The sequence below is a fragment of the Pelobates fuscus genome, chromosome 12 (assembly GCF_036172605.1).
Source record: "Pelobates fuscus isolate aPelFus1 chromosome 12, aPelFus1.pri, whole genome shotgun sequence".
In the NCBI taxonomy this organism is placed as follows: Eukaryota; Metazoa; Chordata; class Amphibia; order Anura; family Pelobatidae; genus Pelobates; species Pelobates fuscus.
This window is the reverse complement of record NC_086328.1, coordinates 84431290-84719647: the sequence shown is the minus strand read 5'-3', so window position 1 is coordinate 84719647 and position 288358 is coordinate 84431290. Positions and strand designations below refer to the sequence as shown.

Genomic DNA, 288358 nt, shown 5'->3' with positions numbered 1-288358 from the left:
GATATAATTTCTGTATAGTGTGCAATAACCTTTTTTTTTTTTTTAAATTCTTTATTTTTGGTGCATAGGATAAACAGTACAAATAATCTGGCAATGCCCCAACAGCTGTTGCCGAGAGATCGTTTAACATAGATCAGTGTTAGTGAGGCATGTGTAACAATGCACATTTTGGTTTTTTTTAAGTAGTGTGAACATTAGATTGTTAGTACAGGCTATAAAAGTAAACATCAAGAGTGTATTTCTGTATGCTTAAATAAATTTAACCACCAGGGGGCAGCAGAGCGCTAGGTTTTCCACATGGTCTCGCTTCATATTTGCTCTCTATGGGGAATTACAGAAGGAGATTCAGCTGCAGTTTACACTCGGGATTTTTGTAAAGGTAAGGTGCTGAAACACAGGGTTTGCCATAGTCCACAACCTTATACATACATATACACATGGCACATATAATATATAATTAGCCTCTGCTTGATCCTCCCTGCCTCTGTGCTGGATCGGTCAGTGTCCTTGATGTAGTCAGGTCTCTTGCCAGGGAGGGGTTAATCTCTTGTTGTGCTAGCTGCAGCTTCTGGTGTTTGAGAGAGGGAGCTTGTGACACAGCAGGGTTAGAGTCCCGATTGAGTTCCCTCTGATCCTCCGGTGACCATGGTGAGAGATTGCCTCATGTTATGCAGGTGTGAGCCTTCCTTACTTTCTGAGCGTTTCCTCCTTAGAGTTATTTGGTGTGCAGCAAGAGTGTGTCTGTGCCTGTGGGTCTCCTGTTCTGCCGCTGGTGATTGATGCGGCGGCCATTTTGTTTTTCGCCATGCGGTCCCTATTTGCGCCGTTTGTCACTGAGGCTACATAGGAGATTGCTGCTTCCCCGGTGGGGTCCGGGATAACCCCCCCGGCCCACAGGGGGGGGTGAACGGGGCCCTCGTTAAGTGCATGGGAGGTCCCGCCGGACTAAGCACGGGAGACCGGCCGCATCTCCCGCCAGAGCCTCACGACAGGCCACAATCCCAGCCATCCAGCGATCATCCTTGCCGGCAGGACGGGGGTCAGTATTCACCCCTTAAGTTGTGCTCGGGTCCCCCCTCGCCTTCTTGTAGCAGCTGTTCGGGTATTCAGGAGAGATTAGGGTGTTTTGCGCTGGATATTGGGGATTCTTTGAGGAGCAGAGGTGCCCCACGTCCAGCCAGCTCGGCGGTCAGGCCCCGCCCCCGTGCAATAACCTTTTTATATCAAAGTACACTCCTATAAATGAATGCTGTATAGATTCATGTTCCTACTCTGCATTCCAGGGGATGGAGCAGGCCTTGAGTACCAGTGGTACAAGCCGTTGGTGTGGTTTTGGATATTACTCGGCCTTGCTTACTTTGCATCTATCTTGACAATGATCGGAAACTGGCTGAGAGTCCTGTCCAGGAAAACTCGGGCTGAGGTAAGCTTGAAGGGTATATGGCTATTTGATGCTGTAGTATAAAGTAAGTCAGTGAATCAATGGTTAAATGACCCCCTATAGCCTTGCTTGTGCTTAACAGTTAGAAGAGTGAATGTGATGTTTGAAGGAAGCAGAGAAAAGCTGAATGATGTTCTGTAATCTGTTCTGTTAAGAGTTAAAGGAATCCGCACTCTTCTTAAATAGCAATCCATATATGGACTAGAGACTGACATAAGTAAGAAATCAAAGATGATCCAGGCACTCAAGTGTGATAAGGTGGCAGATTTATTGAAGAGTCAGCGCATGAAGTGACACAACAACGTTTTGACTTCAAATGAGGGCTTTATCATGCTAGCTTCATAAAGACCTGATTTGAGGTGAAACATTGCTGTGTCCCTTCATGCGCAGACTCTTCAATAAATTTGCCATCTTATCACCCTTGAGTGCCTGGATCATCTTTGATTTCTTAGTTTTGTACACGTGTGGCAAGACTGAGCATAAAGAAATGCTAAACCAAAATAAGAACCCTGGATAGAATGATGCTTCAATTAGCTTTTGGAGAAGGCTCATCTGGATGGATTAACGGGTGGGTGGATGGATGGATGGATGACTATCTAACAATTCACTAAGATCTTCCTTCCCCTCATCACCAGCTGACACTTATCATTCCTGCTTGATTTACACTGTGAGTAAACTAAACAACCCATAATTTAGAGCTTTCTTATGATTTCTTACATTACTGCCCTTTTCTGCCAGTTTCCCATTTCCAGTTTTGAAAGTACCCCTTTAGAATAGATAGCGAGGTGGTGTCTGCTGCTTAATTTCAAGTGTATTTGTAAATTACTTATGTGATGTTTTCTTTGAAACCTTTTAGATGGGAGGATTGACTGCTCATGCTGCAAACTGGACTGCTAGTATGACTGCAGAAATGAAACTCCCTCACCGCGGGCTGAGCCTCAACTTTCAGGAGAGGTTGAGCCGCCAGAAAGGGGGCAAGCGTCAGCCTGGGGAAGAGCCTGGAGATGGAGAAGATGAAGATGAAGAGGAGGAAGAAGAGGTAGAAGATGAAGAAGAAGAAACAAAAAGGGAACTCTCACAAAATGTACCAGCTTCTACTCCTATCATCCCTCAGACACCTCCACTCACTCCTGTCTTAAAGGCAGACGATGCAGGAAAGCGGCCATTGGAGTGGGGTGAAAATATGGCATATATAGATGAATCATCTGATACCCAAAGTGAGCGGGGAGTGGGAGAGACAGAGACAGATGAGAAAGGGAGAATATCTAGGGGAAAGAGGAGAAGAAGGGGAGCAGGAAGATTAAACAGAGGAGACGGTCAACCAGGGCCACGGAATCGGGATAAGGGAGAAAGCGGTTAGAACCTAGTTGACTATCGGTGAAAATTCACCTGTCCCAAAGTGCCACCCCACATATACTGTTACACTACGACTGTTGTATGCACTGCCAGTACAGACAAAGTTATCAATTCATATCACAATACCAGGAAATCTGTATATACCATATACGTAATTCAATTGGCGATAGTGCAAGCCCCTGACCTCACACAACTGACTGCACTGTAATGTATATGTAGCAAACTGTTGGTTTACTATAAAATGCACTTCTACACTCAAAACGTTCATGTCATTAAACAGGCAATTTCAAAGCAAATGGTGCTATTAATTACATAAAATGCAGAGGGCAGGAAGAAGGGATATTGTATTGTCACACACAGAAAGACAATTGTTAAAAAATGGTGTAAAGGGCTGCACTAATTCCTTTTCTCTAAGTCACACAAAATCTGATTAGCATTTGTACTGCAAAGACAGCGTACAGTACAGAATGCCAATCATTAAAACATATTGTTCAATCAAAAAGAAATGTTTGAGGCTTCCCTTCACAAATACGCACTGCAACAGCATGATATATATACAACGAAAGCAGTGCCACCATTAATGGCATAAAAACTAACATTATCATCTGTTTATTAAGCCAAATAAGCTGAATATTAAAAAATGTAGTATAGTCCACGGGACAGTGTTAAATAACACTATGGATTACCCATTAATTAACCCTTTCTTTGGTTGTTTTTTGCAAATTGGATAGGACTCCAAAGCTGGTGGTTTCCGATAGTGGGGGAGGACAAACTGATTCATTAAAGGTCTGCAATAAAGAGGTTTAACAACCTGACAGTGTAGCACAGATTAAATGCTATTTGTCTTATACTCTTGCCAAGATTGGAACCATTGCTTTCTGAATGCCTGAACAATCTATTGTAGCCACATTACATCTCTCCACTCATATTTCTCTTCCACATAATTCATGGCAAATTTCCATTTTTCTATTACCTTCTTATTAAATCACTCTGTTAGATTACGTTATCTCCCCAGCTATGTACTAACACTGTCTTAGTGTATCTTCTTACATGATTGAATAACTACGGGAAAATCACTGGTATGAAATACAGTTTTTTTTTTTATTAATATGATAAAAGAAAGCAGGAAGGTCACCAAAGTACCTTATATGCTAGTCATTTCAACTAACTGATGTGCTCCAATTGTGTGACCTTGTTAAAGGTCATCAATATAGAAATGGATTTGGATTTGAATTGGAAATGAGTTTACAATAAGTGCATAATCATTAGCTATTGGCTCGTATTGTATACTTCTAACAAGGATGTACAACGTGAAACAGAATATCACTGACTACAAAAATGAAATCGCCACTTGTTTTATTTATAGAAGGGCAGACTGTTATTTCCCTAGATTCTAATGTTATGAGGGTAACATAAGAATTCCGAGTGAATTTAAAATTAATTTCAAATTTAAAGCCAGAGTAACTGAATTGAAATCGTAGCTGACTTGGAGAATTTTTCCATTTCAGCAATTTTGACCTTAAATTTGACATTCACTTTGACTTCTCACTTTAGTAAATAACCCTGTATGTTTCCTTATCCTAATATGGAAATGAAAAAATATTTATGTAACGTTTACCTTGGCTTTGCCTGGTACAAACTGGATTTTGTTATTATTTGCTAAATATTTAATATCATTTTAAAAGAAATTGCAATTTATCACAAAAAAATAAAAGGATATCACAAAATAGAGGCACATAATACGGTATAGGTAGGTTAGGTGGTGGACTTAGTTAATGATGAAAAGCGATAAAAAAGGAAGGGCAAATCTGGAATTCTTGAAATCGAGGCTTTTCAGAATAGCATGGGCATGTGCTCTCTTATAGCAATAGGAAGTTAAGTCTATTGACAGCAGTACTACTGTGTGAAAATAAATAAATAAAGAATACATTCAAAAGACATAAGACAATATAATAAGTAAAGGAATGTGTGTTTGCACTGCCAGAAGGAATACCCCATGCAATTATAATGACATTGTTTGTCTTTGTTCAAAGAAAAAAAAAAAACTATTTACAATTTACAATTATGATTAAATGCTATATATACACCAGTTTCTGGAACAGAAAAAAAGTACATTATCAGTCATTTGATGGGTTTTACTTGATCAGGCATTTAATTATTGACTTCTAAACACGTCTCTCTGTTGTGTCTGTACAAAGGTGATGTTTTATCATCATAACATACTCGCTCCCCAAATGTGTTTGGCTTTTAGGGATTAAGTAGTGTCTGGATGAAATATGCCATGGGTGCCAACACCAACTCTTGTCAAGGTTTGCCTGGCTCTTAATAATTAAGTTGTGTGTGCAATATAAAAGAAGGGGTGAAACCTACTTTCTTACTTAAGAAGTAGGAAATGACAAGGATTCTCATAATGGCAACATAGGTTCTTAGAAGAAATTATGTAAAAGTCAGGTAGCAAGAAGACATGCATAGTCAAGATTAAGGCCAACAAACAGCACTTTTCATGGAACCTTCTGCTGAAAATTTATTGGATATCATAAGATTGCGGCTATTTTTAGTTTTTTGCTTACTGCTCAAGTGTGGAACCCGGGTTCCTGTACCACTGATCCCATAAATACAATTGGTCTGTGTGAATACAATCATTCTACTATGGATAATTATATCTAGTTAATAATTATGGGTTAGTGGCACCAACAGTGTTCGGTTAGTCAAGAATTAAGCCAACAAACAGTTCATAAAAATGTTAACCAGAGTTTAACTTTGTAAATGGGTTATCATCGGGCTGATGCATCTTATTATGGAAACTGCAACTCTGAGTTCAACCTGTACGATGCACTATCATCCAATGTGTATTTTTCTGTGTTTGGATTCTGCTTCAATGAGAAGATGGGAGTCCACCTGCATACATTAAAAAAAAAAAAATACTTATATATAATACATATAATTGTCAGAAAAATGAATTTTATTTGTTTCAGTGTAGCTATATTGTAGTATCTTCTGTTACTGAACTACAAGGTGTTCCTAAGAAACATAATTCAACATCAGCTAAGGAATGATTGTAAACTATTATACCATATCTGAAAACATCATCCAGTGTATGCACTTTGGAATTAAGTTAAGGTTGTCTGAGCATCCTGGAAAATACTTCACAAACATTTGTTGTGTCATTGTTAGCCATCAGTGCCCCAGACTCATTCAACTGAAAGGTTTAACATCAGGCTTGTTATTACGTATTGTAGATAGCAGTGATAGGCTGAGTGAACCCACCGCAAGGGGTTCCAATCTGCTATTGCCATCCAAAAAAGTTGAATGGGCTAATACAGAAATCCACTCAACACATAAGCCTGGGGAGACCCGTTTTTGTAAAGCCAGTCGAAAATGGTTTGCTATAAACTATGGGTATTGGGTCCACATAGTCTTTGTACAATCACTACCAAAATGAGTTGTAATAATACAATGAACTACAGTGACTCTTTTGCTTGCAGTTGAAAAATGTTAAACCCTAGCTGCCTCACTGATAATACATTAAGTAATTCTTTTTTTTACTTGCTTACCAACCTTAATTAAACATTATTGGCAAATACACTTGTTAGAACCAGGAATAAGATCAATTACAACCAACGTCTCTGAGTCACAAAAAAAATGTAAAAATCTAGAAGCATTACAAAGAAGTAGAAATGAAAGGGAGTAGAAAATAAATTCAATTCAGTGTATCATTAGTACACAATAACCAAGGTTCCTAGACTTTAGTAAATAAAGGTATTGTATGATGTCATGTATCATTTAAACCATAGATTTTACTCTTATCAGCCCAAAGATTAGGTGAGAGTCACATGCTCGCATTGCTCGCGTTGCACCCACCAAGGTGTTGGACGTGAGCTTTTAAAAGGAGCTCCATAGGTTGTGGGAAGAGAAAGGACCTAAGATCCAACTCAACTGGTTTATATACAAGCTCTGATACAAACTGTGGACCTCAAATGAACAATTTTAGGAAAAAATCACCAAATAAGGTGTATTCTGACCAAAAAAAGCCAGTAAAGATCCCTGGGAGTTTTATCCATCTCATGGAACTGAAACAACATTTTATGCCATTGTTCCTGGAAACTATTAACTAATGGAAACTCCCATATATTCTCCCACTCTAATCCCTGCAGGTTATATCCTGTACTTCATTCCCAACATGAAGTCTATTTGAGGATGGCTGAGGACTGTAGTAGATTTGAGCATAGCCAATGTCAGGACAATACGTTGGCCCAACACACAGAATTAAGACAACACTTAAAAATAGAATAAATGTATTACTAGGCCTTAGAATGGCCAGATTTAACATAAAAAGAATAGTCAGTAACAAGCCGAGGCCAGGACACAGACAGATGCATAAACAAAGCCATAGACAAAGCCAATAGATCAAGGGATAGTCAGGAAGAAGCTGAGATCAAAATACCAGATTAATAACTACAAGAACACGCTCTCAGATAACCAGCAGGTGGAAACCATCACAGCGCACTGAAAATAAGCGCATATATATTTAAATAACCTTAAAAATACTCCTGATTGGTTGGAAAGGACACTTTGACACCAGAGTCGATGACCTGAGGACACACGCACATTTGCGTCGGTCTTGACACAGTGAGAGGTGGAGCTATATAGTGTTGCGTCCTAATTGTTGATGGACTGGCCAGGCGGTGCAGCAGCAGTGTAGTGTGTGGCGTGCTGCTTGGATACATGTAAGTCCTTCTCCCTCCTTTCCATGTGACCGTACCAATTGTGTGTAGTCAAGCGGCAGTGCTATTACAGTCAGCTATAAATGTTGGACATGAAGAAAGGGGGAGAGTTACCCACCAAACATCTCTGCTCAAAAACTATAAGAGAAGCCATTCTGTAAATGTTGAAAATATTTGAATTAGTATATACTGCAAATATTCAATAGTTTCCATGGTGATTACTCCACTTTTAAAAGAAGACCTGCATTTATATATACACTGCTAAAAAAAAATAAAGGGAACACAAAAATAACACATCCTAGATCTGAATGAATTAAATATTCTTCTGAAATACTTTGTTCTTTACATAGTTGAATGTGCTGACAACAAAATCACACAAAAATTAAAAAATGGAAATAACATTTTTCAACCCATGGAGGTCTGGATTTGGAGTCACACTCAAAATTAAAGTGGAAAAACACACTACAGGCTGATCCAACTTTGATGTAATGTCCTTAAAACAAGTCAAAATGAGGCTCAGTAGTGTGTGTGGCCTCCACGTGCCTGTATGACCTCCCTACAACGCATGTGCATGCTCCTGATGAGGTGGCGGATGGTCTCCTGAGCGATCTCCTCCCAGACCTGGACTAAAGCATCTGCCAACTCCTGGACAGTCTGTGGTGCAACGTAACGTTGGTGGATGGAGCGAGACATGATGTCCCAGATGTGCTCAATTGGATTCAGGTCTGGGGAACGGGCGGGCCAGTCCATAGCATCAATGCCTTAGTCTTGCAGGAACTGCTGACACACTCCAGTCACGTGAGGTCTAGCATTGTCTTGCATTAGGAGGAACCCAGGGCCAACCGCACCAGCATATGGTCTCACAAGGGGTCTGGGGATCTCATCTCGGTACCTAATGGCAATCAGGCTACCTCTGGCGAGCACATGGAGGGCTGTGCGGCCCCCCAAAGAAATGCCACCCCACACCATACGGACCCACTGCCAAACCGGTCATGCTGGAGGATGTTGCAGGCAGCAGAACGTTCTCCACGGCGTCTCCAGACTCTGTCACGTCTGTCACATGTGCTCAGTGTGAACCTGCTTTCATCTGTGTAGAGCACAGGGCGCTAGTGGCGAATTTGACAATCTTGGTGTTCTCTGGCAAATGCCAAACGTCCTGCACGGTGTTGGGCTGTAAGCACAACCCCCACCTGTGGACGTCGGACCCTCATACCACCCTCATGGAGTCTGTTTCTGACCGTTTGAGCAGACACATGCACATTTGTGGCCTGCTGGAGGTCATTTTGCAGGGCTCTGGCAGTGCTCCTCCTGTTTCTCCTTGCACAAAGGCGGTGGTAGCGGTCCTGCTGCTGGGTTGTTGCCCTCCTACGGCCTCCTTCACGTCTCCTGATGTACTGGCCTGTCTCCTGGTAGCGCCTCCATGCTCTGGACACTACGCTGACAGACACAGCAAACCTTCTTGCCACAGCTCGCATTGATGTGCCATCCTGGATGAGCTGCACTACCTGAGCCACTTGTGTGGGTTGTAGACTCCGTCTCATGCTACCACTAGAGTGAAAGCACCGCTCACAGCATTCAAAAGTGACCAAAACATCAGCCTGGAAGCATAGGAACTGAGAAGTGGTCTGTGGTCACCACCTGCAGAACCACTTCTTTATTGGGGGTGTCTTGCGTATAATTTCCACCTGTTGTCTATCCCATGTGCAAAACAGCATGTGAAATTGATTGTCACTCAGTGTTGCTTCCTAAGTGGACAGTTTGATTTCACAGAAGTGTGATTGCCTTGGAGTTACATTGTGTTGTTTAAGTGTTCCCTTTATTTTTTTGAGCAGTGTATATTCTCCAATGTCTAATTGTGACTTATATAGAATCCCTTCTAATTAAAATTTAAAGAAGTTTATTTAATTTGGCTATTTTAGTCTAAATGCTATGATACCATTGTCTGTTCTCTACAACTAATGGTTTAGTGGCTAAACTCCCTACTGAGTCATTTTGTCCCCTACAAAGAGTTAATTATTACCATCTTTATATAAGTAAGAGATATTGTTCCAGTGTTCTTCTGCTCATTGTCTTAATTACTTGTACAACTAAATCTGTGGTACATGAAGGATAGGTGCATCATTAAATAGTGCAGCAACGTATCATACCTAGCTTTTTCAACTAAATCTTTAAGAGGACAGGCTTATTCACTAAAACTCCAAATTTTCACTTATTGTTCCAAGTTAAAGGAACACAAACATGTATTCCTGAGTGTTAAACTAACTATTTAGTTCACCAGCCACTCTCAGATAGCTTTGAAAAAGTGACTTTCCTCACCTTTTTCCTTATGCCTTGCTGGTCTCACCGTAGCGTACCTTCATGGCTAAGATCATCAAACTTGATGATCTCAGCTAATCTGATGTTTTCCCATGGGAAAGCATTGGGAGCCTATTACGCATGCGCGGCAAAACGTAAAGCGCTGCGCCAATCAGAATCTTGTCATTAAGATGCATTGCCTCATTGCATCTCTATGGTAATATTCAGCGCCTTGATAAAGATCATGGACTTGGAAGCACCTCTAGTGGCTGTGTTTACATTAAAAAGCATGCAGGAACAGACTAGAGACACTAGAACCACTATCTCATACCATAGGGAACTTTATCAAAGACCTTATATTTGTATAATAAATTATGTATACTGTATTTCTTTGATTGAGACAGATATTTTAGCACTCCCATTACAGTTACATTTTTCATTTATTTCATTAAGTCTCCGGATAATATTTCAAGATAATGTTTCAGAATTATATGACTTCAGAACCACAAATGTTTTCGTTGTTATCAGGCTAGACATATTCATTATGGCTAATTAATGAATCATAATTTTGTGGTTTATAACAGCAAAACTACGTAGGAATGTATCAAGAAGAATTAGAATAGGGCAGGGTAAAACAATCTTCATAACCAAACACAGCTAATAAAAACGAAAAATAAATTGTATACAGACAGACAGTTGCATAAAATTGAAAGTAACACTACAGTGAGCTTGATGGATGCCACTTACGATATACCAAGGTTAAAGTAGCAATGGCGGTGACATGTAGTCAAACTGTTCAGCATGACAGTTACAAACAGCAGTGACAAGATAGATGGAATTCATCTGGGTGATTGATGTATTTTAAAAATCTGGCTCTTACAAGTAAATGATTAATTGATGTACATTAGCAAGCTGGAGTTTGGGAATTGCGTGATAGCCTCTGGTAGTTTCCATATTATACGATAAAGCTCTTCCGTAGTGTTCCTTTTACTTTGCTTGTTCTTCATGCCTTGAGCAGCTGCAATTTATGTAAAGGGGGTGGTGGTAAGATGTTGCCTGCATTGTTGCTGTTATAGTTTTCGACATGAATCCTCCATCAAAGCAGATCCTGATTGACAGAGAACTGTAAACATCCACCCACCTGTCCTATTGTGCTTCATATGGAACACATGAAGGTTCTTTTGCTATGTGTCGATCTCTCTTCTTTCATCTTTTTTTCTCACAGCTGTGGCTTGTGGTTCTTCATCAGCCTGCTGGATATACAGTAGACTACTGAGAATGATTAGCCATAAGGAAACTCTAGGTGGCTGCTTAGGGCCATGGGGTTATACAGGGGCCCAGAAACCATGAATTAACCTCATTAACCATTCATATGAGAAGAATGAAGGGTAATGGTTAAACTGGACACTGCCTACGACCCTGTCCACTTTGCTCCACTCGAGCCTTTGTATGTGTTGGTGGTTACTTGTGACCAAAGAAGTAATTCTGGGGTACATTTATGAAACTGGTAAAAATGTTATCACCTGACTATGTTTACTAGTTCTGTGTTACGGTTCTCACCGTGACATCCAGACATGGTCACCCCTTAAGTACGCCCCATTGAACCTGGGTACTTTGCTGTCCTGGGCCTGCTATCTACCTTTGAGCCACAGCAGTTCCGAGTCCTTGGACTTATTCTAGTTCTAGTCCTGGTGATCCTGGCTTGTCTGCAGTACTGGGGGCTGGACTTTGTCTATGGCTGTGCTTCACCTGAGATTGATCAGTCATCAGCATGGTATATAAACACAGCCTCGCCCTGGGAACATTATCAAGTCTTTGATCCTGTGGTGTGTTTAGTTCCTGTGCTCCAGTCTCTTAAGCTCCATATTGACCACGGCTCCTGTCTTCGTTTATCCTGATCTCTGGCATCCCTTGACTTTGGGTACACTTTGTTATCCTGACCTCTGGCATCCTTTGACTTCGGCTATCCCTTGACTATCCTGCTGTTTGTGTCCTTGTCGGTACAGCATTGGAATCACCTTTCCTGCACAGCCCCCGTGCACAGATTCACTTATTTATGTATTTAAAAAAAACTTTTGGGGGGTTGGTGTTTGGTTATTCTTTTTTTTATTCTTTTTTTTTTTTTTTTTGTGCAGGTGGTTACAAGATATTAACATATACCATAACAGTGTTTCACAAGAGTAATAGAGGTTAAACGGTGGCATGAATATTTGCACATTTTTATATTTACGTGTGTATATCAAGCTTGGCTAAACATTTATGTCAAGATTAGATAAAGTAAGATAAGTGACGCTTAACAATGCTAAATTAAGTGTGTCAATGTAATTTTAAAGCAGTGGTTTGTCTTGCAATGTGTCTATAGTTTGGCCTGTGTATGCTATTTATACATATTGTGCTGTACGTACATAGGCTGCGAGGTATTAAAAGACAAAAAACATTTCTAAGTATTGCTTAAAAGTTAAGGTAACATCGCTGTATGATCTAAACTTAAGTGTTAACTGCATTGTCTGAGCTTAACTGTTTGTTGAACCCTCTGGAGCGGTTTCAGCATTAGTAGTGTTTTTTACCACGAGTCCATGATGACATGGGGGTATAGTCTGTGTTGGTATTGTATTAGGCTTCTGGGTCTGGGTATTCGGTTGTCGTGAGTGCTCGGGGTAGACCAGGTTGTGAACACCCTTGTGAAGCAATATGGCAGGCGCTTCAGCCTATACCCAGCGCCGGTAAGACCTGTGGACTGTTGTCGCTAGTCCCTTCATAATGACCGCAGGGTTTGGTGTCTCCTCTGCAGGGGTCAGCTCCGGTAGGCCTCTTCATGATGTTTAGTGTCTTAGCTGCTTGTATTGCAGCCATGGTCGAGGAGAGGTGCTTGGTGCTGTGCCGGTGGCTGGAATCAAAATCAGGCGATTTCTTTGAGTACGTCGCTTGCTTTGAGGTCCCTGTGTTGCTCATGTGTGGGTGTTCGAGGGATGTGTTGCTGTTTCCCTTCTCAGGGCCCTCTGGAATCTGTTTTGCCTGACGGCCATCTGAGATGCTCGGGGTACCTGTTTGTAATAGTTGTGTCTTGCCGCTGGCCTTATCCACAAGGCCACTGTTAGGACAGCTTGTCGGTGTGTTGCCCCTCGGCTTTGCAGGGCTTCCCTGAGGCCTGCGCATAGCTGGTCAAATATTTCTATTGGGGACATATGCCTTTTAGAGCGGGTGCTCCGCTTGGTAGGTCTAGGTTGGCAGCCATTTTGGCTGTACCTTGTGGGTCCGTTGCCCCGCCATGTCGTGTGACTGTGGTGCTCGTTATCCTTGCTGGTCTGTGTGGCCAAAGGGGACCGGGATATCCTCCACCGGTCCAGGGGGGTTTGGCTGTGATGAGGTCGCCCGTGGGCTCGTGCACCGGGGAGAGCGGTCGTCTCCCCCCTGCTTCAGCCCCAGTAGGCCGCATGTGGGTCGCGTGTTCCCGGCTTCGGTATGCACCGGAGTGGTATCGTTGTGATCAGTAGGGCACTCCCAACGTGGGCGGTGTACCCTCGAGTGGTTTTGGGCTTAGTAGCCGCCGCTATTGTGCCGGTTTTCACCCGCCGGGCCGGAGCTCGTGTCAGATGCCTCTGCACGGCTCTGTGGTTAGACTCCGCCTCCCTGGTTAATACTTTCATATTCTAGTTTAGTTCATCAAATCACCCTTTTACAGGCATTATTGGCTTCCTTATATGTTATATAGATAGCTTCTGATTTATCTGATTTAAATATTTTAAATGCCCTTTTCTTATATTTAATTTATTGGCTTACCTTCTCTCTAAGCTACATTGGCTTCAATTTGTTTCTTTAATATTTATTACCCAACAGTACACACTGATAAGCGTACACTTCTAATATATATTTGAAGCCACTCCATTTATCCTCCAAGCATATTTTTTAATTTCTGCATGATTTTTACAGAGAGTTGTAAAGCTGCCCCATCTCATTCAATTTTGCCTTTTCAAAATGATGTTTTAGTATACCCCATGTGCATTTGTTTTCTTGAGTTTATTTCCAAATAAACCATATTGTGATCACTATTTCCCAAGTGTTCCCAAGTGTTCGTCAAAAGATAAACATAGTTCGTTATAACCAGATTTAGACAAGCATCCTTACTAGCTGCAGCTTCTACCAATTGTGACATTAAGGTTTAATTTAACACATTCAAAACCCTGATTCACCTTGCTAAACTATTAGTTCCTCTATCCCAGTTTACGTCTGGGCTGTATGGATAGTTGACATAATTAGTTTAAAAATAAGCGTAGAAGAAAAACCAGTGAAAAATGCTGTTTCAAATGTTACCATGACAATAACCATAAAAAAATGACTAATGACGTGTGGCCTGGCTGGCATCCCATAATGTTTTGAATTGTCCAAGTCCCCTTTAATTTCTTGTTAAAGCGGCACTGTCACCATCCCTCCTCCTGGTAAATAAATATAGAATCTTTATGAAACACTCATATTGAGTGTGTTAGAATTTCACTGAAATTCCAACCCAGTCAAGAGATATACTGAGACAAAGTAGGGGCACTTCTAGACACTGGGTGGAGCTACCACCGTCTAAAGGTGCCAATAACCCCAGCCGTCACCAGCGACTGCTGCAGAGAATTAGCTTTATCTATGAAGATCTCGCAATCTTATGGGATCCTCAACAGACCTCAATGCTGTACTCTTGCGCATGCATGACAGTACAGCAGTGACATCGGCTCCCTGCATTAAAGCACCAGGAACTGAAGAGGACGTCATAAGAAGATGGCCGAGCCCGCAAGGTACAGGTTCAGGTAAGTAAAACTCACCTTTACTTGCCCCCCAGCCACCGGACATATAGCAGCGATGTAACCTTCGTGTGTCTTTGGGAATTCTGCAAAGGCGGTGCCGATGCCGCTTTAACTGCTTGTTTTGGTAATCTACAAATCAAGCCTGCTGACCTATTTTTGTAACATAAGGTTGATTGTTATGGAATGTGAGGAGTTCAGGATGACAAAGTTCGTTCTCATAAATTGCTGATGGTGCCAGAGGAGAGGCTTGCTGCACAAAGATCACTAATTATCCAGTATATAGAATACAGAAAAGAGTAGCTAAGGAATAAGTGGCGCTATTAAAAATATAACCCAGTGCTGCAAAAAACACCCAAATGTATTGTCACTAAGTACACTGAAAAAGTAGGTAGAACCAAATACAAAAGTAAAGTGCATACATTGGTTTAAAAAAAAAGAGGTGAGCCTGGACAATGAACACTCCTATGTGACTTATTTGTGGGGTATAAATATATCTGTATTAACAGTGTTTTGTTAGATTTCACCTGAGGAAGACTAAAATTGGTCGAAACACGTTGTGCTGCTTATCATCAATTGTTTTATCAAACTTTTATTAAAATAAAATGTATTTAATTTTGGTTCCTGATTTTTCTGGATATCCTTCTGTGGAACTATCTCATGGTGGATGAAATGCACCTATCTTTCAGAGCCAAACTTTTAAAATGCTTATACCACATAAGGTCTGTTAATAAACTGTATTGAAATAGGACCTATCATATTTTAAAAGGTAAAATATAACCAATGTGTGCGCATTCACTTTTGTATTTGGTTTTATTAAAGGGACACTGTAGGCACCCAGACCACTTCAGCTCATTGAAATTATTTGGGTGCATTGTCCATTTTGCACTTTGTGCTGAAACGTTAAACATTGCAGTTATAAAGAAACTAATGCAGAAAGATAGGTCCTGCGCTCACTCCCATCACTACTGGGCGGCAGCAAAGATTACAGTACACATCAGCCCCAATATATAGTAAAAACCAAAGAAAAACAAGTTACCTGCGCTCTCTCCTTAATCCCTATGTATTTTTAAACAAATGGAGGTTTTTTAGTTACCTCCAATGGCCATGAGAGGGTAAACCCACCTGCCAACTAGCAAGGTGAATGATAAGAGTTAGGACCCATCTAGGGGGGTCTGCCTTGAGGTTGGCAGGTGGGCTTAACCTCTCATGGCCATTGGAGGTAACTAAAAAACCTTCATTTGTTTTAAAAATACATAGGGATTAAGGAGAGAGCGCAGGTAACTTGTTTTTCTTTAGTTATAAAGAAACTGCAATGTTTGCATTGCAACACTAAGTCCGCCTCCAGTCACCACTGTAGGCGCTTCCTGCATCTAAACAGACCTTTGGTCCGGTATCTGACGCTGGACGTCGTCACGCTCTGCATGAGTACATCCAGCTTTTTTTCCCCATAGGAAAGCATTAATTCAATGCTTTCTTATGGGTGGTCTACTGCATGCACAGCATTTGCGCGCATACAAATTAGCGTCTACAAGGCAGAAGGATATCGGCACTGTGGTAGGGTAAGTAAATAAAGGGCTTTTAACTCATTATTCACCAGGAATACAGCTTTGTATTCCTGGCACTTATAGTATCCCTTGAAACCCTGTACTGCAACTATGAACCAATTTGCCCTAATAAAAATGATCTTTTAATGCTTTCATTTCCTCTGCAAAAGTAAATTACTTCAATACCCTCATAACCACACTCTCCCGCGAACCCAAACAACTATTTAACTCATTCAACTCTCTTCTTCGCCCTGTTGTTCCTCCTCCACCTACTAACTTGACCGCCTCAGACTTTGCAACTCACTTCACTGACAAGATCTCTACAATCAGGGAAGAGATTTCTCATCTTTCTTCTTCCCCTCACCATACTTCCCCTAACTTCCCTCCCTCTGCTATTCTATGTTCATTCACACCCGCTACATTGTAAGAGGTTTCTGCTCTGCTCCAGTCCTCCCGCCCCACCACCTGCTCCCTAGATTCAATTCCCTTGCATCTCATCCGTACTCTGTCTTCTTCTCTTGCTCCACCTCTCACTAAAATTCTCAATCTCTCTCTCTCCTCTGGTATATTTCCATCGCCCTTCAAATATGCAACTGTAACCCCAATTCTAAAGAAGCCCAACCTTGACCCTAACTACCCATCCAACTACCGTCCTATCTCGCTACTGCCTTTTGCATCCAAGATCCTTGAAAGAATTGTGTATGCGAGATTGACAGACTTCCTCGAGTCCAACTCTCTGCTAGACCTGCTTCAGTCTGGTTTCCACGCTAAGCACTCTGTGGAAACGGCACTGACCAAAGTATCCAATGATCTACTCGCTGCAAAATCTCATGGTCACTATTCTATCATAATTCTCCTTGACCTGTCTGCAGCTTTTGACACTGTTGATCATCAACAGCTTCTTCTCATCCTCCGCAATACCTGGTGCTCCTCCTACCATTCCCAGCGCTCTTTCAGTGTTTCTTTCTCCGGCTCTGCTTCTTCTCCCCAACTCCTCTCTGTTGGTGTCCCCCAAGGTTCAGTCCTTGGTCCCCTACTGTTCTCCATCTATACTGCCTCCCTTGGTAAACTCATTAGCTCCTTTGGCTTCCAATATCATTTCTATGCAGATGACACGCAAATCTACCTGATCTCTCCCCGTCCCTCTTGACTAGTGTCTCTGACTGCCTCTCTGCTATTTCTAACTGGATGACTGCGCCCACTTCCTTAAACTAAACTTGACCAAAACTGAAATTCTGGTCTTTCCTCCCTCAAGTGTTGCTACTACTGTGTCTCCCTCCGTCCAAGTCAACAGTGCTACCATCAGCTCCACCACCCAGGCTCGCTGTCTAGGTGTTCTCTTTGACTCCGACCTCTCCTTCAAGCTTCATGTTCAGCCTCACCCTTCTGTCAGTCCCTACATTGGCTTCCTTTAAAATATAAAACTCAATTTAAAATTCTGGTTCTTGCTTTCAAATCTCTACATAATGCTGCTCCCACCTATCTATCCTCCCTTATACACAAGTATGTCTAGGCCCTTACGATCTGCTGAAGACTTACGTCCATCTTCTGTCCGTACTCCCACCTCTGATGCTCGCTTTCAAGATTTCTCGAGGGCTGCACCGTTCCTGTGGAACTCGCTACCCTCCACCGTTAGATGCTCACCCAGTCTCCACTACTTCAAAAAATCGTTAAAAACCCACTTCTTCATGAAAGCGTATCAATTAAACTGTTAATAGCTCCCAACTGATTACTCTCTTGTAACTGTCACTAGTCTAATACTATCCTTACCTTTTTGTGTCACTTTAACCCACTCCCACTAGCATGTAAGCTCATTGAGCAGGGCCCTCAACCCCTCTGTTCCTGTGTGTCCAACTCGTCTGGTTACAACTACATGTCTGTTCGTCCACCCATTATAAAGTGCTGCGGAATTTGATGGCGCTATATAAATAACATAATAATAATAATAATAATAATGTTTGTGGCTCCTAGAACAAAGCCTGTCAAATATATTACTATATCAGTTGTAAAAGTCTGTATTGGAAGGGTGGTGATGTCTTCCATGCAATTATTAACCATAATGAAGGGTGAATAGTATATGGAGTACCTCTTTGCAGTTTGGGTTCCTAAACCACGTAAGAATGCATGAAATGCATGAAATTTTCCTTTCAAACCTACTTCAGCACAAAAATAATAAAAAAAAAATGTAAAAAGCTGTGAAATAAAAGCAATCCGCGCAAATAATGCTCGAGGGACTGCATCTATTTCCACAATAAATAAGTAGAAAACCATTCATATGTGGCAAAATTAAATTTGACTAACGTTCCTAACCGCAAATCACAGGACAATTGAGCTAGAATGGATCATAGTAAATTTATTGTTAGGAATTACAAAGTACAGATTAAGTACAGCATTTCATTCTTGGATTACAAAGTACAGATTAAGTACAGCATTTCATTCTTGGACCCAGGCGCCGGCCCTGGTAACAGTCTTAAGGGCTCTGAAACTACAAAAAATACAGGAGCAAGGAAACACCCGAATTTATATTGGTCCAGGCCCTTGCGTCAATTTTGCATCATTGACGCGTGCACAAAGTGTAAGATTAGTTGGCAATTGATATATAAAAAAAACGCTAAGGTTGCGGCTCATGGGATTTAGGTTTAGCTTAGTTCAGTGAGTGCAACCTAGTGAATGTAATGCTGTGTTCAGAATGATGCAGCCAGGTATTCGAAATTGCATCTGAATGTAATCAACACTTTTCCTTTAAGAATAGTTTCACAACCTACCTGGGGTCTGACTACATAAGGGCTATAGTAGGGGATAAGGCCTTTAGTAAGGGATAGGGGCAGTGTGTGTGAAGTGAACAATGTATTTGCGTGATTGCAGTGTGTGTGTGTGGTACAGTGTGAGCGTGAGTTGTGACTGTGTGTGTGATTGGTGCAGTGTGTGAGTGAGGTGTAGTGTGTTGTGGGTGAGGGGTCATTGTGTGAGGGGTGCAGTGTGTGTGTGTGTGGGGGGGGGTTACGGTGTGTGACTGTGCTGGGTCTTGTACAATTCATATGCATTTATTTTTATCTCCCCTACCTTCTTACCTTTTGCCTGGGAGGTGGGACATTACAAAACAATACCTGGTGGTCCTAGTAGTGGTGAATGAACTCTAACCCAAAGCCCCTGGGGCTAGAGTTTCCGCTCGCGAGATCCGAACCCAGCGGAGTTGCAGGTTAGAGCCCTCGGGTCCTCTCTCCCTACCCGGCCAGTTGCAGCATTTTAGTGCCAGTGGGTCGGTGAGGGAGATCTCCGGTCCGTGAAGGCACAGGGCACGGACGGCACTTGGAACACTATTTTCTCAGTGGGGTAACTGCCCCATTGCCACCCATGGATACGCCACTGATTACCACAGTGAAGTGGGTTCTTCAAAATGGAAACCCCATTTCTGGTACAAAACTCCTGTGAAGTGTTGCATATTTGGAGAATTGATGATCCTGACCTTACCATCCATCAGTTTTTGGTACATAATAGTCCCACATATACAGTAAAATCTAACGTTTTCAATAATTTCCTATTTTCTGCAGATCATAAGATACTCATGTTATATTGGGTTTATATCACCTCTGCATGTTATCACTAATATTTGGTACATGATTATGAAAACTACTTCCCAGTTTTTCATTAAAATATGCTTGTATTATATTATGTTTACCATGCTTAATGCAGTCACAGTAGGTTACACTATACTATGTCCCGGTGGTAATGTATTATATTAGGTATTGTTTCTCTCCTTTACACTACACAATTCATTATAATGAGTTTAGGATTAATAAAATATAGATGTCTGACTGTTCTGTTACCTTTGGGCTATACAGGTGCCTAGAAGTCTACCACTATAGATTATGACTTTGATATAGCCATTTCTATTTCATAACTTGGTTCCCTTGAAAGGTTTGTTTTGTTTAAAGGGACACTACAGGCACCCAGATCACTTCAACTCATTGCAGTGGTCTGGGTGCAGTGCAGTGCAGTGTGTGTTCGGACACCTTTCTATCATGACCAGCATAATTTTTTTCAGCAATTTGAGCTACTTTTATGCATGATCGGACCAGACGGACTAGCCTTCGCTCCCCATGTGCATCATTGAGCCTTGGGCACGCATGCCCAGTTCATCAGTTGTCCTTTCCTGGACCACTTTGGTAGGTACTAACCACTGCATACTGGGAACACCCCCACAAGACTTGCCGTTTTGGAGAATATCTGACCCAGTTATCTAGTCATCGCTATTTGGCTCTTGTCAAAGTCACTATGATCTTTTCACTTGCTCATTTTGCCTCCTTCCAACACATGAAATTTAAGAGCTGACTGTTGCATAATATTCCATAGCACTCTACATATATTCCATAGCATTCTACAACTGGGGAAAATAGACAGTACAGCATAGACAAACCAATACAGAAATAGAGGCCCCATATAAAGAAGCAAGTATTCATATCTGATTACCCACTGCAAAGCGCTACGGAATTTTATGCGCTATATAAATAATAACATAATAATGATAATAATAATAATAACTTTAAGTATGTATATAGATGTATCAATGCCTCCATGTAATGTAAGGATACATATCTGCATTGTGAATAATCATGCATGTTAAAGTAAGGTGCTGTTTAGGGTTATGAGGTTATCATGGAATTAGTGATAAAGTTAAAGACCACTATAGGCACCCAGACCACTTCAGCTTAATGAAGTGGTCTGGGTGCCAGGTCCAGCTAGGTTTAACCCTTTTTGCTGTAAACATATGTTTATAAATGGGTTAATCCAGCCTCTAGTGGCTGTCTCATTGACAGCCGCTAGAGGCGCTTCTCCCTGTGATTTTCACAGTGAGAAGACGCCAGCGTCCGTAGGAAAACATTGAGAATGCTTTCCTATGAGACTGGCTGAATGGGCGCGCGTCTCTTGCCGTGCATGCGCGTTCAGCCAGGGACGTCAGAAGAGGGAGGAGAGTTCCAGCGCCGAGGGAGCCCAGCGCTGGAAAAAAGGTAAGGGATTAACCCCTTCCTCTCCCCTCAGCGCCACGGGAGTGGGACCCTGAGGGTGGGGGCACCCTCAGGGCACTATAGTGCCAGGAAAACGAGTGTTTTCCTGGAACTATAGTGGTCCTTTAAATGGACACTCTAACCAACATAACCATTAAAGCACAGTGTAGTGGATATCGTACTAGAAGTTTTTGCTCTAGGTGCTGTCCCCGGGATTTTTTAATGTTGCTTGGAGTGTCCCTTTATGATAGTGTTTATTGTCAAAGAGCCCTCATTAGACAACTGTATTATTTTACAGAGAGGAGTTGGCTGTTCAATATGAAAGGTGCAAGACAGTTATACATTTTATGTACAGTAATAAATGTAGAATCAGGGATGTTATACTTTGTCCCCCAATTGTTAGAATTAATTTTCCCATACTAATTTGCCAACTATTTAACTGGCATTGATGTTAGAATAAAAACCAAAGAAAAAAAAAAGTTACCTGTGCTCTTTCCAAAATCCCTAAGTATATTTAAAAAAAAAAATGGAGGTTATTTATTTAGTTACTCCATTGACCATTAGAGGGAAATGCCCACCCGCCACGTCAAGGCAAACCTCTTAGGTGGGTCCTACACTAACCCTTCACCTTGCTTTCTTGAGCTTCTGGAAAAGAGATCTATAATAAACCTCTGTTACAGAGGTGGGGAACCTTCAGCCTTCCAGATGTTGTGGACTACATCTCCCTTGATGCATTGCTAGCATTATGGGAGATGTAGTCCAAAACATGTGGAGGGCCGAAGGTTCCCCATCCCTGCTCTATTAGAAGCCTAGAGATTAAGAAATGACAGCCAAACTGTGGAATTTGATTGTTAAAGGTAAACTTTATTTCCAAAAAAATGCATATTTTTTAAGGCATATAAATGATAGTTGCAATAGAATCAATATGCATTTAATAACATTTGCACACATACTTCCTTTGTGCCCAGTAATTACTTCCATGTTGATGCTCGACAAATCAAAGCTTCACATATAGATGAGTCGTTTTATTGACATTTCTATAAAAAGAATCATACTTTACGGCTGTTTTTATTCTAGAGCCATTCAAAATGTTAGATTTAGGTGATAATTAGAATGGTGACCATATAAATCTATTGTGCACTTAAAATTCTTTCAGGCTCAACCAACTGCTGCATGAAGATGATTGGAGATTTATTCCACATAAGCTGTTTAGCAAGTGGTGCCCTTACAATTCCATTACATTAGATGTATTTCTAGACTCCAGTCAACCATAGTCAAATCTCACTTAGCATGATAGGAGTTGTAGTCTACCAAGGGCATCCACTTATTGCACTCAGTTTGATGGGACATATTTTCCTCAAAGAATGGCTTGTGAAAGAAAGGGGTACAAAAAAAACCAACAAAACAATTTATGCTTTTTTGTTTATCAGGGTTGAGAATTAAATTGCATGAGTCGGGCAGCAGGAACTTTGACTCTGTGTATAATTTACTCAATAAGCAAACAAATATGGGGATTCAGTTAGAAAATATGGCCATGTTTTGTTAACCCCACCAATACGCCACAGTATCCCAATATCGGTGGGTCCTACAATAATTTTAACACGAGGCAAATAAAATAGTTCTAGTGCTAAGTTATCTAAAGTATATTTAGTGAAACTGTTGTACTCTTATTGAGTTTTTGTGCAGTGCTGAGATATTTCTGCTGTGCTGCCGTATTGACATCTGAGCCTTTTTTCATCCATTGTTGCCAAAATACCTTTTAGTGATAAAATGAAACAATACAGCCTTGAAATATGTATTTACGAGGGCCCCAACTTCATTAAAACAGCATTATGACCTTACTCTCAGCTCATAACTTTATATATATATTTTTAATTTTTTATAATTTGCACTTAACTCTCCTATTAGGCTCCATTTCGCTATGAAAAGGAGAAATACTGCAAACAAAATTATATTTATTACATTTATTACATAAATTACATTTATATACCCTCAGATCTATTTGATCCATCATATTTTATTCTATCTATTCTACTATTGTATTCCTCCTGTAACATTTTTTGTACACTGAGCAATTATGCATTGTAACAATATTAAGTCATTAATAACATCATTTTGTATACCTGTATGACTATTAAGTATCACGAATGATACTGTCTAAATTACCAATTTAAGTCCGGATTCCCATATAATTGTGTCATAATCTGTATCTTTAAACATATCATACATGAAATTTATGTGAGGTTTATGTATTGCATGCAGACCGATGAATCCTATAAATCCTCACAATAATGAAAAAGCAGTATATGATTATAAGTTTTTTTATTAGCAATCACAAAATGTATATTTAAGCAACTAGATAGCAATGGTCGACATCCCGTCTCTGAAGAAGTAGGGCACCCTCCTACGAAACGCGTTAGACAAGCACAGCAATCTATCAGGACTGAGTTCCAGCACGCAGAGCGCTTACCAGCAGAGAACAGTATTCGCACAGGACCTTTTGTGTATTTGCCGAGTGGAGCCGTTTACAGAGCACGTCCCCTGGAGAGAGATCCTTATCGGGACGCACACCGAAAAGCCCGCCGTCCTCACCGGCAGCAGGATTTCTGAAGCTCATCGGCCCGAGTCAATCCACATCAATCCCAGCCAAATCCAAGGGTTCCTGCACTTTTCTGAAACTCATTAGACTGGTAACCTCTGTATGAACTGTTCCTGTATTATATTATTACATATTTTTATATATTTTTAAAATTTTACCAATAAACTGGTTTTGTTATTTACATCCAGTTTGTACCATTGCTTTCTATATCGAGTGACACTTTTTGAATAGACTATCACCTTAGCATCCAGTTCCATATACTGTATTGCTATTATTATTTGAACCAGATCTTTGATACATACAGAGTATAATATTTGGAGCAGATACCAACTACCCTATACCCCATTAGGGATAGAGTTATCTGCACTGCACATACCATCGGCTGCGTTTTCCACTATTCATCTATTTATTATCATTTTTATTACTCATTTTTATTTTCCGTACTCTATTTTATTTCACTTTTTTCTTCTCTTCATTCCTCTTCCTCCTATTTTTTCTCATCTTTCTTTCTTTTTGTGATCTATTGGATTATCCATTTTTGTTTTGCTTTGTTTTGTTTTATTTTCTCTCTTACCAGCAGACCTACCACGCACATTATGTGAGATTTAAAGGCACAGCACATATTTCTCACACCTTAAAGGCACAGTCCACTTTTTATATTTTGCAATCCCTCACCATTCATCACACTCAGCCAGCATCATAGGTTAGCTCCTGGTTTCTGCATACTATAGCAGAGTGTTCCATTTTTTGTATAGGTTTTAGTGAATCCCTATTTTTTCCAGTTTTTGAGCGACCTATTGTTAGTCGGACTCCCTCTCCCCTGGGTATTACATTAGGTATACCAGTACTATCCATTTACAAAATTATATTTAGGCCCACTAGAGGGCGTCCCAGATATATTTAAAGGAACACTGTGTAGACACATAAATAACTTCAACAGGGAGAGTGCAAGGCTTTTGGGCTACACAAGCGGATATGCATTTTGTGCTCTCTCCCCCCCCCCCCCCCCCCCCCCCCACACACACAAAAAAAAGCATCATCACCTATATTTCTCTTAACCACCTTTTACATTTCTTACCTATTTTGTGTTTCTAATCCCTATTTTGAATGTCTTACCCCCTTTGGTCCATCTTATCCTACTTTTGTGTCTTACATATTTCTTTAGTGTATCTTATCCCCCATGTTTTCCTTTGTTTGTCTACACCATTTAAAGATGTTTTGGGCCTCTTAGTCGGGAAGGGAACTGTGGGGGAAGGCATAAAATTAGATAATTTTGGGGGACACAATGTGAGAGAATTTCAGTAGTTGGGGGTACAAGGTAAAGGAATTTCTGGAACACAAGGTGAGAGGAAATGGGGCCAACAAGGATAAAGAAACAAGTGGGAGGTGCACAAGGGAAGAGGCACATGTGGGGGACACTAGGGGAGAGGCACAAGTGGGGGACACAAGGGGAAATACACAAGTGGGGGGCAAGAGGTGAGAGAAATTGCGGGAGAAGTACCAGTAGAGCATTGGAAGAGTGAAATTGGGGATTGGAAGAGACATGTGTGGGTAATTAATAAGGCAAGATGCACAAGTGGGTAATTGAGGAGGGGAACGGAACAAGTGGGGAATTAGAAACACAAGAGGCATAAGTGGGAGATGTAAGGGGCAGGTAAAGTGGGGAATGATGGGAGTGGCACAAGTGGGGATTTGGGGAATGAAACATTAGCAAGTCACTGGTGCCTTATCTGATTGTGTTGTTCATAACATTGTCTGTACTCTATAGTCTCTATGGTGCTCGAGAGGAAGTACCTTCCTTTCCCCCCAACCCCATCACTTCCTCTCTCTCTCGCTTGCTACACAGCCATTTTGCTTTAGTATGTGTGTCCTGACTTTTACAAGCTGCTGTTGTGCTAATGCAGCTCTGCTAAATTTCAGCATTTGGGTTATGGGCCCAGAATGGAATCTATAACGAAGGTCACATAATCTGGAGCTGTGAATGATATGGGAGTTACTGGCACTTCTCACATGTACAAATGACCTACAATGGAAGTTCAGATTGCACCATGAGCTTGTTTGAAAGAATCTCTGGTACACCAAGTCCCCAGCAGCGGAAGTAAAAGGAGAGAAAAACAAGACCTGAGATCTCCACTTGTGTCTAACCATGATTTATGCCACATTGAACATTTTTAGACCAAGGAGTTATGGGAAAGATTAGAAGAATTGTATGCCAGTAGCAACCTAAATGAAAGACTTTATTATTAAGAAAACTTTTGTCAGAGGGAGGAGACCGAGAAAAATCATCTCAATCAAATGTCACAGTTAACTGATCATTTAAAAGTTACAGGGATGAAATGTGATGAAGAAGACAAAGAGATTCAGATTTTTTTTTTATCATCTAGTTTCCCAGATAGTTACAATTCATGAATTAATGCACTGGAAATGAGAGTGAAACTGTGTGTAAAATATGTTACCACTACATCTCTTTGAAGTGGTCTGGGTGCAGTGGCTCTGTAATTCTTCATGACAGAGGCACTGCTGCATTGAGAACCGAGTCAAACTTGGTTCTTAATCAAATGCTGCTCAAAAGCAGGATTTGATTGGTGCTGCATGACAATTTACTGCGCATGCACACTAGTCTCCCAAGACTGATGATCTCAACCAGAGAGACAGGATTTTCAGCGACAAGGTCGGTGAAGGAAGCAAAGTAAGTAAAACTGCATTTTCATTTAAAATACGAGGAGGCCGCACACACATACTGTTACTAAGAGACTATAGCATTAGGAATACATGTGTTTCTTTAAAGAGACAGTGAGGAAAGCTGAAAATGCAGGAAATAGTGAAAGATGCATTTACATATTTACAAAGGCTGAAAAGACATGTACATCGAGTTCAGTCTCTCTCACAACTGTTTTTGCTGTTGATTCAAAAGGCAAAAAAAAAAAAAAAACTCAGTTTGAAGCACTTTCCAATTTCGCAATAAACAATCAAAAAAAAAAATCCATCTTGACTCCAGAATGGCATTCAGATCTTTCTTTGGACCAGGGTCGGACTGGAAAAAAAATTGTCCTGGGCATTTTTTTATGACAATTGGATAGTGCCAGCTCTGCATTGGCTGGAAGGGAAGATCCTCTTATCCCCCCTTTCGGACTTGGACTATGGCCATCAAGGCCAAATGGGCATTTGCCCAATGGCCAGTCCAACCCCACCATGGACTAATAAGCTCTTATCCCACATTTAAATGTGCAGTTCAAAACGCTGAGAAGCATAAGAAACAAATCAGCTTTTCACAACAGTCAAGACAATACATTTGGTTAAAAAGTTGAAAAATAAAAAAAGGTTTATTTGTGGAGATAAATCTCGTCCAAGTAGAAACTGCTTAAAAAAAAAAAAAAGCCACCATAGATAAGAAAAGCCTCTAAATGGCAAAAAATAAAACCAAAACAGTAAATATGCTTTTATTGTTCAAGAAAAAGCCAGCATAGCCAATAATGTTTCAAACTGTATCTATATATGTGGCGTAAAAAAATAGGACTCTAAGGCAAGCATGTCAAACTCAAAGGCTATGACGAGCCAAATAAACAAGGTTTACGTTTATGTGGGCCGCAAAAAAAACCCCATAGAAACGTAGGTTTATTTAGAAAAGTACAGTATAAAAAAAAAAAGGACTGATACTGGACGTCCTCGCTCTCTTAAGGCTTCAAAATAAACAATAGAGCAAATTTATTTTAAGAATTGCATATAAACAATGTTTCAGTCCAAGTACCTTGACATATTAAAGGACCACTCTAGGCACCCAGACGACTTCAGCTTAATGAAGTGGTCTGGGTGCCAGGTACCTCTAGGATTAACCCTTTTTTTTATAAACATAGCAGTTTCAGAGAAACTGCTATGTTTATAATGAGGGTTAATCCAGCCTCCAAATCCTCTAGTGGCTGTCTCATTGACAGCCGCTAGAGGCGCTTGCGTGCTTCTCACTGTGAAAATCACAGTGAGAGCACGCAAGCGTCCATAGGAAAGCATTGTAAATGCTTTCCTATGCGACCGGCTGAATGCGAGCGCGGCTCCTGCCGCGCATGCGCATTCAGCCGATGACGTCGCGATCAAGATGGAGAGGAGGAGGAAAGCTCCCCGCCCGGCGCTGGAAAAAGAGGTAAGTTTAACCCCTTCCTCTCTCCAGAGCCCGGCGGGAGGGGGTCCCTGAGGGTGGGGGCACCCTCAGGGTACTCTAGTGCCAGGAAAACTAGTATGTTTTCCTGGCACTAGAGTGGTCCTTTAAGAAAAGTTTGTTAATGAGACTGAAATGGTGAATGTATGCTGTTGCACAGCTGTAAAAAACAAATTACGTTATCTTTGTTGAAGTTCTATGAGTGTGTTCTTCACTTTGGCTGAGATCATCACACTTGATGATATTAGCCAATCCAATGCTTTCCCGTAGGAAAGCATTGGGAGGATATTGTGCATGTGTGGCAAAAAGCTGCGCGGTCAAACCGCATCTTTGTATTCCTAGAACTAAAATATCCCTTTAACCTCTCACTGTCCAGCACTTTTTTATTACTACACAGCACTAGGGGGCAGCAGAGGTACAGGAACCTAGTGATGTGTACAGGAAAATATGCAGCTGCCCTGAGAAGCAGCTGCACACTATACAAATCAATAGTACATTTAAAGAGAACTGGGATCCTGCTGCCCCCTTTAGGCTGTCACCTTAAAAAAACAAAAAAAAACTTTTAAAGGTAGGAGCTCCAGGAATAAGTGTTTGGTGACCAAAACCGGAAGGAAACATGACATGTTACTATATTACCATATTCAGCCTAATGACAGGATAACTCTGAGTTTTAAAGGGCTATTTCCAACTCTATGATACACTCATAAACAATGAACCTATAATATACTTGTACTTAAAGTGGCACTGTCACCGTGTGGGGACATTGCATAATTTATACAGACCTCTCTCTGATATCGTTTAGCTGGTAGTCAAGGCCCCTGTGGAGCAGAGAAAGGTGAGAATTACTTACCTGAATCAGTCCTTCTCGGATTGCCACCTTCTTCCGACTGGTCCTCTTCTGCTACTGGTGCTTCAGGGCCAGGAGTCGATGTCACTGCTGTACTCTTGCGCGTGCAAGACAGTGTCACTTTAATTAATTACGGTAATCTTTATTGCTTTACGTTTTCCTATCGAACTCTATTAACACTTAAATTACAGGCAGTCCTAACAACTTCCAGAAAGTTTGATAAAATAAATGGACATGTCCTTAAAATCTGATGGTCTCCTGGAATTTTTACATTTTCTTCATCAGGACCAAACTGGAATCTGCTATAGTTGTGGATCCCAGGAAGATCCCTTCTCTTCTAGTACCTCCACTTTTCTTTACCTCTCTGGAAATAGTTATGTTAAATATCAAACATTAGGTTGTGACTTACCTCTGTCTCGTTTATTCAATTTCACATATTGTTTCTTTAAAAAATGTTGTTTTTTGTGTTGAGGGGCATGGCCTGGCTGCTGAGTGGAAAGGATGTGTGAGGGTAGAGTTCTGCTACAAACTGTCAAAACATTAGCTGCCCACTGCTAATGTCAGCCTTGCAATGTGCTAAGGCAAGAATCATGCCACTCTCCATAGCTCTGGGGCTCTCCTTTGCCTCATAACTAGTCGGGTCTAATAGACAAATATCTGTCGATGACAATTAGTGATGTCCCGAACGGTTCGCTGGCGAATAGTTCCCGGCGAACATAGCTTGTTTGCGTTCGCCACTGACGGCGAACATATGCGATGTTCGGTCCGCCCCCTATTCGTCATCATTGAGTAAACGTTGACCCTGTACCTCAGAGTCAGTAGACACATTCCAGCCAATCAGCAGCAGACCCTCCCTCCCAGACCCTCGCACCTCCTGGACAGCATCCATTTTAGATTCATTCTGAAGCTGCTTTCTTAGTGAGAGGAGGGACAGTGTGCTGCTGCTTATTTAATAGGGAAATTGATAGCTAGGCTAGTGTATTCAGTGTCCACTACAGTCCTGAAGGACTCATCTGATCTCTGCTGTAAGGACAGCACCCCAAAAAGCCCTTTTTAGGGCTAGAACATCAGTCTGCTTTTTTTTTCTTTTTTCTGTGTAATCTAATTGCAGTTGCCTGCCTGCCAGCGTGTGTGTCAGGCTCACAGCGTATACTGTGCCCACTTGCCCAGTGCCACCACTCACTCACTGGTGTCACAATAGCTTGCATTTAAAAAAAAACCAAACTTTTTTGACTGTAATATAATAGCAGTCAGTTTCCTTCACACGTGTGCGTTTCAGGGCCTGCCCAGTGCCACCACTCACTCACTGGTGTCACAATAGCTTGCATTTAAAAAAAAAACAAAAAACTTTTTTGACTGTAATATAATAGCAGTCAGTTTCCTTCACACATGTGCGTTTCAGGGCCTGCCCAGCGCCACCACTCACTCACTGGTGTCACAATAGCTTGCATTTAAAAAAAAAAAAAAACATTTTTTTTTGACTGTGATATAATAGCAGTCAGTTTCCTTCACACGTGTGCGTTTCAGGGCCTGCCCAGTGCCACCACTCACTCACTGGTGTCACAATAGCTTGCATTTAAAAAAAACAAACTTTTTTGACTGTAATATAATAGCAGTCAGTTTCCTTCACGCGTGTGCGTTTCAGGGTCTGCCAGGGCACGGTGTCACACCAGTGCAACTCATATCTGGTGTAACAGTAGTGTACATTAAAAAAAAATACAATTTTGACTGTAATAGATTGAATAGCAGTTAGTTGTCTGCAAGCGTGTGTGTCAGGCCTACAGCGTCTACTCTGTCAACTTCTGCCAGTGCACAGTGCCACTCATATCTGTTGTCACAGTAGCTTGCACGCATAGTACCACTAATCGAAAAAAAAATGACAGGCAGAGGCAGGCCACCCCGCAGGGGCCGTCGTGGTCGTGGTGCTGTGATTCCCTTTGGCCCTAGAATAATGCGCTGTGTTCAGAGGCCACGTACCCTGAACTCGAAAAGTTCGGAGGACATAGTTGACTGGCTAACACAGGACACCCAATCTTCTACAGCTTCCGCTCGGAACCTTGACGCACCATCCTCCTCCAGCTTAGCTTCGGGCACCTCTCAAGTTACCACTCGCCCGCCTGCTGCCACCACCAACACTAGCACCACAGCCGCTTTACTTGGTATGTCAGAGGAGTTATTTACACATCAGTTGGTAGAAATGAGTGATGCGCAAGCATTATTGCCAGAGGATGTAGATAACAGTGATATATCTCAGTCAGGCAGCATTACACACATGGACGTACGGTGTGATGATGATGATGTTGTACCCGCTGCTGCTTCCTTTGCGGAGTTGTCAGATACAAGTGAAGCGGTTGATGATGACGATGCGTCCGTGGATGCCACGTGGGTGCCCGCTAGAAGAGAAGAAGAACAGGGGGAAAGTTCAGATGGGGAGACAGAGAGGAGGAGGAGGAGGAGACGAGTTGGAAGCAGGGGGAGGTCGTTGCAAGGAGCTAGTGACACAGTCAGACAGCATGCATCGGCACCCGGGGTCAGCCAGACAGCACGCCAATCAACGCATGCTGTTGCCACCACTAGAATGCCATCATTGCAGAGCTCAGCAGTGTGGCATTTTTTTGTGTGTCTGCCTCTGACAACAGCGATGCCATTTGCAACCTGTGCCAAAAGAAACTGAGTCGTGGGAAGTCCAACACCCACCTAGGTACAACTGCTTTGCGAAGGCACATGATCGCACATCACAAACGCCTATGGGATCAACACATGAGTACAAGCAGCACACAAACTCAAAGCCGCCATCCTCCTCCTGGTCCAGCATCTTCAGCCACGTCAACCACTGCTGTCCTCCTTGCCCCCTCTCAACCATCCGCCACTCCGTCTCTCGCCTTGAGCAGTTCCCGCTCATCTGCCCACAGTCAGGTGTCTGTCAAGGACATGTTTGAGCGTAAGAAGCCAATGTCACAAAGTCACCCCCTTGCCCGGCGTCTGACAGCTTGCTTGACTGAACTTTTAGCCCGCCTGTTTTTACCATACAAGCTGGTGGAGTCTGAGGCGTTCCAATAATTTGTAGCTATTGGGACACCGCAGTGGAAGGTACCCGGCCGAAATGTATTTGCACAAAAGGCAATCCCCAACCTGTACTCGATTGTGCAAAAGGAAGTAATGGCATGTCTGGCACACAGTGTTGGGGCAAGGGTCCATCTGACCACTGATACCTGGTCTGCAAAGCATGGTCAGGGCAGGTATATCACCTATACTGCGCATTGGGTAAACCTGCTGACGACTGCCAAGCATGGAATGCGTGGCTCTGCAGAGGAGTTGGTGACACCGCCACGACTTGCAGGCAGGCCTGCTGCCACCTCCTCTACTCCTCCTACTCTATCCTCTTTCATAACCTCCTCGGCTGAGTCCTCTTCTGCTGCTGCGTCTTGCTCCACATCAACGGCACCCCCCAGCTCCCCATGTACTATTCCACATCCCGGATATGGCAGTGTCACGCCGTCTTGGGGTTGACTTGCCTGAAAGCAGAGAATCACACCGGACCAGCACTCCTGTCCGCCCTGAACGCACAGGTGGATCAGTGGCTGACTCCACACCAACTGGAGATCGGCCAAGTGGTTTGTGACGGAAGAAATTTGTTGGCGGCATTGAATTTGGGCAAGTTGACACATGTGCCATGCATGGCACATGTGTGTTATCTGATCGTGCAATGCTTTGTGCATAAGTACCCAGGCTTACAGGACATCCTGAAGCAGGCCAGGAAGGTGTGTGGCCATTTCAGGCGTTCCTACACGGCCATGGCGCACTTTTCAGATATCCAGCGGCGAAAAAACATGCCAGTGAGGCGCTTGATTTGCGACAGCCCGACACGTTGGAATTCAACACTCCTAATGTTCAACCGCCTGCTCCAACAAGAAAAAGCCGTTAACGACTATTTGTATGACCGGGATGCTAGGACAGCCTCTGCGGAGCTGGGAATTTTTTTGCCACGTTACTGGATGCTCATGCGTCCTTTTGAGGAGGTGACAAACCTAGTCAGTCGCACCATCAGCGACATCATACCATTTGTTTTCTTCCTGGAGCGTGCCCTGCGAAGAGTGCTGGATCAGGCCGTAGATGAGCGTGAAGAGGAAGAGTTGTGGTCACCATCACCACCAGAAACAGCCTTATCAGCATCGCTTGCTGGACCTGCGGCAACGCTGGAAGAGAATTGTGAGGAAGAGGAGTCAGAGGAGGAATGTGGCTTTGAGGATCAGGAGGAAGACCAACCACAACAGGCATCCCAGGGTGCTCGTTGTCACCTATCTGGTACCCGTGGTGTTGTACGTGGCTGGGGGGAAGAACATACCTTCAGTGAGATCACTGAGGACGAGGAACGGGACATGAGTAGCTCGGCATCCAACCTTGTGCAAATGGGGTCTTTCATGCGGTCGTGCCTGTTGAGGGACCCTCGTATAAAAAGGCTGAAGGAGAACGACCTGTACTGGGTGTCCATGCTACTAGACCCCCGGTATAAGCAGAAAGTGCCTGAAATGTTACCGAATTACCGCAAGTCGGAAAGGATGCAGCAGTTCCAAAATCAATTAAAAAGTATGCTTTACATAGCGTATAAGGGTGATGTCACAGCACAACGGGAATCTAACAGGGGAAGAGGTAAAAGTAATCCTTCTCCTCCCACGACCACGCCGGCAAGGACAGGAAACTTTACAGACGTGTTGTTTATGGAGGACATGGGGAGCTTTTTAAGTCCTACGCATCGCCACAGCCCTTCGGGGTCCACCCTCAGAGAACGACCCGACCGACAGGTAGCAGATATCGACACTCTGAGGAGCGATGAACCCCTTGACTACTGGGTGTGCAGGCTTGACCTGTGGCCTGAGCTATCCCAATTTGCGATAGAACTTCTGGCCTGCCCCGCTTCAAGTGTCCTGTCAGAAAGGACCTTCAGTGCAGCAGGAGGTATTGTCACTGAGAAGAGAAGTCGCCTAGGTCAAAAAAGTCTAGATTACCTAACCTTTATTAAGATGAATGAGGGATGGATCCCGAAGGGACTGACAGTGGGCGATACATTCGACTAAAAAAAGGCCTGATGAGGGGGACTACTTAACACACCACTCCTATCTGGTGGCACACGCGCAGTGCCCCAAATTTGAAGTAGGAGGACCGACCAAGCATCTTTTTCCATCTCCCGGTTCCTAAAATCGATGCCATATACACGTCACCTGATAGGGGACGTAACAGGGATTAAACTCATAGGAATAGTACTACTTAACACACCTTATAATAACGCAGAGAGAGGCAACGCAGAGAGAGAAGTCTGAAGAAGAGGAGTCAGAGGAGGAAGGTGGCTTTGAGGAGGTGGAAGACCAAACACAGCAGGCGTCTCAAGGGGCTTGTTGTCACCTTTCGGGGACCCTTGGTGTTGTACGTGGCTGGGTGGAGGAAGAGACCTTCAATTACATCAGTGAGGACAAGAAACAGGACATGGCTAGCTTGGTATCCAACCTTGTGCAAATGGGGAGTTTGCGTTTATGCAAATGGACTGTTTGCGGTGCGTTAAATGGGGAGTTTGGTCTGTCACTGTGAAGCGGGCGTAACCCTTACACTACCTGATCGATACAACATCATACCTGATGTTTTATTTTTTTTTAATTCTTTATTTTTGAGAAAGGTTATTTTCATTGTCGTTGGGGGAGGGTACAGAAGAGAATGAGGGAATAAGGTAGTTGGTACAAATAGTACATAGTGTAACATTGTTGACAATAACAGTCATGCTTTATAAGCATGTTAGGTACAATTCGTCTTTGGTTACATTAATTGCTGTGCATCAGAATACCAGTACTTTGTGTGTAACCTTTAATATTGCTCTGAGTCTAAGGGTAAGGGGGGGTACAAAAGTAGAAAAGGGAGGGGGTACGGGTGCCCTATCGATTCTGTTCACGTTATAGTTCAATAGTTTCCTATATTTGATATGTGTGTCGGGTTGTGCACCAGGAAAGGTGGAGGTGATAGAACAGGTAAGGGGTTGTATAGGGTTGAAGGGGGATGTCGGCTCCCTGAGCTGTCCTGTTTTACCGTCCGGTTTGTTTCCCCGTATAGATACGTGTTCTTACATAGTCATGGTCGGTACATCTGTCTGTGGCAGATTCGGTATTCGTAGCTTGTATCTATGTGTGTCCGAGTTTGCGTATCATGTTAGGTGGGTTCATCGAAGAATATGTTTATTGTACAAAGGTAAGGCGATGGGGGTTATGAGTGGAGGGTTGGTCTCAAGGTGGTTCATTCTCACGGAGGTCTCTTTTGGCTGTTGCATGGGGTTTGGTAAGGCACGGGGCCCCGGTCCGGAGGGGTCAGGTGGCGGGTATGCTCTGGGTAATCCTTTTGGTTATAGGGTTACTCCCTGTTCTTGCGCAGTGGGGAGTTCTTTTCTAAAACTTTTGTTTTATATATTATAATTACCAAGGTAGGGATGTGTCTCCCTCGATCCAAGGGTCCCAAATTTTGTGGTAGCGTTTAGGTGTGTCGTGGAGCAAGGATGTGAGTTTGTCCATTTGTATGTGATCTAATATTTTTTTTGTGATAGTTGTCGGAGATGGGATTCGGGGGGTCGACCAGAGTTCCGCTATTGCTCTTCTAGCTGCAAGAGCTATGCGGGCGCTAAGTTTGTTTTCTGCTCTTGTTAGGTCTTCCAGGGGTTTTGATAATAGTAACGCCCATGGGTCTAGTGGGTATGGTTTGTGCAGTATTTTAGTCAGTAGTTTTGTGACCTTTGTCCATAGAGGTTTGATCTTGGGACAAGTCCACCAACAGTGGAGAAACGTCCCTTGTTCGCCGCATTGTTTCCAGCATGTGTCGGGTGTTTTGTGTATGATTGCTAGCCGTTTGGGTGTGAGGTACCATCGGAATAGCATCTTATATGCTTGTTCCGTATGTGTTACACAGATGGATATGGTCGCCGTAGCGTCCCATATATCTGCCCAGTCTGTGTTGTCTCGGATATTTGTCCTTTTCTGGTCGGGTATTTCATGCACTCCTTTTCAAATCGGGAGAGTGTTGCTGTGCCTGCTTGTTGGATTATCGGGTTTGAGGCGAAGCTTCGTAATTGGATGAATCTAAAGTGATCGAATGTCGTCAGTGTGTCTGCGTCTTTGATTTCCGTGAATTGAATCACCTTGTTGTTTAGATATAGGTGTTGGAGTCTGTCTATGTCCCTTTGATCGAAACTGGCAAATTGTGTTGGAGTGAGCCCTGGTGGGAATAGCTTGTTCCTCCATGTCGGGGTCATGGGAGAAAGGAATGAGGATAGGTCGAATTTATCCTGTAGTTTGTCCCACAGGTCTAGAGAGTGGGTAATGGCTGGGGCGGTTGGGGGGGGACAGGGGTCGATGGGGTCTAGGGACCCACATGTAGAAGGATGGGAGGTCTCTTCCAAAGATGGTATGTTTGATATCTACCCATCGTTTAGTTTGCGGGGGTGCGTGCCAATGTTGGATTTGGGCCAGTTGAGCAGCTGCATGATAGTGTGAGAAGTTTGGTAGCCCTAGGCCTCCTTGCTTTTTTGGGATATAGAGGGTGGTTCTGCGGACCCGGGGTTTGCGGCCATTCCAGATGAATTTGTCGACCGCCTTTTGTAGTGTTTTGAAGTCTGTTGTGTGGAGAGGTATGGGTAGTGTTTGGAAAAGATATAATAGTCTGGGAAGTAGGTTCATTTTTATGGATGTGACTCGGCCAATCCATGATATTCCCAGGGTCTCCCATTTTCGGAGATCGGCATGTGCTTGGCGTAATAGTGGTGTATAGTTTTTTTCGTATAGGGTGTGTAGATCAGCTGGGAGCTGAATTCCTAGGTATGTTATGTCTGCAGGGCATATTCGGAAGGGGTATTTGTGTTTGAGGTCGGTTAGTTGTGTTTCCGAGATTTGTATAGGTAGTATTTCATACCTGATGTTTTAAAGCACGTTATTCCAAACAATTTAGGAATGTTAGGTGATTTATGCCCTTTATGGATTAAAACCAGACTCTGGATCAACTATGTAATTTTCCATGGGCATTTTGCCATGGATCCCCCTCCGGCATGCCACAGTCCAGGTGTTAGTCCCCTGGAAACAACTTTTCCATCACTATTGTGGCCAGAAAGAGTCCCTGTGGGTTTTAAAATTCGCCTGCCTATTGAAGTCTATGGCGGTTCGCGAACATTTGTGGAAGTTCGCGTTCGCGAACCGAAAATTTTATGTTCGCGACATCGCTAATGACAATCAACATCCATGCTAGGCCTCAGGTCCCTAATATGGCACCTTCTTCACCTTACTCTGTGATGCCACATGACTGGCTTTTATCGGTCACCAGTCACAACACTACCTTGACCCATCTTCAGGCAGACCTCTGCAACTTAGTTTGTATGTGAGGAAGAGGTAGGAGTTGCACCTTAAACTTCCTTATGTTTAGCAATATGAAACTGCAAGAATGGGACAATGGTGGAAGCTAATAGTGTAGTATGTTAAAATGTGTAGTAGGAGTAGGATATAGAGGTGCCCTTGCACTTTCAGAGCTACAGTTTAGCTCCAACACATGTGCTTGAGTGGTACAATCCCCACTTGTGGATTTGAAGTGTACTTCTTGGTCTGGGCTTGATGCTCCATGAGATATGTAATAGACCAAACAAAAAAGAGCCAATCTAGTGTAGTATATTAAGAGGGTGGTCACTAAGTAAGTAAATAATTAGATATACACTCACATACTATAGAGCCCCAGAATGTCTCCTCATATTTAGCATAGTGTGGTATAGTCCCACCCCAAGGAAGTCAATAGGAACAAAACTGGTTAGAGTTGAAGTCTGTGATTTTGTATTGTGTATCTGACCATGCGCAAAAGCAATGGGATTGAGATAAGCAGATTCTAGAATGAAGACATGAGGATCCAGGGCCAGGAGTGGGGAACCTTTGACCTTCCAGATGTCGTGGACTACATCTCCCTTGATGCTTTGCTAGCATTATGCCTGTAAGAGCATTATGGCAGATGTAGTCCAAAACATCTGGAGGGCCAAAGGTTCCCCACCCCTGATCCAGACCATGCTTGCCACCGGTGAGGACTTTGCAGCTCTCATACCTGAAGGGCCTGAAGTGGCCGTACTGCCTGCATATCACTGTTTAGGCACTGGCACTTATGTGCTTGTAAGAGTATTATTTGTGGATGCACATTTGTAAGATACATCCAAAATGCCTGGCATTCCTGGGTTCCTGGGACTGGGTGACCTTTGGACATTGTTACACCATAGGCTAGGGTTTGACCAAGCCAAATACTTTACTGACTTCCAGACCCCAACTCTTTTAGATACATTTGTTATGATCAAATAGCTTACAACTATAACTCTATTCAACTGAAAGACATCCTTCATGCTCCCTGAACAGTGTTTGATCAATTTGGTAATTCCTGCTCTCTCCTGGTTGATGGTAGATCTTGCATTTATTACCTGCTTCTTACTAAGACCGGTTTCCTTCCTACGTGCTTTATGGCTAGGTGGGAGGAGGATCTTGGTCGGTCATTCACAGATGAGCAATGGTCTCAGATATGCACCTTCCAAGAATTAATTTACAAACTGTTAACAAGGTGGTACTGAATGCCTCAGCTTTTACACAAAATCAATTAAACCTATTCTGATGTATGCTGGTGATGACAGGATGTGGTTGTTACACTGTTAGATCTCTGGTGTCTGACAATGTCCACATATTCAAGCATACTGATGTATGATACACTTGTAAAAAAATTTGGATCTTCCTCCAGTATTTACCCCAGATGTTATGCTTCTCCACTTCACTTCTGAACTGCTATCATAATATAGGAAGAGGTTTACTAGGCACCTGATTAATGCAGCTAGAACTCTTATTCATGTTCTCAAGAGGCAGTCATCCATGCAGACACTTACTTGAGGAAATAAGGAAGCAGGTTGAGGAAATAAGGAATACAAAGGCTATTACTGCCTTGTTGAGACATATTCAGGATAAACAGTCTTACAACAGATCAGAGTAGGAGGAAACTGCTTTTGCGATTCACATCACCACTCTCTTGCATGCTTTTTGCAACATGTAAATCAGGCTAATGGGAAATGTTCCAATTTATAAATTGCTGCATGTTGCTATATGTTATTGGCTACAGATGTGCTGTTAATGATTGCAACACCATCACAATCACAGCATTACAGTGCTTTTTGGATAACACCTTTGGAAGTTTCAGTTCAGCAAAAAAGCACCTTACGTTAAAGTCACATTTTCTAAGCACCATAACCCCTGCAGTATACTGCAGGGGTTATTGTGCCAGGCGTGTCCTGTGGTTGTGATGGATGTGGGCTTGTGGGGTCGCTAAGCACTCTTTTCATTTCAAGCTCGGTAATCGTTTACTTTTCCTGCCACGGGTCACGCAGCGGGGAGACAGGAAAGCATTTGGCATCTATGCCGAGGTCTATCTGTACGGGGTAAGGATGACTTCTGCCTTGACATATGCCCTGATCGGAATATATCTTTAAGATTATTAATAGGACGTTCATCACATATGCCATATACACACCCCCTTATTAAAGTACAGCCTGACTTTTGGTGATTCTACAGGGCACCCACACGGGATATTGGTATACAACAGAGATCACTACCATTCTATTGTTTTTCCCTGACGAAGGTGCATGTAGTTCTGCACCGAAACGCGTGTTTCGCGTTCTTGCTTTTTATTTTATCACTTGGCACTTTATTTTTCACTAATGGTTAGCATGTTGCTTTGATGGTTCACTTATTTTACATTTTTACTTTTGATCTTTCCTCCTATGTCTGTCTAGCGAGCTTAACAGAGAGGCTTTAACAGTTTAACTTTTTGCCAATCTTTTACTGGGAATAGCATTTTCCATCTTTCTCTTTTCTGCTATATTGCATACACCTAATTGGCCACCCAACAGGGTTTATTTGACCATCTCTCTACGTATTTATTTATTATTTTTCATTTTATTTTCCTTTTACCCTCTGCATTGCCAAGGTGACCTAGGACTATATATACCCTATATTCACTCATTTATAGGGATTTAATGTGAGAACTACCATTGTTCCAGTGCCATATACTGGTCTATGTATTAAGCATACACAGAGCTTTTTTTTTTCTCCTTATTTAAATAGCCCTTCATGCCTCATACAGGCTGACATTATCTTGACTCTTAGGTCCATTTGGTGCTATGTATACTGACTGACCACATAGCCTTTCTTTCCTCGCAGCACTCAATTGTTCTCACAGGGGCTAACTTTTATATATAGAGGCATATTTAATAAAGCTCCTTTCTATTGTGATACCAGCCTTGTGAGACTTTGTACAATACTTATTTAGAGATAGGAGGTTTACCGTTCAAGGTGGTTATTGAATTGTATTTTATTTATTATTTCTTTTAATACTGTACTGCAGAATCTCAGAGGGCAGTTACTTTGCTACAGGTTAACTAGTTTATATTTAGCAATACTACTATTTATATCTCCAGGAAGCATTGTATGTTCCCTTGTGGTGAACCTACATGCTCCGTTTTGTTTTGTCTTTCTTGATTATCTAGGGTTATGCCCTGAGAGACCCCTGGAGTCTCTCTTTGGTGCTTAGAAGCATTAGGAACACTCGGACACATTTCACTTAGGATTGTGTCTAAAGTTGTTTCCCTCTGGTATCCTATCTCTATACTTTTGTGTCCTGGCACAAATAGTCAAACCTTTTTCAATGGTTTGACCTAGGTTCCCTTGGCTGCCAATTCCCCCTTTACTTCATCAGACAGTAATATGGAAGCTTTCTGTCTGAGCTAAGATTGTAGTGCTGGGCTTAGCTCACTGGCTGTGAGCAATCAGCTGACACTCTCAGTCAATGAGCTACCTTACAGGAGTGTTAAAGGGACACTATAGTCACCTGAACAACTTCAGCTTAATGAGGTTGTTCAGGTGAGAACTATAGCTCCCTGCAGCCTCTCATGTAAACACTGTATTTTCTGAGAAAATACAGTGTTTACATTAAAAGCTAGGAACACCTCCAGTTGCAGTCACTCAGAGTAAACCAGAGGGACTTCTGAGTTGATGGAGGCATAATATGCCTCCATCCACTCAGATCTGCTGTGTACGAGCATCCTCTGATTCAGTATCTCCTCCCACTGCATGCAGACACTGACCTTTCCTCATAGAGATTCATTGATTTAATTAATCTCTATGAGGAGATACTGATTGGCCAGGGCTGTGTTTGAATCATGCTGACTCTGCCCCTGATCTGCTTCCTCGTCAGTCTCAGCCAATCCTATGGGGAAGCACTGAGATTGGATCAGGCTATTACATGTCAGCAGACTGCTTGTTTTTCTGAGTCTAACAGCATGCAGATTTACAGCTTCAGGCTTGAATACAGTAAGATTTTTACTATATTTATGGAGGCATGAGGGCTAACCTCCAGTAGACCACCAAGGCAAGAAAGCCAGAGAGATCCCGGGACGGGAAAATTTAGATAGGGAGCCAGCTCAAAGGTCGGGATACACGGGTTTACACTCCTGTAAATAAAATGTAAGGGACCTGTGTGTCCATCATACTTGTGGGCCTGCGAGCCCAAACATATATATGCACAAACTTAACTTGCTATAACCCTAAGTCATATGAATACATGCGAACTGAGGCCTGCGAGCCTCGCGGTTCATTGTTGAAAGAAAAACTAATAAAAAGTATATTTACAAAAAAATAAAGTCTGAGATTTGTAAATTATCCAGTAAACAAACTCAGGCTGGAACTGTTGCAAAGCCACTGCCGCAGAGACATCCTAGGAATGGCAAATGGATTACTTTAGGATCTGGTAGACTTTGCGTTGTGGTTAAAAGGCATATTGCACAGTCTATTTCTCTACATAATTCATTTTCCGCACTTTCAGAGTGTAGTGGTGTTATGGAGAGAAGCTCAGGCACCAAGTGTAGTTGCGTTGTGGAGACAGGCTCAGGCACCGAGTATAGTGGTGTTGTGGAGACAGGCTCAGGCACAGAGTATAGTGGTATTATGGAGACAGGCTTGGGATTATATCGTAAGAGGTGTGGAGCTGGACAATAGTGGTCTTGTGAGATGTCTTCCTGGAGCTACTGCTCACAGAGACAGGAGACGTAAGAACTCTCGGAGGATCTGAAAAAATTGTTGCTCTATCTTAAGATGGCCTAGGGGCTATTAGAAGATTGCAAAAACCCTGAAACTGAGCTGCAGCACGGTGGGCAAGACCATACAGCGGGTTTTACAGGACAGGTTCCACTCAGCACAGGGCTCGCCATGGTTGACCAAAGAAGGTGAGTGAAGGTGCTCAGCATCATATCCAGAGGTTGTCTTTGGGACATAGATGTATGAGTGCTGCCAGCATTGCTGCAGAGGTTGAAGGGGTGGTGGATCAGCCTGTCAGTGCTCAGACCATACGCCGCACACTGCATCACATTGGTCTATATGGCTGTTGTCCCAGCAGGAAGGCTCTTCTAAAGATGATGCACAAGAAAGCCGGCAAACAGTTTGCGGAAGACAAGCAGACTAAGGACATGGATGACTGGAACCATGTCCTTTGGTCCGATGAGACCAAGATAAACTTATTTGGTTCAGATGGTGTCAAGCGTGTGTGGCGGCAAGATGAGGAGTACAAAGACAAGTGTGTCTTGCCTACAGTGAAGCATGGTGGTGGGAGTGTCATAGCCTGGGCCTGCATGAGTGCTGCCGGCACTGGGGAGCTACAGTTCATTGAGGGAACCATGAATGCCAACATGTTCTGCGACATACTGAAGCAGAGCATGATCCCCCCCCCCCCCCTTCGGAGGCTGGGCCGCAGGGCAGTATTCCAACATGATAACGACCCCAAACACACCTCCAAGACGACCACTGCCTTGCTAAAGAAGCTGAAGGCAAAGATAATGAACTGGCCAAGCATGTCCCTAAACCCTATTGAGCATCTGTGGGGCATCCTCAAACGAAAGGTGGGTGAGAGCAAAGTCTCTAACATCCACCAGCTCTGTGATGTCGTCATGGAGGAGTGGAAGAGGACTCCAGTGGCAACCTGTGAAGCTCTGGTGAACTCCATGCCCAGGAGGGTTAAGGGTTAAGGAATATAATGGTGGCCACACAAAATAGACACTTTGGGCCCAATTTGGACATTTTCACTGAGGGGTGTACTCACTTTTGTTCCCAACGGTTTATACATTAATGGCTGTGTGTTGAGTTATTTTGAGGGGACAGCAAATTTACACTGTTATACAGGCTGTACACTTACTACTTTACATTGTAGCAGAGTGTCATTTCTTCAGTGTTGTCACATGAAAAGATCTAATAAAATATTTACAATAAAGTGAGGGGTGTACTCACTTTTGTGAGATACTGTACATGTATATTTTGCACACACTTGTTAGCCAGTGTCAAAAAGAGGCACTTACACTCTTAAGATAAATTGACATTTGTTGTGCATGGTGCCTCATAAAACCTATGTATTTATATGTAAAGTTTATTTTAACTTAGGCCTCAGCTCACTGTCAACTTTTACCTTTGTTCTTACTGAATAACTAACCAATTTATATTCCAAACACAGTTTCCTTCAATGTAACCGTGGAAGACGAAGAACTTTTACATTTCCAGAAACTCTCTCAGTTAGAACTGTAATGCATTCTGGACCTGCAAGAATCAGCTTGTTGGTTGTAAAAGTGTTATTTTAAAGAAAAGATGGTTGGCACCTGGGATAGCTTCCCAGCAGAAGTGGTAGTAATATGTACTATATAAATATAAGAATGCCCTGGAGAATAAACAGATTGAAGTATAGACAGTCTAGATCAGTTGTTTGTGTTTTAAAGCAGCTTTGTCATTTCAACACGGTTTTAGCAAGGCCATAACAACCAAGCATTCTACATGAATGATCATAGTTACATAGGCTAAAAAGAGACATGTGTCCATCAAGTTTAGCCTTCCTCACATTTGCCTTGTGCTGTTGATCCAAAAGAAGGCAAAAAAATAGTTTGAAGCACTTCCAATTTTGCAATAAACTAGGAAAAAAATTGACCCTAGAATGGCAGTCAGATTTATCCTTGGATCAAGAAGTTATTACCCTCACCAACTTTATAAAAACGGGGAAATCATACAATTTGAAGAACTCCAACAAGGTAACCATTTGACCCCTGCGGATTTTTTTTAGATATGTCCAGATTCGGGACTTCGCTAGAAGACCCCATATTAAAGCAGCAGCCCAGGGAAAGCTGTCTTTTTACGAGAGATTATGTATGGAGGGAACCGCCCCCAAGGGCATGATCACGCTTCTATATGCCCACCTTAGCACTGAAACTAAAGAATGGGGTAGATTGAAATACACTGATAGATGGGAGGCGGACCTAGGGGAGGAACTGGAAGGAATTGAGTGGCAGGAGATATGGGAAGCGACCAAGAACGTTTCCATATGTGTCACGTTACAGGAGCAGGCATGGAAAACCATGCTCAGGTGGTATTCTACTCCAGTAACATTACACAAAATGCGTAAGATCGACACGGACGATTGTTGCAGGGGATGCGGATTGCGAGGCCCGTATATTCACATGTGGTGGGAATGCCCGAAATTACACGGCTTTTGGAAATCAGTAGAGGACCTATTGAAACAGACGTTTGGCAAACGTTTGGTCATGGACCCATGGATCTACCCCGTGGCGACCTGGACTCTGACGGCCTTGTTAGCCCCCACCGCGCCGCCCCCCTCACTCTCTCAGCCTACTTCTTTTCTCTCTCTCATTTCCCCCCTCTCCTTTAGACTTTTCTTTTCTTCTCTTCTAGTCTTTTCTTATTTCACACCTCTTTGTCTCTCTTTGCTTGCATATGCTCTCGCCCCTTGGTTTACAGGAGTATCGTTCTTCTTTGTCTCTTTTATTTTTTTTTTCTTTTACATTTTTACGTTTTTTTTTTTGTCTCCCAGGCATGATTATACAGTCGGAGAAATGAGGATACCTAAAGATGAAACTGGTGTGTGTAGAGTTAGGGCTCCTCATTAAGCTACATAGCCTGGACTAAACACAAAATCCTCGATGGGAGGCAAGGCATAAGGGAATTACAAAGAGGCTTGTCGTGTGGGCTTATGTCAATTATGTTATTATCCAAGAAAGTTCTTTTAATTGTTGGCTTCTGCGCAAGCCTGAAAGTTGTACTGTACTTGCTATACCTATCGTATGAAAAATAAAGAATTAAAAAAAAAAAGAAGTTATTACCCTACAGTTGAAAAATTATATTAATGAATATTCTGTTTTTGCAAGTATGCATCTAGATGCTGTTTAAACATCTGTAAGGACTCTGATAAAACCACTTCTTCAGGCACAGAATTCAAAATCCTTATTGTTCTTATGGTAAAAAAAACTTTCCTTTGCCTTTGACGTAATCTTCTTTATTCCAGTCTAAACGCATGACCTTGTGTCCTATGTAAAGTCCGGTTTGTGAATAGATTTCCACACAATAGCTTGTATTGGCCACAGATATATTTGTATAATGTTATCATATCCCCTCTGAGGCAAAACATTTCTTAACTAAAGAGGTTTAAATGTACTAACCTTTCTTCGTAGCTAAAATATTCCATTCCTTTTATTAATTTTATAGCCCGCCTCTGCACTTTTTCTAGTGCCGTAATATCCTTCTTTAGAACATGTGCCCAAAATTACACAGCATATTCAAGATGTGGTCTTACCAATGATTTATAAAGAGGCAAAATTATATTCTCATCCCGAGAATGAACGCCCTTTTTCATACATGACAATACATTACTGGCCTTAGCCACTGCTGATTGACATTGCACATTGTTGCATAGTTTGTTGTCTATAACAATTCCCAAGTACTTCTCGTGTGTTGTTATCCTTAATTCGCTTCCATTAAGGGTATAAGTTGCTTGTTAGACATGTGCAATTAGTTTCGGTCGAATTAAAATTCGGACGAATTTCGGGTAATTCTGACATTCGGGTGCTTCCGAATGTCCGAATAGTTGAATTGCTGAAGTGCCGAAGTCCTGAAGTGCCGAAATTACTGAATTTCCGAAGTGTAGTAGTGCCGAATTGCTGAAGTGCCAAAGTTCCTAGGTGTCAAAGTGCCGAAGTTCCTAAGCACAGTATTGCCTAAGTACTAATATACTTACCCAGTGAAAGAAGAAGAATGTTACACTGTATACAATTTCTGTATACAAAGTCCCGAATTGACGAAGTCCCAAATTGCCGAAGTCCCGAATTGCCGAAGTCCCGAATTGATGAAGTCCCGAATTGATGAAGTCCCGAATTGATGAAGTCCCGAAGTCTTGAATTTCGGAATTCCTAACCGAAACGAATATTTTCCCCATGCACATGCCTATTGCTTGTGCATTTTTCTACATTAAATGTCATCTGCCATTTGAGTGCCCAGTCTGCCATCTAAATCCCTCTGCGGCAAAGTAATATCTTGCTCACCTTTAATTATTTTACAGAGTTTTGTGTCATCTGCAAACACTGAAACATGACTTTCAATGCTTTTTTCAAGATACTTTATAAACAAGTTAAATAGAAGGGGTCCCAGAACAGAACCCTGAGGGAAACCACTTGCCACCTCTGTCCAGCTTGAAAATTTACCATTAATGACAACTCTCTGTGCTCTATTTTTAAGCCTATGTTCTACCCAAGAACAAGAATTTTCATCTAGACCAATTTATTTAAACTTAAACATTAATCTATTGTATGGAACTGTATCAAACGCCTTGGCAAAATCCAAATAGATCACATCCACTGCAACACCCTGATCTATACTTCTACTTACTTTTTCGTAGAACGCAATCAAGTTAGTTTGACATGACCTGTGCTTCATAAAACCATGCTGATTTTTGCTGATAACCATGTTCAGAATGGACATCTATATCATTAACACATTTTACCTTTAGCTACAGCTTGTTCTCCCAAAGACTCTACACAGGTCATGTTATGGTTTTTGATTTGCTGGCAGTTTACCATTTTACCACAAGGGGCTCTGCAATCTCTCTCCAAATTGTGAGGCATAGAGTTTAGCATGCTGAGCTGATCGTTATCTGTAATTAGGAATTTAATAATCAGGATCAAATCCAAACAATGCATCATATCAGCTTTGGATAAAACAAACACTCTGGTGCCTAATTAATAAACTGTTAATTACAGAGAATTGACAAAGAACAACTTATAAGTCAAAAAAGCTTAGCGGGAAAAATACTCCAAATTAACTTGTCACTTCTTCACAATTCCCAAATGTGGTGAATGAATCTACTTATTACACTCTGCCACAAGCTATTCACTAAACCTGGGGTAGGCAACATTCCATAGGCATACTTCCCAAATGTCCCTGTTTAGGAGGGACTGTCCCTATTCAGGGCTCAGATATCTCTGTCCCTCTTTCCTATCGTATTGTCCAGCTTTTCTAGGTGCTCCATATGGTTGGTCTGTCTGTGTGTATAACAAGAGAACTACCACAACAAGAGGACATAGTCTTAAATTAGAGGGGCAAAAGTTTAAAAATAATTTCAAGAAATATTTACAGAGAGGGTAGTGGACGCATGAAATAGCCTTCCAGCTGAAGTGGTAGATGTTAACACAGTGAGGGAGTTTAAGCATGCGTGGGATAAGCATAAGGCTATCCTAGACTTGAGATAAAGCCAGGGACTAATTAAAGTTGTGCACACTAGATGGGCCAAACGGTTCTTATCTGCCGTCACATTCTATTTTTCTATGTCTTTAACACCTTGCTGCCATTAGGTCCTGAACAGCATGGGCTTTAACGACGTAGGGCATAATGACATGTCCTAACATCAGTGTCAGTGAATATACTCACTTCTCCAGATCAGGCAGTTTCAGCAGTCAATCCGTTGCGATCGGAGTCACTGTCACTGTGATTACTACTACAATGTGACAGCCAATGATTTGTGTCATGGGACGTGACATTGTATTCTGCCTCTCCCTTCCCTCACATTTTAATCTGAGGCAAGATAGGCAGAAAGATCGTTGCTGGCTGTGTCCCAGATTGTTAGAGTGTGTAAAAAAGTTTTTAAAGATTGAGTGATCAGGACACTAGTGTGTTCTTTGACTTTTTGGGGGGTCAGACTTTTTATTTTTGTTGTTGTTAAAATCTCATTATTTTAACCGATTCTGTTAACCCCTTCCGGTTTTATCTTACCTACCCTGTTTTTCACCTCTGTTTACTTTAAATTCTTTATTTTTGTAGTGCGTATATTAGTCACATGCATACATATGGTACCCCAACGGCATTCCATATGCAGGTTTCAAGACATTAGTTACAGTAGGGGGTAAATAGACAATGCACTTTTTTTGTTATTTGTAAAGACGAAATATGCATAAAAAACAGGCGTAGAAAACAGGCTTAAAAGACAGGCATATAAATCAGGCTGAGAAAACAGGCTCATAAATCAGGCATAGAAAACAGACGTTTAAATCAGGCGTTTAAATCAGGCTTTTAAAATCAGGCTTTTAAAATCAGGCTTTTAACGACATGAGGTATAGTAGGCCAGCGTCGGTAAGGAGCTCGGTTGCTATAACATAAGTCTGACGCGGAGCCTATACATCTTTGAAAAACATACTGCACAGTTTTACGTATTATGCCATGAAGGCTGATTCAGTGTGCACGTATTTATACATTGGGGGACGATGATGCAAGAATTAAAATAAAATAAAATACACAAAAAAAAAAAAAAAAAAGAAGGGGAAAAGAAAAAGAAAAAAAATAGCTTTGCCATAGAATTATCAGTCGCTGCCAACATTAAATTAAGCAACACAATTTGTTTTTCCTTTCATAGAAAAAAAACCACATGAAAACAACAACGTGTGTATCATTAACAAGTTACATTGAGCCTGCTAGGCTAGTGGTGAATACGTCAGTTTTAGTTACACTTAAGTGTGTGATAAGTTGCATCAATAAGGCAAAAATAACTGTGCTAAGCTGACTAATAATGAGTAGGTCGGCATAATTAAGGCAGCTAACGTAACGAACAGTAAAGTCACTTAACCAACTAAATGATGCTAGTACAATATATACATCACACAAGTAAACTAAAGCTTTGTGAAGAGATCGCTTTGTCAGACATGGAGGTGTTTCAACAGTTGTGTTCCTAATATTCCTAGCAAGCTAGGTAACCGTGTAGTGTGTCATAAGTCACTTAGCCTACGCCAGTAGCTGGTACGATATTGTCCCCCAAAATGGTGTTGCACTGCACGGGGTCCAGAGGGTGATGCAGAAGTCCGTGTGCATCTCGTCTCACAGCATCTCGGTCTGGGAGCTCGGTCCCCACCCCAGCATGCGACAGGGTAGGCCCCTGTTCAGCCTTTCTAAAGCCGTGCCGTCGCAGTTTGTTCCACCGGGAGCGTGTCCTCCTTGTGGCTGAATTTTTAGGTCGGGCCTGGAGTCGTCTGTGATACTGTGCAGGTGCTTGTCGTTCCTGGTTCTTCTGTCTGTTATGGCGTCGAGTGGTGGTGGCTGCCAGCAGCGGGGGATTGTGGCTCGGTATCGGGCCCCGATTTCCCGTGGAGCGTGTCTTCTCACTGGACTCTGGATGCCGGTAAGGCTGGAGGGGTGAGTCGTCGGATGGCTGTAGTGGGCTGTGGTGGGTGAGTGTTTGTGGGCGATCCGGTGCCTTGCCTAAGGGTGTTCCCCTTTTCAGCGGCTGCACGTGGCCCCTCTCACCTGCTTCCTTGGGGGGTTGCTGTCTTGCCTTTGCGGTCTGAGCTCGGAGCTGCAGTTTCTCCCAGAATTTGGCAAACAGCTCGTCAATGCGCCTTGTGAGGTTGGTGCCGCTGTCTGTGCTTTGCTTTTGGGGATAGGACCGCTGGTGTGGCGAGTACTCAGCCGCCATTGTGTGCATGCCTCGTGCGTCGCCGGCCCTGGAGCACGTCTGCTTCGTGGTAGTCAATAGAAATGTGTCTCTCCTGGCACACAGCGAGGACCGCGATATCCCCCATCGGTCCAGGGGGGGGGGTAGGAGATCCGAGGGTTGAGATGGTTTTGTGGCAGGCAGGGGGAGAGGAGAGCGGCCGTCTCTCCCCTTCACTCTGTCCTGTAGGCCCCGGTTTTCGTAGATAGGGTTCCCGGGCAGGCAGCCTATTGATTTGGGTATCCGAAGGTGTGCCCGGGTGTCCCCCACCCGGCTATGCCCCTCTCGGGTGGATTTGTGCCAGGTGTTGGGGTATTTACCCCCGAAATCTAGTGTTTCATGCAGGAGCTTAGACCTGGCACGTCCGCTCAGCCTGGATGCTAGGCTCCGCCCCCACCTCTGTTTACTTTAAAGGAAAATTAAATTAAAACAAAAACAAAAAAAAACTTTTAGTGCAGATCACAGCTTTTTATTCTGCGATCAGTTGTTCAGTTTTCTTTATGGATTTTGGGTGTAGGGTTCTGTGGGAACTGGGGGTGGGTTGAAGGAGTGTGTTAGGCAGGTAGGGAAAAAATATTTTACTTAAAAAGTTGCCATGACACATATGTGGGGATTGAAGGAATGAGATATATTGTGAGGATGGGGGGAATGAGACTCATTGGACGGACTGGGGGAATGAGACACATGAGGAACTCGAGGAATGAGAGAGACATGGGGGAGCTTGGGGAATGAGACACATATGTGTCAGGGAAATGAGACATGAGGAGGCTTGGGAAATGACACATGGAGGGTTGGGGGGAATTAAACAAGTGAATGGATGGGCTGGGGAGGAAATTAGACACATGGAGAGGCAGGGTGAGAAATGAGACACATGGAATGCAGGGGCTGGGGGGAATGAGACAAATGGAGGGGCTTGGGGAGAGAGACAAAGAGACATAGAAAGACTGGGGGAGAAAGATGCAAGGTGCTTGGGGAAAGAGACACACAGAGAGGCTGGGAGGGGGAGAAAGAGACACACAAAGGGGATTGGGGAGAGAAAGAGCCACAAAGAGGGGCTGGGTGGTACAAAAAGACACAGAGGGGCTTGGGAAGGGGTAAAAGAGACAGACAGTGGCTGGATAAGGGCTAAAAGAGACAGACATGGGTATTGTAGTCATCTTGGACATTTTTATCATACTGTCTAAGTTTAGAATACTTTTTGCTGCATGCGGTATAATGTCAGCAAACTACAATTCCCATTAATGTAATGTTAGATGCAGCTGTAAATGCCAGGTGTTGCGAGGCCCATTCTATAACTTTGCAATGCATTGTGATTGATGTTTTTCCTCCTTCGGATTACATATCTGAGCTTGGGGTTAATCATAGACTCACGCAGGAGATGGCAGAAAGAATTGAAACAATCAAGCAGAAAATTGCAGCGAGGAATATAATTTAACTCCAGTACTGCCATTGCCGACAGCTTCAGTAAACCACAATTCCATTTATACATACATGCATAAACGAAATGTTCCACGGTAGCTTTTTGCTAATGCCCATATAATCTTTAAACATGTACTGTTTCCAGAGCACCACTCAACCTCTTGTCAACAGAACCTAATTTAACCCAGTGTAGTCAATTAAGCAAATAAACACATCTGCTATACTCATTATTTTTAGGATATGAACATTGCATAATATGGGATAAACAGCATGATATCTACTGGTTTTGTATTAACAAGCTGGGTAGTGTACACTCACCTTCCTCTCACTTTTTTTCCTTTCCTTACTCCTCCCCTCTCTAGATTCCTGCCTGCCTCTTTTTTCAAGGACCTTTGAAGGTCAAACTGTAATCACAGGTTGTCTTTTGATTTTCTCTTACAGCACTGTACCCTGACCCAGGGCAATAAACAATGTATGTCTTTAGAAGCCTGAAAATTGACTTGTGCAGAGATATTTACTGATCAAAAAAAATCTACAATCTTAACTTTGCCTTTATCTTGATTCTTTACAAACAATGTTCTTATCCCTTTTTAACACAGGGCTGTATGTAATTTAATAGCCTAAATAATGGCTTTATTTGTCTGGTTACTGGTCACAAAATAACTTAATGCCATCAAAGAAACACCATAGCGTTTGGAATACAAATATGTATTCCTAATACTATAATGTCCAAATCACCATTTAGGTGACTGGATCCCTGCTTCAAGGGTTAAAAAGTTGAGTTTACTTACCTTCTCTCCCTTGCAACACTGGTCTATAGTGTGTCTCTCCTCCAGTTTGGCTGAGATCATCAAGATCAATGATTTCTACCAATCCAATACTATCCTATAGCAGTGATGGCGAACCTTTTTGAGCCCAAACCGCAATACATGCCAACTTTTTTCCCTCAAAGTGCCAACACGGCAATTACACCTGAATACTGAGGTTTAAGTTTAGAAAAAAACAACTCGTACAGTTGTCCTAACTAATTAACATATTTTGTTTTAAAAGAAGAACACAACAGAGAGTTCAATTATAAAAATGTTAAATGATATAAATAGATAAAATTAAGCTTATATTTATTAGTATCTCCAACAAATGCAATACACACATACTGCTGAACACATTCACACACCGACTGCTTAATACATACACACACCGACACACAGACAGACTGCTAAACACACACACACACACAGACAGACTGCTAAATACTTTCACACAGACAGACTGCTAAATACATACACACAGTGTGGGGGCTGTGTGTGGGAGGTAGGGGTGCTGTGTGTGGGGGGGTAGGGGTGCTGTGTGTGGGGATGGTAGGGGTGCTGTGTGTGGGGATGGTAGGGGTGCTGTGTGTGGGGATGGTAGGGGTGCTGTGTGTGTGGGGGCCGTAGGGGTACTGTGTGTGTGGGGGCCGTAGTGGTACTGTATGTGTGTGTGTGGGGGGGGCGGGAAGATACATAAAAAAAAATGTAAAGTATATTAAATCTGTATTCTCCCCCTCCCTTCTTCTTACCTTTGGTGAAGGAGGGGGGGGGGGAGGAGGGCACAGGCATCCCTGGTGGTCCGGTGGTGGTAAGTATTTGACAGGGAAGCAGCTCTCCTGTCCTCCCGCGCGATGCTGTGTGGAGCGTTGCCATGGTAACGCGTGGCAATGCTCCACACAGATTGCTCGCAGGAGGACAGGAGAGCTGCTGCCGAGATCCATCCCCCTGCTTCCGGTCCTCCCGACAAGAAAGTAGAGTAGGCACCTGCCGTTTTGGACATTGATGCAGACAGACAGCGGCCCCCTCCCCCGGCGACCTATGGCCGCGTGCCCACAGAGTTCGCCATCACTATCCTATAGGAAAGCATTGGGTGCATTCACGGAAAAGTTTTGCACTGTGCCAATCAATTGGTCTCTTTCAGACAATCTGATAGAAATAGCATAGGTTGATTCTGCTATGTCCTCTAATGTGCCTCTAGTGGCTGTCTGAGTAACAGCCACTAAAGGCATCTAACACTGCAATGTGTTCTGTAGAATGACAAAATTTTCAGTTACAGGGTAAAATGGGAGACATGGCACCTTAACCACTTCATTGAGATGAAGTGGTCTGGGTGCCTAAAATGTCCTTTTAAGGTGTAAACTACAAAAAAAAAAATTGTAGTAGTGACACTAGCATCAAACACAGCTATCACAAAGTTGAAGTCAAGCAATGTGACTGACTTTACCAAAACAATAAGAATTTGGCATAGTGTGTATCTTGTTGTTGAGGTACTATTAGTTAGTAGAATGTAATAGTTTCTAGTTTATTGTTCCTGAGACAGGAACACATACCACTTTACTAGCCATACATCTGGTAATTCAGGAAACCAATTGTGAACAAGTTTTGTGCACTCCCATTTCTACAGTTGTTAGTGATCAGTTAAAGAGACACTCTGGACACATGGACGACTTTAATGCATGTGAGAAGATGTGGTAAATTAATTTACCTGACTTAATAGGTGTACTCAAACCTGTCCCAATTAGAGATGTAGCACATGTTCCCCCAACAGGAAGTGATAGACCCTGAATGGAAAACCAGCCATTTGTCCTCATACACCCAAGCACTGTGCTTCCAAATGACAATCACTTTAATGCTGATCTAACATGTACAATGCAACCACCAATGTCATATATACTTAGCAAAAATAAATAAATGAGTTGTAAATAGATAGGATTTCCTCCCCCCCCCCCCCCCCATTTAAAAGGATGCCCACAGCTGTTGTGTGTGAGTTACTTCAGCATTCCAAAGAGAACTTATTCTACATGTAGACCCAGAATGGCCATTGGGTAAACAATGGAATGCCCATGGGATCACAGGCCAAAGGCTGGCTAGAGAGATTACAGGATCTCACTGACTGGCATTGTCATTTACTTTTAAAAGACCAATATAGTCACCCAGACCACTTCAGCTCAATGAAGTGGTCTGGGTGCCAGGTCCCCCAGATTTTAACCCTGCAGCTGTAAACACAGCAGTTTCAGAGAAACTGCTATGTTTACTTTGCAGGGTTAATCCAGCCTCTAGTGGCTGTCTTCCTGACAGCGGCTAGAGGCGCTTCCGCGACGCTCAATGCGAAAATAACATTGAGCACGCAAGACGTCCATAGGAAAAGCATTGAGTGAGCCCGGCGCTGGATTAAGGTAAGTGGTTTTAACCCCTTCAGCCCAGCGGAAGGGGGTGGACCTAAGGACTATATAGTGCCAAGAAAACAAATTTGTTATCCTGTCACTATAGTGGTCCTTTAAGTCTGCTGCTAACCAAGTACATGTCATTAGAAATAGTGTCGTAGAGTTGCTCTGTGGCCTTTGCCATTAGTATGTAGTATGGCTTGCAGAATCTGTTCCAGCATGTTGTCTTTTTATGAGTGGCTACATCGTATCACTAACAATTAATTTTCAAATTGACTGCTTTAAAATGTCCAGGCCTTCCTTTGCCCCAGTTATTATCCCAATTTGTACATAACAATTACAATGCTTCTCTACGGGGAGAATGAGAGCATTTGGTGTTGTCATGACGCCGAACGTGAAGAATGTACATTTTGGGCTGATTGACAGGCAATAGTAAAAAATTGCAGTTTCCTGCATATGGCAATGTTTACAATTATCAACCTAGAGGGACAGTAACTAGGCAAAGGCCAATGCACCATATTGGATTTAAAGCTTAGAGTGTTCCTTGAACTGTCAGTGTAGGTTATTCACTAAAATTACAATAGTCAGGAATTCAAAGTGAATTTCAAATTTAGGGCCTAAATAGTCAAACTACTAGCTAATTTGGACTTGGTAGAATTTTTCCAGTTTGGCCTCAAATTTGTAATCCACTTTTCCGTTTAGTGAACAACCCTGTAAATTTTCTCACACAATCAGAGCTTGATCCCACTTTTGTTATGTTTAAGTGTATTCCTTTTCGCTAACCAAAACTGAACCAAAGATTCTATTATTGCATTCTAGTTTCAGTATATTAGTGGAGTTGTTCGCAGACATCCCAACTTACACCCTCCTCACACACATACACACACAACCTGAAAAAATGTATACTTTGATACACAGATACACACACTGGCACAAATACACACCGAGATACACACTGACACACAAATACACACATTGAAACACACTCAGATATGCACACTGAAACACTCAGATACACACACACACTGACACGCAGATACACACACACTGACACATACGCTTAGATACACACATTGAAACACACACTCAGATATGCACACATTGACACATAAACTCAGATACATGCACACTGACACACAAACACATACATACTGACACAAGCACTCAGATACACACATTGACATACAGATACACATACACAGACAGAAACACACAGATACACACTGACAGAAACATACAGATACACATACTGACAGAAACATACAGATACACACACTGACACAAACACTCAGATTCACACACTGTCATACAGATACACACACACACACACACTGACACAAGCATTCAGATACACACACTGACAGAAACACACAAATACACACACTGACAGAAACATACAGATACACACACTGACACAAAAACTCAGATACACACGCTGACATACAGATACACACACACAGATACAAACATACAGATACACACACTGACACAAACACTCAGATACACACACTGACATACAGATATACACACACACAGATACAATGATACAAACACTCAGATACACACATGTTAGCTTATCCTGGAGGGTGGCTTGCTTGATGCTCTGGTCCTGGCTGAGGCTGATGGAAGTGAGAATGCTTGGGCAGCTTCTCCCTCCATGCTGCTGTGTGGCTCTGCAGACTCCATGCTGCCTCCAGTCCTCCTGTGCGGCACTCTGTGAAACAGAGAGGAAGTGACAGGCTGACATCACTTCCTCCCTGCCAGCTAATCGTGGGCTCTTAAAGGGCCAGCACCCCACTGGGCCCTACTTAGTATGAGGTAAGAGGGCCTCAAATCATATATGATATCCTGGAAACCAACACACACAATCTGATATACATTGTATGTCAGATTGTGTGTGTGATTTTCGGGATATTATGCATGTTCTGCGGGTGTCAGGGAGCCACATGCAAAATGAGGGAGTCTACCAAAACTACCGGGAGACTTGGGATGTCTGTGTTCATAAAACAGTGAATTGCAGGGGAAAAATAAGGCCGGTTACCCTACTTTTAACAGAGATATGGTGAATGGGCCAAGCTTAGCCAAGTTTCATCATGGTCACTTGTTAATATCCAGCCTGTTAGATGGCAGTGTGTCGGATATTAAGACAGACCAGCCTGCTGTATCTAGAATATATGTGGGACTGACAAACCACAGCAACACACAGGCCTGTTTTGAATTTGTGAAGTCTCCCAATGGTGACATCGCCACTGGTGGTCCGGTGGCCGCAGGGGACAGGTAAAGGTAAGATAACTTACCTGAACTTGTCCCTCATGGGTGCCGCCATCTTTCTCATGATGCTCTTATTAGGAAACCGACGTTACTGCTGTACTTTTGCGCATGTGGGAGAGTACATCTTTGAAGTCTATGGGGGATCCTGCCACATCCTTCATAGACACAGCTAATTCCCTGCAGCAGTCACTGGTTTATTTAGCAAAATAACAAATAGCAGTGAAATAGAAACAGAACTACAACATTTAGGCTAATATAGCCAAGCTATTGTGGTGGAATCTCGGTAAAAATAAATTTAGTAGGCCGAGATTACCACGTGGCATGTGTACGTGCATATGCTGACGTATCGATCAGTTGGTTGCACGAGGCAAGATACGATCAGTAGTGTACGGAGCATGTGCAAGAATACAGGATGTAGTATTCCCCCTCCTCCATTGTGCTGGACAAGCCATGCGGTCAAACAGGAAGTTAATTCTTATTTGTGTTGATTGGTTAAGAGAATGTGCGGGTGGAGCTTAATATGGGAGGAGTTATGTGCCTATATAAGGAGCCTGCACTATTGTCCGGGGCTCAGAACTTGCTGTATTTTGGTGACGCTAGTCCCTCTGAGTCCCGATCGGTGATCCAATAAAGAATCTCTTCCTTCCTGAAGAAACCTGTGTCCATCTCTCTGTGCTTGGCTTCCGTCAGTTTCTCCGGTATCATTTGGTGCATTGGCCGGGAAGCTCATCGTTCAACGGTAGCTGAGAGGCAGAGGCGTGAGACGGTCTATCTTTGCCCACGTTCTCTACGGCTGCACCCCTGAACTTCTGCGTGGACCTCCCTTCGTCTCGGCGCCACTGGTCTGTTGTCCAGGAGATCATCGGCCTCTACGTGAGAAGTGCTGGGGTGTCCCCGTCGATGAGTGTGAACTCAGGTTCAGGAACGAGGAGGTAAGACAACTGCTGTTTTAGACGGCAGGACCCACTAGGGGTATACCGATTGTGCGGTAGGCCCAAAGGGGTTTGAATCTGTGTATCTGCCCCCTCTGTCGGAGGGAAGGAGCGAAGGCGCACCGCTCGATCGAACGCTCTTTAGTCAGACCGTTTGATTTTGTTAGTCAGGCGGGGTCCTGGTGTAAATAGCCCTAGCCGGACACCGGTGTCTTGTCTAGACTAGCGTTCTAGGGTGTATATTACGTTCGCTAGGTCGGAGGGACCGGGAGACTAAGCGGCGCCTGTGTAAATTCGGTTCGCTAGCTCTCAACCTATCTGGGCTAAGTGGGAAGGCGTGTAAATTTGGAACCCACTAGACTTTTGATAGTGCGACTAAGAGGCGCCTGTGTAAATTCGGTTCTCTAGCTCGCTATATGTGGTGATTGGGCAGTGTGGCTAACCAAAACGGGTGTATATAGTTTTAGGTAGTCCATTCAAGGTACTGGCCAATAGTTTAGTTGGGAATTGTAAATGTGTTAACGATTGTTTAGTAAAGTGTATATCTTGTTAGATAGCGCGAGCTCAGCCGTCTAGCGAGAGTGTTAATAGTGTGTTGCTGTATTATAGTGCACGGTACCATAACCCTGTATATTTACTGACACTGTATATAAGTACTAATCATTGTCGTCCATTGCATGTTTAACACCATAACCACTAATAATTGTATTGTGACCTTAACTTGTGCTTTGACCTATGCTAACCGTACTGTAACCGCTATTTGTAAAAGACGATGTTACTGGGGTGTGTTATAGACGGGTAATTCGTATATAGAGAATTATAGCGTGGGTGACTGTATAGTTACGCCAAAGGGCATAATATTGATTATATAGTGACTGGTGTAGCAGCTGTGTGTGTACGGGAATTCCCTGAGTGTTTATTGTTATTGTGTACGTTTCACTTGGTGACCGTACCACGTGGTGCTGTTGCCAGAGGAAACGGGTGTGACTGTTGAATAGTACGCGTGTATAGTATTCGTTGTCGACGACGTTCTATTGTTAAGTATGGGTGCGTCGCAGTCAACGATTCCGGATCCCTTAGGTTGTATGGTGAAGAATTTTAAAAAGGGATTCAAAACTTGTGATTTTGGGGTTAAAATGTCTCCTGTACGTTTGGTCACTTTGTGTACTAGGGAGTGGCCTACTTTGGTTGCGGCATGGCCGCCACGTGGCAGTTTGGATCCAACTCTGGTACAGCGCTTACACGTGGCTGTATCAGGTAGGCCTGAACTTTACGGCCAGTTTCCTTATGTTGATTGTTGGAGACAGGCCGTAAATGACTCGCCAAAATGGCTCCGGACATGCCACGAGGAGCAATGTCGCCTCATGGTAGCTAGGACTTGTTCGTCCACTAGGACTGGTGTTAGGCCCATTTTGGACACGCCCCCTGAGTCCGAGATCCCTTTGCCGCCCCCTTACTTTCCGTTAAGAGGAAGTGACGCGAATGCAGGAAGTCCTGCAACCCTCCCCTCATTACCCCCATCCACTTCCGCTTCCTCCTCCAGTACAGGATCCACCCCCCCTCGTACTAAATCTCCCCTTCCGGAATCAGAACCAACCCCCATTAAAAACGAATATCCTGATTTGGCGCCACTTCAGACTTCCGGTCAAGCTTCATCTAGCTCGGCTCGAAGTGTTTTATTTACAACCTTTTCCCAAAACCAAGCTCCCATATCCCCATACCCTATTTCTCCCCAACTGGAACCTATGACTGACGCCCCTCCACGTAGCCCCATACAGACCCGACAGTTGACCGGTGCCCAACAATTAAGACACTATCAGATGCCTCTTCGTCTGAATCCTGGGTCAGCCTATATCGATGCCGCAGGCCAAATGGCACATGCTGACCCAGTCTTTGTATATGTCCCATTCACGACAACCGATCTTTTAAATTGGAAGACCCACAATTCCTCGTATACTGAGAAACCACAAGCTATGACTGATCTGTTCACCTCAATAGTACAGACACATAACCCGACATGGGCTGATTGCCAGCAGTTATTAATGACTTTGTTTAACAATGAGGAAAGGACAAGAATTAACCAAGCAGCCATTAAAGCACTAGAGGATAGAGCCCGTGCTTTGAACCAAGCTAATCCATCAGCATGGGCCGCAACACATTATCCCAACACCGATCCTGATTGGAACGTAAATGGTGCTGATATGGTCCAACTCAGAGCCTATAGAGACGCTATAATTGCTGGCATGAAAGCCGGAGGAAAGAAAGCCATTAACATGTCGAAGACAGTTGAGGTGATTCAGAAAAGCGATGAAGCGCCCAGTGTCTTTTATGACCGATTATTGGAGGCATACCGCTTGTATACCCCCTTTAATCCGGAAGACGCAGATAATTCCCGAATGGTGAACTCCGCCTTTGTCAGCCAAGCTTACGGAGATATTAAGCGCAAGCTACAAAAGTTAGAAGGGTTTGCAGGTATGTCAATCACCCAACTAATGGAGGTAGCGAATAAGGTTTATATGAATAGGGAAACAGAAAGTAAGAAAGAGGAAGAGCGCAAGATGCGTAAAAAGGCTGATATGCTAGCGGTAGCGATCGCAGGCGTAGATAGACGGGGCCCAGATAGAGGCGATAGTAGATGGAGTAGGGAGCCTTTGAGTAGGAATCAGTGCGCGTATTGCAAGGAAGAAGGGCATTGGAGGAACGAATGTCCGCAAAGAGAGCAGTACGAGAGAGACCTACCCAGGGCAGGCTACGGAAACTTTAGAGGCAGAGCGAGAGGTAGAGGAGGCCCCGGAGGGAGTAATGGTAATAGAGGGAGTAATGGGAACAGAGGAAGTGTTAGGGAAGACAGGTATATTCCAGCAGCGCAAAGGTCCCGCGATAGAGAAGGTAGGGACTTCGTGGGATTGGCTGACACGGTCATGGAGGACTATTGATACCGACCGGGCTCCATCCCCCTTGGTCGAGCGGAGCCTATGGTCGATGTATCAATAGGGGGGAAAAGGAGTGCGTTCATGATCGACACTGGTGCTGAACATTCAGTGGTGACTAATCTAGTTGCTCCTCCATCTGGAAGGACTATTACTGTGATAGGAGCAACTGGAAGAAGTGCTGAAAAACCGGTTCTTAAAAGTCGACTCTGTACATTGGGAGGCCACGTAGTAAAACATCAATTCCTTTATATGCCTGAATGTCCAGTCCAATTGCTGGGACGTGATATGCTATCAAAATTACAAGCGCAGATTACGTTCCTACCAAATGCAACAACATCTTTAAAGTTTAATGGACCTTCAGGTATCATGACATTATCCGTACCAAAGGAAGAAGAGTGGCGACTTTATACAGCGTTGACTAGCCAAAACCCTAGGAGTGATGAGACATTATTTAACATACCAGGAGTTTGGGCAGAGAACAACCCACCAGGACTGGCCCGCAATATTCCACCTATAAAAATTGAACTAAAACTTGGGGTTTATCCAGTGAGCCTAAGACAATACCACATCCCGCAGAAGGCTAAGAAGAACATCCAATCCTATCTGGATAAGTTCATACGGTATGGTATCCTAAAATTCTGTACTTCCCCCTGGAACACCCCATTGCTGCCTGTTCAAAAGCCCGGTACAGATGAGTATCGACCTGTGCAGGACTTGAGAGCAGTCAATGATGCGGTTGTTAGTATACATCCAGTTGTACCCAATCCATATAACCTGCTTGCTTTAATTCCGGGTGGGGCTACTTACTTTACAGTCTTAGACCTCAAAGATGCCTTCTTTTGCCTCCGAATTGCCGCAGAAAGTCAATGTATTTTCGCTTTCCAATGGGAGAACGCTGTAACGGGCTCAAAACGCCAGATGACTTGGACAAGACTGCCCCAAGGGTTTAAAAATTCACCTACCCTATTTGGTTCAGCCCTAAGTCAAGATCTATTGGATTTCGAGTCCATCCCAGGAGAGTGTGTATTGTTACAATATGTAGATGACTTGTTGATAGCAGCAGTTACAAAAGAAATCTGTCAGCAAGCAACGCACGATCTACTACACATTCTCTGGAAGGCAGGATACAAGGTGTCTAGAAAGAAGGCTCAGTTGTGTTTGCCAACTGTCAAATATCTGGGATTCCATATCTCTGAAGGTCAAAGAATTATGGGGCCAGAGAGAAAAGAAGCTGTCTGCCAAATACCAATACCCAAGAATAGAAGACAAGTGCGAGAATTCTTGGGGGCAGCAGGCTTCTGTAGGATATGGATTCCCAGCTATGCGATACTGGCAAAACCTCTGTACGCAGCTATCAAAGGTACAGAGCACGACCCCTTCTTATGGACCCAAGAACAGCAAACGGCATTTGAAGATGTGAAGAAGGCTTTGATGAGTGCCCCAGCATTAGGTCTACCTGATCACACACGACCATTCTACTTATATGTACACGAGCAAAGAAGAATGGCTGTGGGAGTATTGACACAGTACTTGGGATCATGGCAAAGACCTGTTGCCTATATGTCTAAGCAATTGGATGCAGTGGCCAGCGGACTTCCACCTTGTCTAAGAGCCGTAGCTGCAGCCGCCCTGCTAGTAGCTGAAGCCGATAAACTCACTCTGGGTCAAGAACTTTATGTACGAGTCCCACATGCAGTACAGACGTTGTTGGATTACAAAGGAAATCATTGGTTTAGTAACAGCCGTATGACCAAGTATCAAGCAATGTTGTGTGAAAACCCAAGAGTGCATTTAGAGACTGTAAACACCTTAAATCCAGCTACCCTTTTGCCACAACCTACTGAAAGTCAACATGATTGTTTGGAAGTAATGGATGAAGTATTCTCAAGTAGACCAGATCTTCGTGATTTTCCCATCCAGAACCCCGATGTTCAATATTATACCGACGGCAGTAGTTATGTGAAAGAAGGGATCCGCTATGCAGGATATGCAGTAACAACAATAGACAAGGTGATAGAAGCTCGGCCACTGGCGAAAGGAACATCAGCACAAAAGGCAGAATTGATAGCACTGACACGAGCGTTACAATTGGCTGAAGGTTTAAGAGTGAATATCTATACGGACTCTAAGTATGCATTTTTAACCACTCATGCCCACGGAGCTCTGTATAAAGAAAGAGGACTACTGAATTCAGAAGGCAAATAAATCAAATACGCAGCTGAAATCCTACAACTATTGGAAGCAGTGTGGGAGCCGAAAGAAGTCGGTATCATACATTGTCGAGCGCATCTGAGAGGAGATGGTGATGTAACCAAGGGAAATCGGATGGCAGATAGTGCAGCTAAGCGTGCTGCTGAATCAGGAAGACAGGAGTATGTGGGGCATATAGCTGCTCTTATACCAACTCCACTGTCCCAATGGACTCCAGTTTATACAGCTCAAGAAGAGGAGTGGTTAAAGACTGAACCAGGAAAGTATTTGGAGAACAAGTGGTATCAGCTAGAAGATGGAAGAATAGTCATACCAGCATCACTAGCGGTAGAAATTGTCCAAAATTATCATAACGGGACACATTCTGGGAGAGACAGTACTGAAGAATCTCTCAGAAAACATTTCTACATACCAAGATTGTCCAACTTGACTCAGGCCATTGTACGAAGATGTGTAACGTGTGCTAAAAATAATGCAAGACAAGGACCAGTAAAGCCACCAGGAGTCCAGTTTATGGGGGGACTCCCCATGTCCGATCTACAAATAGACTTTACAGTGATGCCTAAATCGGGTGGACATCGTTACCTGCTGGTAATTGTGTGCACCTATTCAGGCTGGGTAGAAGCATGTCCTACTCGTACAGAGAAAGCAGGAGAAGTTGTGAGATTCCTGCTACGAGAAATAATACCCCGATATGGACTACCCTGTTCTATAGGATCGGACAATGGTCCAGCTTTTGTTCATCAGTGCCTACAACAACTGACTCATATGCTTGGTATAAAGTGGAGGCTTCATACTGCATATAGACCCCAGAGTTCTGGTAAGGTAGAGAGAATGAATAGAACTATTAAGAACCAGTTGGCTAAAATGTGTCAGGAAACCCAACTTAAGTGGAACGTTCTCTTACCCATAGCTCTATTGCGAATCCGCAGTACCCCTACCAGAAGGATGGGCCTCTCTCCTTTTGAAGTCATGTATGGGCGACCACCTCCCGTACTTGGTAACTTAAGGGGGGACTTGAGTCAGTTGGGAGAAGGAATTACCCGGCAGCAGGTTGTAGAGTTGGGTAAGACTATGGAGGAGGTACAGAAATGGGTACAAGATAGATTACCTGTGAATATTTATCCCCCTGTTCATAGTTATCATCCAGGAGATCAAGTGTGGATTAAAGAGTGGAATAATGTACCGTTAGGGCCCAAGTGGAGAGGTCCTTATGTTGTTCTTTTGTCTACCCCTACAGCGATAAAAGTAGCCGAAGTGACTCCGTGGATACATCACTCCAGGGTTAAACCAGCAGCAGTCGATTCTTGGCAAGTTACAGCAGATCCAGAGAATCCCTGCAAGATCCGGTTAAAACGCACTACTCAGTCGGAGTAACGAGGAACTATTGTGGATTACAAATTTTATTATTTTTGGGATTTGGTGCGTGAGTGAGAAGGCCATAATAAAGCCTGTCCGCTTACCAACACATAGTATATAAGCCAGGAAAGTCTCGAAGGGACACCTGTGAAGACGAGCAGAACTCCATTCCCTGCAGCCCTCACATCCTGGAAGCTGAGGCGCCTTCGCACGGACGAAGACTGAGGATGACGGCGAAAGATGTGCTTTTGATAGTGTTTATTTATATGTGTTTTTATATTCAGGAAGGTAGAGGTACCGACACTCCTAGCTGTGAGGTATGCATTAAGACTACGAGAACAGGTAACCATATTTCCCAAACCCTAATTTGGCATTCACAATACGAGTGTAAAGGAGATGTATCGAGATGTAGATACTTAAATATAGACTATAGTGTGTGCCATTTAGGAGTAGGAGAACCTAAGTGCTTCAGTCCAGAGTATCAACCTCGTACAATTTGGTTGACTCTCAGGAATGGAGATCCTCAGGGGACCCTAATTAATAAGACGGTGTTAGAATCCGTACATTCTTCGGGTGTTCTGCTATTTGATGCGTGTAAAGCGATATCGAGTGGTAGAAAGCCGTGGAATGTATGTGGGGATCTTAGATGGGAGAGGACGTATGGGTCTAATGATAAATATATTTGTCCCAGTAGTAAAAATAAATATGTAAGTCCTAGATGCCCAAATAAAGACTATAACTTTTGCCCATATTGGTCTTGTGTGGGGTGGGCGACTTGGGGACAGACAGTAGACAAAGACATGATAGTGACTAAGTTGCCGACTAGCCCATATTGTAAGTCTATGGAATGTAATCCCATCCATATACTTATAAATAACCCCGATAAGTTCTTAGACAAGTATGGCAATTTATTTGGGTTTCAGATATACGGGACGGGTTTAGATCCTGGGACATTATTGTTTATAGGGATAGAGACTGATACGGTATCCTCCCAAACTCATCAAGTATACCATTCCTTTTATGAAGAGATGAGTATAGATAATAAGATCCCCCATAATGCTAAAAACCTGTTTATTGATTTAGCCGAAAGTATTGCCGGTAGTCTTAATGTTACCAACTGCTATGTGTGTGGAGGTACTAACATGGGAGACCAATGGCCTTGGGAAGCAAAGGAGGTAATGTCCGGTTCTGAGGCAGTTGACCAACTAATATCTACACAAGCCGATTATCATATGAGTGTTAGAGGTAAATCTGAGTGGAGATTAAAGACCTCCATCATAGGTTATGTTTGCATAGCAAGGAAAGGAATAATGTATAATACTTCTGTAGGAGAATTAACTTGTCTAGGGCAAAAAGCTTATGATGATGATACAAAGAATACAACTTGGTGGTCGGCTTCAAATGTCTCAGAACCATCTAACCCGTTTGCTAGATACGCCAATTTAAAGGATGTGTGGTTTGATTTATCCATCACATCTACCTGGAGAGCCCCAGCAAATTTGTACTGGATCTGTGGTAAGAAAGCCTATTCGGAGTTGCCACAGGACTGGGAAGGGGCATGTGTGTTGGGTATGCTCAAACCATCCTTCTTCTTGTTACCGATTGAAACAGGTGAGACTTTAGGTGTTAAAGTGTATGATGTGAATCATAGGAAGAAAAGGGGACCCATAGAGATAGGCACCTGGGAAGATAATGAATGGCCTCCCCAGCGTATCATAGATTATTATGGGCCAGCCACGTGGGCTGAGGATGGTACCTTTGGTTACAGAACCCCTATTTATATGCTCAACCGTATTATAAGATTACAGGCGGTGGTTGAGATTATCACCAACGAGACGTCACAAGCGCTCAATCTTCTAGCGAAGCATAACACCAGGATGAGGACGGCAGTCTACCAAAATAGATTAGCCTTGGATTACCTTTTGGCAGTAGAGGGAGGTGTATGTGGGAAGTTTAACCTGAGCAATTGCTGTCTTCAAATAGATGACGAAGGGCAAGCAATAGCTGAGCTTACTAGCCATATGGTTAAACTAGCGCATGTGCCTACTCAGGTATGGAAAGGGTATAATCCAAGTAGTTGGTTTGGTAGCTGGTATGAGTGGTTTGGAGGGCTTAAGGCAGTGGTAGGTGGAGTCCTACTAATTTTAATGTTGTGTCTACTCCTGCCTTGTCTTATACCCTTAGTAGTTAGGTCTGTGCAAAACCTGATAGAAAATATAGCAGAGAGGAAGGCTGCTGCACAGATAATGGCGATTTATAAGTATAAGGCTCTAGATCAGGGAGAACCAATGCAGGAAGATGAGTGTTAAAAGATTCACATCATAAGATAAGTCTGGTCTGGTTCAAGGTAACTTGCGGTGTAAGCAAAACTAAGGTTAAATGATGCCTCAAGTAATTGTGAAATATCAAGAGGCATCAAAGGGGGGAATGTGGTGGAATCTCGGTAAAAATAAATTTAGTAGGCCGAGATTACCACGTGGCATGTGTACGTGCATATGCTGACGTATCGATCAGTTGGTTGCACGAGGCAAGATACGATCAGTAGTGTACGGAGCATGTGCAAGAATACAGGATGTAGTATTCCCCTCCTCCATTGTGCTGGACAAGCCATGCGGTCAAACAGGAAGTTAATTCTTATTTGTGTTGATTGGTTAAGAGAATGTGCGGGTGGAGCTTAATATGGGAGGAGTTATGTGCCTATATAAGGAGCCTGCACTATTGTCCGGGGCTCAGAACTTGCTGTATTTTGGTGACGCTAGTCCCTCTGAGTCCCGATCGGTGATCCAATAAAGAATCTCTTCCTTCCTGAAGAAACCTGTGTCCATCTCTCTGTGCTTGGCTTCCGTCAGTTTCTCCGGTATCACTATGACAACTCAGCTGTTTGGGCAATCTATATTGCAATTCAGTTTATAATTCAGCACAAGTTGCTGTTTAACCAATAAACCCTCGGAATCTCATGTCGCTGTTGATATTATGACTGCTAAGACTTTATTTGTGGACTTGTTTAGGTTCAAGATACTCAAGACTACCTGTGGTACTGGAATTGTATAGAATGTGTCAAATGGTAGCATGTACCAGCTCTTTCCAGTCGTAGCTAGTTCAGGTTGAATGCAAATAAGAAAATGTCAGAAATATTTCTGTCAGACTATATATGAAAGTGGCTACAGATGATCTCTCTATATTTCATTTATTTATTACTGGTATTTATAAAGCACCAACAGATTCCGCAGCGCTGTACAATTAGTGGAGAACCTGCAATATACACAGACAAATACAAAAGGTAGAGAGGGCCCTGCCTATAAGCTGAGATCTAGCCATTTAGGCTCTTTTATAACTCTTTCATGTGGCTGATATTATGAGGCAGTAATACGATTGTTTTACAAAGGAAAATAGCGTCTGAGGAAAATATAATTATTAGGGACCTATCCACTACAGTGAACTGTAGTGAAAAAAAAAAAAAACGAATTGTAACAAATTAAAATCAGATCTTAAAATGCCAACTTGGCTAAAGTCACAGTCTGATTATTTTAAACTTAAATTTGCCATTTGGGTTCCAGTTTGCTACAATTTAGATTTTAGTGAATAATCCTGGAGTGAATAAAAAGAGAATTACAAGTATGGGCCCAAAATCTGAACTGGAAATATAAGATATGCTTGTTTTTAATGGAATCTTTCACACTAGTATCGCAGTGAAATGAAAAATAGTGAAACTTTCAGTACATACTGTAAAACAATACGGCCATCGTGTACATGCATGATTGCTCAAGGGTTAACATATATTCAATATATGTTTTGCTTATGCTAGGCACACATTTACAACATTTTCTTAGTTATATTGCATAGAATCTCTGTGATTCTCATTGAACAAACATTGTGAGCTCCTGGAAAAGAGTTACACTGAGGCAGAGACGACATGGGACTAAAAGACAGTCTATCCTTTTAAAAAACCTGTCACTTAGCAGGTAGTGTTCTAATAACGGGTTGTGTATACAATACTGTAAAACCATGTCAGAACAAATACATATAAGGCGCAAGAAGTAAAATACAATAAAGACATATAGTGGTATTTTAATAAAAAATATATGTGTAACGCTCGATTGATTATTTGAGATTTTCTTAGAAGTGCACCGATCCTGCTAACGCTGTTTCCTCCAGCAGGGAGTACTTGGATTGGCTGCAAGGAGGCGTTCTTGGAGTGAAGGTCGTTTGAAGGACATGGTACTTTCTCTTGGCTGTACGTTGGTGTCACTCACACGTGTCCAACATATTTCTATGACAGACATAGCAGATCAGCTGTACAGCCTGCCCAAGGTCACAGGACAAAGAAAAAAAGCTCCCACGAGGCACAGGGACAAGAGGGTCCAACCCAAGGGTACAGAGTCACTGAAAACCTGCCACATTGTAACTACATGCCTTCTCCGGAATTCTATTCACACAGAATGATACAGAAACAGACATTCTAAGAACACTGGTATTCTCTGTCTATAGGCAGTCACTATATATAGGCACACATATGTACAGAGCTATCTCCCATTGTATATGTACATATATATTTATTTATCTATCTATATGTTTAAAACACACATGTATAGTTTACTCACACAGCCCCAGTTCTCTCTGTACGCAGAAGTGAAATGAAGGCTATTTATTAAGCTAATTTAATATGCAATGCAGTCTGATCAGCTACTCATTAGAAGTGTACACATGGATCAGATCTGGGAGCATGGGCAGTAGAAAGCACCCGGTCCCTGCCAGGCTCCTGGAATATGCAATAAGGCTGGGGAGCATGCGCAGTAGAGGTCACCCAGCCCCCCTGTCAGACTCATGGAATATGTAATGAGGCTGGTGAGCATGCGGTCACCGAGGCCACGCCCCTTCCCAGCTTGTCAGAGCAGAGGAGGAGGGAGGAGCTACAGTAGGAAGTGTGCTTGTGTGTGTGTATGTGTGTGTGTGTGACACTGCTAGTGTGTGAGAGAGGGGGAAAAAGCTCTGTCCTCTGCTGTGTCCTACAGCCAGCACTATACATACACTGCAGCCACTACAGCTAACTAGCAACACTCACACTGTATACACTGAGTGTGTCTGTAGGACCATGTACACACACTGCACAGCTACACAGAGCTAGCCAGGCATACTCAGTGTGTACTGTCACACAGCCAGACTGTTAACACATATGTGTACTACTTCAAATACTCACACATATACAGAGACAGACAGTGTGTAGACCAGAGTGACACTGGACCCTAGGAATCCACACAGCGGAATGACAACAGGACCCTGACGTGAGTATTCGCAGCAGGAGGGGTCTATGGTATATGTGTGCGCTTTTATTTATATTTATGGTATCCGTGAACGTGTTTAATTATGTTTGTCATATGTGTGTGTTTGATCTTTTATGTGTGTGTGTGTGTTTGTGTTGTAAGATGTGAATTCTATTGTACCTTTTGTATATTTTGCATCCCTTATTACTAAGAAGTTAAGACTGCAAACCAAATGTATGTACTCTACACCCACTGTCCCTGTGCGTCCTGCTTGTCTTGTTGCATATACATGTCTTTTAGTCCACCTATTGAACAGCGCTACAGAATTTGTTGGTGCTTCATAAATAATAACAATAGTAATAATATTTAGTGTGTTAGTTGTGTGTATGTATTGGGGTGTAAGCAGTTTTGTATTTTGTTTATTAGGAATTGTTGTGTTATGTGTTTGCATGTAATAAAAATGTTTTATTGTCATAAAAAGGTGCATATTAACAATACCCAGTTCACTGTTACTATGATAATTTGTATTGCTCTTTATATATGTCCCTTTTCAATTGAGACGTCAGCATAGAAATACGGAGTAGTAAGTTTTGCTTCTCTTGCCAACTCATTTGTACTTTCACTATTATTAGACAGTGTGTGTGTGTGTGTGTGTGTGTGTGTGTGTGTGTATGTGTATATATGTGTATATATATATATATATATATATATATATATATAAGCATATCTATAGATGTGTGCTTTTTTATAACCTCAATATGAATTTATTCATTTGAATTTTATTTTAATTGACTGGTTAATGCTAAAATACTAAATTAATATTTAAATCTATAAAAGAATCTCTAATTTTTAATTGTGTTTAGAATGCGTCCACTGATAGACTGTTTGAAAATTCCAGGTTATGTGGTTTTAACTAAGTGTTCTATGGATATGCCTGTTTGCATCTTGAATGAACAAATGACTTTGTAAATATTGCCTTACCCAACAGCTCATTTGTTTTGGGAATTGCAACAACGGTTTATTTTATTGCAATATGCTTCTTGTTCCCCCTGTATCCTCCATAATGCTATCTTAAATTTCACTTGAGAAACATAATTATCATAGTTTATGTATCATATATAGTATATCTTTATGTTATTTGTATTCATGTAGATATATCATTTCTAAGTGAAGTTACAAAATTCTGTTTTAAAAGTCCTACTTTTACCTCAAATTTATAAAATGTCTAAGCGTAACAGAACTATGTTTGCTTTTTAATTTAACACAGAAAAAAGGGGAATGGGGGCACACCTGGAACATGCATTTCTAAGTAGTAGTAGTTGCTATAAAGATAATATATAAGAATTATACTACACAAAATCATATGCATGGCATATGCAAAGCTTGCACTCTTTTTATTCCTGAAAGAAATACAGTGACTTTGAACCAAGGTCATAGGGAGTTAACAGATGAACCCAGACTAGAGATTGGGTCAGTCACCAATCTCTTCGTACACCAGCTTCAGGAGACTGTACGATAGCACTTATAATCTGAGTTTTATGCACAAAATGTCTAATTTCACACCACTACATGTATTCTAGTTTAACATATTGTTCTATATGTGTGTACATGTCAGAAATATACAGTTGCATTGATAACACTCAGTGTGAATAGTGTGCATGAATTGATTTTACTTTTATTTAGATATAGCGCCAACTTATATTTTAGTGCCGAATATGGCAAATATGTTAAAGCTCTGCTAAAATGGGATTTCAATGTCAAGGATTACTGTATTGCTGTGGGCGGTTTTTGATATCAGTAATAACTTTATTTGTATAAACCGCAAGAGTATTAAATTATGTGACACACAGGAGATAAACCTTTTGCACTTTTATACTGTTACACTTCTAATCATGAACTTTTGTTTTGTTGTTTTTTCTTTTGTTTGTTTTTTTTTGACCGCTCAGGATGTCCTTTTAGAAATTTATTGACCTCGTAAATGCAGTGCATTTCATTCCCAGAAACTGAATTCAGTGAACTGGGAAATTGGAGGGTAATTAGAAGGCAGAAGGGACAAAGGTTGAAAGTTTTCTCTGACCAATAGTACTATGACAAAGCCCCATCCTGTTCTGTACCTATCTGACTTTCTTAATTCTGCGCAACTCACAGGATTGGTACCATATCTGTATAGAGCAGTGTTCACTGTCCTGGTTCCATTTTGTCCTTTATTGCTATTATATTAAAAGAATACTATAGTGTCAGGAATACAAACATGTATTCTTGACACTGTAGTTCTGATTTGGCTGTTTAGCTCCCCAGCCCTTCTGTCAGAGCAGTGAAAAGGTGAGTTTACTGAGTGTCCTAGCCTTGTTCTACCTCCAATGCTGAAATCCTCAATCTGGATGATCTCAGCCAATCGATATGAAAGCATCGAGAAGCTATTGTGCATGCGCAATAAAATGCTGCACTGTGCCAGTCAGCATCTCCTTATTGAGATGCATTGAATCAGTGCACCTCTATGGGGAGGGGCCAGGTTATCCATGCAGAGGAGGACACACTGAATGCCAGTGCTGCACATTGTGCAGTACTAATACATGAAGCACCTCTAGTGGCCGTCTGAGTAACAGCCACTAAAGGTGTTACTAGGCAGCAATGTAAACACTGCCTTTTCCACAAAAAGGCAGCGTTTACATTGACAAGCCTGCGGGGTCAAGGTATAGACACCAGAACCACTACATTATGCTGTAGTGGTTCTGGTGACTTGTGTAATGGTTCTGGTAACTACAGTGCTTCACAGTTTTACAGAGGGGATAAAAAATTACAAATTAGTGACAAACAATTGTGAATAGAAAGAGGCAGACCTTCCCCAAGAGCTTACAATCTATTTAATATAGTGCTACCCTGACTTTCCAAATGGTAGACTGCTACCCAGATCTCTTGTGTATCCTCTTTGCCCTTTCTGTATTTATAAACCAACAGTAACCTCTACCAATGAAACAGTTCACATCAAAAACTATTGTTTACTTTCCTTTATGGCTGTGCGATTTTTCTCGAAATACTCGCTGGTTTATTCAGTAAACCAGGAATTATGGAGACTTGACATTGATATTGCCAGTTTTCAGCCAACTTAGCACATGTGGCAAACGAAAAATAGCTGAGTTGGGGAATTGTATGGCTATTGGCCCAATATTTGCAATTGCCAATTAGTGAGTAGTCCTGTTGGTGTGACTCTTACTTGTGGCACGCACCTTTGGGTAGTATTAATATTAATTCGCTACTGGGGACACTGTACAATGAGACTTGCTCAAAAATGAAAAATGTAGAAAATTGCAGCACTGAATGTGGTGACCTTTATTCCAGGCAAGGTCGACAGTGGCTGCAAAGTTTTGCAAACATTTAGCCAACCCCTGTTCCTAATTCTTTTTTTTTTTTAAACTTATATTTTATTTCATTTTATGGATATAGAATATTAAGTATCATCATACACCCTAGAAATTACCATGCATTCAAATAAGTATTGAGCTCAGAGAATCAACAAAAAGAAGTAAGACATGAGAGCAATTAAGGAACAAAACTAAACAAAGAACCGTGAGTTAGCATAGTCATAAACACTAGTCAATATCTATAATTACAATTTAAGGAGCATAAGATGGTGAGGAGGTATTTCAAGGAGGTCACTGTACCAATCGATTTCAAATTTAGGAGGCTTACTGTTTTTGAGGATCAGTGAGTGCAGACATGACTTCATAAATATTCTTCGATTTTAATGCGTTAATATAGATCTTGCAAATGCTCCTGTGCTTAGCCCTAAACATGGCCTTTGCAATACTTTGTTGCTACTGGTTTTCTTCTCTTCTTTTTGCCTTGGGGTATTGCAAAACCTGTCTGACTAAATTGTGTATATGCGCTTTGAGCAGAGCAAAGGTCTTCCTTACCCCTGTTCTCCCATATTCTATGTTCGTGCACTCTAGTTGGCCCTTTCATTAGCCTAAGATACTGTCTGTTTAGTATAGTGTCTATAATTAAGCATGGGGAGCATTTCTGGAGACTGTCTTCTTTTTTTATTAGCTTTAGGTTCTGCAAGTCTAGTATTGTTTTATATTGAGCTTAATCTGATATGCGTATGTAATGGGCCATTGTTAAGGGATATTTATAAAGCATGCTGATTTGACTTGTGCACAAAGGCTTTATTTACTAAACATTGAGTGTTGGTTAAGAGTCTGCAGAAATATTGTGCTTGTCTGGTCATTTTGGATTCTTTTGTAAGTCTTTGTTAAAATTCACTATTTGCTGAGCTAATTGGAGTCTCTTGTAAGATTCCATTTCCAGAGCCTAAATTTTATTGATTAAAGAGCGTTGCATATTCCCTATTTTAGAAACACAAAACAGGTTGGGACCAAATTAAGTCTGGTTCTTTAACAAAACAAATGTAAGGCCAATATGTTTGGCTTGTATATGTGGCTGGGGTTATGCTCTTCTTAAATGGAGTGCACTGCCATACCTCTTGCTCTCCAGTGATGTGATCCCCACCCAATTTTCTTCCTTTAATTATTCTATAAATGATCTACCCTGGTTGGCCTTCTTCAAGCTTTCCTTAACCGGCGATTTTGGCACACCTCAGATCGTACATAAGCCGAAAAAGTTTTATAGAAACAAAACAAAGTTACGTGAGTGTTATCACAAATCCATATGTACATTGATATAACTGGATATTTTTAGTATCACTCCAATGGCCATTACAATGTAAGCTCACTTGCCAAGTTAGTGCAAAACGTCTTAGGTGTGTCCTACACTAACAATTCACCAAGCCAAATATTTGTCAACCTCTTATATATAGTTTTTATTTTTGGCTTATTCGTATTATGCAAAGTATTGCAGAGAGTTGATCTTTTAAATAATGAATTATATTATCTATTATCTAGACTATATTTATTATAATCTTACATACTTCATGTATATGTTACGGATGCTTTGTCTGTTTTGTCTCTTTTGTTTCAGGATGCACTCACACTTTTCCTATGTCCTGTGCAGGGCTCCTTTACAGCATGTCTTCCCGTGACAGACGCCCTGATTTGTGCATCAAGGCGGAACCAGGGACACCAGAAAGTATTGGGCGCCGGAGTCCAAGTGGATCTAGTGACAGCAGTGGGCATGGGCCTGACCTCCAAGGACCTCGATGTTGCAGAGGAGGTGAAGAGGAGCAGGATGATACCCCTGGAAGGGGCAAATATGTTCTCAACTCAATTCCTAAGCGTCTGTGTCTGGTGTGTGGAGACGTAGCATCAGGATATCATTACGGAGTAGCGTCATGTGAAGCATGCAAGGCCTTCTTTAAGAGAACTATTCAAGGTGAGCCAGGGGAATGCCAATGTCAGTGTAGGACCTCTAAAACTTTACCAAAAATGTGTTTCTTTTTCCAACCTTAAAATTTTGTACTAAACTGGTACTAAGGACTGTGGATCTCGGTTGATAGTTAAACGTACACAAATTGAGAGGCTGCAGTGTAAAACTTTGTGAATTTGGTTTAGCAGAAAAAAAAAATCCATATGACTGGTGAACAAAAGTGCATTACGAGTGTTAAATGATTTTGTGATGAAGCCTATCCAATCTTTTTCAGGTGCGTGGGCAGGATGTTTTAATGAGTTTTAACTAAACGGCTGCTTTTTTTATTTTTAAATTTACAATACCCTATTGGGCATTAGTAATTAGTAATCCCCTATCCCCATAAACCTGTAAAACAAGCCTTTATGTACCTGGAGTTCAGGGGATAGCGAAGCCCCGTCGCTGGCTTCTACGCCCCATCTGATGCCACTGCTGCCCTCTCTGTGGTCCAGTAAAGTGCTTCTCATAGAGAAACATTTGATTGGACCATTCTCATTGACTCAGAGTGCATGCGCGTGCTCTGAGCCAGTGTGGGACTGGGACTTGTTGACAAGCGAGGGAGGTAATTACAAAAAAAACAAATAAAAAATGGGCAAATAATAAAGAATGTAGGGATGTGAAGAAGTCTCATTGAGAGAGGGATTGGGGGGATATTTAAGCTGTAAGAAGCTCATTACATCTGTCACCGGTGTGTAGTGTGGGCTGACGACAGATGCATTTTTTGCACAGAATTAACATTAGGCAGGCACTTGTCCAGTCTCTTTTTAATACATAATACAGATAAACACACGCAAAATGCATATAATAAACCTAAATATACTAATTTCTGAATGATACTTGCTAAGTAACAATCCTCTGCCAATCCTGACCTTTCTGTTATTTTGAATGGCAAAACTGTGCACTTCCCATAAACTTTGCACAGCAGGAGTGTATGGCTTCAATATCGCTTTTATCGTTGACCATTGCATTTGGAGTTTAAAACCCAGTTGCTAGTAGTTTCAATGGACGTTTTATTAAAGAGGAAAAAAAGCCTTTTCTTAGGCCTTTTCTTCTTTAATAGGCTAGACTCGCAGGGGTAGAAAACTTTCGGCACTCTGGATGTTGTGGACTACATCTCCCACAATGCTCTTACAGCTATAATGCTGGCACAGCATCATGGGAGGTGTAGTCCAAAACATCTGCAGTGCCGAAGGTTGCCTATCCCCAAGACAGGAAGTGTTAGGCTAAGAGTGTAAGATAACCTTATAAGCTTATTATAGCTTCCCAGTGAGAAAGGTTTGTTTGAGAAAAAAATAAAAAATAAATAAATATATATATATATTGGAATGGTTATTTAAAAACCCACAACAGTACTATTTAGGATATAAGCTCTTAAGGTTTTTGCCAAAACAAAAATGTGCACTGCTCCCAGCAAGAGTGGACTCAAGAGAAGAATGCAGACGTCAGTATTCTTAGAATGCTAGTAAGCCCGAGGCATTGTTTATGTTATAACTGATCCAATGCCTAAGCTTCTATTTTGGGTTTTGTTTGCCTTTATTAGCATAATGTATTTTGCACATAGTTGTCAATTTGCTCATTGTTGTTGGTTACTTTTCTGTTTGGTGGAATGTTCTGCAATTGACAACAGTTTATTCCTTATTACTCTAGCCAACTCTACAGCCACCCTCCTGTTAGCTTACCTTGTGTGTCCAGGAGGGTGGCTTGCTTGTAGGTCTGTTCCTGCTGGTGGGAGTGAGAGGTCTGGAGCAGCTCTTCGTGCTCCTTCTCCTCTCCCTCCACTCATGCTGCCTCCTCTCCCCCACATGCTATCTCTCTCCACAAAACTTGCAGGAAGTGACAGGCTGTCACTTCCTCCCAGCCTGCTGACACTACACAAACCCGATCTCAGTCTCAAAGAGCCGCGATACCCGACCGGGCCCTTGTTAAGCAGAAATGTTTTCCAGTGCTATCATATCACCGGGGAAATATTTTGCGGCGTCCCTGTGTGCCCCGTACCCTGGGGTGCCACGACACACAGTTTAGGAACCGCTGGTATACAGTTAAAGATCTGAGAGAAATCTCATCAAGTTCCTGTTTTCAGCCAATGTTAAAAGCCAATTACTGGCAACCCTGTAAAAGAAGGAGATTCGCATACTTTTTCTCTTTCTGTATTTCTTGGTTTAGACAGAATCTTTCACCGGAAAAAACTTTGCAAGGATTACTTCAGATACCTCCATAGATATCTGATGTGTGGCTCTAAAATTGTGGTATGGACTACTTGAATTGTCCTGACACTGTCTTTGCATTCCAAGTCTGCCAGAATTTCAAGATAGCTGGTATCATTGGCATATATATATATTATTTACTGTAATATATGCTCCTAATTATAATCTTTAGTTTCCATTACATAGAGTTGTGGATACATGTATATAAAATAGAGGATAAATACAGACCATAATTAGGAGACAGCTTTTAACCCCTTAAGGACACATGACATGTGTGACATGTCATGATTCCCTTTTATTCCAGAAGTTTGGTCCTTAAGGAGTTAAAAACTTTGGAGGAGCCCAACGGCCACAGACAATTTAGAACCTTACTTAATATATTGTTAAAGGGACACTCATTTTAATGGTTTATTGCTAAATGATAGTCTCCAGCAGCTCATACCCTTTGATCTGCTCTAGCTAATGAGGAAGCAGTGGCTTGAGCAGTAGTGGGTGGCGGTGATTAACTCGGAGTGTCAGCTGACTGCATTTAACTTATCACAGCTGCTCATTGCTGGTATGAAGCGGTATGTATATGGTTGAAGCGGTATGAGAAGAAATTGTTATAATGCATTAGTGTCCCTTTAAACCATTTTTCATATTATAGGGGATATGTATCAGGGGAAAACATGTGCTATATTGAGGCAAAGTGCTAAATAAAAAGTAATCAGCAATAGATTAAATCTATGCATTTAGTGCTTTGCAGTACAAATAGCACCTGATTTTGTCTACAAACATCTCCCCTTTTAAATTCTTTTTGATTAATATTGTCACACTATGTTGTATATGTGATGTTATAGCTTTTTAGTGTTCAACATGTGAAAACTAAAACTTCAAAAATAAAAACTACTCTTTTATTGAAAACCCATTAAAAGTTATTTAAATATGTAATGGTGATGATATAGAAAATAGTGCACACAAATGTATCAAAATAATATCACCCAGAGGACACCACAAGCCTTACGCGTTTCGTGCTACTCAAGCAGTTATTCATAAGTCTATGAATAAGTGCTTGAGAACCACGAAATGCGTAAAACATATGGTGTCCTTGTGAGTTGTGATGATTTGTTATTTTCCTACTCGGCTGAGTCTAGCTCATAGCCAGATAGGTAAGCAGAACCTTATTCCTGGTAATCTTTTTAGTGTTGGCATGGATGTATTTACTATATGTTTACATTACCCCTTGTAGTGCTTTGTACTTTAATGTCTGTACATGTCTAGTGATCAATATACAGTGACGTAAAAGTTAGGCACTAATAATAGTTTTAAAGGACCCATGGTTAGCTTGTTTGTCAAAACTGTAATTTGGTAATGTCAAGGCTGCTTTTAGTGGTACTTGCTGTGCTTCAATCTTGTACTTTTAAAATCTTATGTAAGATCTTGGAGTGACAAGGAGACGAAGCTTAATTAGGCTTGCTATTTCAAAACTCAGATCAATATACTTCCCTGACTAGGCTTGAAATGATTATTAAAAATAAATCAGAAATGCTGATAGATTGAAAAATGTAAATATAAACAGTCAACGTAACATACAGACTATTCATGGATGCTGTGTTTTAATGCAAAACAGCTTATTAGTGAATATTCCTCTTGAAACCACCTGTCTAAGATTGCTTTCCTCCTGTTTTCTTGTCGTAGGTAACATTGAATACAGTTGTCCAGCCAGCAATGAGTGTGAAATTACCAAAAGGCGCAGAAAGGCTTGTCAAGCATGTCGATTTACAAAGTGCCTCCGTGTAGGCATGCTTAAGGAAGGTGAGTCATATGTACTCTTTGTTCTAATTATCCTGCTGTAGCTGCATTTGTAGTGTCATTGTAGTATTGTTGTTTGTGTTTTTTATTTCCAAGTCTATGGTAATTTTTGTACTGCCATCCGGGTCCTCATACATGCAAGTGCTTCCTTTTAGATGTGGTTTTTTTTCTTTTGGGAATTTTTCCTGCGTCATCAGAAAGTACTGTTCTGCTAATGTGAGTTTAAGACAGCATTAAGCAATCATTTCCTTTTAACAGCTGTAATTCTGTATATCAGTTCATATATAAGTAGTGTGTTTACACCAGTGGATAAAATTGGAGTGGGGGAGAAATTGGAGCAGAAATCACTTAGCTGGCTTTAACAGAGAGGTGTTAATGAAATCGTTATGTGGGAGGTGCAATCAATGTTGTATGCATAACTATCACTGTAAAAAGAGTCTTTGTACATTTTATATAAGGAATACTAGCAATTTTCACATTGGTGTGTTTAAAAGGCTACTCCAATATTGTGTTGATGACAATAGTTAATTATACAGATTGTGATCTGCAACGGCATTTCGATAAAGTGCCACCTCATTTAATTGCTGCCTTTTTGGAAAAAACAAACATCTGACATTTTTTTAAACAGTCCAGTGCATGTAATAATGTAAAAGGGGGTAGAGGAGAAGAAGTGATGGAATTATTAAAGAATGGAATAGAACGTTGTGGAAGATTGAATTAGGTGTGTTATGGGGGAGATCGGACGATCCCTACAAATGTGACAAACTTTGTGTCAGCAAGGTAATTGAAACAAAAATACATGATGGGGTTGAAACTCTAAACATAAAGTTGACCAAACATCAATGGCTACTCTTATTTTCATCACATTGGTCACTTTAAACATCTAAGAAAGGGGCAAATGTCATACATATTTCTTTCTGGTCCAATATCTTTGAAAAACCTCTCCACGTCTTGAGCTAGAATAATACAACTACCAATCATGAATGACCAATGATGTGCCTACCTGATGTACCCAAAGTCCATAAAGCTGCATAGGAGAATTAACTTACTTACAATAGGCCTTCTGTACTTTAAATGTCCTGTTAATAGAATGCCGTGTGCCTTCTGATGCAGAGATTTTAAAGACAAACCCATTAGTCCGTGACTATAAGTTAATAGATATTTGTGAATGCGTTGCTAGACCTTGATAGCTGTCATTATGAATCCATGTACTAATCACTAAATTAATCTTTATCAGACATTTAATCTTGTCTGAGTTTTCTTAATTTATGTATTGCTGTAATGCAGTATACGTCTTTGCTTCCTGGCTCTGTGAATACATTCCGGTCCACATCACTAGCTTTTTGCAGTGTTTAATATACCTTTGCTTTGAGTTTTCGAATGAGTTTGTATTTTTTTCCCGGTTTTGTGCAGGAGTACGTTTGGATCGTGTAAGAGGTGGTCGTCAAAAATACAAAAGGAGGCCCGAAGGAGATATTATGCAATATACCCCAGGAGGACATGTCCAGCAAGGTCCAGCAAATATGGTGAAGAAGCAAGGTAAGATTCTGTACCAGTCTGTCACTATCATAACCACTCCTTTACAGTAATTCCATAATCCAGATAAAAAAAAATAGATTTTAGTGGCAGACAGAAACCAGCTGGCCTAGGAAGGACAACTCATATATTTTTGTGTAAGGGAGTGTTTTGTGTGCATGTGTAATGGAGAATGTAGTGTGTGTTTTCTATACATGTGTAAGAGTATAGTGAATGTTTTGTATACACGTGTAAGAGAGTGTGTGCTTTCAGTCATGTCCAAGGGAGAGTGTGTGTGTGCTATAGTATACATGACTAAAGGAGAGAGTGTGTGTTTTGTTTCATGGGTGTCTTAGATATAAATAGATATGTAAAGAAGAGTGGGTGCTTGTGGTTGATGAAAGATGCATGTACGAAGACTAGCATAATGCATCTAAAAAATCTAAATATATAATTGCTTGTACCCACCCTAACCACAGCCTCTTTCCCTATCTTATTGTCACTTTGTCTTTCACCTTCCTCTTTCTGTACTTATAGGGAGACTTTAACCCCTTAAGGACACATGACGTGTGTGACACGTCATTATTCCATTTTATTCCAGAAGTTTGGTCCTTAAGGGGTTAATGTTTAAAGTTACGGCCTCTCCCCCATAAGCCTAAAAAAAGGATAATTACTCACATTTTCTCCATAACCACGCTGGTCTTGTCACAGCTGCTGCCTACCACTGGCTAAAGTCTTCATTACCGATGATCTCAGCCAATCCAATGCTCCTCTTTAGAGAAGCATTGGTGGGCCTATTACTCATGGGTGGCAATCAGCATCTCTTCATAGCGATACATTATCCCATATGTTTATGCCGATCATGATAACACCTACCTGAGTCACGGCTACTAGAAATGCCCTTGGGGATAAATGTAAACACTGCCTTAACACAGAAAAGGCGTTTTTTTTTTACAAATGATAGGGTGCAGGGATGGGCTCTTTCCAGCAAAATCTCTACATTAAGCTGTAGTGGTTCTGGTGCTTAAAGTGTCCCTTTTAACATCCTCTTCATCTTCCCATATTTGCACAATTGGCAATACCATTCAAGAACAGTTCTAGGCTAAATTTGCAATGTTGGAACAATCTGCAGTGGAATGCAATTTGTTCCTATGCTAATTGTTCAAAGTTTATCATTTATTGTTCTGAATTCCTTGATATAAACAAGAGCCAAAGGAATAGGTAACTGTGTCATATTTTCAATATGTGTCCACAATTGTTTTACTGATTCTTCTGAATTATTTCTCAGTGCTTGGCGGTGACATTCTCTCCCCTCTCTATCACATTCCTGTCTGATTTTCACATGTTACTTAATCACTCTCCTGTCCATTTCAGTTCCTATGAACGCAGTTGTGTCACACTTGCTGGTTGCGGAGCCAGACAAGCTGTTTGCAATGCCAGACCCAGCGCTTCCTGATGGCTATCTGAAATCAATGAGCACACTTTGTGACCTTGCAGACCGAGAGATTGTCATAATAATCAGTTGGGCAAAAAACATCCCAGGTACATGGTCCTGACAATTTTTAGTTCTCTATCCTCTAATGTTCGCATTCAAATACATTTCTTCACTCAGAAAGTAAGCAAATTAGATAAAACTAATTTCACAAACTTCTCTGTAAATCTCATTTAAAGATTTACCCTAAGCACCAAAACAACTTTAGCTTAATGAAGCAGTTTTTGTGTTTTGATCAGGCTTCCCCAAACTCTGGCCCTCCAGATGTTGCTGAACTACAACTCCCATGATTCTCAACCTATCTATTTCATTCATAGAATCATGGGAGATGTAGTTTAGCAACATCTGAAGGCCGGAGTTTGGGGAAGTCTGGTTATAGATCATGTCCCTACCGTCTCACTGCTCAGTTAAATCCCTTTTGTTTCTGTTTATGCAGCCCTAGCCACACATCCCCTGACTATGACGCACACAGCCTGCATGAAAAATGTGGTTTCATTTCAATCAGATGTGACAGTGTACTGCAGAAGGTTTTATCTCTAAAATTAAACAGGCTGTGCAATAAAAGAAGTTTAAATATTATATCTCGCTTTACAGGAATTGTTTAGGGAGTCTGTGTAGTTCACATGCATTGGAGGTATGATTAGAACTGCATAAACAAAGTGATTTAGCCCCTAACTCCCAATTAACTTGTGTTCTTTTGTTTCTCCTCCTATTCTCTTTAACTGAACCTGTCGTAAAAAAAATGACATGGGGAAACCTTATTGTTAGCATTTATATAGCAGGAAGCTACTTAGCTTTAGGATTTGATTGGAAAGGATAGCCTGTGGCAAATAGAAATTACAACTAGTCTTGTGTTTGGCATTGTGGGTACACTGGGATGCTCTTAGTCCTCTGTTCAGCTTTTACTGGAGTGACTATAGCAGCAGAGATACGTTAAAAAACATACCACGTTAGCACTTCTGCATTTTGGGGACCTTATTCCCGCATTATGCCTCGGGTGTCCAGAAGAGAAATTCTGTATGTATGAACGCCAGTGCCAGAGTTAACTAAATTACCTACTTTGCCTAGCCTGTAAGTTAAAAGTAAAAATAAAGAAAGTGAAATTTTAAAAAACTTTTAGCACAACCATTAGCTCTTTGGTTGTGCTAAAAGTAAAGAAATTCCAGTTCCTTGTTTAGGAGTTTTTTTTTAAAATATATTTTCCAGGTAGTCTGCTTGCACATTGTTTAGATAATATTTTATTGCCAGAAGTATGTACTGTATTGTAAATAACAGGTTGCTTTAAATATTCCCACGTTTTTGTTGAGAACTCATCTCTTCTTAAAAAGGTCTTAAAGGAAACTTGTTCTTTCTGTTCTTAGGATTCTCCTCCCTTTCACTTTCCGATCAGATGAGCCTCCTACAGAGTGTGTGGATGGAGGTCCTTCTCCTTGGGGTTGTGTTCCGCTCACTACCTTATGAAGATGAAGTAGTATTTGCAGAGGATTTTGTGTTGGACGAGGAGTCCTCACGCTCCGTTCGTCTCTCTGACCTCTGCTCCTGTATTTTGCACCTTGTTAGAAAGTACCGAGCTCTGAGAGTGGAGAGGGAGGAGTATGTCATGCTGAAAGCACTCACACTCACAAATTCAGGTGAGCAAGAACTGTGCCTAGGAAAAATGGTAAAATAGTGGAAAATAACAAGTGGTGGGGGCACGTGCATATACCTTTAATTGGACTACTGACTTTTGCTTATTCAGAGGACATTGTTACACCACCATCATTCATGCAATGAGAGGTTGTACAGAGCAGATATGTCCATGTTGTGTTTCTGATGGACTCGGGCAGGGATCTCCGTCATAGATCCCACAACCCATATGTTGATTATTATTCCGCAGCACTTTACAATAAGAGGGGAATTTACCACATTCCCAGAATTCTTTGAATAAGGGAAGCTGTAGTTTTGCAACATCTATGTGGCGGAAGTTTGAGATCACTGAACTAGGGAAAACATTTGTGAGTTAGTATAATCACCTGCAGCTGCGCAGCTGATCACCTGTAAAGCACAGGGGATTATGATATGACTTTATGTCCTGTGGTCACTGTGTAATACAGTGCATACAAAGAGGCATCTGTCCTGCTGTAAAAAATACAATAAAGTGAGAGTATATAAAATGATATGCACTCACACTTTATAGGAGCTTAGGTCTAAGTTGGGCCCGCACTTAAGCTCCTATACAGTGTGAGTGCATATCATTTTTTTTTATTAGATTATTAGATTTCTCCTCCTTTTTTTGGTTATATATACACATTTTAAGGACATTCCAGGCGCTGCACCTCCCTCTTTGTTTTTACCCACCACTACTTGTATCTTAGCATCTTCAGTGCTAGTCACCACTACTCTGTGGGACCAGGGATAGATAGGTTTGCAAAGGTTGGATGACCGTTTGTGCTAGACTTTTATTAACCTGTGGAAATATTTTAAAGAGACACTGCACATCCCAAAAATAATAAAAAAAATACTGTTTAGTAGATATACCCCCAATGAAACCATGCATGCATTTATTTATGCATTTATATCTAAAACAGCTTGTAAAAGCTGCAGATCTCTTGTCCAAAGCCTTTGCAAGCCCTCTCCTTCTAAAACCACCCAGACTTTCTGTTGCTGTCCAATCACAGACCTCCTAATGCATCTCAATGAAAAGTATTTACAAGGAAGGTGCTCTGGGCATTTACTGCCTCTTGGGTTTAGCTCCTCTGAGCTAAACAACCAGGAAGTAGCATAACTGGTTGTCTAAGTGACAGCCAAGGGGTGTAAAAAGATTAATTTATAAAAGTGCCAGTTTCTATTGAAATCTGCATTTTTGTTTTTAAATTGTAAAATAAAAAGATGACACATTCTTCACACATAAAGCAGCACTTCAGCAATCCCTTAGAATGTTTTAAAAGCAACAGGCTTAGCTGACCTTGTTTGGTAAAAGCTCATTGTGGAAACTGCAAATCCTGGGGATATGCAGCAACACAGGACCTTCTAAGGTGAATTACTTGTTTGCTTTTTACTAATTAAAACATTATTTCTCAGTTTGTTACTGCCCAACCTTTTAAAGGGACACATTTATTTTAGAGGGATTGTCCGGGGGTGAGGTTCTGGTGAGTCACAATCTGGGATATTTAGAACACAGTGACCTATTTAGTGAATTAGATATGTTTAGATCAAGACCTACATATTTTACAGTACACCAACTACCGTAATCTAAATTTCAACAACTGTTTATGCATTTTTGTGAATCCCTGTAGAACTCTGCATTATACTTTTGTATAGAACATTCTTAGCCTCTAGAAAAGTGGAACTCCAGAATAGGAAAGAGGAACAAGGGGATTTAGCTTCCCAGCTGTTTTTTTTGTTTTTTTTTTAGAACTCAGTGGTTTAAGTCACAATGTTTTCAAATTCTTTACATACAGGGGTACATATTGAAAATGTATTTTTTTTTTTATATTCTGTGCTTATTTTGAAAGAAATTTCCTGTATGAGAAAATTGAAAAGGTGCAAATAACTCTCCTTGCAAAAAAAACAAACAAAAAAAAAAGTGGCATAGTATTTTAGAAACTTTGAATTTCTGCTGAATTCCACTTACAGCGAGTAGCATTTCTGTCTGACTCAGCTTTCTACATATGACAAACAAGCCTCAAACAAGTACAATTACCCTGAAAACCAGACGACACATCCTGTATTTCAGCTTGCCTTCCACAAAACAAGGGTTTTGCTGTATGATCTCATGTGCACGCTTAAATATCTTAATATATTGAACAATAACAAATTCTACCCTTGGAATTTTGTATTGACCTTTGTAATGTTACCCTTGGGATTTTGTATTGGCCTTTGTCCTAGCAAATATTCTCTTTTGCCTTAGTACTCAGTGGTAAAGCCACCTAATCAGCATAACTGTATTCAGTGTAAGTGGTGACGCACAGAACCAGTTTTAATCTTTCACACCAATCAGGTTATATTATCTCTGAATTTCATGCTCGACATTTCGTCGTTTCATAGAACCAAGGTCATTGTCCTATTTACATTCTGCCCACATCCAAACAATTGTAGCAAAGAAAAGGTTTTTATTGTCTTTGTATTTTAAACATAATCTTTTTATATATATATATATATATATTTTTTAAACAGAATAAAAAAATACAATCATTATTGCGATAGGACTACTTAGGAGTTTTATGTTAGGAAATATACTCTGTGCTTATAAGCTACGAAAAGCCATAAAAGTAATCTGTATTCTTGTGGAATTAATAATATATAGACAAACAGAATGCAAACCGTTTTCAAAGAATTAATTATGCTGTCAATGATTACACTCCAGCGCAATTTGAAAATATACTATTGCAATGGAAAATATAAGTAAATATGATGCTGTATCACAAAAGTGTGTAAAAATATATATAAAACACTTTTAAAGAGACATTATCATTATTTTACTGTTTTAATGAAGGTTTCGGTTTCCATACTGTTGCAATTTTTGAATGTTGTTTTACTTTTAAAGATTGCTTAGATTTAGGATTCGCCTTTTAAAGAAAATCCTTTAATCTCATCTGACCACCTTGCTGTAAACCTGGTTTAATCAGCAACATCTCTTTGATGAGTGTCTCAAAGCCCCCACCCAACTCATTCAAATGTTTATTTAAATGCCCTGAAAAATACTAAAAACAAGATTTAATTCTGTCTTTCAAAGTGAATAAGTTATAAACACAAACAATTGGTACAGTAAACAACATTCAGAAAGGTTAATACTTTGAAATGTGACACCTACTTTGCTATAAGTACTACATAGATGGGTTTTAAAGGTAAAAAGAATAACAAACCAACAAAACAGACACTGTAAATAAATATTCAATTAATATAATTTTTTAGGATCTAATTTTATTTAGAAATTTACCAGCAGCTGCTGCATTTCCCAACCTAGTCTTATACTCGAGTCAATACATTTTCCCAGTTTTTTGGGGTAAAATTAGGGGCCTCGGCTTATATTCGGGTCGGCTTATACTCGAGTATATACGGTATATTGTAGAAAAAAAAAAAAAAGTTGCCAGCCCTACAGAAAAATAAATAAATTGCCTTTTTGGATTTTGTGTATAGTGTTTACCAAAAACTTTCTTTTCTAGAATAACACGTTATATGGAAATATAAATCATAGCGTAATTTGATTCTGCTATCCACACGTCTGTACTATATTTCAGTGTAATGTTATATTTGTTTAAAGTGACACTGTCATTTTTAAGTTATTCAGAAAGATAGAATATTTATGGGGAAAATTTATATTAAAAAAAAAAAGTGTGGCTTTTATCCAAATTTCAACTCAATAAATATCATATTTTATTTAGGAGCTGTTTTGGCGAAAGGCAGAGCTTCAAACATCTCTTGTCTGGCACATCTAGCTACTTGTGATGGTACATGGGAACATTAATTTTCTAATGCAATAGTTCCTTATGGCATTTCTTTGAACTTGCACAACAGGATAAAAAACATTATATGATCTAAATGGATCTTCCATAGAATATTGTTTTGCACTCTTTCTTATGCATGTGAGAGAGAACATCTGTGATGCTTCTACATGGCTGTGAACCAGGTTACTGAGCAGTCAAAAAATAACTTCACATAAATATATCACTCCCCTTTCCCCTCCAGGCATCACCTTATAAGCGTACATATTAGCTGCTAAGATCTTTGCAAAGAATAAAAAAGTGACAATGTTCCTTTAAGTGGTTGAGGTTCCAAAGGCATATTCTATTTAATTTTTGCTCAAAACCATTCTAATTTATCTGCACTCACCGTTGGTCATCTTGTCTTTTAATTTTGCATAACTTCAGCAATTTTCAAAACTCTCTATACTACAGCTTCTTGCCCCAAATTGTAGACACTGATTATCATGCAAAAAAGAATAAAACTATAAAGATAAATTTATATATATATATATATATATTTTTTTTTTGCAATTTGTATTTTATTGGTGTTATACATGCAATAAAACACTTTTCCATTATATGAGTTATAATAAGACAATCATATGGCTTCACATATGGACTTGGTGCAATAGTTGTAACATTAGGAGACACAATAGATTAACAAGCTTATAACTTGGTTGAGCATTACAACACATGTCGGGGAGGATAGACCTATGTCTGTTCCATTTAGTCTTACATTGATCAGGTGTGGTAGGCGTGTAAGCTATGAGGCCTATGTAACGGAGCTTTCTGTACCCCAGTTGGGTACCTCTGCCGACGGATGCTCCTAGTGCTCACCAAGGACTATCAGCACCGCACCGGACACCATAAACACTGCAGACCCCACGAACCGCCGCAGCTTGGTTGGGGTCTCGCCGTCTCCTACCCACCCTGGACCTACGACAAGGCTCCAGGTTCCAGTGGGTGAACCTCTCTTCCATCAGAGAGCGAAGCAGGAACAGCTGTTAGAAGAGCTGGTGATTATTCAAGGGAGTATGAAGAGCATAGCAATCGCTTGTAGGAGTTTCCCCCAATAAGAGACAGAACTCAGTATTGAGGGTGAAGTAGAACAGAAGGTTTATTCAACACACTGGCCTCTCCAAAAACCAGTGGCGAAGTGGCTTTCGCCACAGCCTATATAGGGGTCAATTGCTATTGAGAGACCTTATGAAAAGGTGGGTGTAAATAAATTAGACAGGAACAAAGCGTCTTATCTCAACTCTTCGGTGCTGTGTAAGGACCCCTGTTGTCGGCTGGTGAGGTCTTAGGGTGCTGGCTTTAGGGGTACGCTGCTCACTTGTTCCAGCCGGCTCAACCCCCTCCCCCCCCCCCGGATTAGGCATTGTCAGGCTCAGTCTCTGAAAAAAACATCCGGGTGTCCAGAGGAGGCTAAGGTAATCATTGTGTCATCTTGTGGGACCTCCAGCGATCCGTCTATACCCCAGCGGTATTTGATTATTGCGCCTCGCAGTCTCTCTGCGACTGGGGTCAGCTGCCTTTTCTCCATTAGCACCGCAAACGGTAGGTCCACATAGATCGCGAGTGTGCTGCCCTCGTACCTGATGTTGCCGATGTCTCTGGAGCGGGACATGATTGCTGATCTTGCTGCAGTTGTCACCGTTATGAGGTCTCTGGGCACTTCTGTGGGTGCCGACGACGATTTGCGGATCCTGAACACGGATACCAACAATGGGTTGCTCTCTCCCCTCCTTAGGCCCAAAGAGGTCATCATTCGCCGCAGCAGGGGAACAGCTCATTCCCTCCAATTTGCTCAGGGATACCTCTGATGCAGAGGTTTCAGCGCCTGTGTCTTCAGTCTAGCACCGTCACCGCCCGGGTAAGTTTCTGGCCTTGGGTGGTCTGCATCTGGGTGTCTCGTGCAGCTTCCCTGGACTCAATTTTGTTGACTCTGTGTTTGAGTGTACCCAGGTCTGCTTGTGCTTCCTGAAGGTTGGCCCTCCACACCTTCCTGAAGTCCTGTAAGAGATTTCTTATGTCTCTTCGTGTTGCTGGCGAGGAATCCCCCTCCGAATCAGATTCTGGCTGTATACTGCTGCCTGGTGGTGAAGCATTTCTCCCTTAGTCTGGGCCTCCGGCGCCATCTTGGGGGGAGCCTGTGAAGTAAGCCTCTCAAATGAAAGCCGGATATCGGGCAATCTTGGTGGCTCTAAGTACCTGATTTTTTTTATGTTTTCACCCCATAATGGTCTCTGAGTGTGAAGACGTGGAATGTCAGCTTGTGGGAGTGTATATTTTCTGCTCTTTTTGCGATGCTGGAGTGGAGCTCCTCTCTTAGACGTTTGTGCAGTTGCTCAGTCAGCCACGCCCCATAAATTTACATTTTAATGGGACACTCAACAGTTCTCTTATGATATATATGTATATAACACCAAGAACAGTTGGATTGACAGAGAGAGGACTGTCTACAGCCCAGTACAGCATGTTCTTTAGTTTCTGTTTAGATTCAAACCTGAACCCAGTGTAAATACTTTGCATATGAAAGCTTAAAGTATTTGCAGTCCTTAACCTTGTCCATTAGAGTGGTTGATATGAGGCACAGCATTGCTTTATACAAAAAAGGGACACGATAGGCACCAAGACAACTTCATGTTAAAGTCTGGTAGTCGTGTCCCTGTCTGTGTAACAATGTAAGTGAAAACATTGCCTGTAGGTTTGCAGGGGTTAACATCCCTCTAGTGGTTCTCTTCCTGTCAGCCACAAGAGAGACTTCCTCCAATAGCAAAGTTTAGCTTGGACATTCCATCAGATGGTCCTGCAGATCCTATGGAAACACATTAGATTGGCTGGGATCCTCTACACTGATGATGTCAACCAGAGGCAGAACACGATTTTGCACACTGGCACAGTGAGTTCTAGTCACCATTCAAATCCTCATAAGGGGTGGAAAGGAATAAATAGGTGTCACAACAGTATAGACATGTTCATATTCCGAAAACTCTAGTGTTCCTTTGGTTCATATGTGGCTGGATTGCTTTTCTGCAATTCCTTTCCTAGGAGCCTGGCTGCCAATAATGTATAAGCAGCTGTGTTGGCTTCCTTCTCTGTTAGGATACACAGATACTGTAACACAGGGTTAGTAACTGTCCTATGCCTTGCATACATTGCTTCCACTTACCTCACCATATCTGAATGGTTTCTAGTATCAAACCTTAAATTATCAGCTTATCTTGTTTTGTTTTTTTTGTTTTGATTTAAAAAAAATTACATTCCAAAAACTCTAGGCTAAATTGTGGGGTTTTAAAAAGCCCTATTACCTACTCCACACTAGTTGGCTGAGAATATTTGAACACCTGCAATGATAATCACCATGAAATATCCTTACATTTATCATCTGTGTTACTGTGGATAATGAGAGCATTGTGGTTCTTATAAGGCAAGGGAACAAATCCGATCTTAGATTTAACTTGCCGTTCTTGTTTCAAGCTAGTAAATCTGCCACTGACAGCAGAATGCTGTTCTGCATCTGCATGTTTGTGCTTTTCGCTGTGTCAGTCTGGGACTGCATTGCTCACAAATGATAAACAAAGTTTGCCTGAGTTTACATGTGAATAAAAAAATTAAAAAACAGTGTCTTGGCCAGAAAAACATCTGCAGTGATGAAATTAAAATGCAGCTCTGTGCATGTTCACATACAATATCTATGCTTTCAGTAAACAAGGTAAAAAGAGCCTGTGCTTTAAAAATTTTTTTTCAATATTTTATATTTTTGTACCATATCCTATTCTCAATTGCAATCATATGCTTTTATTTGGTTCCCTTTCCTCCTAATACACCTTCACCTGGTTATCCAACGTTCTCTTTCTAATTGCCACATTTAAAATTTAATTTGATTTCAAAATTGTATGATTTGTCCATTGTTTAACTTTTGTTGTGCTCTGTAAAATCAATGTAAAATATATATATTTTTTTAATGCAGATTCTGTGCACATCGAAGACCCAGATGCAGTTCTCCGTCTCAGAGATACTCTACAAGAGGCCCTCAATGAGTACGAGTCAAGTCATCACCCAGAGGAAGCTTGTAGGGATGGGAAGTTGCTTCTAACACTCCCGCTATTGCGCCAAACGGCAGGCCGTGTTCTCCAACATTTCCACGCTCTAAGAGAGGAGGGTACTGTACCCATGCACAAGCTTTTTCTGGAGATGTTAGAAGCGATGATGGACTAGACTGGAGTATAGTCCTCCTCTATAAAACATCTCTAATTGGTCATCGGGGGAGGGAGGGTGTTACTGTAACAAGACATGGAAGGCGACACTAAGACTAATAAGACTCCGGCAGCTCTTCTGTACAGATTTTACCTGTAAGTTATAATGGACTCACACATGACGTACATGTGTTCTATTACGGGAACTGGGGCCGGACAAGGTAGCAAGATGAATAAAGTGACTGGCTCCAAATTAAGCCATATGTGGGGTGGAATAATCTCCCAGAAGAAAAATAAAAACTTTTCTGTACAAATTAAAAAAGAAAAGATGCATACTCCTCTGAAAATATAGACTAAGAGCTGTTCATCCCTTAGATGTATTGTTGAGCCATAGTCTACCCCTCCATATGTAATGGGACAAAAAAAAAAATATTCTGAAAAGTTATTCTGGTGCACTCTCTTACTGGTTTCTTTTATTGTGTGAAACTTAATGACAGTAATAATTATTATTTTTAAAATACATTTAAAATTTGCTCCAATAATGTATAAAGTGAAAATATGTGGAAATGAAATTACCCTTGGATCTAGGGTGGCCCACTAAACAAACACTAACATCTTAGTGGTTAATTCCCAGCACTATGTTCGTAGACTGAAGTCAGTAACACACTAACCACAAGGTGTCACTACTTTACTTTGTTCCAAGGAATGCAATAAACGCAAAAGCCACCAGGTGATGCTGCTTTAATCAGTCTGTAAACCCAGCGAGTATCTATTTACTGGGTATTATGTGTTTTTAGGAGAATGAGTATCATTTTGCTTAATCAGATTTGGCTTTGTGTTATGTTTATGGGCCTAATTTTACTTTTGTGTGATGAAAAATGAAAAGGGGGGGTGGGAAGAGTATGAGAAAGTAGATTTAAAAAAAATAAAAAAAGGGTACAGACCACGTCTTTTTCCCCAGAGACCTACAGAAAGTGTGTTCCATCTGTCTTTTCTGTGCATTGTAGACTGTTAACCCTCCCTGTTTAGTGCTGCACTGCATTTTGTACCCTTTTCTGTCTATGTACTATTATCTTGGCTGTACTCTGATCCTTATATCCCCTGTCTCACTGCCTCGATGGTCATTGGTTTTGCACTTTTCTTCCTCTGTATTCCCACAGCATCCAGTTCTTAATGCAGCTATAGTCTTGATCTCTGGGTTCTCACCCTCCTGTATATAACATAGAATAATGTGCATATGTAATATACCTCATTGCCTATAAATATATATACAGATCCTTGTATACAAATATGGCTCAGTGGAGCCTGGATTGCAATAAATATCAGGGAGATTTAATTGTGTGTCAATAATTTCTTTATTAACCTGACTGTAGAGATTCCACAAATAAAAACCGTAACAAAGCAAACAATATATATTTAACATGTTCTATCTACATGGGGAGGGTATGGTGGCGGCTTCACTAGGACTCTTCCTCGTTTATTAGCATATTTGGTATCCCTCTGGTGATTGGGAATTCTGTGCCTGATTCTGGGCATTTTAAAGCACCTTCGATGACCTCGACCTGTTGAAAATAGAGGGAAAATATAAAGGTTAGGTTAATGATAGACCCAAGGTTCTTTATTTTGTAGATCCTTCATCAGTTTACCTCCAGGAGAACATGATGAACCTTCTTCAGGAATTCTTCATTGTTTTCATAATCCGGCTGTAGCTCTCTGGGTAGATCTGACCCATGCCCCAGCTGTGAGAAGAAGCAGGCAGAGTTTAGGCAATGAAATTGTAACTGCCACGAAGAATGTCATTGCACAGACTAAGGGAAAGGTCATACTGCAAGGCGAGGGAGCCAGCTGTTAGAATAGAACTGCCATCATCCAGATGGCAAGGCATAAAGAGACCCATTGTATGGCAGGCTACAGTTACCCAAACTCATGTGTATTCTGGTGCATTGCACCTGTCAAGGGCCAAATCAGCAGACATACATAGGGAAGATAATAATGATAATTAAAAAATAATCTACTCACACTATCTGCAGCCTCCACAAGTGCCTCCCACTCTAGCTTTGGGATCATACGAACCACAAAATCGCGACTGAAATCCACATCGCTGAGTTTTACTTCATTAGCCTGCAAAAAAATGAAAATAGATTTTAGTAATTATATAAATGAGGCTTAAAAAAGGTACAGTTTAGGCACCACAACATTTTCATTGAAATTTAGTTGTTATGGTGCAAGGAGATCCCCTGGCGCTGGCTCACCTTAAGGGGTTAAACCGTTTTGTCGAACGGTAAAACCCCAAAGCCTGGCTGCCTCTCTGACCTTTTTTCGAAAATTCTCTATAAAACAGAATCTGGCAGCGGACGACTTTACGAATGCCCATTCATAAAAATTACCCTTTTCAAGCCAGTTTTATGAATGAGTATTCACTGATTGACTGAGAGCGTCACCTTACTGCTCTCAGCCAATCAGCTGCACTGCTGCCTCATTCTGCAATAGTTTGCATTTTTTTGTGTGAGGATTTTAGAAAATGGAAGGGCAGCGAGACGAAGATTCTGGACTGGAACACAAACCTTGGGGTTAAACCACTTAAGGTGAGCCTACGCTAGTGACCTTCTGGCACCAGAACGGAATTTTGATGAAGTTCTTATATTGCTCAGTGTTCCTTTAAAAGTCTTACACTACTATCCAGGCCTTATAAGTATACTTGCCACAGCATATCTGCCGTTGGAATGGCACTTATCAGGGCTGCATTTTCACTAACTTTTTCGTCCTGAGAAATTATGCAAAGGAAAAAATGGAAACCGCAAGACTTCAGTGAAAATACATCGCTGGAATTTATGTAAAGTACCATAATGCAGGAAAAGTCATTGATGCATAGATGTGAACGAACTACTTTCCTCTGGGGAAAGTGAATATCTAAACAAAACTGAAGCATGAAAAAACATTTACAGCAATAAAAAGAAATACAATTAGACTTTTGTAAATCGGCATTATGGCACCATACTATTCCACCGAAGAGGACTACACTATTCTCGTAAAAGGGGAGTGTATACCGCGCCTAGAGGTATTGGTATAAACAATTATAAAAAATTATACATACATATAGTCGATGGAGATTTTGACAATAGATGGTAACCTCAAAATAAAAAGCAAAACATAATAGTGCAATACAGTAAATAAACAAGAAAGGTCAGATAAAGCTATACACAGTCCACTCACATGGGGATGAGCTATAACAGAGCTCAGCTGTGATGCGCCTGGACGGTATAATCCCCGTCTCGGGATATATGGTGGTATAACTTCAGGGATATTCCAAGGTGCAGTGGTGCGTAGATCATAAAATCCAAAGATAAAAATATGGCAGTATATGGTGAAGTAAGTACTGGTGAAGTAGTAACAAGTATAAAAGGTATTGTACTTACAATTTCTAGAGCATGTAACCTGCTCTAGTTTGGACAGCCTAGGTGGTATAATCCCCACCAAGGATATGCAGGATCCAGGGAGTAGAAGGTGATAATAATAAAGATATATATAAAAGTATACTAAAAGAAGTACTTTAATATATAAAACAAACAAGTATAATAACAAGTATAAAAGTCCACTTTACGCGTTTCGCCTCACAGGGCTTCTTCAGAAGTGTGGAGCATCTCCTTCATGGATCCGTTTTTATATGGCTGTCAATTTGGGAAAAGTTAGTTGGTGGTGTAGTGGTTTCTAGTTCCGGATTATCTGTCCTGGAACGCTCGTTTCTATTTCCGGGTTGTGTCTATGGAACGCAGGTGTCGCCAGAGTGATGACGCGGCACTCGCGTCGAACCGGAAATGACGTGGTAGGTGCGTCATTCCGGAATATTGGATCCATGAAGGAGATGCTCCACACTTCTGAAGAAGCCCTGTGAGGCGAAACGCGTAAAGTGGACTTTTATACTTGTTATTATACTTGTTTGTTTTATATATTAAAGTACTTCTTTTAGTATACTTTTATATATATCTTTATTATTATCACCTTCTACTCCCTGGATCCTGCATATCCTTGGTGGGGATTATACCACCTAGGCTGTCCAAACTAGAGCAGGTTACATGCTCTAGAAATTGTAAGTACAATACCTTTTATACTTGTTACTACTTCACCAGTACTTACTTCACCATATACTGCCATATTTTTATCTTTGGATTTTATGATCTACGCACCACTGCACCTTGGAATATCCCTGAAGTTATACCACCATATATCCCGAGACGGGGATTATACCGTCCAGGCGCATCACAGCTGAGCTCTGTTATAGCTCATCCCCATGTGAGTGGACTGTGTATAGCTTTATCTGACCTTTCTTGTTTATTTACTGTATTGCACTATTATGTTTTGCTTTTTATTTTGAGGTTACCATCTATTGTCAAAATCTCCATCGACTATATGTATGTATAATTTTTTATAATTGTTTATACCAATACCTCTAGGCGCGGTATACACTCCCCTTTTCCGATTTCTACTCTCACTTACAAGGTTTTGGGAATCCTTGTTTTGTACACTGCTGCCTGCCCACCACTTACTATAGCGAGCGCCTATTACCCTCTGCTTTGTGTACACTATTCTCGTATATGATTCAAACAAACCTAATTGCTCCTTAAATACTCCCATTTATGGCAAATCCTGGTATGACAACCAGCGTTTTTAAGTTTGTGAGCCATTTATTTTAACCTTTTTCTGACCAGAAAGCTGCCTGAAAATATGGCAACTCAAAACAAATTATAACCCAACCAATATCTGTCTGTGACATCTCAATTCACACTACTGTAACAAAAACCTTTAGGGCACTGACCGCTCACACAGATACACACACTAACACCAATATCCACACACAGGTACACACCCACAAAAAATGCAGATACACAATTATACATATGTACACACAAACTGTATCGGAGTGTGTTTACATATCTGTGTCAGTATATATATATATATATATATATATTAAGGCCGTTTGGCCTGTATTTGTGGGAGGGGCTTAAATTAATTCACTCCCCTATATAAGGGACACCCCTCACCTGACTCATATCGCTTGAGGTCAGCATCAGAATGATTTCCACTTCCAGGTCATCCAGACGCCATTTTACCTGATTACTCCATGAGGTTTGCTGAGCTGTGTCAGGAATCCAGCCACAGGCTTTTCCGGCCTACCACCTTCTTTCTTCAATCCATCGCCGTGGATGGTGTCCAAGTGACTCACAAACCGTAAGTCGACCTACCCGTTACGCCAGGCATCAGTCCTACGGCACCATGCACGGGTCAGGTCCTCATTTTACGGCTGCATTTTGTCTAAGCCTGTTCTAAAACCATTGCATGTTCATGCATATCATTCGTTTAAACCCCCTACCGGTCTTTGGGTGTAATACAGGCTTCTTGGACATTATCGCATTTCATGTACAAACCATCGAACCACTGCATTTTCACCTACACACTGACCCCTACCGGTCATTCAGTGTACTACAGGCTTCTTAGACATTATTGCATTTCATGTACAAACCAACGAACCACTGCATTTGCGCCTACACACGGACCCCTAACCGGTCATTCAGTGTACTACAGGCTTCTCAGACATTATTGCATTTCATGTACAAACCAACGAACCACTGCATTTGCGCCTACACACTGACCCCTATCGGTCATTCGGTGTACTACAGGCTTCTCAGACATTATTGCATTTCATGTACAAAGCAACGAACCACGGCATTTTCGCCTACATGCTGACCCCTACCGGTCAATCGGTATGCTACAGGCTTCTCAGACTTTTTCACTTCATAAGCAAACAAACTAACTACAGCATTTTTGCTTTTATACTGACTCCTATCTGTCAAACGGTAGGATTAAAGGGTATTTTTACCATACAATCAGCATTTCTGACCTCTACTGGTCAACAGCAAAACTGTCTTCGCATGTCATATACAATTTACCAGCCAATATAAATTACACATAAGATTATTTTAAACATAACCATAAACCATAAATTAAACTCCAGCACAGGCTCAACTTCAGGTTTAATTCACAATAATTTACATTTCAGATCAAGACCACCAGTGGTTCTATCAACACTGCCACCTACAGGTCTGTCAAGTACATTGACAATTTTCATGGGGTTTTACAAACACCAAAACAATGACACCTATAGGTCAATAGACAAACAACATTTCACATACCAATCAGTATCCAACTACACTGCCACCTATAGGGCACTCGGCAGATCTCCAGTGCACTTGCATTTTGCAACACCATGTTCACTGACCCCCACCATTCAATAAGACATACAACAATTCACATAGCAAGTACTATATCAAACATCTGGTATAAATACATATGTTATTACACAGTAGCAGACGCATCTGTATATACGTAACTGGTAATATAGTTCACATACATTTTTCACAGCACGCTGCTCACATAATAGACTTTCCCCTAGCAAGGGGACATACAACATACAAGGTGGGGACAGACCACTTTTGCACTTGTACAGGGAGTGCAGAATTATTAGGCAAATTAGTATTTTGACCACATCATCCTCTTTATGCATGTTGTCTTACTCCAAGCTGTATAGGCTCGAAAGCCTACTACCAATTAAGCATATTAGGTGATGTGCATCTCTGTAATGAGAAGGGGTGTGGTCTAATGACATCAACACCCTATATCAGGTGTGCATAATTATTAGGCAACTTCCTTTCCTTTGGCAAAATGGGTCAAAAGAAGGACTTGACAGGCTCAGAAAAGTCAAAAATAGTGAGATATCTTGCAGAGGGATGCAGCACTCTTAAAATTGCAAAGCTTCTGAAGCATGATCATCGAACAATCAAGCGTTTTATTCAAAATAGTCAACAGGGTCGCAAGAAGCATGTGGAGAAACCAAGGCGCAAAATAACTGCCCATGAACTGAGAAAAGTCAAGCGTGCAGCTGCCAAGATGCCACTTGCCACCAGTTTGGCCATATTTCAGAGCTGCAACATCACTGGAGTGCCCAAAAGCACAAGGTGTGCAATACTCAGAGACATGGCCAAGGTAAGAAAGGCTGAAAGACGACCACCACTGAACAAGACACACAAGCTGAAACGTCAAGACTGGGCCAAGAAATATCTCAAGACTGATTTTTCTAAGGTTTTATGGACTGATGAAATGAGAGTGAGTCTTGATGGGCCAGATGGATGGGCCCGTGGCTGGATTGGTAAAGGGCAGAGAGCTCCAGTCCGACTCAGACGCCAGCAAGGTGGAGGTGGAGTACTGGTTTGGGCTGGTATCATCAAGATGAGCTTGTGGGGCCTTTTCGGGTTGAGGATGGAGTCAAGCTCAACTCCCAGTCCTACTGCCAGTTTCTGGAAGACACCTTCTTCAAGCAGTGGTACAGGAAGAAGTCTGCATCCTTCAAGAAAAACATGATTTTCATGCAGGACAATGCTCCATCACACGCGTCCAAGTACTCCACAGCGTGGCTGGCAAGAAAGGGTATAAAAGAAGAAAATCTAATGACATGGCCTCCTTGTTCACCTGTTCTGAACCCCACTGCGAACCTGTGGTCCATCATCAAATGTGAGATTAACAAGGAGGGAAAACAGTACACCTCTCTGAACAGTGTCTGGGAGGCTGTGGTTGCTGCTGCACGCAATGTTGATGGTGAACAGATCAAAACACTGACAGAATCCATGGATGGCAGGCTTTTGAGTGTCCTTGCAAAGAAAGGTGGCTATATTGGTCACTGATTTGTTTTTGTTATGTTTTTGAATGTCAGAAATGTATATTTGTGAATGTTGAGATGTTATATTGGTTTCACTGGTAAAAAATAAATAATTGAAATGGGTATATATTTGTTTTTTGTTAAGTTGCCTAATAATTATGCACAGTAATAGTCACCTGCACACACAGATACCCCCCTAAAATAGCTATAACTAAAAACAAACTAAAAACTACTTCCAAAAATATTCAGCTTTGATATTAATGAGTTTTTTGGGTTCATTGAGAACATGGTTGTTGTTCAATAATAAAATTAATCCTCAAAAATACAACTTGCCTAATAATTCTGCACTCCCTGTACATACGGCACTTAATGGGTTAAGATTGATACACATTTAACCAGTATGGCTACGATGTTTAATATTTACACATCACGGCACTTTACTTTTCACATATACTGTACGTATTAAGATAAGCTTGGTCTATGCCATATTTCCTTATGCCATACGGTTTTATCCATTCAGGTTACAGTTACTACTAAAAAACCTATACGGATTGTCAGGTTCAATACCATAATACCAGGTACATACACCTGCTCACGTAGTTATCCATCTCTTACCTTCCCGGGAATAGTAATAGCGTACTGGCAATTAGGATTCTAGGGCCCAATAGGTATTACCCCCTTCTTTCTCTGCATTATGCTTCGGTTAGTGGTCCCGCGAGGCCAACACTCCGCCTCACACTCTGAGGCATACACCCCTCGGGCCACTCGTGAGCTAGCCGCCTCGCATTGTATCATAGAGAGGGCCTCACCTGTCACTCCCCTTCCTATTTTCTGGTTACGGTCACCGAGAGGCCAACATCCTGCCACAACGTTCGGTGGCCACACAAAATCCCCTCGCGCCAAGCATAGATAGAGCCTCTCAAGCCACTTGGCAACTAGCAGGGCCTCACCAGTCACCAAAAAACACCAAGCCTAATCGTTTCGCCTTACGGCTTAGCTAGCAAGCCAATACAAGACCCCTGGGTAAAAATAATAATTGCAATCTTTATTGTTATTTAAGTATTTCTCAAAAAGATGGTGAAGAATCACCTCTTCCTAGCACCCCGGCTAGAATTGATACACCTTCAAGCAGAGGAGATATTGCTAGTCCAGCAGCAATCAGATCCTGGACGATCCCACACATTACCACCGACCTAAGGAGGTGACAAATCCCCTACCCTGCCACAGCAAGGAAAGCAGAGTTATTCAAACTCCTCCATACATCAACGGACAACACGGAGGCAGGGGAAGGCCCAGCTACACTAACTCAGGTGACACCCAGGCCATGCTAGCCTCACTCAAACTCATGAGCCAAAAAAAAAAAAAAAAAAATTATGACAGACTGGCAATCTCGAGTCGGTCACCACAGCCCTCACAAGGCTGGGCCTCCCGCTATTGTACAACCAGCACCAACCGAAACTCGGTTACCTGGTACAATCAATTCTTATGACACACAAGACATTAATCCTGCACGTATGATCCCAGCACATTGGGGAAGCAAGGCATATATATGTATGATGATGTATCTGTGATGGTCAGATACAGGGAGTCCAGGTAAATCAGGAACTGACCATCCCTTGGTTGGGTTGGCATTTGGAATATGTAGAGATGTTTACTTGTGCAGGTACCCATACAGAAGGGATTTTGTCCCAAACAAATGGACGAGCACTCTCAGGTACCAGCACCTCTGAACTACCAGAGACAATTGATATGAGTAGTTGCATTGCATATAGACTGTTGCATATATGTTCAAATGGTTCAGGGCACATGACAAACCATGTGTCCCAATACAAATAACGTACTCACCATCTGTACACACCAATGCATTTTCAACACTCCTGACTCATCACCCTTCCAGACTTGTAGTAGATTTACTAAAGCTCTGGAGCTTCAAATGGCTCCCATACAGGTATCATAAATACACCTTCAAGGAATATAGCATGCCCTCACTTACAGTAAGCACAACAGAACCATTGGCTGTAAACACACTCGTAGCCAAGATTTGCAGAGGGGTCTTCCAATCTCCACCATTTACAGCATGGCACCAAACATGCTGGTATTGTCACAAGGAAATCTTCCCTTAAACAAAGACTAACCATAGACTTATTGGCAACACACACCTCCGCTACCCCAAGTCTCAACTCCCTCATACCCTCCGAGGAGTTTCCTTACTATACAACACCATTGATCTACCTTTACAGCTATCACTCATGCATGGGTTGAAGCTTGGTTAAGTAAGACCAATATCATCAACGCAGTAAACGGCTACCATCTACCCTACACACTGGCACTTACATGACATAAAATGGGCAATCCTTTCCCTGCTCAACTTTCGGGCTACAGATTAGCCTACTATCGATATTCGCAGATACTCTGTGCTGGTTATGATAACATATCCAGAGGCCTTACAGTCATACACTATCTAGAAGACTTCTTGTTGATCAAAGATAAAAAAAAATCACTAGAAGCCTCACGGCAGCTTAGTCTGGTTGACCACTTGGGCGTCCCAGTACCCCATAAGAAACAGAAGGCCCAGACACTATCATCACATTACTGGGCATACGACTTGAGTCGGCATCCATACACGCAAGTTACCACAAGACAAATAGGGAACATTCTCAACTACATCAATCACTACCTCCTGCTTAGTACTTACAACTGCAAGGAACTACAATTCCTACCAGGTTCCTTAATTTTGCCATGCCAATCATACCACAAGACCACACTTTCACATCCAGAGTACTTTCCCCTTTTTTCCACACTTCCAACATGACGATCAGAGGATGTCCCTAGACACCCCAGCAACAGCAGACCTGCACATGGGGGGGAATTTCTGAACCACTTGGCATGGTAAAAGCATGTTCCTTCCAGGATTGTCTGACACTTCTCCAACCAGATGGTCAGACGCGGCATCTACCACGGGTTTGGCAGCGATCCACCGGGAACCATTACTTTGGAGCTGTTGGCCATGGCATCCAGGTTTGGAAATTTTTCCACCACCTCAGCCCCTTTGGGGGATCTACCCCATTGTAGCAGCTGCTGGGGCATGGGGTAAATCATGGTCAGGGTCATCAATCCGTTGTTACTCAGACAACTAAGCACATGTCATATCATCAACAAACACCACTACTCATCCATAAGGTCATGATATTTCTGGGGAACTCACTTAGTTGGCAACTTATCACATTTCTTTTACTTTCATGTACCAGGCGGGGTATACATCCCTGCCGACAATTGTCTCATTTATATTCCAGGCATGTACATCATACGCTTCCTACAGCCGCCCATACAGTCACGGCCACTCTTTCGTTCCAGAGACAAAATCATGGATTAGACACAATCATGCAGCATAGCATGCACTATCCCACCTAGCACTTTCATCCCATACTTGTAGAACGCATAACACAGCTTTTCACCTGGCTTAAAGAATTTCATTGGAACACGACATAGCTCAACCTGTGTCATAACATTTCTCCTAGGTTTTGCTTCTTTTTGCCACCTTAAACTATCTCACACACCATTAATTATATATTTTACAGGCATTCAACAACACAGGATAACCTATGGCCAAAACTACCATAACTTCATGCTATCATACCAGACAAGAATATACTCAGGAGGGAGAGCTCCGGCACGAACTCCAACAAAAGCAGATATTACTGCAATCTGTACCCTAATCGACGATGCCGGATGCTCCTGGGGTGCTCCTGAACCGACCACGGTGCTATCGGTGTGTGTCCTGATGCCACCGGGTGTCCACGCTACCGAGGAAGCCGGAGCTGGCTGGGCGGCCTAGAGAATCTGGGTGAGTGGGGATGCGGCCGATCCCTGCCCTAGACCTGCGCTGCCGATTAGTGCCCCATTCCCCCCCCCTTTGGACCGGTGGGGGTTATCCCGGTCTGCTCCCTAGAGGCAACCTGGCAGCACTAAAGACAAGTGGTTCCCAGCGGGAAAAACAACAGGCACTCACGCGACCACAAGATGGCGGATGCAGCATCCCCACTCACGCAATGACCATCACTGCACCATGCAAAAGAAAAACGAGAAGGGATCCAAGGCCTGCTACTCAGGAGACCCGGACAAGCGCATGGAGTCTACAGAGTGCGGCTAAAAGTGAAGACAGAGGCTCCTGTTACAACGGGGACCGAAGCTATAGGCCGAGGCCCACCATGAAATGCACGGACTGCAGAATCATGAGACCACGGAGGGGATCCCCACTAACCACACAGGACTTACCTGAATGCCACACAGCAACCCAACGTCACCAAGTACACCACTAAGCCCCATGCTGGCATGTCTATGGAGGGTCTGTACACGGCCCCTGCAAGACAGAGGTTGACTCCAGGGCTCTATCGGGGACTGCTTTCTGACAGGACTCCCAGGCAGTACATCTAGACAACGAAACAGCCTATGTGCCAATTCTATTTTCGAATCTTATGTCTTTTACTCATGGCTTGCTTGGGGGGGCCTCTGGGGGGTCTAAGCTTGTAGCTTATCTACCTATAATGCTTGTCATACTTAAAATCTGTTCACCTAGCATACAACTTAAGCCTTGCAGCCTACCATATCTTACCTAAGCAATTTGTATTTATGCTATCTGACGTAGCAGGAAACGTCTACCTTAAGTTTTTTATGTGCATAGTTCTCCGCCTAGCAATTAGGTTTCATGTGTTATATTCAACCCTGTACCCACGAGTACTGCTAGAGCAATATAAGACCGGCTATGCCAATGCCATGCACTCTCAAAAATACTTTTATGTTCTCACGTCTGACCATGCTAAATATCTGCTTAGAATTCCCGATCAAGTGTAATAGTTATCAAGCGTATGTGTTATCAAATCTTACTGCTACAAAAACAAAATGTGCTGATTTATTAACTGCCTTGTATTGTTAAACAATGTATGCTGATTCTCTTGTTACCGCTGTTGGGGCACTGCAAGCGTATATGTAACCTTCAAGCACAACAAAAATAAAGAATTATAAAAAAAAAAAAAAAAAAAGAATATACTCAGGAATCCAGTCCCCCACATTCCTCTCAGAGATTACCAATAGCCATCCAACTTTTCATCCTTATCGGACCTATTAGATCTACAACCATTCAATTATACTACCAAGTCGGCCATTACCAGCCATGCACATTGCCTTTTATGCCTTTCTCAGGCCAGAGAATACACTACCATCACCACCACTCAGACAGATCATTGTCTTTAACGATCCCATGTACGTAAACGCATATATCATTACCTATTGGCTCTACCACATTCCGAAACGAGTCAACACACACCAACAGTAGAGATACATAATATCCTACCCACAACAAATGGTGTCCACTTTCGGTCCTAGATTCCTACCTTCAAAATCCTTCCAAGAATTAAAGGACCACTATAGTGCCAGGAAAGAGCTGTGCGCGCATTCAGCCGGTCTCATAGGAAAGCATTATCAATGCTTTCCTATGGACGCTTGCGTGCTCTCACTGTGATTTTCACAGTGAGAATCACGCTAGCGGCTGTCAGTGAGACAGCCACTAGAGGATTTGAGGGCTGGATTAACCCATTTATAAACATAGCGGTTTCTCTGAAACTGCCATGTTTATAAAAAAATGGGTTAACCCTAGCTGGACCTGGCACCCAGACCACTTCATTAAGCTGAAGTGGTCTGGGTGCCTATAGTGGTCCTTTAAATACTGTAATGCAATTAAGGAAATGTCTGGTTAATTTGTATACCGTATATACTCGAGTATAAGCCGACCCGAATATAAGCCGAGGCCCCTAATTTTACCCCAAAAAAACTGGGAAAACTTATTGACTCGAGTATAAGACTAGGGTGGGAAATGCAGCAGCTACTGGTAAATTTCTAAATAAAATTAGATCCTAAAAAATTATATTAATTGAATATTTATTTACAGTGTGTGTATATAATGAATGCAGTGAGTGCGTGTATGAATGCAGTGTGTGTGTGAGTGCAGTGTGTGCGCGTATGAGTGCAGTGTGTGTGCGTATATATTAATTGAATATTTATTTCCAGTGTGTGTATATAATGAATGAAGTGTGTGTGTATGAGTGCAGTGTGTGTGTATATGAATGAAGTGTGAGTGTATATGAATGAAGTGTGAGTGTATATGAATGAAGTGTGAGTGTATATGAATGAAGTGTGAGTGTATATGAATGAAGTGTGAGTGTATATGAATGAAGTGTGAGTGTATATGAATGAAGTGTGAGTGTATATGAATGAAGTGTGAGTGTATATGAATGAAGTGTGAGTGTGTGTTTGTGTTGGTGGGGGTGGGCATTTTGATATATTAATTATTATTTTTTAATATTATTATATTTTTTTATTATTATTATTTAACTGAATTATTAATTTTTATTTTTTCTATTATATTTTTTTTTCGTCCCCCCTCCCTGCTTGATACATAGCAGGGAGGGGGGCTCCTTCCCTGGTGGTCCAGTGTCATTGGTAGTTCAGTGGGGGGGAGAGGGGGGCTGGCAGAGCTGTACTTACCTGTCCTGCAGCTCCTGTCAGCTCTCTCCTCCTCCGCGCGGTCTGTACAGCTCCCTGTGTAAATCTCGCGAGAGCCACTTACACTGGGAGCTGACCGAGGTGCTGAACGGACGGCGCGGAGGAGGAGAGAGCTGACAGGAGCTGCAGGAGAGGTAAGTACAGCTCTGCCAGCCCCCCTCTCCCCCGGTCTGTATTATGGCAATGCAAATTGCCATAATACAGACTCTGACTCGAGTATAAGAGTTGTTTTTTTTCAGCACAAAAAATGTGCTGAAAAACTCGGCTTATACTCGAGTATATACGGTATATATTTGTTGACTGTATTAAATCTTTGATTATTCATTTTTGCCCTCTTTATTTACAGGCCTACCGTATCGTCGGTCTCGGCACACCACAACCGACTTGCTCCCTTTACATTATCCTACGCTTTTGCTGAATCCTTACTCCATATACGGCTATTTGCCCCTTACACAAGTATTAAGGCCGTTTGGCCTGTATTTGTGGGAGGGGCTTAAATTAATTCACTCCCCTATACCTTTACCTGACTCATATCGCTTGAGGTCAGCATCAGAATGACCCTCCCACCCACTCCTCATTTCAACACTTTCTCTTTTCTTTCCATTTACTTTACTTTCTTTCTTGCTCCCTTTATATTATCCTACGCTTATGCTGGATCCTTACTCCATATGGCTATTTGCCCCTTACACACATATATATACATATATATATACATATATATATATATATATATATATATATATATATATATATATATATATATATATAAAATACAATAATCCCCTGCACTCACGCTTTAACCTCTTCACTGCCGGGCGCAATTACCAGGGCTCCAAATGATACAGTTCCAAAGTAGAAATGGCCGCTCTCGGGGACTGAAACGTTGGTCGTCTTTTTAAACTTGTTTCAATAAAACTTTATTTTTAAGACCGGAGAGCAGCCATTTCTACTTTGGAAATATATATATATATATATACACACACACATACATACAAATACACACTTACACAGATATGCACAGACTGATACATGACACATAGGTAACAATATTTTAGGTGCAGGGGGGTGGCTTCCCTGGGGTTCAGTGGGAGCTGGCTGGCCAGGGATTTGTCATGGGCCACCTAATCCGAACACATTTGAATCAGAAGATCTTCAGAGATTTTGTAATAAGCACTTTTCTTGTAGAATCTCACCCTTCCAGTCTGTAAAAAGTCACAACAGAAAAAGTGCAGGAGGGACTCTAGCTACTGTTGCCCTTCCTGTCCATCTCTATCTGGCAATGTTTTACAGACCGTTTCAAAGTGTACCATACAGAGTTAATATATTAAATCAAAAGTGAGCTGATTTGACGGTTAATGATTATTCTGGATGCACGACCTCAGCCTTTCCTGATTACTCTTTGTCGGTTGCCTGTATCGACTTATTGGATTGCTGTACTGCCTACTCTGACTTCTGGATCCGCTGACCTTGGCCTGTCCCTGTTTACATTAAGCCCAGGCACTCTAAAGTCATTACAAAGTGGCTTCACAAAACAATTGATAAATACCCCAATTGAAATACACTGGGTTTTCTACTTTTGACAATGGTATGCCAACATGAGGGTAATTTTCTTTACCAGACTGCCATACTGTGTTAAAGACAGCACAAGCCCAGAAAATCAATTTGTTAAATTTCCAAGTTTGAAATGGGCATGTAGAGAAAAAATAAATAAATTATAACCACTAAACGTCGCTAGCATTTGAGATAAAGTGGCTACACAAAATACTTAAAACCTGTACATAGGGGTATATGTTGTACTTGTGAGACATCACTAAACATAAATATGTCAGTCTTATTTTAGTAAATTTTCTTTCTTGGGTGCCATAAAGCCTCAAAAGGTGACATAGGTCAAGAAAGTCAACTTCCATATACAAGTCTTAAATGGGCAAACACCATGTTTTAAAAAGGAGGTATTGTCCTGGCCGTACAAAATTACATAAGTGTGGGTGCACGTAACATGAAAAAGTTAAATTATGGCTTAACAAATACATACCGTATATACTCTAGTATAAGCCGACCCGAATATAAGCCGAGGCCCCTAATTTTACCCCCAAAAAACTGGGAAAACGTATTGACTCAAGTATAAGACTAGGGTGGGAAATGCAGCAGCTACTGGTAAATTTCTAAATAAAATTGGATCCTAAAAAAAATTATATTAATTGAATATTTACAGTGTGTGTATATCATGAATGCAGTGTGTGTGAATGAGTGCAGTGTGTGTGTGTGTATGTATGAATAGTGTGTGTGTGTGTGTGTGTGTGTGTGTGTGTGTGTGTGTGTGTGTGTGTGTGTGTGTGTGACGCAGAGCCTTGGTGGGGGGTGGGCATTTTTATTATTATTTTATTATTATTATTTTAATATACATTTTTTGTTTTATTAGTAATATTTTTTTATTATTTTATTTACATTTTTATTTATTTTTTCCCTTCAGATTAGAGGCAGTGCTTTTACCAATGGAATTTCTAATCTGGAGGGAAAAACAGGCAGGCAATTCTCCAAATTTTTAACACCCTCCCCCTAATTAAATCCTTTCCGTTAAATAGCATCTCCTCTTGAACATACCCAGAAAATACACAAGCCAAATACCTGCAAAACACTGAGTTTATTAGAAAAAAGGGGGGGAAATATAGCACTGCCTCTAATCTTTAGGAAAAATAAATTTACGGTAAGTAAAAATTTATGTTTTTCCCTTCAGATTAGAGGCAGTGCTTTTACCAATGGGATATGACAAAGCAATTCCTGGGGGCAGGTTTTATTTCACCACTGCTTGAAGCACCTTACGCCCAAAAGCTGCATCCTCAGAGGCCAGTATGTCTAACCTGTAGTGTCTTGAGAACGTATGCAGAGAGGACCAAGTAGCTGCTGAACAAATCTGAAAAGGTGAAGCTGCTGCTCGCAGAGCCCATGACGTAGAAACAGCTCTAGTAGAATGGGCCTTTATAGGGCCTGCAATTTCTGCGCCACTTGTGGAATATGCCAAAAGAATACAATCCTTCAGCCATCTAGCCAGCGAACTCTTTGAAGCCTTCATACCCTTCCTTGGGCCATTGAACAAGACAAAAAGACTGTTATCCTTTTAAATCCTTTCCGTTAAATAGCATCTCCTCTTGAACATACCCAGTTCTTTGCCTGCCTTCGGCAGGGGAGGTTAGACAGGAGGCTCTCCAAGGAAGCAGGTGAGAAGGGCTGAGGCTCGGGAGGCTCCGCTTCCTTTCTCGGGTAAGTAGAAATTAACACGCCGGACGGCATGGTCTGCCTTCATTTATGCCGTCTCGTGCCAGGTGCCGGTCTGACGAAGGACGCAGGCGTTAGTCGGCTGGGAGGTCCTGTTGGTGGAACGCACGCACAGGTTGCAGAGCGCTATGCACATGCGCAATGCGAACCTGGATTCAGGCGCCAAATCTGAACTCTGCGTTTTGGTTCAGTGGCTTACAGGACTTAGAGGTTGCTGCTGGTAAGTTGCTCCTTTGTTTGCCAGGAGCTCTCAGAACGGTTGCAAGTGTGTTTCTCACCTGCCCTCCAACACACTGTGAGGCCATTTAAGGTAAGACATCTTAGCTTTTATTTTAAATGGCTTTAGCCTGAATCTTAAAGGGGAAAAAAATATGTCAATTTTTTTTTTTTTTTTTTTTATTATTTACATTTTTTCCCTTTCTTTTCTTGTTTTTCCACAGTATGTCTAATCCTGAGATTCTGGATAAAGCTTCAGAAAAGGGGAAATGTACATCAAAAGCCAAGCATTTAAGTTGCTCTGTGTGTTGCCAACCTATGCCAGATGGCTATAAAAAGAAGCTTTGCTCACTATGTTCTAAAGAAGCTTCAGAGGAAGCGAAAAGAGCAGAAATGTCCACATTTCTCAGCTGGTTACAACAGAGTATGCAGCAAACTTTTGTGGATATGCAGTCGGCAGCTTTGCAGACAGCCCAGGCTTCGGTTGCCCAGGATTCACAGATAGTGAAACATTCAAAGAAAAGACAGAGATCGTGGGAAGATTCAGATACGAGTTCAGGTACTTGTGGTTCTGATTCTGGCGAAGTTTCCGGTAGTGACTCATCGGATGAGGAATTTGCATTTCCAGAAGAAGCTATTGGGAAACTTATAAAAGAAGTGCAGTGCATTTTTGAGAATGGGGAATCAGGAAAAAAGTCTAAAGTGTTCCCTTTACACCCACAGCTTAAGGAGTAGGTTTTAAAAGAATGGAAGTTCCTAAGCCACAAACCTTTTATTTCAAAGCATTTTAAAACACTTTTTTCCCATAGAAGCGGACCAGGATTGTAAGCTGGATACGGTCCCTGTAGTGGACGTTCCTATTGCACAAATAGGAAAGAAGACTACATTACCTATTGGGGACTCGAGTGGTCTAAAGGATGTCATGGAAAAACGCATGGACTCATCCTTAAAGAAGATGTTTGTCTCCTCAGCGGCCCAAGCAAGAGCTCCGATTACTGGAACATGCGTGGCCAAGGCCCAAAAACTTTGGCTGGAAGAGCTAGAGAAGATCTATACAGGAGAATCAAAGGAAGATCCAGTAAAGCTGTTAAAAAATGTCAAAATGGCAGCTGATTTTTTAGTAGATGCCTCTTCGGAAAGCCTGAAATTATCTGCCAAGAATTTGGGTCTTTCAACAGTTACTAGAAGAGCTCTTTGGCTTAGAAACTGGTCAGCTGACGCAGCATCTAAAAATTCATTATGTGAATTAGCCTTTGAACCGGGAAGACTGTTCGGCTCTAAATTGGATGATCTGTTAAAACAGATGAAGGAAGGCACATAGGAAGCAGTTTTGGAACCGTAAATCGGAGACTCATCCCTCATCTAGAAGTTCCTTTCGCAGGAACAACTACAGGGGTCAACAGAAAGGGTTTTCGATTATAGGAAGAAAGAAAGATTCACAGACAAGAGAAATAAAAGATTGTGACGCAAGGCCAGTGGGAGGAAGATTGAGGCACTTCCTAAATCACTGGAAAAGGACAACATCAGATCGCTGGGTTCTCTCAGTAATAAAGGGCGGGTACGCTCTGGAATTGTCAAATACCCCAAAGAAAAATGTTCTTATGTTCCAAGGTTCATTCTCAAGAAATGGAATTTACTCTGTTGCAAGAAGTATCAAGTCTCCTACAGAAGAGAGTTGTGGAGTAGGTTCCTCTAAGGGAAAGACATCAAGGCACGTATTCAAGGCTATTTTTGGTGCTAAAACCAGATGGCTTGTTCAGACCCATTTTAGACCTAAAAACCCTAACAGGTGTATTATAAAAAAGAATGGAAACAATAAAATCAGCTGCTCTTCTTATTCAACCGAGAAATTGGTTTGCGTCCCTGGATTTAAAAGACGCCTATCTTCATGTGCCCACAGCAAAATCCAGCAAAAGGCTTCTAAGATTTGCAGTGTGCATCCAATCGGTAACCAGGAATTACCAATTCAGGGCCATGCCATTCGGCCTGTCATCTGCACCCAGGGTATTCACAAAGCTTCTAGTAGTCGTCTCAGCATTTCTAAGAGGTTTGGGGATTTATGTCATCCCTTATTTGGATGACTGGCTGTTGATTGCAGAGTCACAAAATCAGCTAAAATTAGACCTTTGTACAGCTATACAAACTCTTCAAACGCATGGCTGGCTAATAAATTTCAACAAATCGGAATTAGTGCCGGTTCAAAGGATTCAGTTCTTGGGTCTAATTTTGGACTCAATCGCTATGAAGATTTTCCTGCCAGAAGAGAAGAAGCTAAAGATCAATCTATTAATCCAGAACCTCAGGGAAAAAGGTGTTTTTTCAGTCAGAGAGGCAATGAGTTTACTGGGTCTGTTTACATCTTCAATCCCTGCAGTCGGTTGGGCAAAAGCCAGAATGAGGCCTCTTCAGAGAAACATTCTGCAAGTCTGGAAGGGCTGATGAAGTTCAACAATCTAACACTGAGGAGTCTGCATTGGTGGACCTCTTCTCGATTCCTGCACGCAGGTCTTTCATTCCAAATGAAGTCCTTCAGAATAATAACTACAGATGCCTCTGCACTAGGCTGGGGGGCCCATTTGGGGGACCTAAAGAAGCATGGGTGTTGGCAAGAGAAGGATACGAGAAATTCCTCAAATTTCAAGGAATTGAAGGCCGTATGGATGGCGCTCTTGGCATTCCAGTTCCTCATCAAAGATCAGCATATTCAGATTTGTTCAGACAATCGAACGACAGTGGCGTTTTTGAACAAACAAGGAGGTACATGATCGACAAAGTTGGAAAGTTGGAAATGTTCAAAGATCATGCTGTGGTCAGAAGTTCACCTTCTATCGATCTCAGCGGTTCACATCTTAGGAAAATTCAACGTGTTAGCAGACGCCCTGAGCCGTTATCATTTAAAGCAAAACAGATTGGTCCCTGTCATGCAGAATTTTCAAGCTCATTACAGACTGCTTCGGTTGTCCGGATATAGACTTGATGGCCTCCAGGACAAACAGGAAGACAAGAAGTTTTGCATCTCTGAATCCAGCAGACAATCCGGATATCATAGATGCTCTGTCAGTACCATGGAAGTTCAACCTTGCATATATCTTCCCACCAGTAGTTCTTATTCCCAGAATACTTCAAAAGTTGGAAAAAGTAAGGATTATCTTAATCCTTCCCTGGTGGCCAAGACGAAGTTGGTTCTCGGTTCTTCTAAATGTTCCAGGGGCCACTTTTTGGAAGCTTCCTCTATCAGAAGATGTTTTAGAACATGCCATGGTGCCTCTTCCAACCCTTCGGAGATACCAGTTGATGGCCTGGTATCTGAACTCCAGATTTTAGAAAGTAAAGGTCTAGATCCTGAGGTTATAAAAATTTTATTAGCTACTAACAAGGAATCTACGTCTAAAATCTACTCTAGGATTTGGAAGATATTTTGTCAGTGGGGTTGTAGGTTTAAAGTCAACCCTGTTTCCGCATCCATCCAGAAGATTCTCAGTTTCCTTCAGATGGGATTTGCAAAGGGTTTAAAACCTGCTTCGCTGAAATTACAAGTTTCTGCGATCAGTTTCTTTTCTTTCAGATGTTTAGCCTCAAACATTCTGATATCAAGGTTCTTCAGAGCTCTGACCCGTTTGGTTCCCAATGTTAGAGAAACCTGTCCTCCCTGGGTAAGCCACCCTTTAAACCAATAGATGAAGATTGTTTCATTAAAAACTGTTTTTTTGGTGGCAATAACATCAGCCAAGAGAGTGGGTGAGATCCAAGCTCTTCGGGCGAATTTTCCTTTTTTGTTTTTTCATCAAGACAAGGTGGTTTTAAAGCTCGACCCATCGTTCATCCCTAAGGTTTTGACTGCTTCTAACATCAACCAAGAAATTGTGTTGCCTACTTTTTGTCAGAATCCTTCTAACGCCTTGGAAAGTAGATTTCCCTGCCTGACGTGAAGAGATGTCTTATGCAATATCTTAAAGCTACGGAATCCTTTCGGAAGGATAACAGTCTTTTTGTCTTGTTCAATGGCACAAGGAAGGGTATGAAGGCTTCAAAGAGTTCGCTGGCTAGATGGCTGAAGGATTGTATTCGTTTGGCATATTCCACAAGTGGCGCAGAAATTGCAGGCCCTATAAAGGCCCATTCTACTAGAGCTGTTTCTACGTCATGGGCTCTGCGAGCAGCAGCTTCACCTTTTCAGATTTGTTCAGCGGCTACTTGGTCCTCTCTGCATACGTTCTCAAGACACTACAGGTTAGACATACTGGCCTCGGAGGATACAGCTTTTGGGCGTAAGGTGCTTCAAGCAGTGGTGAAATAAAACCCGCCCCCAGGAATTGCTTTGTCATATCCCATTGGTAAAAGCACTGCCTCTAATCTGAAGGGAAAAACATAAATTTTTACTTACCGTAAATTTATTTTTCCTAAAGATTAGAGGCAGTGCTATATTTCCCCCCCTTTTTTCTAATAAACTCAGTGTTTTGCAGGTATTTGGCTTGTGTATTTTCTGGGTATGTTCAAGAGGAGATGCTATTTAACGGAAAGGATTTAATTAGGGGGAGGGTGTTAAAAATTTGGAGAATTGCCTGCCTGTTTTTCCCTCCAGATTAGAAATCCCATTGGTAAAAGCACTGCCTCTAATCTTCAGGAAAAAATTTTTTACGGTAAGTAAAAATTTATGTTTTTTCGTCCCCCCTCCCTGCTTGATACATGGCAGGGAGGGGGTCTCTCATTCCCTGGTGGTCTAGTGGCATAGGCTGTGTAGGAGGGGGGCTGGCAGGAAGCGTTTACTTGCCTTTCCTGCAGCTCCTGTCAGCTCCCTTCTCCTCCGCGCCGGTCCGGTCAGCTCCCCTGTCAAATCCCGGTGTAAGTCTCGCGGCCGCGAGGAGCATTGCCACGGTAACCCGTGGCAATGCTCTGACCCCGCGGCTCTCGCGAGACTTACACTGGAGGAGAAGGGAGCTGACCGGACCGGCGCGGAGGAGAAGGGAGCTGACAGGAGCTGCAGGAAAGGTAAGTAAACGCTTCCTGCCTGCCCCCAACAGACCCTTTTCTGTATTATGGCAATGTAAGTTTCCATAATACAGACATTGACTCGAGTATAAGTCGAGTTGGGGTTTTTCAGCACAAAAAATGTGCCGAAAAACTCTACTTATACTCAAGTATATACGGTAGCTCAAATTCTAGGTTTTGTTTTAGAACTTGGACAATTGCCTTTGTCCTTAACCCCTTAAGACCGCAGCCAAATGTACAAGTTGTGAACCAAAAAAAACGTAAACAAACCACAGATTTTGACTATATGTCTGTTCAACAGTAATTTACCTCTTTCATATTAAATGCACCCACACTTATTATATATCATTTTGTTCAGGGGAAACAGGGCTTTCATTTAACATCAAATATTTAGGTATGGAACATAACGTAATATGAATAAAATATAAAAAAATGAGAATTTTTTTTTTTAATTTTCTTAGTTCTATGTGACATTCTAACTGTGAATGTCATAATACTGTTTGCTTTTACAGCAATAAAATACACATATTTGTATTCAGCGATGTCTCACGTGTAAAACAGTACCCCCTATGTACAGGTTTTATGGTGTTTTGGGAAGTTACAGGGTCAAATATAGCACAGTTACACTTTTCAGTTTTTTCACATTGAAATTTGCCAGTTTGGTTACGTTGCCTTTGAGACTGTATGGTAGCCCAGGAATGAAAATTACCCCCATGATGGCATACCATTTGCAAAAGTAGACAACCCAAGGTATTGCAAATGGGGTATGTCCAGTCTTTTTTAGTAGCCACTTGGTCACAAACACTAGCCAAAGTTAACGTTAATATTTGTTTGTGTGTGAAAAATGCAAAAAACTAATTTGAAAGCCAATTTTGGCCAGTGTTTGTGACTAAGTGGCTACTAAAAAAGACTGAACATACCCCATTTGCAATACCTTGGGTTGTCTACTTTTGCAAATGGTATGCCATTATGGAGGTAATTCTTATTTCTGGGCTACTATACGGTCTCAAAGCCAACGTAACCAATCTGGCGAATTTCATTGTGAAAAAACTGAAACGCAAGCCTTATATTTGACTCTGTAACTTTTGAAAACACCATAAAACCTGTACATGAGGGGTACTGTTATACTCAGGAGACTTTGCTGAACACAAATATTTGGGTTTCAAAACAGTAAAAAGTATGACAGCAAAAATATCGTCAGTGTAAGTGCCGTTTGTGTGCGAAAAATGCAATAAATTTCACTTTCCCTGACGATATCATTGTTGTAATAAATTTTACGGTTTTGAAACACAAATATTTGTATTCAGCGATGTCTCCCGAGTAAAACAGTACCCCCCATGTACAGGTTTTATAGTGTCTTGGAAAGTTATAGGGTTAAATATAGTGCTAGCAAATTAAATTCCCTATACTTTCGGCCTGGGTTGTTAGGCAGGTCCTGCAAATTGTAATTAATAAAAGGACCTAATTATGTAAAATTATTACATACATATATATATATATATATATATATATATATATATAATTTTTTTACTATTTTTATTTATATATAGGTATACATATAGTGATGTATACGTATATACTTAGGTATATACATATATATATATATATATTATTTCGTTCTACGTGTATTTTGATATCCATCTATCTATATATATATATATATATATATATATATATAATCAAAATACAGTTAGAACGAAATTACACACATATATATATTTTAACCCCTTAAGGACAGAGCTTCAGAAGCTTGTCTTTCACTTAATGACAACGGCATTTTTTGCTATTTGCGTTCAACTGCAATTTGCATTTTACTAATTTATTGCACCGACACATATTATATACCGTTTTTTAAAGGACAGAAAGGGCTTTAATTTGATGTAACACATATATATATAAATGCTCATTTATTATAAAAAAAATACAGAAATATGCAAAAAAATGAATTTTTGTGTGTTTTTTTTACAGTTTTTGCAATAATAATGTGTACATAATTAGTGCAGGTTAAGGAAAGTAATTAAAAATAAATTCATTTAGTTGTTCTGAATTACAGAATATATAATGTGTCTGGGATTTTAAGTTTTTTTTGGTAGTTACAGGTCACAAAGCACAAGGAGTAAAATAAACTTTTTATGTGGAGCGATTTTAGAATTTGGTATGTTTGTCTTGTAAGCCTAATAGCCATAAAAGAAAACAAAATTGCCACACAAAAGTATATATTTATATAAAGTAGACACCACAGGCTATTTACATAAGGTTGTTTTGACACTTTCTACGTAGCCATTTTACCGCCAACCTCTGCTAAATATTGGAGTAAAATTGTGTTTTTGGGGGGTTTTCGCACACAAACTTATAACAAAGAACTTCTCATGTGTATTTTGTAAAGTTGGTGTGTGCTATGCCTGTACAAAGTTTTATTATGTGTTCAGTTACTTCTGCTGAGTACAACGGTACCCCCATTGTATGTCTTTGTCACTATTTCGTGAAGCTACAGTGCCATATAGGAGACCTGTCCTTTTCAGTATTCACAGTAGAATTTTGAGAGACGGATTTAATGAGCCTATGCTTCCATTTGGGGTATTATAGTAGTTTGACTGTTCAAAAAAACCCCACAAAGGCCTACCATTTGTAAAAGTAGACACTCCAGGGTATCTCATAAGGTGCATATTGTGCCTTAACATGCCCCCATTTTTTTACCATTACATGCCAAAGTATGTGGTAAAAAATAATTTTGTGCATATTTTACATACGGATTGCATTTTTGCTGGGCATTTTGTATATTTCATGTGTGCCACTAAGTTCAAACCCCCCAAATTATGCTCAGCTAAGTCTTCTGAGTAAAAGGACACCCCCATTGTATGTCTATGGCACTATTTTGTGAAGCTACAGTGCCATATAAGAGACCAAGCCATATCAGTTTTGACCGAACTTTGAATTTTGACGCCGGGCCTATGTGCAATTTCCAAGCATCTTTGCAGGTTCTAAATTCAAACTACCCCACAAAGGCCTACCATTTCTTAAAGTAGACACCCCAGGGTATTTCAAAAGGCATATTTTGAACCTTAGCGTGGGATCATTTTTCCGCTAGCGTGTACCAGGTGTAGTGGTTATAAGCGTTTTTTTCTGCCTTTTTGACACACAAAGTGAGTTTGCACAGTATATTTTGCAAACCATATGTGTACTACCACTGTATAATACTTCATATTTTGCTCAGCTATGTCTGCTGAGTACAAAAATACCCCCGTATGTACCTTTGCCAGGTATATGTGGACATCGGAGGGGCACATTTGGGACACAGCCATTCCATTTTTTTTCAAATTTTGAATTTTTATGCTGTGCCCATGTCCTATTTTAGAGTATTTTACCAGGCTATATAATCCAAATACCCCATAAAGCCATACCATTTCTTAAAGAAGACATCCCAGGGTATTTCAAAAGGCATATTTTGAACCTTAGCATGGGATCATTTTTCCGCTAGCTTGTACCAGGTGTAGTGGTAATGAGCGTTATTAAATGTATTTTTTTACTTTTTAAAACTTTTTAAAACTATTTTTTAAACTTTTGTTTTGATTATTCATTTTTTTAAAGTTTCCTAAACTTTCGTAAAACTTTTTTTTTACAGATTTAACATTTTTCTAAGCTTTTTTTTTACGTTAACCCCTAACTAGCAGTAAGCAGCACTAACAGTAAATTCCCCATTTTCCGATAACTCCCACCCACCCCAGCTAGCAAAATATTTAATTATACAATATTTAAATTAGTTAATTAAATAAATTTAACCCCTGAGGGTTAAAAAATAAATAAAAGTTAATCGTCAGGGGTTAAAAAAAAAAATTAGAACAGTATAATACTGTGATCTGTATTTTGATCACTGTAGGCAGTGATCGACTGGCAGGGAAGGGGTTAATTTTTATTTGGCCTGGGTAAAGGGTTTATTTTTTAAAAATTTTTACTTAAATGTTATTAAAACTTTTTTTTTAACTTAATTTTTTAACTTTTTAAAGCTTATTTTTAAACTTTTTTTAACGTTAACCCCTAGTTAGCGTAATACTAAATCCCCCAATTCCCCACTAACTTCCACCCTCCCCAGCTAGCTAAATTTATAATTTTAAAATATTTAAATTAATTAATAAAATAAATTGAACCCCTGAGGGTTAAAAAAAAAAAAGAATTAACCCTCAGGGGTTAAAAAAATAAATCAGATCTTAGTAAAATGTAATCCCTGCCAATTGATCACTGTAGTCAGTGATCAATTGGCCGGGAAGGGGTTAATTTTTTATTAAAATGGGTAAAGGGGGGTGGGATTTTAATTTTACTATGTTTTCTTTCCACCAGGGGGCAGGATCACTGAAGATCAGTCTCCCTGCACTTCACACAGAACCAGGAAGTGCAGGGAGGCGGAGGTGAGTATAGAGAGCACATGTGCCCGCTCTGGCATGCTGTCAGAGCGGGCACATGTACTCTGACAGCCCGATCCGGTGCTCCCGGTTTGCCTCTAATGCAGAGGCAGACCGGAGCACCATTAACCCCGCGATCGCGGCGATCTGGGGTTAATTTTAACGGGTGACGGACGAGGTCCGTCACTCGTCATTAACGCATTCCCCTGAGTGACGGACCTCGTCCGTCACTTGTCGTTAAGGGGTTAATTATTTTTTTTAGTTTTTTTTACGCATTTACATATTTTTTAATTATAATATTATATATATATATATATATATATATATATAATTATAATTATGTATATATTTAATCAATATCCTTCTACGTGTATTTTGATAATATATATATATATATATATATATAATTATATATAAATATTAAAATACACTTAGTGTATGTGTAAATGTGTGCGTATATATATATATATATATATATATATATATATATATATATATATATATATATATATATATATATATATATATATATATATATATATATATATATATAGAGAGAGAGATCATATATATAAATGATGTAAGTATATTTTATTTTTAACTTTAATTTTTATTTTTTTTTACTTTAAGGGGTTAAGAGGGGAGGAGAGGGGCAGAGACAGTGCCAGCCAGTGATTTTACATCACTGGCTGACACACAGGATCAGTGATCACAGTGACTGCCTGCCACTGTGATCACCTCCTGCAGATCGCGGTAATTGGCCACAGGGGGAGAGCCTGGGTGGCCAGGCATGCCCCCCACCGCGATCTGCAGGGGGATCCTGCCTGCAGTTACTATGGGTCAGCCAATAGGCTGACACATAGTAACTCTGATCGCAGTGACAGGCTGTCACTGCGATCAGATCGCAGGGAGAGGCTGTCTCTGCATTCAGATCGCAGAGACAGCCTCTCCCTGCGATCATACTCTGCAGATCGCGGTCACTGACCGCAGGGGGACTGCCTGGGGGGCCAGGCATGTCCCCCGACCGCAATCTGCAGAGTGAAAATGCGGCCGGCTCCATGTGTCAGCCGATTTTAAAATCGGCTGACACATGGTAAATACCGATCGCAGTGACAGCCTGTCACTGCGATCGGAAGCTGCAGACCGCGGTCCCCAGGCACAGGGGGGCTGCCTGGGGGGCCAGGCATGCCCCCCGACCGCGATCTGCAGCGGCCATGTGCCGCCGGCCACGTGGGGGGTAAGACCGCCCAGGACGTACCATGCCGTCCTGCGGCGTTTAGAGCCGCCCAAATAAGGACGGCATGGTACGTCCTGCGGTCTTAAGGGGTTAAAGAACAACGCCAGGCACCAAAACTTCATCAACATTAAGTTATGGCGTAGTTATGAGGGGCAGTCCGCCCAAGGCGGCACTTTTTAGGGGGTGGCTCTGGAGCATGTCCGACCAGGCCCTCTGTTTCACGTGTACAGTGCTGCCAGGGCCGGGTTAATTCCTGGTGGCCTGGGGCACGACCGTGCAGTCACAATGCTCAGATAATCAGGGGACCGCAACCCTTTAATATTGCACCGCACACGGTCCTGACACCTTGTAAGTTCCCCCGCAATCTGGTGGAAGGAAGTGAGTTCAGGTCACTTTCTCCCAGCAAAGAGGGTGCCACATGGGGAGGAGGAGGAACAAAAATGACGCAGTGGAGAGGGACTGATGAAGCCTGGAAGACACACAGACATCAGCCTAGGTAAGCTAGCTCCCACTGGACCCAAGGGAAGCCACCCTTCTGTACATATAGTAAGGAAAGAGGAGGGTGGCTAACATTTCTATTGTTATTTATATATGTGTGTATATCTACCTGGGTCTGTGTGTATAGGAGTGTGTGCATATCTGTGTGTATGTGGATTCCGCGCTCATCACTCTGTTGAAACAGCTGTGACCAAAGTTTCCAATGATCTTATCGCTGCAAAATCCCGTGGCCATTACTCTGTCCTAATTCTCTTTGACCCTTCTGCTGCTTTTGACATGGTTGATCATCAACAGTTTCTTCTCATCCTTCGTAATCTCGGTCTACGAGATACTGCTCTCTCCTGGTGCTCTTCCTACCTCACCTAGCGCTCTTTCAGTGTTTCTTTCTCTGCCTCTTCTCCCCAATCCGTCTCTGTTGGTATTCCCCAAAGATCTGTCCTTGGTCCCCTATTGTTCTCAATCTATACTGTCTCCCTTGGTAAACTCATCAGCTCCCTCGGCTTCCAGTATCATTTTTTTCATAATATGTCAGTGTGTGTTTGTGTACCTTTGACTCTGTGCATATGGGTGTGGCAATGTACACCCCAGCATTCCAACACCGCACACAAATAAATCTCTGCATTCCACCACCAACACTGCACACAATTACACCCGTACATTCCAACACTAACACTGCTTACAAATACACATGCCGAAGGCTCTGTGTAGAGGTAAGGGGATATAAATCATGTCATATCCCTGTATTCCTTACAGCGCGGCTGGCGCAGCGGCACCTCAGTGAAGAGGCTGGGCCAATAGGGACGGTAAACTCAGGGAACGCCCCAGGCGGCAAAACTCTAGCTACGCCACTGCACCACCCCAAAACCCCACCTGCCAAAAAAAAAAAAAAATACTTACCATTAGATGTCTTCTTTCATCTTCTTTTCTTCAGCCCCAAATAAAAATCCAAAAACCACAATCCGGCTAGCTAACTAGAAGATGCAAGAAGACTTCTGATGGTATTATTTTACAGGTAATTTGTTTATTATTTAATGGGAAGGGGTTACTGACTAATCCTAGTCACTCGTGTTAGGGGTCAATAGGTCAACCTCCCTTATTATATAGGGCTCCCACCAGCTAACAATAGATGGGGACAATAGTAATTTATTGCCCACACTTACTGCCAACTGTAGGCGCAATAGGTCTGCTCCCCATTTTATTACATAGAGCCCACACTTGCACTATTCCCCCATTTATTTTACTAGACCCTACTTGCAGGATACGCATACGCATACATCCCCCCGTTTATTTTAATAGTCCTATGTTCTCCCATTTAATTATTTTAGAAGTTGCCCCACTAGGGGGGACCTATGCCAAGTCCCCGTTAATTGGATTATAACTGGGCAGCAATAGTCTTTTCTTACGACAGCAAACAGCCACTGGCTGTACTCTGTTTAGTAGACATGCCTCTACTCACAGCACAGTGGGTAGAGGCAGGAGGGAGGATTAAACCTACCTTATACTGACATGGGGGATTATATTGACTCCCACATGGCGAGGTGGGGATGTGGGTAATTTAGGAAGCAGTGGGGACCATAGCACCCCACCACTTTTTTTTGTAGTAAATATTACCACAAGGAGGTATTTCCTTCCTTGTAATATATAACACATATAAATGAGGTCCAGGACGAAATTTCGTCCAACAATCCATTCGGTCTTAATGTCTTTATTTATTGTATTCGTTCTTCTGATGAAAGTATGTTAATCGAAAAACGAATGCCAAATCTAGTATGTACCTATAGAAACAAACATTCTGATACATCACGCTTATACAGACACAAACACACTGATGGACAGAGTCACTTAATGACACACACAATCCAGTGTGTGTCTGGTATCTGTGTGTGTGTCTGTAATTGTTAAGTGTGCCTGAATATGCGTGTCTCGCAGTGAGTATTCTGGAGTTTCAGTGCGTGTATATCTGTATCCGTGACTGTCTGGAATGCTTTTCTGTAGCTGGGAGCATATGTGTGTGAGAGAGCTGCTTGCCATGTGTTGTGTGTAAGGGGGAGACTTGTGTTTATGATATTAGGGGTAACTGTGTGAGTATGTGTCTTACTGTCTGTTTGGGGGATACATGTGTATTAGTGTGTGTGTGTGTTGCGGGCGGGGGGGGGGTGGTGACAGGGTGAGTTAGGGGGTTATTATTACTATTGGTATTTATATAGCGCTAGCTTATTCCGCAGCGCTTTACAATAAGACTGTGTGTGAAAGCTGTATTTCTCTGAGCATTCCACAGAAGATAGTGATGGCTGCAAGGGCCAGTTCACGCAAGTAAAAAAATTCACCTTTCCCTGCACCCTGTGGCCACAGCACTGCTAGCAGCCAAATCATCATTGGGACACCACGGATAGGAAAAGTGGCATAAGCCTTGTCAAGAACAATATTGCGGCTATGGCAGCTTGCAAACTGGCTGTGACTGACAGTTATTTCTAAAACTCATCAAATGGTTATTTTTTTTTTGGGAAGAAGATATTGATAACAAAGAGAACAGATCTTCATTCATAGAGGCTTTTCCAGAAATAAAATGAGCTCCCAAATTCATCACTGGGACATTATTTGACCTGGTAAGAGTAACACTATTGTAAAGCGCTACGGAATCTGTTGGCGCTATATAAATGGCGAGAAGAACTGTGAGAAACAGGGCACCTTCTGTGGCTGCTTGAAGAGCCCTACTGCTCAAGGCCTGTGGAATCCATTTATGTTCCAAGAATAACTTGACATACGAATGACATATTACTGCCCAAGAAGGGAGTTTAATATAATATTTAATTGTTGGGGAGGACAGTCATCTACAGCTAAATCCAAGGCCATAGGATCGTACTGCCATAAAATGCGTAGGTGTCTGAAAGTATCTGAATCGTTTTCCCAAAACATGTCAGTCATAGAGAAAGGTTGCGAAATAGACTTGTGGGTGGATATTTGGTACATGTCTGAATTCATAAAAAAATATTTATGTATTTTCTCACTCTTTTACAGACAATACATTTAAAGGGGAACTGCCACGGTCACTTGTGGAATCTTTGTATTTATGTATTTTTTGCAAAACAGGTGACATGTCTGCTTGTATGGAAACTGCCAATTGCCAAATATTAACAATCAATTCAGACACAATAATTCCAAATTTGGCTGATGTGTATATTCTGACCGAATTGCTATTTCAAAACATTCCAACACAGTCCAAAAATAAACTTTTCATAAAAATTCTTCAAGAAAAACCTCACAAGTGACAGGGCTGCTCTAACGGGACATCATTCAGTGGGGTCACATTCCCTACAACTCATGGGACAACTGGAGGGGTGGGGGGGGCATATGAATTAAAGAGGGGAATAACTAAATGCACAGAGTATTACAGAGCAGTTAACTGTTATCCCATTCTATGTTAGAATCATGATGATACTATTCTATTAATATTTCCAGATTTATTATGTGGACCCCTTCACCAGAGACACAGATCCTGCATGTAGAAGTGAGTATTTATATATACATACGCGAATGGCGAGCGGGAAGCCTCGGGTAACCCCACTAACGTGGCTCCGCAGCATATTATGGGTTAAAAGCTTCATTTTCAGGGGGTCAGCACCCACGTGTCGCAAACACCAAAGGCTGCAGGGAGCAAAGCTACACTTCCGCCAACCACTGCCAACCCTCCGAGCTCGCGCGAGAATATAGCTGTGGGACGCGCCGATGGCTTCTGCGCATGCTCAGTGTTCCCGACCCTCCCCCCTCCGCATCTGCGTACTGAGCAACCAGCATGTCGCTGAGTAACCTGCTCGCGCACTCTGTGGGCGGGGCTTCATGCTGGGATGTGCGCCTGCGCAGTGAGGGAGATCAACCCTTTTTTTTTATTCTCCCGCAGTCAGGCGATCCTAAAATGTGGGCGTATCCAACAAGTTCCAATGGCCCCGCCCCTGTGCTAACCTGCCCTTGATTGTCATGGCTTTTAGAATCCCCGTATCATTCCTCCTCCTGTCACCGCTGAGAGCAACTCGGAGCGGCGGAGCACGAGCCATGTCAATCAAGGTAATCACTGACCGATCCGCAAACCTACCTTATACCGACATATAGTGTTATATAATGCAGCGGCCAGCGGGAGGGGGGGGGGAGCAGGGGAGACAGCCCAGGTGTCACTGAGCTCGCACCCAGCCAGACACAACATGAGAATACTGCCAGAATTATAAGGGGTTATTCACTAAACTCCGAGTTCTAATGAAGTGAAATCCAAACATCAAATCTGGGGATCAAATAGCCGATTAAAAAAAATTATATATATATATATATATATATATATATATATATATATATATATATATATACACAACTCAGCCATAGTCTCTGTTTTAGGCAGAATTTTGCCATTTGATTTTGATTGAATATAGTTCAGAGTTTAGTGGGTAACCCTTAATTGAACGAAAAGTCAGCTGTGGTTTATTCGCTAAATTACTGAACTGCAGCAAATTAAAATCTGAATGGAAAAACAATATCAGGCTAATATAGCCAAGAATTGACTATAACGTAGTTGAAGCAGTATTCAAAATCAGCTTTTTTTTTGCGTATACAGTATACGTTTGCGTTGCACATTGCTGCAGTTAAGAGCTAAGTGAAGAAACCCTAGCTTTCAGATTGGAAAAATCTCACTTCCGCTTTGTATTCTAAAGGATTTACAAATTGGCAAATAATCTTGGTAGTGTTTTAATAATAGCCAAGAAACATCTGCAAGGTCTGTTTTGTTTTGTTTTTTTTTTTGTTTTTTTATCTGTAGATTTTTTACATTTTCTAATATCTCCTTATTCAAGACAGGATTCTAAATGCATAAAAAAAAAAAAAGAGAGAGAGAGAGAACAAGATAGGACGTAAATAAAAAGTGAGCACTGTCATGTAGTGTCGCCTTATTATGTGAGATTGTCTATGGAAATCCTTATGGGATCTTTCATACAATCTGTTATATGCACTTACAAGAGTTCAGTAGCCACAGCAGCTCCTGGCATGTGACGTTGCCAGAAGCGAATTAATTTTGGCAGCGGAAACATGGTGATGATGAATAGGGAGGCTTTAAGAATATTTCCTTAACTGTTCTTCCAGCCACCATTATACAAGTGAACATGACTGTGAGAGGGTTAGCCAAAGACTCATAAGTGACAGAAGTGCTTTAACATACACTTGAATTTCCCACCTCAAAAACCAATACTAACAATGTTAATTAGTGTTTGTACCTTTAAAAATATATACATTATATAGTTGTTATACAAAACTTGGAAATTCTAGTCTACACACATACTGTTGTTTAGAGTAAATACAATTCGTGATTTTGTTAAGAGATTAGCAAATATGATATTTTCAAAACAGACCAACTACAGGTTCCCAAACTGTATGTTATATTACAAGATTCTATTCGTTTGGTTTGGTTTAGGGCTAGAATCTTTTAATCATAGGGCAGCATTTGGACATTCATCACGTGCCCAAAAATGCATGGAAGTCAGACTCTCTGATGTGTCTGCTGTCTTTGATTAAGCCTTTTCTGTTAGTGATATGTCAGAAGAGCTGGGGAGACAGAAACGCATCATCTCTGTCTCCCCAGCAACCTTCCTGCAGAATGTTATTAATGTGAGAGTGATTGTAGTAATGGTGGGAGCTGCAATGTGCTGCTCCTGCCTAGGATTGGAACTCCCACTAATAGTTGCTGCCCTGAGATCGGGGGTCTCTCACTGCACTGTATCAGTCACACCATGTTTTATGGTACTTACCATAGTGTGGAATGCACTTGATTTGCTGTAAACAATTGGTCATATTTGCAGTTGAAATTTCTGGCAGATCGTGTTCTAACAAATATATGGGTGTGTGTATGTAGTGATGTATTTGGGTGAACGCCAGTCATGTGTAACTAATGCGGTACAATCAAACAGTCCGGAGACTTCTTATAGGCTCACAACAGCATTGGTAATACAAACATGTGTTCCTAACGCTATCGTGTTACTATACCTATTTAGTTGTGTTCCTCCCTCCCCTCCGGGTGTACTTACTTATTCCATGGTCACAACACCTCCTTCTTTATGATATTATGCAATGCATCACAATTGAGAGGCAAGTGCGCATGCGCATTGGGATAAAGTGGCCTGGGTGCCTTTAGTGTCCCTTTATTTGCAACAAAAAAAAAGAGTAAAATGCACACACTAAAAAGGGGGGGGGGGGGGAATACTTCCTGCAGGGTGCTCCGGAAAGGGAGGGCCAATCCCTGAAGACATAAAATTGAAAAAAATAAATATCCAGGCACACCGGAGGTTTCTTCTAAAATGCAGCCTTTATTTAAAACCAGGAAGTCTTTAAATAAAGACTGCATTTTAGAAGAAACCTCAGGTGTGCCTGGATATATTTTTTCTTTCATTTAGTGTCCTTTTAAACCATGCGAACAAACTTTGGTTGTGATAAGTTGTCTTCAGAGCCCCTTGATGGAATCATTTTCCAATAACACTCACAAACCATTCTATCATGTTTTATATCTTTTCTATATTATAAGGTATGCTATCACCCATTTGCCGTTAAATGGGAAATCTCACAACACACACTTAAACTCTAAGATGCACACAAAGCTTTTTATTGACTTGATTATGTATGTTTGGTTGAATATGCTAGGTAGCAGTTATATGCAAATGTTTCTCATATTATCGAAAAATACATGTTGCTGTTTAGCCCTGCATTTTCATCTCTTTCTGAATAATTGTTTCCCTGTATTGCACAGTGGGATGTCATATTGTGCAATATGGACATGATCTGACAGTTAAAATATAGTGTGGTTACGGAACAATGTGGTGTTGCAGTACCTTCAACTGCAATAGAATTTGGAACAAGTAGCATTCTGGAGTTGCAAAAGTTTTAAAAGGGAGCATCTCTCAAAATCTTACCTTACTTGATTATTCTAACTCTGTACCTATGGATTTTGTGTATATGTGTTTAACCCCTAAGGACACATGACATGTGTGACATGTCATGATTCCCTTTTATTCCAGAAGTTTGGTCCTTAAGGGGTTAAAGGTTTACTCCAACCCAAAAAAAAAAAATACAGTGTAAATAAAAATAATTTTTAGCTACACCACCCCTTCCCAAAAAATACAAAGGATTGAGCAGAAAAGGACTTGCCAACGCATTTTGAGGCAAAGTTCTTCCTGCAGCCCAATTCTCCTCCAGTGACATCACTGACCCTTACTGCAGGGTGAGGAACGTCCCAGAGCATGGACTGCTGAGAGGACTTGGGTGGCTAATTGCTAGGAAATTCGATACAATATGAACGTATTGCTTACAAGGTTTACAGAAATGAAGTTGCAAGACATACAATACTAATAAGAGGAAGTAAGTGTAAGGGGATATGGAGGAAAATAGGTATAAACAGCATGGAGTTTAGACTTGATTAAAGGTAGTTTAATTGCTTGCAGATGATATTGCAGAATTTCAGAAATGTTTGGTTTTGAGAGGGAAATTGGGGTGTAGGTTTGAACAAGAAATGTAAAGGATATGCATGTACTGTAGATTTATACAAGCGATAAGAGTGCTCCATTTGTATAAACTTTTTGGAAGAAGTTTGGTGAAAGTGCATTAAAAAAGGTTACTACAAGGCAGGATAGCCATCTTGGAAAACCAGGGCTCGGCCTCCAGCTCTGCAGGCCTAACATACATTATATCCATTAACTACTGTAAAATGACACAAATGTATTTGTAATGTGTTACTGATGACAGTTTGACTGGTTGCTGAAATTGTGTAATGTTGGACATTATACTTTAGAATTTGTTATAAAAGAAGTATTGCTAATGGGGAAAATCCCCGCCGTGTTAAATGTAAAAAAAAAACCTACAAGGAAGTTTATAATAAAGTCCTGTACATAGTTTTTGGGTGTGTCTGTCTTACTATCTGTCTGTCTGTCTGTCTATCTATCAGTGCAAATGAGGCACAAAGAGGAAATTTGTGAAGAGTTTCTTCTTTTAACGTACAAGATCCAGCGGTCTCGTGGTGAGCCTGAAAAGGTGCCAGTTCCTCTACCTATTTGTGCTTTTGCTGAAATTAAATCAAACCAACTGGTGTCTGTCTGATGGGCAGAAGACATTGACAGCTGCGGTTTTCCAGTTATCCTCACTGTTTCTCTCTCTGCAGGTTGGAGACTCACTTCCGGACGTGCAGGTGTTTGAAGGGAACCCTGGCAACAAGATCAGTCTGAGGGAGGTGTTTAGTGGGAAGAAAGGTGTGCTGTTCGGGGTCCCAGGGGCCTTTACTCCGGGCTGTTCAAAGGTGAAAGCAGGAAATAATTGTATGATTCAATGCTGTTCTAAAGTGTAATATTTACAGATGCTATGTCCCTTTTTTTTTGTAGAGCCAAGGTTATACCATCTACTTCACATTAATAACCTTAATAAATAAAATACTAAGGGAACACGATAGGCATTAAAACAAGACTGATGCATTTGATAGGATTTGGTCTCATTAATGTGCTCTAATACATATTTTTTTTTTTTTTTTTTTTTTGTTTAATGCGTAGCTAAGATGGTGGACAGTGAGCTCAGTTGCTGGAGGGGTGCAGCAGTAGTTCAGTCTGTGTGTGTGTGTGTCAATGAAGGGGCAGTAGTTCCCCGTTTGCGCGTGTGTGTGTGTGTGTGTGTCAGGGAGGTGGTGTGGAAGTGCTTCCCAGTTTGTGTGTGTGTCAGGAAGAGAGTGTGGCAGGGGTTCCCAATTTGTGTGTGTGTGTGTGTGTGTGTGTGTCAGGAAGAGAGTGTTTGTGTGTGTGTGTGAGACGGAGTTCCTGTACTCCAACCGAGTACCTCCGCCCAATCTGCTTCCTAGCTGTTGAGAAGTGAATCTAGAATGCTTAAACCCCAGTCTGGGAGGCAACAAGACTTGACTGGGGTTTCTCTGGAGCTTTTCTATCCGATCAGGCTACACATGTAATTTCTATTGCCTTTACAAAGGCACCTGTGACTCTCAGGCTTAGTTCTCTTGATTTATCCGAGTACTAGAGGGATCGTGCAGCCAGCCAACCGATCCTAAGACCCTGTTACTGGGATCCCTAAAAATCCACATAGGTTACAAGTTCCAATAGGAACTAACATGCAAAGCTTTACTTTTACGTGGGACCAGCCTATATGATCATTACAGAATATTATTAAACAAGCAACTAAAATTAATACATGCACTAGATAATACCAATAACATTTTCAAACACAATAAATAGCAATAATATATACGTTTAACTACATATTTTGTTGCCCTCATTTGCATACAAGTCTTATGCGAATGAACACACTTCTAGACCAAGCATGTCAAACTCGCGGCCCAGCGAGCCGCGAGTGCATGCTCAGTGTCATAGCAAACTATGACGTCATATTCCGGCACCTGGCATCACTAAACCGCGCGCGGGAGCAGTGAGGATCAGGAAGGACCTCAAGGAAATGCCACCCATTGGCTCCATAAGGTAGGGAGCAATAAAGAAAAGTGTGTCTGTCAGCGAGTGAGTGTGTGCCTGTCTGTCAGTGTGTGCCTGTCTGTCAGTGTGTGCCTGTCTGTCAGTGAGTGTGTGCGGCCCACATAAACTTAAACCTTTTGACAGTACTATGTACTGTGGCACTGATTGCAAAATGGAATGGTAGTTAGTATTAGAAATGGCATTGAAAAGTTTAGAAATAATATTGATCTCTCCTAAAAGGGGCTTTCATAGTAGAGTATAGTGATTGCAGTTTCGTAGAGCTTCCCCTGCCCAGGCAATATACTTTATTATACTAACCTGCATTTTAGTTTGCAATTGGCACAGGCAGCATTGCAAACTAAAATGCCCGTATATTTTAGATGTGTGTACAGGTACTGACAGTATGAAATACATGGTTCTTATAAACAATCATTTACTTAATCTAAACCAAAGCTGACTGATGTTTTAGACTGAAATCGCTGGCAAACTGCCAAACGCAGAGGAAAAAAATTCAAACTAAAAGTTATTTATAAACTTTTTTCTTTCTTTAAATGTTAGTTAATGCACATGTATTTAATGTTCATACAGCTGATGCATTAACAAGAGAATGTCAGCCCTGAATGCAAATTAATCAGTTCTAAAAGAAGATATTTGGGATTATTGTGCATTGTTTTCAGGAAATACCTCTTCTCCGTTTGGAGCCAACTTCACACAAAAAAAACAAACTGGAATGCTGTAGTTAAATATAGATTTAGTGGAATAGTTTTTAAGGATTTCTCATATTTTTGTTTTTAAAACCAGTCAGATTTCCCCAAGTGTAAATTTTTTTTTTTTTTTTTTTTTTTGCAAACCTTTTATTTGTAAAAGTTTGACGCACAGTATATAGGTACAGTAGAAGAATATAGCAGTCGGTGGAGAATGCACCCACAAGGGGCGGCAGCAATATGCATGCTTCACTATCATTCTCAAAGGGATATAGCATCTTAAGTGTGCAATATACTGGGTCCTTGGTGTCCCCAAGAGAAAGGAACACAGTAAGAGGAGATCTGGGCTTGGGAGGAAGGGATGAGAGAGCACGAAAGGGAGAGAAAAAAGAGAGGATGAGGGTTTATTTGGTCATATTGGCTCATTTAGCCTGAGGGCTCTGTCTTATTCAGTTAATGGAACGTATTGAATCCAGGTCCAAGTGGCCATGTATTTGTCCATGGTCAAAGAGGCCCCAAGTGTAACTTGATTCCTTGCAGATATGATTATTATTTATGTAATGCAAAAAAAAAAAATATATATATATATATATATATATATATATATATATATATATATATATATATATATATATATATACACATACACACACGGTGTGAGTTAATATATATAAATAATACGAAATAATACATAAAATGCGATATTGTAATAAAAATTACAAAAATGTTAAGACAAAATTCCAGATACCATTATATTTTAGTAGATTATTCTGCATTAGTTTTCCAGGTTGTTATAATTTAATTGTGTTTCCCACATTTTATTTATTGTTATGCCAACATATTCTTTAGCGCTTTACAATTGTAGAAAAGGGATAACAAGTAGTTTGACATATCAGAGACAAGAGTTAAAAAAAGCCCTGCTCAAACAAGCTTACAATCTGAGACAGAACTCTTTCATGGCAAATTCTTTTTACAATAAGATCAGTAAAAATCAATAGCGGCTAATCTCCTGCTTCTATTTGAAGTTATTTGAACTTTGGTAAATCAAACAGTGTCCTACATTTATTTTTATTGTATTAGTTTAGAAATATCGAAATTTCTCGATTTTTAATCAAAAAGTGATTTTCAGAGGCATGTGTAACACATCTTAGAACTTGCCTTCCTGTAACCCAGAAAATTTAGATTCTGAGTGTCTGTCAAAAAGCAATCAATACTCCCAACCGATTCAAGTAAATGTTAGTATGTTGTTATTGCTGACCACCTTTATATGTCATACCTGTAGAAGAAGTCTGCCTCAGACACAGCAGGTCTGAATATGGAAATAAACATTTTGTGTTAGAGGCCTTGTTAATAAGCAGCGGAATTAGTCATGGTATGTATATCTTGCTACTGATCCCTGTGTCTAATCCTTAAGGTGTGGATTGGTTAGTGATCGGCATGTTCTGTAGGACTGTGACTCCTGATGTGCACAGCCATCCTCTGACATGTTAAGTTTTCTGCAGAGGGCTAGGAGACCGTCTTCTTTGCTTGGGTTTGTTGCAGGTTGTTAAGGTTTTAGTTACCCTGCTACGTGCTGCCCTTTCCTGTTGGTTTCAAAGTCTGCCCTTTAAAAAAAATCTATATTTTGGTATACAATTACTTTAATGCATGTACAAATTCTGAATCTGTGCATTGAATTACGTGGTAACAGGGATTACTTTCATCTGCAGACACATCTTCCTGGCTATGTGGAAAAGAATGCAGAACTTAAGTCGCATGGAGTAGACGTGGTGGCATGCATCTCGGTCAATGATGTGTTCGTGATGACTGAGTGGGGGAAAGCACATGGAGCAGAGGGCAAGGTGAGCAAACACAATTTGACTAGTGGGTACTTACATGGCACCCAGCAGTATAAGAACTTAGGGAATTCTCTACGGTAAGAAAAGCTCTTATTATGCAGTGAAGAGCTCCACTAGATTCTGTTCAGGACTCTGTCGGCGAATCATCTCTTTAGTGATTGGTTGTATTGAAAAGTTGTGGGATTTGACAATCATGACAATATCAAACATTTGCTTAGTGCCTCAAAAGTCAGATATACCAACAGTGGCACCTTACAGGTATTACCCAGGCACCACGGAGTGGTAATTGGCTGCTTATTACTCTGGGGCAACATCAGGGGCTTCTGGGAGTCTGAATAAACGATGATCCTGCATAATCTGGCTATTTCTAGATATCTTGAGTATGAGGGAGTCCAGCAATATTTGGTTATAATTGGGGATTGAAAAGACCCCATCTGAAGTAGGCTACATTGTCTGCTTCTGCATGTGATTTAACATTAAAGGACCAGTCTAGGTACCATTACCACTACCGTCCACTGTAGTGATTATGGTGTGAGGAGTACCCTGTGGCTCTCCCAAAGAAAAAGGTCCACCAGTTTTCCTTGACACGTACCTGGGTCCTAACAGATTCCAGCAGTCTGGTATCCTTTTGTGATAATACCAATACAGAAGTTCTCCTCCTGCATTATTAATGTCAGTTCTGGCTGTATTTGGATTGAATTCATGGGCTGAGATTGTTAATTGACACCCTCAGCCAATGAACTTCAAATATGGCCAAACTTCAGACAAATCTGAATTTGTCATTCTGTGTGTCTGTGTATTTGCATGTGTGTCAGTGTGTACCTGTTTCTGTGTTTGTATCTATTATTATTGTGTGTATCTGCAGGTATGTCAGTGTATGTGTCTGTTTATCTGTATGTGTGTTACTGTATGTCTGTGTATTTGTATGTTTGTCAGTGTGTGTATACGTGTGTCCACGTAGCTATATGTATGCCAGAGTGTATCTATGTATCTGCATGCATGTCAGTGTATGCACCTCTGTATCTATCTTTGTATGTCTGCATTTCTGTAACTGTGTGTATATATATGTCCTTGCATGATTTTTATCTCAGTGAAATATTAGTGCAGCCCACACCCATTAATTTCTGATGAAGTGGACCACTGCAGAAAAAACTTGGATACCCCGGGACTAGAGGATCCTCTGAGGACCCAGATAAGTGTCAAACCATTTGAAAACTGAGATATACTGTGATAGTTGTTATGATGCCTAGACTGCCACTTTTAAAGACACTATGGTGTTAGGAATACAGTTTTGTATTATTAACACCACAGTGTCACCTTGCTCCGACCGTGAAACGGTTAAAACAAACTTTAAACACTTAACTGTTACCAGTGCTGAGGGACCTCAGCGTTATCTGGGAACCTAATGTGCATGCGCGGAGAGTACCCTGTGCGCATCAAGTGTTCCCCATGTGAAAACATTGACTCAATGTTTTCCTATGGGGTTTTCGAAGACACTGGATGACCTAATGTACAGCGTGAGGACGTCCGGAGTTAAACTTTGTGAAACTGCAGAAAGTGCCTCTGGGGGCTGTCTGGAAGAGGCAGTCTTAACCTTGCAACGAAACTATACCGATTCTCTAAAGCTGCAGTGTTTTCACTTGGAGGGTTTAGGGGGCCACAACACTGCTCCCAGACCACTTCAGTGAGATGGTGGTAAATTATTGAAAGGTGGTAAATTATTGTAAGTAAAATTTATGAAAAAAGTATTTCCCTCAAATAGGATACCAGAAATGTATCCTGTGTAAAAATGCCAAAACTTGTCAGTTATTAATGCACAGAAACTCCAAAGAATCAGTCATGAAGGCTTTAAGTGAATCAAGTCTCCAAAGCCCTGATTGCATCTATGATTATAGTGCTATACACTACAAACCACAGAATTCATACCTGTCCACTAAGACCTTGGTTCTGGTCTCTTAAATGGACACTATAGTTACCAGAACAACTAGAGCTTAATGTATAGAGTATAGTCAGTCCCTGTAGGCTTTTTGCAGTAAACACTGTCTTTTCAGAGAAAATGCAGTGTGTACATTACAGCCTAGGGACACCTCCAATGGCCATTTCTCAGATGGCCACTGAACGTGCTTCCTGGGGTAATGCTGCATGAAGACACTTAATTGATTGAATGCATCTCTATGAGGAGATGCTGATTGGCCAGGGTTTGGCTCTGCCCCGCCTCCCTGACAATCTCAGCCAATCCATCAATCACTTATTATTATGTCAGCCAAAGTGGCGGTTCAGGGACAGGGCTAGCGCCGCCAGACCGATGGAGAGCTGGATACAAAGTAAGTTTTAACCATTTCTAAGGGGACAGGGGCGGTGCAAGCCACCTAAATGGTGGTTTTAACACTATAGGTACAGGAGAACATTTTTGTGTTACTGATCCTATAGTGTTCCTTTAAATGTTGAGTCTTTCTTTCAGAATCACACCCTGCCTAATAAAGGCCTGGTGGGGGCGATGCCAAGGGAAACTTTACCATCTTTCCTGTCCTATCCTTTCCTCTCTTACAAACTCTTACAAAATATTTGACATCTGGGTGGTGATATGGTCTTATAATTCTAACCTATTTTACGATTTGAATGTGAAACAATGAGAAAATCTGCTTATATGCTGTACGCAATCCATCCATATATAGATGTGCTTTGTTTAATCTTTTACTCTGCTACCCTTTGTATCAAAACCAATAAATCTTTTAAATAAAGATCGTCAAAAATGGAGTTGTATGGGGCGGAGCCTGGCAGCGAAACGGGCCGTTCGCCATTGCCGCAAGCTCCGACAACCACGGGCTCAATCCGACGAAAATCGGCTAAAAGCATCACCATCCACCAGCACAAATAGCACCATTGCTCGGAGGGGAACCCCCGGAACCGACTGATGCCATTCCGGTACACCCCGAAGCAGGCAAAGCCAAAATCTAGAGCCCAGGCCTACCTTCCATCTGCCCACCACGGCCTGGATTACTTGTTTGACGGGGACTTCCTGGACGACGCGTGGGACACGTCCCAGCACAACTCCGATCACGGAACTTTCGGAATGGGGCGCAGATCGCGGAAACCCCAACCAGGTACAGCACAGCCTGATATCAGCACACTGCTACAAAAACAAACACCCGCCAAAATGGCGGCCGTACAAGGCCCTGTTCCCCCTCCAGAGCCTCACTCAGTGGAACATAGCCCTCAAGGGGTTAAACAGTCAAACCTCATACCCCAGCAGGATACCACTGAACTTGCCACTAAACAAGACCTACAACACATGCAAAACATGCTGCAAGAAATACAAAGCCTACTGCAGATCTGCCCACCCTCAAAACCAGCATGCAACACATCACTGACAAAGTACTACACACTGAGGGAGAAGTAAAAGGGATCCAAAAAGAAATCACCTCGCTGCAAGAATCCCTTTCCCAAATGCAACATACTCAAAGAAACTTGGAGGTACAGATAGCAGCCCAAGAAGACAAACTCAGAAGCAACAACATCAAAATACATGGTATCCCTGCATCAGTCTCCAAGGAAGATCTACCACACTATGTTCGACGTCTCATGCAGCCCATACTTCCCCCCCCGGGGTGGCAAGGAAACTCACCTTTGCCGGAATATACCGACTACCCACTCCAACACGGGCATCCACACTCCTCACAGGGGACACATAATGTCGGCACTCAAGGGTTAGACGCCACTCGACTTTGAAGAGTCCCAATTGACTTTTTTTACCAGGACCTAACTAGAGCTACTCTCCAATGGAGAAAAACCCTCAACGACGTCACCAGCCAGCTACGCTCAGTGGAAATACCATACCGGTGGGGAAACCCACGCCACCTCCTGGTTACACACCAAGGACACATGTACAAAATCACTTCAGGAACTGAAGCTGCCGCGCTACTATCAAAACTGGGTATACCAACCAAGACCACCCAGATCGCTTCTCCCGCTTGGGACCCAGAGACGATCGAACCATTCGTCCCGAGGACACAGAGAATGGACACCCAGGCCACTTGACAGGATGGGGGGGAGAAATCTCCTACCCCAACCTGCTTACAGGCTAAATATTGTAACTTGCCGTTTACCTATGGTTTTTCTCCTATTACTTTTTACCTTCTAACGTTAACGTTCTTCTGATTTATCCACGACTTAAGAACCGCGACTCTAGTGACGACCTAAGAGCATGCCAGGGATGGCGCCGGCACGTTAGTGCACCAGAGGAATGTGTGCTGCAGCAAGGCACACACCTTTCCCCCCCCCCCCCCCCCCCCCCCCCCGACAGCCCCTAGGTTAGGGCTACTACACCTCAAGAGTAGTTTAAACAGACCAAACAGAAACCTCTTGACAAACTACTCCCAGGACGAACCGACCGTCACCACAGACCACTTGCCAGAACCACAGATCCATTCAGGGGACATTCCCTCCTTACAAAACCTCGACTCCAAGCCTAACGCTGACTTGGTACAAACCACCCAATATGGACCACCCCTTCTCTACTAATCTAGGTCCTAGGAATGGACGCCCACAAACCAAATAGAACACCACACCTAGTATTATACCAACCCACTTCCTAGGTCTTACGACGTTTCCTAAAATATATAAAAATTGTGCTAAATTACAACATATGCGTTGAAACTCTGAAACTGATATATACATGTTAATGTTCACTATTGCATGTGATTTACTTTACCCTATGTTAAACAGCACGCAAAAATAAAGAATTTTAAAAAAAAAATGGAGTTGGTAAAGCCCTAATAATTTGATGTTCTACTGAATATATTTCCAATTTGAGAATATTAGAAAAACTAATATTTCTGCAATACTAAAACTTTATTTTACACCATACATAACAATTGTAGGTGGAAAAGAGGGTAAATCCTGCAGCTAATTTTAAGTACTTCTCCAAAAATATAAAAAAACAACATAAACCAAACAAAGAATTAATGCTGGGAGCACCACTCAAATCAAGTAAAAAATGTAATTATAGTGTGAAGAAGATTATAAAGCAGCCATATAATTTACCCAATACAACACAGTATAGTGTATACTGAAGACAGAAAATCCTCCAACATGTTTGGGAGATATAAAAAGCAAAATATAAAAAAATATAGTGGAATTATTTATTAGACACACACGACCATACGTCGTAAGCATATTGATGTTTGCCTGTGATCATGTGAGAGTTTCATGGAACCACCTTCCCCTATATTAAGTCCGTACAGATACAATAAACTTTAAGACATTAAGTGTGTATACAGCACCACACTCCTTCAGTGTACTTATTAAAATAATATTGAGAAAAGGGAAAAATTGATGCGATCACAGGCTAGCATCGGTACACGTATAACACCGCCGTAATGATGACCAGAGGAATTTTTCCTGTTCATAATCTGATGTGTGACGGAGATTGGAATTATACCGGCCCAGTGAGGGCAAAGTGTGTTTGCACAGTTTATTTGTGAGTGTATTTTAACACTTTGATTTATGTTTTGTGTCAATAAATAACTACACTATATATATTTTTTACAATTGGCTTTTTTTATTTATTTTTAATCTCCAAACAAAATAAGAGTACTTCCTGTCTCCAGGATACACTATACTGTATTGTACATGGTAACAATTGAATTATAAACTTCTTCACACTATAATATTTCACTTGATGTGGGTGGTGCTCCCAGCGCTAATTCTCAATTTGCAAAGTTGTTAGATTACCAGCATCGAAATGTTTAAATTGAAATTACAGTGTGTTGTAACAGTAATAATTTTTGCAGATTACGGGATAAATGACAGAACAAAGAGATGCCAGTTTTGTAACTCCTCGTTTGGGCACTTCTAGTTTTGTGTAACATGTTGTGCAACAGTTGCCTAAAGGGATAAGTAAAAGTGCAGTAAACCAATTGTCTCGACAAGTAAAATATGGCAAATTAGAATGTGTTTCAGATCATATTACATGTTTTAAAATGCTTTAAAATAGCATAAAATAATATATAACTGCACAAAACTATAATAGTCAACACTCAAAGACGCCAAACACAAAAACGTACGTCGTATCATTTTATTGATTATACAGTAACCTAGGTGGTAAGCAAAAAATAATATTTATACATATATATCTATCCCGGTGTGCTTTCCAATTCTTATAGAGCCAGATTGCTTACAAATTACCCAAAAACGAGAGGGAAGGGAATGTAGAATTGGACACATCGATGCAAAAGTAATAGAGGAGAGGATGCAGCCCGTGAGCTTAAAATGTTATTGAATTGTAACACTGGTCCTCTTATTACCACCTTGCATGGTTTTAAAGAGTCAAATAACTATAAAGTGCAATGCCTCGGATAGTGTTAACGCTTTCACTGCCAGGACGTTGAGTATTTTGCAATCTTTTTCATCAGTTATGTTTGTATAAAAATGTGCTATTTACTAGTGTGTGTGTGTGTCTGTGTGTGTGTGTGTGTGTACGCACACTTTCTTTTGTCAATGTAAAGTCATTATTCCAAGGAATAATAATTTATGTTTTAGTATTTTTGGTCGCCGTAAAGTAGCGAGGGATCTTACATGGTTATACACTTTTCAGACCCTGGTTTGATCACCTTTTAGGTAATTCCGTTCTATTACTGTGATCAGACCGAGCTGTGTGAAAGCATGTTATCAAGCAGCTGGAGTTGGCGATTCCTTGCCATGCGATGATCTTTAACCAGAGTGAGATTTGGGTTCCATCCCTCCCCCCATTAAAATATAAATAAAACCAAAATTGAGTCATTATCTCCCAGAAAATTCTAATTGCAATATGTAAGTTAAAATAGGCAAACCATGGTGTAGTTGGATAATTTTTCCTAGTCCTCTACTTTAGACTAAATCTTGCAATTTGTCTTTATTTTACTGCAGTTTGTTGTTCATTAAAGGACCACTCTAGGCACCCAGACGACTTCAGCTTAATGAAGTGGTCTGGGTGCCAGGTACCTCTAGGATTAACCCTTTTTTTTTATAAACATAGCAGTTTCAGAGAAACTGCTATGTTTATAATGAGGGTTAATCCAGCCTCCAAATCCTCTCGTGGCTGTCTCATTGACAGCCGCTAGAGGCGCTTGCGTGCTTCTCACTGTGAAAATCACAGTGAGAGCACGCAAGCGTCCATAGGAAAGCATTGTAAATGCTTTCCTATGCGACCGGCTGAATGCGAGCGCGGCTCCTGCCGCGCATGCGCATTCAGCCGATGACGTCGCGATCAAGATGGAGAGGAGGAGGAAAGCTCCCCGCCCGGCGCTGGAAAAAGAGGTAAGTTTAACCCCTTCCTCTCTCCAGAGCCCGGCGGGAGGGGGTCCCTGAGGGTGGGGGCACCCTCAGGGTACTCTAGTGCCAGGAAAACGAGTATGTTTTCCTGGCACTAGAGTGGTCCTTTAAAGAAACTTGGATAGTACGATTGACAAAACCTATGGGAGGTGGTCGATAGTCAGTCACATATGTCTGGCAGTGAAAGGTTTAAAGAGACACACCAGCTTTGCATTGACAGACTTTAAAAATATATATATATATATATATTTTATTCATTAGATGGACCATGCTTTGCAAAATGAAAAATGACACCAGCTGATGCAATGAACCCATGCAGTTTAGCTCGCTAACAGATTCTCTTTCTCTTTCTGTAGGTTCGTATGCTGGCTGATCCCACTGGAGCATTTGGCATGGTCAGTGCTGCGTGTGCCAAGTTCCTTCCTATTCTTAGCAACTGTGCCTTGGGCCTTCGCAATCATGCATGATGCTACTGGCAAAATAACTTGTCTGTTGTGTTTGCATAATCTTGCATATCAGACCCATAATCGTTTTTTCACAAAGTGTTTTGCTAAGCTTTGTTTTCCAGTAACCTACCTGGCTGGTTGGTTGGGTGGCTTTTTCTAGATGTGTGTGTGTGTGTGTGTGTGTGTGTGTGTGTGTGTGTATATATATATATATATATATATATATATATATATATATATATATATATATATATTTATTTATTTTGTTGTACTAAATAATAAAAAATAAAGCCTGAAAAAACAACTTTTGATAGAAAATGAGTGTGTTGTGTCATAAGTTTCCACGGCATGTAGTGAGTACACTGCAGCTATGGATTCTGGGTAATGGTGTGCAGATAAGATGATTTGCATATTTAAAGAAGGAAAAACTACCACAACAAGAGGACAAGAGGACGTAGTCTTAAATTAGAGGGGCAAACGTTTAAAAATATCAGGAAGTATTACTTTACTGAGAGGGTAGTGGGTGCATGGAATAGCCTTCCAGCTGAAGTGGTAGAGGTTAACACAGTAAAGGAGTTTAAGCATGCGTGGGATAGGCTATAAGATAAGGCCAGGGACTAATGAAAGTATTCAGAAAATTGGGCAGACTAGATGGGCCGAATAGTTCTTATCTGCCGTCACATTCTATGTTTCCATCTAGTGATTTCCTTTAATGGTTTTGGCTTGCATTCTTTTAAATGCCAATACTGTGTAGCTCCCATGTATCTCTCACTAACATGGCTGCAGAGAAAACACATGGAAGAAAGCATGGATAGGTGGGTCCTCTATTGGCCATTTATATATAGATTTAAAGGAATCAGCCCTTGAAACGAGTATATTATATACATATGCACGTTTTAAAAACTGAAAGACAATTGCACAAGGTCTACAAGAACTCAGCTCTTAGTTAAGGGCTGAGAGTGAAGGGGAAAGTATTACACAAAAACAACACAGCAATAACTTAAGGCTGGTGTTTACTAAATTCCTATAAATTAAAAATATGCATTTTGCAAAGTTTGTGTGATTGATGTTCACAGTGTTCTGTATCTCACATTTGGTTATTAATTTGCTGTCTGGCGTAGAGAACTGTATCAATATTTCCTTTTATAATTTGTCTCTCCTTGCTTCCCTCAGGCTACAGGACTTGCCCTAGATAAGGATGAATTGTTGGCTCTGTTTGGAAACCAGAGATGCAAGAGGTGAGTGAATCAACACTCCCCCTGCTGGCCAGATGAAAAGCAGCATGTCATGTTCTGCAGACTATCAAATACATACACTATATAACACACCTCCGATAACCACACATTTTTCTTTGCAGTTCCCTGTAGATGTGCTTAGTGCGTCTACCTGCAGTTAGTCATACTCCTCTCTAATGAGAGCTGTCTCTTTAAATGGACACTTTAAGCACCAAAACTACTACATCTTATTGTAAACAAAATTTTGTTTTGTTTTGGTTTATTATGCATTGTATAGACCATGCACAAAAATATGTTGTTAAAATGAAAAAAGATAAAATTAAAAAATAAATATATATATATATATTCTACATTTTCTGTAGATGTACTTAGTGCACCTGCAGTTACAGTCAGACTCCTCTCTAACTAGAGTTGTCTCTAAATGGACACATTAAGCACCAAAACTACTAACATCTTGATGTAGGTTTTGATGTATAAGCCATGTCTCTGCAGTCTTAAAATTGTAAACATTGCTGTCAGTCAGCCACAAGGTGCAGGGGTCTCAATGTCCACTCACCCAGTGGCCACTGGCCACGTTGTCCTCTACCATGGGGGCCACAAATCTGTACTCCTGTACACACAGCTACACACTGCCATAAACACAGAATTTATGCTTGCCACTTCACATTTTTTTTTGTTTTCTTTTATTTTAGTGTGCAGTGCCAATGTGTGAACCTTAGGATCTTATATTTTTTAATGTTCTTGTTCCTTTAATAATATTGTCAATGCAAAGTATTTAACGGTTCTTCCCCTTTAGGTTTTCTCTGGTGGTTGAAGGTGGGAAGGTGAAATCCATTAACGTAGAAGACGATGGGACAGGTCTAACATGCAGCCTAGCAGCAAATCTTTTTTCTCAGCTCTGAGCCAGGATCAGAACAAGCCAAGATTTGCACTACATCAGTAGAGTATCCACCGAGTAATATCTCCTGAATATCAAAAAGATCTCAAGTAGTCTTTGTGTGATGTAGAAAGCTCCGACCTATATACAAGAACCGCTAAGATATTGCAGTCTGTTTACAGCTACATATTTTAATAAATGCGTGGAAAGATTCTGGCTTCCTGCTTTATTTACTGTAGTGAACAGAAGCTTCTATCACATGTTCCAATAATCTAGTAATATATTTGTAGATTGAATAGCTGATCACCAAATATTTGTATTGCACTCAAGCAAGTCATGCAGCACTGTAAAATAGACAGCTCTACAAACTGAGATATTGCATAATGTAACAATCATTGCACTGGTATAATTAGAGCAGACTGAGACCTTACAGTATGGTATACATGCTTTAACATATGAATCTTGCTCAGTTTGTCTATAGTCTACTAAGTGATTGTCAGCATTCAGATACAGGTGCAAGGATATTATTTAGGACAGGGGTGCCCATCTGGTCCCCAGATGTTGTAGAACTACAACTCCCATGATGATTTGCATGCTTTTAGAATGTATTTAGTATGGCAAAGCATCATAGGAGTTTGAAAACATCAAGGGATCCCTGTTTTAGACACTTGAAATGGCACAATTTTAATGCAGCTGTCATTCAGCAGGTGAATAATAAAATGCAGAGATGACCATTCATTAGTTGGGATCTTACAGTCAGTAAGAAAATACTTGCAGTCTCTGTGCATGCTGGCAGGGGAAGGTGTACTATTGTGAGTTGGGTTAAGAAGACACAACCCTCCGTGAGTGAGCTCACCAATGGAAATTGCTGATAATCTGTGGACAAATCATCGGGAGCCGGAAGTTAGTCACAACTGAAACTAGTCTAAATCTTAAAATGTAATGCAGAGTGTCGTACAACCTACCTGCTAAGCTCACCCTCTGATGTTTTGTCTCCGATGCGTGCCTTGGATATGAAAGGTGGTTGCAAACTATACATTTAAAGCAGGAAGTTGATTTTTGCAATGTGACTACTGGAGGGGGTGGTTACGATATAGAGAGAGGAACTGATGTATGTGAAGAAACCACAAGAAAGGGAGTGAAGTGTAGACAAGACGCATAGAGCAATTAGTGAAAAGTAGGGGCGATTGGGAGACTTACATGACGGAGTGAAAGAGTTTTTGAGAAGGAGACCTACAGAGAGATACAGCAAGAGAAGCAATACAGGTGTGGCCATCACTAGCATTGGCTGTCTTGGTGGGCCATGGAGAGCAGTAAGAAGCAGCCCATTGAACAATTAATGGATGGAGCGTTATATGCCTGGGTAAGAAAATCCCATTATGGAACCGAATATATATTGATATTTGTTGCATAAACTTTGTAGAAATGTGTATGAGTGATTGTACAAAATCCTATGAAGCTATTTACTTAAAACCTGTGTTCACATTGTAACAGTATGCCTAATGCCATTGACTATTTTTTTTCATCAACTCACTTGCCCTGTAAATCTGGATAACACCGTAGTATGTTGGTGAGTGCTAATGAGGAGTTTGAAGGGTGCTGAATCTAAATGTCAGGGTTTTTTAAACCACAAGATAACATCACAGTGTTTTGCGTCCTTAAACATTTTAGTACAAAGAAGGGACTCCCAGGTCAATCTAAAGTTTACATGAAAATCTTAACCTTTTTCTGCTCTTTTTAGAATACATATCAAACACGATTGCCTTCCATAGCATATGGTCCTGTGATTTGTATCATAGTCATGGAAACATGCTACTGTGGTTTCGCACAGTTACAGAGAGGGGACATGGTGATTTGGGGGTAATCCCAGACAACACCTTAATCTCATTAGTACATTTCACTTTATCATTTTTTTTTTTTTTTTTTAATGTGTTTTTGATATCATGAATAATGTCACAGACACAGATCAGTCATCATATGAAGGCATAGGCTTAAAAACTGAAGGAAAAAGCAGAGTGTAGGCACTGAAAATAAACTCAAGTGATTGAAGTGTATAGAGATTAAATCATGTAGCTTAGTAAACATTTAGAAGTTCCCTTTTTATTTCTAACATCTGGGTTTCTTTCCAACATGTGTGCTGTGACTGGGCCATGTGAGGTAGCTGTGACCTGGATTGATTGCTCCTGTACAAACGTTTAAAATTGCACAGTTAAATATTCACACGCCTGAAGCTGAAAATGTTCATTTATAGCAGTGGTTGCCAACATTTTTTTTTTTTTTACTTGAGTACCCCTTGTCGGCCAATTTCCATAAATTGTACCCCTCCCATTAACAAAATGTTTGTAATTAATATAGTTGCATTTATTTCAAACTTTTAAATTTTTTTCCTCTGTCCCATATCCCCTTTTACACACACTGACATACACACAGGTACAGATGTACAGACACAATGATACACAAACATACAGATAAAAACACTGACATACATACAGACACACAAAAACATACACAGATACAAACACTGACACATACAGACATAATAAAACACTGACACACATGCAGATACACAGACACACATACAGGTACAAAGATACATACCCTGACACATATGCAAATACAGTGAAACACAGATACATACTCTGACACAGATACCCACACTGACACACAGACATATAGACACTGGCACACATACAGATACAGATATAGTATGTATATGTGTGTCAGTATCTGTATCTGTGTGTCAGTGTATGTATATATGTGTCTTTGTATCTGAATTTGTGTCAAGGTGTGTATCTTTGTGTGTATCTGTATGTGTGTCAGTGTATTTATAAATGTGTCTGTATCTGCATGCTTGTCAATATATGTATCTGTGTATATGCATGTGTGTGTGTGTATATGCATGTGTGTCAGGGTATGTATCTGACACACAGATGCAGATACACACATATGCAGATACACAGACACACATGCACATGCACATGCATATACACAGAGACACACACATTGACACAGATACCTATACTGACAAACATGAAGGTACACAGACACATGTATACATATCCTGACACACACAAAGATACACAGATACAGACAATGACACCCATCCTCACACACGATACTTATCCTGACACACAAATACATAACCTGAGACATAGATACACACATTGACACACAGACACACATGCAGAGATACACACCCTGACACACAGATACACACTGACACACATGCAGATACACAGACACATAAATACATACAATGACACACTTAAGATTATACACCCTGTCATACAGATACACACATTAACAGACAGATGCGCACACACACACACACACACTGTGCTGTGTGTGAGGGGTGATCTGTGTGTTTAGGGATGCTGTGTGTGAGAGGTGCTTTGTGTGTGTGGAAGGTGCTGTGTGTGTGTGTGAGAGAGAGAGAGATGCTGTGTGTGAGTGGTGCTCTGTGTGAGGGTTGTTGTATTTGTGAGAGGTGCTCTGTGTGTGTGTTAGGGGTGTTTGTGATGGGGTACTCTGTGTGTGAGGGGCGCTGTGTGTGTGTGAGGGGTGTGCTCTGTGTTTGTGAGGGGTACAGTGTGTGTGTCTATATATGGGGGGGAATAGGAGTGATTAATAAAATATTTTTTTATTATTACCATTTAAAGAAAAAAGAAAAAGCATAAATAAACAGTAGGTCCCCTCTTTTTACCTTTTCCCCAGGGAGAGGGGACATTGCCCTGGTGGTCTGGTGGAGGTGAGCAGCTAAATCCTGCCTGCAGCTCCTCTGGCAGCAGGCAGAGTCCAGTCCTCCCGCGAATCTCGGCGCGTTGCCTTGGTAACCCACGGCAACGCTCTGAATTGCAACATTCGTGGGAGGACCATTCCGCTTCCCGGCTCCTCCTTCCCTCCCTCTCCCACAGGCCGCCTGTCTGAGCCTTTAGGTCGGTGAGGATCTCCCCACCGGCCCATGAAGGCACACACAGCAGGGCCGGCAGAGGAGATCCTGTGATCTCTCCTGACGGCCCACCGAGCCGGTTCCCAACCAGTGCAGTCGCCATCACCGAAATTATTTTGCATACCCCCTGGGGCACTGAATTGTACTCCTTTGGGTACACGTACCACGGGTTGGGAACCCCTGACCTAGATAATAGCATGTACTTAGTTTGGGTTAATGTCAAGAAACACTAAGGAGCACTGATGATTATCCCCTTAAGGACACAACTTCTGGAATAAAAGGGAATCGTGATGGAATATTTCCGTCATGTGTCCTTAAGGGATTAAATCAAGCATATACTGACAGTAAGAAATAGAAAAACTTATTTTGCTCTTTCTCTATACATGTACAGGGATCTAGTTCCCAACCCGTGCGGTCACCATTACCGAAATTATTTCGCGTACCCCCTGGGACACGCGTACCACGGGTTGGGAACCCCTGATTTATAGCATAAGGAAATCGCTTCCCCCTCTGCTGAGCTTCTAGATACCCAGTTTTTCTACTTCCTTTGTTTACCACTTCCTCAGTTGGAAAACTGAAATGTTACCCTGGTTACATTCTGGTCTTTCTCAATAGATACAGGAGCGTGTTCAAAATTCAAAGATAATGAAATTATTGCAAGGTGAACCGTCTCTGGTTTAATAGGTTAATCACATATATTTGGAGAACAACTTAAACTTTTTTAATTAACTAAAATAATACTATATAGCACATATTGTTGGATTTGCTTGAATATCACTGTCTGTTAACTAAAGTGGATAAACAACAACAACAACAAAAACACTAATGGTTTCCTGGGCACCTAGCATAGTGGGTGATGTGCATCTGGATTCTGCAAAGTGGCCGGATACCGATTCATCAGTGATTCATGGCCTTTTGGACACTAAATGACCCGGCTGTGTGCAATTAACATGCACAGAATTGACAGTCAGCTTGGAGGTTTTCTTCTACACTGGCTAATAACAGCAATATCAAATATGTCATTGTGTGCAGAGTTTAATATTGGCAATCACCAGGGCAGTGACAGCTAAATGGTAAGAAAAACGCAGCTTTCAAACCCTGACCTGGCGGGTGGAAACAGGACATAAATAGGTAGCTAAAAACTTCAGCATTTGGAATACACAGTGTTCCTTACATGGTGTTCCTTTAACATGTTCAGAGATTCATATTCAGAGCTAGGTATGTACTTCTAAAGAGATAACAGTGGTATATGTCACTATATTTGTTGCAAGTGGAAATTTAACAATACTCCTACACAGTCCCAATATAAGTATGAGTAAACCAGCGCCTCCGAAGAATACTTCTCATTTTTATAAATGCCAATTGTAGTCCTATTAATTAGCAGGAAGCTCTCACATTAATCTTTAAACATCTTGTGCTTTTTATTGGCAGATGCACACCTTGAAAAAGAGAAAATATTCATAAGATAGTATTCTTTTTCATTAAAAATCAATAAAACCAGAGAATTTAAATCCTTACTATCAAGCTGTGACCATGCTCTGAGAACTGTCATTAAATAAGCATTACAACCGTCTTTCCCCAAAAATAAGACTGTCTCTTATAATAATTTTTCCCCTGAAAAACACACTAGGGCTAATTTTCAGGGGATGTCTCATTTCGGAGAAAAACGGTAGCAAACATGTGCTAGAAAGCAGGTCTACGTTCCTGGGAATTCCTGCGAACATAGACCAGTTCACTAGGGCATGGAATTCTACAAATCTTTGTTTTGGGAAACTTCCCCGAACATAGATTAGTTTACTCACGAATGAAATCCTGCAAATCTTTGTTTGGGAAAACTTTGAACATAGATGAGCTTACTCGTGTATGGAATCACGCAAATGCTCGACTAGCGACTAGGACTTATTTTTGGGGTAGGGCTTATATTACGAGCTTCCCCCGAAAATAAGTTTGGACTTATTTTCGTGGGATGTATTATTTTTGGGGAAACAGGGTATATACATGCACTAATACAATTTCAGAATTTGAAAGCCACGTCACTCCACTCAGTTTGCAGCCGGGTAGTGCCCCTTTGTCCACCCACATTGACACTGATAAGATTCCCTGGTCATCCAGTTATGTAATGTCCATGTAACCACCCTTCAACACGTTTCGCCATTATACAAGGGCTTTCGCAAGATGTTTGGCCTTTTGGACACAACTTTCTCCTGGAATCTTTGGCTTTTCAACACTACAAAAGCTTATTGATCTCTTAATAAAAAAAAAAAATTGTGCAGCATTTCTGCACAATTACATATTGTCATTTTTGTGGATGTGTAGAGATTTAATTTTACAATAATTCCTTGTACAGTCTACTACTATATGAGTTTGCGTATGATTTCCACAATAGATCTGTAAGCTAGCACAGTGTTCTAGGACAGTGTTCCCCAACCAAGTCCTCATGGACCACCAACAGTAGAGGTTTTGTCAGTATCTCCATTTGAATAAAACAGGGAAATACATAAATCCTGTTGGTGGTCCACGAGGACTGGACTGGGGAACACTGCTCTAGAACACTCGTAAAGCAACTAAACTCCCAGTTGTATCAAATTAAAATCTGAATTTGAAATTTGAGACAAAAATAGCCAAGCTTTGCCTATAGCTGCATGGACATTTTTTCCCACAAAAAGTGTTTTATTCTGAATTTTGCCAGTTTAGCTGCAATTTTTGGTATAGCGGATAAAACTTCAAATGTTTGACAAAATACATAAAAGACAGCTGTTCCCATATATCATGTAAAAGCTGAGGAAGTAGATGCAGAACAGGATGAGTGTGTCAGTTTACACAATGTCATATTTTGGCCAGATTGTTTTTGTATAGGGGAAAGTACAGACATGAATTCAAAGGAACAACTTTCACATTACTTGCCACCTTTCTTTTAAAGGAACTCTCCATTGACATTTTTTTATATTGAACTATGTAGTAGATCTACCCGAAAGAAAACATGCATATATATATTTTCTGCATGTTTTCTTTGGCGCCATATAAAAAAAAGCATCTTGCAAAGGCTACAGACCAGCTATCTTCAAGCTTTGCAAGTTGTCCCCTTTATCTCAGGCAAAAATTTATTTTTTAGAAGCCCCAGAGCAGAAGCTCCGAGCGCATGAGCACGCAGTCGAGACTTTCCAGTGCTTCTCAATCAGTTGTAGTAGAGCTTAGTGAGAAGGGCGAACGGCAGGCGGACTCTAGCCCAGCACGCCTGCAGCTTCCATTGGCTGTGGAGCTAACTTAAACAGAAGAAAATCTCCTTGGTTGTCTGAGTGACATCCAAGGACGTGTTTCTGCCCCACTTATAAAAGTGCTGATTTCTATCAAGATTGACACTTTTAGAAACTGTCAAAAAAATGTGACAGACTCCAGACACACAGACACATAAAGCACTTTAACAAGCTGATGTCCTTTATGTGTCTGGAGCCTTTAAATAAAAGATTAACCCCTTAAGGACACATGACGTGTGTTACACGTCATTATTCCATTTTATTCCAGAAGTTTGGTCCTTAAGGGGTTAAACTAACCTGTAATCTAGCACTTGCACAATCTCCTCACAGCAGTCTGTCTTCTTTTTCTGAGATAATCAATGTTGATGACTTCAGTCCAATCCAATGCTTCTCATAGAAACACTGTGAAGAGCAGTGCTTGGTGTGTGGCAATCGTTGCACGGTGTTAGTTGGATTCTTCTTACACTGTTTAATAAAGTTATATGATTAGCAATTTCTGTTAGTAAAATGTATAATCTACACCTACAGGTGCCTGACCAGTAGGGGCCGCCTGTTTTCAGAACTTATAATGTGCCTTTTTTGAGCTTAAATAGGATGGTGGAGATATAAATACCATGAACTTGGCCAGTGTGCTCTGTTCTTCAGTATCCCTATGGGCAACCAGACACCACCATGTCAACAGAGGATTTCACTAATATTGAGGTGACATTACTGTACATCTATCATGTGATATTGTGTACTGTATCTGATGTATGTAGAAGTCAATATTCAATCAAAGCTGTACTGTCAACGTCTGGGGACTTTGCATAATTTACAAAGACCCCCGACGGTGACATTGCTGCTGGAGGTCCGATGTCTGGGGGGATAGGTGGGAGGCAGGGAAAAGTGTGATTTACTTACCCAAACCTGTCCCTCACGGGTGCCGCGATCTTCTACCATGACATTCCAACACTGTCAGTATGAGTATTTCATAAAGCTTTTAGCTTTTTGAAACACTAATTTTGTTATGGTTGGGACAGGGGGTGCACTTTTAAAGACAGAACCTCTTTAACATAACTAGATGAAAATGGACATGTCTTGTTTGTGAATGCAATGGCAGATCCAACAACCTCAAGGACCTACATACACTATAATCCTCCCACAGTTAGCCTATGATGGAGACTGGTCCATGATGAATTGGGATTGATAAAGGGGAGGGAGGTATATATTATAAAGTTGTGGAGAACACTATTTTTTTGTCAAACCGTTCTCAAACAAGAAATGATGCCAATGACTGTAACTCTAGTTATCGTGTTGCTTGAATTGCCAATGTAAAGGGATCCAGTCATGTTTTTCTCTTTCCTTATGTCCCCTGTATCTAAATGGTTATACTGCTCTACCCATTCCCCTTACCACTTTGTTCATATTTAGCTTTTGATCCCTGTGCCTGATTCCAGTATCTGTACACAGCCATTTTGTTCTCCTCTGATATAATGTATGCATTTTGCCCTTTGGCAGGATTTTACTGATGGATTCTGGGTCCATTTTGGACCATTTTTGTGAAGCTCTTTGTTTGTATATTGCAGACAGGATGCTTACACTTCACGCCCAGATTTTCATTAGATTAAATCAGGTGAATTCAAATATACAAAGAACAAAATAAATACTTTCTGGTTTATTTTACATTTTGACATATTTATCTAATGTGAACAGATGTTGAATCCATTGCTAAATAACGAGTTATTGCACAACTATAAAAGTTGAGTGTGTTTGTTTAGCTTTTTAAAGTAACATTATCCACACAGTCTATCATGCTGCACTGGTTGAACCGAATAACATTTGGCATTTTGGTGACTCATGGATACAGCTGCACAACAATTCAAGTAGGGCATTCCCATATACTGATTATTTTAAATGGCAATAGCATTTTGTACTCCCTGATTGATTACAGACGGTAACAGCAGCGATGGCGCATCCAAAGTAAATATGTCAACACTTTTTTTTATGGTGTTTTATAGTATGAACCCTTGTAGGTTTTCCTGGGATGTGATCTATCACCTCTGAAGTCTATTTCAACCAGGCAATAGCTAACACCTATTGGCCATTTCTTAATCACTAAATTACCACACATGAATACATCCTATTGTTTCCTCTTCTCATCCTCTTTCAGATTCTGTTCTACTTTTCTTAAAGGGACACTACATGCACCAAAACCACTCCATCTCATTGAAGAGGTTTGGGTGCAGTGTCCCTGTCCCCTTAACCTTGCAAGTGAAAACATTGTCGTTTTAGAAAAAACGGCAATGTTTACATTGCAGGTTTAAGTCTGCCTCCAGTAGCTGTTGTAAGGAAACCAAGTATGTTTAAACCTCATTCGGTAGTTTCCTCCCGAACCACCAGAGCATCAGTGAATATAGCTCTCCGTTCGGTAGTTGAAATAGACGAAGTCCATACGAATACCAATAGCTTTATAAGATAATTCCCTTAATAAAGCATACGAATCCCCAAACATCAGCCGAAGTCAAGAACTGAACTGGCTTTAATGACCACACACAGGCTTTAATGCAAGTCCCTATGCAAGGGGACATCCCACAGGGAGGGACACAGAATAACCAATCAGTTACAGGGAAACAGTAAAACACACCCAGCACAAAGATACAATTCCCTCACCGGTCCTGGAGATAATCAAGTCTGATAAAGTAATAACTTCAGACATGAAAAATCACAATTTTCCCCAACATTCAGAACACCCCTTTATACATGGGGTATCCCGACAAATAATATGTCCCCTGATAGCCCCGATCTGGGTGACCAACATATTCAAACTTCACCCAGATCGGTTCAGGGGTTCTCAAAAAGTGTGGAAGTCCTTTGTGACCGGCCTACTCGTGAGCTGGCTGCCCAAAACATTTCCAGGAGTTTGGGTGGTTTTGCCGGTCTATTCAGTAAAGGGGTTAAAACCGAACAATTCCACTAATGGATTCGCCTTGCTCTTAGCAGCGATTGTTCCCCTCATTCGTATGCACAAAAGTACCGAATAGCGCTCTTCTAGCTATTCAGTAAATATAGATCCAGCGTTTGTTTGTTTGAGACCGGTGTTCGGGAAGTTGAGTATCCGATTTTAGTTCCAGACACTCGACGACCAAGTCCCGCTGCCTTTGTTCGCCTGAAAAAAGATGGCCGCAGTTTTCTCAGCCACGTGGCGTTCGGTAGTACGAACCCTGGCCGCACAGATAGAGGGTTCAATTGAAGTAGTCTTTGAAGTTTAATGAGCCGGGGGGTGGTCTTTGTTCAGTAGTTAAATCTACCGAATGAATAGGGAAGAAATATTGTATAAAAAGAGGGATTTCTTCACAGCTGTCTCCCAGACAGCCGCTAGTGGCGCTTCCTGCAGTTTTACTGCGTTTAACTCTGTGAAATGACCCTGGACGTCCTCGCGTTGTCCAGCGTTGCCGCACATGAGCATTCGGTTCCTGGAAGCTAAAAACTCTTTTTTGCGGATGATACTAAGATATGTAACAGGGTTGATGTTCCAGGAGGGATAAGCCAAATGGCTAATGATTTAGGTAAACTAGAAAAATGGTCAGAGTTGTGGCAACTGACATTTAATGTGGATAAGTGCAAGATAATGCATCTTGGACGTAAAATCCCAAGGGCAGAGTACAGAATATTTTATAGAGTCCTAACCTCAACATCTGAGGAAAGGGATTTAGGGGTGATTATTTCTGAGGACTTAAAGGTAGGCAGACAATGTAATAGAGCAGCAGGAAATGCTAGCAGAATGCTTGGTTGTATAGGGAGAGGTATTAGCAGTAGAAAGAGGGAAGTGCTCATGCCATTGTACAGAACACTGGTGAGACCTCACTTGGAGTACTGTACACAGTACTGGAGACCATATCTTCAGAAGGATATTGATACCTTAGAGAGAGTTCAAAGAAGGGCTACTAAACTGGTTCATGGATTGCAGGATAAAACTTACCAGGAAAGGTTAAAGGATCTTAACATGTATAGCTTGGAGGAAAGACGAGACAGGGGGGATATGATAGAAACATTTAAATACATAAAGGGAATCAACACAGTAAAGGAGGAGACTATATTTAAAAGAAGAAAAACTACCACAACCAGAGGACATAGTCTTAAATTAGAGGGACAAAGGTTTAAAAATAATATCAGGAAGTATTACTTTACTGAGAGGGTAGTGGATGCATGGAATAGCCTTCCAGCTGAAGTGGTAGAGGTTAACACAGTAAAGGAGTTTAAGCATGCGTGGGATAGGCATAAGGCTATCCTAACTATAAGATAATGCCAGGGACTAATGAAAGTATTTAGAAAACTGGGCAGACTAGATGGGCCGAATGGTTCTTATCTGCCGTCACATTCTATGTTTCTATGTTTCTATGTTTCTAGTGTTCCTTTAATTTCTGATCTATTTTTTCTTTAAAACATGAGATAAAGTAGGGACTAGTTTGTGCTATGTATTTTTCCTACGCTGGCAATCTTGACAAAGGGTGGGGATTAAGGCAAGCTTTGCCCTTTGTTACCTTGACAAAGGAAGTGGAGTGTGCCTTAAACGCATCCCTTTTGTCATATTTGTCAAGTGTTGGAAAAATGAAAAAGTCAATGTAGTCCCCAGTTTGGCTTTATGTTTTAAAAAGAAAACTAGATCAGAAATAAAAAAAAACAGATTCTGAAAGAAGAAGACAATAGGAAACAATAAGAGAAAGGTAAGATTAGTGTGTCTGCTGGAATACACCTTCATCATTCTGTACTAGATTTATAGCTGATTATACATAGTAAAGCTGCAGTATTCTGAAAATGGCCCCTACATTAAGAAATATAATATTGTTTCTAACATTTTATCACAGTGCAAGAATAGGTCAATACATTCATTTTACCACATTTTGGATGGAAAGTGAAACCAGCAGCTGTGGTAAAACAATATATATATATATATATATATATATATATATATATATATATATATATATATATATACAGTCAATCCCCGTACCTGGTATGGGAAAATATTTGTAGTGCTGGTCTTGTAGAATGATTAGACTTACAGAAAAGTTTCAAAGTGTAGTTACCATGGAGAACAAACACACATATAGAATCATATAGAGCTTCTCAAATGTTTGTCAGGGCAACCGTCTGTCATCTAAATTGTCCTGTTATTGAGCATTTTTGGCTTTATATGTATAGGGGCATCTCAAAGCTGTGCTGTACAGGACCATTCCATTCTACGTTTATGTTTTTTTCACTTTTCATTGTCCCCCATTACCATTTATAGAGAAAACCAAAAACAATAAAACACCATTACCCAGGGCAGGATTGACATAGGGGCTGATGGAGCTGCAGCTCCAGGCCCAGGCCCAGGCCCAGGCCCATGGAATAGGCCCACTGAATTAAAAAAAATTACACACTACTTTTAGGGTTGTTCACCTGGCCGGTATTTATTTATTTGAGGCTGCCTGGCCGGTGCTGATATCGCAGTAATACCGGCAATACAAATGTATTTTTCTCAGTATAAACAGAGATTACTCTGCAATACCATTACTGGCCAGTAGGGGTAGCTGTGTGTATGGACCTACTGTCCCCCCCCCCCCAGGCCCCCACCCCTGTGCGGCGGGTGGGGGCCATAATGATAATGAGGTGGGGGGACCTACTGTCCTCCCCCCCGGCCCCCACCCCTGGGCGGCAGGTGGGGGCCATAAAGATAATGAGGGGGGACCTACTGTCCTCCCCCTCTCCGCCCCCACCCCTGGGCGGCGGGTGGGGGCCATAAAGATAATGAGGGGGGGACCTACTGTCCTCGCCCCCACCTCTGGGTGGCAGGTTGGGGCCCTAAAAAAAACAATAAGGGGGGTGGGGGCCCTAAAAATAATGAGGGGGGGACCTTTAACTAAGAACCTGTAAAACAAATTAGAAAAAAACAACTTACCATTCGATGTTTTCTTTCTTCTAAAATCTTATTTTTTCAGCCCCAATAAAGGCCAAATAAAAAACATAATAACCGACGCAATAAAAAAAAAAAGAGCGCTAAAAAAAATTATCCATCTTCACCCATGGAGGGCTCCGCGCAGACTGAGCTCTGCAGGGCGGGGGGAGGCTTATAAAGCCTTGCCACACCCTGCAATTAGGCTAAGAACACTCTGATTGGCTGGTTAAAGCCAATCAGAGTGCTCTTTGTCATTTTACACAGCGTGGGAAAATTCCAAAGAACTTTCCCACGCTGTGTAAAATGACACAGAGCACTGTGATTGGATTGACGTCCCCCCTCTTATTGTTTTTTTTAGGGCCCCCACCCACCGCTCAGGGGTGGGGGCCGGGGGGGACAGTAGGTCCCCCCTTATTGTTTTTTTTAGGGCCCCCACCCACCGCTCAGGGGTGTGGGCAAGGGGGGACAGTAGGTCCCCCATTGTGATTTATGGCCCCCACCCACCGCGCAGGGGTGGGGGCCGGGGAGGAGGACAGTAGGTGTCCCCCCCTCATTATTTTTATGGCCCCACCCACCGCTCAGGGGGGGGACAGTAGGTCCCCCCCTTATTGTTTTTTTGGGGGGCCCCACCCATCGCTCAGGGGTGGGGGCTGGGGGGGGGACAGTAGGTCCCCCCCTTCATTATTTTTATGGCCCCCACCCACCGCGCAGGGGTGGCGGCGTGTTGGAGGACAGTCGGTCCCCCCATTATGATTTATGGCCCCCACCCACCGCGCAGGGGTGGGGGCTGGGGGGGAGGACAGTAGGTCCCCCCCTTATTGTTTTTTTAGGGCCCCCCACCCACCGCTCAGGGGTGGGGGCCGGGGGGGGGGACATTAGGTGTCATTGTTATACAGGGGAATATTCATTAAATGCCAAACATTGTTATACAGGGGAATATTCACTAAATGCCAAACATTGTTATATAGGGTGTCCCCGGCAGGAGTTGTCGGGTTTGCTCGGGTACCGAGTCAGTTTCTCCGCTTTTTCTTATAATATAGCCGAGAGCACACTTCATGTGTGACCGCTCAGAATGGCAGTTAGGCCCCGCCCCCTTTATAATTATTTTTATAGTAAATTATATGACATGATTAAAATAATGGTATCTTTAGAAAGGTTATTTAATGGCGAGAAAAACAGTATATAATATGTGTGGGTACAGTAAATGAGTAAGAGGAAAATTACAGCTAAACACAAACACCGCAGAAATGTAAAAACAGCCCTGATCCCAAAAGGTAAAATTTTGTAAAACTGGTCTAGTCACTAAAGGGTTAATTAATTTAGCTTTATCTATAAGCAGGACTTGGATTATAGTCAGATCCTGAGCCACAGAATTTTCTTATAACATATTTTCTTATATATGAAGGTATTTAGCAAGAACTAGAAATCAATTTATAATATCCACAAGTATGGCTAGACTAACTGTTGACAATCCTGTTATAATGAAGAATGAGCACTGTACTGTTAATGCTATGTAATGCAATACTTTTTACTTTGAAAATATGCTAGTGGATGATTTAGAATGCAGTTCTTGCAATAGTTATTAATGACATACACCGACTTCTAATATTTCTTTGAAAAGACATAACCATAGTCATTATTTGCGATTGGCTACAAGAATGTAGTAACAAACTTGTTAACCTGGGGGTAATTTGTAGCGACTTCATGCTGCCGTCTATTGTTAACTGACATCTTAAAGCAGCTATTTATCGCCAAAATTTTAATCGAGGGGGCTGAGCCAGTGCCCAAGCGAGAAAGACGCATATTGACGAAGTTCTGCACTTATATTCGCTCAATTCAGATTTGTGTTTTCCACTCACCCACTGGTCTTAATTGCAGCAATATCAGTGCAGCGTCAGATGATAAAATTGACAAATATCGAGGGGGCGTGGCCAAAAGAGCAACAGGCAAGACGTGCTTGTGAGGAGCTCCGATACAGAAACTCAAAAAACGGGAGAATAACTCACCTAAACGGTGACACCCACCCACCCACCCCCGCACCTGAGACCCGCAAAATGATATTAGGCTATCATTTGACAGGCCGGTCCGGCGGGAGGCACCCAAGATGGCGCCGGAAGCATAGAGTGAAGATGAAGCCTCAGAGGCATCACGGGATGCGGAGCAACCTGTGGAGAACGACTGGAGCAGAGATGCCCCTAACCTGAGCCATGGGGAGATCTCACCTGTTAAAATTTTATTTTCATTTGCTGCTGGCTTCGTAAACTGTTAGATAAAATCTATTTTCTAGCAAGATTTCCCCCTAACTTACCCAACATATGTGTTTTTAAGCAAATTGAGTACAATTAATAATTCATTCCTAGATATTATTTTAGTTTATGGTGTCCTCTATTCAAGAGTGGAGGCATCTGCTATGTTACTTTATCTCTGTAACATCTTTACATGATGTTATTATATATCTCACATCTTCACACGTGTAGCCTTAGCTGTTATAACACTGTATCTGTATGCTATGGATTATTGTACTTCTTTCGACCCACAAAAATAATAAATAAAAACGATTTTAATTGAACCCTTTGTTGGTAGTTAGAAGATTACCACCTGTTCGAGACTCTTTAAATTTACTGGATGTCACAAGTTATGCTGCTTGATTGCCAGATCTGTTATGATCACACAGACGTTGGATGTTTTTACATATAGTTCTATCACATGGTAAAGGTTATGAAATGAAAAAAACATTTTATGTATTGTAGAAAATATGAGTAATACATATGTGTTTGTATTTTAACACGATCCAGACATATCACATGTTGTTTACCAACATTAACCAATTTTTCTTGGTTGTTGTGCTTGCAAAGTATAAAACCGTGGTTCTTAACTTTGACAGACGGGCAGAGACGGACTACAAAATTGATAAAAGGAATGGAGCATTTTAGTTATGAAGAAAGATGAAAAAAATTAAATCTCTTTAGTTTGGAAAAATGGTGCCTCAAAGGGGATATGATAACATTATACAAATATATTCGGGGCCAGTACAAACCATTGTGCGGAAATCTATTCATAGACAGGGCTATACATAGGACACGAGGTCACACATTTAGGCTGGAAGAAAGGAGATTTAGTCTAGGAAAAGAAAAGGGTTTTTCACAGTAAGAACAGTAAGGATGTGGACTTCTTTGCCTGAAGAGGTGGTTTTATCCATACAGATGTTTAAACAGCAATTGGAGAAATACTTGCAAAAACATAATATACAGGGATTTGAGTTCTAATTAGTGGGGTAATAAATAGCTTCTTGATCCAAAGAGATATCTGACTGCAATTTTGGGGCCAAGAAAATTTTTTTCCTAGTTTGTTTTGTTTGCAAAATTGGAAGCACTTCAGACTGGGTTTTTTTTGCCTTCGTTGGGATCAACAGCAAAATCATATGTGAGAAAGGCTGAACTTGATGGACGCAAGTCTCTTTTCAGCTATGTAACTATGTAACCTCGTTTAAATACATGACATTACCTCTTTGACCCATTCTTTAAGTGTCTCACTGACCCCTTATTCAATGTCTATATATATAAATATAAAAATAAATAATTAGGTGTCAGGTTGATTGCCATTGCACTAGAGAAGACTGCTTTAGTAGCCAGTTTATTGTTGACAGGAGCTGTGAGACTAATCCGTATAATGGAACCCACAGGTAGTGTAGGGACCCATTTTTTGTCCCAAACTGTATGTTACAAACCAATATTCTAAAAACTCCCTCTCAATCTATTATCTCAAGTGTACTACTGTGCACATGATTTAGGCGGGTGTTAAAAAAATGCTGTAAAGTAAGAATGCTTTCAAAATTAGAAATTAACAAAAGACAAATCTAGATCAAATCAATGTTTGGTGTGACCATCCTATGTGACTCATATGGTATGTTGTTCCAAACATTTTTAGAGCTTACTACAGTTCTTCTCTGTCTTTTCATGTAATCCCAGACAGGGATAAATGTGACTATATGTTTGGGCTTGTTGTCATACTGAGAATACATTTAGCCGACTAGATGCCTCCCTGATGGCATTGTATGAAGTATATAAGTATCTGCCTGTTCCTCTCAGCACTCAGGAGACCATAAATGCTAACCAAATCCCTAGCTTCATGTAAAGAAGTGTAGCCCCAAACTCACAAGGAACCTCCACCATGCATCAATTTTGCCTGCAGGCATTCCTTCTTGTACCGCTCTTCAGTCCTTCAAATTACTGAAGTGGTAATAGTGCACGGGCATTGCTAGGTTCCATAAACATCTGGGGCTCGAGCCCAACGCAAAACTTGATGATGAGAAAGGTGGCGAAATGTCATGGCATGTTTGTGCCTCTCTCTATAATGGTCCCTACTCTCTACCCATGAAGAGCATGTTGTTGATGCTCTCCTGAATCTCATAGAAAGATTAACCAAAAACAAGCACATGCTGCGCAACCAGTTACTATATGTGATCTTGCCATGCTACCTAGTAGAGGTATGTTCAGAAGTGTTCTCTTCCCCAGTACACCCTCATGGTAGTTACCTGTGGGACACTTCCTTAGTAGCATAGGCGTGCGCAGCCTGTTGCATTAGGGTGTGCACCCTAAAGCACAAACACACACACCGCGTGTATATGTATTTTTATATACACATACACACACACACACACACACACACACATACATACATACATACATACATACATACACATATATCTATATATATATATATATATACAAATATACATAGGTGCAGTGTGTGATTGTGAGCGGTGCAGCGTGTAAGGGGTGCAGTGTGTGTGATTGTGAGGAGTACAGTGTGGTGTAATTGTGAAGGGTGCAGTGTGTGATTGTGAGGGGTACAGTGTATGTAATTGTAAGGGGTACAGTTTGTGTAATTGTGAAGGATTCAGTGTGTGTGGGGTACAGTGTGTATGATTGTGAGGGGTGCACTGTGTGGGCGACAGGGGTTAGGAGAGTGGAGGGGCAAAGACAGGGGTTGGGGTAGAGGGACAGGAGGTAGGGGGGTGGAGGGGCAGTGACAGGAGGTAGCGGGAGTAGACGGTTAGTGACAGGGGTAAGGGGGTAGAGGGGGAGTAACGGGTTAGGGGGATAGAGGAGTAGTGACAGGGGTTAGGGGGATAGAGGGGTAGTGACAGGGGGTGGGGGAGTGGAAGGGCAGTAACAGGGGTTAAGGGGGTGGAGAGGCAGTGACATGGGTTAGGGAGGTAGAGGGGCAGTGACAGGTGTTAGGGGTAGAGGGATAGTGACAGGGGATAGAGGGGTAGTGACAGGGGATAGAGGGGTAGTGACAGGAGTTAGGGTGGTAGAGGGGCAGTGACAGGGGGTGGGGGGGGAGTGGAGAGGCAGTGACAGGGGTTGGGGGTGGAGAGGCAGTGACATGGGTTAGGGGGTAGTGACAGGGGTTAGGGGGTAGTGACAGGGGTTAGGGGGTTAGAGGGGTAGTGACAGGGGTTAGGGGGGTAGTGACAGGGGTTAGGGGGGTAGTGACAGGGGTCAGGGGGTAGTGACAGGGGTTAGGGGGGTAGTGACAGGGGTTAGGGGGTAGTGACAGGGGTTAGGGGGGTAGTGACAGGGGTTAGGGTGTAGTGACAGGGGTTAGGGGGTTAGAGGGGTAGTGACAGGGGTTAGAGGGGTAGTGACAGGGGTTAGAGGGGTAGTGACAGGGGTCGAGGGGTAGTGACAGGGGTCGAGGGGTAGTGACAGGGGTCAGGGGGTAGTGACAGGGGTCAGGGGGGTAGTGACAGGGGTCGGGGGTAGTGACAGGGGTTAGGGGGTTAGAGGGGTAGTGACAGGGGTTAGAGGGGTAGTGACAGGGGTTAGGGGGGTAGAGGGGTAGTGACAGGGGTTAGAGGGGTAGTGACAGGGGTTAGAGGGGTAGTGACAGGGGTCAGTGGGGTAGTGACAGGGGTTAGGGGGTAGTGACAGGGGTTAGGGGGGTAGTGACAGGGGTTAGGGGGTAGTGACAGGGGTTAGGGGGTAGTGACAGGGGTTAGGGGGTTAGAGGGGTAGTGACAGGGGTTAGAGGGGTAGTGACAGGGGTTAGGGGGGTAGAGGGGTAGTGACAGGGGTTAGAGGGCTAGGGACAGGGGTTAGGGGGGTATGGGGGCAGAGGCAGGGTGGGGGGGCAGTGAGTGACAGGGGACAGAGGGGGGTGGAGGGGCAGTGATTAGAAGGGCATGAGTGAATGGGGTGGGGGGGCAGTGAGTAGAAGGGGGGGGGCAGTGAGTGACAGGGGATAGAAGGGGGGTTTCTAAATACCTGCCCTGGTGGTCCAGTGGGCGCCCTCTCTCTTCAGTCTGCAGCTCCGCCGGGAGTGAGCTGCAGACCTCACTCCCGGCGGAGCTGCAGACTGAGGCCGGATCTCTGTCAGGGCAGACTGACAGGAGGGGCCTCGCACCCGGCGGCATTGTGGGCAAGCCGCCGGGCCCCCTCCTGTGTCGGGTCCTCGGTCATTGACCGAGGACCCGACATGTCAGTCTGCCCAGAGGCAGTGCAGCACGGAGGTGTGATTAGGGTGTGCCCAGGCACACCCGGCACACCCCGTGCGCACGCCTATGCTTAGTAGCCTAGTAGTGGAGCACTATACTAGTTATCTTTCTAGTTAAATGCAGGTGTCTGCTTTGAAAGTGGCTGCTTGTTGCGCAAATAAAAATAATAAAACACTAATATCTAGCTGCCTAATCCACTACCTGTAGATATATGTGGCTAAACAGTGCCACATTTATGGACTTCAGCCCCCCCATCAGCACCCATGCCATCTTCAGCAACCTTACCTTGTTAGTAGAGTTTGGCTGTTTCCCACCCAGTTTCCTCCTACAAAGCTGTTTCTATTACACTTAAAGGATCACTATAGGGTCAGGAACACAAACATGTATTACTGACCCTATAGTGTTAAAACCACCATCTAGCCCCCCTGGGCCCCTCATGCCTCCCTAAATATAGTAAAAATCTTACTGTATTCCAGCCAGAAGCTGTAACTCTGCATGCTGATAAACAAAAAAATGGAGTCATGAGGACATTAGCACTGAGGAAGGGCTTGTTGCCCGAAATGTTTGTTTATATTGTGTCCTCTAATAAACTGCAGTAGCACCTGGGTGTGCACTACAGTTCTGCACATCAAGTAGGTAGTGCACACCTAGGTGCTACTGCAGTTTATTAGAGGACACAATATAAACAAACGTTTCGGGCAACAAGCCCTTCCTCAGTGCTAATGTCCTGAGGAAGGGCTTGTTGCCCGAAATGTTTGTTTATATTGTGTCCTCTAATAAACTGCAGTAGCACCTGGGTGTGCACTACCTACTTGATGCGCAGAACGCCATTTTTTGTCTATCTGCTTGTTACACTGTTGGAACTACAGTAAGGAGACCCTGCAGCTCGGATTTAACTGTTCATTACTGTGTTCTTTATCTTTGATAATTGGTGGGCATCATTGATGCCTCTGCCTCATCCTATGCATAGTGATAACTCTGCATGCTGTTAGACTCAGAAAAACATTCTGCTGACATCATCAGAAGAGAGAGTCTGATCCAATCACAATGCTTCCCCATAGGATTGGCTGAGACTGACAAAGAGTCAGATCAGGGGCAGAGCCAGCATGATTCAAACACAGCCCTGGCCAATCAGCATCTCCTCATAGAGATGAATTGAATCAATGAATATTTATGAGGAAAGTTCAGTGTCTGCATGCAGAGGGTGGAGATACTGAAAGGGACACTTCAGGCACCAGACCACTTCTGCACATTGGAGTGGTCTGGGTGCCAACTCCCCCTACCCTTAACCCTGCAACTGTAATTATTGCAGTTTTTATAAACTGCAATAATGACCTTGCAGGGTTATCTCCTCCTCTAGTGGCTGTCTTCTAGACAGCCACTAGAGGGCACTTCTGGGTCTATAGCACACGCTATGTGAGGACCTCGAGCATCGCTAAAATCACCATAGGAAAGCATTGAAAGCATTTTCAATGCTTTCCTATAGGGAGGTCTAATGCGCGTGCGCAGCATTGCCGTGCATGCGCATTAGGTCTCCCCTGCCAGTGGCCGCGCATGAGCAGTCGGTCTCACCTGCCGGCTGTCGTTGGCGGGGGAGGAGCGTGGGCGGACCCAGAACCCCCACCGAGGGACATCGTCGGTGGTCTCAGGTGAGTCCTTGAAGGGGTTCTAACCCCTTCAGTAACATGGGATGGGGGAGAGGGAGGGAGAGGGGACCTGCAGTGCCAGGAAAACAGATTGTTTTCCTGGCACTGGAGTGTCCCTTGAATGTTTGGATGCATTTTAGGCAGCCATGACCCAGGAAGGATCTCTAACAGCCATCTAAGGAGTGGCCCGTGAAGTTATCACTAGGCTGTAATGTAAACACAGCATTTTCTCTAAAACAAGCAGGGTTTACAGCAAAAAGCCTGAAGGTAATGATTCTACTCACCAGAACAAATCCAATAAGCTGTAGTTGTTCTGGTGACTATAGTGTCCCTTTAATGATTGTCTTTGACCCTACAATTAAATTGATGATCATTAGAACCTGTTTTTTTTTTTCTAATTGTTTAATGCTGCGTCCGACTATAATCTTATATAATCCCGGACTTTGTGCAAGTGTACCTTGAAAAATTGAAGGCAAAGGGTGGTTACAAAATATTGACTAGATTTAGACTTTTCTTCTGATCACTCACTTTGCATTCTGTTAAAGGAACACTATAGTGTTAGGAATATAAATGTGCTATAGTGCCCTAATCACCAGATCAATTATCTCAGCCAATCCAATGCTTTGAGTCTAGTGCACATGCGCGCAGGGCCGGTGCAAGGATTTTTGCCTCCCTAGGCAAAAACAATGTTGCTGCCCCATTTGCTTAATCCACTTATGCAGACTGACACACATGCTGACTCACGCAGACACACACTGATTCATGCAGACTGACACACACACACGGAACCATCCAGACTGACACACACGCACTGACCCATGCAGACTGACTCACGCACACACACTGACCCATGCAAACTCACACACGCACACACACTGACCCAAGCAGATCAACACACACTGACTTATGTAAGCTGATACACACTGACCCAAGCAGGCTGACACACACTGACCCATACAGACACACATAAAGACATACACACTGACCCATACACACTCACTGACCCATGCAGAAACACACAATGATACATGCAGACACACATGCACACTGACCTATGAAAACACACACACTGAACCATACAGACACACACATAAACACACACACTGACCCATGCATACACACACATAAACACACATACTGACCCATGCATACACACATGCAAACACTGACCCATGTAGAAACACACTGACCCATACAGACACACACACTGACCTATGCATACAGACACAAACACTGACTCATGCATAGACAGATAGAAACACTGACCCATGCAGACACACACTGACCCATACAGACACACTTACACACTGACCCATGCAGACTAACAGACTGACACACACACACTGACCCAAGCATACTCACATACACAAACAAACTTACCAAGGCTTGAGTTATCTCTTATTTTTTAGGTTCCACCAAAAGATTCTAAACTGAAATGTGGGGATCCTTGATAGCCATATGTATAAACATCAATTCTTTGTTTATGACCATCCTTAAAATAATCACTAGAATCCACAATGATAACACGTCCACCCTTATTAGAAACACATATGGTTACATCTGATATATTCTTAATGTTGAAATTAATCTTTTGAGGAAAACAGTATTGGACATTGTAAAATGAGGCTGACAGACACACTGACCTATACAAACACAGACATACACGCATACTGACCAATACAGACACACACACACAATGACAAATCAGGACACATACTGACTCAAGCAGCCTGGGAAACATTCTCTAAAGCACACATTGTGAGGTCCCTTCTTACCTTCATGGCATATCTAATATCATATACCTAAACAGCAGTAAAGCCACTGCCAGTAACACCAGCGCCCACCCTTAACAATCGCCCTAGGCGGCCCCCTAATTGGTCTATAGGAAGCAAGGTCCCTGCATGCGCTGCAAAACATTGTGCTGCGACAATCTGACTGAAGTAGTGGAGTTTTGTTTCACTATTTTGCAGAAACACCTCTGGTGACTGTCATACTGATAGACACTAGAGTCAGGTTTACGCCACAAAGAAAACATTGCTGTTTTTGCAGAACGGCGAGGTTTTCAGCTGCAGGGTTAAAACAGGGGCATGTGGCTCCCAGGCCATTTTGTTGACATGAGGTGGTGTGGGTGCCTATAGTGTTCCTTTAATTGATACATTTTAGCTATTACCATATCTATTTTTGAAAGTATTCTTGCTTTACCACATTTTTTCACACCTGCCTAAAACATTTGCGCAGTACTGTATGTACACGATGAGTACATGATGAGTACATGATGTGTCACATACATGGCCATCATAGATCTTAGGACCAGAGCTTTCATTTAGCATTATGCCCTCCTCATTATTGATGTGAGAATGTTCTGCAGAATACAATATCATTGCTTGGGTTGTTCTGGGGAAGTTTTTGATAAGATAAATTATATCTAAATGTTCAAACTGAGGGATGTGTGCAGCAGCTAAGAGGAATTGCAACATGTTGTTCACCACTGTAACCAAAACAGGGAAATAGAATTTCAGAAGCAACTTGTTTATTAAAGACACAAGTTCAGGCATGAAGTTTAACGCTTTAGATATGTCCAGTTCCCTCACGTTTATTACATAATGCAGTTTGTATTTCAAATATGTTGGAGGTGTTTTCAGGTTCAAAAATCATTTTATATGAGAAAGTTACTATAAATTTACTGCTTTCATATATATCTTTTGGAATAAAAGAAAACTATTGTTATGTATTGTTTTGCCAGCAATTTGGTTTTATTTGTAATATGAGATGTAGGCTATTTAAGGATGACTTATTGTGACAAAAGAAAATCTTACATTCTAGAAAATAAAATATAAGGTTTCGGGGGCAGGGCCTGACCCACGACCGAGTAAGAAGCTGGCTGACCTGAGTTCCTTGCTGCAACGTCAAACTAAGCATATATAGCCAGGGTCACTCACTAAAGTGACAATTCAAGGTGAACTCAAAGTGAATTTCAAATTTAAGACTGGAGTAACTGAATGTAAAACACAGTTGAATTCGAGAATTTTTTCAGTTCACCTGTGTTGACCGTAAACTTGAAATTCCATTACCTGTGAGTCATTTGTTTAAAACTATTGATGCACTGGCACTCCAGTGGCCATCTATCAGGCAACTTTTGTGGGTGGACACATTTCTCCTGGACTTTGAAGACTTTTGAGTCAGATTCTGGACTCAAACAACGTGCTTCCAAAAAACCCTGGGTCACCTACCTACTCTTGAGAATTTGAGCTGCCGAGTTCTCGCTACTACTTATCTAGGCCATGATCCTTTTGGATCAGACCTCCTTGACACAGTCCACACGCTTGGAGTGTCCTCTGGCGCATACCAGGACTCTTCTCGAAATGAGAGTTGGGTGCTGTTTCGGCTCAAATAAGTGACTGTGGCCGATGTAGCAAGTTACTTCTGGCTTATTCCTGTTTGAGAGTTTCTAAGGGGAATTTACCTTTTTATATGAGTGAGTTCCCGAAGGTTGGGGTTGTAAGAAATATTAGTTAATTTCTCATATCATTTTATAAGATGTATTATCATTATTGCTGACTTGTTAAACTACTTTTTGCTTTGTATGCTAAAATGTAATGTACGTCATAGATATACTGAGTGTGGCAAAACTTGGACAATGACATTTTTCCTTTTAGGATGTCTGACAATGTGATACTATGCTTAGTATACAATTGTATAGGATGATCTAATATGATTGAGTGTGACAAGACCTATACAATTCTATAGGAAATACGACATTTCAGGATGTCTGGCCCAGGATATACATTGCAGACATATTCAAAGAAGGTCTTATCTTACCAGTCAGAATAACATGTGATATTTAAGGAAGTAATCAATCTTATATTCTGTATGGCATATCTCATGACTCAAGTAACTTAATTTGCATAAATACTCATTACACAGTAAAGCATTTGAGAACTTGTCATGCACCTTTCGTGTCTGTCTGTTATTTGCTGAACAAGTTTCTCCCGTCAATTGATGTGGTGACCGAGAGATTCAGAATTGAGGGAATTGAGTCCAAGACAGCAATAACCCTTTCAGCTTGGTGTCAGAAGTGGGATCAGCAAACAGCAAAGCCATTGGGTAAGTAGCCTTTTTGTGTCTTAATTGACACTGATTGTCTATGATTCCCTTTGGTTTAGTAAGACTGTATCCAGTAGGAAAGGTGTAAGGACTCTAGTTATATTGAGACCATGAGAGGTCTCCGGTTTATATTGAGACTATAAGAGGTCTCCGGTTTATTAGACATTTGGTCTAAATATATAGGGTTCTTGGTAACCCAGGTTAGTATCTAAGATAGATACAGGGTATCTCAGGTAGATACAGGTTTTTGAGACCATAAGAGGTCTCCGGTTTATTAAGACTATAGGTGTTCTGAGGAGCACGGTTTCTAGATCTATAAGTATAACCCAAACTTCTCTTTCTCCCGGTCACCTTTGTTTGTCTTAAGTGTTCTTTGTGGGTGATTGTTTGTCTATATTGGGGACACACTTTGGTAAGTTAGTAGTGTCCCCACTCTGAGTATGGGAAATGTGAGTTCAGGTCCTGAGTGACCAATATGTGTACATGTATATGTGTGTGTATGTATATATGTATGTATGTATATATGTGTGTATAGATGTGTATATATATATGTGTATATATAAGATAGCAGTACTTTTAAACAAATGGAGGTTTTTAAAATACATAGGGATTAAGGAGAGAACGCAGGTAACTTGTTTTTCTTTGGTTTTTATGATATATTGGGGCTGATGTGTGTTGTAGTCTTTGCTGCTGCCCAGTAGTGATGGGAGTGAGCGCAGGACTTATCTTTCTGCAAGATAGCAGTGCTGTATATTAGAAAAGAACTGACTCACAGGTTGTACCTGATAGACCTACTTAAATCTTTTTGCTTTATTCTTTCTGTTGCATAGAAGTATAAGTTTTATTGTAAGTTATTTCACATGGGATCTGTGTGCCTGGTATGATTGTTGCTTTAAAAATACCATAAGCCCACTACACTTTCTATGAGAGTGGGATAAGTGTAAATGTGTTAAATTGTTTAAATGATGAGCTCAGTATATTTTATACTGAGACAAAAAAAAAAAAGAGACACTTCATTAGTATTTGAAAGTTAATTCCCCATATGGGATTAATTGTATAGAACACCAATCAGCACATCTTCCCTGCCCTGTGTGTTTGTTGCAAAGGATCCATACTAAATATGATTTTTGTTTGAAAATAACAGAGTAACGTTTAAATTTTCAGCGGTCCAACACATGCTTTATTTTGTGCAGTAAGCTAACCTTTTTATTGCTACAGATGCCTTAGATGATCCAGTACAATAACTACTGCTTGTGTCTTCTATGTCTCACATTATGTGTTATTTTAAATTGTGGTATATAGCCTGGATCAGAAATCATTGACAAAGGTTTCTACCTGTTGTACTAAGGCTCTTGGAGACTGACCGGTCTAAGGTTTGCCATGCCTTTTAAACATGGTATAGAATAAATTTTTTAAGTCTCTGAGAGTTCTGAAAGATTCTGGTGAAACCATGTCTGTGTAATCTGATCCAGATGTTTGTTCACTTTCTATAAGATTTAAGTTGAGGCAGAAGCATCTCAGATTAGTTAATGGAAGTTTTATACAAATAGTTGAGTTATGAGCGCGCTATATAAATGGATCCTTTCTTTATATACAATACTATAGTAGAATAAAGTAATGAATTTAATTAAGAAAATGTATACATAAGAATCCCTAAAATGAATCTAATATAATATTGGTATACCATAAAAATATGTTGTGATTACAGCTGTTAACGGTTTATTCTGTGTAAATGGTGATTGTGATAATGTGTGAAGTGTGAAGTTTAACTGGAAAGTGGTTTAATTTATATGTTGCTGTATTGTTTTAAAATTATATGTGAATCAGTTTGTTACAGTCTAGTGATACTGATAAGAATGCCAGCTAAATAACCTAGCAAATAACTGTTTTACTAGCTGTTGAATACTAGCGTTTTGGCTGAGGATAGTTGGAGTTGTGGTCTGATATAGCTATATGGGATTGGAGATTTTGAGATGTTAGTTTAAGATTGCTTTTATATTGTGTCTATCCGTGTTTCCTAGGAGGGAGACAGAGTGTGTAGTTGCGTGCCCATAAATGTGATTTCTGTATTGGCATATCTGCTGGGTACCGATTATGTGTTTCTACAAAGATACTGTTATATGGTTTGAAATTAATTGTTGTTTATGAGCTTAGTACTTCAGCAGGATGTGCTAAAATGTAGAATGAGGTGGAAGTTGAAATGTTGAGATTATGGAAGAATAAGCAGTCTATATTCACTGTTTTGGCATATAAGCAAGATGCGAAGGAAGAGATTGGTAATATGATTTGTGTTGGAAGGATGAGGCAGGTTTAATGTCTGGAGATGATATGGATCTCCTTAAAATACAGTCATGCCTTGGTAATATGTTGCCACAGTATTCTTTGCTTGTGAAATAATTGATTTCAGACTGGGCCAATTTGGGTGGCTAAGATTTTCTTACCAAGGTTATAGAAAAGGAAAATGCAGGTTGTTTTGACTTAAGAAGGTTTTTAGGAAGTAAGGTTGCTTATTATGCTCAGGGATTGCAACACTGTCCACCTACACAGGCTGAGAGCGAACATGGGATGGAGCACATAACGCCCGTGGATGGGGTGGTCAAAGAGGGGCAAGGGGATGGAGACAGGGAAATCAGGGTTATAGTGGCAGGGGTAACCAAGGAGGAATAGACAGGAACACTTGTTTTAACTGTGGCCAGTATGGCCACTGGAGGAATGAGTGTCCACACCCCAGGAAACCCCAGATACCCCAACAACCCCACAATTCTCAAAATATGCCCGGTAGATAAGAATAACACCAGACCCACTCCCAACACCACTGGCCAGCATATCGCTTAGTTCAGGACTTTAGAGCCCTGAATGGTATAATTGTGCCCATTGCACCCATTGTCCCTGATGTGACATCCCTCATTACAGCCATTTCACATGATGCCACTTGCTTCACTGTTATTGATTTAAGTAATGCATTTTTTCTATACCTATTGATCAAGAGACACAGCTACTTATGGTTTTTATTTTAATTTTTGAAGGCTGTCAGTTTACCTGGACACGCTTACCCAAGGCTATGTGGATTCCCCAGCTGTTTATTCGTTGGTACTCCAACATACTCTAAAAAAACATGGACCCCGGTCTTGGTTCCGTCCTTTTGCAAAATGATGATTTGTTATTATGTAGCCCTAGCTATGAGGCAAGCACTGTGGATACTGTCAGCAACTGTGGGTCACAAGGTTGTTAAACACAAAATGCAATTGTGTAAATCAAAGGTTTATTACTTAGGTTTTGTTCTGGCTTCAGGCACCAGACAATTGAGTCCAAAACGTATTGAGGTCATTCAGGGGATTCCTACACCCACTACTCGGAAGGAGTTGCTCACCTTCCTCGGCATGATTAATTACTGCTGCCAATGGATCCTTGAATGCTCCCATTATGACTCAATCCTAAGGCAGGCTGTACGTTCTGACAGCCCTGAAAATGTCTGTTGGTCACCAGACATGATAGCTGCATATATTGCCCTCAAGGTTGCTATTGTACAAGCCCCGGCTTTAGGACTACCTGTCTATTGTAAATCATTTTATTTGTATGCTCAGGACAAACTGTAAAACCATGGCCGCGGTCTGTGCATAAGAGCAAGGAGGCGGTATGCATCCCATAGCATTCTTTTCCAAAGTAGCTTGAGCACAGGGTATGCCGGTTGTCTCAGAGCATTGACAGCATGTGCAATGGCTGTTGAAACTGCTACTACTATCACACTAGGGCATCCTACAATACTTCATGCCAGTCACCAGGTCACTCAGCTGATAACAAATCTCACCACACAACACATGACAGCCCAGCGCTTAAGTGGTTATGAGATTCTTTTTCTTAATACCCAGAATCTGTCTATTGTCTATAGTCTTGTTAATTCTGGTCCTGTTTGTTTTGCATGCTATTCTCATTTCTGCTTCTGACTCTGTCTATACCATCTAAGCCTCATAATTAGTGATGACATTTCCAGAGGAAATGCCTTGGCTGACAAAGTGGCAAAAGGAAGTTGCAGCCATAATGTTTAGATTAAACAAGGTTTAGAGACAGATCAGAATGATCTGTTCTCTAAAGAGGGGAGAATAGGCATAATTGAAGCAAACAGTCTTTTGTAAGATAGTGTGAACCATGTATGAGAACACATCCTAATATTCCACACAAATCACAGCACGGACATTTGCCCCCTCCAGCTGCTCTTTTTACACACTTACAGATTGATTTTATTCATGTATCCAAAATTGGTAAGAATACTTACTGGTCATAGTTGATCAGTTTAGTAGATGGCATGATGGCCTTTGTGACATCTAGGGAAGATGCTAGGACTGTAGTGAAGATTATTGTTGCTGAAATTATTCCCAGGTATGGCGGCTCTCTGCAGTATTGGCTCTCATAATGGCTCGGTTTTTGCCAGTAAGGTTACCAAGGAACTTGCTAAATTCTTGCAAGTTACCTGGAAGTTTCATATACCTTATCATCCACAGTGTACAGGGGTAGTTGAAAGGATGAATAGGACTATTAAGGAAAAGCCCAGAATTTACCCAGGAACATGGGTAAATTGGACTAGATATCTACCAGCTATTTTAGCTGATATAAGAATGAATCCCCATAAAGTGACTAAATTATCTCCATTTGAGATTTTGATGGGATGACCTTTTTCCCATACCCTGAGCCAGGGAACCGCTTGTTATAATGTCTGGGGATTTACAGCTAATACAAGAATATGTACAGGAATTGTTGATAAAACTGAATGGTATGTATGACAAAGTTTCTTCGTAGTTTTCCCTTACCTTCACAGGAAGCTACTCATCCATACCAGCCCGGTGACAAGGTGTATATCCGTCAGCTGAACAGGACCAAGAAAGGAGGATACTTTTGGACCACCTGCTACTGTGATTGCTGTAACCAGAACCGCTGTCCTCACAGATTCCGATGACATCTGGATTCACGCATCCCGAGTGAAGCTGTGTCCAAAGAGGGGAGCCAAGGAAGACAACACCACTCCTCGCTCGGAAACAGAAGAAGTTCCCCTTAGCGAAGCATCATGGCTTTCACACCATATCGTAGATTGAGAGGATCATACGTACCTGAGACCAAGATTATGTTTTGCGCTATGCTTTCTGGAGTTGTTATACTCCCTCTGATATTGTTCCTTGAATGCCATTATGAGTACAAGTCAATGAGAAGTTTGAAACCTGTTTGTTTCTGGAGAAAAGGACTCTGACACGATGAACAATTCTTCAATACCCCCAGCCCAATTAGGCCTTAGCCCCTCATCTAGCTTTCGTCACACACGCTCCCTCAAGAACTTTTCTCCACCACCTTTCTATCAGCATGTAATATGCAATCATTCATTCACTGAAAGCATTTGGATGAATTGGACAAATAGTAACCCTTATAAGTACCAGTTACCCATATGGAATGTGTCCATAGCTAATGAAACTGATGCATTATGTTTGTTTGAAGGTTCACGGAATATTGTTAGATTTTATAACGCAGAAATGTGCATAGTTAAGGTTGCTAATTACACTAATATCTGTGTCACATTATTTAATAGAAGTTCTGATGGTAAGAAGAAAAACAGGTTTTGGGATACATATTATAAGAAAATTAATAAGGTTGCATATCAATATAAACAGACAGGCCTTATTACTTTTAATAATGATTATATAATTGGTACCATTAATTGGAGAAGGGGACAAATGTTAGTTATTATGAATGACACACACACACCTATTCCATCCACATGTATTAATACAACTGCCTTCCTACAAGCTGTACATGTGTCATTAAAAATCACTACTCCTTTTTGTAACATTATGTAACACAGCAAACAAAAGGCAGAAAACGGAATGGTATGACACACAGGGGGTGCTGGAACCACTATGGGTATACTAAATAGTATAGATATGGAGACCCTCAAGAATAAGTTAAACATGGCCAGCATGCATATAGGGACTGGTTTCCATGCTACTGCAAACTGGGCTCCAACTGTTGTTAAATCACAGGTTACAGGATTGGATTTAGATAAATCAATGTATAATTATTTAGATAATTTAACTGTTGCAACTATGAAATTCACAACAGGTCTAAGTAATTGGAGTACTTGTGCCATCAGGTATTTATGGATGTAACAACAAAGATTGGCATTAGAAAACACACTAATGATTCCTAAGATTAGATGAATGCTTAACCTCACAGATAATGAATGGTTACTTCTAAAACCCCAATCCACTAAATGCAATGGATAGTTAACTGGTAATGTCTCACATTTTTCATGCTTTTGCTATTTTACATTATATCATGCATCATCAAAGGATGTTAAATTAGCTTGTCAATTTAACACATTACCAGTACCAGTTTATGATCTCTTTGCCATGAATTTAACCTGGTGGGCACCCACATACACAGGGGACGATATTTTTCCCAAAGATAACATACACAGGTAGCCACACATATCCTAAAAGGAGAACTCCTTAAGGTGAGTTCACACATTTAGAATGATTTAGCCCAGCATTGGTACAATGCTTTACTGGTTGATCCCCTACTGGATCCCAGATAATGAAATCATTATTCTATCCTCTTGTTATTGTAGCCCTGATTTTATTGTGTATGAATTTTTATAACTGCCACCTTATTTGTACATTGAGGAAGAGAATACAGAAATTAATTCATAATGCAGAACAGAAACAATTGGAAATTCTCCTCTCTGCCACTGGAGGGTATCAACCCATCTTTAAAACTGGGCCTTAGGAATTACCACATGGGAATCGAGGTGAAGAAATTAATTAAAGTCCCGCAGGGAGTGACTAGCACCCCTGAAAATACCATGTGGAGGTTTCTCTGTCCTGGTAAGATTTTTATCAATAACATGAGCAAATTTTATTTTTGCTCAAAGAGGGGAAATGTAAGAAATATTAGTTAATTTCTCATATCATTTTATAAGATGTATTATCATTATTGCTGACTTGTTAAACTACTTTTTGCTTTGTATGCTAAAATGTAATGTACGTCATAGATATACTGAGTGTGGCAAAACTTGGACAATGACATTTTTCCTTTTAGGATGTCTGACAATGTGATACTATGCTTAGTATACAATTGTATAGGATGATCTAATATGATTGAGTGTGACAAGACCTATACAATTCTATAGGAAATACGACATTTCAGGATGTCTGGCCCAGGATATACATTGCAGACATATTCAAAGAAGGTCTTATCTTACCAGTCAGAATAACATGTGATATTTAAGGAAGTAATCAATCTTATATTCTGTATGGCATATCTCATGACTCAAGTAACTTAATTTGCATAAATACTCATTACACAGTAAAGCATTTGAGAACTTGTCATGCACCTTTCGTGTCTGTCTGTTATTTGCTGAACAAGTTTCTCCCGTCAATTGATGTGGTGACCGAGAGATTCAGAATTGAGGGAATTGAGTCCAAGACAGCAATAACCCTTTCAGGGGTGGGCTGAGAAATTCTTAATTGTGGCGGAGGACGCATATGTTCTCCATTTTGCTCAAGGCAGTAGCCTTGAGAACTCAGGGACCACTGCATGGGCTGTAACAGGCCAGGAGTCCTGAGCCTCCGCATTGGTGTAGGGAGATTGGGACACATCGATATTAAACAGTGCCTCCACATAAATCAACATAAACTGATGTATACCTGCCTAGAGCTGGGACAAGTAGGACTCAGAAAATGAAGATAAGTAAAAAAAAAAAAACCTCACTTGGTAGAACAATAATGGTGATTCAACATCCACTGGTGAGAGTTCCACTTCAAGATAATACATCACCCTATAATCGCCCACCCAGTCCAGCATGCCCACCCTAACTGTGTGGCAGTCTGACTGGAGGTAATGAGGTAATTGTTGCTGCTTATTTGCAAGAGTAAATGCTCTCCATCCTTCCACAGTGTTGTCCTGCTTCCTCTCTCTCTTTACAACAAATATTTCTTGAAATATTTGTTGTAAACGTCTGGCTATTGAAATACCTTCTCTATTGGAACAAGCCATAAATATAAATATTTTTTAAATATATACAGGGAGTGCAGAATTATTAGGCAAATTAGTATTTTGACCACATCATCCTCTTTATGCATGTTGTCTTACTCCATATGTATAGGCTCGAAAGCCAACTACCAATTAAGCATATTAGGTGATGTGCATCTCTGTAATGAGAAGGGGTGTGGTCTAATGACATCACACCCTATATCAGATGTGCATAATTATTAGGCAACTTCCTTTCCATTGGCAAAATGGGTCAAAAGAAGGACTTGACAGGCTCAGAAAAGTCAAAAATAGTGAGATATCTTGCAGAGGGATGCAGCACTCTTAAAACTGCAAAGCTTCTGAAGCGTGATCATCGAACAATCAAGCGTTTCATTCAAAATAGTCAACAGGGTCTCAAGAAGCGTGTGGAGAAACCAAGGCGCAAAATAACTGCCCATGAACTGAGAAAAGTCAAGCGTGCAGCTGCCAAGATGCCACTTGCCACCAGTTTGGCCATATTTCAGAGCTGCAACATCACTGGAGTGCCCAAAAGCACAAGGTGTGCAATACTCAGAGACATGGCCAAGGTAAGAAAGGCTGAAAGACGACCACCACTGAACAAGACACACAAGATAATACGTCAAGACTGGGCCAAGAAATATCTCAAGACTTTTTCTAAGGTTTTATGGACTGATGAAATGAGAGTGAGTCTTGATGGGCCAGATGGATGGATTGGTAAAGGGCAGAGAGCTCCAGTCCGACTCAGACGCCAGCAAGGTGGAGGTGGAGTACTGGTTTGGGCTGGTATCATCAAAGATGAGCTTGTGGGGCCTTTTCGGGTTGAGGATGGAGTCAAGCTCAACTCCTAGTCCTACTGCCAGTTTCTGGAAGACACCTTCTTCAAGCAGTGGTACAGGAAGAAGTCTGTATCCTTCAAGAAAAACATGATTTTCATGCAGGACAATGCTCCATCACACGCGTCCAAGTACTCCACAGCGTGGCTGGCAAGAAAGGGTATAAAAGAAGAAAATCTAATGACATGGCCTCCTTGTTCACCTGATCTGAACCCCACTGAGAACCTGTGGTCCATCATCAAATGTGAGATTTACAAGGAGGGAAAACAGTACACCTCTCTGAACAGTGTCTGGGAGGCTGTGGTTGCTGCTGCACGCAATGTTGATGGTGAACAGATCAAAACACTGACAGAATCCATGGATGGCAGGCTTTTGAGTGTCCTTGCAAAGAAAGGTGGCTATATTGGTCACTGATTTGTTTTTGTTATGTTTTTGAATGTCAGAAATGTATATTTGTGAATGTTGAGATGTTATATTGGTTTCACTGGTAAAAATAAATAATTGAAATGGGTATATATTTGTTTTTTGTTAAGTTGCCTAATAATTATGCACAGTAATAGTCACCTGCACACACAGATATCCCCCTAAAATAGCTATAACTAAAAACAAACTAAAAACTACTTCCAAAAATATTCAGCTTTGATATTAATGAGTTTTTTGGGTTCATTGAGAACATGGTTGTTGTTCAATAATAAAATTAATCCTCAAAAATACAACTTGCCTAATAATTCTGCACTCCCTGTATATATATATATATATATATATATATATATATATATAATTACATTTTTTTCACAGTCAAATCTTTTCTTTTTACTTATTTCTTTACTATACAGAACCAATAAATCAGTATCCTGGGATTTAAAGCATCATTTACCAATATTTTTTGTTTAGACAGTGCCAATATATTCCACTTTGCTGTGTTAGTATCTGGCAATCTTGCCAAAATTTGCACACCTCGGCAAGCTAATTGTTCTCTCAGTAAATGTGCTGCTATTCTAAGTAGACTCATGTCATCTCCATTTTCTTAATTTTCATGCTGCACCTTTTTATTTTTTTACTTTACTTTACTTTTTACTTTTCATTCTGCGTCCACAGATACAGACCTTTGAACATGGCCAGGGCTCAGATTATGGGACTTTCACCCCATCCAAGGACCGTCACAGAGAATTCATGCAATTGATTGGAGGTTCTACTCTGCACTACATCATGAATTTAATGTAAGTTGTGATCAAAGTGCCTATAAAAATACTAGAGACCATGTCTGGAATGATTATGTATATGAGAATTTAAATGGACTGTAAATATACTGTGTATATATATATGTGAGATATATATATATATATATATATATATATATATATATATTTATTTATGTTGAGCCATACATTTTGGAAAAACTGTGGATTTCCTTGTAGTTATAGAACCTACCATGAACCTTTAAAGGGACACTATAGTCACCTGAACAACTTTAGCTTAATGAAGCAGTTTTGGTGTATAGAACATGCCCCTGCAGCCTCACTGCTCAATCCTCTGCCATTTAGGAGTTAAATCCCTTTGTTTATGAACCCTAGTCACACCTCCCTGCATGTGACTTGCACAGCCTTCCATAAACACTTCCTGTAAAGAGAGCCCTATTTAGGCTTTCTTTATTGCAAGTTCTGTTTAATTAAGATTTTCTTATCCCCTGCTATGTTAATAGCTTGCTAGACCCTGCAAGAGCCTCCTGTATGTGATTAAAGTTCAATTTAGAGATTGAGATACAATTATTTAAGGTAAATTACATCTGTTTGAAAGTGAAACCAGTTGTTTTTTTCATGCAGGCTCTGTCAATAGCCAGGGGAGGTGTGGCTAGGGCTGCATAAACAGAAACAAAGTGATTTAACTCCTAAATGACAGTGAATTGAGCAGTGAAATTGCAGGGGAATGATCTATACACTAAAACTGCTTTATTTAGCTAAAGTAATTTAGGTGACTATAGTGTTCCTTTAAGGTTTCTTCAGGCTACATTGAAACCGTATCTGGTGCATGAGAATATGTAAAAAATGTATATATGTGTAATAAGAAATAGAGCAGCATCCATATAGGATGTGCTATAAAACATACATCATATACATATATTTAAAGGACACTATTGTCACCAGAACAACTACAGCTTAATGTAGTTGTTCTGGTCAATAAAATCATTCCCTTCAGGCATTTTCATGTCAATACTGCCTTTTCAGAGTAAAGGCAGTATTTACATTGCCCCATAGGGACACCTCTAAGTGACCACTCCCCAGATAGCCACTGGAGGTGTGTCCTGGGGCAGTGCTTAACAGTGTGCATGGAGATGCTGAAATTTCTTCATAGAGATGCATTGATTCAATGCATCTCTATAAGGAGGTGCTGATTGGTCAAGCTGGCGTTTGGCCCTGCCCCTCCAGTTTCCTTGCTGATTTCAGCCAATCCAATGCTTTCTTTATGGGAAAGCATTGGTGTGGCTGAAATCATAAATTCTAAGGATGTCAGCAAGGAGGCAGATCGGGGGCAGGGACAGCGCCAGCGCACTTGGGCTGCGCAGGAAAAAAGGTACGTTTTATTACCGATTATGGGGGTTAAGGGGGGGGGGGGGCAGTACTGCATGAATGGGAGAGAGATGATTAACTTCAAATAATGATTAAAATAGATAATTAACTTCAATTTGTACATTACACATACATAAGATTCACACATATATGTACATACATCAAGCATATATTACATCAACATATACAAAGAATAGACATATTAAATACACTGATATGCCTCACAAAATATGCACATATTATATTTTATAAATACTGGTAACATGCATTAAAGCTGCATATGCATTATTGACAGTGTACAAAAAAAAGACATCACGTGCAGACTGTTTTTTCTAGGAATTATCTATCCAGTGTGCATATGTGAATAGAATTCTAGGTTTATTTATACCCACAATTGGTAATTTATATGAGCACTTGGACATACATTTAGATATGTCGGCAACCTCCAATTAAAGGAACACTCCAAGCACCATGATGACTATAGCGTGCTGTAGTGGTTTTGGTGTCAGGAGTGCCCTGCATTCTAAGTAGTCAAACCATTATAAAGTCGTTCTTACCTTGAGTCTGCTCCCACCTCCATTATTTCAGCCAGAGAGCCATAAGCCATCTGTCAGACCCGAGCCCTGCACTGCTGGCTTATCTCAGAGGTTCCCAAACTGTGTGCCGCATTGCAGACGGGCACACAGGTGAGCCGCAAGATATTTTCCCGATGCTATGATGATAGCATCGGAAACTGTGCCTCCCTCTCCCCGGTCGGCTCTGCAGGACCGGAGGGGAGATCAGAGATCTCCTTCAGCGGCCTGCTAGCAGTGTAAAGCTGGCAGCTGCCAGGGGAGGAAGAGAGAGAGGACCCAGGAGAGCTCTATCCTACAGCCGGGTTCTCCTCTCGCGAGCTCGGAGCATTGCGTGGTTACCACGGCAATGCTCCAAATCTTGCGAGAGTGAACCCCATACACATACACATTACCCACATACACACACACTGCCCCCATACACACAATTACCCCCATACACACACACACACACACTGCCACCCCATACACACACACACTGCCCCCCATACACACACATACTGCCCCCATACACACACACTGCCCCTCCATACACACAAACTTACTCCTCACACACACTGTTACCACTCTTACAACCTCCCCCCCACACACACACACTGCCCCCACACTGTACCCCTCATGCACAAGCTGCCCCACATACACAATGCACCCCTCATAGGCACACTGCAACCCTCACACACACACTGCACTTTCCCATACACACACTGCTCCCCCTCCCCCCCACACACACACACTGCACCCCTCACAGGCACACTGCACCCCTCACAAGCACACACACACTGCACTTCCCCATACACACACATACTGCCCCCCCAAACACACTGCCCCCCACACTGAGCCCCTCATGCACAAGCTGCCCCACATACACACACACACACAATGCATCATGTAAAGGTCTAAGCAAGTTTATGAACCTTTCCAACTTAAAATTATTTTGTGTCAGGATTAGTAGATTGTCATGGCTACCACTTGATTCAATTGGACAATAAGACAATAAGATTTAAAAAAAATAATAATTTCCACAACCCTTTTGTCAGATCCACCATGTTTTCCTGGACACATATAGTTACATAGTTACATAGCTGAAAAGAGACTTGCGTCCATCAAGTTCAGCCTTCCTCACATATGTTTTTGCTGTTGATCCAAAAAAAGGCAAAAAACCCAGTCTGCAGCACTTCCAATATTGCAACAAACTAGGAAAAAAATCCTTCTTGACCCCAAAATAGCAGTCAGATGTCTCCTTGGATCAAGCAGCTATCACCCCACTAATTATAAATGATATCCCTGTATGTTGTGTTTTTGCAATTATTTATCCAATTGCAGTTTAAACATCTGTTTGAACTCTGCAAAAAACACCTCTTCAGGCAGAGAATTACATATCCCTATTGCTCTTACTGTAAAAAAAACCCTTTCTTTGCCTTAGATGAAATCGCCTTTCTTCCGGCCTAAATGTGTGACCTCGTGTCCTTTGTATAGCCCGGTTTATGAACAGATTTTCAGATAATGGTTTGTACTGGCCCCGAATATATTTTTATAATATTATCATATCTTCTCTCAGGCGTCTCGTTTTTCAAACTAAAGAGATTTACATTTTTTAACCTTTCTTCGTAACTAAAATGCTCCACTCCTTTTATTAATTTTGTAGCTCGTCTTTGCACTTTTTCTAGTGCCATGATATCTTTCTTTAGAACAGGTGCCCAAAATTGCACAGCATATTCAAGGTGTGGTCTTACCAGCAATTTATAAAGAGGCAAAATAATATTTTCATCCCGAGAATTTAGGCCCCTATTTATACATGACAAAACCTTACTGCCCTTAGCAACTGCAGATTGACATTGCATATTGCTGCCTAATTTGTTGTCTATAACAATTCCCAAATCCTTCTTGTGTGTGATTATCCCTAATTCACTACCATTTAGGGTGTAAGTTTCTTGTGCATTCTTGATCCTGACGTTCATGAATAGATATTCTTGACCCCAAAGTTCATAACTTTACATTTCTCTAAAAAAATTTAATCGTTAAATTTCATCTGCCATTTCAGTGCCCAGTCCCTCACTCTATCCAAATCCCTCTGCAGCAAAGCAATATCCTGCTCACATTTTATTACTTTACAAAGTTTTGTACCATCTGCAAACACTGATACATGGCTTTCAATGCCTATTTCAAGATCATTTATAAATATGCTGAATAGAAGTGGTCCCAAAACAGAACCCTGAGGGACACCACTTACCACTTTTGTCCAGCCTGAAAATGTACCGTTAATAACAACTCGTTGTACTCTATCGTAAAGCCAATGTTCTACCCAAGAACAAGAATATTCATATAGACCAATTTCTTTTAGTTCGAAGACTAACCTATTGTGAGGAACCGTATCAAATGCCTTGGCAAATTCCAAGTAGATCACATCCACTGCAACACCCATATCTATATTTCTACTTACTTCTTCGTAGAATGCAATTAGGTTAGTTTGACATGACCTATGTTTCATAAAACCATGCTGATTATTGCAAATAACAAACTTCTTCCCAATGAATTCATGAATCACTGCTCAATGTTGATTGTTGTATGTAGAATTCACATGCTTTAGAATTCCTCAATTATTTAAGGGACACTCTAAATATCAAAAACACTAAATCTTAATTTATTGGTTTTGGTGCATTGAGAGTATGTTTCTAGTAGCTGTCAAATTAGCAGCCATTGATGGCACTTATTACATACAAAATACAAAACAGAAGGTCAGCGCTAATTAACACTGGGAAACTAGGTAGGCAGCGGCCCCAGCAATACCCTTTGAAAAGAACAAGAAAAACAGGAGAAAAGGGAATGGCTGCGCCACAGGTAAAATCTAATAGTACAACTGTATCTAGCACAAAAGCAGAAATAGGCCTAGTGCAAAAGTCTCACAGTATAAATTCTTATAATCCAAAGATGAAAAGTCAGTGCTTGATACTCTCCTCACTTGACCATAGATAAAATAGAAGACAAAATACAGGGATAGGTGATAGTGTAGCTTGTTAAATACAGTCTTTTATAAAAGGAAAAGGTAACGATGGGACACTCACATTTGAAAGAGCTCTAGCAGTATAGGCGTACAGCGGTATGACCCGAACTTTAAAGGATAGATGGCAACTGTCAACCACGTCCACACCACGATAATATAAAAGACAGGAGACAGGGGCAGGTGATAGTGCAGGTTGTAAAATTCAATCAGATAAAAGTATAAAATAGCGAAGGAACACTTACATTTAGAAGAGCTATAACCAGCTCTCGCAGTATGGGGCGTACAGCGGTATAATGCCCGCTTTAAAGAATATGCAGCAAATGTCCACCACGTCCACACACTCAGGAAGTAATAAAAAAGACAACAGATAGTGATCTCAATAAAATAGGATAATCTCTAATAAAAGGAAGTAAAATTATACTTACAAGCAGGGCCGGACTGGCCCACCGGGATACCGGGAAATTTCCCGGTGGGCTGTGGGCACCTGGGGCCGGTGTGACCAGCGGCCGCATGGAGAGCTGTGCTGGCGGCCGCAGGGGAAGCTCTTCTTGCGGCCGCAGGGGGAGCAGGCTGTTCTGTCTCTGCTCTCCCTCCCTCACGCGCTAGAAAGAGACCGGGGCCGGAATATGACGTCATATTCCGGCCCCGGTCTCATTAAGCTGCACGCGAGGGAGGGAGAGCAGAGACAGAACAGCCTGCTCCCCCTGCGGCCGCAAGAAGAGCTTCCCCCGCGGCCGCCACCACAGCTCTCCCCCCACCCATGCAGATGTAAGGCAAAAGAGTAGCACGATGCCTGAGTATGTTCAGATACTTTGGTATTTGGTCTTCTGACAAAAAAGGAATTGCTAGGAAGTTTTTTTTTTTTTTTTTAAGCAAGGGAAATAAGCGGCCTACCAAATCTCCTGTTCAATCAATAGGTGAAAACGATAATTGATGGCAAAGGGACAGCCAAGAGACAGATGGAATAAAAAAAGTAGGAGCAATTAAAAAAAAAATATATATATATACTTCCAAGAAGAAGTCCAGATAGTTTTGATTTCAGTTATTGCCTGATTTTACCCTTGCCTGCCTGTGAGTGTCATTGAGTGTCAAGTGTAACTGTCCTAGCAAGGTAGGTACAGAGTAACCTAAACCTCAGTAAAACTTCAAGGTAAAACCTACCTTGCTATGACAGTTTTACTTTGAGTAGGAGATAAATAGCCAAGGTCATTGAACCTAGTCTGAGACTGGGTATGTCACTTCTGTGCCTAGTCAGTCACTTTGATTTGGAAATAGATATATCCTGTTTAATGCATTAATACTAGTGTGATACTGATGGTTAGGTTACTGCTGTGCAGTGGCAGTGCAACTTATACTAAGCTTTATTCACTGATTTTGAGTTTGACAAGTCTTTTTTGTTAACTGTAGATGTAGAAAGAAAATACATTTCTTGTGTTATTCAGTTAAAAACAAAAGTGTTATTTATGACTTTTTTATATATATATACTGATTGTTGTAAACATAATTTGATATCAAAACCACCTTCAGGTAGTGACAAGGCATTTAATGCAAATTAACTTTTGTTACTACAGTAGTAAAAACAGATTGTGTCAGTATGTGTGTTTTTGGAAGTTGGCTTGCACAGTTCTCTACTTTCAAAGATTTGGGCTCCTAAAAAGACAGATCAATGCTGAAAATCGGATTATGAGTTCTAAAATATGGCACCAAACAGCCCCAAACTGAAACTGGTGGTGGATATTTATTCATAGTTTGATAACTGTTTTTCAATTTGTTTAGTCAGAATCATTGAAAAACTAGGTTTTATATGGCTGTGTTAAAAAATCTCCAGGTTGATTATGTTGCTCTTCTTCTTTAAAGTTGTCAACTAACTATAAGTCATTGTTTAGAAAATGGTCTAGCATGGGCAGCAAGCCCTTCTCCAGGAATGTATATACATATCGATTCACTTGGTGGTTTTGACTTCTCAAAAAGTGTTTAAATAAAAGTAAGCTATAAAAAGTTGCTTACATTTTTTCTCAAGTCAGGTGCATGACACCTTCCTATGGTCTTACAAGGGACCATGGCTCAATTTTATTAGTACCTTTGTCTACTAGTATCATGGAAAATGAACTCGAAATGCTATTTACTAGCTTGTGTGCATGTGCCATGATGCTTGGACAGCCTACAGGAGCAAAAATAGGGTACAACCGAAATTGCAAAAACAGTGGGTATTTAGCAGAGCGAGTTGCCCATTTAAAAAAAATAAAAAAAATTGTGAGGGAATACTATAATAAGTGGGAAAAGGCATAATATCTCATTAATCATACAACTCCCACAAACAGGCTATCTCTGTGTTATGCTCAGCTCTCCATACTACATGAGTATCTCTGTACTGTATGGGGAGGAGTTAATTTCTGGGGGAATCTTAAAACTTATGACGTCATATTCCGGCCCCGGTCTCATTAAGCTGCACGGGAGGGAGGGAGAGCAGAGACAGAACACAGCACAGCTATCCCCCCACCCACAGGTACCAAAAAGTATGTATGTCAGTGGGAGTGTGTGTGTCATGCTGTGTGTGTCTGTCTGTCATGGTGTGTCTGTCATGGTGTGTGTCTGTCTGTGTCATGCTGTGTGTCTGTCTGTGTCATGCTGTGTGTCTGTCTGTGTCATGGTGTGTGTGTGTGTGTGTCATGCTGTGTGTGTCTGTCTGTGTCGTGTGTGTGTCTGTGTCACAGTGTGTCTGTATCATGGTGTGTGTGTGTCTGTCTGTGTCACGGTGTGTGTGTGTCTGTCTGTGTCATGGTCTGTTTCATGGTGTGTCTGTCATGGTGTGTGTGTGTCTGTCGTGGTGTGTGTGTGTGCAGTCGTGGTGTCGGTGTGTGGTTTTAAAAATAGTGTTTTACTCACCTTTATTTTTTTCCAACGTCGTGCTGGTCTCTGCCTCTATGACTGAGATCATCAAGCTTGATGATCTCAGCCAATCTGCACTGACACAGGAAGCGCCTCTAGTGACCGTCTGAGTGTCTGTCACTAGAGGTGTCACTAGGAAGCAATGTAAACACTGCCTTTTCTCTGAAAAGTCAGTGTTTACATTCAAAAGCCTGCAGGGACAGGCTATAGACACCAGAACCACTACATTAAGCTGTGTGTGTGTGCGCCTGCTAGTGAGTGAGCTTGTGTTTTTATGCCAATGAGCTTATGTATATTAGTGAAATTGTTTGTCTATGAGGCTGTGTATCAATAAGTGTCAGTGAGATTGTCTGTCTGCATGTGAGTATGCTTACTGTATAATTAAATGTTTTACTCTGAAAGGACCAATACTTTATATTGGAAAAAGCAATATATATATATATAAAACTCAATCATCTGGGGTGGCAAGACATAGCCCTACATATTACATGCGACAATATATGGCGCAATGACTTATGGGGCTGGCATAGATTTTTTTTTCCATGGCTGCTTTGTATCCCCAGTCCGGCCCTGCTTACAAGGATAGAGCAGGCTGACTGTTATCCTCACCTTTGGATTACTTGAAGTACAAAACTTAAAATTCCAGGGAAAGTTCATATAACAAAGGAGATTGGCACAAAAAGGTGACCAAAAAACCTTTAATAAGTTAAAATACACAATATTAAATGTCCATAACGCGTTTCACCTTTACAGGCTTTTTCAAATGGAATTCCGGTGCATCAAATTGGTCCGGTGCATCAAAACGTTTATAATATATTGAACTTACACGCTCCACCTACCTACTGCATGTAATTTTTGTTTTAGAATTTGGAGTGGGTTTAGAGGATACCACACAGGTGTTAGAGTGTGCTACACTACTGGGATTTTGCACATATCATTTTTGTTCTAATTGACGGCACTTACTCTAAAAGACTTTTGAAAATTTGTGGTCTTTACAGTTGATGTTGCCATATAGGGCTCGAGTCCTGCAGGAACGCGTGGGAACGGCGTTCCTGCACTTTTTCCACAGCAGGTTACTAGTCCTGCAGGACCCAGGGCTGGCACAAGCGGCTGCGAGAGCAGGGGGAGCACAAATCCGAATCCCCTGCCTCTGACTGGGGACTCGGATTTCTAAACTCACCTCTCCCCCTGCAGTTAGTGGAGTCGTCCAGCCTCTCCTGATGATGTCAGTAGGAGGGGGCGTGACTTTCTCTGCTCTTCTCACAGGACCGCTGTTCTATCAAAAAACCCTACCCCGTGAAAATTCCCTACCCTCGTCACTTCCGGTGACGCGGCCGCACCGGAAGTGACCCTCATCCAATGGAGGAGGAGGGTGTGCGCCGCCGCGCAAGCGCACACCAACTAGGTAGGGATTTTTCACGGGGTAGGGGAAATGAATGCAACAGTGCGCACGCGCGGCAAAGTACTCCCGTCGGAGGTACAGCGCGCGTGCGCACGAGTTGCAAGGGAGCGCTTCACAAACCGCGCATACGCCGTATAGGGGTAGGGAAATTTGATGGCTATTAGCCCTGTGAAATCTCCCTACCCCTATACTGCGCATGCGCGGACTCATCATCAGATTAAAGCCTCTCCCTGCTCCAACACTCTCAGCCATCCAAGATTGAGGGTGAAGTATGGTGGGACGGTGGGTGTTTATGTGCATTATATTGGGGGGTCTGTGCAGACCCCCAATTCTGCACAGACCCCCCAATTCTGCGCAGACCCCCCCAATATAATGCTCATAAACACCCACCGTCCCACCATACTTCACCCTCAATCTTGGATGGCTGAGAGTGCTGGGAGCAGGGAGAGGCTTTAATCCGACGATCAGAGTTTGCGCATTCGCAGTATAGGGGTAGGGAGATCTCACAGGGCTAATAGCCATCAAAATTCCCTACCCCTATACTGCGCACGCGCGAACTCTGATCGTCGGATTAAAGCCTCTCTCCCTTGCCACTAGTGCGCACGCGCGCTGTACCTCCGACGGGAGTACTTTGCCGCGCGTGCGCACTGTGGCGTTAATTTCCCCTACCCCGTGAAAAATCCCTACCTAGCCTAGTTGTTGTGCGCCTGCGCGGCGGCGCACACCCTCCTCCTCCATTGGATGAGGGTCACTTCTGGTGCGGCTGCGTCACCGGAAGTGACGAGGGTAGGGAATTTTCACGGGGTAGGGTTTTTTGATAGAACACCGCTGGGGAGCAGAGGAAGCCACGCCCCCTCCTCCTGACATAATCAGGAGAGGCTGGACGACTCCACTGACTGCAGGGGGAGAGGTGAGTTTAGAAATCCGAGTCCCCAGTCAGAGGCAGGGGATTCGGATTTGTGCTCCACTGACTGCAGGCTGCAGGTTCCAGATCCTGTCCCACCCCTCCTGGCCCAAGGTAAGCCTCAGGGAGGGGGGAAGGCACTTTAGTTTTTTTTTTGTATCCCTTTCCTCAGTCCCTGTCCCCCTCCCCAGTCCCTGTCCCCCTAGTTAAGGCCCTGCCCCCCCTCCTCAGTCCCTGTCCCCCCTCCTTAGTCCCTGTCTCCCTCCTTAGTCCTTTTCCCCAGTCCATGCCCCCCTCCTCAAGCCCTATCCCCTTACTCAGTCCCTGTCCCCCTATTTAAGGCCCTGTCCCCCCTCCTCAGTCCCTGTCCCCCTATTTAAGGCCCTGTCCCCCCTCCTCAGTTCCTGCCCCCCTCCTCAGTTCCTGCCCCCCTCCTCAGTCCCTGTCCCCCTATTTAAGGCCCTGTCCCCCTCCTCAGTTCCTGCCCCCCTCCTCAGTCCCTGTCCCCCTATTTAAGGCCCTGTCCCCCTGCTCAGTCCCTGTCCCCCTATTTAAGGCCCTGTACCCCCTCCTCAGTCCCTGTCCCCCTATTTAAGGCCCTGTCCCCCCTCCTCAGTTCCTGCCCCCCTCCTCAGTCCCTGTCCCCCTATTTAAGGCCCTGTCCCCCTCCTCAGTCCCTGTCTCCCTCCTTAGTCCTTTTCCCCAGTCCATGCCCCCCTCCTCAAGCCCTATCCCCTTACTCAGTCCCTGTCCCCCCTCCTCAGTCCCTGTCTCCCTCCTTAGTCAATTTCCCCAGTCCATGCCCCCCTCCTCAAGCCCTAGCCCCTTACTCAGTCCCTGTCCCCCTCCCCAGTCCCTGTCCCCCTATTTAAGGCCCTGTCCCCCCTCCTCAGGCCCTGTCCCCCCTCCTCAGTTCCTGCCCCCCTCCTCAGTCCCTGTCCCCCTATTTAAGGCCCTGTCCCCCCTCCTCAGTCCCTGTCCCCCTATTTAAGGCCCTGTCCCCCCTCCTTAGTCCCTGTTTCCCTCCTTAGTCCTTTTCCCCAGTCCATGCCCCCCTCCTCAAGCCCTATCCCCTTACTCAGTCCCTGTCCCCCCTCCTCAGTCCCTGTCTCCCTCCTTAGTCAATTTCCCCAGTCCATGCCCCCCTCCTCAAGCCCTAGCCCCTTACTCAGTCCCTGTCCCCCTCCCCAGTCCCTGTCCCCCTATTTAAGGCCCTGTCCCCCCTCCTCAGTCCCTGTCCCCCTATTTAAGGCCCTGTCCCCCCTCCTCAGTTCCTGCCCCCCTCCTCAGTCCCTGTCCCCCTATTTAAGGCCCTGTCCCCCCTCCTCAGTCCCTGTCCCCCTATTTAAGGCCCTGTCCCCCCTCCTTAGTCCCTGTTTCCCTCCTTAGTCCTTTTCCCCAGTCCATGCCCCCCTCCTCAAGCCCTATCCCCTTACTCAGTCCCTGTCCCCTTCCCCAGTCCCTGTCCCCCTATTTAAGGCCCTGTCCCCCCTCCTCAGTCCCTGTCCCCCTATTTAAGGCCCTGCCCCCCTCCTCAGTTCCTGCCCCCCTCCTCAGTCCCTGTCCCCCTATTTAAGGCCCTGTCCCCCTCCTCAGTTCCTGCCCCCCTCCTCAGTCCCTGTCCCCCTATTTAAGGCCCTGTCCCCCTCCTCAGTCCCTGTCCCCCTATTTAAGGCCCTGTCCCCCTATTTAAGGCCCTGTCCCCCCTCCTCAGTCCCTGTCCCCCTATTTAAGGCCCTGTCCCCCCTCCTCGGTTCCTGCCCCCCTCCTCAGTCCCTGTCCCCCTATTTAAGGCCCTGTCCCCCTCCTCAGTCCCTGTCTCCCTCCTTAGTCCTTTTCCCCAGTCCATGCCCCCCTCCTCAAGCCCTATCCCCTTACTCAGTCCCTGTCCCCCTCCCCAGTCCCTGTCCCCCCTCCTCAGTCCCTGTCTCCCTCCTTAGTCCTTTTCCCCAGTCCATGCCCCCCTCCTCAAGCCCTATCCCCTTACTCAGTCCCTGTCCCCCTCCCCAGTCCCTGTCCCCCTATTTAAGGCCCTGTCCCCCCTCCTCAGTCCCTGTCCCCCTATTTAAGGCCCTGTCCCCCCTCCTCAGTCCCTGTCCCCCTATTTAAGGCCCTGTCCCCCCTCCTCAGTCCCTGTCTCCCTCCTTAGTCCTTTTCCCCAGTCCATGCCCCCCTCCTCAAGCCCTATCCCCTTACTCAGTCCCTGTCCCCCTCCTCAGGCCTGTCCCATTCCTGAGTCCCTGTCCCCCTATTTAAGGCCCTGTCCCCCCTCCTCAGTTCCTGCCCCCCTCCTCGGTCCCTGTCCCCCTATTTAAGGCCCTGTCCCCCCTCCTCAGTTCCTGCCCCCCTCCTCAGTCCCTGTCCCCCTATTTAAGGCCCTGTCCCCCCTCCTCAGACCCTGTCCCCCTATTTAAGGCCCTGTCCCCCCTCCTCAGTTCCTGCCCCCCCTCCTCAGTCCCTGTCCCCCTGTTTAAGGCCCTGTCCCCCTATTTAAGGCCCTGTCCCCCCTCCTCAGTTCCTGCCCCCCTCCTTAGTCCCTTTCCCCAGTCCCTGTCCCCCTCCTCAAGCCCTATCCCCTTACTCAGTCCCTGTCCCCCTCCTCAGGCCTGTCCCTTTCCTGAGTCCCTGTCCCCCTATTTAAGGTCCTGTCCCCCCTCCTCAGTCCCTGTCCCCCTATTTAAGGCCCTGTCCCCAGTCCTCAGTTCCTGCCCCCCTCCTCAGTCCCTGCCCTTCTATTTAAGGCCCTGTCCCCCCTCCTCAGTCCCTGTCCCCCTATTTAAGGCCCTGTCCCCCCTCCTCAGTCCCTGTCCCCCTATTTGAGGCCCTGCCCCCCCCTCAGTCCCTGTCTCCCTCCTCAAGCCCTATCCCCTTACTCAGTCCCTGTCCCCCTCCTCAGGCCTGTCCCATTCCTGAGTCCCTGTCCCCCTATTTAAGGCCCTGTCCCCCCTCCTCAGTCCCTGTCCCCCTATTTAAGGCCCTGTCCCCCCTCCTCAGTTCCTGCCCCTCTCCTCAGTCCCTGTCCCCCTATTTAAGGCCCTGTCCCCCCTCCTCAGTCCCTGTCCCCCCTCCTCAGTTCCTGCCCCCCTCCTCAGTCCCTGTCCCCCTGTTTAAGGCCCTGTCCCCCTCCTCAGTCCCTGTCCCCCTATTTAAGGCCCTGTCTCCCCTCCTCAGTTCCTGCCCCCCTCCTTAGTCCCTTTCCCCAGTCCCTGTCCCCCTCCTCAAGCCCTATCCCCTTACTCAGTCCCTGTCCCCCTCCTCAGGCCTGTCCCTTTCCTGAGTCCCTGTCCCCCTATTTAAGCTCCTGTCCCCCCTCCTCAGTCCCTGTCCCCCTATTTAAGGCCCTGTCCCCAGTCCTCAGTTCCTGCCCCCCTCCTCAGTCCCTGCCCTTCTATTTAAGGCCCTGTCCCCCCTCCTCAGTCCCTGTCCCCCTATTTAAGGCCCTGTCCCCCTCCTCAGTCCCTGTCCCCCTATTTGAGGCCCTGCCCCCCCATCAGTACCTGTCTCCCTCCTTAGTCCTTTTCCCCAGTCCATGCCCCCCTCCTCAAGCCCTATCCCCTTACTCAGTCCCTGTCCCCCTCCTCAGTCCCTGCCCCCATCCTCAGGCCTGTCCCTTTCCTGAGGCCCTGTTCCCCTTCCTCAGTTCCTGCCCCCCTTCCTCAGTTCCTGCCCCCCTCCTCAGGCCCTGTCTCCCTCCTCAGGCTCTGTCTCCCTCCTCAGGCCCTGTCCCCCTTCCTCAGGCCCTGTCCCCCTTCCTCAGGCCCTGTCCCCCTTTCCTGAGTCCCTGTCCCTTTCCTGAGTCCCTGTCCCTTTCCTGAGTCCCTGTCCCTTTCCTGAGTCCCTGTCCCCCTCCTCAGTCCCTGTCCCCCTCCTCAGTCCCTGTCTCCCTCCTCAGTCCCTGTCCCCCTCCTCAGTCCCTGTCCCCCTCCTCAGTCCCTGTCCCCCTCCTAAGTCCCTTTCCCGAGTCCCTGTCCCCCTATTTAAGGCCCTGTCCCGTTACTCAGTCCCTGTCTCCCTCCTCAGTCCCTGTCCCTTTCCTCAGCCCCTGCCCCCCTCCTCAAGCCCTGTCCCCTTACTCAGTCCCTGTCTCCCTTCTCAGTCCCTGCCCCCCTCCTCAAGCCCTGTCTCCCTCCTCAGTCCTTGCCCCCCTCCTCAGTCCCTGTCCCTTTCCTCAGTCTCTGTCCCCCTCCTCAAGCCCTGTCCCCTTACTCAGTCCCTGTCTCCCTCCTCAGTCCCTGTCTTCTTACTCAGGCCCTGTCCCCCTCCTCAGCCCCTGCTCCCTTCATCAGCCCCTGCCCCCCTCCTCAGCCTCTGTCCCCCTCCTTAGCCCATGCCCCCCCCCTCCTCAGCTCCTGTCCCTCTTCCTCAGCCCATGGCCCCTTCCTCAACCCATGTCCCCCCCTCCTCCTAAGCTCCTGTCCCTTTTCCACAGCACTGTCACCTTACTTAGCCCCTGTCCCCCTCCTCAGCCCCTGTCCCCCTCCTCAGCCCCTGTCCACCTTACTCAGCCCCTGTCCACCTTACTCAGCCCAGTGCTCTTACTCAGCCCCTGCATACGAGCATCAGCCCCTGTCCCCCTCCTCAGTCCCTGCCCCTCTTCTTCAACCCTGCCCCTCTTCCTCAGCCCCTGCCCCTCTTCCTCAGCCCCTGTCCCTTTCCTCAGCCCCTGTCCCCCTCCTCAGCCCCTCAGTTCCTGTCCCTTTCCTCAGCCCCTCAGTTCCTGTCCCTTTCCTCAGCCCCTCAGTTCCTGTCCCTTTCCTCAGCCCCTATCCCTTACCTCAGCCCATGTCCCCTTCCTCAGCCCATGCCCCCCTCCCCCCCCACCCCCCCTAAGCTCCTGTCCCTCTTCCTCAGCTCCTGCCCCCCTCCTCATCCCCGTGCCCTTACTCAGCCCCTGCATACAAGCGTATAATTTTTGGGGGGTGAGGGGGGGGGAGGGGGCGGGGAGTGGATCTGGGGTGAGTTCCTGCACTTTTTTACCCAGGACTTGACCCCTGTTGCCATATACAGCATAATGTTGCAGAACACGTCCACTGCTTCTTATATAGAGTCACACATGTGCCATACATCCTAAATGCTTCTCAATGAAAAGCATTAGACTGGGCTGAGAATATTAATGTTGATGATCTAACGGCAAGTTGAGTGGCTGCTGAGAGGAGAAAAGTGCGTTTAATATACATTTTTTCATATAAGGGATTTACCAAAGGAAGGTTGAAAATAACACAATACAGAGCCTTTGTTGTTATTCCCATTCACATGTGATTTGCATCCAGGAAAACAACAGTTTGTGAAATCACATGCTCTGAATGTAAGTAATTAATTTATCAAGGCTAGGAGTCCCGTGATTAATGAACTTATTTCACTCTGGTATTTCCACAAATTCCACATGCTGCATTTTATAGCCCTAGCTAACAGAATTCAGAAACAGTAAGGGTCTTCTATAAATAGAAGGGGCAATCCTGGTCCAAATGCAATGAGGAGGAAGAATGTTCTTTACTGGATGACAGCCCAACAGCTAAAAGCTATACATAGATTATCTGTTATTTCCATGATTACATTACTGCAGTGCAACTTCTAATGACTTATTGAAATTGTTGAAATTCTTTATCCAAGCATTTTGTTATAAAAGGTACTTTCCTATAGAACAACAGATTTCATAATTTATTCATTTTTCCTGCTTTATTTTTTAGATTTAATAGCAGATTAGGAAAATACACATCCGATGTAAGTAAATAGCAAAAGCAGCTTGAGATGAGCAAGTGGTGATAGAACTAGTGTTGTCAGAACCGCTATGTTTCCCTGGACACATAATTGCCCTTATGTGATGGGCAGGAAATTACTTCTTACCTGAGGTTTATTGGGCAACATTCCACACATCCACTTTGCCAGACCCAGGGGTGCAGGACTTTGCTCGTTGGCTGAGAACTATCAGTTGGTACTGTCAGCCAATGAGCTATCCCTGCATTGCACGGCTTAGCTTAGGAGAATGCACTGTAGTGGTTATAGTGCTTGGAGTGTTCTTGTAATATAGCATATGAATTCTATGTAATGCAGGGAAGCACATTTTGCTCCTCATCACAAAGAAGAAAACATAAGTCTTTTGGAAAACTTATGGAAACATAGTCGACATCGTAAGTACAATTAAGGACAGCAGGTGGTCAGTTTTTATCTTAGCAAAAAAATGCGAAGTAGACATTGAGATGGATGAATGTTTTGCAGTATATTGCCTGTGGATATATGCCACATGCAAGCATTTATTTTAACATTCAACAAATACTTATGTATTTTGTGTGTTTTGAATGTATATTGCATAGATTCGTCAACTGCATGCCTTCACCCATCCTTATAAACACATTCTAAAACTCTACCCAAAAATTACAACTGCATTAAGCAACAATAAAACCAACACGGGATATGTGAATTAATAAAACCTGTTCATTTTCAATATCAAACGCAGTTTAAAAATCTGCTACAATAAAATTTTGAACTAAACCAGATTGCCAAAGTCAATTCTTCAAGTAGCAATGAGGGCGTAAACTAAATTGCAAGGAGAAGGTCAAGGGAAGGAAATGAGTCAAATAGTGGTATAAAAGTTGTTCAGTAGCTTTAGAGGCAGAGGGAACTAATGATGTAGTTCTGTACAGAGAAAGGGAAGTAAGTGGACAGATCATTCAGTTGCATGGACTTCCTGAGAACACAAAAAATACATACAAAATGATGAAGGAGATGGCTCGAGAGAGTGTTTCATATTTCATAGAAGCTTGACAGACACTTGGAAAAACTCCCAAATACATGCTAAAATAAAGATATAAAACTAACCAACAGCGTAAAATATCAAATATGTATGACAAATTTAGTGCCATTAATTGAGTGCTATCTCACATGAATAAGAACCAAGAAGTCTAGGCTTTGGATGTGTGAGACTTTAGGGCATTAGTATGGTAGCGCAACTTTCCCTCTTATTGCTAGTCAGGGCCGGATTAACATAGGGGCTGATGGAGCTGCAGCTCCAGGCCCAGGCCCATGGAATAGGCCCAATGGTTTAAAAAAAAAAAAACTTTTTTTTTTTTTACACACTACTCTTAGGGTTACCAGGTATTTCTCATGTATTTCTTAGGGTTGCCAGGTATTTCTCAGAAGTATTTCTCAGGTATTTGAGGCTGCCTAGCCGGTGCCGGTATTGCAGTAATACCGGCAATACAAATGTCTGTCTCAGTATAAACATAGATTATTCTGCAATACCAGCGCCGGCCAGTAGGGGTCACTGTTTGTGTGGAGAGGGGCAGTGATAAGAAGTTACGGCATCTCCCTCCCTGCCTCTCTCTACTCACTGATCCGCGGGGGAGCAGCTCTGCACAGAGAGTCCAGACAGCAGCTCCGAGACATGGGGACGCTGATCAGGGCCGGCGCGTCCATAAGGCGGCACAAGCGGCCGCCTTAGGGCGCACCGGCTCTGGGGGCGCAAAATTCCAGTGACCGGCAGGAGGGAAGTGCTCCCTCCTGCCTGGTCACCTCCTGGATCCCCGGAGCGGCGCTGAAGTGGATTAGGAGGCGGCGAGGGAGCTCTGATCTCTCTGACCGGCTCCCTCGCTCGCCTTTTGCTGATGCCGCGGGAGCCGGAATATGACGTCATATTCCGGCTCCCGCGGCATCAGAAAACAGCCTGCGAGGGAGCCGGTCAGAGAGATCAGAGCTCCCTCGCCGCCTCCTAATCCACTTCAGCCGCACGCCTCCCAGCAGCCCCACTGGACCACCAATGAAAGACCCACGCCAGCACTCCAGGTAGGGAGGCTGGGTGGGAAATGTAAATTTAATTTAGATAATTAATTACTGTGTGTGTATGTGTGTGTGCATGTGAGTGTGAGTGTGTATGTGTGTCTGTGAGTTTGTGTGTGTCTGTCAGTGTGTGTGTGTTTGAGTATGTGTCTGTGAGTTTGTGTGTGTCTGTCAGTGTGAGTGAGTGTGTGTGTGTCTGTCAGTGAGTGTGTGTGTGTCTGTCAGTGTGTGTGTGTGTGTCTGTCAGTGTGTGTGTGTGTGTCTGTCAGTGAGTGTGTGTGTGTGTGTCTGTCAGTGAGTGTGTGTGTGTCTGTCAGTGAGTGTGTGTGTGTGTCTGTCAGTGTGTGTGTGTCTGTCAGTGTGTGTGTGTTCGAGTATGTGTCTGTGAGTTTGTGTGTGTGTGTGTGAGTATGTATTTTTTTGTATGCCTGTCTGTATGTATGTATCTGTATGACGGTATGCCTCTGTATGTATGTATGTGTCTGTATGTCTTGTACGTATGTTTCTGTATGTCTCTGTATGCATGTATGTAACTGGATGTATGTTTGTCTCTGAATGTCTGTATATATGTCTCTGTATGCATGTATGTAACTGTATGCCTTTATGTCTCTGTATGTACGTATGTGTGTGTCTCTGTATGCCTGTATGTCTTTGTATGCATGTTTCTGTATGTATGTATGTGTCTGTATGACGGTATGCCTCTGTATGTATGTATGTGTCTGTATGTGTGTATGTCTTTGTATGCCTGTATGTATGTATGTATGTGTCTGCATTCCTGTATGTCTCTGTATGTATGTTTCTTTATGCCTGTATGTCTGTATGTATGTGCCTGAATGTCTTTGTATGTATGTTTCTGTATGCCTGTCTGTCTGTATGTATGTGTCTGTATGACGGTATGTCTCTGTATGTGTGTATGTCTTTGTATGCCTGTATGTATGTATGTATGTGTCTGCATGCCTGTATGTCTCTGTATGTATGTTTATTTATGCCTGTATGTCTGTATGTCTGTGCCTGAATGTCTTTGTATGTATGTTTCTGTATGCCTGTCTGTATGTATGTGTCTGTATGACGGAATGCCTCTGTATGCATGTATGTCTTTATATGCCTGCATGTCTCTGTATGCATGTATATCTCTGCTTGTATGTCTCTGACTGTATGTGTCTGTATGTCTCTGTATGATTATTTCTGTCTTTGTATGACAGTGTACCTGTATGACTTTGACTGTGTGACTGAAAAATGATGCCTGTGTGCCTGTGGCTTGGGAGGAAAGACACACAGGTGAAGATGCATTTTTTTTTTTTAATGAGGGTTGGGGGCGCCAAAATGCATCTTCGCCTGTGTAACTAAAAATCCTAGCACCGGCCCTGACGCTGATACATTGGGACACTGGGGAACATGGGGACCCTGAGCATGGACGTCCGCAGTAATTTTTCGGCGGGGAGAGGGGGGGCATAATTGTAATGACATCCATGCTTGGCCCCTTTTTGACAGTGTCATGAAAGGGAAGGAGCATAGTCATTTTCACATAAAGCAAGGATGAATAGCGTTTTCACAACTATGGTGTCAGGAATATATGTTTGTATTCCTGACACTATAGTGTTCCTTTCATCAAATTACAGGAACATTCTGGTCACCATAACAACTTTATCTAAATGAAAATGCTGTGATGCAAGGAGGCCCCTGGGTGCTCTTTCTTTGAAGGGGTGAAACCACTCTCAAATGGTTTACCCCCAAAGGCTTCCTTCAGCTCCAGATCTCCAGGTCGCTCAGTTGTATTCAACTTCTGAAACAGAGTGTCAGGAAGTGCAGATTGTTGGGCATGGGTGCCGCTGATTGGCTAGAGTGGTCAGCTGACACTCTAAGCCAATCGCTAGTTCCCGATTCATAAAAATGTTTTACGTTTTTATGAATGGGGAGCTACTGATTGGCTTAGAGTGCTAGCTGACCCATCTAGCCAATCAGCGGCACCCCTACCCAGCGGCCCTCTGTGTTTCCTGACACTCAGTAAATAAAAGTGAACACATTAACACTGATATTGTTTGTTTTTACCTGGGGAGATGAGAAGGTCCAAAGTTTCCCTTCTGATTCTTCCTGCCCCTTCCTGCTCCTTGCAGACCCTTCCTGCTTTTTACAGACCCTTCCTACTCCTTTCTGCCCCTTCTTTCTCCTTGCTTCCCCTTCCTACTCCTAGCAGACCCTTACTACTCCTTGCTAACCCCTCCTGCCCCTTGCAGACCCTTCATACTCCTTGCTGCCTCTTCCTACTCCTTGCTGCCTCTTCCTACTCCTTGCTGCCTCTTCCTACTCCTTGCTGCCCCTTCCTACTCCATGCTGCCCCTTCCTGCTCCTTGCAGACCCTTCCTGCTCCCTCTTCCTACTCCTTGCTGCCCCTTCCTGCTCCTTGCTGCCTCTTCCTACTCCTTGCTGCCTCTTTCTACTCCTTGCTGACCCCTCTTGCTCCTTGCAGACCCTTCCTACTCCTTGGTGACCCCTCCTGCTCCTTGCAGACCGTCCATACCCCTTCCTGCTGCCCCTTCCTATTCCTTGCTGACCCCTCCTGCCTCTTGCAGACCCTTTCTACTCCTTGCTGACCCCTCCTGCTCCTTGCTGCTCCTTCTACTTTACCCCCATCCCTCACTTACCTGCTCTGTAGGCTGCTTCTGTGCTGCTCCCCTGCAGTTTCAGTCATGAGAGAGAGGCAGGCATAAGCTGTAGCTTCCTGCCTTTCTCCATTCACAGCGCCACCTACTGCACTGTATTCTCACACTAAAACGAAAAATAGCAGCACAAGCTGAAAAATCCGGGGGGGGGGGGGGTACCTCCCTTTACCCCCCCATTCGGACGCCCATGACCCTGAGACACTAGGGACACAGTGGCCCCATGTCTCCCAGTGGCCCCTAGTCTGTGTCCCCATGTCTCCCAGCCACTGTCCCTAGTGTCTCAGTGGCCCCATGTCTCCCAGTGTCCCCATGTCTCTAAGTGTCCCCATAGTGTCCTAGTGACATCAGGACACTGGGAGACATGAGGACACAGACTCCAAGGGACACTGGGAGACATGGGGATACAAACACTAGGGGACACTGGGCGACATGGGGACACTGGGCGACTTTGAGACATAGGAGACATGGCAGTGTCTCCATGTCTCCCAGCCAGTGTCCCTAGTATCTCAGTATCCCCATGTGTCCCTGGTGTCTCTCAGTGTCTGTAGTGTGCCAGTGCCCCTAGTGTCTCAGTGTTCCCTAGACTCCCAAAGTCCCCTAGTCTCCCAATGTCTCTGTGTCTCCTAGTGTCTCAGTGTCCCCTAGTATAAAAGAAAAAATCTCAGGCACTCACTGTGATAGATTTAGGCAGGTTTATTGGACACCGCAACGTTTTGACTTGTACCCAGGTCTTTATCAAGTCTCCAATGTCCCCTATGTATCAGTGTCCCCTATGTATCAGTGTCTCAGTGCCCCATGTCTCTCTGCCCATAGTGTCTATGTGCCCATAGTGTCTCTGTGCCCATAGTGTCTCAGTGTCCCCTAGTATAAAAGAAAAAAATCTCAGGCACTCACTGTGATAGCTTTAAGCAGGTTTATTGGACACCACAACATTTTGACCTGTACCCAGGTTTTTATCAAGTCTCCAGTGTCCCCTATATATCACAGTGTCTCAGTGCCCCATGTCTCCCCGTGTCCCCTTGTGTCTGTCACCGTGTCCCCAAGAGTCTCAGATTTCCTAGGTCTCCCAGTGTTCCCTAGTATCTTTTTCCCATGTCTCCCAGTGTCCCAATGTCTCTCAATGTCCCAATGTCTCCCAATGTCCCCTAGTGACATGGGGACACTGGGAGAAATGAGGACACAAACACTAAGGGACTAGGAGACATAGGGACACAGACATTCCCCCTTTTTGTGTATGTTCTGGTTATGAGATTTGTGTCAGTATCCCACCCTTTTACCGCATCCATAGACTTCCTGCTTTACTGGACACTGCTGTTAGGGGGTATGGGTTTACTTGAAAAATGAAAGCATGAGATTAGCAAAGGGTATGTGTTTTCTCATAGTTGCATCCTATGAGTTTCCCTACAGCATCATCTCCATCAGATACATGACGCTTAGGAGGTAGGACTGTTTTAGTGTTTTTGGTCAATAAGATTTTGTAATTAGGCCCATCATAATTATCAGCACCAGGCCCACTGGGCTCTTAATCCGGCCCTGTTGCTAGTCCTCCCAGCTTGAATCTTCCAGCAACTCACATGGTTGAAGGACTCTTGGTAAGTCAATTTGGGACAGCATATCTAAAATCAGAGAATATGCACACAACATTATATATTAAATATGTTATTAATGGATAATAGTGCACTCATGTGTTTTAGAGCCATTTGTTCTAGGTACGATAGCTTTAGATTCTATAGATGGGTGACAATCTCTCCCTTTCCATGTGGTCAGCCAAACTCAGCTAGGAAGGTTTTCTAGAAAATGGGAAATTTATTATACATAAAAAAAATGGACAAAAAGTAATTAAAATGAATTAACCAGAAAAACTTTTTTATAGCATGTTTCCAAAAAAAGCCTGAGTGCCAAGAACTTTTCATTTGGTGGTTGCTTAACTGCTACTTTTAACATCCTGGAATGTAACGTAGGCTCTTATGTCTTTATGCATTCTCAAGTGTCCTAGATTCAGTGAGACTGTATCAAATTCAAGGTTCTTTCCTGTTCTCTTATGTTCGTTCTGGGGACCAAAGGGAATGTCCACTATCAGTGCAGTGTGTGTGTACATGATGACATGTCCTCATTTTGCATCTAGTAGACCTAGAGCACTAAAAGCCCATGTTTGGAGAGGATTAGGAGCACTCTCAGCATGACCTTTCATTTGCTTGTCAGTATTATTTAAACTCTGTAGTTAGTAAAAATTTACCTGTAAATAAATTAATGCATATAGGTTATTCGAGATAGCAATACATGGCTAGGTACAATGCCTATGGAAAAAAAAATAGTAATTCTACTTACATAGTCTCGCAGTAAGGGTCCACCAATGATTCATGCAGGCTGTGAGCAGGGCCGGTGCAAGGATTTTTACCACCCTAGGCAAAATAAACATTTGCCGCCCCCCTCCTCCCCCATGTGACATCACAATTCCCCCTCCCATATGATCTGCCATATGAACTAACGCCAGTGCTGCACACAGTGTGTGTTTACATTAAACAGCCTGCAGAGACAGGCTATAGACACCAGAACCACTTCATTAAGCTGCAGTGGTTTTGGGCACTATAATGTCAATTAGAGATTAGGGCCATGAATAATATACTAGATTGCCTACTTACAACCAGATGAGGATGGTGATGGGCTCTGGCTGCAGTCTGGCTCCATTGGTCTGGTGTAGAACAGGCTCTCTGGCGGCTGTTTGTAACTGTGGTCACAAAAGTCAATGTTCTGGGGAAACGTGAAACAGCTCCATTTTACTGGGCCGCTTGCACAGCTCAAGATCTGAGCCCCCAGGGCCTGATTGTGAGTATGCCTATAAGGCCCACCTATATGTTCCACCCATGAGTTCGCTCACAGGGAGTGCAGTGTGTAGGGGATGTGTTACATGTTAGTGTAGAGGATCTAAAGTGTGTGCTTATGAAATGTAGTGTATAGGGATACCATTTTGTGTAGGTGATGCAGTGTGTGTGTGTGTGTGTGTAGTGGATGCAGTTTTTTGTGTAGGGTCTGGAAAGCAGTATGTGTTTGTGTGTAATGGATGTATTGTGTGTTTCTGGTTGTGTTTAAGGGATGCAGTGTGTGTGTGTCTGTAAGGGGTGCATTGAGTGTGTGTATAAGAGATGCATTGTGTTTCTGTGTGTGTGTAAGAGAAGCAGTGTGTGTTTGTGTAAGGGATGCATTGTGTGTTTATGTGTATGTGTGCAAGGGATGCATTGTGTGTTTATGTGTAATGGATGCATTGTATGTTTATCTGTGTGTAAGGGAAGCATGGTGTGTTTCTGTGTGTGTAGGGATGCATTGTGTGTTTCTGTGAATGCATAGGGAAGCATTGTGTGTCTAGTGTGAAAGACAGAGTTTGTGGAGTAGAATAGGGGCTGAGTCCTACCAACCCCTTTGTGCTTCTCTTTCCATCCTTCCTCAGCCTATCTCCCCTCTTGTTTCTTAATGATCTCCCTTCCTGTCCCTTAGAGCTCCCCCCTGCCCCACTATCCCTTAGTGATCTCCCCGCCCCCTTTCCAGTAGTTCTCTCCCCTCCTGTCTCCTAGTGCTCTCTCCTACCCCCCCCCATTCATTTGGTGCTCCCTCCCATTCCTTAGTGCTCTCTCCTTCCCCCACCCCCACTTAGAGCTTTCCCCTGCCCCTGTCCTTTAGAGCTATCCCTTGCATCCCATAGAGCTCTCCTCTGCCCCTGAGTGGTCTCTCCTCTCCCCTCAGTGGTCTCTCCTCCCCCGCCTCACTTATGTTTCTCTTCTCCCCCCATTTCCATTAGTGATCTCTCCTCTCCCCCTAAGTGGTCTCTGCTCTCCTCTGCCCCCCCCCCCCAGTGGTCTCTCCACAGACAGAGACATACATGCATACAGAGACATGCAGGCATATAAAGACATACATACAGAGACATACCATCATACAGACACATACATATATACAGGTATACAGAGACATACAGGCATACAGACACATACGTACAAAGACATACAGGCATACAGACACATACATTTGTACATACAGAGACATACAGGCATACGGACACATACATTTGTACATTCAGAGACATACAGGCATACAGAAACATACAGACACATACATTTTGTACAGAGACATACAGGCATACAGAAACATACATACAAAGACATACAGGCATACAGAGACCTACATACATACATACGTACATACATACAGAGACACAATTACATACTTACATCAGTTCAATCTTGTCCCCTGGATTCATGCTGTCTGGCTCCTTGGAGTCCTGTCCTGCAGCCCAGCCCCATCACAGGGCGCCAGCCGCGCTGTGTGGTACACAGGGAGCAGGGATATGATGTCATTCATATCCTCGCCCCCTCCACACAGCCTGCGGCAGACACGAGGGTAGGTGCAGTGGCGTACACATGACCCATGGGGCCCCAGTGCGCAAATTGATCCGTGCCCCCCCCCTCGCGCTTACTCTGCGACCGCGGTATGTACGCCAGTGCATGCAGATGCACACACACTTAAAGGACCACTACAGACACCCAGATCACATCAGCTCAATGAAGTGGTCTGGGTGTCAGGTCCCTCTAGTTTTAACCCTGCAACTGAAAACATAGCAGATTCAGAGAAACTGCTATGTTTCACTGAGGGTTAATCCAGCCTCTAGTGGATGTCTCACTGACAGCCGCTAGAGGAGCTTCCGCTATTCTAAAACACTGAACGTCCATAGGAAAGCATTGAGTAATGCTTTCCTATGGGCGGTTTGAATGCATGCGCGGCAAGAGCATTCGGAGCTGAGAGGCGGAGGGATCCCCAGCGCCAAGGGAGTCCGGTGCTAGAGAAAGGTAAGTGCTGAAGACACACACACACACTCTCATGAACAGATGCATACACACCAGCTAACAGACACACACATTTACTGACAGACACACTCAGCGACAGACATACATACACTCTCACTGACAAACACACACTCACTAACAGACATCAAACAGACTCACTAATACACACACACAAACACACTCAGTAAGAGACACACAGTAACACACTCACTGACACTCACTAGCAGACACACACACTGACACTCACTAGCAGACACACACTGACACTCACTGGCAGACACACTGACACTCACTAGCAGACACACTGACACTCACTAGCAGACACACACACTGACACTCACTAGCAGACACACACACTGACACTCACTAGCAGACACACTCACTGACACTCACCAGCAGACACACACACTAACATTCACACTAACACATGTTTTTTTAAAAAATGTAATCCCCCAGCCTCCTTACCTTTTGGAGTGCTGAAGGGATTCCCTGGGGTCCAGTGGTGCTGCTGGGCTCCTGGGCGGGCGGGTAGGCAGGCAGGCAGGCAGGCTGGCTGGCGGCACGCGCGCGCGAGGGAGCACTCTCCCATGTGTGCTTCCTCTTCAGCTCCCTCGCACACCGCGTAGGGATGCCGGCGCCGGAAGATGATGTCATCTTCCGGCTCCAGTCTCAGTATGCGGCGCGCGAGGGAGCTGAAGAGGAAGCACACATGGGAGAGTGCTCCCTCGCGCGCCCGCAGAACCGGGCGCTCGGCCACGCTACAATAGGTCAGCCTGATTTTGCACCCCCAGGGCCGGTGCGCCCTAAGGCGGCCGCCTGGGCCGCCTTATGGTAGCGCCGGCCCTGGGGAGGCCCAGGCGGCCGCCTTAGCCCATATGCTTATTACATCAAGCTTGCTGTGCAAATGTAATAAAATACAAATAACCAAAACATGTCAGAAAACATACAGAGAATTATAATAACATAATAACATATTTAAAAAGGGATGGGGAAGACAATATTTAACACAAAATATCTCTCCTGCCTGCAGAATTTGCAATATGCAAATCTACCTGAATATGCAAATTAACACACCTTGCTATTCAGGCAGCGCATATTGCTATTGCTATCAACAGAGGGTTCTATACAGGCTTCATAGCCAAATCCACTTAGTTGGTAACAAACATCTGCAGGATAAGAGAGCACACAAAACAATTAACATTATACACACACATTATAAAGCACCTATAATGGGCACAGGGTTACTTAGACATAGGAGCCATTTAGGAACCATTGTAAAGTGTCCTTCTTCTCCTAGTGATAGTGACTACCGTCACAAGTTGTAACCCTAAAAAGAACACTGCAGATGCCGAAGACAGACAGAAGCCATATCCTAACCACGGTGGATATATTTCTCCGACCATTTTGAACTCTTATATCTCTAACAGTGCCATTAAGAAAGGCTTCTTTCATATATGTGTTTAAGTGGGGCCAGAAAAGAAAAGAGAATCTGTATATGCCGCCACATTGTACCATTTGATGTATACACAAGTGATATGAGCTATCTGCTTGTTTTACAGTGACCCACGTCCATACCATGGTAATCTGGATCTGCACAGCCTTAAAAAGAGACTTAGAACTTTTTTCCAGGTAAAACATACATAATGTATATGAACGCAGATAGAATCATGTCAATGTATATGTGCATGTAAATATGTTATGATCTGTTATAGGATGAGCTACAGCAGCTGATCGTTATGCCGCTACCTGATGTTTCCTTGATAAACCAGGACCCTTTTACAGGTCAGTATAACTCATCTTATCCCCTCTCTGATAATCCCGTATTGGAGAACCAATCCGACTAATGTATGTTTTCTGTGGTATTATTAAAAAACACAGTGAGAACAAATTCAAAATGTCACACTTTGGCCAAAAGTGCATTATTTTATTATAATAAATATAACAAACCAAAACAAATAAATAAATAAATAACAATAATAACACTGTGATAATGCTTATTAATATAATAAAGATAACAATAAATAAAGTCGTAAAAATTATGAATCCACATTAAAGTTTTTATTTTTTGGTTCTGTTAAAAAAAACTAAAAATCACTTATCTCTTTTGATGGTGTGCTAAAGATTTAGCAATGGATATCACAATCCGGTTCAGTCCTGGCACAGCCAAGGCAAATATTGCATTGCAGGAGGTGAAACAGAAACGGAGTGATTGAGAGTGATTGACTGGGAGACAAGATGGAGGCACTCACTCAGTTTCAGGATAGAGCTTAATTGTTGTGTGGAAATCTACATTTCATTTATGTTGTTTTTTTTTTTTTTTTTAAATATAGGGAATAATTAAACATAATCATACAAATCATAGTAAGTGATTGTTTTTCTTAACCCTTACATTGTTTCTAGGTTATTTATCTTCTCATTCCCTTTATTTCAGATGCTTCCATACAGGAAATGGATAAACTTCTGTCACTGATATTGGGGGCCGCTGTGCAGGTACCTGTCTTTTTTTTATTCCTAAGCTACTATGAAAGCCTCTAATGGAGAGTTGTGTTTATGTTTCACAAGCACCATATTTTAGTAGCAAATATTGTATCCGTCCTATAGAATCATAAATCCTTCACCTTGTTAATGAGCAAAATCGCAACTGGGTAAAATTGGATTCTCCACCATTCGAAAAGATGCACACTGGAATATCAAATCACCAGCAGAGTTATTTATTAAAGTGAGCATTGCCAGGAATACAAAGCGAATTCTATGAGATTTCAGGTTTAATGTCAAAGTCCTCAAGCTCCAGCTATGCTTTTAGTTCAGTTACGTGTACCTTAAAGGAACACTATTGCATCAGGAATACAAACATGTATGTCTGACATTATAGTGCTAGAAAAACATCCGTGGCCCCAATCTGGCGAGATTAAAGGTGATTTTACTCACCTTTTCACCCATGTCGCGCCTTTTCACCCATGTCGTAGCTCTGACTGAGATCATCAGTCTTGATGATCTCAGCCAATCCAATGCTTTCCCATAAGAAAGCATTGGGAGGCTATTGCACATGTGGGGCAAAATGCTACACTAAGCCAATCAGCATCTCCTCATAGAGATGCATTGAATCAAGCATTTCTAAAGGCAGTGTGGAGACGCTGAACATAAGTGCTGCATATGGTGCAGCACTTAAATAGGAAGCACCTCCAGTGGTTGTCTGAGTGACTGCCACAAGAGGTGTTTCTAGGGAGCAATGTATACAGGCCATGTTTACAGAGCTAACACTGCAGGGACATGCTATGGACACAAGAACCACTACATTAAGCTGCGAATTCTCAGCAAAATTTAGCAAATAGAAGTGAATTTCATCTGTACCATAAAAGAAGTACTTTGTATGACGTTTTTTTATCCAGAAGTTCTACCATCCTTAAACTAGTGGTGATATCTATTGTCTATTCATTAAAAATGACATTAGTTTGTTTTAGCATTAGATATACAGCCAACTCTAACACTTCCTTAAAAATATACCTGCAAATCTTGTTTAGCGTAATATACAGTTTGTACAAAGTGAGTGTCAGGATCCAGACAGGGATCCAACACGCAGAGTACTAAACTAGATAGACGTATACCGGACCTTAGAGTGGCCGGACTAACGTCACATAAACAGAGAATAGTCAGGGGCGAGCCAAGGTCAAGGGAAGGAGTAGACAGGTAAGCGAGGTCCAAGCCGAGAATCAAGGGTAGGAGAGAGAATCAAAGTCAGAAAACACGCCAAGTCAATAACCAAAAACCAAACACAGAGAACGCACTGAGGGAACAGGCAAGCTGAAACCACGACAGGGCAAGGAGTTACTGGAAGTGATTACCATTTATACCCTCTCTCTTTAATTGGTGCCCACGCCCCCAAAACGTCCTGGTTTGAATAGTCCGGCGGGTCGTGACGTCATCGACGTCGTGACCTCGGCGGAATTGCGCCGCGTCATAAAAGGAGCCGGGTTTATCGCGGCCAGCGTTCAACATGCCGATATTGCTGGAGGGGAGAGAGGTATCAGTAGCAGGTACCATGACAGTGAGTCACCATGGGTTATGCTATTTTTTAGATTAGACAACATTTGAAAGGGCCTTGCTAAAGTCACCATCATTATGATTATGTACAAAATAGAGATCAGTTTAAGGCTCCAGAACAATCTGAGTGTATAACAAAAACATGCAATTTAATTTTATCAAGGTTTACAAAATCCCAGCTGTAAAAAAAGAGAAATAAGGAAAACAGAATATGAAACAAAATGGAGGGGGTAGGCATGGAGGGGGTAGACATGGAGGATTGGCTGCCAAAGGTCTAATGAACTGTTAAAATAGGAAGTCTATTCAAGGTGGCCAGACCTGCTTGAGAATCTGTTAATGAGACCACAGACCATAGCTGTCTATGTATCTTGTCTACTATCATATGCTGGACCAATTTTATGGTGGTAAGCGCCCCTGGCCTTCATTTATAATGAAGTACCCACCATGCATCAAGAAAATTTTAACAGCCAATTGGATTTCATTCTAAGTGAGAATCCAGAACTCATGGTTTCTCAGAGAGGGGGCAATAAGAAATGAAAAGTTAATGCTCCTATTGAGTCCAAAAACAGAGTAAGAAAAGGTTTTCATTGCTATTTGGAAAGCACTGTGACCTAGAAAACTATGGTTCTAGAAGAAACCAGACCTAGGTATATGTAACTGCTTTGTTCTCTTTCTTAGTGCGAGGACCGGGAACACATTATTGCAAGAATCCAGAGCTTAAACCTAGATTCACAAACCAAACTGGCTGAGAAAATCCAAGAGGTGAGAAAATATTGCATATTTATTATGTCACTTCTCTTGTATAATTTTTTGTATTTCTTTCTCTGCACCATTCCTTTTTTCACCACATTTTATATTTTCACACTCAAGATGACTCAGGACTCTCAGAAAATATTGGCAATCCCTGGGATAGACCTGTCCCATCTTTCCCATTCTGACCTGCAAGACGTGGTCCTCATTCTAACTACACATCTGAAAGACATATTGGGGCAAAGAGATGAAGCCCAGGAGGTGGGTACCTAGGATTAACAAAGTTACAAGTGCCTGTTTCCTTATTATTATTGTGAGAACTTAATATCAGATCTGGTTGGAAGGTCTAACAATTAGTGTTTTGACTTCATGACAGGTGTTCTCTTCAATTAGGTATTAAGATGTAGACCCTTGAATGTGCTACTTTTTTTGTAAGTGCTAAATTAATGATTAATTTATTATTATTTATTTTTTTAAACAGCGTCTCTCTCTCATCCGTTGTGAAAAGGAGAGTATTCTGACTCCACATGGTGATTCCAGGATCCAAGGAGTATCCCAAAATATGACATCCGATGCCCAGGCTTGGAAGACTCACTCCTTGCAGACAGCTGATTTGCAGAGTAAATTGCGGCGTGTGCGTCAAGAATTGTGAGTGAAGTAAGGTTCTCCAAGTAGACTTTGTAATGGGGAGAATATCTGATAACAAACAAGTCGAGTGAAAACTAGAGATTATGGGTGGTAGAATTAGATGTACCACGAGGACCTGATGAAAGTTGTACATGGTGATATATGTAGCAGCAAGAATTAATTTTAAAATAATGTGTATCCATGTGGTTAAACAGTGTTTTATCCTTATTTGCAATGTGCTCACACAGGGAGGAAAAAGAAGAAGAACTACTGGACAATCAGCAACAAATACAATTGATGGAGGTTGAGATCAGGAAACTACAAAAACAGGTACAGTGTTTATAAAATAGATTTGATCACCTCCTTTCAGGGAAAGAACGTGATTGCACTAACACATGCTCCACAATAAGTTCTTTCGTTATCTAAGATGAGTCAGACTGAAACCTTGACTTCTTGGGTATAATGGATATCCTTGGGAAAAAAAAACAGACTCACATGTACCAATTATTAACACACTCCTTTCATCAACTACGTTTTAAATGTAATTTGTTTGCATTTAAAATTTGAAGTGATGCTACTAAGATTGTCAAAGTCAAATCAGAGGTATCACAACCTTAACATTCTAACAAGATAGCAATTTTAAAAGGGACACTTTAAGAGCCAAACTGGCAGCCACGAAAGGCACTGCCCATCATGAAGATCTTCAAAAATCAAGTCTTCACAGTTTACATCATTATGCATAGAGAGGCACTGAATTCAGTAATTCTCTGTGAGAAGCATTAAATAAGAGGTGCATGGTGATTGCAGAGCACACACACACTATATGTCTCCAAATCTTCTCCACACATGACTTAAATGTGACCAGAAAAATTAGATTAGGCCCAAAACAAATTAACATTCAAAATCAAAGCCTCTCTCTATTGATAAACAGCACATCTGCAGAAAAAAAGAAAATAAAAAAAAAACATAAATCAGTCTAATTCCCAAGTGTGCTCCTTACCTAGTCCACTATTGTATCCGCGTCTCTTCTTGCACATCATTTAATGTACTGTTATGAGGAATTATTGAACTAGAACATATGTGATATGATGCAAGTACACATGTTCAGTAGTTCTATTATTGGTTTCAGGAGTGTCAGGAAGTCAGCTAGTTCCTAGTTTCAACATATACCACTGGAGGAAGATCGGAGCACATTCATTTGCTGTATCTTGATCAATTCTGGACTGTCCCTTTTCTTCCCATTAGAAGAAGTCAGATCATTCATGTCAGGGATAGGCAACATTCAGGACTCCAGATGTAGTGGACTACATGGCCCATAATGTTCTTACAGCCATAATGCTGGAAAAGCATCAGGGGAGATTTAGTCCACAACATCTGGAGTGCCGAAGTTTGCCTACACCTGATCCATGTTTCAGGGTCTGTATAACCCAGTAATCTTTCACAGGCCCAATATGTTAATTACCACTACAGTCCTGTGCTGCCTATTAAGCTGATATCCACCATCTTCCTGACGATAAAGGACTGATAGTTGTCATATAACTTGTGTCAAATACACTGGTTTTGCTGTTTCCAGCTTCTGTTTTTTCTGCATTTGCACTTGTCCTTTCTTAAAATTGTTCACAAGGGATATGCAATTGCTTACTGTAAGACTCTGTTTTGCTCAGTTTTTGAGGAGGTCTCTGTGCTCATGTATGTGGTAGTCCACAAGAGCTGGAGTACTAGTGTTTGGGAACTCCTGGTCTCTAATTGCATGTATATACTCAATCTGTTCTCTCTAATCTTGGTATTTTTCTCTCCTAGTAATTTATCTGTTACATTACTAAAATATGACTAGAAATCTCATTACTGCCTTCCCTTAGGTTCTAGAGCTCTCTCCCTTGGCTGCTCTATCTCGCGGATACCGTGATGAACTGGACAGTCTAAGAGAGCGTTCTCGACGCTCTGAAACTCAAGTGAATTCTCTAACTGAAAAATTGCGCAATATGGAGTTCTATCAGAGAGCACTACAGGTATGTTACTTCCTATACCATTTCTGACAACATGGTGCTTGAGGAAAAGAGAGATTTCCAAAGTTATAATTGATATTTGTTTTAATAATTCTGTACAGGAGGAGAAAGAGTTCTCCAGGGGGCTCCTTGAAGATAAGGAGGTCTTGGAGCAGCAATTGTCAGCAGAAAGAGAACGCTCCGAGAAACTACGGCTGTGTGAGAAGGAAAAGATGTCAATGGAAGAGAGCCTACAAAGACTGAAGATGGTGAGGGATATATAAAGAAGGCGTATGCCTGAAGTTGTGGGAAGGGGATTTAAGGCCTATATAAACCCAGCAAACCCCTTGCTTACCTGTCTTCGTCGATTCCGGAAATTCCCCTCCCACCACACCCTCTTTTCATATCATTATATCCAGGTGGGCCCTCTTTTTTGCAGGCCTAACCTCTCGTCGGTTTCGGCACACCTCAACCGACTATTAGTTATCAAAATTACACTCACATTAAATGTGCGCCCCCTTTCATAATCCCGTACACAAATATAGATTACATGAAATCACATCCCATGTGATTAAAATTAAGGATTAACTAAAGAATGTGGCCAAAAATGCTAAGTTTGTTAACTATGCCAAGTACCCAGCAACCAGGGGATAAACTGCAAAGGTCTCTGTGCATCTGCCAATTTAAAGTAGGCTTTAATCTTAAAAAAGTTTCTCATGAGGGCAACGGATGACATTTAAATCTGAGCAGACCATTGCGTAATGTGTGTTGAAACATGAGACTTGCTATAGTATTGCTCCTCTGTTATTAATTTGTTTACATCATAACTCATCTCATTATGTTCTCTATATATATTATTGGAATCTACATGGATTTATGAACATGGGGGTAATTTAAAAGTGTCATGTTATGAAAAGAAGTGCAAGATGTGAACGTCAATACAGTTTAGTTTGGGAGATATTTCCATCCCCCCAGTTAGAGCTCTGCAGCTCCCCCAGTTGATTACTGCCTTCACCCCTCGATGGCATCCCCGGTCTCATTCAATCTTTAGCTTATTTGTACCTTTACAGAGGAAAATGTTCTATGAACATCACAAAATAATCAAACCCTGTAAGAGCTGATTTCTACTTGTTAAAGGATCACTATAGGGTCAGGAACACAAACTTGTATTCCTGACCCTATAGTGTTAAAACCACAATCCAGCCCCCCTTTGTTTGCCTCAGAAAAACAAGCAGTCTGCTGACATCATGAGAAGTGGTAGTCTGATCCAATCACAGTGCTTCCCCATAGGATTGGCTGAGATTGACAAAGAGGCAGATCAGGGGCAGAGCCAGCATGATTCAAATACAGCCCTGGCCAATCAGCATCTCCTCATAGAGATGAATTGAATCAATTAATCTCTATGAGGAATGTTCAGTGCCTGCATGCAGAGGGAGGAGATACTGAATGTGAAGTTATCACTAGGCTGTAATGTAAACACTGCATTTTCTCTGAAGGTAATGATTCTATTCACCAGAACAAATTCAATAAGCTGTAGTTGTTCTGGTGCCTATAGTGTCCCTTTAAAGGACCACTCTAGGCACCCAGACCACTTCAGCTTAATGAAGTGGTCTGGGTGCCAGGTCCAGCTAGGGTTAACTAATTTTTTTATAAACATAGCAGTTTCAGAGAAACTGCTATGTTTATCAATTAGTTAAGCCTTCCCCTATTTCCTCTAGTGGCTGTCTCACTGACAGCCGCTAGAGGCGCTTGCGTGATTCTCACTGTGAAAATCACAGTGAGAGCACGCAAGCGTCCATAGGAAAGCATTATGAATGCTTTCCTTTGCGACCGGCTGAATGCGCGCGCAGCTCTTGCCGCGCGTGCGCATTCAGCCGACGGGGAGGATCGGAGGCGGAAAGGAGGAGGAGAGCTCCCCGCCCAGCGCTGGAAAAAAGTAAGTTTTAACCCTTTTCCCCTTTCCAGAGCCGGGCGGGAGGGGGTCCCTGAGGGTGGGGGCACCCTCAGGGCACTCTAGTGCCAGGAAAACGAGTATGCTTTCCTGGCACTAGAGTGGTCCTTTAAGGTCCCTTATTATGACTGCTCTTTTTTTTTAATAGGAAAGAGATTCAGAGTCTCAAAGAGTGCAACTACTTCTACATGATAATTTGACACTGGCCGAAGAGATACGAGTACTCAGGGAAGAGACATCCCGAGGCTGGGACAGAGTGTATGAGACAGACTCGGAGATTTCTTTAAGCTGGGAGAGAAGAAATGAGAATGATGGAGAGCATGCTTGGGAGAGACTGCAAAGCCAGGACTCTGAATGTAAGTACATATGTAGGAGAAGAGCTAGGCATTCTAAATGTTTATGGAACGCATTTCTAAAAACTGATTGAGCATCATGGGAAATGTAGTCTACAGATTGCTACAATTCCTAAGGTAGCCATCCCTGCTGTATAGATCAATGCAAATAGTTTCAAAAATACTGACTTGTTCATAATGCTTCATGAAACCATACAGTATCAATTTCCATAGAGGCCATGAAAACACATTCAGGGCTATTTAAAGATTTGAGACTATACAGATTCCCATATCTTGAAAACCAAACTATTGGTGCAGAAGCAGAGATACTATTTTGTTTTAACATACAGTAGGTATATATAAAATATATAGGAAAGAAACCGTCTAATACGCTACTGTAAACAAATATTATGTGGTAGGCACTCCTATAGAAATCGAAATCTTGGTACCTGTGTCATTTCTCACGATGACTAATATGAAATAAAGATCTTCAACACTCAGCAATGTGTTCAGTGTGTTCATTCAACCATAATAGTTAAGGACAACGTTTTGACACATAAATGTGTCTTTATCAAGAAATGAGCTTGAAAAAGACACATATATGTGTCGAAACATTGCCCTTTCACTGTGATGGCTGAATAAACCACCTGAACACCTTGCTGAGTGTTGAAGATGTTTATATGTTACAATGCACTGTGTGACAGAGCTCCTTGTACCCTACCTCTGCCAAGCTTACTTTATAGCAGCCACAGGGAAATACCTGGAACGATTCTGCCCCAGTCACTTGCCTGACATCAAGACACATTGCACAATAGCTATCACACAAAAAACATAAACCAATTACCTTTCCTTCTGTTCTAATTTTTATATAATAACTCAACTCCCAACTCCTAATGCAATTACCTCCTGAACATAAGAAAAACTTCCACTCTGTGAATTTTACTGTCATTCTTGAAAGTGTAATACAAATTGACAAAAAGGGGTCTCTGGGAGATCCCGTCACATATCTTCCCCCCGAACACCCCAGGGAAGACTAACCACGTACCAGATTTTCAATCGATCTATGCCTGAGTTAGTCTAGCAAGTCGCCCCAAAACATCCTGCCACTCTGGTAGCCTCCTGAACAATGTTCCATCCTATAAATCCATTGTCTTGCCGGGGAGGGGGGCTGACCATCTCCCCTCCAAGTAACTTTAACTGCAGCTGGGGAGGTGAACTGACTGTTTCCGTTCCCGGTAGTTCCAACTGCCGCTGGGGAGGGAGACCAATACTCTCCTCTCCATGCCTAACAACCTGACGCTGAGGAGGGGGACACACCGTCTCCGCTCCCGGTAACTCCAACTGCCTCGGGGGAGGGAGGATTATACTCTCCTCTTCCTGTATAACAAACTGCCTCTGAGGAGGAGGACTGACTCCACTACTGGTAGCTCTGACTGCCGCTAGGAAGGGAGGTTGATGCTCTCCCTGTAAAACAAACTGCCGCTGGGAAGGGGGGCTGACCATCTCCGCTCCCGGTAACACAACCTGCCACTGGGAGGGAGACTGACACTCTTCCTTCCCATAGTTGTAAAGTCAAGCAAATCATCAGTTTTGAGGAACTGCTGCTGAACCAAGTCAAACAGTCGTTGGTAATCTTGCTCCAGCTCCCACTCCCTGGCAGCCAGGTGTGTCAGGTCTGGTCCCAGCCCAATAGCTCCAGGAAGCTTCAGCAGGACTTTCGTATCACTGAGAATGTCCCAGAGACAAAATTCTTCAGGACTCCCAAAATAAATGTCATCCTCAAAGGACTCCCACAACAAGCCAGAGCCATCATAGTCCTCACCCTCTGGCACATCATCCTCAGCCATCCACGAGTATTGCCGGGCAACGTACCACCATAACGCCCGGTAAGCCTCGTCCAGCTACAGTTCCTTCCAGACCAAGCTCTCGAGTTCCATCACCCACTCCTCCAGGGACTGCTCTCCCAGGAAAGGCATTTGCAGAGCCACTTGTTTCTGAATACGCTGCTCTGGTCTTGGGAGGCTTTCTCTCAGCTAAACCTGAACTTCCTCTAGGACCCTGTACCAGAGCTCCTTCTGAATAGCATCCCTCCAGTCCAGCTCATGCTCTTCTGAGACCAGGCTACCATCTCGGGACAGAGCTGCTTGTAGCTTCTGCTAGGACTCTTCCTCCTGTGGGGACACTGCACAGATGCTAGCTCTCTCCATCTCCACAAATTCCAAAAGGCACGCTGGGGTCCCAGAAGATGCGCCGGTGTCCAGGGATGTTTCCCCAGTCGCTAGGAAGTAATCCCACTGCTAACACCAAATGTGCCACCTCCCTCTTCCGCTTTCGACTGCAACAAAAGTGATTTTGGGTCATTGTCTTTTTAAAGGGAACTAGTTCTTTTCTGAAAATTACACAAATAAGTACAATAATAAAAAAAAACACCTATAACATGTGTGAACTTTTTCCACAAGGTGCTCTGTTTTCTTTTTAAATTTGTGATTTGTGAAATGTTTTAAACAGCAAAATTCAGTTCAGACAAATCAAAACCAGAGCAAACATATCTTCTGAAAATGAGCAACAAACATATCTTCTGAAAATGAGCAATGGAAACATTGTTGCATATCTTTTCTTCTCTGTATGCTTTTTTTTTTTAATGTTAACAATAATTGACAGGAAGCTTAGGTGGCAGCACGCAGTTGCAGTATAAAGAGGTGTCAAGTTCTATGTTTAATTTTATTTTTCAGAACTCACAAACACATATTTTTTCAATGTTGGGATAAGTAAATATAATATAAAAAAAACCCGGGGGGGTGGGGGGGGGAGAGCCTGACCGCCGAGCTGGACGGAAGTGGGTCGCCTCGGCTCCACGATGAAAGATTAATAAACAGCCCAAAACAACCCTTGGTGCGGCTGTCTGCCCTCGTCGTGATGGCAAAGCTGAATGCTGGGCGGATGGAGCTGCGGCCTGTCGTGAGGCTCTGGCGGGAGAAACGGCCGATCTCCCTTGCTTAGTCCGGCAGGCCCTCCCACACGCCTGCTGAGGGCTCCGTTCCCACCCCCCCCCCCCCCCCCCGTGGGTTATCCCGGACCCCACCGGGGAAGCAGTGATCGTTCCTGGCAACCCATGCGGTGAAAAGATCATCCAGGGACCGCGCCCAGTGTAAGCACAGAGGCAGCAACTGCAGAATGACAGCTAGGTGCTGTCCGGAAATTGAAGCAGACTGGAACACTGCTCACTGACAGCGGCCAGCGGTATACCTTCTCCGCCCATCAGACAACTCTGAAGGGTGCACATCCAGCAAGTAAGCATGGCTAATACTGGTACTACCTGAGGCAGCATCTCTCGTTGTAGCTGACGGATCTGTGGGGACTATACTGGGACACTGACCCTGCTTAAACATGGAGGAATAACGGACACGGGACACAGGCCTCATTTTATATCTGAGACTGATACCAGCAGACACATAAGTCTGATTGCACTTCTGGCCAACAAGTACCTCAGCTTTTAAGCAATCAGCGTGGAACAAAAGGAACTTGACTACAGCCAGGTTGCCAGCTAACCCAGCACTGCTGCAGGAGTAATTAAGCGACTGCTACTCATATATAATTAGAATCCTATCAGAGCACTGTATATCCTTTATGTTAGCATGTCATTCTTAGTCCCAGTATTATTTTGGTTTGAATATTTTTATTGGCGTCGCAAAAAAGCATGAGCAGGCAGGGGCGGACTGATACCTCACAGGGCCCTCGGGCAGTGGGTGATCAAGGGCCCGCCCTCCTGGTCCTGGTACAAGGTTTTCTGGTTCCCTGCTATTCTTCTACCCCTTCTTTCTGGTGCTTTTACACATATATTATGTGTAGGCTGCCCAGCACACAGAATGGATGTGTGAGAGCCACACATCCCTGACTCCCACATTCCCGAGTGCCGCCCAAAATGGCCAGATTTACTTTTAAGGGGTTAATCCAACCAAAACCAGTGTTTTAATAAACACTGTTTTTAGATGGAGTAACCCTTGCTGGCGTGCCTCCCAAGCAATTAAAATAAAGCAAATTTAATTACACACTTCCACTAATTTTGCTTTGGACATCACAGGCAGCATCCCCCACATGTACAACCTTAAAACTAGCCACATGTGTTTGGAGTCTACTTGTGGGGTTGCGTGTGTGGGGGATGTGGTTAGTGATGTGTTCCTGTATGTCAAAGTGTTGTGTTGGATTAATCCTTTCTCTTGTTTTACCTATTGTACAGCGCTGCAGAATATGTTGGCGCTTTATAAGATATTGTAAAAGTTGTGTGTGTGAAGGCTGTGTGCAGTATTGCAATGGTGGGTATGCTGTTTGTGATGCCTATGTGAAGGGAGGCTGCATGTAATTTTGTATGTGTGGGGATGCTGCTTGTGGTGTGTCTATACAGTGAGGCTCCTTGTGGGTTTTTGTATGTGTGAATGGGGCTATTTGCAGTGCATTATGTGAGTAGAGAGGGCTGGCTGTGTTGCAGTGTGTGTGAGATAGAATCTGTAGTAGGCATCTGGTGGTTACTGGGGCTGTAGTGTGTGCGTGTTTGGATAATAGAGGTTCTACTGTGTATAAGTTGGATAGTGGCTGTAGTGTGTGTGTGTAGGGGGATAAATGCTGAAATAGGTGCAGGGAGGCACAGGGGCTGTGGTGGGCACTGTGAGGCGCGGGGACTGAGGTGGGCGCAGGGAGGCACAGGGACTGAAGTGGGGGTGGGGCTGGACAGAGTATGAGGTGGGACATAGATGTTGTGGTGAGCTCAGGAAGGGACATAGGGGCTGTGGTGGGTACTGAAAGGGATAGGAGCTATGGTAGTTGGAGGTGGCATAAGGGATGTGGTGAGAGCATAGGGGCTTGGGTGGAAACATGGATAGGTAGATCCTGGGGTGAGTGTTGGGAGGAATGGTGGCTGAGGTGAGTGCAGGGGGGGTGAGGTGGGTGCAGGAGCAGCTGTGGTGGATGCAGACGGGGCTGAGGTGGGTGCAGGGGAAGCTGTGGTTGGTGCAGGGACACAGGAGGCTAAGGTGGGTAAAGGGAGAGCTGAGGTGGGTGCAGGGGGAGATGTGGTGTGTGCAGAAGGAGCTGTGGTGGGTGCGGATAGACAAGGGGCTGTTGTGGGCACAGGATGGGACATAGAGGCTGTAGTGGGCACAGGGAGGGACATAGTGGCTGTGGTGGGTACTGGAAGGCATAGGAGCTATGGTAGGTGGAGGTGGCATAGGGGCTGTGGTTGGTGCATAGGGGATTAGGTGGGTACAGGGATAGGTAGATCCTGGGGTAAGTGCAAGGAGGAATGGTGGCTGAGGTAGGTGCACGGGAACTGAGGCAAGTGCAGGGGGAGCTGTGGTTAGTACAGGGGGGCTGAGGTGGGTGCAGGTGGAGCTGTGGTTAGTACAGGGGGGTCGAGGTGGGTACAGGGAGAAAGGGGGCTGAGGTGGGTGCAAGGGGAGATGTGGTGTGTGGAGGAGGAGCTTAGGTGGGTATTGGGGGCTGAGGTGGGTACTGGGGGCTGAGGTGGGTACAGGGGGGCTGAGGTGGGAGCAGAGGTGGGTACTGGGGCTGAGGTGGGAGCGGAAGTAGGTACTGGGGGCTAAGGTGGGTAAAGGAGGTTGAGGAGGAGCTTAGGTGGGTATTGGGGGCTGAGGTGGGTACTGGGGGCTGAGGTGGGTACAGGGGGGCTGAGGTGGGAGCAGAGGTGGGTACTGGGGGCTGAGGTGGGAGCGGAAGTAGGTACTGGGGGCTAAGGTGGGTAAAGGAGGTTGAGGTGGGTAATGAGGGGTAGAGGTGGGAGCAGAGAAGGATACTGGGGGCTGAGGTGGGTACAGGGGGGCTGAGGTAGGAGCAGAGGTGGGTACTGCGGGCTGAGGTGGGTAAAGGAGGTTGAGGTGGGTAATGAGGGGTAGAGGTGGGAGCAGAGATGGGTACTGGGGCTGAGGTGGGTACAGGGGGCTGAGCTAGGAGCAGGGGGGCTGAGGTGGGTACTGGGGGCTGAGGTGGGTACAGGGGGGCTGAGGTGGGAGCAGAGGTTGGTACAGGGGGGCTTAGGTGGTAGCTGAGGTGGGTACAGGGGGGCCGAGGTGGGTACTGGGGGGCTGAGGTGGATATTGGGGGCTGAGGTGGGTACAGGGGGGCTAAGGTGGGAGCAGAGGTGGATATTGGGGCAGAGGTGGGTACAGGGGGGCTGAGGTGGGTACAGGGGGGCTGATTTGGGTACTGGGGGGGCTGGTTTGGGTACTGGGGGGGCTGATTTGGGTACTGGGAGGGGCTGATTTGGGTACTGGGAGGGGCTGATTTGGGTACTGGGAGGGGCTGATTTGGGTACAGGGGGGCTGATTTGGGTACTGGGAGGGGCTGATTTGGGTACTGGGGGGCTGATGTGGGTACTGGGGGGGGGGGCTGATATGGGTACTGGGGGGGGGGGCTGATGTGGGTACAGGGAGACAGGGGGGTGCTGACCTGAATTAAAATTATAAGAAGCTTACATGTGCTGTATGCCAGGCTGCTCCAGCTCCTTATGTCCAGTGCTCTTCAGGCAAGTGATGTCACTTCCTGGCCCCGCCTCTTCCTCCTCACACACACACAGCACCGCACGGCTGGAGACCTGGCAGCAAGAACTGAATACTCACTGCCAGGTCTCCCTGAGAGAGAGGAAACAGGTGAGGGAGGAAGGGGGTTAACTACAGAGTGATATGCTGCAGGGGTCCTGCAGCATATCACTGGAATAACGGAGAAATCATGTTTTCTGGCTGAGGAGATCCTCAGCCAGAGCATGACTGTGCTGCCGGGCCCCTGACTGCCTCGGGCCCTCGGTCCATGACCGATCTGCCCGACCTGTCAGTCCGCCCCTGTGAGCAGGCATAGTACCGGGTGATAGATGTAGTATATGGTTGCCTGCGCAGAGGCATATAGGTCAGAATATACAAGCATTTAAGGAAATTCAATACAGCGTGCGGTACGGTAATCATATATGGTAACATAATATGAGACAGGCGTCACGGTGCAATGAAGAATCCTATTAACATTATGACCGCGGCCAATTCATCGCAAAATAAGCATGCCGCGAGATGAGTGCATAGTCGTCAGAACTGATAGTATATACGTATGCCTCAATGAGCATGGTTGTGTCAATGTTTAGATTGAATCGTATTGGTTTACGTCGTATAATGCAATCACCTGCCCATTTTAGTGAACAACCATGTATAGCATATGCATTCTGAAGCTGATGCGAAGGGTCACTCAGATATATATTAATTAAGCCGTGACGTAAAAAGCTTATTGACTAAGCAATTAACAGTAAACTTTAGCCCTTGTAGGAGCATTTTTGCATTTCTAAGCAAAACAAATTGTGCAATTTCCGCTGGTAACTAGGCAACTTAAACAGTTTCTATATGACAGAGTAAGAAAAATTTTCCCAGCAATCATGAAGTTAAAAATGTGTACAGACAAATGATCCTAATATGCATCAAGAAACTCTCCTTAGGCGAGCCGCCATTTTGTGATCGCGTAGTCTGTCATTAATCTGATTCGGGATATGTTATGGAGCAATGTACATGTACGTGTATGAGCCATCAAACAGATCCTGAATTCTTCAAAGACATACACGTTTATGTTAACGGTCTAAAAAGTAAATACCTGGAGACCATGCGAGCAATGTGTTGTTGGTACTAGATTATATATACTAATATAACATATATCATGCTGTTTTCGGAACAGTGCAGTTAAAGGGAAACTCCAGTGCCAGGAAAACGATCCGTTTTCCTGGCACTGGAGGGTCCCTCTCCCTCCCACCCCCCAATCCCCAGTTGCTGAAGGGGTGAAAACCCCTTCAGTGACTTACCAGGGGCAGCGACAGGTCCCACGTCGCTGCTTCCTCCTTCTACTTACGTCGGCCGGTGGGCGAGACTGATCTCGCCCGCCGGCCGAGGAGACCTAATGCGCATGCGCGGCAATGCCGCGCATGCGCATTAGCGCACCCCATAGGAAAGCATTGAAAATGAATTTCAATGCTTCCCTATGGAGACTAGAGCGACGCTGGAGGTCCTCACACAGCGTGAGGACGTCCAGCGACGCTCTAGCACAGAAAACCTGTGCTATGAAGCAGGAAGTCCCTCTAGTGGCTGTCTAATAGACAGCCACTAGGGGAGGACTTAACCCTGCAAGGTAATTATTGCAGTTTAAAAAAAACTGCAATAATTACACTTGCAGGGTTAAGGGTAGTGGGAGTTGGCACCCAGACCACTCCAATGAGCCGAAGTGGTCTGGGTGCCTGGAGTGTCCCTTTAACGTAAAACTGTAATATTAATAACTTTGACGCTCTTAACCACAACAGAGCTGGGCTGTTCTCAATATCTGTTCACTGGGGGCTGTTAATTGCACAGCTGCCCTGCAGTTCTTAGGCTGCTGGGTCTCCGTCTGTCCTCCCTGCAACAACCCCAGTCCGTCTCCGGGGCCCTCTGTAGCTTTGTGGGCACTCGGGAGCAGGGGCTGTCCATTCGACTCCCACACCTAGAGTCCACGGGCCCCTCTCTCCCTGCACCTCCCCATCGCCACCCAGTGCCTCAGACTCAGAGGCGCGTGCCGCCCTCCGTCTCTCCCAGTGCCGGCCACCTGCTTGGAGCCGGCGCGCACCCCCCCCGGCCACCGGTCCGCCGGAGGGGGTCGCACAAGCCTGCCCCACCGGGCTCACGGCATCAGGGACATGGCCCTCTGGGGACCCCACATACCCATGGGCCAGGGCACCCACTCCTCCAGCGGGCCGGCAGTCACCACAGGGGATCCATCCAGCGGTCAGCTGTGCCCAAGTCCGTTCGGGCGGTCCAGAACGGCCTCCCATGATTTGCACTCTCCACCTTCACTCCTCCGACTCAGCAGCGGTGCCTTTGTGGAGTACTTGCCAGTGATGGGGTAATCGCTGTGTGCGCCCAAGTCTCTTTGCGCCTGATCGGGGTGCTTCTTCGGGTAGATGTTTCAGCCTCTCCGCGGCTACATCTAGTGTTGCGGGGAGTCCCGCTGCGGCCAGCTCCTCCACCTGGAGGCCAGGATATCACCCACCGGCCAAGGGGGGGCGGGCAGGGCCGTGCCCTGGGCCGAGGTACTCCCCTTGTCTAGATATTCACAGCGGGACCGCACGGCTGTGTTGCCTGCAGTGGGCGCTTGGTTTCTGACTCTCTGCCTCATGTAGGCCGTGCTCGGCCTTCTCTGCTTGCCTGGCTTGCTTTGAGTGTCGGGTATCGGGGGTAAGCTGGTGCCATCCTCGGTTCATTTCTGATGGGACTTTGTGTTTTTAGGCAGTCTGAGGCGATTTTAGTTGCCTTTTTTGTCGGCATGTAGCAGGAGCTCATGATAATGGCGTCTGGTCAGCCCGGCCCCGCCCCCTCCCCCTCCCAGTATTATTTTGAGTTTATTAAGGTTGATTTAGTTTCTGCAGATTCGCATGGCAATGATTTAGAAATCACTTAACAATGACTGAGCACACATGCATGCTTTAGCCGGCTAGCCCAGCAATTCGCTGCCCCCTGGTGGTCAAATTCAATCAGCTAGAGAAACCTGTAACTGATATTTTGCATAAGCCTGTAACTCAATAATCATACAACCATTGCTCAACTAAGCATGCATAGAATAGCTATAACTGTTTTAATCATTTTTGCGTTAATCGACTTGAAAAACAAGGAAAGTGGCATTACTAAGCAAGGAAATGTATCTACCTAATGCTAACGATGTATTACCCCATCCTGTAAACAAACCGTACATTTCCCTTTTCTCTCTTCTGTACCCCATCTCATATGCCGCAATAAAAAAAAGAATTTATAAAAAACAAACAAAAAAACTGCGAAGTGACAGTTTTCCTTTAAACAAACACCCCAAGCACCATAACCATTACAATACGCTGTAGTGGTTATGGTACCAGGAGTGCGCTGTTGCCCAACTCCCATTTTAAGTAGACCATTTTAGAATGGTTTGACTTCTTACCTGGGATCTGCATGGCGCTGCTCCCCATCTCCACTACTTCTGACACAGTACTACTACTGAGCTAAGCCCTGACATACTGGTTGAGAGTGTCAGAGGATCACTCTCATGAATGAACTGCTTAGCACAGACAGAGAGCTTCTGGCTCACAATTGGATGTAGTGGACACGCGAGCAGTGTGCAGGAAACCCGAGGTAAGATGTCAAATAGTTCTAAAGCAGTTTGATTCATTAAAATGTATAGTTTCCAAGACACTCCTGACATTATAACCACAACAGAACATTGTAGCTTGGGGTGTTCCTTTAAGTGTTCTATTACTAGTATTACATCTATTTGTAGTCTTAGACATTTTTTTTTTTTTTTATATATAACATTTTGAACATCTAAGCAAAAATGTTTACATGATCATCCACTAAAATTCCCTGTAATGGTCCTTATGCTATCGCTCTCACTTTCAGTTGTAGACCTAAGTTCAGAGTTGTCTCAGGCTTTGTTACGTTTGGAAAAAGAAAATCAGACCTTGAGAGAGAGATTGCAAGTTCTTACAGGAGAAATCACGGAACCTGAAACTGCAGGAGCACATGATAATACACAAAGTGACCTAGAAATTCAGAACCTAAAGCAGCTAGCCAAACTCTGTATCAGAGAGGTAAGTAGTTCCTGGAAATCCAAAGAAAATTGAGAATGGAAAAAGTTATTTTGGTTGTGCACTGATTGAACATACAGCCGGTGTGTGCCACAACAGCGACATCCGGTAGAGTAGGCAAACATTGGCATAACATGCTATGGCATTAGATATACAGGCACATTTTTATATTATTTGAAAACAGTAGTTCAGGATCACGTTTGTTTTTAACTATGGTAAAATATTACGCTTGTCATGGAGATAGCTAGATGAGTATATTGCTGATAAACAATAGGTACTCATTGTAGACATGTTTTGATGAGGAATACAGTAGTATATACTAGAAGAATATACCACCCCTGACAGCCCCCTACGCACATGAGCAACACACTATAGATATGGCAGTATGATAAGACAGGTTTGCCATGCCACCACAGTGAATACAGACATTTCAAGAGGCAGGAGACAGAGGTGAATACAGACATTTCAAGAGGCATGACTGTGGCATGTACTGCACATTTTTTTTTTTCCCCACTTTTTTTTGTAGTAGGAACAGCAACAAGGTTAATTAACGTTATCAAAAATGCATATAACAGGACATTGCTTATAAACTGACAGGTATTATCTGATATGCATAAATGTGATGTACTTTTGTAGCTAGTCTATACATGCTTGGTTATGTAGTGGTTGGATTGCAGGCTATGCAAAGTAACAATTTCTATCCGCTTATTTAAAGTAATAGGTTGCCCTCTGGACAGTAATAGGCCGTTAAGCATTAGTTTACTAGTGTGAGACAATATAGCACCGTCAGTTAGTGAGGAGGTCTGTCTAGGTCCTGGCATGAATAAGCAGTAAGCAATTAAAAAACATAGGAGACATAGATTGTATGGGGAGGTTCATTCCTTCTGGCAACAGTAATAAACCTGTTAGGCAGATAGAATGATAGGCAAAACAAAATATAGCCTAAGGGAGAGCTTATCTGAGCGTGTCCCTCCTGCGTTGGTGCGCCCTGTCGCTACCCTATACCCTTGCTGTCTTGCATGATAGATGATAGTGTCCTGTTAGTCCAGATTTGGTCGCTCCTCTGGCCCCAGGCCTTCGCGGGAGCTCCTGTGCCTGTCCCTCCGCTCCAGCTGCTCTCAGTGCTGCAGGCGATATCCCGGGTGGTCTTGGTGGTCGGTAGTACCTTCCAAGGACGTGGGTTAGGCAATCGGGTGCTACCCCTTCTGCTCCTCAGCCCAGGAAGGCGGCAGTGGGCTTTGGGTTTTGCAGGACGTCGTTTTTTTCTTGCTGGTGTCGCACGCTCAGGTGCTGTTGGTAGTCTCCGTCGGTTGTCAGCCGTTAGGTGCAGTTTGACAGGAGGTAGGTGTCTGTGCTCTGCTTGTCCCTGTTTCTCCATTAAGGCTCGGTCCTTTCTGCTCTGCAGCTTCTGACAGAATCTGCGAAAGAGATCATCCAGTCGCTGTTCGAGTGGCTTTAGTAAGCTGTGTGTCTCTGCAGCAGGATCAGCAGACGCCATCTTGGCCCCTTGTATACTGCTGTGTGCTTGCATTTGGGTCTGATGGATGTCGTGGTTCCGCTGGTGACTGAAATGAGCCGGGATAACCCCCACCGGCTGGGGGGGGAGCGGGGTTTTCCACCAGTTTTGGCATTTTCCAGCTGGTCTGTGAGCAGGGAGATCGGCCGCTTCTCCCACGCTCACCTCCGACTTTAGGCCGCAATTTCACTGTCGGGTTCAGATTGTCCGCCCGGGCTCCAAATCCTCCAGTGTTGAGATCCAGGGTGTCGCCTGCTCTCTACTGTGTAGGATCAACGTATTTGCCGGGGGAAAAGTTAGCAATATATTATCTTTTGGAGAGTTCTCGCTCGGAGCACGCGGTTCTTGCAGCCGTGCAGCTCGGCGGTCAGGCCCCGCCCCCCTGAGAATGGAAAAAGTTAAATTAAGTTTAATGGGATAAAAAGCAATAGACACGGTGGCACTTCACGCTCCTAGCGCCATCTAATGGTAGGAAATCAAACTATTTTTGAATAGTTTGATACTTACCTGGTTCACGTACACGAAGTCCTCCCCATCTTCTGTGATCATTCTGAAGCAAAAGTTATCATAACTCTTTATCAATATCAATTTTGGCTACATTTGGAGGAGTGTCAGCTAAGAAACCCAGGTACTTTTAAACCTGCATAAAATTCCCAAATGGTTTCTTTTGCATTTCTCAACAATGGTGAACATAGAAAAGTTTGACATGATGGTGCATATGTTTAACATGCAACTGTTTTAATAAAGTTTAAGTTTGGGAAATAGAGACACAAATTTAAAAATAACTCTCCAAGTACCATAACCACTAAGGGGGACTGTAATAGTTATAGTGCCAAGAGTGCCCTGGCGCCACCCAACTGTAAGTAGTCAACTGTTTGCAAATGGTTTGACTTCTTACTTGGGGTCAGACAGACTTTGCTCCCTGCCTATCTCCTTCCATTGTTGAGAGATGATGAAAGCTCCTGCTAGGAGCTTCCTGTAATGGAGCTCCTGTACTCTGACTTATTACCTCCATCAGGTTAGCTTACTCACCGCTACCAGGGGATTCTGGAGAACTTTAGACCCAGTCACCAAAGAAGGACAACGGTCGCTTGGGACCTTTTCCACTGAACAAGGCTACAGTGGTTTACAGCTATTTTCCTCTTGATGACTTCTTTCTTGTACAGTATCAGTAATTAAAGCCTTTTTCCCCACACATAGGTCGAGACTTAATGTAGGAGGTAGAACAAACAACCTTTATTGCACGCACATCTATTTTATACAGACCAAATGTGGATTCCTCCTCCAGGGGGTCTTCCATACAATACAGTTGTGTATGGAGTGTTAATTGTGATAGTCCCAGCTAACAAAATAGACTCCGTGCTGTGCCCTCTCATACACAGAGTCGTGATGTGCATAAATCCCTCAAGAACCCCCTTTCCCTGTACAGCACTTCCTCACATTATATGTCTCCTGATAGCTCATCATCCAAGAGAATCCATGCCCAAGCAATAGTGTGTTAAAGTTTTAATGGATTGCGGCTGTTCTTGAATCCGGGGAGTGTCAGGATCGGGACAGGGATCCAACACGCAGAGTACAGACAGTAGAAGGGTACGTATACCGGACCTTAGAATGGCCGGACTAACGTACGGAGATATAGAGAATGGTCAAAGACAAGCCGAGGTCGAGGGAATGAGAAGACAGGTAAGCGAGGAACAAGCCGAGTCAAAGGGTAATAGCGATAAGCAGAGTAATACAAACAAGCCGGGTCGGAACCAAAAGGATAACTGGAATACAAGAGCGCTGGGTGACTAGACAGGCTAGAACCACGACAGGGCAATGAGCAAATGGAAGAAGCACTGTTAAATACCCTGGCTCAGGAGAGTAGACACGCCTCCGACGAGTCCTGATTAGTCTCCAGACAATTGAGTGACAGGTCGGTCCGGGTTGGCGTCATGACGTCGACTGCTGGGCGTCGTGCTACAAAAGGAAGTGGATCCCTCGCGGCCGGCGTGTAAATGACCGGGAGGACCGCGAGGGACGGAGGAAACAGCCCTTCTGGACAGATAAACTTCTAAGTCTCTACCTCTCTCAGAGGTAGAGACCTCAGGTACCCTGACAGGGAGTTCCATGTGTGTGGCTGGTTGATCTCAGTATCACAAAAGGGGTTTCTGGATCTCTGGGGAGAGGAGTGCTCTCAAGTCGTGGGTATCCCTAGATGCCTCATTAACTTCATGACATCCTCTCCAAATCGGTGATTGTTGGTCAGAGGACAGTCTAACACCCTATCAAAGGTTCTCTGGATCGCGGCACAGTTCTGATCTGGTGTACAGTTCCACAGCGATTCAGGGAATCTCCCGGTCTGGTACTCAGTGTGCAGACCAGGTCCAGGTGATCCCCAGAGTCCCCCAACACCAGTAGGGGAGTAGAGTTAGCACTCAGGGCCAGCGACAATAGCCCCTTTTGAATTTTTCAGGGGCTCTTGGAACCAAGCCCATAGTCTGTGGGCATGAGGGTTGCCACTTTGCCCCTCCATGGATCAGGAAGACAGGAGCTAGATTATTGTTAGCTCTCCTGTGCTAATCAATGCATTGCAAGGCCAGCATATTGGCATGACAACATCAGTAGTTCATTTTCAGCTCATGAGCTTAGCCCTGCACTTGTGAGCATAGCTCAGACAGAGTGCCTCCAACTCCAGAAAAGACAGGAAATGGTGACCGCACACCTCGGGTAAGTTGGTACCAAAAATATCGACTGCTTACATTGAGGTGAGGAGGGTGCCAGGGCATTTTTGACACCCTGCACTGTAGTTTTGATGCAGTGCACTGTAGTGGTTATGGTACTTAGAATGTCCCTTTAAGGATTCTTATTTGGGTAGATATAGTACAGAAACACTCAGGCAATAAGTTTCCTATAAAGTTAACTACATTTCAAACTTACTATTCTAACAAGTGAAAAGCAAAGTCTTGCTCATACAATAGTAACTTTTTTAGCATTGAATGACTAATAAGAAGAAAATGATAGATATGATGCATGAGATCGATACATTATGTTGTGTAAGGATGATTACATTTATATTTAATTCAGGAACCAGAAGGAGGCAGTCTGGGAGAGAGAGATCACATACAGGGCGAAGCAGAGAGAAAACTTGCCGACCGACCAGAAACTGAACATTTACCAAAGAGATCACTTGAAACTGCGGACAATGCACAAAACTTGAAGAAACCGCTGGAACAGAATTCGAAGAGTATCCAAGTACAAGAAAGAAAAGCTGAAGAGACCACAGCAGAGGATAAATCCCAAAAGACTGAATATAATCGTGATCAAGGACTTCAACAAGTAGACGAACAATCTGAAACAAAGAAAGACATAGGAATAAGTCATTTGAATAGGAATTCAAGAGAAGAGGAACTTGCACTTAGCAGAGAATTGGTAGAGAGTGGTAACAAGGTAAAATTACTCACAAAACAGCTGGAAAAAAGTTCGCTAGAGCTACAATCACTCAAGGAAAATCTTGAAAGGAGATTAGCTGAGGATTCAGCAGAAGTCCAGAAACAGCTACGAGAGAGAGAAAAAGAAATAGAGTCACTAAACAGAAAGTTGGTTGACAAGGAAGTAGAGAGACAGGTACAGCAGAGACAGCTTGAAGAGAGATCGGAACAGATAGAGTTCCTAAAGAAGCAGCTAGATGACAAGGATGGAGAGAGACAATGCCAACAGAAACTTCTTGAAGAAGCTGTCAAGCAGACGGAACATTTACATACACAACTTCTTCAAACCGGGGAGTCACATTTACTAAATAAGCACCTTCAACAGAGTACCGAGGAAATGCAGTCTCTCAAGAAACAGTTAGAGGAGAGCATGAGAGACATGCAGACCTTCAATAGGCGGCTTCATGAAAGTGAGGTGCAATCATTTAAGAAACAGCTTGAAGAGAGTTCTTCAGAAATACAGTCACAAAAGAGACTTCTGGAGGAGTGTACAAAAGAAAACAAATTGCTCAGAACACACTTGGAAGAAAATGAGTGTTTGCAGTTGTCAATGCATAGACAGCTGGAAGAGAGGACTACAGACATCCAATCTCTCAAAAGGCAGATACAAGACAGTTCTGTGGTGGAGCAGTCATTAAGGAGACAGCTAGAACAGCAAGAAACAGAGAGAGATTCACTTGACAAGCAAGTAAAAACATGTTCTCAGGAAATACAAATGTTGAAAAGACAGTTGGAAGAGAAAGAGGCACAGGAGCAGTTACTGAGGAGACAGCTGGAAGAGGGAGGAAGGCAGGACCAGTCCTTGAAGAAACAGTTGCAAGAGATGACTGAAGAGACAGACTCCCTGAAGAAACAGATCAGAGACACACAGGAAAACCACCTTCAACAACTTCAAAAGTTCACAGAGACGAGTGAAAGTCTACAGAGACAGCAGCATGAAACAGGAGAGTCCGCATCATTAAGGAGGCAGTTGCATGAGATATCTGAACAGGTCCAAAGTCTCACCAGAAATCTTCACATAAGTGCTCAGAATGAAAGGGATTCACAGCGACAACTCAAGGAAAAAGAGCAAGATATTCACAGACTCCAGAGGCAGCTTCAAGAGAGAGCTGACGAGGTTCTGTCACAGAAGGGTTATCTAGAGAGAAACATGGAAAATGAGCAGTCTCTACATGGAAAACTGGAAGAGAGTAATCAGGAGTTACAGTTACTAAGAAAGGACTTAATTGAAAAGGAAGTAGAGAGACAGTGCCAGAAAAGACAATTAGAACAACATGACAAAGAGAGACAGGCCCAAATTAGTAAATTAGAAGTAAGTACAGAGGAATTATTGGCCCTTAAAAGACAGCTGGGAGAAAGAGAGTTACAAGAACAGTCACTTAAAAGACAGCTTCAAGAAATAAAAGAAGAGGCATTGTCCTTGAAGAGACAACTTAAAGACAAAGAGGAAGAATTGGCTATGACACAACTTCAAGAGAGAGTTAAGGAGGCAGAATCTCACCAGAGACAGGCACACGATGTAGAAAAGTTACAATTACTAAAGAGACAGTTGCAACAAAGTACTGATGAGATTCACGTATTGAAGAGAAAGTTGGAAGAGAGCACTGGAGAAATACTGTCAGTAAAGAGAAGTCATGAAAGAAATGAGAGATCCCTTAAAGAACAGCTACAAGAGAATGCCGACAAAGTAGAAGGGCAGAAGAAGCAACTTGAAGAAAAAACAGAAGAGATTTCAGTGTTTAAGAGGCAGTTAGAGGAAAGGGATAAGTCCCTAATTAGACACATTGAACAAAGTACATCAGAAATTCAACTTCTAACAAGACAGTTGCAGGAGAACGCTGGAAAAGAAAATTCCTACAAGAGACAACTAGAAGACAATGAGAGAGAAAGACTATCATTGGAGAGGCAACTGGAAGAGCGAGTGGAGCACTCACTACGACAACAACAGCGTGATAGTGCTGAGATACAGTTACTGAAGAGACATTTGGAGGAGAGCTCTGATGAAATACAGTCACTGAAAAGAAAGGAATTGTCACTCATGAGACAGCTTCAAGAGAGCACCGGTGAAATAGAAGCCCTTCAGAAGCAGATTCATAGAATGGATAAGTCAGATTCACTAAAAAGACAAGAGGACACTGAACAAATGCAATTTCAAGTAAGAACTGAGGGGGGTGTAAGGTTTGAGACAAAGGTTCATGAAAAAGATGAAGACCGCCTTAAGAGACTACTGAAAGATAGCACAGAGCAAATAGAACAACAGAAGAGACTGCTTGAAGAGGGCACTGTAAAGGAGCAGTCCCTTATCAGGCAATTAAAAGACAAAGAGGAATATGAATTATCCATTAAGAAACAACTGAAAGAGAGTATTAACTTGGCAGAAAGCCTACAGAGACAACTGCGAGAACACACTTTAGATGTAAAATCTCCAAAGAGACAACTGGAACAGAATGTCATAGAAGGAGAATTTAATAAGAGACTGCTTGAAGAAAATAATCCGGACATTGTTCCCCAAAAGAGACTTTTCCAAGAAGCAAATATCAATTTGCTACTGCAAGAGCAGGAGGGGCAAAGGAAACTCCCAAAGAAAAAAACAAAAGGGAACACTGAGCTACTTCTTTTCCATCAGCCACCAGGTCCTATACCTTCTGAATCAACCAGCACCACAGATATCCCAGTCTGTGCCTCTCTGACCACATCAGCCCCTACCCTCCTCACTGTAAGCTCCCCATTGGTCTCTTTACCACCCATTGGTTCCTCAATCTCAACTGCTCTCCCACCATCGACCTCTCCCGCTTTGTCTGATGACCAAGCTGTACCTTCCTCTCTGACTTTTGTCAAGCCAACTTCTCCGTCTGTCCCTACCTCGCCTCCCATATCTGTCCCAAATCCCCTTCCTGTGGATGCTGTTTCACCTTCACCTACCTCACAGTCTCTCCCAGTTTCCGTATCTATCTCTCACTCTCCTGTTACCACTTTAACACCTACTCTACAAGTGTCTAACCCCCTTCCTACCACCCCTGCCCCCTCTCCTGTACACGAGTCTGCTTTGTCCTTGCTGCTCCTGGAGGTGCAAAGTGTTCGCAGAGAACGTGCAGAGATTCAGGGTCGGTATGATTCCCTGCTCAGGGAACTTCAAAGGCAAGAAGCAGAGCTGGATAAGGCACAAAGAGAGCTACGTAGAGGAAGGAGTGCTCTGAGGATACTGAGACAAGAGCACAAGGAGCTTCAGGAAAGGTAAGAAAAAGTAGTCGCTAACTGGAAAGGAAGATGTGGATAGATGGAAACTATGCTTGTCGGTAATGAATGTGTATGGCCAGGCTGATTAAGAAGGTATACAGAGATAAACACCAGAAACAAATATATCATAATGTAACTCTGTTTAGGAAAATATAGCAAATAAAGTGAATAACCAAACGGAAAAAAAATTTAAAGAGCCACTAAGAGCTCTGTATAGTAGGAATGGGCAGTACTTGTAGATATCTCGGGTAGCAAGTTATAAAATATTGTACAGAGAGTGGCAAACAAAAAAGACATGGATGCCCAAAATAGTTAAAGGGACACTATAGTCACCAAAACAACTTTTGCTTTATGAAGCAAGTTTAGGGTATAGATCATGCCCTTGCAGCCTCATTTTTCTTTTTCTTTATGCAGTCTTAGTCAGACCTCTATCGGCTGTGACTGACACAGCCTGCATAAAACCAAAATGACTTCATTTTCAACTGACTTTAAAAGCTTTCTTTCTCCTGCTCTGTAAATTGAATTGTAATCACACACAGGAGGGTCCTGCAGGTTTTAGCAAACTATTAACAGAGAAGGAGATGATACATTCTAAATTAAACAGAATTTGCAATAAAGGAAGTGTAAATATTAGATTACTTTTTACAGGAAGTGCTTAGAAAGGCCGTGTAAGTCACATGCAGGAAGGTGTGACTAGGGTTGCATACACAAAGTGATTTAACTCCTAAATCGGTACACCCAAACTGCTTCATTAAGCTAAAGTTGTTTTGGTGACTTTAGTGTTCCTTTAAGTATGAAATTAAAATATGGTAAGATCAGATAAATAAAAAATTACCGATTATGAGCCATGCAGTTCTTATTACACTGGCTTCACTGGTACAATACCTATTTACAGATATTTGCAGAAAGCAGTGTTTCACGTCCAGAGTAAATACAATTAAATAGCTATAAAGACAGAAAGCAGTGAGCCTTATTATAACAGATAAACAGCTAAATTTGGCAGAAAATGTATCTTACTTACTTTACAGTGAGTAATCAGCCCGAATGAAACATTGCCCACCATGGAAATGAAAAACTGTAGCATCACCTCGAGTCCCGCTATAAATATGCAGCTGCAGACTGGAATCTGGCAAAGAAATACAATTTAGTAAGAAAATATAGACAGCATATAAAACCACATGCACACATTGCGCGTGTGGTTAATGTGTGTATTTGTGGCTTCATGATGTGGAGTAGTTGCAGACTGCTTACCTGTGGTCCCGACCATGAAATATCTTCGTCCCAAAGCTGAGTTGGAGATTTTATTTCCAATGTGTCTATCTCAAAAATCCTGAAATTTGGAATTTCATTTTACACATGACCGGTGTATAGTCGCCATATGGGCAGTCGGAACCTTGGACAAAAGCCCCCCACATACCTTCCCCAATAAAACGCTGACACTAGGGTATATGGGTCAAATTGTCCACAGCTTTTATTAAATAATTATGATATATATATATATGTAATGATAATAATCATACTACTATAATAATGATAATAACTTAACATAGAAAAACATGGGTCATTGCCCCATGCCCCGCCCTCTCATCCGTATCCTTCAGTTAATATACAAGGCAATGACCCCCATATAAATAACACATAATATATATACATATAACATTCTTCCAACATCATTTCAACATGAACATAACTTAAAGTGCCAAACATAATTAACCATGGCAGGGGTATACCCGGATACCCTTACCCACACCAAACATAATTTAACCATGGCAGGGGTATACCCGGATACCCCTACCCCACCAGGTTCTGGGCCACCGACAGGACTCAAAACCTACCAACTTACCAATCACCACAATTTTTCCATTTCCATCAATCTTCCTAATGGGGAGCCTATTTCCTCTCATTCAGCTCCCTATCCCGCCGCTGTGACAAAACGGGATAACCCACTTAACCAACAAAATCCCAGGGAGGGTGGGTGGGACAAACTCAGCCAGGTAGGTAATTAAAAGTGCTGATTCCAAAATGGCTGCTTATTTAAATAGCCAAACCCCTTACCCACAACCCATCAGTCCTGGCCGCTTCCTCCTAAGCCCGCCTCCTAACCCCTGTCAAGGCCCTTTTCCGCTGAGCTGCGCTTTGGCTACATGGGGCTACATGACCGGTGTATAGTCGCCATATGGGCAGTCGGAACCTTGGACAAAAGCCCCCCACATACCTTCCCCAATAAAACGCTGACACTAGGGTATATGGGTCAAATTGTCCACAGCTTTTATTAAATAATTATGATATATATATATGTAATGATAATAACCATACTACTATAATAATGATAATAACTTAACATAGAAAAACATGGGTCATTGCCCCATGCCCCGCCCTCTCATCCGTATCCTTCAGTTAATATACAAGGCAATGACCCCCATATAAATAACACATGATATATATACATATAATATTCTTCCAACATCATTTCAACATGAACATAACTTAAAGTGCCAAACATAATTAACCATGGCAGGGGTATACCCGGATACCCCTACCCACACCAAACATAATTAACCATGGCAGGGGTATACCCGGATACCCTTACCCACACCAAACATAATTTAACCATGGCAGGGGTATACCCGGATACCCCTACCCCACCAGGTTCTGAGCCACCGACAGGACTCGAAACCTACCAACTAACCAATCACCACAATTTTTCCATTTCCATTAATCTTCCTAATGGGGAGCCTATTTCCTCTCATTCAGCTCCCTATCCCGCCACAAGCTCAGACCTTGAACCCTTAAGCCGTCTGAGCTCCCCACCCCGAGGAAACAGCGCCTTCTGCAGCCATCCCTGCCAATCCGGAGCCCGAAGGACCCACCCCTGTTGAAAAGGAGAACTCCATCCTTGTGAAAACAACGGGGCAACCCCCGTCCCTATGACCATGCCTCTGCCACCATGCCGCCCGCTTCCCGTACAAAATTAGCTCCCCGCCATTCAGGGAACCGTCCCCGACCACCACCAAAGTCACGGGAAGCAGGCCTCCCAATCCTGAAACCCCTTTACCCCATCCATCTTGCTGGCCGACGCTGCAGTACCGGATCCAGATTTCACCCCCACATGTGGGACAAGAAAATCAGGCCTACACCACGCCAGAGTCTCCGAAACACCGCGGGACACACATCCCCCATCAATACCCCGCAACCAATCACCGAGTCACCACCCGACCCACCGGAAAGCCCAGCTGCTGACCCTCACCTCTAGCTGCAGCCCTCCTCTTGGCCCGGGGAACGACGAATAACCAAATCACCATATCCTGGTGAGACAAGCCAACCGTAACCCTGGCCCTTCGGACCCCTAGGGACCCCCCAACTCACTTCAACCGTTCCCAGACATACGCGCAAGCGGGAGCTCAATGGCTGCCGTCACCATGTACCCTAGGCCAAGGCCCCCCTTTTAGGCCGTACCGTGTCGTTTCCGAAAACCGCCTCAACGTGGAAGGATAGCAACCCCAACACCCGTTCATAACCCCTGGCTTGCCAAGCCTAACGCAAAACCGTCATAACCAAAAGCTAGACTGGGAAGAACCATCCCGCAACACCAGAAAAAACCCCGTTGCCAACTAACGGACCCCCTGCCAAAACGGCGGCGCCGAGGCAGCCGCACCCAGCGCTGAACCAGGGAGTTCACCCCGCAGCACGTCCAAGCCCTAACCCCCCGATATTGGTCGCGGACCGGACGACGAGCGTGCGTCAGACGCCCCAACTCCCCCCATCAACCCCGACTGGAGCACTCCCGCTCCCCCAATCCGAAAGTAGAAATGCCACACAAAACAGCAGCCCCCGGTCAACTGTCCAAGCCAACATCAGGTAACCCCAAATGAGATCCCCCGACACCCCACGGACCCCGGCCTCCTAGCGTCAAGAGCACCGCGCCCTATCTGACCTCTGGGGCACCGGTACATCAAGAAGTTCCACCGAAGTTCGTCCCAACCGTGGATCCAGACCCAAGGAGAAGCGGCCCTTGAAAACCTGCCCACCACCGCCGTAAAAGTCCCGGCTAACCACCTGAGCGTAAACCATCGTACGGCATCGCACCGCAAGCCACCCACCAGAGACAGAACCAATCCAACCCATGCGCAGTCCCGCGCTCCCCAGCCTTGTGCGTGCGTGGCCCTTGGAGCCACGAAGCTCTCACGCATTCTCTTAGCAGGACGCTTCCCGCAGCCCGAGTGCCATCGAGAACCGCACATCCTAAAAGCAGAACCTCCACGTGCCACCCGCCAAAACCAGGACCGTACCTACCGAGAGAAAGCACCAACCACCACGTTCCCGAAAAACCGAGCACCCCTTGTACGTGACAACCACCTGGAGGGACCCACATCGCTGAGTGAGGCACCATGAGAAAACGCACCACCGAATCAACAACACAAACGGTCGTCGACCATGTGCACCACTGCCACACAGTCCGCCCAGAAGAACCGCTTTAGGGGGCCTAAAGCCCGTTACCCCCTAAATGCCAGCGCCACCCCTATAGGGCAGAACCCCCAAATACCCGGGTCTCAAGGAGGAGCCTCCCTCCGAAACCGTCGACCACCGCCCCGCGCACCAGCAGATCAGCTAGCACCGGTGATGACCCAACGACGAAATTGTGCGGCAACCGCACTCCCGCACCCTCGCCGAAGCCCCAATCCGGCTTCCGCTGAACCTCAACCACCACCCTCTGCCACCCTACCAGCATACCCGGAGGCAGCCAACACCCCCCAGAGTCAGAACCAACACCCCGGCCCAGAATGGGTACACTCTATTCCGGCCACTCACTCCCCTGCTGCCAGCGACCACCAAACTGCCCCGCCACCAATCGCGGTCGCACAACCTGCGGGGGCAGGCAGAGGAGTCTGACGGCTCCCCACCGAAATCCGCCCCTCGCACAACCAACTCATCCATAGCCACCATCCCAAGTACCCAGCCCCAAAGGAACCAAGTTCCGCGGAATACGGCAAGGAGTTAAACAGCCCGTCCGTGGACACAAGTCCACCAGGCACCCCCCTCCACAGAGACAGTCCAGCAAGGGATTGCTAACCGGGCGAACGGTTAGCCAGATATATGCAGCCTCCACTTCCCGGTGGCCATCAAAAAGCCCCCCCAGGGCCCGGCCTACTCAACCAGCTCGACCGCCTGGTCAAATGATGCGCAAGAGACCGAGCAAAGCTCCATAGGGATGGCATCATGCAATGACGCCCCTTGGGTAATAGAGATGGCGCAGGAGCCGAATGCCCCCGGCGCCTACACTCTTGGGGCCACCCAATTGATAACCCCGCACATCCTCCAGAGATGGCACGCCGAAAACGGCCCGCCCTCCTGCCCAACAGTTCCACCCGTCCAACCGTACCCGAACCACCACAGGGAACCCCCGTGACCCCATCCTATCCAGCAGGGAAAAGAAGGAAACCCGCTTGAAGTCCTCGCGCCTCAACTGCGCAACCGCCCCAACAACGTATCGGCGCAGCCCTGGCCCTGTCCCCTGCAACCACACTGGGGCGAAGCCTGCAACAGCAGGCGCAACACCTGTCGACGCCGACTCCCCGACTTACCCCCTTAGAAACCCCCTACGCGGGCTGTAGGGGCCTCTTCCACCCAACCGCCCATGCTGACCCCAACCGCAGGCCCCCAGAGTACGCTGACCCAGCCTGAAAAAGGAAGCAAACGAGGCGGAGGCTTCGCCTCCGATGCCCTCATCAGCCGCCTACGGCGGGGTGGGTTCGATGGAACCACCGCCCACCTGGAATTGCCACCCCGTGCCAAAACTGCCCAGTACCCCCCACCCCGCAAGTCCGTCATACTATGGCCTCAGCAGAAGAATCCCATATCCCCTCCAGAGTGCAACGCCACGATATACACAATCCCGGCGATTCCTCACCGAGGACACCCAGGACGCACAACGCCCGCGCCCAGTCGCCGAACGATGTCAGCATCTAACGATAACTCCTCCGGCGGCCATACTCTCCCCCACATCCGTCTCGCCCCCCCCCCGCCTTGAGGACTATAAAGCCCACCGACGGAGAACGCCGTTTTTTTTTTGCAAAATTCACCACCCCCAAGCGCCCGGTCCTGCCCCAACCCGGGATGTACCTCCCCTCCAGGACGCCCCTCGTCAGCCCATCCTCTCGTCCCTTGCCTCTGCTAATCCCCGCCGCTATACCTGCACCCAACCCCGCGTGTGCCTCAACACCTATCCCATGCATCCAAAGCGCCCGCGCTCGCCCCCGCACACCCCCGGCCCTTAAAGGTAAGAAATAACTGCAACTTGCTAAGTACGTGCGAAAGAGTAGTGCCATGTGGGACTCACCGGCCAAGCCCCTTCCACGGGGCTGCTCCGCCCGGTCCATGGGCTCCAGGAAGCTCGACCTCCGCTGCCTGCCCGCCAACCGGGGAGCCCAGCCGATGCAGAAAATGACCAGAAGCGGCTCCGAGACCTGAAACGAGAATGAGAAAACCCGGGCAGGGTGCACTTCCGTTCTGCCCCTGGAAGCACCTGCCCGCCACCAGGGCCTCCTGCTGCGACCCGGAGGGGGTGGGTGGGGGGGGAAGTCGGTCAGAGATTGACACCAGCGCGGTACCCACTGCCGCCGCCCCGGATGGCCAGCCCCCCTCCACGTGCCCGGGTGCGCACAGAACGATCCCTTGCCTAGCTACCGGAGCCGGACCGGTGCTGCCATGCATATAGAGGAGGGGCCTGTCCCCCAGGCGACCGCCCGTCCCTCGCCAAAGTGCGACCCTTAGGGGGCACCTGCCGCCGCTGCAGTTCCAGCTGGACGCCAACCCCCCGAGGCACGGTCCGAATAACCTGCCTGCCAACCACGTAGCGCCACGGGCCCCCGCCTGCCACTCATCAGAAAAAAGGGGGGTAGGGCCTGATACCAGCGCGGTAGCCACTGCCGCCCCCCCGGATGACCACGGGGGCGCACAGAATGATCCCCCGCCAAGCTACCGGAGCCGGACCGGCGCTGCCATGCATATAGGGGGGCGGCCAGGCGGCCGCTGCAGTTCCAGCCGGACGCCAACCCCCCAGGCGCGGTCCGAATAACCCGCCTGCCATCCACGTAGCGCCACAGGACCCCCGCCCGCCACTCATCAGAAAAGGGGGGGGGAGGTATGCCAGTCCCCTGCACCAAACCAGGCCGATGCCTGGCTGCAGAAAATCCCTCCTGCCGAACGGGGGTGTGGGGGGGGGGTGATGTGCAGCCAGCCAAAAGGGGGGGGGAAGGGTGGCCCCTTGCCCCCTGACCAGTCCCAGGAAACCTCCTCTACACCCCCCGAAGGGGACCCACAGCCCAAACCCCCGCACACACAGAGCTGTATACCCCCGGCTCCGTGGGGGGCCCTGGAGCCGGACAGACTGCAACGTACAGTGCTCCCGCCTGGGGCCGCCCTCCCGAACGGCCCCGTCACTTACCCGGCTCCTGAGGGTTCACCGCCGCCCGCGGCACTCCCGCTCCAAGCTTGGCCCCCCCGCACGGGGACCATGCTGCCAGATCACTGGGCTGCCGCCCACGAACGCCGACCCCCCCGGGGGCTCCGACCATGCGCCGGGAGGCAGAGCCTCGACCATGCGCCATCCAAGCCTGCCTCCTGGTTCGCAGCTAGCTTCGGCCACCTCGTGCCCTCCAGTCACTTGCACCAGAGCCTCAGCCCGTGTACGGCCGATGAGTGAGCCTCCTGGCTTGTGCTGGATGCCTCCACCTGCCGCCATCTTCGCCGCCGCCTGCGTGCAATCGAGATTCTCTTGCTACCAGCCGGACAGACGACCCACACTGCTGTCCTGGACCCCAGCATCCACTCCGACTCGCCCAACCTGCAGAAAAACAAAAGAGAGAGACACCTACCCGACTCAGCAAGCGCACACCGAAGGTGCACACAAACTCAGCCAGGTAGGTAATTAAAAGTGCTGATTCCAAAATGGCTGCTTATTTAAATAGCCAAACCCCTTATCCACAACCCATCAGTCCTGGCCGCTTCCTCCTAAGCCCGCCTCCTAACCCCTGTCAAGGCCCTTTTCCGCTGAGCTGCGCTTTGGCTACATGGGGCTACATGGCATTCTTAATAATTCACACTTTTGCGAATAGCCCTGTTAGTGAATTAATGCCAATATATATTAGAAAGAAAGGCGACTTGTCATAGTATGTATTTATGTTTATTCACCTAGTGTGTCGAGAGTGTAGTCTGAAACACACCTCTTCATATCTGTATATGTGATTCCTCGTAGGTTCTCCCAGATCTCAGTACAATCTGAGAATATGCAGTTGGAACAGCAGAGGAAACTGCAGGAGCAGTTGGAGAGGATGCAAGAAATTGAGATGGAAAACCATAAAGTGCAGGAGGAACAGAGAAGGTAAGAACGAGCATCGGGGTTAAAAACACACACAAAAGAATGAATGTCTGTCCTCACCTAGAATTCTTGATCTTCACAGGCTGCAAGATGAGCAGTCTAAAATGGAAAAGATGATAGCAGACAAGGCGTCAGAACTGAGGGAAATGAAGAGACAGTTAGGATCGGAGCAGAGAGAGAAGGAACTGCTGCAGAGAGAACATGGAGAAATGCGAGAGATTGTGCAGCGTCTGGAGATAAGCAATACAGCTCTATCTGACCAGTGTCAGGTGAGTTCTAAAGTCGTCCTGTTCCTCTCTACCAATGCCTGATGCCTCTGTATGTGCAATTCAAACTAACTGTCTGTATTTCAGGTATTGTCTCAGGTAAAACTGTCCCTTCAAGACCAGAACAATCTTTTGGTGTCTCAACTGCACACTCTGAACCGTGATAACCGGGAGTTATTAGAGCGCAGTCTGGAGAGCGGAGAGCTAAGACAGGAGGAGGAGAGACAATATCGGTGAGTGTAAACCTGTATGTTGCCATACAGGTGATACTCAAAAAATTAGAATATTGTGCAAAAGTTCATTTATTTCAGTAATGCAACGTAAAAGGGGAAACTAATATATGAGATAGACGTATTACATGCAAAGCAAGACAGTTCAAGCCGTCATTTGTCATAAGTGCGATAATAATGGCTTACAGCTCATGAAAACCCCAAATCCACAATCTCAGTAAATTAGAATATTGTGAAACGGTGCAATATTCTAGGCTCACGGTGTCCCACTCTAATCAGCTAAGTAAGCCATAACACCTTCAATGGGTTCCTGAACTTTTAAATGGTCTCTCAGTCTGGTTCAGTAGGAATCACAATCATGGGGAAGACTGCTGACCTGACAGTTGTGCAGAAAACCATAATTGACACCCTCCATAAGGAGGGAAAGCCTCAAAAGGTAATTGCGAAGGAAGTTAGATGTTCCCAAAGTGCTGTATCAAAGCACATTAATAGAAAGTTATGTGGAAGGGAAAAGTGTGGAAGAAAAAGGTGCACAATCAGCAGGGATGACCGCAGCCTGGAGAGGATTGTCAGGAAAAGGCCATTCAAATATGTTGGGGACTTTCACAAGGAGTGGATTGAGGCTGGAGTCAGTGCATCAAGAGCCACCACAGACAGACAGATCCTGGACATGGGCTTTAGATGTCGTATTCCTCTTGTCAAGCCGCTCCTGAACAACAAACAACGTCAGAAGCGTCTTAACTGGGCTAAAGAAAAACAAACCTGGTCTGTTGCTCAGTGGTCCAAAGTCCTCTTTTCTGATGAGAGCAACTTTTGCATCTCATTTGGAAACCAAGGACCCAGAGTCTGGAGGAAGAATAGAGAGGCACACACTGCAAGATGCTTGAAGTCCAATGTGAAGTTTCTACAGTCTGTGTTGATTTGGGGAGCCATGTCATCTGCTGGTGTTGGTCCACTGTGCTTCAAGTCCAGGGTCAACGCAGCCGTCTACCAGGAGATTTTGGAGCACTTCATGCTTCCTTCCGCAGACGAGCTTAATGGGGATGCTGACTTCATTTTCCAGCAGAACTTGGCACCTGCCCACACTGCCAAAAGCACCAAAGCCTTGTTCAATGACCGTGGGATTACTGTGCTTGATTGTCCAGCAAACTCGCCTGACCTGAGCCCCATAGAGAATCTATGGGACATTGCCAAGAGAAAGATGAGAGACATGAGACCGAACAATGCAGAAGAGCTGAAGGCCGCTATTGAAGAATCCTGGTCTTCCATAACACCTCAGCAGTGCCACAGGCTGATAACTTCCATGCCACGTCGCATTGAGGCAGTAATTTCTGCAAAAGGGGCCCAAACCAACTACTGAGCCCATATGCATGCTTATACTTTTCAGAGGCCTGATATTGTTATATGTACACTCCTTGTTTTATTGATTGCATGTAATATTCCAATTTACTGATATTGTGGATTTGGGGTTTTCATGAGCTGTAAGCCATAATCCTCGCACTTATGACAAATCACGGCTTGAATTATCTTGCTTTGCATGTAATGCGTCTATCTCATATATTAGTTTCCCCTTTTACATTGCATTACTGAAATAAATTAACTTTTGCACGATATTCTACTTTTTCTAATATCACCTGTATTTTGTTAAGACTAGGCTCACATCCTTGTAAATAGCATATTTAGCTAGTGTTAAAAGCTTTAAGCATATTTAATCAGGCTTAGTGTTGCACTTGGTTAATTGCTAATGTTCGGACATTAGAACGTCAGATATTCTTGTACAATATAAAAAAAAAGACAAATCAAAAATATACAAGATTCCTCAAACTGGAGAAATTTTAACAATTGCTCTGATGTACTAACCTAATAACTAATAGACGCAGTGCATTATGGGAGCACATCTTCCACATTCTCCCTGATCGAGGGCTTTCAAAACTTTGTACACATATTTTAAAGGTAATACTAGGACTATATTGACTGTGTTTTTCTCTGCTCCTTTCTTTTGCCAGTGAAAAACTGACAGAGCTTAAACACGAGAAGCAGAAGCTACTGGATAAGATCATGGATCAATACAGAGTTCTAGACCCAGCACCAGTAGCTCAAAGGTAACCTGTTTTTGCAGATGTCTTATTATACAGAGAATTGTGTCCAGTACTCTACACAGATTACTTAAAGGGAACCTGTAGTCCAGAAAATATCAATAGTTTTTTTTCGGTACTGTAGGTTTCCTTATTTTTTTCCGCTGTGAGCAGTGTCCAACCCCAACCATGGCTCTCATCCCAGTCACCACAATCGTCTTCATTGAATTCCAAAACCAATGGTACTCAATGGCAATATAATATTTATGCCAAATTTCCTGTTTCCAGCATTTATTGCTAGGTCATTGCTTCAGTATATGCCTGTTAAATAAATAAACAAATAGACCCCTACCTAGTCAGAATGTCAAGTAATCTGGAAGGAGATTTTGTTGAACTGCAAGTTCTCTTGAGCAATATAACTATATGATAATTAAAAAAAATAAAAAATACAATACAAAACCTGTAATACATGGGTTCCAACAAATAAAGAAAAGAAATGGCACTGGAATGCAAACAAGTAGGATCAACTGTAAGCAGAATAGACACACGGCCAGAACTGAGATCTATAACATATAGGTTCCACCATATACAATATTGTAGCATCATAACCATGTTAAATAGGCCTCAATAACAATTGTGTGTTAGAGCCAACATCTATAATATATACCATATATACTCGAGTATAAGCCGACCCGAATATAAGCCGAGGCCCCTAATTTTATCCCAAAAAACTGGGAAAACTTATTGACTCGAGTATAAGACTAGGGTGGGAAATGCAGCAGCTACTGGTAAATTTCTAAATAAAATTAGATCCTAAAAAAAATATATTAATTGAATATTTATTTACAGTGTGTGTATAATGAATGCAGTGTGTGCGTATGTGTGTGTGTATGAGTGCAGCGTGTGTGTATGAGTGCAGCGTGTGTGTATGAGTGCAGTGTGTGTGTGTGCATGAATGCAGTGTGTGTGTATGAATGCAGTGTGTGAATGCAGTGTGTGCAGGGCCGGTGCAAGGATATTTGCCGCCGTAGGCAAAAAATTTTTTGCCGCCCCCTCCCCCCCCCATATGTCCTGTCTTCCCCTCCTCCTCCCTCAGTGGTCCTTACCTCCCCACCCCCGTGTTCCTTCACCCCCCCCCCCCAGTGGTCCTGACTCACCCCTCCCCTAGTGGTCCTTACCCTCCCCTCCCCTAGTGGTCCTTATCCCACCCCCTCCCTCTCATAGTGGTCCTTATCCCCCTTCTCCCTCCCATAGTGTTCCTTATCCCCCCCCATCCCTCCCATAGTGGTCCATATACCCCCCCCCCTCCCTCCCATAGTGGTCCTTATCCCACCCCCTCCCATAGTGGTCCTTATACCCCCCTCCCTCCCATAGTGGTCCTTATACCCCCCTCCCTCCCATAGTGGTCCTTATCCCCCCCCTCCCTCCCATAGTGGTCCTTATCCCCCCCTCCCTCCCATAGTGGTCCTTATCCCCCCCCCTCCCTCCCATAGTGGTCCTTATCCCCCCCTCCCTCCCATAGTGGTCCTTATCCCCCCCCCTCCCTCCCATAGTGGTCCTTATCCCCCCCCTCCCTCCCATAGTGGTCCTTATCCCCCCCTCCCTCCCATAGTGGTCCTTATACCCCCCTCCCTCCCATAGCGGTCCTTATACCCCCCTCCCTCCCATAGTGGCCCTTAACCCACCCCCTCCCTCCCATAGTGGTCCTTATCCCCCCCTCCCTCCCATAGTGGTCCTTATCCCCCCCCTCCCTCCCATAGTGGTCCTTATCCCCCCCTCCCTCCCATAGCGGTCCTTATACCCCCCTCCCTCCCATAGTGGTCCTTAACCCACCCCCTCCCTCCCATAGTGGTCCTTATACCCCTTTTTTTTGTTCTTATTAATTTTTTTTTTATTATTATTCTTTTTTTATTATTATTTCTTATTTTATTTATATATTTTTTTTTTCGTCCCCCCTCCCTGCTTGATATATGGCAGGGAGGGGGTCTCTCCTTCCCTGGTGGTCCAGTGGGGGGGAGAGGGGGCTGGCAGAGCTGTAACTTACCTGTCCTGCAGCTCCTGTCAGCTCTCTCCTCCTCTGCGCCGTCCGTTCTGCTCTTCTGTCAGCTTACACTGTAAGTCTCGCGAGAGCCGCGGCTCTTGCGAGATTTACACTGGGAGCTGACCGAGGTGCTGACCGGACGGCGCAGAGGAGGAGAGAGCTGACAGGAGCTGCAGAACAGGTAAGTTACAGCTCTGCCAGCCCCCCTCTCCCCCCAGTCTGTATTATGGCAATGCAAATTGCCATAATACAGACCTTGACTCGAGTATAAGCCGAGTTGGGTTTTTTCAGCCCAAAAAATGGGCTGAAAAACTCGGCTTATACTCGAGTATATACGGTACATTTCATAATATATCCATAGATTGTTGGGCCCAAGACCTGTCATAAATCAGTTCTGCTATATATAAAGTTAGAACCAAGGTCAACAATAGATAGATTCTGTCATATATAGAGTGCTAGAACCAAGGAAAAAAGTATATCGATTTAACTATATACAGAGTAAGGGAAACAAACTTTGCACTAAATATGTTCCATCATATTTGCAATGCTAGAACCAAAACATACACAAAATATGTTCTAGAGCAGTGATGGCGAACCTTTTTGAGCCCGAGTGCCCACACCGCAATACATGCCAACTTTTTTTCCTCAAAGTGCCAACACGGTAATTAAACCTGAATACTGAGGTTTAAGTTTAGAAAAAACAACTCATACAGTTGTCCAAACTAATTCTCCTATTTTCTCCCCCCAGCATCTTCCCTTCTCTACCCACAGCATATCCCCCCCCCAGCATCTCCTCCTCCTCTTCTCCCCTTCTCCCCAGCATCTCCTTCTCCTCTCCCCAGATTCTTCTCTTCCCCTCCCCCAGATTCTCCTCCTCCTCTCCCCCAGATTTTCCTCTTCCTCTCCCCTAGATTTTCATCTTCCTCTCCCCCAGATTCTCATCTTCCTCTTCCGCAGATTCTCATCTTCCTCTCCCCTTCTCCCTCCAGCATCTCCTCCTCTCCCCTTCTCCCTCCAGCATCTCCTCCTCTCCCCTGCTCCCCCCAGCATCTCCCCCTCCTTCTCTCCCATTCTCCCCTAGAATATCCTCCTGATTCTCCTCTTCCTCTCCCCAGATTGTACTCTTCCTCTCCCCAGATTGTCCTCTTCCTCTCCCTTTCTCCCCTCAATATCTCCTCCTCCTCTTCTCCCCCAGCATCTCTACCTTCTCTCCCCCAGATTCTCCTCTTCCTTTCCCCCAAATTCTCCTCTTCCTCTCCCTTTCTCCCCTCAACATCTCCTCCTCCTCTTGTTTGCACTTTATAAATAAATAATTATATATATATATTATGAGGCAAAAATGTGGTTCTTTGTTGAGCTCATTTGCATGCGCCTACCCAGAATCCCTTGCAGTATTGAGAGCACTGCTAAAGTGAGATTTCTGCGGGAAAAGCAAGTCCCACTTGCTTGACTGGTGTGTTTATTTGTTTAGCAATGGATTTAACTTACTTTTTTACCCACCACAACTCTCTTGGTATGTACTTTACAAGTAACGCCAAGCCTCCAGTCCATAGCAAGTCAGTAACCAACCTCATGTTGATGAGTTGCATTAACAACAAAAAAAGCTGTCCAAGAGTGGTTCACTGACTTCGCTCCTCTTCTTGAATTGTGTTTCAAAGCTGTTGTATACAGCAGACACATACTCCAAGGAATCCATGTATAAAGTGGAATTATGAGGCAAAAACGTGAATCTTTATTGAGCTCATTTGCATATGCCTACCCAGAATCCCTTGCAGTAGTGAGAGCACTGCTATAGTAAGATTTCTGTGGGAAAAGCAAGTCTTATGGCTTGGCTGGTGTGTGTATTTGTGTTTAGCAATGTATTAACTATATATATATATTATTATTTTTTTTATTTAATTTTAACAGTTTGGCTATTTTGGCCTTACATTTGAAATTGACTTGGCATTCCTGACATTTCTTATATTAGTGAATAGAATAACCCTAATAGTGAATGTGTCTGGGCAACTAGAATACAATTGCAGTTCTTGTCTTCTCAGTCCTATAGTCATACAATATAATGTGTAGAAAAAAAAGTAAAAACAAGTGTTAAATCAAAATAGATTTTAAAATTGAATAAAATTAAATATTATTTAAGTTAAACCTGTTAGTTCTGGAAGGAAGTGCTCAAAATAATATATTAGATGTTTAGTTCTTTGCCTCAAAGGTATTTGAATTATCTGGTCCTGTGCATATTTTGGAGGGTGAATAATTACGTGTAACTGTATGACTGTATACTCTGATTAACTGAACCTTCCCACCTGACATAGCCATCACCACAGGAGAAGTAACTGGATTGCAGACAAAATGAAGAGGCTTCTCAGGACTCGTGAAAGATCTCCAAGAAGATCTGGGGAACCTTCTCGTCTCTTGAACCCACCCAAAGATCCAGGGGAAGCAGATACAGCAGCCCAGAGTAAGAACAAACTGTTTATTGCAAACACATTCCTCTTAGGATATAACTTTAAGGAGCACTTCGAGTATCATCAATACTACAACATGCTGTAGTGGTTATGGTGCCAGGAACGCCCCAGTACTTTCCCGTTGTAAGTGGTCAAACTATTTTAGATTGGTTTGGCTTCTTTACTGAGATCTACCCGACAGAATGAAGGCAGTGCAGGGCTTGGCTCATTGGCTAAGAGAGATCAGCTGACTCACACTCAATGTGCTAGCCCTGAACTGCAGGGCTTAGTGTAGGAGAGCTAAACAGGAGCTTCCAACTCTTTGTCAAAAGTAATTAAGCAGCGAGTGGCTAAAGACCCCAGTTAAGAAGTCAAACCATTCTCAAACACGCTGTAGTGATTATGGTGTGTGGAATGTTCCTTTAAGCTAAATCCATCTGGATGGATAAACTGTTAACTCTGATTGTATGTCTGTTGTCTGTCTGTCAATGAGATGCACGCATCTGTTTGGATTTAGACAGATCATAAGGTATTTGATATGTGGCTTCCTTGGTATTATAATTTGCTAACAACTTGCAATTCAGTCTTTCAGTACCTAGGCTTTAGAGAATAATGGAAATCACAGCAAATTTAATAGAAAAACATTGTTGAATTAATGTTTTTCATTTTAATAAAGAATTGTGTTAACTCTTCCAAACCAATTATCTAACTTGTATTTCATGTCTAAATGATGTTTTCATTGCTGATATTTATTCTCTTTATAAATTGTATTACTGCAAAATATAAAACTGAATATTGATTTTAGGTCCAGTGGTTCTCCGTCGCAGTAAAAGTTCTGTTTCCTCTGCGACACTACCAAATTATGGAACATCTCCCAGACCACGTCATGCAAAGTTAAGCTCAACAATCCGAAGCAGTGAATCTTTTAGTGGGGCAGATACCACCCCGAGGGATAAGTTCCGCCTCAGGCGAAGGGGACATGTACTTGAAAGTGAAGGTGATGAACAAACAGGTGAGAGGAGTACCTAAACAAAAAAATACTGTTTAGGAGACACATCAAAAAATTAACGGAGTAAATCTGGAGAACAGATAATGCCAAGTGTCTCTGGATGTTAGTGATATGCTATATCATTTATTTCATCATCTCTAGTGTACATGCTGACTTCTGATAAGGCAACTTCCTTATCCCTGTAACTGAAAAGTTGCAGTAGGTAATAAATCCCTTTTCCTGTGACTTCCTTCCCCTTCTTGCAGAGGGAGAGTTGTAATGCCTACTGCTCATTAACAGGGTTATTCTCTAAACACCGAATTATATTAGGATGGGGACAAAAATCTGGTGAAAATGTCTGAATTCTGACCCAATGGCAATTCTCAAATTTATTAAAGCCACATACGCGATTGCGAGGATATATTTGCCATTTGGATTAAAATCAGTGCTTTGCATCTGAAACCTATACAAACTACAGGATTCTGAAGATTCACTGATATTAATAAAATTCAGAGCCGAACGCATCCAGTAGGATGCAAATTCACAAATTGTTAATCACTTGCTTTTTTGCAAGTGAATTGATTGTTTGAATTACTATTCACTATTAAAGGCTGTTTTAAATATTTAGTAGATATGTTATTTCACAGTCTCTATTGTGATGGGATGGGTCCGTTTTAGCAACTGGGCAGCCATTGCTAGTTCTGAATATTTAGTACATATACCCCACATGGCAGGTACGGGAAACAGGAGGGGTAAAGCCTCCCTTATAGTAATATGGGATTCTTATTGTCCTCCCTAGGGTTTATTATTTAGTTTTAACTATTAAATGTGGTAGCTGGCTGGCAAGCATTGGACTATATCTCCGTTCTTCTATCCCTTTCCTCTTCCTGTCTTTCTCACACAACTGCCTCTTATTGCATTATTGCTTTTTTTTTATCTTACAGGTGAAGGCGTATGATCTGAGTGCCCCACCTATGTAAATATGCGCTGGTCGCTGTAGAAATTAATTTCTGTATATATTGTGTTATTACTCATATCTGGATAATTCAATAAATATATATATATATATATTTACATGTTTACATAAGTGTCCAGTTACTCTTTTTAGATGGATTTTTTTTTAAATAATAATCACGTACATAAGAAATATGTACATTCAGTAGCCTACAGTGTTAAAAAGGTAAGAGTATAACAATTAAAGTTGTATAGCGTTTGTGGCCATGCTTTCTATCTAAACGCGGGAGAGATTGCGAGAGAAGTTCTTTCAGAGCTCAGTAGTTCACTGCAATTCTCAGGGAACATTCCATTGAAAACAATAGGAATCCAAGTGCACGGTGATCTTCAGTTGGAAAGTCAGACCATGGAAGACCTAAGAAAGTTTATGGTTTAAGGGAGTGATTCTCAACCCAGTCCTCATTCTGGACTGTTGATGCGCATTGAAGACTGTGTAAGGAAGCACTCTTTTAAGGTCTTGGAAAACATATTATGTACTAACACAGGCCTGTATTTATTATTTTTAGATAAGCTTTTCAAATGATTTATTATTTTTACATACATTTTCAAAATGATTTTTTTTTCTAAATATTAAAATATATGTATACTGCAGAGTGGCCCAAAAGTAGGTATACAATATAGTTTATTTGCATTTTATTACATTGTTTATTACATTTAAATTTGTTTAACACTGTATTACACATTGAATAAGTACCTACCAAACTGTAGATGGAAAAATGCCTGAAAAAAATGCATCAGGTAATGTCCCTCTTGATCCTGCCCATGATACCTCAGTCTATGGAGACCTCTGCAATCCCCAAACATGTCCTAAGGTTAATGTGTACTGCCCTTCATGACCTGAGCCGGGTAGTCTACAACAATAAAGATTACATGTTTTTCTCTGCCTTGCACATTGTTTACTCCAGAATGGATTACTTCTTCCTCTCTTACTACTACCTTCCCGACCTAATGCGGGTCACTAGGATTACAGCAATGTGGTCAGGCCATGCACCAGTTCGTTTTACACTGACATCTACACCACCTCAGCTCAACTAACTGGAGGCGGCTGAATGCAACCTTTTATTTTTTTGCCAATCTTTATTTTTTTTGTGCAAAGGAGTCACAAACATGCTTTTATTGTCACAACAGCAGGTACAAGCTTGATCAAACAATACATAAAGTTCAATATTATGGCACATAATAAAAATGCACATTTTTTGATAGCAGAGTGAAGAGTGAAGTAATTAAGCTACGCAGACAAGTCTAATCTGAGACTAACATCACCGAACAGAAGACTAGATAGGCATGGGCAATTCAATAGGGATTAATGCAAACCTAACCAGTCTTATTGAGAGATAATGTAGACACATTAGTCAAAGACACTAGACTTTAAATACACTAAAATCAACAATGAGTGTTACCACTGGGTGCTAGATAGACATGGAAACAGCATATGAGATTAATCAAAGGAAACATGAGAATCTGCCTACAAATAGGTAGTCAGTCAAGACTATAGAGGTCAGCAGGAGAGTCAAGAAAATTCAGCCTATCCTTTTCATGTAGTGGGTGCTGCCCTGGTAAGAATAATGAAACAAGACCCACTTATTAGCTCCCCACCAGTCTCACGACTCCCATTGCGTTATTACTCAGGACTTGATCTCAAGGCCTTCTATCAGGTTTCATGCTAGAATGGTGTGAGTTGTGCTTAGGTTATTGTATCAGGTTGGACCGTGGTGTAGGAAGATAGCGGGTTGTAGTCATTCTGAGCTTCCGGCTCTTAAGTACCATCCAAGGCGTCTGCCCACGTTTCTTAACTGACCGAAGCTGAGTAGTAATGTGAGTGAGATCAGGCTGAGATGTGTGTGTGGCTCTAAGTCTCACGGCTAGTCTCTCGATCTTGTGCCAGAAGTGCGCCCTCAAAGGCCCTGGAGAGTCATTCTTCCTGCAACGCCCACATGGTGAAATCACAGAGAGCAGCTGGCTTTCTCTTGGCAGCCATCTTGACTGCTTGAATGCAGGGAGGCAGCTTTGCAGGAACCACCATTTCCAGATAGTGCAAGTGGTTCCATCCGTCAGTGGGGACCGGGAAAGCTCTTGCCGATGCAAGGGGAGGGGGATAACAAATTTGCTTTTATGAGTATGGAGCGGGGAGAGCGGATGCCTTTGACCAGCTCCCACGTCCATAGGCGCTTGTTGCAGTGCCGGCTCCTGTCGTTAAAGATAGTTGGGTAAGGTGTCCAGTGAGTCGTCGGCTCACTCCCCAGTTGTTTAGTGCACGGTGGCGTGACAAGCTCGGTTTTCAGGGTTTTACACTGTGTGAGGTCCAATAATACAGGAGCTCTTCAGGCACACGTCTGATCGGCTCAGCAGCAAGGCTCCACCCTGAATGTGACCTTTTTACTTGAGACACAAAGACAAGGTCAACTCAATATTTCTCCGATAATGACACAGATGAAATCTCCCCTCTATCCCTACTATAGGCACATTAATGTGTCATGAAGGGTTTCTTTATTGCTAAGTGGGCTAAGTTAAAAATGGCCTGTACTAACTAGTTCTCTCAAACATACCATAAAATAGATCTAGAAACATTATACATATAGATTCCAGACCTTTACACTCTAACAACCTTTACCACACTATGTAGAGGCCTGGTCCAACTGCTCAACGCCTCATAGCATAGGACCTGTCAGGACTCCGAGAGCAGCAGCTCATGGCGTCCGCATGCTGCTCGCGGCAGCCTCTCTGTTGCCTTTGCAGCAAGCGGCTACATCTGATCCTTCCGCACCGTTCGCGGCTTTTCCACACTCGTTGCGAACGGCGGCCTTTGGTGCCCACGTGCCGCTCACGGCTACTCCCTTGTGCGGCATGTCGGACGCTGCACGCTTGCGTGCAGGATGTTTAAATAGGCGCCCAAGTCAGACCAAGAAAGGGGTTAATCCACAAGTTCAGAGTCCTGAGGCTCTTGAAGCCTTCAAAACGCTCAAAGAGGCGTTTACGTTGGCCCCTGTTTTGTGCCACCCTGACGCATCACTGCCTTTTATAGTTGAGGTTGATGCGTCCGAGTCAGGCATTGGTGTAATACTCTCACAGAGAAAAACAACGATCCTCTTCACCCATGTTGTTTTTTTCTCTAAAAAGCTGTCTGATACAAAGAAAAACTATGATGTGGGGAACAGGTACCTGCTGGCTATAGTGCTAGTATTTAAAGAGTGGAGACACCTATTGGAGGGTTCTAGACACCCTATCCTGGTGATCACAGACCACAAGAACCTCTCCTATATAGCTGAGGCCAGACGTCTGTCTGCTCGCCAGGCTTGTGGTCGTTATTCCTATCTCATCGTGTCTTCTCGGCTAGGCTCTGTGGTCGTTATTCCTATGTTATACCATAACATACAAACCTGGGTACCGCAACATTAAGGCAGATGCTGTATCCAGGCAACACGAACCACTGGAGGTCAACCCCTCTCCACCTGAATCCATAGTTCCTCCTTCTAACATTATTGCCGCTGCACACTTAGTCATCTCCTCCCTCTTTCATGATAGGGTGAAAGCCTATCAAAACCAAGCACCACCTGAAACACCCACAGGTTTGTTATTTGTACAAGCTAGGGATAGGAGAAAAGTCATGACATAGTTTCATAGAACCAAAACAGCGGGTCACTCAGGCCTTAGCAAAACATTGAACAACATAACAAGACAGTTCTGATGGCCTTCTGTTAGAAGGGACGTTACGGAGTATGTTACGGCTTCTCAAGTATGTACACAATCTAAGTTTTCCACGAGCACGCCACTAGGTCTTATGTCCCTCTCCATACCCGAATTACCTTGGACACACCTGTCCTTAGACTTTATAGTGGACCTTTCCCCTTCCGGGAGTCATACGGCCAATTTGATGGTGACCGTTTCTCCAAAATGGCAACTTTGTTCCATTCAAGAAGCTTTCCTCTGCTGCGCAATTGGCAGAGGTCTTCACATGTTGACATAGTCTCAGACAGAGGCCCTCAGTTCATATCACGGTTTTGGAGGGTTTTTTGTACGGAAATAGGTATGTTATCGTCCTTTTCCTCTTCTTATTATCCACAGTCGAACGGGGCTGCTGAAAGAGCAACCAATCGCTGGAGCTCTACCTGAGCTGTTTCGTGAATGAGCATCAGGATAACTGGTCCCGCCTCCTCCCGTGGGCTGAGTTTGCCAGGAACACGGTCTCCCATGCCTCCACTGACTTAAGTCCTTTCCAAGTGACTTACGGTGTACAACCCAGTGTCCTTCCCGGTCTGTTCTCCGATAAGGAAATACCCGCTTTGGACGAACACCTAGCCTCGCTTCGGGAGATGTGGGATCAGGTCCATGTCGCTCTGTCGCGTGCTGCAGAGTCCCCAAAAAAGTTCGCCAATTACCATAGGGAAATGGATCAAACCATTCTTCGCTGGGTTAACCCAGTCTCTTACACCTTGGACTTGCCTCAATCCCTGAGCATCCCCAATACGTTTCACACGTCCCTGTTAAAGCCTCTCCTGTGCAACCGGTACATACAGCCCTGTCTGTGCGGTCTCAGCTGAGGTGTACGAGGTTCACTCCCTCCTCAACTCTCGCTTCCGTAGGGGCGCCTTGCAGTACATGGTTCACTGGAGGGGCTACGGTCTGGAGGAACGTTCCTGGGTTTCTGCCTCTGATTTGAACGCCCCCCGTTTGGTCCAAGTATTTCATGCTCGTTTTCCCTTGAAGCCTTCAGCTTACCGCCTTCCTGGCATCGTCGAGAGGGGGGTAATGTCAGGACTCTGCTCGCGGCGGCCACACGCCGCTCGTGGCAGCCGCTCTGTTACCTTTGCCCAGAGTGGCTAAATCCGATCCTCGAGCACCGTTAGCGGCTTCTCCACACTAGCCGCGGCCTCTGATGCCCGCGTGCCGCTTGCGGCTACTCCCTCCTACGGCATGTTTAAATAGGCACCCGAGTCAGTCACCTGACTCATCGCGCAATAGTGATATCATAGGTCAAAGTGGAGGTAGACGTACCTCCCACGTGTGATAGGTAACTGTGATTGGAAGTTAGCCAATCAGAGCTAATCTAAGCATATTTATACTTACCTTTCCCAAATTTCCTTGCCCTGTTGTGGTCTTTGTTATTTGTTATTTGATTTCCTGGTTACCGATCTTTAGCTTTGTCTCTCATTATTCCATCTCTCTGTTTCTCTTGACCTCAGCTCCTGTTTTGACTATCCTTTTTGCATAACCCTACCATTCTAAGGATCGGTATTGCAATGTTCTCTACTCTGTCCTGTCTTTATGTTAGGGTTCCCTAGTGAACGTTACAGGACCATTGTGCAGGCTTTCTTTTACACTAATGCTGATAAATGTGGTACGCCCGCATGATAAATAAGAGGTTGGCAACTTATATTTCTAAAATCCGCAAAACAATACCTTCATTATCTCCGCACCAAGATATCTGTGACTATTATTCCATTTTAAATGCTCTACCTGACCTCCCCTAGATGCACAGGGGCCCCACAGACAGTTGGTCCAGGATTATTTGCAGAAATGTGTTTGTGGAAGAGTTGGCTCAAAGCTTCCAAAGTGGGGAAATGTTTGGGCTCTGATGGGCTTCCCCTTAGGTATTGTAAATATTTTGCAAGTATCTTGCATCCCCACTTTGCTATAGCATTTAACTTAGTTCAAGAGGGACACCTGATTACCCCACAAATCCTGGATGCTAATATTTCCCTTATGCCTAAAGAGGACCAGGACACTGAGCACTGTGCATAATCACTCAATCTTGCTCTTGAAATGTGAATTGAAATAGCTTACAAAAAACTCTGACCAGACACCTACAACTGTATGTTCATGACCTGAGCCATGAGAAGCAGGTGATTTTTGTACTTCAACAAGAGGTGAGAGATTTTACCATACAAACACTGTTCTGCATTCACCATTCTAGCATTGTTTGAGAGGCCACCTATCTATGGATGCAGATAAGTCCAAGAGTTTGGAGTTTCTTTTTGAGCCCTTGAGATGTACTGGTTTAGGTTCCACTATGTTGGAACAGATACAGGCTATATGTACATTTCCACACAGCTTATGCCGATGATTTTTGGTTTTATATGACAAATACTGACACCATGCTGCATGTCATCTTACAGGAATTTCGTGCATATGGACTCTCAGGTAACCTCAGGTAACCTCAGGTGCATTAATTACCTTGAAATCCACAATCCTTCATTTCTCAGTTACAGTCAGGTCCATAAATATTGGGACATCGACACAATTCTAATCTTTTTGGCTCTATACACCACCACAATGGATTTGTATAGAAATGAACAAGATGTGATTTAACTACAGACTTTCAGCTTTAATTTAAGGATGTTTACATCCAAATCAGGTAAACGGTGTAGGAATTACAACAGTTTTTATATGTGCCTCCCACTTTTCAAGGGACCAAAAGTAATGGGACAGTTGGCTGCTCAGCTATTCTATGGCCAGGTGTGTGTTCATCCCTCATTATCCCATTTACAAGGAGCAGATAAAAGGTCCAGAGTTCATTTCAAGTGTGCTATTTGCAGTTGGAATCTGTTGCTGTCAACTCTCATTATGAGATCCAAAGAGCTGTCACTATCAGTGAAGCAAGCCATCATTAGGCTGAAAAAACAAAACAAACCCATCAGAGAGATAGCAAAATCATTAGGTGTGGCCAAATCAACTGTTTGGAACATCCTTAAAAAGAAAGAACGCGGAGCTTAACCGCCGACGAAGATGGCCGCGTTGTAGGAGAGCTCCGTGGCGGCAATACAATCATCAGCGCACATTAGGGGCAATACCGCACAAAGACACCCGAAAACTGACCTCCACGACCCTGACCCACAACGGAACACATTAAGATGGGAGGGGGACGAAAATCCAGAACCGGAGCAGCCGTAGCGCCAATCTTCAAAGTCAGGTCAGACAAAGAGCAGCCAGACACACACAGCCTGCAGGCCTCAGACTCAGACTCTGACACCAGCGTCACTAGCCGCAAAAGGGAGCCCTCGCCCCTTACAAGGAAAGACCTAAAAGACTTACTATCTGACATGAAATCACTAGTGGCTGATGAGCTGACAAAACACCTAGCCCCACTCAAAGAGGGCCTGACTGACTTAACGAAACGCACTCACACCCTGGAAAACAAAATGGCCGACGTTACCGCCATCACCTCCAGCCACGAGGCCACACTCAAAGAAGTACAGGGACAAATAGCATACCTAGAAGACCTACAAGAAGACCTGAACAACAGATCCAGGCGGAATAACATCCGCATAAGAGGCCTGCCGGAATCCTCCGCACCAGAAGCCCTCAACGCCATGCTTCATGAGGCCTTCAGCAGCTTGCTGCCAGACGCTCCACCGTCGGATCTTCTCCTCGACAGAGCGCACAGGGCCCTCCGCCCACCCTCCGCAAATGCCTCACAACCACGGGACATCATAGTCCGCTGCCACTACTTCCACATTAAGGAAGCAATAATGCGCGCAACTAGAGAGACCCCACTTCATATAGAGGGTCATGCGGTACAACTATACCAGGACTTAGCGCCTACAACCCTCCGCAAACGCAGAGAGCTGAAACCCCTAACCCAAGCACTACAAGCAAGAAGGATACGCTATTCCTGGGGCCATCCATTTAAACTCATGGTGCGACACGACAACCGCACATACACACTGTATAGGCCTTCAGAAGCCCAGGAATTTGCCGAACAACTAGGCCTCCAGGACCTTGCCCGAGACATAACCGCAAACTCGCAACAACCTGCAGCCCAACACCGAACATGGGACCAACAGCCACAAAGGGAGCGCGACAGAAGACAGCGCCCCAGGCAGCCCCCAGCCTAAACCCACACACCGGCACGACTGCCGCGCCTCGTCCGAATCCACAACGACCCTAATTACAGCTACTTCACATGGACCCTTCCCACCACACTAGTCCCAGCTGCATGTACAGAAGAACCCTGATTGATACCCGCATTGCAACCGCTCTAGAGAACTGACCGCAAACCCCGGGGCCCGGCACGAGACTCTGGTTATCGCTCTCGCACCGCCACCGCACGAACACTTCAGCGCTCTCGAGACCCCCCCCTGGGAACTCTGCCCTCCAGCACCGGTCCCCGCATTGGCGGCGCCGGACCTTCCCGGATTGGTACGCCTCTGCCCGCGGCCCTGGGAGACCCCAGCAGGGCCACACAACACATCGAGGAATACAACAAAGCACCCCAGGACGCATGAGCCTAAGGCCCCACTCAGCTATTGATCGACCTAAAGTACACCCCTACGCCCAGCAGCTGGACAGCGACCTATGAGACCAACACGATCTCCAAGAACTTTACGAACTCTGGGAACACCGTAAGACCATTATGGGGACACTCTTTGTTTTATGCCCGGGGCTGGGGTGGGGATATGGTTTCAAGGGGACAGCCGCTGTCCTACACTTGGGGCTGGGGGTGGAGGCCCCGGGGCCCTGGTGGTCCTCACTCCCCCCCCCCCCATTTTTGGGGGCGGGGGGGGCGGGGGACTGCGACGGCCCGGGTACGGGGTGGACGCGGCGCCTCCGGCGCGACCAACAAAACTCTGGGGACCCTGTGAATACCGTAGGGACTCTATGGGGACAATCTCTGTTTTATGTTTTATGTATGACGCTGGGGTGGGGTGCACGGTCTCTGGAGAAAGCCTCTGTTTTATACTTGAGATGGGTGGAGGGAGGTCCCGGTTCCCTGGTGGTCTTCCCCCTCCCCCCCCCCTATGGGGCGGGGGGGCGGCGGACTGCGACGGACCCGGCTGGAGCGGGCACTGCATCACACAGGTTACACCCGACTCGGCCTCAGCGGTCGGGACAGCCGGCGGACGGCTGGGGATGGATACCTCTGGGCTCTGGCGGCCCTCCCCTCCCCCCCCTCCCCCCGGGGGCGGGGGGGCGGCGGGACGCGACGGCCCGGAGATCGGGTGCCACACCACGGTGTCACTTTGTTGGGGACAGGGACGGGAGGGGACACGGCCTGGGTCTTGGCGGCCTTCCCCCTCCCCCCGCCTTTGGGACGGGGGAGGCGGGGGGCCGCGACGGCCCTGAGCCTCATGGATATGAGATACCCGGGCAGCAATGGGGACCATGGGTGACCTCGGGGCCCCACTGACCCACCACCCTAGACGTGGGCTCGGGGGGATGCGACCCCTAAACCATGACGTATTACCCACACAGAAGAGACCTAAGCCGTAACACACTAGACAACCTAATGTCGCATCGAGGCGCGGCAAGAAGTACACACCGCTGTAAATAGTTCCAAAAAGTTACCCCACAGGTTCCATTACACCAGGTTTTGCACTGTTACCAGACCGCCCACATACAATCGCAAATTGCTTGCCGCCCACTCCTAGACAGACGACCTCTTCCCCCCACACGACCTGATTTGTGTCGACGGTCTCTGACCACTCCAACCAGGGAGACCCCAGACACCACAGACCACCCTTGCTGGCAACTGAGATAAGACCAGCACTTATACCCCTTCCATACACCCACCCGTCCCGCCACACCCTCCTCCCCCTGCTGCCCTCCTGGGAATACCAGACCCCGATACCCAATCTCTAGATCTTCCCACACCACACAGACACATCCCAACACCTAACCAACTCAACCCCAGCCATGACACTCAAGCTACATTGTGTTTCCATTAACGCAAAGGGCCTTAACAACCCCAAAAAACGTCACGCCCTACTACGATGGGCCCACAGCCAAAAAGCAGACATTCTCTTAGTCCAGGAAACCCACTTCACCCCTCACAAACACTTTCCACTCCGAAACAAGCACTACAACCATAGCTTCCATGCCAACTCACCAGAAGCCAAAACCAAAGGAGTAGCCATCATACTCAAAGCAACCTGCCCTCTGACCGACGTCCAAGCCTTCCCAGACAAGCAAGGTAGATACCTCACGCTCACGGGCAAAATAGGACCCTCAACATACTCTATCACCTCCTTATACGCCCCCACAACCCCAGACCCAGCTTTCTGGCAAACATTCTCGGCCCACCTAACAACGCTCAAGGCAACCTTCACCATTGTAGGAGGCGACTGTAACGCCACACACCACCCAACCCTGGACCGCACATCCAAATCTCAAGGGGACCCACGACCCTCGCACAACGACGCCCCTTTCGCTCAATTCCTTCACACACATAACCTCCTGGACATATGGAGAGCCCAACACCCCTCAACTCGAGATTATACGTTCTACTCCCACCCCCACAACACCTACTCCCGTATCGACTACTTCCTCATTTCCCCAAACATCACATCCAGAATCACACACACCTCCATAGGCCATATAGCATGGTCGGACCATGCCGACATTTCCCTCACCCTCTCAATTCCCAACATGACACGCCCATGGACATGGAAGCTCAACTCACAGCTCCTACAAGACAAGCTCGTAACCATGTCCCTGGCAGAAAACATAAAAGAATACTTCACCTTGAATGACCCTTCTGTGTCCTCCCCAATTACCCTCTGGGCGGCCCACAAACCGGTCATAAGAGGCAAATTAATAGCCATTGCAACGACACGCAAAAATCAACACAATAGACAACTCATGGACACTATCTCTGAAATAGGCCGTCTAGAAACTCTACACAAACAAAACCCAACTCCCTCTCTCCTCGAACAGCTCTCAACAGCCAGAACCCTGCTCAAACGCCTCTCACTCTCAGCTACAGCTAAAGCACTCACATGGACCAAACAAAAATACTACGAGAAGGGTAACAAAGCAGACTCGATGCTAGCAAAACGCCTTAAGCACCTAACGAACTCGAAACGAATCTCCAAGATTCGTACATCAGACGGCACAATGAGTAGAGATCCCCACACAATCGGGAAGACATTCCAAGACTACTTTACATCCCTCTACAACCACACCCCGAACCCCCAAACCGACCTTACCCAAACCTTAACAGACAACTTCCTCAAAACACTCCCCCTCCCCTCCCTCACAGACACAGCTAGAACGATAATCTCCGCAGACATCACCCCAGAAGAACTGCAAGCAGCTATAAAAACCCTAAAACCCAATAAAAGCCCTGGCCCTGACGGCCTGACAGCTATCTACTATAAAACATTTGGAGACATACTCACCCCACGACTATGCAAAGTATTTAATGAAATGCTCAAAGGCACCCCACTACCCCCCGACATGACGCGAGCGAACATTACTCTCCTACCCAAACCAGGTAAGACCCACGAAGACCCAGGCCACTTCCGCCCCATCTCCCTACTGAACATAGACTTAAAACTCCTGACCAAAGTGATGACGACAAGAATCAACCCCCTCCTACCAAAACTTATCAACCCAGACCAAGTAGGTTTCATCCCTCAAAGACAAGCACAAGACAATACCAGACGAGCTATAGACCTCATTTGGTATGCCAATCATAAACGCCTCCCCACCACGATACTATCCCTAGACGCCGAGAAGGCCTTCGATCGCCTTCTCTGGCCATACCTCTTTACAGTACTCCACAAATTCGGATTCCCACAAGAATTTACCCTTTTTCTAAAAGCAATGTACCACACACCGACCGCAAACCTCCTAATCCCCAACATCACCCCACCTTCCTTCCCCATACTGAATGGAACCCGTCAAGGTTGCCCCCTGTCCCCTTTACTATTCGCCATCTCCCTTGAACCTCTGCTGGAGACCATACGTACTGACCCACACATAGAAGGGCTCCGGATCAGGGACGAAACATTCACAATCGCAGCATACGCAGACGACATCCTCCTTACCCTGACTAACCCCGTCCCGACCCTAACCACCCTCCTAACAACCCTACAAAACTACTCAAAAATCTCCGGATATCAACTCAACGCCACTAAATCAGACCTTATGCCGCTTAACCTCTCAGAATCAACTATCCACACCCTGAAACGGGACTTCCCCTTCAGACTATGCCCATCAGCGATCACCTATCTAGGGGTCCAAATCACCAACGACACCTCTACCCTATATACAGCCAACTACCCCCCACTATTCCAAAAGGCACTCCTCAATCTGGAACGCTGGAAACCGATGACCATATCCTGGCTAGGGAGAATAGCATCGATTAAAATGAACCTCCTACCCAAATTCCTCTATGCCTTTCAAGCACTACCCATCCCCTGTAAAAAAGCAGACCTCAAACAACTGCAAACTGCCATAGACCGTTTCATCTGGAACGGGAAAAAACCCCGAGTCCGTAGATCCACACTATACGTACCCAAACCCTCCGGAGGGCTAGGCCTCCCCAACCTTACACTCTACCTTCATGCGGCTCACCTCACCCAAATTCAACACTGGCACCTTCCCCCCCTACACAAACGATGGGTGGACTTAGAACACCTCATCCTCGGTAAAGAACACCCCTCCCAATACATGTGGCTCCAAAAAAAATACAGATCGCTGCCACCCCCCACCTCCCCAACAATCACCCACTCCCTAGACCTCTGGGACCACCTAAGCGACAAATTCGAGCTGTCCACGGGCCTATCACCTCTCACCCCAATCCTCCGCAACAGAATGTTTCCACCAGGCCTCACTCCACAAGACTATGCCCACTTCGAAGACCGAGACATAGTTCGACTAGGACACCTTTACCCCAATGGAAAGCCCCTGCAATACACTGACATCCCCAACCCCGAAACCCTAACCACGTACGACTACTTCCGCTACCTCCAACTTCGAAGCTTCGCAGCAACAGACACAGTCCGCTTAGCAGCAACCTCATCTCTGACCAGCTTTGAAAGGGACACCCTCCACTCCCCATTCAGAAAGAGCCAGATATCAATCATATACCAGACACTAACCACACACCATACACAGGTATCCCTCCCATACATCACGGCCTGGGAGAAAGACCTGGGACCCCCCGAAGACCCCTCAGACTGGGCGGACATCTGGGCATCTACCAAATCCATTTCGATATGCGTCACCCATCAAGAGCAGGCATACAAAATGCTCTTCAGATGGTACCTCACTCCCTACCGCCTAAAAGCCATGAAACAGTGCCCCACCAACCTCTGCTGGAAATTATGTGGCGAAACAGGCACTTTCCTCCACTGCTGGTGGACGTGCCCTAAACTTACCCCCTTATGGCTAACGATAACGACCCTCCTATCCAGACTACTGGACAAACCAGTACCCCTCGACCCATGGGCTCTACTACTCTCCAAACCGCTGGATAACTTCACCCGCAACGAAAATAAACTCATAGCAAGAGTGACCCTTGCCACACGCAGAGCAATCGCAGAACACTGGTCCACACCACGTATACCCACTCACCCTCAAATATACGCAAAAATCACAGATAGTATAGATATGGACAGATTGACAGCACAGATACACGACACCCCTAAATCATTCCACAAAGTCTGGGACCCATGGCTAGAAGGCCACAGTAACCCCCCATGGTGATCTACCAGATCACGCAACCAACACCACCAACATAGAACGAATACGAAGACACACACCTAACCAGCCAACCCCACACCAATCCCACCCACCCTGGGCTCGGGGGATGTACCCAGGAGGGCAGCAGCCTTTACCCCCTCTGCATAACCCTCTCCCCACCCTTAACAACCCACCTACCCAACACCCCCCCTCCCCACAGCACCCAACCCACCTACTAGACCATACCGCCATCGCCATAGCCACTAAACGACCCAAAGGCCGTAATTCCCAAGACAAATATCCCCCCCTCCCCCGACAATAGAACGACCGTCATCAACATACCTGACTCAACAAGCCTACAACCTAACTTGTCTCTATTAACTGGCAAACTTCGGGACCATTACCTGGTCAGAAACATTATAACTGACATAAACCCCCGCAACAACGGCTGACCAAAGAGAACATGACCTGTAAGGTCATACACACGAACCTCCCAACTCTCAAATCCTCAAGGGGATAGTATGTATGAGATACCAAACACAATACCAGAGTTATGTGTAAATAAAAATGTGTCGTATCATTGTTACCCCCTGACTAACCAACCTCTTCTTTCTGTAAATCGTTCATCAACCTTTGTTTATGAAAAATGAAAAATGAAAAATAAAGAATCTTTAAAAAAAAAAAAAGAAAGAACGCACCGGTGAGCTCAGCAACACCAAAAGACCCGGAAGACCACCGAAAACAACTGTGGTGGATGACCGAAGAATTCTTTCCCTGGTGAAGAAAACACCGTTCACAACAGTTGGCCAGATCAAGAACACTCTCCAAGAGGTAGGTGTATGTGTGTCAAAGCCAACAATCAAGAGAAGACTTCACCAGAGTGAATACAGAGGGTTCACCACAAGATTTAAACCATTGGTGAGCCTCAAACACAGGAAGGCGAGATTAGAGTTTGCCAAACAACATCTAAAAAAGCCTTCACAGTTCTGGAACAACATACTATGGGCAGATGAGACCAAGATCAACTTGTACCAGAGTGATGGAAAGAGAAGAGTATGCAGAAGGAAAGGAACTGCTCATGATCCAAAGCATACCAGCTCATCAGTGAAGCATGGTGGTGGTAGTGTCATGGCGTGGGCATGTATGGCTGCCAATGGAACTGGTTCTCTTGTATTTATTGATGATGTGACTGCTGACAAAAGCAGCAGGATGAATTCTGAAGTGTTTTGGGCAATATTATCTGCTCATAGTCAGCCAAATGCTTCAGAACTCATAGGACGGCGCTTCACAGTGCAGATGGACAATGACCCAAAGCATACTGCAAAAGCAACTAAAGAGTTTTTTAAGGGAAAGAATGTTATGCAATGGCCAAGTCAATCACCTGACCTGAATCCGATTGAGCATGCATTTCACTTGATGAAGAAAAACTTGAAGGGAAAATGCCCCAAGAACAAGCAGGAACTGAAGACAGTTGCAGTAGAGGCCTGGCAGAGCATCACGAGGGATGAAACCCAGCGTCTGGTGATGTCTATGCGTTCCAGACTTCAGGCTGTAATTGACTGCAAAGGATTTGCAACTATGTATTAAAAAGTGAAAGTTTGAATTATGACTGTTAATCTGTCCCATTACTTATGGTCCCTTAAAAAGTGGGAGGCACATTTTGGGGATATTTATGGGATGATAATATTAAACAGTCGAGAATTGCCCACTATTTCAATTCTCTTAGATCTTAGAGATCGTTATCATGTAAGTGAAATGTATTCCATACAAATAAAATCACAATTTGTTATAAAAATAGATATAATTTATTGTGACAAATAAAATAATAATAATATTAGGCAGCATGCATGATAATAATCAGTGAATATTTAGTATAACATAAGTATGCAATACAATGGCAATGTTAAAACAATCCAATGGCTAACAGCATCAACTGTCAAGACTTTAGATTTATGAGGGTACTTCACAGACAGAAAGCTAAACTTCCAGCGAAAAGCCATAAAACCTTGGATAACAGTTAGATCAACTGAGTAACCCTTTCAATGCTGGCTAGATCCTCCTAGGCATATAATATCCTATTCTCATGTAATTTTCAATTAAAATAACATTCAAACCAGCTCATTAAAGGACCACTATAGTGCCAGGAAAACACTCTCTTTTTCCTGGCACTATAGTACCCTGAGGGTGCCCCCACCCTCAGGGACCCCCTCCCGCCGGGCTGGATGGTGAGGAAGGGGTTAAAACTTACCTTTATTCCAGCGCTGGGCGGGGAGCTCTCCTCCTCCTCTCCACCTCCGATCCTCCCTTTCGGCTGAATGTGCATGCGCGGCAAGAGCTGCGCGCGCATTCAGCCGGTCTCATAGGAAAGCATTTATAATGCTTTCCTATGGACGCTTGCGTGCTCTCACTGTGATTTTCACAGTGAGAATCACGCAAGCGCCTCTAGCGGCTGTCAGTGAGACAGCCACTAGAGGATTTGGAGACTGGATTAACGCTATTATAAACATAGCAGTTTCTCTGAAACTGCTATGTTTATAAAAAAAAAAGGGTTAATCCTAGAGGGACCTGGCACCCAGACCACTTCATTAAGCTGAAGTGGTCTGGGTGCCTAGAGTGGTCCTTTAATTATTTCCTGGAACCATCCAATAAGAATAATCTACCAGATTCTATAAGCAGAATTTTAATTTGCCTAAAAATATATCTTATCTTATTTAGAGCAAATCAATACACCTGGATAAAAAACGCTGTATTCTAACACGTGATAATATCACATTAATATATAATTATTCTTAATTCCACCTGCAGAATGGAATGTTTATAACTATATATTCTTTAGTTAACTAAGATTTCTAAATATTGAAATCTGACCGTGATTTATCCAGTCATATATCATGCTATTAGATTTTTAATTAATTTAGATTAATTACATAAAACCAGCATAATTACCAGTTAAGTATATATTCTCATCAGATGCTCTTAGGTAGCTAAGTGTCAAGGAGTGTTTCTTGAGTTGTGTCCAAGAGAGTTTAAATGTTAGTCCCAGAGTGAATATCTGTCCTGGATTTCTTTGAATGTCCGAATCTGAAAGCCCAAACTAACCTCTCTCTTCCCTTTGTCCTAACTTTTTAAAGGGAAAGATTCTCTGCATGTCATCAGTTGGTATAACCAATAGGATACTGAAGGTGTGGTCAACCTGCAGATCGCAATTTAGGTATTTGGTCCATAGAGGGCAGTCTCGTCTCACTAAACCTTCCTATCCAGGAAAGAGTTAACTTTTCCTGATTACATAGTTACATAGCTGAAAAGAGACTTGCGTCCATCAAGTTCAGCCTTCCTCACATATGCTTTTGCTGTTGATCCAAAAGAAGGCAAAAAACCCAGTCTGAAGCGCTTCCAATTTTGCAACAAACTAGGAAAAAATTCCTTCTTGACCCCAAAATAGCAGTCAGATGTCTCCTTGGATCAAGCAGCTATTACCCCACTAATTAGAAATTGTATCCTTGTATGTTATGTTTTTGCAAGTATTTATCCAATTGCAACTTAAACTTCTGTATAGACTCTGACAAAACCATCTCTTCCGGCAATGAATTCCATATCCTTATTGCTCTTACTGTAAAAAAACCTTTTCTTTGCCTTAGATGAAATCTCCTTTCTTCAAGCCTAAATGTGTGACCTTGTGTCCTATGTATAGCCCTGTTTATGAATAGATTTCCAGATAATGGTTTGTACTGGCCCCGAATATATTTGTATAATGTTATCATATCCCCTCTAAGGCACCGTTTTTCCAAACTGAAGAGATTTAAATTTTTTAACCTTTCTTCATAACTAAAATGCTCCATTCCTTTAATCAATTTTGTAGCTCGTCTCTGCACTTTTTATAGTGCCATGATATCCTTCTTTAGAACAGGTGCCCAAAATTGCACAGAATATTCAAGGTGTGGTCTTACCAGCGATTTATAAAGAGGCAAAATTATATTTTCATCTCGAGAATTTATGCCCCTATTTATACATGACAAAACCTTACTGGCCTTAGCAACGGCAGATTGACATTGCATATTGCTACCTAATTTGTTGTCTATAACAATTCCCAAATCCTTCTCGTGTGTGGTTATCCCTAGTTCACTACCATTTAGGGTGTAAATTGCTTGTGCATTCTTAACCCCGAAGTGCATAACTTTGCATTTTTCTACGTTAAATTTCATCTGCCATTTTAGTGCCCAGTCCCCCAATCTATCCAAATCCCTCTGAAGCAAGGCAATATCCTGCTCACATTTTATTACTTTACAAAGTTTTGTGTCATCTGCAAACACTGATACATGGCTTTCAATGCCCATTTCAAGATCATTTATAAATATGTTAAATAGAAGCGGTCCCAAAACAGAACCCTGAGGGACACCACTTACCACTTTTGTCCAGCTTGAAAATTTACCATTTATGACAACTCGCTGTACTCTATCCTTAAGCCAATGTTCTACCCAAGAACAAGAATATTCATCTAGACCAATTTCTTTTAGTTTGAAGACTAACCTATTGTGAGGAACCGTATCAAATGCCTTGGCAAAATCCAAGTAGATCACATCCACTGCAACACACTGATCTATATTTCTACTTACTTCTTCGTAGAATGCAATTAGGTTAGTTTGACATGACCTATGTTTCATAAAACCATGCTGATTATTGCTAATAACACAGTTCTTCCCAATGAATTCCTGAATATTATCCCTTAATAGCCGTTCAAATAATTTCCCTGTCACAGAAGTTAAGCTCACAGGTCTATAATTTCCAGGCAAGGATTTTGAACCCTTTTTAAATATAGGAACAACATCTGCCTTCCTCCAATCCTCCGGTACAATACCTGAAACAAAAGAATCTTGAAAAATTAAATACAGAGGTTCACTTATTTCCCCACTTAGCTCCTTAAGTACTCGTGGGTGGATACCGTCAGGCCCCGGAGCTTTATTGACATTAATTTTATTTAATAGCTGTAGCACCTTGTCTCGAGTTATCCAATCACAAGTTATCTGCAAGTTTGTTGCAGCAATCATATGCATATCTCTTGCCATAGGATCCTCATTAATATATACCGAAGAAAAATAGTTATTTAAAATTTCTGCCTTTTCCTGGTCTTCATTGACTAACAGACCCATGTCTGTTTTCAGTGTACCTACGCTTTCATTTTTTGTTTTTTTAGAATTAATGTACTTGAAAAAATGTTTGGGGTTGGTTTTGCATTCTTTGGCTATCAATTTCTCATTTTCTAGTTTAGCCACTTTAATTGCCTTTTTGCAAGTATTATTGGCTTCCTTATATCTTATATAGGATGCATCTGATTGGTCCGATTTAAATGCTTTAAAAGCCCTTTTCTTATTTTGAATCTCTTGTTTTACTTCTCTACTAAGCCACATTGGTTTTAATTTGTTTCTTTTATATTTATTACCCAATGGTACATACTGTGAAATGTACCTTTCTAATATTTGTTTGAATAGTTTCCATTTTTCCTCAGTGTTTTTATCACTAAGGCGTTTATGCCAGTCGATATGTTGTAGAGCTGCCCTAATCTTATTAAAATTGGCTTTTTTTAAAATTATACGATTTAATATACCCCACATGCTTTTGCTTTTTTGAGTTTATTTCAAAAGTTACCATATTGTGATCACTATTTCCCAAATGCTCCCCTACGTGAATGTTGGTTAAAAGATTAACATTGTTTGTTATAACGAGATCCAGACAAGCATCCTTTCTAGTTGGTCCTTGTACCAGTTGTGACATAAAGGTGTAATTTAACACATTCAAAAAACGGATTCCCCTAGCTGAAGTACTAGTCCCTCTATCCCAATTTATGTCCGGGTAATTAAAATCTCCAATAATTAATGTGTTCCCCCGATTTGCAGCTTCACCAATTTGCTCTAACAGCAGTTCTTCCTCATTAATATTTACATTTGGTGGTTTATAACATATCCCAACCAATAACGTATTTCCCTTTGTTTGCCCCAAGCAGATATCTACCCATAAAGCTTCCACATTTTCCTCGTCACACTCCACATGCCTAAGATTTGACTTGAACTCATGGCTGACATACAAACATACCCCACCACCAGGGGCGGACTGAGAACCCTCAGGGCCCCCGGGCAAAATAAATCAAGGGCCCCCTTACAGGCCCCACCCATACTCCGCAGCAAGCGCCACCCATGTCCCGCCTCCATGCACCGCCCCAGCCACACCCTACACCAGGGGTAGGCAACCTACGGCACTAGTGCCATGCACGGCACTCAAGGTGCCTTTGCACGGCACTCAAGGCTGCTAGAGCCAAACAGGCTCTGGCCTATCAGGCGTCTCAGTGAAACTTCAGATACCTGCTAATACAAAAAGGTGGTGAAAGACAATCCTCAATTTATGCATTGCAGCACATAGAGGAAGTGATCTCAGATCACTTCCTCCCAGCACTTGTGAATGGTAATCCACACAGTAGTAGAGCAGCCTGCAACTGCTGTTGCAGCTCCTGTCCTCGACCTGTACCTGGCCAGCCTGGTCCCCACTGGAACCAAGGGAAGCCACACACACTGCTAAATATACACATAAATGCACAATAACCCTCCCCTCATACAAATAATACGAACAGCCCACAAACATACTCACAATCCGCAGAAACGTAACCTGCTAACAATCCACATACATGCACACAACCCCACATGCAGTCTCTCACATGCAATACCCCAAACAGCCCCCACACATACACACACTACCAAAGACACAACTTGACATATACATCCACACACACACAATTCCACATGCAGCCCCCATACACAGCCCACATTCATATGTATCATACACGATACCACAAACTACTCCTGTGAACATACACATTATAATAGCTCATATACGCACAAATATTCAGCGATACAAAGCAATTACCGTATAAATAACACAAGCAGAATACGGCAGCATACACACCTCAATTTAAAAAAAATAGGACCGGCCTGCTACGGGACATCACAATCCTATATCGGCACAGTGCTGCTACAAGGTTGCCTACCCCTGCCCTACACAATCTTTAGACACAAGGAACAAAAGTGCAATAATCCCTTCGAGGCCCCAGTAGAGACTACAACTGAGGGCTAATGGGCCATGGAGGGGGGTCTTTCTAGCAGAGGCTATCTCAGTGTCCTTTAGAGAGTGTGTTAAAAAGAATTTCCTCCAGGTCCCATTAGAGACTATAATGGAGTCTAATGGGGCCTGGAGGGGGGTCTCTCCAACACTCTGGTTCCTATTCACAATATAGCAACACAACATAGCTTGCTGATACCTAGGCCAAGTTAGCTCCTCTTACCTTAATTACTGTTGCTGGCTGGCAGTCTGTGGGCTTGCTGGAAGGCTGTGGGCTTACTGGCTGCGGCTGGCAGGCTGTGGGCTTGCTGGCAGGCTGTGGGCTTGCTGGCAGGCTGTGGGCTTGCTGGCTACTGCCGGCAGGCTGATGGCTTGCTGGCTGCGGCTGGCAGGCTGTTGGCTTGCTGGCTGCGGCTTGCTGGCTGCGGTTGGCAGACTGCGGGCTTGCTGGCTGTAAGCCTAACTGGTGGCCTGTGGGCTGGCTGGCCGGCCTGTGGGCTGGCTGGCTGGCCGGCCTGTGGGCTGGCTGGCTTGCTGGCTACTGGGGCACTTGTAGATTATTTAAAGAAATAATCCATGCACAATAACCACTACTGCTCTGTGTAGTCGTTATGGTGCCAGGAGGGCCGGACCCCCCTTTCAGAGTAAGTAGTCAAACCGTTTAAGAACAGTTTGACAACTTACCTGGGGTCTGCTGGGATATGAGGCTGTAGTAGGGTATAGGAGCAGTGGTGCAATGTGTAAGGGGTGCAGTGTGTGTGAGGGGGTGCAGTGTGTGAATGTGTAGGGTGTGTGGGGAAATGTGTGTATGAGGGGGCTGTGTATGTGTGTGGCAATGTTAGTATTGGGGTGCTGTGTGTGTATGGGTGGGCAGTGTATGTGTGTGTGTGGCAATGTGTGTAAATGTGTATGGTGGGCAGTGTGTGAATGTGTATGGTGTGTGGGGGCAGTGTGTTTATGGGGCTAGAGTTCATTCTCACCACTGCGACCACCAGGAATCCCTGGTGGTCACAGTGTTGAGAGTGAACTCTAGCCCGTAGCTCCAGGGCTAGAGTTTACTCTCGCAAGAGCCGTAACGTTGCCGTGGTAACCGCGGCAACGATCTGTGCTCGTGCAAGAAGGACCCAGAGGAGCTGCAGGCTGAGCTCCCGGGTCCTCTCTTCCTCCCTCCCCTGCCGGCTGCCCGCACGGTGCCTGCGGACAGGGGAGGGGGCAATTGCCCTCCTCTTACTCCCCCCCTCCCCCTCTTCTTACCCCCCTCTTCTTACTCCCCCCTCACTCTCTTCTTACTACCCCTCCCCCTCTTCTTACTCCCACCTCTTCTTACTCCTCCCTCTTCCTACTCCCCTCCCCCTCTTCTTACCCCCCCTCTTCTTACCCCCTCCCTCTCTTCTTACCCCCTCCCTCTCTTCTCCTAACCCCCCTCTCTCTTCATACGCCCCTCCCTCTCTCTTCCTACCCCCCTCCCTCCCTCTTCTTACCCCCCTCCCTCTTTCTTCTTACCCCCCTCCCTCTTTCTTCTTACCCACCCCCTCCCTTTCTTCTTACCCCCCTCCTCTCCCTCTCTGTTCATTTCCCCCCTCCCTGTTCATCCCCCCCTCCCTGTTATTTCCCCCCCTCCCTGTTCATCCCCCCCTCTGTTTATTCCCCCCCCTGTTCATTCCCCCCTCTCTGTTCATGCCCCCCCACCCCCTCCGTTAATTTCCCCCCACCCCCTCCGTTCATTTCACCCCCCCACCCCCTCCGTTCATTTCACCCCCCACCCCCTCCGTTCATTTCACCCCCCACCCCCTCCGTTAATTCCCCCCCCACCCCATCCGTTCATTCCCCCCCCCTCTGTAGCGTGGCCGAGCTGCTGTCCGGTCAGATGCCCGGCCGGAGTGATAGGAAGGTGCACACTGAGTGTGTACCTTCCTGTCAGTCCGGCCGGGTACAGGAAACAGAAACTCCTGTTCCGCGCGGAACAGGAGTTTCTGTTTCCTGTACCCGGCCGGACTGACAGGAAGGTGCACACTCAGTGTGCACCCTCCTATCACTCCGGCCGGGCACTGCGGACCGGCGAGCGCTACAGAGGAGGGGAGGTGAGAAGCTGCAGCCGCCTGAGCGCTCTTAAGAGAGCGCTCAGGCGGCTGCAGCATTTAAAGGGGCGGCCGGGCGGGCCCCCTGATGGCGGGCCCCCCTCCCGGCCGGGCCCTCGGACCATGTCCGAAGTGCCCGACCGGTCAGTCCGCCCCTGCCCACCACCCTTCTTGTTTTTCCTATCCCTCCTAAATAATGTGTACCTATTTAAGTTAACTGCCCAGTCATGTGTCTCATCCCACCATGTTTCTGTTATGCCTATTATATCGTATTGTTTAGTGTATGCTATTGCCTCTAGTTCCCCCATTTTGTTATATAGGCTCCTTGCATTAGTAAGCATACATTTAATATTACCATGAGTCATTTGTACTTTTTGTGAATCAATATTACATACCTCCTCTGTTCTGAGCTCCCCCTCCCCCATCTCCACCACCATTGTTCTGAGCTACGGCCCATCTCATTTCTATCCTATCTCCATTTTCTAGATTGCTTTGAGCCTCCCCCCCTACCACTAGTTTAAAATCTCCTCCAACCTTCTAGCCATCCTATCCCCCAGCACAGCAGACCCTCTTCCGTTTAGGTGCAATCCATCACGACTATACAGGTTGTACCCAAGCGCAAAGTCGGCCCAGTGCTCTAAAAACCCAAAACCCTCTTTCCTGCACCAAGACTTCAGCCACGCATTGACCTCTCTAATCTCCCGCTGCCTTTCTGCTGTAGCGCGCGGCACAGGTAGTATTTCTGAAAATATTACCTTAGAGGTCCTTTTCTTAAGCTTACTTCCTAGATCCCTGAACTCACTCTTTAGGACCTTCCATTTTCCTCTGACTTTGTCATTGGTACCAATATGGACCATGACAGCTGGGTCATCCTCAGCCCCTCCCAATAATCCCTCCACTCTGTCGGCAACATGCCGGACCCGAGCACCCGGGAGACAGCAAACTGTCCGGTTGAGTCGATCAGAGTGGCAGATTACCCTATCTACTCTCTTAATAATAGAGTCCCCTACCACCACAACCTGTCTAGACTTCCTTACCCTCTCAACCCCACCCGTACTAGAGGGGCTGTTCCCACGGCTGTTAGAAGGAACAGCTTCCTGCAGTACAGCTACTCCTGAGCTGATGCACCCATCATCTTCACTCAAACGGGCAAATCTGTTAGGCTGCACTAGATCAGGACTAGCTAAACCTTTCCTCTTCCCTCCCCCTCTGCTTCCTCGCCCCACTGTTACCCAGCTATGTGCCTGTTCTCCATCTGTCTCATCTCCTCCCAATCCACTACCTGCACCCACTAAACTCTGCTCAGTGAGCAGCAGACTCCTCTCAAGATTATCAATCTCCCTCAGTGTTGCAATTTGCCTCTCCAGATCTCCAGTTTGAGCTTCCAGAAAAGCCACTCGCTCACACCCACCACAGAGGAATGGACCCTGGACAGATTTATCCAGGCATGCATACATGCAGCAGGATGTACACTGAATAATTTTGATTTTGACGTCATTTGGCTTATCTAAAATGACTACCATAACTTAAATTTGTTGTCAGTTCAAAGCGTTTGCTTCTGTCTTTGTGGCAACGACTTTGATCGTAATTTCTAGAACTGACATGTCTAAATTCAATTTTACCCCTTACTTACAATGGGACCTTGTAAAATTTAGAAAGTAAAATTAATTACTTAGTCTTCTCTGTCACTAGTGTCTTTGTTTAAAATTATTTCTATTCTATTAACATTTAAACAGAGCATTCCATCCCCCTGCTTCATTGCTTATCACTTGGCTTGTTTATATAATGCATTCCTTAGCTCAGGCTAGTGGCTAGTTACAGAAAGGAAATATTTTTTTTGTCTGTCTTGCCTGAAGATAGCAAAATGGAGTCTGCTCTGTTCTTTTTTTTTTTTTTTTTAAATTCTTTATTTATAACAAGGTGAAACACCAACATCACAATATACAGTGAAAAACATCACATTTGTAGAGTCTTTAGCAAGATCCAGCGTGAGCCTTGAGCCACGTGTGTTATTCTTGGTATTGTCGATATATTAGGCACACTGGTCTTGAAGTGTCCATATATGTGCGCGGTGTCTCTCCAATTTTCCATTAACATAAAATTCAAAAAGAACAAGAATGGCTGCGGTACATGATATATCTCGTCGGTACGCATGCATATAAGATCCCATCTCTGTCAGATGCACATTACACAGGGCCTCTATACAACCCTGTCTGAAGGGATACTAAATAATATAATTGCACATGTCTAAGAATAGTACTGAGTGGTACCGATCCCTATCAAGTAGGACCAAGATCCAGCCATGGTATAGATAGAATGAGAAGTTAAAGCCATTCAAAGAAGAAAAAGGTAGATAAATGAAAGGACAAAGGACAATACAGACAGGAAAAACGGGGGTGAAGAGAAGTATGGAAAGATAGTCGAAGGGGGGGAGAGGTAGTCAAGCGAGGTAGGAGCAGTCACCCGACCTCAGCACCAGCCTATGAGGTCATGCCCTCAATCATTGCCCCATCACTCATTTTCCTGTATACCGCCCCTCCTATCCCTAAAGATCCGCGGTATGCTAGAGGCTCTTGAAGGGGATCCCATAGCATTCTCATTAAAGGGAACCTGGTATGTAAGCATCCAGTTCCCCCAAAGGTGATGGAAGAAAGGAGAACGGTGGTCCGGATCCCCCTCCCTTGTTACCTATTCACCCGCGCCACTGTCTACCCACGGTGCCCAAACTCTATCAAACTTTGCCATTGTGCCTCTGACCTTCGCTGTGAGTTTATCCATAAGGAACGTATCCTTAATCTTTTGTATTACCCTAAGAAAAGGGGGGGGGGGGGAAGGTTGAAGCCATACCTGGGCCAATGCCCGCCTCGCCGCCAGGTTTACATTATTCAGCAATTTCAGTTCCGTTCTGGTCCAGCCCTCAAGAGGTCTGGCCAGAAGGAAGACCCATGGGTTCAGGTCTATCTCCCTACCGAAGATATCCTTCAGTAAGTTTGCCACTTCCTTCCAGAACGGTGTGATCCTAGGGCATTCCCACCACATGTGTAGGTAAGTCCCCTTATGACCGCAGCCTCTCCAGCATATATCAGTGGGTATTCTGTTCATCCTGCATAACTTCACCGGGGTGGTATACCACCTAAACATGGTCTTATATGCTTGCTCCTGCATTGAAACACAAATAGACGAAGCTGCAGCAGCTTCTCAAATCTCCTGCCAATCCACCCCCTCCAAATCTTCACCAAGATCCGCCTCCCACTGGGCTGTGTACGTAAGGTCCCCCCATTCTGACGTGGAGGTGCTCAGTTGTGCATATAAAGCTGTTATAAGGCTCCTCGGAACTGTTCCCTAAGGCACATAGCTTCGAAAAAGGTAAGCGGTTGCAACGCACTAGATCTATTGATCGGGGCCTGTGCAAAGTTTCTGAGTTGTTCTGCCCTGGCCTTTAAATCCTCAAACTGAAGTAGTGACCCACCTTCATAGAGTTGGCAAAGGCGCTGGACACCCGTTCCCTCTATTCCTATGAAATCCCTAGCATATAGTCCAGGGGGGAAAGCTTTGTTTCTGAGGTAAGGGGTCAATGGGGATGTCCGGGAGGACAACCCATATTTGACCGATGCAATGTCCCATATCTTTATCGAATTCGCTATGGCCGGGCATTCAACTCGTGTTGTCGGTCTATGTTCACGAGGAACCCACATAAGGAATTGTGGCTTATCAGGTCCCATTAGGGATGACTCAAGGTCAACCCACCTCCGTTCATCTGGAGGGGAGTGCCAATACGCTATCTGCGTGAGTTGGGCCGCCAAGTAGTAAAAATAAAATTTTGGCAATCCCAGGCCCCCCCTAGATTTTGTTCTAAAGAGGATATTATGGGAAACTCTATGCTTCCTGTTTTGCCAGATGAATTTCCCTGTGGCTTGTTGAAGCGGACCCAAGTCAGATTTGGTGAGTCGAACTGGGAGAGCTTGGAACAGGAATAAAATTCTGGGGAGGATATTCATTTTTACCGAATGGATTCTGCCAATCCAAGAGATTGGTTTATCCTGCCATCTTTCCATATCCGAGATAAGGGCGCGAATCATGGGAGTGTAATTCTGCTGAAATAGCTGGGCGGGATCCGCCGTCAAATGTATCCCCAGGTATTTAATGTGATGCCTATCAATACGAATATTGTGATTATTTCCTATACGAGCGATATCAGGATCACTCATACTTATAGGTAGGGCGCACGACTTGGGCAGATTCACCTTGTATCCAGCCATTTCACCGTACGTCTCTAGGACTGCTGCCAGCGCGTCCATTGACTCCGTCAGTTCCGTCAGAGTCAGCAGAACATCGTCGGCGAACGCAGATACAACATATCTCCGGTCCCCGATCGAAATTCCATGAATTTCATCAGTACATCTAACTTGTTGTAAGAGAGGTTCCAGTGACAAAGCAAAGAGCAAGGGCGACAAAGGGCAGCCCTGTCTAGTCCCATTGCCCAAGGCAAACGGTATAGCCTTGGAGCCCGCTATACGGACCCGAGCCCGGACATCCGTATATAAAGCCCGAATTGCAGTAATAAACGTGTTCGGGAGGCCAAAGTGTTGCAGGACCTCGAATAGGTATGGCCACTTAACCCTATCGAAAGCCTTCTCTGCGTCAAGTGACAGGACCAATGTTGGGATTTTCCTATTTGCTTGCTGCCAGAGAAGGTCGATGTTACGTCGAGTGTTTTCGTATAACTGTCTACCAGGGATAAAACCCACCTGGTCCGGATGGATCAGCCGAGTTAAAAAGGGGTTCAGGCGGGTTGCTAAGATCTTAGCTAGAATTTTAGAGTCATGGTTTATCAATGAGATCTGTCTATAATTCTCAGGGAGCGAGTCGTCTCTGCCCGGCTTTGGTAACAGGATTACGTCGGCCAGCGACATGTCCCTGTCCGGAATACCCCCTTTCATTAAGTCGTTAAACAACGTCTCAAGATGCGGTACCAGTTCCTCCCGAAACAACTTATAATAACCGCCCTCAAAGCCATCCGGGCCTGGGGCCCTATTGCCCTTCAAGGACGAAATTGCCGCGTCTATTTCGTCGGCCGTGATTTGAGCTCCCAAGGCGGTAACATCGCCACCCTCCAGTTTTGGTAGGGCTAGTCGATCGAGGAAAGCCCTTGCTTCCCCGATCTCACGCTGTTGATGTTCCCCGTCTACTACTCCAGAAAGGTTATATAAGTTGGAGTAATATGCTGTGAATACCGACGCGATATCAGTGGGATCCGTACAATGCTTACCTGCAGCGTCCTTGATGCTCGTGATATGAAAGTGACCCTGTCTCGGGCGGAGGGACCTAGCTAACAATGTGTCCATTTTATTAGACTTTTCGTAGAATGTCCTCTTAGTCCAAACCACTGCCCTAGCTGTATCGTCCAAGAGCAACTCTCGCACTGACATACGCACTTTCTGTACGTCCGCCAACGTGATAGCCGACGGGGCTGTCTTATGTTTCTCTTCCGCACGTCCCAGGGCATCCAGAAGGGAGGACAATAGTTGCAATTTACGCTTCTTTTTTACCGTCGCTTCTCTGATAAAAATTCCCCGGATAACCGCTTTGTGGGCGGCCCAGATCGTTGCCGGGTGGAGGTCTGGGGTCGCGTTCCGAAGAAAATAATCGGATATTTCCTGATGGACTGTTTCCACCACGACCGGGTCCTGTAAAAGCGAAGTATTCAGCTTCCAGGACCACGGAGACGCAACACATAATTTATCCATTGTTAACGAAATTTCTGCGTGGTCCGACCAGGATATAGAACCGATCGTGGAAACAGAAGCCTTGGACGCCGCATGCGAATTAACTAGAAATAGGTCTATCCTAGAATAAGAGTCATGGGGTGCGGAATAGAACGTAAAATCACGTACATCTGGTTGATGAGCTCTCCATATGTCTAGGAGGCCGGTACGCTGGATAAATGTGCGGAGTATCTTGTCCTGACTCCCTCTACCGTGAGATCTTGGCAGCCCGCTGCAACGGCTCCGGTCAAGAGCCGGGCACGGGGTGGCGTTAAGGTCTCCGCCCACAATTATCATGCCGTGCGGTAGGCTGTTGACCATTTGAGCCATGGCGTCCCAGAATTCGGCCGATGGAACATTAGGGGCATAAATATTGAGGAAGTGGATCGTGTGGGAGTGTAAACTCCCAGTAAGCAACAAATAGCGTCCCTCCGGATCGGCTATCACATTCCCTATCCGAAAGGGGCACCTATGATGAATTAGAATAGCTACGACGTTCCTCTTATTTAGAGCTCTCGCCTCATGTACAATGCGGAACATGTGGTCCCTCAACATAAATTTTGCTGGCTTAGGTATATGTGTTTCTTGCAGAAAGGCAATATCAGGGTTCAGGCGTTTAAGTTCCCTAAACATAAGGCGCCTTTTACTCGGGGTATTAAGGCCTTTAACATTCAGGGTTAACAATTTTAACGGCATTGCAATGAAGGAGGGAATCGGCTTGTCACACAAGTTGGGTCCTCTATGGATCCATCTCGATAATGCGGAGCGGATATCATGACACCTCCCCCCACCGGGGTCCGAGCAGGGAATAGGGGTAGGGAAAGGTAAAGGGGGTAACAAGGGGTGGTAGAACAGTGAAGGAAAGAAGAAAAAGAGAAAGGAAAAAACATAAAAAACAGTAGCCTGGACTTACCTATTGCCAGGACCAAATGGGAAATATGTCTAGGCGTTTCCAGAGAACCAATACGGCCCCAGAACCGCCCCAACATAGACCAACCACGAATAGCACCCCCAGGGTGCCAGACTATCCCCAATTGGAGACAAAAATTTGAAATAAAAACATGAAAGAACCGAGATGAAGGGGGAGACCATTTTGCCGTCCCCAAGTGACATCCAGACCCAAAAAAGAAAAAGCACAAACAAAACTCCAAAAATCCCACAGGTGCCAGAACCGGACACCTATATACCGCAGAACCCGCCCCCACTCCCCCGCCCCGAAACTAATAATACATAGAGTCATAACCCGGCTTAAGAGTGAACCTAGCATAAAAATAAGAATAAAAACAATTGTGGACATAGCGTGAACCAAGACCCACTGCCCCATCCCGAACCCCCCCCCTATCTTGAAAAATCAGAAGCATGGATATACATTGCCCCCTGCCCGAAAGGGTCAGCCATGAAGCCAAAAGATGGCGGGGGGGGGGATAAATATTATGCAATGTCATAACCTGATGCATAAGGATAGGCGACAAAAATAACATGAACACCAGGAAAACCGCTACCCGCCGCCCACCGCCCACTCCGAGCCCGCACCCCAGAAAAACAGAGGTTACGTATTCAATACCTCCGACCCTGTGGGACCAGGTTCGAAGCCCGCCTTGAAAAACAGTGGACCCCCCTGGACTTAATCCTTTGGGGGAGGGGCAGCAAACAGTAATAAAGCAGAAATATACCGAGAACCGCTACCCGCCGCCCGCCGCCCCACTCCGATCCCGCTCCCCAGAAAAACAGTGAATAAATGTACAATGCCCCCGACCCTCATGGACCAGGCTTAAGATCCAAAAAATCGTACCACGAAAAACAGTAAGCCATCTTGCAAAGGGTCCCTCAGGGAAGGGGGCAATTAATATACAACACATACATAGTGAAAAAACACTACCCGCCACCCGCCGCCCCATCCTGATCCCAGTCCCCAGGAAAAACAGTGTCTAAACAAACATAGCCCTCTGCACCGAGGGACCAGACATAATCCCCAAACTCATGAGGAGAAAAACAGTGGGCAGTCCTGAAGAAAGGTCCCCCGGGAGAGGGGCTGCAATGAGTCAGGAACATGGGAATCAGGGCGAGGCCCGGGGACAAAAATAAGCCCTAACCCTCCCCATAACGAGCAAACCCACCCGCGGGTTAAGGAGCCCGCTGACCCAAATGTGCCTCATACAAAAACCCAGTATCCTGGGCCCGCCGCCACCAGAAAAGCCAATAACCAAAAGCCCAAAAGGCACTTCAAGCGGGGCCTAGGAGTCACCCGCCTAAACAACCTGATCCCACCCGCGAGGTCTTACCATCTAGAAAAGCAGCCCGCCGCTCGGACATGGCAACAACGTAGCCCCCCTCCTCATTCATCTGACGCGTACCATTCTCGGGGGAGAGCGGCAAGAGCCTCCGCCGTCCCCTTCGATACAGGGAAGTCATCAGGGGTTTGGATCCCCAGCTCGGTCAGGAACTTCCTCGGGTCACTATCTGGGAATAGAAGCGTTGTGCGGTCATCCTTGAAAGCCATTAGCCGGAAGGGATGACCCCAAGCGTACTTGATGGCGTGGCGCTGCAGGAGTTCAGTGATCGGGCGCCAGTCCCTGTGCCTCTGCAAGGTCAGCGGGGTAAGGTCTTGGTAGAGAGTGAGGTTGGCCCCGTTATAGAGGATCTATCGATCTCTGCCATACCTCATCAAGGCCTCTTTCGTTTGAAACGACAAAAAATTTATTATCACGTCCCTCGGGCGCCGGTCTTCCGCTCTCCTAGCCCTGAGGGCCCTATGCGCCCGTTCAATGTGCCACAAGTGCTCTGGGATGTCGGGGAGTAGCGGCCTGAAAATCTCCAGAATGACCTCCGTCAGGGACCCTTCCCCTTCCTGTTCGGGTAATCCCCGAAGGCGTATATTATTGCGCCGTGTTCTATTCCCCAGGTCGTCTATAGCTGCCTCTGCAGTGAGTAGTTGGGAGGTGAGGTGGTTAATTTGTGCGGCTGCAGCGTTATGGGCCACAACCGTGGATTCAACCCGCTGCTCGAGTACCGCCATCCCCACCCCCAAAGCCTGTATTTCAGCTTTCACCTCTGAGGTAGTACGAACCATCTCAGAGGCAAGGTAGCTACGAACCTCCGACAGTTTCGCCAGGATTTGGCTGGTGTCGGTATCCGATGCCACACCGCTTGCTGGGCTCGCAGGAGAACGGGGTGTGGTCTGGCCTTCTCGTCCGCCATCTTGTGTGCTTAGTCGCAACATATCCGGCACTATAACACCCGTTTCCACCGCCTTTTTCACCTTACTTTTCGTGGCTCTCCGGTCCATCACGGCTCCCCCGACCAGTTCGGTCTGTTTGAGAGTTTATCTCCGCCTTCGTATGCTGTTGGCACCGTGGTCGCAGCGGAGCTCTACCCGGACACGTCCAGCTCGCTCGGCTGCAAACCACGCCCCGGAGTCTGCTCTGTTCTGAGTGACTCAGGCAATATACACTTTTAATTTCTATCATAGCACAAAATGTCTGCCGATATAAATATCCTGACAACAGAAAAGGACCTCCAAGGTAATATTTTCAGAAATATTACCTGTGCCGCGCGCTACAGCAGAAAGGCAGCAGGAGATTAGAGAGGTCAATGCGTGGCTGAAGTCTTGGTGCAGGAAAGAGGGTTTGGGGTTTTTAGAGCACTGGGCCGATTTTGCGCTTGGGTACAACCTGTATAGTCGTGATGGATTGCACCTAAACGGAAGAGGGTCTGCTGTGCTGGGGGACAGGATGGCTAGAAGGTTGGAGGAGATTTTAAACTAGTAGTGGGGGGGAGGCTCAAAGCAATCTAGAAAATGGAGATAGCTTAGAAATGAGATGGGCCTTAGCTCAGAACAATGGGGGTGGAGATGGGGGGAGGGGGAAGCTCAGAACAGAGGAGGTATGTAATATTGATTCACAAAAAGTACAAATGACTCATGGTAATATTAAATGTATGCTTACTAATGCAAGGAGCCTATATAACAAAATGGGGGAACTAGAGGCAATAGCATACACTAAACAATACGATATAATAGGCATAACAGAAACATGGTGGGATGATACACATGACTGGGCAGTTAACGTAAATAGGTACACATTATTTAGGAGGGATAGGAAAAACAAGAAGGGTGGTGGGGTATGTTTGTATGTCAGCCATGAGTTCAAGTCAAATCTTAGGCATGTGGAGTGTGACGAGGAAAATGTGGAAGCTTTATGGGTAGATATCTGCTTGGGGCAAACAAAGGGAAATACATTATTGGTTGGGATATGTTATAAACCACCAAATGTAAATATTAATGAGGAAGAACTGCTGTTAGAGCAAATTGGTGAAGCTGCAAATCGGGGGAACACATTAATTATTGGAGATTTTAATTACCCGGACATAAATTGGAATAGAGGGACTAGTACTTCAGCTAGGGGAATCCGTTTTTTGAATGTGTTAAATGACACCTTTATGTCACAACTGGTACAAGGACCAACTAGAAAGGATGCTTGTCTGGATCTCGTTATAACAAACAATGTTAATCTTTTAACCAACATTCAAGTAGGGGAGCATTTGGGAAATAGTGATCACAATATGGTAACTTTTGAAATAAACTCAAAAAAGCAAAAGCAGGTGGGGTATATTAAAACATATAATTTTAAAAAAGCCAATTTTAATAAGATTAGGGCAGCTCTACAACATATCGACTGGCATAAACGCCTTAGTGATAAAAACACTGAGGAAAAATGGAAACTATTCAAACAAATATTAGAAAGGTACATTTCACAGTATGTACCATTGGGTAATAAATATAAAAGAAACAAATGAAAACCAATGTGGCTTAGTGGAGAAGTAAAACAAGAGATTAAAAATAAGAAAAGGGCTTTTAAAGCATTTAAATCGGGCCAATCAGATGCATCCTATATAAGATATAAGGAAGCCAATAATACTTGCAAAAAGGCAATTAAAGTGGCTAAACTAGAAAATGAGAAATTGATAGCCAAAGAATGCAAAACCAACCCCAAACATTTTTTCAAGTACATTAATTCTAAAAAAACAAAAAATGAAAGTGTAGGTACACTGAAAACAGAGATGGGTCTGTTAGTCAATGAAGACCAGGAAAAGGCAGAAATTTTAAATAATTTTATTTTTCTTCGGAATATATTAATGAGGATCCTATGGCAAGAGATATGCATATGATTGCTGCAACAAACTTGCAGATAACTTGTGATTGGATAACTCGAGACAAGGTGCTACAGCTATTAAAGAAAATTAATGTAAATAAAGCTCCGGGGCCTGACGGTATCCACCCACGAGTACTTAAGGAGCTAAGTGGGGAAATAAGTGAACCTCTGTATTTAATTTTTCAAGATTATTTTGTTTCAGGTATTGTACCGGAGGATTGGAGGAAGGCAGATGTTGTTCCTATGTTTAAAAAGGGTTCAAAATCCTTGCCTGGAAATTATAGACCTGTGAGCTTAACTTCTGTGACTGGGAAATTATTTGAACGGCTATTAAGGAATAATATTCAGGAATTCATTGGGAAGAACTGTGTTATTAGCAATAATCAGCATGGTTTTATGAAACATAGGTCATGTCAAACTAACCTAATTGCATTCTACGAAGAAGTAAGTAGAAATATAGATCAGGGTGTTGCAGTGGATGTGATCTACTTGGATTTTGCCAAGGCATTTGATACGGTTCCTCACAATAGGTTAGTCTTCAAACTAAAAGAAATTGGTCTAGATGAATATTCTTGTTCTTGGGTAGAACAGTGGCTTAAGGATAGAGTACAGCGAGTTGTCATAAATGGTAAATTTTCAAGCTGGACAAAAGTGGTAAGTGGTGTCCCTCAGGGTTCTGTTTTGGGACCGCTTCTATTTAACATATTTATAAATGATCTTGAAATGGGCATTGAAAGCCATGTATCAGTGTTTGCAGATGACACAAAACTTTGTAAAGTAATAAAATGTGAGCAGGATATTGCCTTGCTGCAGAGGGATTTGGATAGATTGGGGGACTGGTCACTAAAATGGCAGATGAAATTTAACGTAGAAAAATGCAAAGTTATGCACTTCGGGGTTAAGAATGCACAAGCAATTTACACCCTAAATGGTAGTGAACTAGGGATAACCACACATGAGAAGGATTTGGGAATTGTTATAGACAACAAATTAGGTAGCAATATGCAATGTCAATCTGCCGTTGCTAAGGCCAGTAAGGTTTTGTCATGTATAAATAGGGGCATAAATTCTCGAGATGAAAATATAATTTTGCCTCTTTATAAATCGCTGGTAAGACCACACCTTGAATATGCTGTGCAATTTTGGGCACCTGTTCTAAAGAAGGATATCATGGCACTAGAAAAAGTGCAGAGACGAGCTACAAAATTGATAAAAGGAATGGAGCATTTTAGTTATGAAGAAAGGTTAAAAAATTTAAATCTCTTCAGTTTGGAAAAACGGCGCCTTAGAGGGGATATGATAACATTATACAAATATATTCGGGGCCAGTACAAACCATTATCTGGAAATCTATTCATAAACAGGGCTATACATAGGACACGAGGTCACACATTTAGGCTTGAAGAAAGGAGATTTCATCTAAGGCAAAGAAAAGTTTTTTTTTACAGTAAGAGCAATAAGGATATGGAATTCTTTGCCTGAAGAGGTGGTTTTGTCAGACTCCATACAGATGTTTAAACTGCAATTGGATAAATACTTGCAAAAACATAACATACAGGGATATAATTTCTAATTAGTGGGGTAATCGCTGCTTGATCCAAGGAGACATCTGACTGCTATTTTGGGGTCAAGAAGGAATTTTTTCCTAGTTTGTTGCAAAATTGGAAGCGCTTCAGACTGGGTTTTTTCCCTTCTTTTGGATCAACAGCAAAAGCATATGTGAGGAAGGCTGAACTTGATGGACGCAAGTCTCTTTTCAGCTATGTAACTATGTAATATACAAACTGTTGTAATTCCTACACCGTTCACCTGATTTGGATGTAAATATCCTCAAATTAAAGCTAAAAGTCTGCAGTTAAAGCACATCTTGTTTGTTTCATTTCAAACCCATTGTGTTGGTGTATAAAGCCAAAAAGATTAGAATTGTGTTGATGTCCCAATATTTATGGACCTGACTGTATCAGTGTCCAAGCTAACTCAATCTATCTATCTATCAGAGATTTCCCTTTAGGTGGTCAGATATAGCCATTAAATACCTGTTCTGAGTGTGAGAGATTATAAAAGGTGACACACACCCATAAAAATATACAAACAGTGACAATTATCTATGCACACTTACACCCTACAGTGATTTCTGCTGACACTATAATATCCTGAGGGTGCCCCCACCCTCAGGGTCCCCCTCCCGCGGTTAGAACCCCTTCAGCTACTCACCCTTTCCCCCCCGCCGGGCTCCCTTACCTCTCCTCCCCCGCCGACATCAGCATCCTTGTCTGACGTCACCGGCACTGCCACGCGCGCATTCAAAGTGTCCATAGGAAAGCATTTCTCAATGCTCTCCTATGGACGCTCTGAGTGATTGAGGCATAATATATGCCTCAATCATTGCCAATGCGCCTCTTGTGGCTGTCCGGAAGACAGCCACTAGAGGCTGGCTTAACCCCAAATGTAAACATAGCAGTTTCTCAGAAACTGCTATGTTTACATCAGGCAGGGTTAACCCTAGAGGGACCTGACACCCAGACCACTTCATTGAGTTGAAGTGGTCTGGGTGACTATAGTGTCCCATTAAATGCTCTCTTTCCCCTGAATGTGTAGCAGGCTTTCTAAGTGGGTGCTGTGACGAGACCAATCTCGCCACATTGCATTGGAGGAGCCTGGTTGCCCGCCTGTTGCCTCTGGACTATGGCCCTGGGAGATTGGGCCCTTTAAAAACAGTATTCGGCCATACCAGAGTGTATGTCACTCATTCTGGCCCTTTAAATACTGTGGGGAAGGTTTGGCACTTTTTATTTGGCACTTCGGATGCAGCCGAAGTGCTGAAGTCGTCGAAGTGGCCGCCATTCAACAAAGGAACACGTGGTGGCGGCCATTTTAATTTAGTCGAACGGTCAGCGGTGTATGCTAAAGAATCTGTGGAACTAAAATCGGCTACGCAAATACACGAACACCGCTGACCCTTACCGTCGCCTCCACTTCGGTTAAAGTCGAAGTACGTTCGACAATTCGAACATCCTGTTGCAATGTGCTATTGGCACAAACTGACCTGTTCGTGCACTCGAAGGGGACTTAGCCGTTTTTCTGCAGGAAATTGACCGACCGCACAGCCCAAATCTATGGAACTGTTTTGGGCAGGAAAATGTGCTTGCGGTCGGTCATAAAGGACTTCCGGCTATCTTTTTATCCACTGGAGGGATTGGTATGATTTTTGAGAGTGTTTATGTTTAAAGTATGCTGAGTTTAAATATGTAATGGAGATTGGATGTATGGTTTTAAAGTTACAGGGTATGTGTAAAAACTGTATTTTTACTGTCTGTGATAATTATGTTAAACCCCTTGTGTTATTATATCACAGGCAGAAGGGAGGATTTTGTGTGTTGTCGGTAATGTACGTGTATGATTGGATGTTTTGTAACACCCTGTGGGTGGTCCTATCTAAGGGAAACTGTCATAAAAGAAGGTTCTTTTGGTGCCAATAAACAGACCACTGCTTAACCCACAACACGGAGCCATGTCTCGTTCTTGGGGGGATTTATTGTATGCTGTTCCAGTTTGACTGCTAGGAGTGTAAACCTATTCGTATGGTTTTTCCTATTCGGCTGTTTACAGCATTCGTATGTTTGAGAGCATTCATATGCTTCTCCGGTTCGGTGTATTGGTGTCTACAGTAGCTGTGCCTGTGTCTCTGGAAGGGAAGATCTACTTAACGGCAGTTTAACCCTTTTATGCCTGGGGGTGCCGTTACAATTGGTGGCAAGCGGCGGGATCGTTCCTACAGCCAGAAGGACAGCTTCAGGAGACACCATTTCTTTGGATTTACAAGTTAAGGGCAACGCATGTCCCAGTACAGCGACCCTGACAGCACCAGGATGGAACCAGCAGTGGAGTACAGATACTCTTTGAGAGAGTATGACCGTATGGTGTGGTTCCACCTAAGCTTCTTCGGACCCAATCCACTGGAGAGATCTGTGCGTGTTCGCGATTCTGCTAGACAGGGCAGAGAGAGAGGGCCAGCTGGCACGTTGGGAGGAACTCCAGCGGCAGGTACAGTTACGGGAAGAGGAGAGCACAGTCTCCATTCCCCAGCGGGAGATACAGCAGGGAATTGGGAGCCCAGTCTCCATTCCCCAGCGGGAGATACAGCAGGGAATTGGGAGCCCAGGCTCCATTCCCCAGCGGGAGATACAGCAGGGAATTGGGAGCCCAGTCTCCATTCCCCAGCGGCAGTGTAATTTATTGGGAATTGGGAGCCCAGTCTCCATTCCCCAGCGGCAGGCTGAGTTACACGGGGCAGAGATAGTTACTCCTGTCCCCAGCAGCAGAGTGAATTGCAGGGAATTGGGAGCCCAGTCTCCATTCCCCAGCGGGAGATACAGCAGGGAATTGGGAGCCCTTTCTCCATTCTCCAGCGGCAGGCAGAGTTACAGCAGCAGAGTGAATTGCAAAGGAATTGGGAGCCCAGTTTCCATTCCCCAGCAGGAGATACAGCAGGGAATTGGGAGCCCAGTCTCCATTCCCCAGCGGGAGATACAGCAGGGAATTGGGAGCCCAGTCTCCATTCCCCAGCGGCAGGCTGAGTTACAGGGGGCAGAGATAGTTGGTCCTGGCCCCCAGCAGCCGCGTGTGTTACAGGGAATTGGGAGCCCAGTCTCCATTCCCCAGCGGCAGAGTGTGCTACAGGGAATAGAGAGTCCAGTCTCCATTCCCCAGCAGCAGGACTCTGTATTGGGAGCGGAGACAGTCGGTCTCCCTCCCCCGCGGCTGGAAGTATATATGGGAGAGGAGCTTGTTACCCCCTCTCCCCAGCGGCAGCTTAACGTACCAGGGGGAGACAGTAAGCCCCACAACCGTGCAGATGGGACCGTGGTCTCTGCACTTACAGCACAGGGGGTAGGGACGGTCGGTCCTGCCCCCCCACGACAGGGCTGTTTAGCCAAAGGGGAGACAGTCGGTCCCCCGCTCCGGCAGCAGAGCTGTGTATCTAAAGGGGAGACAGTTGGTCTCCCCCTCCAGTAACCAGGCTCCAACCAGACTACTCCCGTGGTAGTGCTGGCACTAGGGCAGAGTACCGCTGGTCTCTGCCCACTCAGCAACCCACCAAGGCAGCTTACCAGTCCCCCACACAGCCGTGGTGAGGCACCTGGACATGGACAAAGTTCTCCTCCACCCAGGTGTAGTAACCAGTTATTGTGGGTGGGCTGTATTACTGATTGTGTTTTGTGGGTGGGCTGCTGGACTAACAAGGGCACTGACCGGCAGGAGGTCAAATACGCTGCTAGTCTGTTTGGAAAAGGGGAGATATGTGACGAGACCAATCTTGCCACATTGCATTGGAGGAGCCTAGTTGCCCGCCTGTTGCCTCTGGACTATGGCCCTGGGAGATTGGGCCCTTTAAAAACAGTATTCGCCATACCAGAGTGTATGTCACTCATTCTGGCCCTTTAAATACTGTGGGGAAGGTTTGGCACTTTTTATATGGCACTTCGGATGCAGCCGAAGCGCCGAAGTGGCCGCCATTCGACAAAGGAACACGTGGCGGCGGCCATTTTAATTTAGTCGAACGCGGTCAGCGGTGTATGCTAAAGAATCTGTGGAACTAAAATCGGCTACGCAAATACACGAACACCGCTGACCCTTACCGTCGCCTGCACTACGGTTAAAGTCCAGTTGCAATGTGCTATTTGCACTCCACTTCGGTTAAAGTCGAAGTACGTTCGACAATTCGAACATCCTGTTGCAATGTGCTATTGGCACAAACTGACCTGTTCGTGCACTCGAAGGGGACTTAGCCGTTTTTCTGCAGGAAATTGACCGACCGCACAGCCCAAATCTATGGAACTGTTTTGGGCAGGAAAATGTGCTTGCGGTCGGTCATAAAGGACTTCCGGCTATCTTTTTATCCACTGGAGGGATTGGTATGATTTTTGAGAGTGTTTATGTTTAAAGTATGCTGAGTTTAAATATGTAATTTTTATGGAGATTGGATGTATGGTTTTAAAGTTACAGGGTACGTGTAAAAACTGTATTTTTACTGTCTGATAATTATGTTAAACCTCTTGTGTAACATAATTATATC

The 288358-nt window shown here is 43.6% G+C and overlaps 5 protein-coding genes and 1 long non-coding RNA gene across 7 annotated transcripts in view; 4 read left to right on the top strand and 2 right to left on the bottom strand.

Annotated features, from left to right (window-relative positions):
* The window catches only part of KCNK4 (potassium two pore domain channel subfamily K member 4), a 23848-nt gene extending 20638 nt beyond the window's left edge, over window positions 1-3210 (top strand). Inside the window, exons 5-6 of the mRNA XM_063438754.1 lie at window positions 1284-1423; window positions 2298-3210. Coding sequence (XP_063294824.1) covers window positions 1284-1423; window positions 2298-2801 — 644 coding nt within the window. The 3' untranslated portion in view covers window positions 2802-3210. The remainder of the gene's footprint in view (window positions 1-1283; window positions 1424-2297) is intronic.
* Window positions 3211-67994: 64784 nt separating this feature from the next.
* LOC134578742 (uncharacterized) lies at window positions 67995-68658 on the bottom strand. The gene is made up of 2 exons (XR_010086122.1): window positions 68546-68658; window positions 67995-68214 (listed from the first exon to the last, which is right to left on the bottom strand). It is a non-coding gene; the product is annotated as an uncharacterized LOC134578742 (long non-coding RNA).
* Window positions 68659-68844: 186 nt separating this feature from the next.
* On the top strand, window positions 68845-92550 carry ESRRA (estrogen related receptor alpha). Of its 2 annotated transcripts, none has more exons than XM_063438079.1 (7): window positions 68845-69226; window positions 74183-74533; window positions 78448-78564; window positions 79975-80100; window positions 81451-81618; window positions 82930-83199; window positions 90989-92550. In XM_063438079.1, the coding sequence occupies exons 2-7, from the start codon at window positions 74203-74205 to the stop codon at window positions 91234-91236; spliced, it is 1260 nt and encodes a 419-aa protein (XP_063294149.1). In that variant the 5' UTR covers window positions 68845-69226; window positions 74183-74202; the 3' UTR covers window positions 91237-92550. The 2 variants fall into 2 exon arrangements, with proteins under 2 accessions (XP_063294149.1, XP_063294150.1); XM_063438080.1 differs by having other exon boundaries at window positions 68846-69226; window positions 74216-74533.
* On the bottom strand, window positions 92539-123803 carry TRMT112 (tRNA methyltransferase activator subunit 11-2). Its single transcript, XM_063438082.1, has 4 exons — window positions 123621-123803; window positions 93234-93335; window positions 92861-92953; window positions 92539-92776 (listed from the first exon to the last, which is right to left on the bottom strand). Exons 1-4 carry the CDS (start codon window positions 123693-123695, stop codon window positions 92675-92677), a joined length of 372 nt encoding a protein of 123 aa, XP_063294152.1. The 5' UTR covers window positions 123696-123803; the 3' UTR covers window positions 92539-92674.
* Window positions 123804-124016: 213 nt separating this feature from the next.
* PRDX5 (peroxiredoxin 5) lies at window positions 124017-142195 on the top strand. Its single transcript, XM_063438081.1, has 6 exons — window positions 124017-124152; window positions 128270-128404; window positions 131986-132117; window positions 139782-139820; window positions 141045-141109; window positions 141903-142195. The coding sequence occupies exons 1-6, from the start codon at window positions 124066-124068 to the stop codon at window positions 142006-142008; spliced, it is 564 nt and encodes a 187-aa protein (XP_063294151.1). The 5' UTR covers window positions 124017-124065; the 3' UTR covers window positions 142009-142195.
* Window positions 142196-142961: 766 nt separating this feature from the next.
* Window positions 142962-248823, top strand: CCDC88B (coiled-coil domain containing 88B). The gene is made up of 21 exons (XM_063438644.1): window positions 142962-143346; window positions 177321-177442; window positions 204385-204454; window positions 204538-204607; window positions 205257-205315; window positions 207545-207628; window positions 207737-207877; window positions 208098-208264; window positions 208492-208573; window positions 210103-210252; window positions 210351-210497; window positions 212328-212535; window positions 222939-223129; window positions 227709-231346; window positions 239604-239729; window positions 239809-239995; window positions 240080-240225; window positions 242229-242324; window positions 246648-246793; window positions 247585-247791; window positions 248712-248823. The coding sequence occupies exons 1-21, from the start codon at window positions 143287-143289 to the stop codon at window positions 248723-248725; spliced, it is 6111 nt and encodes a 2036-aa protein (XP_063294714.1). The 5' UTR covers window positions 142962-143286; the 3' UTR covers window positions 248726-248823.
* The last annotated feature ends 39535 nt before the right edge of the window (window positions 248824-288358 follow it).

Excerpts from the sequence above, each read along its gene's own strand:
- ESRRA (XM_063438079.1), top strand. The coding sequence starts at position 74,203 with ATGTCCTGTGCAGGGCTCCTTTACAGCATGTCTTCCCGTGACAGACGC. Across the intron at positions 74,534-78,447 it reads CTTTAAGAGAACTATTCAAG|GTAACATTGAATACAGTTGT; the intron begins GTGAGCCAGGGG and ends TTCTTGTCGTAG. Across the intron at positions 78,565-79,974 it reads TGTAGGCATGCTTAAGGAAG|GAGTACGTTTGGATCGTGTA; the intron begins GTGAGTCATATG and ends GGTTTTGTGCAG.
- TRMT112 (XM_063438082.1), bottom strand. The coding sequence starts at position 123,695 with ATGAAGCTTTTAACCCATAATATGCTGCGGAGCCACGTTAGTGGGGTT. Across the intron at positions 92,954-93,233 it reads TTGTGGAGGCTGCAGATAGT|CTGGGGCATGGGTCAGATCT; the intron begins GTGAGTAGATTA and ends TTCTTCTCACAG. Across the intron at positions 92,777-92,860 it reads TTCATCATGTTCTCCTGGAG|GTCGAGGTCATCGAAGGTGC; the intron begins GTAAACTGATGA and ends TATTTTCAACAG.
- PRDX5 (XM_063438081.1), top strand. The coding sequence starts at position 124,066 with ATGGCTTTTAGAATCCCCGTATCATTCCTCCTCCTGTCACCGCTGAGA. Across the intron at positions 124,153-128,269 it reads CACGAGCCATGTCAATCAAG|GTTGGAGACTCACTTCCGGA; the intron begins GTAATCACTGAC and ends CTCTCTCTGCAG. Across the intron at positions 139,821-141,044 it reads CCACTGGAGCATTTGGCATG|GCTACAGGACTTGCCCTAGA; the intron begins GTCAGTGCTGCG and ends TGCTTCCCTCAG.
- CCDC88B (XM_063438644.1), top strand. The coding sequence starts at position 143,287 with ATGGAGAGCAGTAAGAAGCAGCCCATTGAACAATTAATGGATGGAGCG. Across the intron at positions 210,253-210,350 it reads TCTATCAGAGAGCACTACAG|GAGGAGAAAGAGTTCTCCAG; the intron begins GTATGTTACTTC and ends AATTCTGTACAG. Across the intron at positions 242,325-246,647 it reads CCAGCACCAGTAGCTCAAAG|CCATCACCACAGGAGAAGTA; the intron begins GTAACCTGTTTT and ends CACCTGACATAG.